Source organism: Thermobia domestica, chromosome 18 (assembly GCF_964235325.1).
Source record: "Thermobia domestica chromosome 18, izTheDome1.hap1.1, whole genome shotgun sequence".
NCBI classification, from domain to species: domain Eukaryota; kingdom Metazoa; phylum Arthropoda; class Insecta; order Zygentoma; family Lepismatidae; genus Thermobia; species Thermobia domestica.
The window spans coordinates 53,164,655-53,448,852 of record NC_137471.1 but is presented as its reverse complement, the minus strand read 5'-3'; the positions used below and the strand labels follow the sequence as shown (position 1 = coordinate 53,448,852).

Here is a 284,198-nt window from a genome sequence, read left to right as displayed (position 1 = left end):
CTTCTGCACTGTCCGCGTGGTCACGACACTCTCACCAAAGGCCTGGCATATCTTTCGCTTGGCTGCAGTGGCGTTTAACCCCAGTTTGAAGTCGTACAGTATACACGCCCTTGTGACGCTCTATGGAGGTCCCATGTTCATTCTGTCCTTACACAAGTTCACGGTGTAACTGAACTGCCACAATCAGATAGTATGTTGAATATACCTACACCAACAACTGACCGCCTTTATGTCCATTCGTATTCAACTCACTTTGTGAGGGCCAATGGAACACAGACCTCCACAAAAAAGGGACAGAACTTTCTTGGTTACCTTTACAGTAAAAGTAAAAATTCGCTAATGGTATAAAGAATTTTCGAAACGAATTTTCTAAATATATGTGCTGGGTTATATTCAATCTACACGAATCATGGTATTTATAACAATGCAGAAAAAATAATTTCAAGATCTATAAAAGTGTTGTTTACAGTTGCAGACATAAATCAATGCAAAAATGTTTCCGCAAACTGGTATTATTTTCAAATACTTCTTTGAACTGCTTGCTCCAATTCTCTACAAACTAATACAAGAAGAATGAAAAATGGTTTTAAGAAATTTGAAAGAAAGGAGCGAAAGGATTTCTACATCTCGCACCTCTCGCTACACCTTCAATTGAGGTAAGGCGCGAAGCCCATCCTGCTATCCCACAGTAAAATGGAATATCTTCAGGTTTGGCCGAAATACATTTATTGCAAGCACACAAATTATGTAAGTCCAAGATCAGCTGACAAAAGCAGGAAGCCACGTCTAACATATAAAAGAAGAGAAAATGAAAAATCTCTCAGTTTAACGTCCCACGATTATGTCCTTTATGCTAAGAAAGATGATGGTTAAAGCAAGTGAATAATGATGGAGTAATTGGTAGAATGAGAAAGTGGGAGGAAATGGGAGTAATCCGAGAAACCCACGGGCACAATGTTGTTCAGCACTAGAGCCTTTCTATTTGATCTGTGCACTCTTCTGGCGCTGCAGTCGATGTGTGCTTTCCCATACCTCCCTCAAAAGAGGAGGGAGAAATTGTTGCGGTCGAGATCTTTTAATTGTTAGATGCGGAAGTGTTGCCAAAATGAATTATTTCACGGACTTCGCTGTCCTCTATCTCGTTAGCCATTCTAAGTAGCCTACAATCTTCACTCGTCAAGACCAAACGATTGAATGACAAATTGGCAACACAGCTGAGGTCATTCACTTTTCCGTAAGCAAAGGGAGAATTTCCTCCGTCAGAGGGTGGCGGGGGTGGGGCTGAAGTATAGTTCGCATAGTTTCCGAGAGCATAGATGAGATAGATAGGCTCTAACTTATTTGATCGGGTATCGTACCAGGGACTCCGTGCACAAGACGTAAGGACTTTCGTGCCCCCTAACATATTAAAACATGTACTAAAGACCAAAATTCAGAAGAAACTAGTGACTCTGGAACACTTAATGGTCCCTGGATCAATGCTGGTTTTTGTTGGGACAGTATACAAAGGTGGTTCAGGTTCCAATATCTCGCTAATAGTGGTGTTAGCATTCTTGCTTGTTGTACAAGACAAGAAATGATGCGTTACAAAAGACGATCGCCATTGAGTAGAAGAAAAAGGCTCAAGTCCATGTCTTCGTCCTAGTTTTCGTCTGGGTTGTATTCTGCTTGCGAAAACTCATACCCAGTAATGCTTTCAGAAATACTTGAAACGTCTCTTTTTGTTATCACTATACTAACTGACTGTGCCACCTCATTGAGAATCTCCCAATGATAAATGCATAGCAAAAATTATTTTTGTTTCGGAACATTCAGAAACTTGGTTTCTGCTTCTGGCTAGCAGTAGGTTACAGGTCATTGAATTGAGTTCTTCAGCCAACAGATCAGTAGTTGCAAACTTGCTTTCGAGAAGAGAGGAGTGCATTGATTTTTCGCATGTTGCTGGCAAAAGAGGCATTGGTTTATTTCCATTGCCAGTTATTTCTCTACCCTATTATCCCTGCTATGGCGTCTTCTCTTTTCGAGTGTTATATGGAGCAGCAGCAGCGGAGGTTTAGTGAAGACGAACATGCTAAGGATATAGGCAAGTCTTCTAACAGAGTAATTTTTCTGTAAATATATGAAGAGTTGACATGACTCTACCAGTCTCTCTCGTAGCAATTAAATAGTAACGAAGTAAAACAGTTAATAATGGTCGTCTTGAAGAAGATTGGAACGGTTTCTTTGCTATTCCTCTATTTCTGGACCATATGATGTGCTGTTAGGTGAAACTACAATATCTTCTGACATGTTGACTATATTTGATAACTTATCTTTTACATGTTCAGTTGCCACATCAATCGAACTGGAGCTATAGCTTTGACTTTGGCTTATTTCTTCCTTAAATTCAGCCTTCTTCTTTTTCCCTCGTTTACGGGGCGGATATCCTTTCCTGCCGTCGGAGTATCTTTGGACGTAGAGTCCTCCACAATTCGGTATCGGCTTCCGCAGAACCAGGGTCTCTGATCAAGTTACATACTGTGGACAACTGTATGGTGTCATCTGTGCAGCGATGCCAGACCTAGCATAATTTGCATGTCTTAAGCATCTAGCATCCTGTCCAAATCTAGCATAATTTCAGCAAATTTATCAAAAAGCCGCAAAACTTGGAGATGAGAAAGTTGACCGTGGGAAGAAACAGAACGGAAGAACTGTACCCTCTCCCTTTGATTCATACGGCCAGCAGTCTTATTGTTCGAAGCAAGTTTGAAACGGCGGGAGGGCATCCGTTTACCAATGCCTGTAGAGAAGGGGCGTGGGAGTAAAAACAATTTAGTGTTTCTTAAAATGAGTTAGAAAACGAGTTTTATTGGAGACGGTAGCTTCTTGACGTTAAGATTAAACATATAGTACACAAATGCAGGTGACTCAAAGGCCTTTCGCCATATGTTTGACCCAGTCCACCCCATAGATACTTTTTTTTTTTTTTTTTTGTAGCTTTACCCAGGGTTTACTAATTCTTTGACTGAGAGGTCATTTTCTTTGAAAATATGTAAACAAACACTTTGCGTTCATTTATACGACATATCTTTCTTTCTTTATTCTTAAGCCAAGCTTTCCCTGCTCTTAAAATGAAACATTATTCAGAATAATTCCAAGATGTGAGTTTGGCAACGACTGCACTAGTTTAGTTGAGTTAAAAATTTGGTGCGTGAAGTATTGAGTTCTATCCTCGCATTCTTGCGCTCTGTGTATTTTAAGTTAGGTTATCTTATCTCAACTTCGGTTTTCTTTTCTTTATAAACTTCTGAAGTAGTAATTATGAGGATCTAGCATAATTTGACTAAATCTAGCATAATTTCGATCAGGTTTTGGAATAATTCCGAGCTGTGAGTCTGGGAACGCTGCATCTGTGGCAAATGTGAATGCCATTCACGGGAGCTGGTTGGGTAGCACCTCGCTGGTACTTTCCAATTATTTTGATAGTAAATAATATAATTTCTACCACCTCCAAGTTTTTCATGTGGTTGATCCCTACTACGTAATGAGAATGGGGCGAGATTTCTCCGGGATATTTAAAAATCTTTTACTCTCTTTATCTTGCTTTCTCTTCTTCACCGATACTTACGAACATCCACAAAGGATACAACCATACGCCCCTCTGAGGCAACGCATTTATGTAATTGTTAAAATCAATATCAACATTGAACGTGAATACTTTAATAAGTAATAGATTTGTCTAAGTATTTTGAGAGTTATGATTTTGATAATAAATTACGATCAATCATCAGCAAATACTATTCACTATCGAGTGACTATAGAATTGAAGAAAATACAGTGATCGTTAATAAGAATTGAATTCGATATTTTAACAGATTTACACGTTTCATGACCCTAGGTATGGAAAAAAAAAAAAAAAAAAAGATTGTTCGACATCTGCCCTTTTGTTCGTCCTGATATACACTTACCTAGAGGCCATACAGTTCAACGTATCGAGACCAAATTTTTTTAAAAAATGCGATTCTCTACGGAAGTTTCAAACTTTCTTCCTATTCGGAAAAATAAGGGTAATTTACTAAAGAGTGAAAAAATATTTTTTAAAAAACGTGATTTTCTCTAAAACTGCATTAATGGTTTTTGTTTATTTTCCATCAATCCATACATAATAACACTACATTATTGTGAAAGTTTCTCTTAGAGAAATCTAGAAGGAATGGTTTATTCTAGGGGGTGAGATTTTCCAGAACGATTTTCTTGAAAATTACTCAGGTAATGTTTTCTTCATATTTCATAAATGAATGTTTCATTAAGAAAGTCACAATATGATATAAATCAGTTTTCATTTTAAAATTCATAGAGTAGTTTACTTTTAAAGTTGAGATTTTTCGGAATGATTTCTCAGAAATGACTCCGACAAGTTTGTTCAAATCTTATAAACAATTGTTCCATTAAGAATCCTACAATATAATGATATTTATAATTTTTAATTTAAAAAAATATATGATATAGTTTGATCTTCAGGGTACAGTTTTCCCGAATGATTTTCTCAAAACATGTTCAATTGATTTGGTACTAATTGTTCCAATAATGAATAAATACAAAATTTACTATTCCATAGCAGGCATAAATCATTTTAAGTTAACTGCAGGTATATACGCCAGTGCAACTAAATACGCCAAGTGTTCAGTACTGGGACGTTTCTGACGAAATCCGCTAGAATTCGCCTCCAGTATGTGCCACGGGCTTGGAGAAGTCAGATTTGACAAATACACCTGAAGACTGCGCTGAGACCGCCACGCTGTGTAGTTGTTTGCTTCGGAAAGGTTCCGTGGAAGGACGTTATTATTTCAATAGAGATAAGAATCCGTTATTTAGTACTGTACTAACGCAGAACATTGCCTATTGTTTACAGCAATGTATGGCACAGATTAACCTTGCCTATTGTTTACAGCAGGCACAGATTAATCATAAAAAGAATATGCAGATTCTATATGTAGTAAGTTTATTATTCTTTCACTGTCACAAATTATACCCTATATTATAAGTTACTTAGGACCTCTGGTTCGATCCCAGCTCGCGTCAAGCGGACTTTATGGTGGGCAAACACCATGTACATAGATTTTCTCGGAGTTTCCCTGTTTCATGCCACATTTCAGTCATTCTCACCATCTTTAATTAGCCTACAAGGTATCACCATTGGATGTAAAACTGAAAGATTTGATTTCATAAAAGTTACTTATATGGCAATGAAAAATATTGATGAGAGATCCATTTCAAATTACTTAATTGGGTGGAATGGAAAGAAATTCTCCCGGTATTCCATGTTGGAATATTCTGATTTCATGGCTGATAGTATGATAATACCAAAAGAAACACACATCTTGTTTGAGAGAGAACAAATACTGGACAGTTTCTAAGGCAGTGAGCATTCTAAATAACTGCACTAACGTGAGTACAAAACTAAAATACGAAATTATGTTTTGATAATTCCTCTGTTTTAACCATAATGAATATTTAGGACCGCAAACGTTCGCAGGATTTTTTGCCACCGCAAGGGGGAGGAGAACCACCGATAAACAAGCGAAATCGCGAATATACATAACTTCATGCAAACAATGTTCTTATGTAATTGAATCAGTAATTTTGAAAAGGTCATGAGTCAGAAAATGTCGTTTGCTTTAGTTCAACTTTTTATTTATTTATTTTGGAATATACAAGTTGTTCATTTCATATAATGATAAGAAAACTGTACTCTCAAACCGTGTCGCCATGTTTTGCCTAATCCTCGTTTCGCCTAACCAATTATCTGACACTTTTAGAACAGATAAATGATAAGATTTCAGTCCGCCATTTTAGGCGAAAAAAGGATCCTCGTTTGGCCTAATCCTCGTTACGCCTAAAATGGCGGACAATAAAAAAAATCACGGAAATTCAAGTAGGGGGAAATTACAAAAGAAAATTCCCTAGAAAGAAATGCAAATTTTAAAATTAATATTGATATTATATTAACCCGCCGTCAATATTTTCAAGTAGTTAGGATTAGCAAAACTCTTTTATGTATTTACCATGTCCGTATATATAATGGGTGTGTGTGTATCTGTATGAGAGAGTCCGCCCGGGAGACAAAAAGATCACTACTATGCAATAAGGATGTTAGATTCACAATTATGCACACCAGTTAAATTTGATTGTATCATGCGTGTCTTTAACTCCGGATTATCCTTAACTAATATCATTAAAATTTGTTCAATGTTTTACACCATCTCCGAGACATAGCAATATTAATCAGAGACTTATGCTATGGACGTTCCGGTAGTAGGCTATGTCAAATTTGAATTCACTCAAACGAGTAAAATTTGAATTCAAAAGTTATAATTTCACCAACGCAAATAAAAAAAACTAGTTGATTAAGTGCTTTGAGAAAATTCAAATTGTAATGTATTAGGACGACAAAACTATAAATGAAGCAGAGACGTATAAAAAAAACTGCTAGAGTATAAAGAATACTTGTTTATCGTGAGCTTCTTTCAGATGTGTTCTTGCACATCTGACCTTAATGTACTTCAGAACATTTTTCAATAAAAAATACAAATGTTGAAAGTAGTGGAAGAGCTTTGTAGTCATTTCCTGCATTCAAATTTCTAAGATTTGAGCAAATACTGGGAAACATTCCAGTATCATGTGAAATTCACTTGCTACAAAAAAAAAAAAAAAAAATCTATAACGGAACATCATATGACTTAATAATTACACAAAAAGCGGATATGTTTAAATCGAATGAAATACCATGTTCAAGTGCACGTTTCAAATTTTGTGTAAGGGTTATCTTGGGCTTCATGCGTTTCCCTCCACTTTCTTTACTCCACCAGTTTCGTTTGTTATCATCACCGCCTCTCTTAGCCTTGAAGCATAAAAATGAGATTCAAACAAAAGAAAAAAAAAATAAAATATTACGCTTATTTTCAATAGTGAATTCTCAGAAATGTTGAAAGGAAAATGAGAAACCTATTATTTTCTTCAGAATGAACGTTACTTTTATTTCCCAAAATTTTATTTAAAATGAGTAACTAAAAAATAAAGTTTGTATTGAAAGTAAACAAGTAAAACACAACTTCGCATTTCAGTCATCTAACATTCTAAATGAACGCAATACGACATAGCATCCAAATAAGAAACTAACTAACTCTATGGCTTATGGAACCCGAAGGTTCAATGCCGCGTTCACAAAAGATCTCCACCGACCTCTATCCTTAGCCAACTGGATCCAGTTTCTATTTTGTATTCCAATCTCTGCGAGATCCATCTTAATATTGTCCTCCCACCTGCGCCTAGGTCTTCCTAATGGTCGTTTTCCGATTGGTCCTCCAGTCAAGACTTTGAAAGCATTTCTACTTTCTTCCATTCTAGCTACATGACCCACCCACCTAAGCCTCCTAGACTTGATGACCATAACAATGTTTGGTAAACCATATAAATTATATAGTTCCTCGTTATGAAGTTTCCGCCATTCCCCATTTCCGTTCCTCTTGGGGTCCGAATGTTCGTCTCAGGATCTTGTTCTCAAATACTTTCAGTCTATGTTCTCTCAGAGTAAGCGACCATGTTTTGCAACCATATAGAACAACAGGTATGATTATCGTTTTATATATTTTAAGCTTCAAATTCCTCGACAGAATTCGCGACGACAAGAGATTTTGAACTGAATAATAACACGAATTCCCTACTTTTAATCGGCATTTAATTTATTCGTGAATATGATTTTCCTCTGTAAATATTGATTCTAGATATTTGAAGCTATCCACTTTATCAAAAGTATTATTTAATATTTTAACGCATCCATAATTTGCCGTATTTGGCTGTCCCGACGCATTTCCATGTAGCCCTATTTAGTTTTCTCTGCATTTACCCATGTTTCCGCAAGCTTTTAATAAGATCTCTGCATTTCTTTCTATTGTTCTCGTGGCATCCCTATTAAATTTACATAATCAGCATATGCCATAACCTGGTGAATACTGTTCAACTCTAGGCCCTGGCCTCTTCTCTTTGATTTTCCCTGTGGCATATTCCAGAACAAAGTTGAATGATAATGGCGACAACGCATCTCCTTGTTTCAGGCCATTTTCGACGTGAAAGCTCGTGGACAAAAATTTTCCTACCCGGACTTCACCTTGGAATTCATTTAAACATGTATCCAAATAAGAAAATAAAAAATATAGTATCATCAGTGATTGATACTATTGCTTTTAAAACTTAATATTATTTTAAATAACAATTTATACAATAACAATATATAACGAATCATTTTCCTAAGAACAACAATTAAGATTTAAACACAAATATAAGGATTATTTATAGAAAAATAAAAGAACAGTTACTTGAATACATGATAGACACGCCTGAAAGATGTAAACAAATACTTGCTTCTGATTGGCCAAAAACTGGAAATTGTAAACAAATCCTTATCTGTGATTGTGCGAATGCCTGTCCACGATATTTGAAGAGAATGGTAGAATGAAGAAAAATGGGGGAAACGGGAGAATTCCGAGAAAACCCACGAGCGCGGTGTTTGTCCACCACAAAGTCCACACGACGCGAGCAGGGATCAAACCAGAGACCCCAAGCACCGGAGGTGAACGCTCTACCACTGAGCCACCCCTAATAACACATTGAGATATTTGGATTATTGAATTATGCAAGGATCAACTTGTCAGTAGAGCGATTTGTCCAAATCACTCATTTCAATCACAGATGTCCATTTTTATGAGCTAATTTAGATATCTTTTGTCAGATCTAGCTCGAAACGTTTTCAAATTTCATATTAATTAAAATAATGTAGAATCACAATAGGACCTCTTATAATGGATTAACGGTTTTAAAAAAGCATTGAAATTGGAATGAAATCCTCTTAAAAACCAGCAAAACCTACAATAATATAACTTCTGCATCCACATTAGTACGAAATAGAAATATAAAATCCATATTTTCGTAATAATCATGCAAACTATATCTCCTTTAAGATGCTTATTAGCAGTACCATTTGACAATATCAGATATTTGGAAACAAACTGCAAACTAAAACACTCACCTTCAAACGAAAGTAATAATAGGGAATAAAGTATGTATAACTTGTTTTTTCTCATCTGAAATATAGCCACTATAGATGCTGTGAGGGTGTTAAGTTTAAATGAAAGCTATATCGAATGTTAATGTTCTCAAAATGGAAAGGAAAAATAACCATAACACAAATGTCGAAGCATTTTTCCTAAAGCAAATGCTCGTACTACAAATTAGTTTTGGGGAAATAAAATATTTCTCAGTTTTTCATATAGTAGGGAATAATCTTTCGAAATTTACCTCCAGTCTTACTTCCGCGAATTTTTCTGTAGTTCGCCATTTTAGGCAAAACGAGGATTAGGCCAAACGAGGATACTTATTTCGCTTAAAATGGCGGACACAAACCTTATCATTCATCTGTCATAAAAATGTCAGATAATTGGTTAAGCGAAACGAGGATTAGGCCAAACGATGCAAGATCCTCTCAAACAGAGGTCGATCATTTCATGTCTAGCAGGATTTTCAAAAATTAAAACTTTTTTAACCTTTTTTTTTTTTTTTTTGTTTTTACTTTTCTGATTCATGACCTTTTCAAAACTACTGATTCAGTTATTATTGACGCATGTTGCATAACTTTATTAACTATGAATATATTAGTGGTAGTGAGTGAGCACTCAAATCTAAAATGTTTGGACATGTATTTCGAAGAACCGAATCCCTTTCGAAATCTATGGAGAGGAAATTGTCTCTCTTAGTCTCCGTTGTAGGCGTCGATGTTTAGGACTATACTATAAAACCACCATAATATGTACAGGGTGTTTCAAAACAACACCGACAACATTTGGGAGGTGATTCCTGATGCCAAAATAACACATAAAGTATAAACCAACTATAAACCAACTATAAACCAAGTATAAACCATGGGTGTACAAATGGTTCCTTTCGGAGTTATAGGCTTCCGAAATCATGAAAATTGAACTTTAAATGTCCATAGCTCCAAAATTATGGTACTTACCCAAGTCGGGTCAAAACTTCCCTTAGGAAGTAATATGTGCACTATCCCAAAATCCATGTTTCAAAATCCTGCGGTACTTCCGTAACAGTTTTTATAGAGGGAGTTTGGCTTCGGGCACATAATTTGAAGTACTCACCAACTACCTCTATAAAAATTGTTGCGGAAGTACCGAAGGATTCTGAAACATGGATATTTGGATAGGGCACATACTAGTTCCTAAGTGAAGTTTTGATCCGACTACGGTAGGTCCAATAGTTTTTGAGCTATAAACCTTTAAAGTTCATTTTTTTTTCATGTTTTCGGCAGCCTATAACTCCGAAAGGAAGCATTTGTGCACCCAAGTTGGTCTATACTTTTTGTCTTAGGTTGGTGTCAGGAAGCACCTTCCAAACGTTGTCGGTGTTGATTTGAAGCACCCTGTATATCTCGTGTCTCCCAATCAGAAAAGACTGAGTGTGCGAACCATTAAATCATGATGAGTCGGCCTGTATTGCTGACCTTAAAGTTACGCCGCTGCTAAAATTAACTTTTTGCGTTAACACTGAAGCATCTTTCTAGAAATTTTTGTCCGAGGGAGCAAGATCAAAACGTGAAGGAACCAGACTGGATAGCAATTTAATTTTTCTTAGCTCGGGGCGGGGGCGATTGTTCAACTCTGGGAATGCAAAGCCCTCCTAAATTTTGCCTGAAAGAAACATTACTAGCACTCGTGCGTATTCGTTCTTTGCGAGTTTGTGAATTAATCTTTTTCTTCCACGTTACTATGACTCATAACAAAAAGTAAAGCAATGAAATAAGCAAAAATAGAAGAGAAACATGACAGAATTAAACAATTAAAATTGAAGGAAATAAATGAATTGTAAGATCCATTGCAAAATCTATCTGGAATATACTGAAACCAGATGCATTATAAATATATTTGAGTCCTAGAGAACATGTATGTAGCAACTTTTTGAACAATTACTGTGTCTTATGAAAGATAATTGACTACTGTCCTCGATAACCATATATATTTGCAATAAAGGTTCATTCAACAGGATAAAATAGGTCAAAAACCTGCGAAATTATTTTTGTAGCAATTTTTTACCCATCAACAAGAAACGAGATACGTACCAACCAAACTTATAGAGACGCGTACCTCCCCCCCAAATTTAACCATTTTCAAATTTTAAGGGTAGTGGCCCTAGGTACCCCTCCCAAAATTTATTGGATGGGCTAGGTACCACTGCCAAAACCAAGAAGTTGTTGACCCCTATGACGTCATACCATGTAGTTAGGTCACGTGACGTACCTCAACCAAACAGCAAGAAAACCATCCTATAGTACTATAGTGCTGCCATAATGTCTTGAGCCGTGGCAAAAATGCGAACTAAAGCTCACACCCTCGACACACCCACGCGTTGAGCCAATAAGGGTTCAGATGTTGCTAAATGAGAGAACCTTAACGAAAGGGAGTGTAATTCCTTCAGCCGATAACAGCGCCTGGAACGGAAGACTAGGTGTCAAGTCAATGTGGTATATCTATAAACACAATCAAGTTTTGCTTTGTACTGTAACAGTTTGGGATGACTAAGGAATTCTATAAATGCATATAAATAAGAAATTTTATATTTTTTTTTTCTTTTTAATGATTGCTGAATTATTCTTGTGGGATAAAGAAACAGTAACAAAAGTTGTATGAGAGGACTCCTTCAGGCTTTCGCAAGGAAACGTGGACAAATTTACTGGCTTCTGATGATACGTAATTACAAGAACCATGGCAACATATAAACAAGGCGATTTAATTACTTCGTTATTGATATGAGATTGTAGAAAATAGTAGACAAACTTTTAAGTGTGAATACGTGGAGAAGCATGTCACCTTGGATATAGCGGGCGTCATGTACACCGTATATACATCACAATCACCTAAAGAATTCAATAATACTCAATGGACATTTCTATGATTATAATATCGATCGAAAAAAACATCTGAGTACATTAGTCACCTCCATCCAAACAAAGCGAAGGACTGTCGGTAATAATCAATGCTGAATTTGGACTCCTTAGAATAGCACAACGTAAGATCAAGGTTAAAGCTAGTCTTGCTGCCAGGAAGGGACAAAAGGAACCGCCCCCGTAAATTTTCCGTGATCTTTCAGACAAAAATACGTCATTATATTAATCTAAAAGTACAAATTAGATATTTACAAGGAATGCTTTAGTTTTAATACATGTTAATCTCTTTAAGAAAATATGAGATGAAAAAATGTAGAAAACAAGTAGGACAGTCAGGGGAGGATTAAGGCTTTTGGGGTCCTGGAGCCGACTATTTCAAGGGGGTCCCATGTTACGAATAATTCTAGCACGTAAATTTTCTTTGCTGTCTTGTGAGAAGTACATGTACGGAAAACATTGTATTAGGAAATGGGGTCATGTTTTAAAATTCTCCATTACTACACGAAGTAATATGATCTTAATGCCATTATTGATTGAAGATAGGAATGCTGATTCTGTATTAGATTCTGTTTCGCAGGTATCAATAATTAGAAAGGATTTAGTTCGCCTAATACTAAGGCTATGATCTTTAATATTGGCACACAAATAAAAGGAATTACTCAGAATTTTCTTTTGATAAACAAGATAGCAATTGTACGTTTCAAAAGTAATGGGAGAACATTTCATCATGCTTTTCGCGTGTTAAGTAATTTTTCCCAACACATATTAGGGAATGACTTTTTAGTATCTCAGAGAGCCCAAATTGATTTGAATAGGAACGTTTTATTGTTAAGAAGACTTGGAAGACCTCCTAGATTTGCTCTAAGAGATATTTCAAAGGAATTGTCAGCACAAGCTAGTAATTTGGTTTGCAATAGAGGCCCAAAATAACTTACTCCCTCACAAATGAAGTTTCGTGAAGACGCTGATGGAAGAAGACTCAACTCTAGCGATACCACGAGCGTCCGCGAGCTTGGAAAAAATTAAAATGGGACTGAAGCCTATAATATAATAAGTTGATTGCTATATTTGAGTATTAAAGAGAGGGATTTTTGGGGACCCCCTGAGCCTGGGCTCCATTGGTTCCACCCTTAATCCGCTCCTGAGGACAGTGATACATAGGGACAACACACAACTCTTTAGCGAAAATTTTACATACATTTCTAGGCAATTCCTAAATTATCTCATGCACAAATTACAGCTTGTGGAATTGAATGAACGGTAATATTGTAGTAAGCGGAATTCCACTAAACACATGGAACCCCATTATGTAATGTTATGCGTCAACACAACGCAAAATCTGCTTTTTAGTTTGCGATAAAAGCAAGCGGTTATAATTGCTTTTTGAATGTTTTGCGTTGCATTACCCTCCGCAACATTTGCGAAGGACCTAATAATGTCCATGGATTTAGAAAAGGCTGAAACAAGTGCAAAAGCACGCGAATTCCGACTAAAGTTGGTACGTTCTTTATGTATCCAGGTGGTAATGCTGTTAAATTTCGGCTAGGCTAGTTCATATTCGAATAATGGATTCTTCAAATAATTGTTTGAATATTGAAAACAAATATTCGAATAACAGAATTAAAATTATTCGAATGATTTAACAAATATTTTAATACTTATTCAAATATTTTTAGCAGTTCTACTGGGTAGACGTCTAAGGGCTAGTAAGTGAAAATGAAATTGAGAACTCAATGATAAGCTACCAGCAGGGGCGGATCCAGGACCGACTTCTGGGGGGGGGGCGGTGGGTTGTCATACTGCTACTTTTAAGGGCTCCAAACTTCGGGATGGGTTTTATTTATATATATAAAATAAGAAAGTTTCCTCTTCTGGGGGGGTGCGATCGCCCCGATGGTCCCCCCCCTGGATCCGCCCCTGGCTACCAGGAAGATATGTCACTATATATATACGTATATAGCGAGTGTTTCAGGTAAAACGTCCAGTGCTTCTTAATCACAAAAGGTTGGAGATAAAAGGATGAAACAAAAAATGTGGGATAAAAAAATGTCATGACGCATCGAATAGAGTGCTGTACTTTAGAGGTCTGCACGGGCCAAAATTTTTAGCCCGGGCCCGGCCCAGTCCGTGAATTTACAATGGGAGGCCCGACCCGAGTCCGAAATATGTTTTAGCATTTAGACCCGACCCCGCCCGAGCTAGTGTGTCAAATGAGCTCGAATTAGGGCCGAATTACTGAAACTTAATAATTAATGCAAAATTGTATTGTTGTTTACACAATTAGAGATTTAATTTTCCAGTTGTGCTTTGAAAGTTCTCCAGAAAAAACGTGCAATATATATCGTTGTATAGTATATTTACAAAGTTAGGCCCGAAAAAGCCCGAGAAATATGGTTGTATATTTAAAAATTCGCGGCCCGGACCCAAAGTGATATATGCTTTGTAGGCCCGAGCCCGTGCAGACCTCTACTGCACTTGTCCCACAAAGCTCCCCTATCGTGGAGGTATCCGTAAATTTTAAATGACAAGGTATTTAATTTGATACATCATTGAAAGAATCCTGGAAGAATAACCAACTTTTGTAGAAAAGCATATTTTTTGAGGGATATCATAAAGGAAAGGGACCAGTTATTCTTTCAGAAAAAATGTTCCGGGGAGTTCACGTAGTATTCCGGGGGGTACTTCTGGTATTATTTTATTTATTATTATATTATAGACGTATTATTTTGTTGTCGTCCGGGGACACTCTCAGAGCTCCGGGGGAAGGGGCACTGCCTCCCAAAAAACATGTCTGGAAGAAACACTGAATGGGACACTATTCTATTTTGCAGGAAAAAGATTTCTTGAGGGATATAATAAAGGAAAGGGACACCATTCCATTATAAATTCTCACACAGTCAAATAAAACGATATATTATGACCATTTTGTAAACCGTGCCCCCACAATAGAAAACTTTCTCCTGTAAAAGTTATTTGTTCTTGTGTGATCCTTTCTGTAATGTGTTAAACCTCAGATCACCATCATTTATAACATACCTTACCATTTATCATTTTCAGGGGTTCCTGTGGGGCAAGCAGAGTGCCCCAATTGATGTGGCTTTCTATTTCGCATTTTGTTTCACACTTTTAATTTCAGTTATCTGTGATTTATAGCCACTTTATTTGAATGTTCAAGAACTCAAAATCAAATGGTGGCTATAAAAACGATGGCTCACACGAAAAGAATTTTTCTCACAGAAGTTATATGCTATTCGATTACCTTTTTGATGACATTTGAAACTACATATATTGGAATAGCTCTTCGCAGCGGGTGGCAGTTGCTGCCCTGAATTTTCGAAGGGTGTTCAGTTCTTGGAAGTTATGTAAACACCAGAGGTGACAACTTTGACGTAACCTCACTCAACCTCACGCTCATAAATTCATTTCGACCTCACGCTCACTCGACCTCACGCTTACAAACTTATTTCGACCTCACGCTCACATAACCAGCCTGACCTCACGCTCACATCACCAGTCTGACCTCACGCTCACTTCGTGAGGTTGAAGTCGAGTGAGCGTGAATTCCGAACTCGTGAGCGCCAACCTTATGAGTTTGGACACCTTTGGTCAACATATTCTAATTTATTTACTCATATACTATAGCACTTAATATATTAACATTAAATACTATGCTTTATTAACTGTAGTTAATAAGCATATCTGCGTTAATAACTGTTTCATATCATATAGTATGTGCACATATGCAACAAAATGTGTGTACCGGTAGTTATGTGTGTATTCACGACTGCACTTGTATGCTGGTCTTTTGCCCTCCCTTCTTAGAAAATAATCTTGCCCCATGATGGGGACCCTGTAGGGCAAACAGAGCACTCCATTCGATTCACCTTCACACATTTTCCTCTCACATTTTCTCATCCTTTTGTCTCCGACCATTTTCTTTAATTTATAAACACGGACATTTTATCTGAAACACCTCGTTTGTATACTTCAAAACAACGTTAGTGTATGTTCCATTTTTAACTGCTAGAGGACAGGAAATTATGTATTATTGGGTTACATATTTTATCTGTGCCATTATCGAACACGGACCCACAAATTTCCAAACTTTTGGAAGAAATTTGTTCCTTTAAGTTACCAAGATATAAATTTATTACTACTGCACTATATAGAGTGGTCCAAAAGTAGGTATATAGCCCAGCGTTGTACAAGTACGTCATTTTACTTTATTTAAATGATGAATTTATTTGCTCAGGTCTATTCCGAGTTTAACATATAAGTGAAAATATATTACCAACAAATAAGAAAAGTAAGTCAATACCTGTATGGATAATAATAAGTAAATGATATAAAATGCCATGAGCCGATCAATATAGGACTGTATACCTACTTTTGGGCCACTCTGTAGATGTACAGGTTAATATGACTAAGAATGCATGATTTCGCGAAGGTTACACAATACTGTGCTTCTTTTAATTTTTGTAAAATAAATACCATTGTAAATTTTACATATCCTTTGTACGTTCGGCATTCTTTTATATGCTATTTTATTTCTGTGTGTTTTTACTTGCTAGCGACGATAGGAGAGAAGAAAGTTTGGCGAGTAACAAAACAATCGAATTCGTGATTTTAATGGATTGACACTTTATGGTCCCTATATGACACAAAAGGGAGTTTGGATGTCTATCTGTTCATCTGTCCGTATGTTCTTTCTAAGGTAATCATATACCCTGACCTATAGGCCACATAGTTCAACGTATCCAGGCCGAATTTTAAATTTGAAAGTTTTTATACGATTCTGTGGACATTTTTCGAATTTCCTCGCAAAAGTAAGAATAGTTAACTTTAGTGATCAAATTTTAATTTTACCGATCAGTCATTCTTTCAGAAAAAGTGCTACGGGAGAGTTCCGGGGGGGGGGCACTGCTCGTATTATTCTATTTATTACAGACATATTATTTTGGTCTCCTCCGGGGGGCACTCTCGGGGCTCGGGGGGGGGGGCAGTGCCCTCAAAAAACATGTCTGGAAGAAACGCTGTTACCGATTGTGGCATTCCTCAAGAGTCACCACGTACACTACATTTCTATTGAAACTCAGCTACATTTTTTTAAACTTGAACACTGTTACACGAAATTAATTTTGAGACACCTGATTTTCTATGATATGTTCTAGTTACATCACGTTAACATTATAGTAACTACCTAGGTCTATTTATTATTGAATTGGATTAACATTGTCTGTTTTATTTAGCCTGGAGGGTGTGACGAAACGTTAAAGTTTTCATTTTAATATAACATAGCAGTTGCCCACCATTAGTGAGAAGCAACATTCAATATAGTATGCATTGATAGATCTTTAAATTTCATAAGGATGTTACTAATAGCACACACGCAAAGTATTGTGAAAAGATGATTATGGTGCCTTCTATTGTTTATTTTACTATAGTGTTTATAAGTGGCTGTTTTTGTGTTAGGAATTGTTTTTATTCTACTATGATAAACGAGCTTTACCTAATGGTAGAGTAATATATATGTCACTATACCAAGGACTTGCACCTGACCTCTTCGAGCTATACAGCTATAGAATATAAACAAAAGAGTTTCTATAGCAACAAAAATTGATTGGCAGGGCTTAAATATGATTTCTATCAACTGACGAACAAACGCACCTGGACGAGACGTCATCAAGCGGATGTTAACATTCCTATCTATTTCCTCACCCACCGTTTAATTGTTAGAACAACTTTTAACATTGTTCTCAAGACAACGCTGGCGTCAGAGGCCGCCATGACAATCGAAAATTTACATTTTTATACATGTACCGTGTAGGTCAGTCTTTTTCTCATTTCTTTTTAAGTAGGAACCAATTTTATTTGTCAGAATGTTCTACGGACTACCCTATTCTTATCCCATTCGAAAGCAAAATTTATCAGTAAAGACTTTAGTTTATCAAAACTCCTTTATAAATTAATCCTATCTGTCCGTTTGTCCGTCCGGCCGAGAGACAAAAATCTCTCTAAGAACTACTTAATGGAACACCTTCAATTTTGGCCAGGGTATGGAGGGTCAAAAAGTTGCGAATCAACTTTGATTACGAAGGTGATTCATTTAGTTGATCTCAAAATACGGACAATCAAAAATCGGTTCCCTATGCATTATATTATATTATATTATATTATATTATATTATATTATATTATATTATATTATATTATATTATATTATATTATATTGTATTATATTATATTATTTATTTATTGTTTCTTTGTAATATGCAACCAAATTGTATCGAAACGTCCTTGATTGCATATCATTCAGTTACTTTCAATATAACTAAACTCCTTTGCGTGGTGTGCAGATGATACTGCTACTTGTAATACATACTTGTCATACTCTATCTTATGTGCAACACGTGCTTCAAAATCTGTCATAACTAGATTATTTAAAATAAATATTTCTTATCGGAAACAGATTTCAAGACGATGGTTGTTAAAATTACTGAGTCGATCTTCTATTTGAATACTACATTGATAAATCATGTTTAGGTCGCATTAGTTTAAGGTCACATGTGTCTACAGTGCCAAAGCAAATAGTGAAACAAATCCCAGCATGAATTGTTTGATTGTTGTCAAGTATAACAACTCAATTCTCGAACAGCAGCTAACACCTGTTCCATTTACTTAGTTATCACAGGTTTGACATCAAAACCAGTCTTGTCTTTGTCACAGAAAAGTTTCTTATCATTAAAGATGGAAACAAGTTTTATTTTTTAAATATTTTAATAGATGTAGAAGAATAAACCAAGAAATAAAGATAAAAAAAAGATAGTTGCACTGGAATTGCAAACTGATATTTTAAAATTGAAGCTCGATATTGAATTCCCTCTAAAAAAAAAAAAAAAAAAAAAAAAAAAGGATTACCATCTTTCTTCTGTAGGTGTATTTGTTTTATCTTTCACTAACATAATATATTATTATTTAATGATAAAGCATACATAACGAGATATTATTTGTGGTGTTTAGGACTTTATGAGTGCGAGTGCACTTTCCCTTCGCTTCGTTGTTCATGGTGAGGTAGCATACTTACAATTGTGGCTTTTCAAATTTTTCCTTTTTGAAGAAAGGAGGAGGGGCGCAAAAGATAACGTTGTACGGGGCGAGAAATTGCCTAAAACCGACCCTGTATACATACTACCTGAAATGCCCGTTCTTCACACGAGAATAGGTTTGTAGAAAGTATTTGAACCCCTTACCCTCTTTAGGATACACATTTCAAAGAAAAGTTAATGATAAAAATGCGTAAGAAAGCTTATTTTTGTTATACATTTTTGAATCTTCCCTATCCACTTAGGACACGCTCTTTAATCAAAGCACCACTACAAAAATACTTAAGTAAGTGCTATGTTCAAAAATTGATTTAAAAGGGGTCACCCATTTTCCCGTGATGCGATCACACACAAAAGATAAGGTTGAACATGAAAATGAAATGAAATCTTTACGTTTTACGTCCCACGGTTATGCCGGTTAGGCTAAAGGAGACGGTGATGATGAGTAATGAATGAAATGGTGGAATGAAGAAAGTGGGAGGAAACGGGATAACCCCGAGAAAACCCACGCACACGGTGTTTGTCCACCACAAAGTTCAGTTGGCGGGGGCTGGGATCGAACCCGGGACCCCAAGCACTAGAGGTGAACGCTCTACCACTGAGCCACCGCGGCCCAAAACATAAGGTTGATTTCAATGTGTCGAAAAAATATAGAAAATCCCCCTTCCCCCTTAAAACGTAGAATTTCTAAAACGCTGGAATATGTGTCCATTTATTTTTAATGAAGAGTTGGATTCTCAATATTTTGTGTAAATTTTGACATCCATACAGGCCCGTATTCAGGAGGGTCTAGGGGGCCCGGTCCGCTTGCAAATGAACTATAATATGTTTGGATCGCCCCCCCTAACTTCTACCGGCCCTCCCCTACATTTTTGGCTGACTACCGGCCTGCATCCATATTTCCCTTCGAATACGCCCTCGAACCAAAGTGCCATGATATAAACCTAGCCAAATGTATTTACTATGTTCCAAACAGTGGTGGATCTAGCCGGGGGCCGAGGAGACCTGGTTGACAAAAATAATTTAAGCTGTTATTTATACATTTTTGAAAGTTTATAGTAAACTCATGATATACACTGTACCTATCATAGGCTGTGTTATTGCTGCTCCAGTTTTTATCTTCTAGATCCGCCACTGGTTCCAAAATTTATGCCATACTGTTCAGCTGTTTTCCCGTTATGCGATCACAAACAACTGAATTGCTTTCAATGTAACCACAAAATATATTTGTAACGCTCACGTTGCCCTCCTTAAATCGAGAATTTTCAAAAACGCTGAGAGGAAGTTCCCATTCACCTGTATATTTATAAGATCCGTCCTTGAGATTCAAATCTTCAATCACTACTGCTGCATTCGTCTATACCTAGTAAGGAATCAATAATCGTCAGTCTCACAGGCATCATGTGTTCGTTGCATGTGCTATTTGATAAGTATTCCCAGTCACACAGTTTCACGTTTCCACAATTATCACTGCCTTATAAGTTAGTACCGTCAGCCACTGTTAAATACGTTCGATTTTCAAGACCGAAGAAAATGTTTATGTCTGTGAAAGAAATTTAATTGTTCAATGAGCAAGAATTTTCTGATAAACAGGGATTGACTTTAACAGACTCAATAAAAGTTTCAGAGGATCTCCATGATTTTTGAAAATGAAAGAAGTTTAAAATTATCCGTAATTTGTGAAAAGCTCAGCAGCACTATCATTATTACATACTTTTATGAAATCGTGAGTCTATATTACAAAATCAGTTAAATTGTTGTCATATTGAAAACATTTTAGATGGTTTAGAAGAGTTTTGAAAGAAGAGTGTCTATAGTAACATGTGAAAAATCCATCGTCTGTCTTTCTTCTTTTTCTTCTTCTTCGTTGTCGACGTCGTATTATTATTATTATAACCCTTTTGGCTTTAGCGATAACACATGTGTACACTATATTTTCAAAGTTAACATAATTTCCTGGAGGATTCAAAATGGCTGATTTTTATGACTTTGCATTCTTTGAAATTATCATATCTAAATTATTTTCCGCTATTTCCCTAGTGCTTTCATTTCTTGTTACGAAGCTACGCACAATACTTGTAGACTCTACCACGCCTGACGAAATTCAGTCATGTAGGCTGTTTTATTTTTAGCGAAAAGAATAACTTCCAATAAGAATTTTTCTACTCTTAGTGATGCATTTCAAGTCTCTAAATTACGTAGAATACAATGATATTTTCGATTAATGTAATTTTGTATTTTCATACATGTTTTAACCCAAGTGCACATAAATGTGTACGTCTCATAATTATGTAAACATGACAACTGCAATCAAAATGACGATTGTATCTAATTTGTTATGTCAGAAACCATGATAATGCAAAATAAAAATAAAAATCGATGAGTAAACAAAAAAATCAGGGTTGAAAGAGAAAACTCAGTAGACGAAGAAAGGTGTAGACTGTGAGATTGGTTCAAAGGCGTACCCTCGAAAAGTGTCCACCGGTTCTACCCCACCCCGATTCTCGTAACTCGACAGACATTTGTTATTCACTTTCTTAATAAAATATATTTGCTTTAGCAGAGAAATGATTCATGTACCCCAAAGATTTGATCTCACACTTCATTGTACTCCCGTTTCCTTTAGCATTAAGGTCATAAACGTGGGGTTTTAAACTAAAAACAGTCGTTTTATTTTTCTTTCCTTTCTTACAAAAATATTTTTACTGGAAATATAAGTGACAGTAGTTAAACATTACAATAGTTTTTTTTTTTCGGGTGTAGAATAATTCAATACTACATAGTACGTTGTAGTGTCTTGTAGAATTCGACTTCCCTACACTGAGAACGTCGGTTACTCCCCAACAAAAGTTTCTGGATGTGAGCCTGGATTGGTTGAATTCTTGTTGTAACGCAGCGTTTTCCAACCGGTGTGCCGCGAGGAAATCGAAACATAATTATTAATTCTATTGCAATCAAATTGCAAGACATTGTGTCTCACATTATATTTGTGAGGAAAAATGTATATTTGTGTTTCACATTACTTTCAGCGTCTACTATGAATCTACAATTTTAAGTTCCATACTGTGTTACTATTCTGTACATTTTTAATGTTAACAAGGAATTTGTTATAATTGTTATCACCATTATTGCTTCTTTATTGTTGCAGACTATTTCGTAACTTGAAATTTTAAAATATTATTCAATCATTTCGAGAAAGCAAACCTGCATACAAATTATCCTCATTTGTATTTTAAAAGTACAAGAGATTGTTTATTCGTTCGTTATTTAGTAATTTTCCTTCTTAGTGAAAGGTTGGATACAAATTTTTTTATAAACCTGAGTCTTATATTTCAGTGTAATTGTTTTCTATTTTTAAATTAGAATGAAAAATAAGCATAATGATTTACCACGGATTGAAACCAGCGATCGAACCTTCTTGTCTGTGAAAAAGATATCAGTAATAACAGAAAAAATTACCAAGGTGTTTTATGTTTACAGATAATAATAATAATAATAATAATAATAATAATAATAATAATAATAATAATAATAATAATAATAATAATAATAATAATAATAATAATATCTATATGAGTGTGCCGCGAGAATTCAAGTTACACCTGTAGTGTGCCGCAAGTTGAAAAAGGTTGGGAAACGCTGTTGTAACGCATACGAATGGTAGAGGAGAATGGGCATCACTTAAGGTAAAACTTATATCGAACAGAAGTATTTTTAAAAATTTTGCGTGATATTGTAGGAGTCTTGGTTTGTCTCGTACACATTTAAGATAAAATTCACATATACCAAAAGGGAACACGGAGAGTTGGTAAAGTTATGGTGGCATGTTTTTTTTCTATCTCTCTCTAAGACCGACCATGTTAGAAACTATACAGTTAGAAAATCGACATATAGTGACAACAGAGTGTTACGTTATTTATTGCTTTCCGAGTATCTGAAGCTTGAAGGTCCCCACTGGCTCATTTTCTTCTTTATCACAACACTGCATGACTACACATAGCAGCGAAAATCTCGGATTTTTTGCAGGAAAGTGGAGTCAGTATTCTACCAGACCCGGCTTATTCTCCAGGTTTAGTTCCGTGTAACTTTGACTTCTTTTCAGAACTCAAGATAAAGCTTCGAGGACGCCGCTTTCAAATAAATGAAAAGGCTATTTCAGTGTATAATAACGACAAATTCTGATATTCAAAATAATAATAATAATAATAATAATAATAATAATAATAATAATAATAATAATAATAATAATAATAATAATAATATTTGACTCGTGGTTTTTAAGAATGCAAAAGTGCACTGATGCTTGTGGGGACTATTTCGAAAAATTATAAAGGGATTTATGTAAATGTTTTTTTTTTTTTTTTTTTTTTTAAGAGTGTCGAAAAGCTTTCGGCATGCCCATCATGTATTTGATAAAGTTAAGGTTATTGGAATTTATAAAGCTGTTTGCCTCGTTTTAATTTTTATAAATATATTTACTTGGATACAGAGTAAAGAATCATTTTATCAGTGTAATCAATTATTTGCACCACTCTAAACAGAGACTAAGAAGACTGTAAATTTTGTGCGTAAATGAAGAAACCAGAATTCTACAACACTTAATAGAAAGTAAATGAAGAACGGTATCGGAAACTGCAACTGAAAATGCGAAACAATAGTAAACAATAAAACTTTTAGAGAGGTTGTTCAGCATACGTTTGGCCAATTTCGTTCCTTCCTCTCCCGGGCAGAATGGACTCACCCGACCTGGCACGTGGCATCCTGCAGTGTTGTGCAGTGGCTTTCTGAAAACGGAGTTGTTTTCCCGCGCGGACGACAATAACGCACAAAACAGGACCATTATTGTGAGTGTTGTGTTAAATTTGTTTCCAAGTGTGTGGGTTTCCGCTCTGTGACCAAAATGTAGCCCAAACTAAGCCGGTTTTGGGAAGGCTATGTTGCGGTTCTTTATTATGCCTACTTTAGTGTTTCGGTCATTAGAAAACAGTGCAAGAAGAATGGTTTAAGTGGAATAAAAATGTTATTAAAAAGTACAAGGGCAACGAAGCTCCATTATTTGGATCACCAACGAAGCTGCCTAGGAAGCGGGAATGCACCAAGGCCACCTCCACCATGCAGAGGAAACTTCGCAAAATGGCAATTCAAGAAAATCCGCCAACACAAAGGTGTATGGCTAATCGTCTTGACGTGTCTTTGGAGACTGTGAGCCGGACGTTACACCATCAACTCAAGCTGGAAAAAGTCATGAAAGCTCGCGGCCATCTTCTCACGGATGCCCACCTAAAGGAACGAAAGTGTAACGCCCGGAAGCTGTACGAACGGCATCTGGCAAAACAAAGGTGAATGTACGTCGTAACGCTCGATGAAGCATGGATTTACCTTTCCGACTGCGGTAAACCAAGAGCCATCATGTACCGAGAGAAAGGCGCCAAGAACTTCAGAAGGTGGGTCCGTGTCTGTAAAGAATCCTTCCCAAAAGGGTTCATGGTCGTTACTGGCTACTATTACCGAGGTAAACTGAAGATTCGTAGGGTGGCGAAGAACTGCAAAATAAATTCGCAGTATTTTCAGGAGCAGATCATGCGGCCGATCTACGAGCATGAGCTTCCAACAATGTACGGAAATGACGCCAATCTGGTGCGCATTCACATGGACAAGGCCTCATCACATACCTTACGATCGTTCCTCGCATTCTACAGGGAGATGGAGGAGGCAAGTGGTATACAGGTGATACCTTTCAATGAAGTACCTGTTAAATCTCCAGATGCAAGTCCTATGGACTATTGTGGATTTGGATTGCTGAAGTGGGCTTTGGGAAAACGGCGTGTGACAACTGTGGAAGGACTTTGGAAAGCTGTGCAAAGGGAATGGGACAAGATTCCCCTCCCAGTTCTTCAGAGAAGCCTATTACAGTGGAAATTACTCTGTCGAGCTATTGTTAGGAACCAAGGGAAACACATCGAGCACTTACGGACCTGGCGCCATGGATTCTTCTAAATTTATAGGTAAGTCGAAATTGCCAAATGTAGACTGAACAACCTCTGTATTAATATGTCCAACATTGGTTAGTCACTAAACGTGAAATTAACTTTGATTGGAAATATGTTTTTTCTGGCTATTTCAAAATGTAAGTTCTGAATATCATACATCAGAGAGCAAATAGATGTGTCCCATGAAGAATATAAATTCCATTACTGACGGATAATTTGACTTGCCGTGTCTGATAGAAAGCAATTGATGCTTTTGGGCACGTCCCGGCACCGTGACATGTACTAAGTTCTTTTCAAAGTCCTCGTATGTTAGGATATATTTAATGATACTACGGTGCTATCCACTAGTGGCCCACATTAAACACTCAAAAGAGTTTATGTTCCTGCAATAAACTAAAGATCTTAGAATACCCTTCGAAGTCCTCCAAACATTTTCTGCCAATAATAGGGTAAATTGACCTCCAAAACGAGAGAAACTCTGTATATCTTTCGGATTTAACGTGCTTCCCTTAGTTTGAACTGCGTTGTACGAATGAGAAATTAAATTATTTATCCCTCGTTCCGTAGGTGAAACACTAATTCAAGGGCTAATGCAATCTAAGCCACTGAGGTCAAAACTACTAGTGTATAAGAAAGAAATACACACTGATCTAGTAATAACAGCAATCACAGCAGTGATTGCAGTACAACATGTGTGATTAACATAGGAACATGAATTTCATGTGTGTTAAATGGCAATAAGGGTGTTGTCTCATAATTTCTACGCAAATTCGTACCACGTAATTTAACTACTTCTGTTTTCAATTCCGAAAAATTTAGCATTAAGATTTGTGTAATGATTTTCCTTATCTGTCGTGAATTTACATAAATTGTCTTTAGTTACTGCGCTTCATTTTGCAATGCATCTAATTCTTTCCGTAATTCTGAAAGATATTTTTAATCTTCTACAGCGCATTCCTCCCTCAATCTTTTCTTCCATACAAACTTTCTTTAAATATGTTTGCTATTTTTTCCAGATTGTTTTAGACTCCACTTTTATTTCGGATTTAAAACAAGCATGCTTCTACTTCATACCCATGAACATATTTCGCATTTGATATAACTTAGTCAAAATTATTTGTAAGGTACTTACCCGTAAAAATAGCCTCTACGTAGAAATAGCATTTTCTCCTGCTATTACATTTACGCCTTATCCATATGCTGTATCTTTAGTTGCGCATCTGGAACAACCATTCGACCTCACTATTACTTAATGTATCAAACTCAGAATTACGTATGTTAACACAATAGAAATGAAACCAGTATTTGCATCGACTGCACATAATTGAATTCATGATATAATCATTCGACTACAAACTCTAATCTGACGCACAACAAGCATAATCAAACTGTATTGTCTACTTGATAGTATTTGAAAGTCTGTCTCGTCTGATCAGAATTTCTATCACTCCGGAATCAGAAAGTAAACTTTCGCATAATAAATATATATTGGATTTTTCGAACTACTTCATCGAAAGCACAACTCCCGTCGTGGTTTTTCGTCTTTGTGTCATTGTAAAGCAACCTGACATATCCTGTCACGGTCGCCATGTTTGATCTACCATCATCTTCGTTTCCTGTATGCGAGCGTCCATGAGAGAACGAAGGAAATACACGAACAGTTAAGTAACCAAACAGTGTCAAAATTCCAAAAATGGGACGTTGACGATGTGGCCTCTGGAAGCAAGAATATAAAAATACGTAAACCTAACTAATGAAAGTCGACTGTAATGATCCCTAAGTTGAAAACATATTAACGAAAAAAGAATTCTGTAGAAATAAATAATTTATACTTACTTGAATCATTAGCAGTAATTAGAGATAAGAGAAACATACATATATGAGCAAATTTGAAATCTGTTAACTAGGTTTACTTACATCTATTTCACCTTATTATGCTTGTTTTGTTTTACCTTTTCAGAACTCAAGGGAGAATACTTAGTGGTCCATTATCATTTCTTCAGGTTTTTCTCCACAACAAACTGAATAACACTGATGAAAAATGGAAAGAAATTACTTTAAATCAAGTCCAACTATTTAGGTTGGAAAATAACTAAAATGCTCGTTGTAATCAATTGTTTTCCTTTTACGAAGACGATACCATTTAGAGCAAATTCACGACTTTTTTAATACTATTTTAGAGCTTCCTCTTGGGTAAGCGGTTATGCACGAGCCTTTGGCGTGAGAAACCCTGGCGGGAGCTCATGTGGTTCAGATCTCGCGTTAAGCTGTAAGTTCATGTCTCATATAGCTTCGCTGCTGAAAGGGGCGCTAAACTGAAATCAAATGAAATCTTTTAATATTCTAAGTTATTTACATACAGAAAAAGAAGTAAAAAAAGAAAGAAAAAAATAATTTACAAAGAATCAAGTACAATAATTTTTATTAGATCTGAGTCGATACCTGTGTTTTATGTATGTTTTATGTTCAACATCGAAGTTATAATATTATATCTGCAAGAGGAGTAATATATAGAATTTAGGTGCAGATAAAGAATGTTACAACCAACTAATAAAATCCTCCAAAACAAGTAGAAATATTAGTTTTTCTATACAGAAAATATAAAATAGTTAACAACAATACATACAGTATATACAAATATTTATGAACTGGTTCAAATTAATAAGGTGTACACATATCATATACTGTAAATTAACAAACGTTAACAACTGGAATAATAGAAATGAAAGAATACTGTGAACAGGTCGATCAGAAATGGTTGTTATAAAGGAGAAAAGACGAAGGGATATGTGAACTATCTTAATTCAGAAAAAAATGTTCAAAGACAACTCAAATACACGTTATTAGTTAGTTTTTAATTATTGATCTTATTCATTTCGAATCTCTGCGGTAATAGATATTTAAAATTTACAGACTTGGAAAATATCCTTGGTGTGAGAGTGAAATAGTGTATTTGTCCTGTGCATTTTATCAATAGTGTAAACTAATATATATACTAATAACACATATCTGTGGCTTTATTATTAAAATTATATTTCACGAAATCAGAGTTTTACTTGGTAGTCAATATAAATTAGCTGTGGAACATAAGGCTAATTTATTATCAAATCGTCCGTAGTAAATTTGATTCGGTATCTTTACAGTTTGCATCTGAAATAATTAAATATTGTATACAGTAAGAAGATTCAATAACTAGTATAGTAACAAAATTTAAGTCTGCCTCTATAATTCTGAAAGTAGAAGACCATAGTGTACCCTATCAAACTTACCTAATTCAATCATGGATAATGTAATTGAAATTTCTACATGAATGACTTCACTTCTCCATAGGTAGTAGAAAGTAAACTGTTATACTTGAAGTTTTACAGTTTGTCCTCAATTTAAAATAATGCAAACATACTTCTTCTATTTGTTTTATATCCAGACAACCCTTTAGACTTCCGATAGACTCTTGGACACTTCTTACGTCATTTCCACAGAAACATGACGCAGAATCGTTTTCAGTGGGAATAGCTTAAATGACTTTTCAAAGTCCATTTACTTCGTTAATACTGCATATATAAATATATATTTATTAATTTCACAATCTTGTCCTTTGAAATTAAAATTAATTAGAAACAGTGGAAATCTCCATTATTTGTTTCGCGCTAAACAAAAGTAATTGATTACCGCCATTCAATTTTAGTGTTAATAACATATTGAATAAATAATAAATGCTAGGAATTAAACTTATAACAAAATAGCAATGTAATATAAATTAGTTAAAAACATCTCGAGCCCTGATAACTCCAGTCTTATATGTCTGTCATTTTGATTTATTCCTCTGGTGTAATTTTAACACGAATTCATCAAACAATTTCTTTCTTCAACAGATGTTACAAGTGAAAACTTTTGTAGAATATTTTTTTTTTAGAGAAAGAAGATACATAATCTTTTTAAACTGTCGATCAATAACTGGTCGATTTTCGCGCCATTTCTCTTGTCTATCCTTTGTGAATACGACTGAACCTGAATGACGTGTGACGTAAATTCTGAGAACAGGTGCTTTTGCTTCCTTTTTTATGTGCGTTGTAAAGTAACATAAAAAGCACTTCTTTTCCTTCTTTGTCCATTTATTGCCGTTACTTTGCTTCTAGATGATACACACATACATACTATTCTATAGGGAATGACATTCTATCGACTTTGGACTAAGTTATGTGCACGCAAACGCTGAGGAATGTTTAAGTGTTGTTTGGGGACAAATATCTAGATGATACAGTGAAACGTGTCTATGTTGGCTAGAATTGAGCACATTGAGAAGTAGACAATTTATAAATTTTATGGCACTTTCTTTGCGTCATTTAACCTTTATAAACTCATTAGTTTGTACTTACAAAATTTGAGGAGGAGAAATTGCTCTAGTTGCTCTATCAGAGAACTGCCCCTAATAAAAACATTGCATCATATGTACAGGGTGATTATTTTAAAACTCACGGATTTCATTTGGGTCTAGAATTTCTAACAGAAATCCGATTTTCATGCGGTTTGTGGCAAATGATCAAGGAAGGATGGGAGATTTATGGGACTGTGTTTACTGGTTTAAATTCATCCTCAAGAAAAATCGCAAATATTCGCCAGTGTACCTTACAATTGGAATCAAGTGCGGTGCGGTGTGAAGATTTGAGTTTTCTTCGTACATGGAAACATCGCCAAGGTCAATAAGAATAAGAAATAGGAAACTGGGCCCTTGTATTGAGAATTGTGCTGTACAATTCTGTGCTATTGTGTGAGTATAATCAGGACATAGTGAGAATAGTGTACTCTTTGGAGCAACATGAGTTTATCGTTAATTGTGTTTGGAGAACGGAATCTGTTTTGCTACGAAAAGGGGATTTAGAAACAAATTTGCTTCACGTTCTGCCCCAGACAGTAACATAATATGGTCGCTAGTAAATAAACTGGAAGAAACAGGATCGCTTCTGAGTGAGACATGGAAGCATCGGACCCTGCAGGCAGCTCTTGTGGAAAAGTGTCATTTACCGACTCCTTAGGTCGCCCAAGAAATCTCTCCGTTGTTTGTCGCAAGAAATCGGCTGTAGCTATTCAACATGGGATTTTGGTGTTACCGCTAACACTTAATTTGTATTCTGCAATTTCGCTTCAAAACTCCAAAACCGCATTCCAATTGCAAGGTACACTGTCGAATATTTGCTGTTTTTCTTGAGGCGTGGCCGATATTACTCCGGATGAATTTAAACAAGTAAACATAGTCCCAATAATCTTCCATCCTTACTTGATCATTTGCCAGAAACCACATGAAAATTGGACCTCAGTTAGAAATTCTAGACCCAAATGAAATCCGTGAGCTTTAAAAGAATTACTTTGTATTTACAATACATTTACATTTCAGATTTATGTCACGATATTCTAACGATATCAGCTTTGTGAGAGTAGTGTCATGATACGTTTTGGGAAGTGTCGTGGACTGTTGTCAAAAGTGTTCACATTTGTTAGTGTCAGAAACAAATACCGTAAACAAATTTCTGATGTAAGGGTATCATTCACTAGGTTTCTATTGGTGACAAACTATGACATATTTTCAATTTCCTTTGCCATTATAGAAGCGAAAGTTTCATAAGATGGGACTTAACGACCCTTTCTCACGTCAAATTTTCATTAAAAAAAACTTTTAAAATGTATTTGTCAGAAACAGTCTAGTATCCACGGTAAGTTACCAGACTTCATGGAGAAATACCATGGGGAATAACTGCACAACAGGCCTGCAACCAGAAGGGGTAGGGGGCCTGGCCCCCCTAAACTTTTCGTGGCCCCTCCAGACATCAATACAAAATGCTATAAGTAATACAAAAAAACGCAATTTAGATATTTGTAAGAGAATTTTTAATGACTTGGCCCCCCTAACATATTCATGGCCCCCCATACCTCTGTGGCTGATTTCGGGCCTGCTGCACAACGACTGCATGGTATTTGCCCTCTTATCATTCATTCAACATAAGCTGATTTACCAAAGTAATCTTAAAGATTTTACAGAAAACTAGAAGGTGGAATGAACTTTTAATATTTTTCATCCACCTTTTAACTTTCTCGAGCGAAAAACTAGATCAAAAGTTAATATTCCTTAAATCGTCTTCTCACGCGACAAATAAAGCTTGTACTGGCTTAATATTTTTGACTTTCTTATCAATCCTAATATAAGGGTGAAGTATATGTTTCCAGCATTGCTATGTTTTCCAGTTCTGCAGTAACTCTTTGCACGTATTCCCAACCGCATGGCATTTCTCAACGTTAATATTCAATTTTATAGTTGTTGGCTGATAATTTATCGAATTCAGTAGTAATACACTCTTAAATGCTCTAGACTCGTAGTTTATTTATTAAAAAAAGAAAAAAGAAAACGATGCACAAATATCTCAATTACATCTTGATAATTGTAGTCATGTAAACACAATTTTTGAAGTACGAATATATGTTGTTCTTTGATAACTTCCTGTTTATTGTAAACTTCCACAGTAAAAAATGTGATAGAAATATACTGTGTTACCCTAGTTGTGTTAATTTTTGATGCATGCCTGGTACTACTTCATGGGATTTTGGAGCGAATCGTTAAAATGGAAGTGATTAAATCAAATTGCTTGATGTGGTTTTTATGGGTTGATATATACCGAGAGCAAGTGTAAGAACATTCAAAACAAATAGTAGCACCTCTGCCTCTGGTAATGTTAATTCCCCCCCCCAAAAAAAAATACACTCAGGAAACTATTTACGTAAAAGATGACATAAAATGTAAAACGTTGTTCGTTACTTGATATAAATCTCAAATATACCTAGTAAATATACCTAGCTTTGCTTATAGCTTAAAATAAAACACTAATTCACATTTTCAATGTCATTTACTTATATTTAAGATATTCTGCAAAACAACATGTCCGGCAAAAACTACAGTATAGATGTATTTATCTGATACACAAGATTTTGTACCTGCTGTGATACCTTTGCTAACTTATTGTTGTTAGTAAATGAAAAGTTTGACTGATGATTAATAAAGTTTTCAGTAGAAGTATTTTAATCACTTGCACTCACCATGCAAGCAGGAGTATTAGTAACAATAAATGGTATATATTGAACGAATTCCACAGCGCTGTTTCTTATTCCGCATTCCTCCACATAGTTGTTTAACATTGCCTCGGTGTTATTTCATACCACTCAACACGAGCTCTGTGTTCAACTGGTAACATCAGACTAGTTAGCCGCAACACTCAGTGTTCGTAGGTTTCCTTAAGAAAATTTCCCTCGATTGACAGAAAATGTTCCCTATTCTTATCAAATTTTTCCTAGTTTCTTAAGTATCCAATTTTAGTAACAGAAGTTATGTGGTAAGATTAATTTAGGTATCATTAAAGGAAGTGCCATATTTGTTTTATTTACTTGCTTTTTGTTTCTTTTCTTTTTATTTCCTTCATTTTTTTTACAAAACACATTCATACACACAAATACATCCATCCAGCAATGGGTGCAAATTACGGTACTTTGAAGTCACCCACCCACTCATACATACTAAAGCTATTCCTATTTTATTGGTTTATTTCTGAAGAACAAAGAAAAACTGAGAATTTATACTGGTCATTCAGTTAGCGCGAAAATTTCCCTGGATTTTTCACGTTTTATCGAAAAATTCCCTTTTTGCTACATTTACCTATGAAATTTCCCTAGATTCCCTCAAGTTACGAACACTGGCAACACTGAACCCTTGGTATTGAAAGAACATGCTAAAGTAGCAGTCGTGCTAGGACTACTGGCCTGTGTTAAAATTGACTCGAGTTAACACCATAATTGTTGCTATATACGGTACATACGGTGTAATTACGAATGTAACAAGGTTTAAATCCTTTATGACATATTGTTTTACAATGTGTTATTCGCAAACCACATCATAACACATTATTTAACCCTTTCCGACGTGGAGGTAATATTTGTGTACATCATATTTTAAGATTAATATAATTAGTCTGGAGGATTCAAAATGGCTGGGTTTTCATGTCAGTATTCTTTGAACTTGTCTAAATCACTTTCCGCTATTTCTCTGGTGCTTTCATCTGTTGTCAAGAGGCTTCGCACATTTCTTGTAGAGTACTTGCAGGGGCTATCACGATGGACGAAGCTCAGCCACGTAGGCTGTTATATTCTTATAAAACCATTCATAATTCTCTAAATATGACATCCGCAAACAAATTGACGGTTGTATTTCATTTGTTAAGTCAAAAAGAATAATAAGACAAAATAAAAATAAAATCGGAGAGTAAACAAAAAGTCAGGATTGAAAGGGTTAAGTTAATCAGCAACCTACTCTAGTCAACTGAGAACTCAATAACTGCTAGTGTCAAGCAACCTATGGCCCACACTGACTTGTAGAATTTTAATAACTTCACGTGTTCAGTTTTTCACAAGGGCAAATCATCCTGTATGTTACCATATGAAATTATTTTTCTACTATTTTTTAAAGAGAAAGATCAATGTATGAAACCTGTTCCGAAAGAATCAACATATTGCATGCAATATGAAATATACAGCCGTGACACCGTAAAATATCGCGACTCAGTTTGGGAACTTCTAGCTTTAAGAGTTCTCATTATAGTGCAGTAAATGAAGCTCAAATTTTAATGAAGAAAGGAACAAAGTAGTAACAAGCTGAAAACTGGTATACAGATATTGGGAATGATGTTCTAAACAACATATTAAAAGTCCCTTGAAATAGCACCTGATCTTCGTCTGCCATATTGGAAAATGGCCGCTGGAAGTCTTAAAGGAACATTAGCAATATCTCAACAGATGAAGTAGCAATATTTTCGTTATGGTTGAACATAAAGAGATAAATTTAGTGTTGTTTTATAGAACATAGATAACACAATTTGTTCTTATACAGAAAGAATTTTTCACAAAACACATACTTTTAGAAATATTTAGCTCTAAATTATAAAATTCCGAAAACTACGGTCAAACTGATTTAAAATTTTATTGAACTTAGGAAGTAATTATTAACAAGTTGATATTTGACATAGGTATTGGTAAACACTATTTAAAAGACATACAAAAATCCCACAACTTCTTTGTTCACCATATTGGAAAATGTCTAAATGTCCGAGGTAATTGAAAGATGATATTTTCTAAAGTGAAATACAAAGTCTGGACGGAGCTAGATATTTGAGAAACTGTAAATGCAGTCGATCCGAAGTCAATTGGGATCAATGTCGGTGGGAGGGGGAAACATTATAGCGTGCTTAAGGTTGTCGTCCACCATCTTGGAATCGGAATCAACTTATTTATTTTAAACGGCAACATGGTCGTATGACATATTAAATAACATCCTCGTTCGAAGAGAAACCCAACGGTAAGGCTATTTTTCCAAAACTTGCAATGGTTTTGAAGTTGTAAATAGATTTAGGACATGTTATGTGTTTAATATTGTGAAATGTGCTGTGCGAGGTTTCGAATTGAAGTGTGAACGCAAAGTGAAAAACAAGCTTTTGTGACATCTCGTATTATGTATTTTTTAATAACCAGGAAAAGAGAGAGCTAACACACATAAGACAATTACAATTACATGATCTGTTCAATACGTCCATCGTTCTGTTCTGGGTCATTCCATGTGAAATCACCTAATTTTAAAACATGATCGTGCTTCAATGTCTCAGATTCTCTGTAATTTTTCTTCATACATTAATACCAATGAAATTATGCTAAATTAATTTTTTCCGATTTTTTGGATGAGAAATGGGCCAGGGAGAAATTTTTGAAAAATGTTAATTTTGCTTCAATTTCACTTTTTGGCACTCAGCACCATGGAACTAAAATTACCATAACTTCCTTATTTTAAAGTTATTGGGCTCATCCAGGTGTCAAATGAAAGCTGAATATTTGCTCTTTCAGCTGATTTTAATTAACCTTGCAAAATTACTCTGTCAAGCATTAATGGGCATACAAAGCAATATTTATTTATTTATTTTTACAAATTGTACCGTTCTCAAAAGTTACAACTACGAAACTTTTGAAACTTTTTGTACATTAACCTTAAGACGTACATGGTATGGTTAAAAAATAAAGAGGATGTTTTTTTGTATTTTTGTAATTATTATTTTTTATGTACGGAAATATAAAGTTTTAAGTTTTGTTACAACTTGTGTTATTGCTCGTAAGTTACAACTATGAAACTTTTGAAACTTTTTAATAGAATCATCTTAGCACATATATGATATAGTTAAAAAATAAAAAGGGTGTTTTTGGTATTTTTGTAATTATGATTTTTTTTGGTATTTTACATGTATGGAAATATACAGTTTTAAGTTTTGTTACAAATTGTGGCATTGCTCGTAAGTTGCAACTATGAAACTTTTGAAACTTTTTAATAGAATCATCTTAGCACATATATGATATAGTTAAAAAATAAAAAGGGTGTTTTGGTATTTTTTGTATATATATATATATATATATATATATATATATATATATATATATATATATATATATATATATATATATATATTTGTATTTTACATGTATGGAAATATACAGTTTTAAGTTTTGTTACAAATTGTGGCATTGCTCGTAAGTTGCAACTATGAAACTTTTGAAACTTTTTAAATAGAATTATTTTAGCAAATACATGATATGGTTAAAAAATATAAAAAGGTACTTTTGGGTGATAATACTCCCATTCACGTGGCTGGTTACCGTATGGTTTGAGGAACATCAGGATGAAGTTGCACACCTTCTTTGACCCTCCCAATCTCCGGACTTGAACATAATTGGAAAACTGAGAACCGTTTTGGAGATGTACGAATTTGGTTCAGATTTTTGCCTCCACCCTCTCTTACAGAACTGCGTGATCCATTGTATGCGGAATGGTGTAATATTCCACTTGCTACCATTCACGACCTCTATGACTCAACTTCAAGTCACATCAGAACTACTGTTACATTAATTTTCGTAAGTTATTCTCTTTAGAGGTGTTTCCATTAAATTAATAAGTATCTGTACATGAGTCCAGAGATTATATGGATCGTCACCAAATTACATAATGGATTGTGAATTCTTGAGAAATGGTGTAGATTTATCATAGGGAACGAGGTGGAGTAAATGTAAATAAGAGTGTTCGTTTTTTGTGATTGGTTTTGAATTCATTTACCAGTATTTTATAGCTCTTTATTATTTCATTTGTATAAATGATAATATTAATTCAATTAAACATTTGGGAATATTCTAGAACATAATCAATAGTGACAAATGTGAAAACAATAAATAGAAATAATATATCCCAACTAACAAAAGTCAATCATCTCAATTAACGAACAAACTTAATTACCCTATCGATATTACATATTTGTTAATATTTCAGTCAATACGGCAATTTGTTGGTGCAAATATCTATTTCAATTTATAAAAATAATGTAATAATGTGATAATTCAGCTTTAAGATCTACTCTCAGAATATTTAATACAAATGACGGCGGACTATATTATGTATCATAAACAGAATATAAGATGGAATATAGCCAATTATAGCTTATAACAATTTTAAATTATGGAACAATTTAAAGAACTATAATCACTGCCGTCATATTATTATTATTATTATTATTATTATTATTATTATTATTATTATTATTATTATTATTATTATTATTATTATTCCACAGATCAATTATAATGTATACAACTATTCAAAAACACAAAACTATTTTACATTTGTAGCGCATAGAAAAGTCACTTGTCCGGTGCAACTATTTTTTTCACCAATAAAGGTATTGATGAATAACTGAATGAAATGTAAAGTTCTGGTGCGATGTTTTCAAGAAAAATACTAGAAAACTGAATTTTTGTAGCGCTAAAACGTATGTCGTTTCTTGCCAGTAAGATTTGCTGGAATAGATTTATGTACTATAGTCCTAAAACAATATACACGGTTAACTAGCAGATTATATTATTTATTGTTTGATTTCTTATAACAACTGACACACACATACTATGTGTAATAATACTAAAAGTTCTCTGCATAATTATTTAGTATTTAGAAAACTACTGCTACTAGAACTAGAAAACCACTATTACTACAACTAGAAAACTAGTTTTATATTCTCCATCGTCAAACAGAATGTTTTCGAACAAATTAAGGCGTCACAGGATTAGATGACAAGCTGATCATGAACGAATACCATCTCAAAAGTATTAACTAGTTTGTTTATTAATCTTTTATACTTTCTAAAATAAATTAGGCGGAGAAATTGAAACACTATTCTCTTATTTATGCAATAGTTTAGAAATAATAATCATAATATAACTTTTAAAAATCACTTTTATAAATTCCACTAAAAAGAGTGGGGCAAAATGACGAATTTAGATAAAGATTAAAAACATTGGACACTATTGTTTATAATGGATTATAGCGAAACAGTTCGATTATACCATAAAATTTTAAACCTTCAACCTTGGAAAGAGTGTTCAATGCTTTTAATGTAATTTATTTACTTTATCGCCCAAAAATATCTTTTTTAGTACATTTTATAAAAATGTTGTTTTTAAAAGTTTTGTTAGGTTTAATATTTCTAAAATACTGCAATGTATACTCTGACTTTTGCACTATTTTAGAAGTATAAACATAATAAAAGTTTTAAAACCAACGCTTTTATAAGATGAACTAAAATCGAGAAAAGATTCTTTGGTGGGGAAAAATATAGAATTTGAATAAAAACAACAATGGATTTACCGAACTTGTTCCACGATATTTATAAAACCTTTAATCCTGATCTTTGGGAAGAATGTTCAATGTTTTTAGTCTACTGTAATTTCCTCATTTTAACGCACAAAAAACTATTTTTAAGTGTTTTTTTTTATATAAAGTAAAGTTTTTTACTTTTATTATTTAACCCTTTTTTCCTATCACTGTTAAAGATGTCCATATGTTCATGATCAGTGCTCAAGATGTTTTCAGATTCAACCAGTTCTTGGTTGAATCTTAGAAAATGGACGTTACCCTATTAAATGAAATAAAATCTTTGAGTTTAACGTTCCACAATTATGCTCTTTAGACTAAGGGAGATGATGATTAAGGCAACTGAATGATAATGGAAGAACTGGTGAAATGAGAATGTGCAAGGAAACAGAAGTACCTCGAGAAAACCAACGGACACGGTGTTGTCCACCACAAACTTACATGACCGGGGATCGAACCAGGGACCCCACGCACCAATGGTAAGCGCTCTACCACAGACACTGTTCCCCCTCCTACCTACTAAATAATTATAATGATATCCATTAATAACCATTATTATATGGATTATGATCTTATGATTCGAGTAAATAACTTTTTTACTTGCATGTGAAAGGCAAGAGTCTCTATCTCTCATTAGAATATAGAAAAATTTACAAACTTATGTGATAAGTCTCTTGATGAATGTTCAAACTTATGTGATAAATCTTGAGCTTTTAGTCGTCTGCGAACAACCAAAGGACTGTGAGGATTAAAGTTATGCGTGGAAGCAGCAGGCGCATCGTAATTTTTTATATATATACAGGGTGGTAGGTAACTCTACCGACAAACTTTGGGAGGTGATTCTTTATATGAAATGAAAGAAAAAAGTTCTAATAAATATAGGTCGAAAAACATCTCCTTTCAGAGTTATGAACCGCCGAAAATTCGAAAAATCACGTTTCGAAACTCCCTGCCTCAGAAACTATAGGACCTATCCCAAGCGGTTTAAAGAACGCGCCATTAGCACTTAAAGGAGTATCCCTGTGCCTTAACTTCCTTTTTACAGTTCATTTCACCGATAACGGACCATGGTAGAACATAGATATTTAGATAGAGCGCATACTAGTTCCTGTGTAATTCCTTAAACCGCTTGGGACAGGTCATATAGTTTCTGAGGCAGGGCGTTTCAAAACGTGGTTTTTCGAATTTTCGGCCGTTCATAACTCTGAAAGGAGACGTTTTTCGAACTATGTTTATTTTTTCGTTCATTTCATATAAAGAATCACCTCCCACAGTTTGTTGGTAGAGTTACCTATCACCCTGTATAATAATAACTTATTAATTTTGTACAATCAGCCACAGCGAACGTTATTTGAAGAGGTTATATTGTCGTAAAGATTACATATTTGTTCGAAATTTTTGAGTTCTGTAATTAGTATGAAAGTGCGTAAAATTTAAGTTCCAACATTTGGCGCCAACAAATAAACAGAAAGGTAACTTAATAAAAGCTTGTAAAAAAAAATATTTACATAATCGATGAGCACCTTAAAGGGTTAAGGGATCACAAGACTACGATGAAGCTCTACGTAGAAGCCAAATGATGGGATGACCTTGCTTCTTAAAATCGTTTTGCAAACAATGCTGGTCATTGCACAACTTTTATCTGAGAATAATGCGCTTAATACAAACAGATCAAAATATTAAATCATTTTTATTGCCCATTAATGCTTCTCTATGTCGTTTTCAAATCAAACGAGAACTCTTGTATTTACTTCGTAAAGTCTAACCGTATTCCCTAATAAGAGTTTTGTAAATACCAGGGTACAGTAAGTAAGTGGCTTTGTACATTGTAAAACTACGATAGACCTCCACACTTTAGTAATTCTATACTGAGATCAAAAGTAATAGAATTATAACTTCCGGTTGTGTTAAAGTGATGTCAGAGAAAGAAATTACTGTTGGAACGCTGGAGCTATATGAAAAAGTAATTTCTCGTGATTTCTTATTGTTGTCATGGTCTATGTTAAACTAATTTATTAAACTTTTGTCCGTGATTATACTTTTACTATATTACTCTTCAAAATGATTTACAAAAAACAGTGAAAGAAAAGTGGATATTTGAAAACTAACTTGATCCATCTTGACTCTGGAACTATTACTTAAATAATTAATACTTTTCTGATCAGAGTATATACTTATTTAATAAAATTAAATTAAGTAGTAATGGTTTCAATAACTTAAACTCTGGTCACAAAAGTATTAGTTATTCAAAGCTAAATTGTGTTCAATTTATAAATTCTTTATCTGTAAAAACTGCTATGTAATTCTGCCTTTGAATTTGTTTCCAAATACTGAAGTCATTTACCTTACACAATTCATTGTGTAAGTTCATGCATTAACAAATATAATGAAAATAAGTATTTTCGTAGGTACACGTACTATTTCACCACGAATACAGTACGTGCATGACCCTCAATACTAGACGAAAAACAAAACAACTTGGTTTTCCTAAGTCGTAACAGTTGCAACGCAAAACTCACTAAAAAGAGAACATCGTACGTGATCTGAGACCAAACCTGATTGATCTACGGGACTTGTCTCATTTACTGTTAACATCCTTATTGTAACATCATAAGTCTAAGGCATGTACTCGTTTCATATTTGTCATTGCCTAGTCATGATTTGGCACTTACGAAGTTTCAACAAACACAAATTAACATAAACTTACACTAAAATCATTCCTAAAACTTTATTCTTTCACTTAACCATATACAAAATATATATAAATATTGGTATAAAAATTACCCATATCTAAATTTCTAAAAAAAAAAGGTTAGTTCTTACTATAACTACAGTCCGACTCAAACCTCCTGACGCTTAAGGCGTGTCCTCCTTTTGACAATATCTAATGAAAGTTGGGCGACGTTGAAAGTCTATCTTTGTTCCTGGATTAGAAGAAAGGGATTTCAAAGGTATATATATGATATATATGTCACTATAGCGTTTATAAATTTGTAAGAACGAATTTGTTTTTCAATATCTTAATTTCTCACATTAATGTTTCACGTTATGCTTGTACACGAAAGGAAGCGAAATCCGACAAAGTCGCATTTGCACACCATTGGCTTTCGACAGACAAAGAGGTTTGAGCCCAATGTATATAGAGTATTACAGGTAGCACATTTTCTATATCCAGAATTCTTGCGCGACATGACGTCACGTGGAAGAGGGACCGAAACGAATGCATTGTAAGGAATACAGTGCGCAGTGTTGATGCTTGAAATTCATAAAATATGGATATTATTGAGACAAAAATGAATAAAAAAAATAATAACTAATAACTGCGCTGTTGTTAAAGGTCTGAATTGAGAAACCAAGACTCCTTATAATATATCACCGCTTTCGAAAACAGTTGTTGGTACAACAATGGGTTTCTTCGTGTAAACGACTAGACAGAATCAATGTAAATAATGCTTGTATTTGTTCTATTCATTTCTTATCCAAAAATTATGAGAAAGACTTACAACATGAACTTCTTAAGCTACCTGTAAGAAAAAAAGCTTCGCCATCATGCAATTCCTTCTTCGCATATATCGAATTGGCATGGAGATCAATATTGTTAAGAACGAAGAAAAGTAACCGGGTAAGAGAAACTAATTTATTTTTCAAACATACAAAGTTAAAAAGCCTGAAAGAAATTTAAATAACTCCAGCCATGGACGCCGATCCTGGGAGACAAGCAAATAGAGGATTTGCCCATATCATAAAGTAGAGGATTTGCCCATATCAATAGACTGTCTCCGCAAGTCGCTGATATCGAAAAAGAAGCAAAATATATATATATATATATATAATAATAATAAATAAATAAATAAATAAATTTAAAAAATTGACTGCTCTCTTTTCCGCAAGTAATGTTAGCTCAAAACATTAGGTTCTCTGTATGTGAACATATAGTGTTTATTGCGTTTATTCTTATTTAAATATTCGGTTTAACGTTCATAATTTTTCCACGTGCAGCTTACGGGTCCGTGTTCATTACTTTCAATGGGACAAGCGTTCCTATTCCCGTTGAGGCTCGTCCTCACTTGGGCTCGGACTCACATCCTCCAATGGGAATCTCACTCACTAGCCTGTTGGGTGCTCGCGCTTACTAATTTCGTTGAGGTACGCGTTTATTGGGCTTGGGCTCACTACACTCAGTAAGGCTCAAGCTCACTAATCTGGAGTGGAATCGGGGTCACTACAATCAATGGCCCAATGACGTAAGTGATGTTTGCGCTGCTTTGTTCATTACGTTCAGTGTGGCAAGCGCTCACTATTCTCGTTAAAGCTCGCTATTACTCAAGCTCGGGCTCACATCTTCAATGAGACTCGCACTTATTCGGTCTCGGTCTCACACCCTTCAGTGAAGCTCGCTTTCATTAGGCTCCTTGGTAATTGCTCATCCTAATCTCTTTCGAGCACGCGACTAGCTAGGATCGGGGTAACTAATCTTAATTAGACTCGTGTGCTCACTCGCGCGGGTTCACTTCAGTCAACTGGACTCGAGCTCATTCATCAATGGGGCTCAAACTCACTGACACCAGTGTGCATTAATGAGGGCTCGGGTTCAGTACATTCAGTGGGGCTCCCTTTATTTATTCTCGTTTAGGATCACGTTTACTAACGTTCGGCTCACATTCTTTAATGAGGTTCGAACTCACTAGGCATCTTGGAGCTTGCTCTCCCCAATCTCCTGCGGGCACGCGTTTGCTAGGACTCAGGCTTACTAATCTGAGTTGCACTCGTGCTCACTCGCGCTGGCTCAGTTCCGTCAACTGGGATCGATCTCGCTTCCACCGATAGGGCTCGAGCTCACTGACACCAGTGCGGTTTTCACTAATGTGAGTTCGGATTCATTACCTTTAGTAGGCTCTCGATCATTACTCTCGTTGAAGCTTATGTTTATTTGGCCTCGAGCTCATATCGAGCTCATATCAAAATTTTATTACAAGTAAACTACGTATTGATGTAGTGAACGACGCATCATCTGTACAAGTGCAGGTGGATGTGGAGGTCAAATTGTTAAGTGAGGAATACTGCACAGCTCACGCCAACAACAATGAGGAATTCCCATTAGATGCTGTGAAATACCTTTTTTTGGGTACATTGCTATTAAGTGTCGTGGCATTGGAATTCGTCAGAAGAAATGTCAATAAACAAACACGGAGACTGGATAACCACTATCTCCTGGAAAAAACTTACAGTTTCATCAACGAAGTGGCAGTGGCTGACCTAGAAGGTAAAAACTGGGGGGACAGCCAGAACCCAGACTATGATAGGTACACCATGAGTTTACTATAAACTTTGAAGATTATATAAATAATAGCTCAAATTATTATTGTCACTTAATAAAAACAGAGGGCTAGGTCCCCGGCCCCGGGCTAGATCTGCCACTGCGAAGTGGCTTCAAAATATCTTGGATTTTGAGATATTTGCTACTTTTTCTCTCTAGCATTTCGATGTGCAAAAGTGTTATGAAAACTTTATGTGCAGAAATAAGTTCAAAATATCCCGAACCAAACTCAAAATATAATAGAAACATATGTTAAAACAAGAATATTTATTTGTGTGAGCCATCTCAACCTAAAACATAAAGCCCAAACAATAGAGACCTGCATCGGCCGGGCTAGGCCCGAGGCCCGAAGCCCGGCCCGGCCCGCAAGCCGGGCTTGGGCGGGCCGACTCTATTATTTCTTTGCGCCGGGCCGGGCTTGGGCGGGCCGACACTGATTTTTCTTCAGGTCGGGCCGGGCTAGGGCCGATTAACTGCAATTCTTTAATAATTATCGTTAAACGATAATTAGAATAAAGGCAAACGTTGAAGAAGTGTGCCCGTGAAAGATGTTACAAAATGAAACTTAAAATTTATCGGGCCCGGGCCGGGTTTGGGCCAAGAATTTTAAAAAACTTATCGGGCCGGGCCGGGCCGGGCTCGAGCCGAAAATCTCCAAAATTTTTCGGGCCCGGGCTGGGCCGGGCCTAGGTACATTCGGGCTGGATTGGGCTCGGGCCCAAAAATTCGGCCCTTGCAGGTCTCTACCAAACAATAAAGAAATACAATGCGAAGAAAAACAAACAATGCATTCCGGCTTCTGTGACTTCTTCTGGAGGCTGCAGTTAGAACTATCACTAACGTTTTCTATTAATATTCAAAAACCAATAAAGATGAATGGATTATAACATTAATATGTAGTTTTTTTATGATATAGCAATTTACCCAGTGCCGGATTTACGTATAAGCTAAACAAGCTATAGCTTAGGGCCCCACTCTCTTGGGGGCCCCCAAAAATAAAGGAATAAACTGGATCTACATTTACAAATATAACAGAAACAATAAATAAGATAAAATTTACATATAGCAACAGTGTCTCTTGTTGTGTAAGTCCTATGATGTAAGTAATAGGCCCCCTTCTGCTAGCCTAATTTTTAAAATATCACTAATTTCCTATCACTATATAGGACGCCTACGTTCATCGGGACGCATAAAGGGCCCCATTACCCTCAATAGCTTAGAGCCCCACCAAACCTAAATCCAGCTCTGAATTTACCCTACGTATTTGTAGTGTTAGAATTAGTAATATTTTCCTATCTGTGTAGTTTTAAAAACAAACGAAATTAGAACATGCTCGGAGTATAGAAAAAGTGTATGCTAAAAGCAGAAGACGCGATTTCCTCTCTTCCGTGTGACGGCACACTTCCAGCAAGTTCGAATGACATATTTGGTGGCTCTTGGTTTGAGCCGGACTTTACAATACCTGTCGCATCCCGTTCTATGTTAATCATAGATAACTCATAGCATAATTGCATGATGGAGGCTTACATTTATGAAACATACGTTTTGGATGTTAAAGCCATATCGAAAAGCCATTTCTCTATTTCTTACGGCCGTTTTTGGTCTATTAACAATAAACGTTAAAACTGGAAATAGTTGCTTTCTACCCTTTGCGGTTTCGTTAGAGGGTTAAAGTACAAGATAATACCTATTCTTTGGACGTTGAACCTACTCTAATAAACCATTTATCGCTATCTATTACCGTTTATGCTCTGTGAACAGACGGACTGATGGACGCACATAACTATTTTATAAGAATTCACCTATATATACAAAACATCGTTTGGAAGTCTAAACAGAGAGAAAATACTGAACATTTTCTATCGGGTAAATATTGACAGATCATGTTTTCCTAAGTCTCTTTTACGAAAAAAAAAAAGATTAAATCAATTTCAATTTGACATATCGTGACAGATTATAGAGAATTATCTACTCAATCGGCAAGCTTGTTTCTTGATCAAAGCAGCGCCATACTTTGTAATAATGTATTATCTAGTGTCTGTGAAAATCTCGGATAAGAAAATAAGTCTGACGGGTAAGAAATATAAAGGTGAATTATACAATAGTGTACTACGTATGACAAATTTGGATATTATGTCTTTGTTTTGAAACTGCAATTGAGAATGGAAAGCTTTTTCCTTTTAACTCTCTGGGAAAGTAGTCTACGTTTATTCAATTTTGAGAGCCAGGTCTTGACCATATGATATTAGAGCAATGTAGGTTGGTTAATGATTTAGTTTTTCTGTATAAAATAATAAATAATAAAATCAATTGCATACGCGTAGAACTAACTCCTAATATATTTCTACAAGTTCCAACATCTAAAACGAAGTTAAACAATAACTGTATCCTGTACCGTAAGGGTAGGGACATGCCGAACATACCTCGCGAAGGAGGCCGAGGTTTAAGTCGCGGTCGCTACCTCGATGTCTAGGTCGCGATGGATGAAGGGCGCACATAGCGAGGAGGTCACAACCTCGCTGTTAAGTTCTCAGTTTAAGGAGAAACATTGCTGTGACGCATGTGAAATTATTCCGTCAGTGCATAAAAATCACTGCAAAACCACATTTTGAAATTGAAAGGACCGAACAGTTTATAAATAGGGATGGACGCGAGACAAGATATGAGAAATGCCAAAGTCTCGTCTCTTGTTTCGCAAAAATATTTGAGTCTCATCTCTTGTTCATCTCTATCAATATTCTAAATCAAAGACTTTTACCTTTTATTCAATTTTCTGTGAAAAAATGCCCTCTTTCAGCACTCACGTCAGGCGAGAAATCATTTCCCAACAAAATTTAACAAATAAATAAATAAATCAGGTATGTCTTCAGGTTTTGAGGTGGAGGGGTATTAACTGCAGCAAATGAAATTTCGTTACTGCAATTCCATTATTTGACGTTTCCTCCCTATGGATACGTGCCTGTATTTACAGGTATTTCTTTACCTTATATCAATAACGATTTAAAAAAAAAAAAACTTTTTATTAGTCTCGGAATTTTGGCGGGGGGAGTTTTTAAGCATAGATATGATTAACAGTAGGTTCTTTTTCTTCTTTAAAAAATCTACAACTTACGGACTTCAGCCCGAAAGCAGCCTCCCTGTGACCGTCACTGCCTTATATAATAATAAGCTATTTTCTTCCATTCTCTATTTAAAACGTGCCAATTATGATATTATTGTTTGTTTTTCTTATTCCATATTGCTGAAACATTCCTCATTACTTCTATTAATATGTCTTTCATACTCAAATATAATAGCGCAGCAAAACCTCTCGAGCATAGACACACACAATCCTCTGCAGATGGAATTCTAAACAAATGAAGACTTTATTCCGTGCAGCGCTTCAGGGAGAGCCAATGAGAACACGAACCACTGCGCTTGCTGCACAAATTGAGATAACGTGGCTTCGTGTAGCATAGTAGTTAACGCTCTCGCATTTGGTGCAAATGGTTCCGGGTTCGGTTCCTAGTGGGGATCCTCAGTCGGAAAGGTGTAACATCTTTTTTCAGATTAGTCATCCTGAGTGGGAGTTTTCCTGAGTTTTCCTCACTCACACTAGGCAAATGTCGGGATGGTGCCTCTACCATCGAGTGTCCCCACCGGAAATCGATACCGGGACTGCTCGCACGAGGGTAATAATCGAGAACGAAATACCGGGTAAAAGAACATAGCAGATCTTTTGCACCTAGATTCCAGTAATATACCAGTGCATCAGGGGCGGCTTTAGGGTTTTAATTTTAAACTAAATTTAAAAAATAATGCCACATCGAGAACTGAACATGTGAATACTCGAACTCAATTAGCAGATATAATTAGTCCACTATGAAATTATACAATAAAGCTGTTCAACTGATATGATTTTGTCTGCTTCTGGCTCACCGGGTCTGTTAGCGACACCAAGACAAACAGATTTGAAAAACCGACGCCCAGGCCTGGGTGACCCGGGCAGAAATCGTGACCCAAGGAAGCAGGTGCCACAATGACTCGTGATCCGTGTCATTACTGCTGTTTTTCTGCGAACCGTACCGGATTCAATCCCCGATCGTGTTTTGGAGTCCATTCCGTTCTTCATAACCCCGGTATTCCATAAATGTCGCAAAACACAAAAACTCAGCACATCTCAATAAATATTTTCGGTGTTGGCAAGAAATGCTGAACCCCAATCAAGCAATCAATTATAAATGACGGGCAATGTATCAGCGACAATGTGAAGCATGGACAGACGAAGTTCTATTTATATGTCCTTCTTTACACTATACAGTGTCATAGAGCAGTGGTGCCCCCCCTCATGTCCATGACGCACCCCCCCCTCAATTGTCTATCCGCAGGTGTTCTTCCATGAAAAAAATCTTTTAGATTAATTTTTACACACCCTCAAACATATTTATATAGATTTTTAACCCCCCCCCCAAATATTTCAATGACGCAGTTTGCGTCATAGTCCTCTCTTGTGGGTACCACTGCATAGAGAGACCTCCACCTTTCATAGAAATAAAATGTTTTAGTTGATTTTAAAAACCTTGTTATAAAATATTTCAGAATTACTTTGCTTCGTGTTCCAAGCCTTTGAAAGGAAATAAAATTCGTTTGAAAGGACAAACGATTTATTTTCTCTTTCTCCATAACTTGCCCTTGATGCGAATGCAATCACGCACAAAAGCGCTTTTCCCAAAACGATTTAATTAACTTTATTAACATTTTCTAAATGTAGTGGGAGAGTCCCAGTTCGATTCCCTGTAGGATTTCATGTTATTCGTATTTCACATTAAGCTATAAGGTTTTGCTAAACTTTTGTTAACTGAAAATGTTTATTTGACTAACACATTTTCATATTTCATTAAAACAGTTTGTTGTGTATTTTTACTCGTTTTTTTTAATGATGATAGTTCCACTCGAATCAAAGAGGGGCGCAGTGGCTCAGTGGTAGAGTGTTCACCTCCGGTGCTTAGGGTCCCTGGTTTGATCTCAGCTCGCGCCGTGTGGACTTTGTGGTGGACAAACACCGTGCTCGTGGGTTTTCTCGGAGTTCTCCCGTTTCCTCCCACTTTCTTCATTCCACCATTTCATTCATTTCTCATCATCACCGTCTCTAGCCTAACCGGCATAACCGTGGGACGTAAAGCATAAAGATTTAATTTCACTTTTTATATGTCCAGCTGTTCTTTGTCAACAGAAAATTTAGTGAGCAGGCTTATACGAGAGGTTCCATTACTTACATCATAGATGCACACTGTTGCTCTTTGTAGATTTTTTAAAATCTTATTTTAGAAAAAGTACATCCAGTTTTTTCCTTTAAATTTTTGGTGTCCCCAAGAGAGTAGGGCCCTAAACTATAGCTTGTTTAGCTTATACGTAAATCCAGCACTGGACGTGGTATTACTCAGACAAAATCTCACATGGCTTAGAATAGGACCAAGAACAGTTGTAACTAAAGGCCTACCAACTTTTAAGAGGTTAAACTATGAAAATTTACATGTTCCTAAGTTACATAAAAAAGTCACGCAAATTAATTCTGATGTTTGTGTATTCAGAGCTGTATATAAAATAGTAAATGTTGTAATATGTAATCTACAACTAAGTTTAAAAAACTGAAATCTACAACGAAACGAAATTATCGAAGTGCTGATATATTACAAAATTAATCCAAAGTTCGAACAGTTAGCAAAAGTAGCTCTAAATGGAAACAATCTTGCACACTGTTAATCAACAAATTTGAGGAATGTAAAGCTAAGAGAATTCTCAATGTCGTATTATTTTTCAGAACATGAGCTGACTTTAAATGATCCAAACTGGTAAGGGCGCAGAGGATGATATGAAAAGAAAAAAAAAATATGACTTTTGCTCCCATGAATGAAACCGATGTCATTTTATAGGCATCTCTAGGGGAGCAAAAGTATCATTAGCGTCATAGTCGTTGATAGCTCCAATCTCGAGCTATGAGGAAACATTCAAAGCTAACGCTAAGGTGTTTATGAAAAAGTAAAAACAAAGTCGCTCCTTTCGAGGTAGGCCATGAATGTCCAAGGGTTGTTTGTCGAGGTATTGCTTAACACTTTCTTGACAGGGGCACTCATGGAATTGTAACCACCACCACGTTCCGGCCCTTTTACATCCTTAGATAGCTCCAAGCAAGAGGATGAATGAGTCTCAGAGACGCATTAGAATGATAGTAGAACGAGAAAAAGTTTACCTCCACTATCGGGGATTGAAGGTGAACCGCCAGGTCGTTCCAGCAACTAATCTGCTGGTGCTCTTGGTGTACTTTCTATTTGCGTGGTAGCATAAAAAGTATAAAAGAGAGACGATATTAGTAGAAACGAAATACAGTTTCGGATTTCGTCTTATATTTTAATCACTGTTCTATATGTAGCTATAAACCGTTTGGATATTGTGATTGGAACTAATGCATCTCTAGTTGTAACTACAACAGAAAAATAGAACTATCTGACTACAAGTTCTGTCAAAAATATATTTATAAGACTAGCTGAAATATCCATTTTTCGCACGGGGAGAGTACGTTTATGGATAATATTTGAATCCTCTTCCCCCTTAGGATACTATTTGAATGAAAATGTAATGATAAAAATACAGAAGGTATGTACTCTACATTTGGTGTAACTTTTGAAACACCCTATCCCCCTGGAATACACCTTTTAATCGAATTGATATGGTTTAGAAAAACAGCTTCAGATGGATTCTAACCACATTCCAAAAGTCATTTTAAAGGAGTCAGCCGTTTTACCGACTCCGAAAACTGTGAATTTGATTCTAATCTCAGTCATTTTTTACATCTTATTTTCTCATCCTTCCTCCTTCCCTTTTTACTGATGGGGTTGAACTTGGATTTAAACGAAATTGGGAACGTCAGTATTCATTTCAATGGCACTTAAAACTATAGGTTGCACACTAATATCGATCGTTTTGGATTATTTTTACATATCATTCTTTCCAACTCTCACCCTTTGAGGTATCCTAACGGCACAGTATTATTTCCCAAATTGTAAGTAATATGGGTATACCAAGTTTGGTTAAAATTGCTCCAAGCATTCCAGAGTTATGCTGGAACATGCATACACACATTTATCTTTTTTACATAAAAGAAGTCTTGATTGTCTGATTGATTGATCAACGCCTAGGCCAAACCGCTGAAGTTAGAATCTTGAAATCTGGAGAGGGCATAGGATTTATGACGCAAGGTTCCAATAAGATATATATATATATATATATATATATATATATATATATATATATATATATATATATATATATATATATATATATATATATATATATATTAAATTCTAGGGGTAAGGGGAAAAAGAGGGATGGCAATTATTATCTTAAATTGTCCATATCTAGAAATCTTTGAAAGTTGCAGACATATATGGACTTGTTGTTTAAAATAATTAAATACGTTTTTCAGCGTGTTTTATTTATTTATTTTTTTTTTACCTAAAATTGAAGAAATAGGACAGAAGGAAAAAGAAGCGAGAATTACAATTATTATAGTAATATCTTCATATCTCTGAACCTCTTAAGATTAGAGACATGAAATTCGGTATTAGGACTGCTCATTTAAAACAATTTGACATCTCTATTCTGATTATCATTGCTACAGTGAGCCATACAGTACCCGGAGAGCTCTTCATAATAGAATCGTACATCAATAAGGAAGGTGTTCACGCGTACAAAAACTGTTACTTCTAAATCACTTCCGCTGTTGTCAAACGCTTCTGGCAGCTCCATTAAAAAAATTAAAAGTTTTCTGTCCTCAAGGACTCCATCCAAATATGGATCTCCAAAGAGCTCGCAGTCAATGTCAAATCCTTCAAAAATATAGTCCAACAACAAAACTACAAATATAATTACAATTTCTTTGCTTCATTTTTACAAGTAGTATAGGCGTAAAGAGTATACGTGTCACCGTTAGAAGATGATAAACAACAATAGGTACATTCTACTGAATAGGCATATATATTTTTTCCTATGAGAGTTTTTTTTTAAATATAAATTTTGGTTTTTGCGTCGCAATTTGAATGTTTTGTATCTAATTTTCGGCAGTTTAGGAATTTGTTATATTTAACATTTTAGGTTTATATGGATGGGGAATTTTAAAAAATCACAAACAAAATAATAATAATGAAAAACAACGCAAACAAAAAGTAATGTCAGTTTTTTCGTTCTTTTTTCACTTGTTTTATACATTCTCTAATCTGTTAACTATTTTTGAATGTGTCCATATCGAGTTTTCTATTAAATGCTGAATCTGTAACGCCGTCACGAAATGGAGAATTGGAATAATGCTATCTATGTTGCCTTTACTTTTACGATAAAGATACAATAAACTAATTTCACACAAATGCTCATTTACTAACTGACATTTTCTAAATTCCGGAATTTTTCCGAAACCTAGAATGTGAAATTTCCGATTCCAGAAAATAAATTTTCTGGAACCCGGATTCCGGAAAATTGTGGCCATCCCTAATTGAAACTGAACATGGTAGATTTATGTTACTTCCGATTTCCACATAGAGAGAGAAGAGTGGAGAAGGAACCTATTCTTCAGGGTGAATGAATATCAAAAATAGTTTCTGCTATCTTTTACAGTTTTGCTCTTTCGTGATCAGGTTGAAACAGGAAATGGTAACGGTTCCGGTTTGAATAGAAGGGGAAGAGAGGGAATCGAACATATTCTTGGATCGCTAAATTATGTAAGAACATTTCTCGGTTTCTCTTATCATTTTTTTCTTAATGGAGATCAATATTGTAACGGAACGTTGTAGTGTTTCTATCAGTTCCGGATTTAGGAAGATACAGTCGCAATTGGAACTTATATTTGTAGTCATGTACCTATATCAGAAACCTCTTCTCGCACTCTACTATGACTTTTCTGCTACAGCGAACTATGTTGAAACTAGAGATGGTAGATCTGTATCACTTCAATTCGAATAGAGAAATAAGGATGGAAACGAAACATATCCTTGTGATATTGAATCCATATTAAAATAATAATAATAATAATAATAATAATAATAATAATAATAATAATAATAATAATAATAATAATAATAATGATAATAAACATTTCCAGCTATCTATTGTCATTTTTACTCTGCAGTACTCAAAGTTGAAATCTGAACTGGTACATATTGCTAATTGCTAAGTGCCTAGGGAACCTTTCTCAATGCGCTGAAGGAATATCAGAAAGCATTACTCGATATCTCTTACAGTATCATCTGATACCTGTCGACCGATGAAAACTTTTAAGAGTTTCCATCCTTACACATAGCACAGCTTACAAGTCTGAACCTTAATCTATCAGAATTGCTGCCTATATTCGTGGTTTTATTTAGGATCGCGCAGTCAAACTTATAAGATTCTACAGTAAAATTCCGGTAATCCGAACATCCGGTTGATCCGAACAGGTCCGGGAGGAAAATTTTTATTTTTTAAAAAATTTATTTTTGGGGCGAAAATACGCAGTTTTAGGAAGTTAATGACTAAAAGGATGAAAATGGGTGCATGTTTTTGTAGAAAATAAAGGAAACTTTAGTTATATATAGTGTTTTTCTTTAATACCTGTATGTAGGCCTTAAGCCACATTACGACAATTACACAAAGTTTGAAATAGAATACAGTGTACGTACTGTATAATATTGAAACTTATGGGTTTTGTATGAGTGAAATACAATAATGTAATAGAATAAGTATTGAACTGTAACATACCAGACCCGTATAAATTTTTGCAGGCCCCCCTAAAATTTTCACGGTAGGCTAGCAAATGAACTATAATATGGTGATGAACTATAATATTTTTGGATCGGCCCCCCTAATTTCAGCCGCCCCCCCCTACATTTTTGGGCTGACTACCAGCCTGTAATATACCTCTAACGAAAAGATACTGTACATGGAAAAATAAAAGTATAAAATTTTTCCAACATTTTAAACATTTTTTCCAGTACAGTACATATACTGTAGTAAAAAAAAAAACGTGTTTTCAAATACTATAGGCTATGTATTACAACATAATAAACCCGTTTACTCGCTTCAAACCGCTATTTTACTGTTATTCCGGCTAATCCGAACAGGGTTCGGTCCCAATTAGTTCGGATTACCAGGACCCCACTGTACTGTTAAATTACGTCCGTTACATCACAACAATAACTCTTGAACAAATGCGATTTTTTCTTTAATTTTGTTATTTGTGATAGATAGCTATAGCGGTTATATCGACCTACTTCATTAATGGTAATAGTGACTTTAACGTTAGCTATCCATATCCCATTCATTGATAAAACGTGATCCTCTTTACTGTCTTTAGTAGAGTTTATTGATTTATGAACTTTGTTTCTGTCACCTTATTATTAAGTTTTTCTTTTTGTGTTAGTGGTAACGAACGAGATTAACAGATTTTATTTGATAACAAAGTTTTCAAGTCTAGCAACGACGCATATTCCTTCAGCTAAAGATTCTTAACTTTCCACAGCACGATAGTCCTAACTTTAACCTGGTGAAAGAAGCTTTTTTTCTAAAGTAATAATAAGACGGTGACATAAGCACAAGTCATGACTTCCCTTATAGCAGTAAGAACCGTTCGACCGGTGTGTTTAAGTAGAGCAATCGAACGCCAAAAATGCTTTCGTTGAATTTAGGGTGAATGGTTTGGTGTATGTATAAAGAAACGTATATCGGATCAATTTAGTAAGTGGTTTGGGCTGACAAAGGCATGCATGTTAGAATAAGAGAAGGCACAACAGGCGTTGTTTACATCCATTCATTACCGTGGAAACAGACATGCGCTCCTCGATTCTCTTAACAGCGTGACAGATGACAGCGGGAATGCTTTTTCAGGCCGAGAATCGGAATGTAAATCGTAAAGAGAGTAATCCTTAAGTGGTCACTAGTTTTATAATTTTACCGTGTGATTGGAAAGCATAAAAAAGTGTTTATATTCAGACAATTTTTGTGTTCTGAGACAGGTAAGGAAGGAGACAATCTTTTATTGTTACTATTATGATGTTGGCGTGTATTTTTTTAAAGCTTGTGCGTGTTTCTTAACTTTCAAGAATTGTTTAAAACTTTTCAAGTCGTTGATATCAGCGAGATATACCGTGTCATTGTCCGGGTTATTACCACATGCAATTTTATTTTTTTCCCTTATTTTATGGAAGATTACGCACTAATACTGGACATCAGCCTAACATTACTAAGAAAGATGACATGTAGCAACAAGCTTTACAAGCTTTATAATACATTTCAGAAGCAATACTATTGAAATGGAACGACTTTAGTCCAAAATGATATTAATATTTTATTATGTTAAATAGTATAATTTGAAGTTTCTCAACCAGGGGGTCGAGATCCCTGGAGGGTCGTGAGATATCCGGGGTTGCGAAGGGAGGTGAAATAGATAAATGAAACGGATATATATATTAAAGATTATTTTAAAATTTCTTATTCTGATAGATATTTTTATTTTCATACTTATCGTCAAACACAGAAAATAATATTAAAGAATCTTAAGCAAATAAAGAATCGTTTTAAAATAGCTGGAATAAAAGAGAAATCAAACAGGTGAAAAACTGCAGATTGCAATACAATTCAAAATAAAGGCCAGTGTGAAACCTGAACTTGCTGTGATTTCACTAGGCTTTACAAGCGATAAGTAACAGTAATTAATAAGTAGAGACACGATTTTGTGGTAAATAAAAATTCGCAATTTCGTTATAAAAAATACGCGTAAAGCAGGATAAAATCGTGAATAAAAGTTCAATGTAAGAACACTATTTTCCTTGGCAATTACAATTAGTTACCTTTTATTTTACCTTAATTTCTACAAATCAATCACCATGATATGAGCTTATGCATGACTATATCAAACAATATTTGAGTTTATTACTTAAGCAAATAACACTTAAGCATTGTTTCAATGTTTTCTGATGTTAAATTTGTTTTGTCGGTAAGTACGTCATTGTAAGAAGAGAGAGCCCTCTCCACATCAACATTCGAAACTGATATGTACACTCATGTCCAAAATGAGTGTCGCATATCTATAACTATCTTCTTGTTAGACATAATTTGATAATGCTTTTGTAGGATACTTTTAATACTGATACTATGGTATAATCTGGAAATGAATATTTGTGGTAAATTTCATAGGAAAAGAATTATATACACGAAAATTAGTATGAGTGAAACAAAATGTTGCTAAATGGACAAGAAAATTGTATTTTCGTTTTATTGTTCTTATTTACTGCTCTTTTGACATGAAATGTGTCACATACATGTCTTTGCCGATTATACACATACTAAAAATGTAAGAAATACGGGGCAAATTCATTATCAAATTATATTCCTACAACAACATATTTATAGACGTGCGACAATAATTTTGGACAGGAGTGTACATTAGTTGGAGACACTTTCCAGCGATTTCTGAATGCTGATTTAACATACCGCGCAACACTCTTTCCACACTATCCACTTCACCCGTAGATACCGTTTAGAGCTCGCATGTAAAATTTCAAAAATTCATGGAGGTCTGTTTTCTCAAAAATGAGAATTTTCATCACATTGCCTTGAAAAATTGTCACTTTGGAGTAAATTTCGTGGAATATCGGGACTTGCAAATTTTGCTAATTCGACAGAATTTTGCGTTTAATCGCGAGCGTTATATGGGCTAACAAATGGAGAAAAAGTATATATTTTAGGTTTAGTTTTGCACAAAACTGATACATTTCGCGTGTCACCAAAAAATTGTGTCTCTATTTATAAGTTTATTACAAATCGTAAATTACTTATGGGGATCGATGGTAACAAAATGTTATAAAAAGGAAGTGGTGATACAAAATAGGTTGAGAAAGCTTGGTGTAACTTATTTTACTGTGAGTGCGCGGCTTCCTGTAGCGCCATGATTAGAGGCTTAATTTTGATGTGCATGTTTTCTAGTTCAAGTTCTTTTACCAGTAGCACTTTTTTTCCCAGAAGTAGAGGTAACCAATCCAAACTTGCGAGCTAAACGCTTGTGAGTCTGAGACTTGTGCTTAACCGGGCTCGGGATCAAGAATTGAGCACCAGTCCGAACTCTATTGAGGGTAGCAAGCCCGAGCGATCAAGAGCCCAAATCAATCCAGTAAGCTTGAGCCCAACCGCGAGTGACCGCGAGCCCAATCGATGTTATTTAGCTCGAGCTCAATTGAGGGATGTGAGCTGTAGTCAGCGCGAGATCCATGGTACAATGTGAGTTCGAGCCCAATGCAAAAAATAGCCATCTATGTTGAGAAGTAATTCGGCCTCGGATCTCACTTTTATAATCTGATGTTTACAGGACTAAAGCAAAAATCTCCAATCAAAAATAGATCGAAGTTATGAATATACTCGTACGTAAAAGCGAAAAAGCACTAAATCCGTTTATAAAGTGATAATTCTTTGAATATTTTAGCTCAAAAATGCCAATTTCAGTATCAAACCTAATTGTTCTGGATATTTTAATCAATTTACTTTCGATTATTGACTTAATATTGTGTTTAAAAAGTGTATCATTTATTAAAATATTGACCCTGAGGCTAATAACAATATGTAGGAACGCCCAAAATTAATATGAGCGTTCAGATCTCTTCAAAGGTAATGAAATCCCATTATCATTGCTGTGAGAAAAAATACTAAGTTCGTACGATATGCTTAAAAATGAAATTAAATCTTGTAGTTTAATGTCCTACGATTATGCCCTTTAGGCTAAGGGAGACGGATGATAAGGTAAGTGAATAATGAAGGAATGAGAATGTGGAAGGAAACGTGAAATGAGAATGTGGGAGAAAACGGAAGTATCCCGAGAAAACTACGAACACGATGTTGGCCTGGCGTCGAACCTGGGATTCCACGTGCCAAAGGTAAGCATTCTACCACTGAGCCACCGTGCCCCCCTCCGATACTCTGAAGTAGCTAAGGGGCGCGGTGGTTCAATGGTAGAGCGTTCACCTCCGGTGCTTGGGGCACCTGCTTTGATCCCAGCTCGCGCCGTGTGGACTTTGTGGTGGACAAACACCGTGCTCGTGGGTTTTCTCGGGGATCTCAAGTTTCCTCCCACTTTCTTCATTCCACCATTTCATTCATTTCTCATAATCACCGTCTCCTTTAGCCTAACCGGCATAATCGTGGGACGTAAAACTCAAAGATTTCATTCTGAAGTAGGTACATTGAAAAGTTTACATTCTTTTTTACATTGTAAGAGTAATATACAATATCTGGACATGAAGCTTCTTTTAAACACTAAAAGCAGCTTCAGATAGAAATCCTTAAGATGAAAAATATGTCCACAATGACTAAAACGAGAACTGATTCATTGTGCACTGAACGCGCCATATAAGCAATTCTGATCGAAACATTACGACACATGTTTTGAAGATTTAGAACTGAGGTGTCACAAACGAACGATTCTAATTAATCAGATTTGTAAATAGGAAAGAATTGAATTGGTTTTATAGTTTTCGTAATTTCCCCAAATTTTAACTTCTTTATTGGAAGAATTTATACAACAGTTCTTCAATTTTGAATATATATACCTATCTTAATTAGCAACATTCATACACACATCCCTTTCTCAAAACAAAACATTCTTTATTGTTTCAGATTTAATCTCTTTTTAAGCGTCGGCCAAAAACTGTCCCAACTATTTGAAGACTATGGTATTTGAAGTAAGATTTGAAGCTTTCCTGGCGCCGTATATGATAAAGTTCTTCTCGGGCAATCAGCCAGGTGAAAACTGGTGGATAGGCCAACGTTTCGAGAGCTGTCATCGTTCTCATCATCAGGCAATTATGTAGAGATCAGCGGATATAAGTAATACATACTCTGGACTGGCGAAAATGCTGGATCCTGATTGGCTGAAAATGCTGGTTCCTGATTGGCTGATTCAATCTGAAAACTGGAACTGTGATTGGCTGGCTATGTTCCGTAGTCCGTGGTACTGATTGGCTGAGGGTTATCTGGATGTTTGTGTGTCGTTTTCTTTGCTGTGGTACTGATGACCGGGTTCCACAGGGAGCTGAGTTGAAATCCAGTGTCTCTATTAACGTTGTTCGGTTCATGAACTATGGCAAGAGATTCGGCTACTATCCTGGTCCAGTAATTACCAGCATTTTCAGCCAATCAGGAACCAGCATTTTGCCAGCCCAGAGTATATATTACTTATATCCGCTGATCTCTACATAATTGCCCTGATGATGAGAACGATGACAGCTGTCGAAACGTTGGCCTATCCACCAGTTTTCACCTGGCTGATTGCCCGAGAAGAACTTTATCACTATGGTATTTATTTACTTCTGAAATTCTAAACTAAGTTATTGTGAAACCAATATAGATAGGAAATATTAGCACCGAGATATGTAACTCGCAAGGATCTGTTTACACGATGTCTGTTTACACGATGATGGGGATGGGTAAAACATTGAAAGCTGCAGTAGGATAGATGGCTGTGAGCCGAGAATATTAGGCCTGCTCCTACATTCAAAAATAAAAAAATGAAATGAAATGTTTTATTTTAATGTCCCACGATTACGTCCTTTAAACTAAGGGAGACGAATGATTAATACAAGTGAAGAATAATGGAAGAATTGGTAGAATGAGAGTGTGGGAGAAAACAAGAATACCCTGAGAAAGCCCACGGACACAATGATGTCCACCATATACTTACTTGGACGAGCATTGCACCAGAGACCCTACTCATCACTGGTAAGCACTGTACCACTGTGCCTCCATGCTTCCCGTCCTACATTCAAATAAGTTAAGACTATTTTATTACTCGTTATATTTCTAATAATAAAGTTTAATGTTAATTATTTTTGTATGTCGAACTCAAAATTGAGTTTTGCTTTAAATATTTTTCTTTAAAAAAATTGGTTCGTTGGTTAAAGTTTAGAGACTACTTTTAGCACCGACGGTATATGAGAATAAATCCTACATTTTAGCACCATAATTCGTTCAAATTTGAAGGCTCTATAACCGACAATCGAACTTGGGATTCATTCACCAAAGATGTTTGCGCTAGCCACTAGATCAGCAGTGTTGGACTAATGTTATTATTGAGCAAAGACATGTTAAAAAAATATACCTCAATTAATTACATACAACGTCGGTCAATAGTGTATAGAAAAAGGTAATGTAAATATGTGTGTTGTTTAATGTCTAGTGTCGTGCAGATAGGAGTGCGATATATTAATCAAAATCGGAGATCGAACGACTGGCCTTCAAATTCCGTCCTAGGCATTATTGTGAGGTTATTATAGTATGCTTTTCGTGTGTACTTGTTACATCGAAAAAGGTATTGAGCCTTTAGAGGTCACAACATTTATACATTTATTATTTAACAAAATACATTTATTATTATTGGAAAATAACATCATGAAATTACATATACCTGTACACCATTTTGTTTGATAATTATCTGCCATTTTTCCGGCAACATCACAATCCCGTCCCTATTGAAGTTTTGTTGTTTCTGGTCAATAAATTGTGACACGTGGTTTTCACAAGCCTCATTTGAAACTAATTTAATACCACCCAGGGAGTTCCGCATATACCGAAACAAATGATAGTCTGACGGTATCAGGTCCGGTGATGGATGAATTAAAATATCCCAGCCGATTTTTCTCAATTTCTGAAGGGTAATTAAAATGTATGCGGTCTGGTGATGGCAGTGGTATACGATACCCTTTATGTTAACTAGTTCCGGCAGTTTCTTTTGAATTGCTAGGTACAATCGCGCTGATTGTCAACAGTACAGGTCTGAGTCTTTTTCGTTCTGTATATCGGCAACAGTTCGTGATGAACGATGCTCTTCCAATCCCACCAAACACATAGTATAACCTACCAAAGTGGCAGTGTGGGAGCAGACTATGGAGCTTCTCCTCGCTTAGACCACGATTTTTATCGTTAAGTTATCCACTTTTCATCATTCGTTTACAAATGGTTCGATTTTGTTACTTTTCAGTACAGATTCGCAGACAACAATTCGAGGGAGTAAATGTTCTTGAGTCAGAACATGTGGCATCCAAATGTCGAGTTTTTGTTTGTAGCTGGTTTCTCCAAATGGTTTAACACAGTTTGGTGATGGATGTTTAGGTTATTATTGGCGAGGTGAAGACTGCTTAGGCTTACATACTAGTCTTGCTCGACTTTCGCCAGAACATTATCCGTTTTTCTGTGATTGGTTGCCCACTGCGAGGAACATCTTGAACATCAAAATTTACAGACCTAAAGCAATTGAACCATCTTTTGCTCTTGCTTTTGATAACGTATCTTGACTATAAACAGCACAATTTTCTTTACGGCCTGCGTAGCCTTGTAGCTTTGTCGAAATAAAAATAATCAAATGAACGCAGTTTTGTGGAAAGTTCATTCCTCTTCACGGCGCAATACCTTATGACTGATTATAAGGGTAAAGACATACGGAAGATACCTTGCGATCGAGGTCGAGGTTTTAAAAAGTCGCAGTCGCTACCTCGATGTTTAGGTCTAGATGGATGAAGGGCGCACATAGCGAAGAGATCGCATCGTCCTTTAAGTTCTCAGTTTAAGGAGAAATATTACTGTGACGGGTGTGAAATTATTCCATCACTGCGAAACCACATTTTGAAATTGAAAAGACCAAACAGTTTATAAATAGGAATGGACGCTAGACGAGACATAAGAAATGCTAACAAGTCTCGTCTCTTGTTTCGCAAAAGTATTTGAGTCTTATCTCTTGTCCATCCCTATCAATAAAACAAAGATTTTTACATTTTTTTCGATTTTCTGTGAAGAAATGGCATCTTTCAGCACTCAGCGAGAAATCATTTTACAGTAAAATAAAATTAAAAAAAAAAAAAACAGGTATGTCTTCAGGTTTCGAGGTGGAGGGGGTACTAACTTCACCAAATGAGATTTCGTCACTCCAATGCTATTATTCGACGTTACTTCACCATGAATACGTGCCTGTCTTTACTGGTATTTCTTTACCTTATATCAGTACCGAATTTGGAAGAAATTCTTTTTTATTAATCTCGGAAGATATGATTAATACTAGCTTATTTTGTCTTTAGAAATTCCGGAATTTAGGGACTTCAGTCCGGAAGACCCCCCCCCCCTGAAACAGCCACTGCCTTATATAGATAATAACAAGGTACAGTATAATTCTCAAATAAATATGAATAATTTATCTGATATTCCCATTTGAATTGCTATTTTCTTCCATTCTCTATTTAAAACGTACCTATTATGATGTTGTTTGTGCCTCCCATATTGCTGGAACATTCCTCATTAGTTCTACTAATATGTCTTTCATAATCAAATTTAAAGTGTAGCAAAACCTGTTGAGCATAGATACACACAATCGCCCTACGATTGTATTCCGTGCAGCGCCTCAGGGAGAACCAATGAGAACGCGAGCCACAGTAATGCTTCCACTGAACATCGATGTGAAAACAAACTCAGTTGTTTATCATCGCGATCACTAATTTACCATCACGGTCGACCTCTAGGTCGCGATGTAGCGTACGTCTCCGACATGCGCTTACCCATTTGAATCCATGTGTTTGTGTCATTATCGAAGTAGCGACCACGACTTAAACCTCGACCTCGATCTAGAAGTATCTTCGGTATGTCTTTACCCTAAGAATTCCAGCAATTTTTTGTACGGCTACTAGCTTCAACGGTCCGGTGTCATTGTTTGCATACCTTGAGACATCCTTTCATATGTGAAAGGTTAATTTCTTTTTAGACTATCCAATATATATATTGTAAATACTTTGTAAAATTGTATATTGCTTTATTTCATTTTCCTAATTGGAATTATGCATTCATAAATTTATATGCAAGTACTTAACGTTATATCTTCAGTACACCTGCATTTGGTACGTGTCGTTCCGGGTTCATTTCCAAATGTGGTCAAAATTTGCAGTGTTGGTGCAGCAGTGTGAGACAATTGGGAAACTGCATGAATTAAGAAAAACAAATTTCAACTTGGAAAGAGTGGACTGGTATACTGACCACTAATTAAGCAGCTAGGAAGACGATAAGGGCTTTACGTTGGCTGTGAGCTCTCTTGTGGCTATACAGTGTATGATTAGCATATGCACACTTTTATGTTAATATGTCTTCTTACATGCCCAAACCATCTCAGTCTACTTTCTTGCAGTTTTCTTTACTACTAGTCTCACCTTTATTGTTCTCTGGATCAATTCATTCTTAATTTTGTCGTTTTGTGTCACTCTGCACATCCACTGCAGCATCTTCATCTTCACAAGACACAATTTCTGTTCTCCTTTCCTCGTCATTCAACTTTCCGCTCCGTATAATAAGGCAGGTCTCACTACTGTTTTGTAAACTTAATTCTAAACTTTTTGTTCTCCAATGCTCCTCTTCAGGTACCTAATTTCTCTTGCAGAGCTGCCTTGGTCTCATTTACCAGCCCGATGTCATCCGCAAATAGCATATTCCAAGTCGCTAACTCTTAGATATTCTCGTTATTTTCGTCCTTGGTGCAGCGTACATGTAAAATATATTTCTTTCGCCTCTTTCTTACCTTCGAAAGTTTGTACTCGTATATCATCTTTTCTCCCCGTTTTGTTTCTAAGGTTTGTTAGTGAAGGATTTCTTTACAAAATAATAACAAACTACCTGAGCCGTACTTGAGAAACGTCGAGAAAAGCTCCGCTTGAAGAGTATAATACCTCTTCTCGATTTTCCCAGAGAAATGCATATACTATGTTATATGATCGTTAATGAAATACTGATTTATGAAAAGTAAACAAAATCGTTAAAACCATTTTATTTTTTGAGACAATAACATTTTTTTTAGTTCTCACCCTTGAGTAAACTATCCCTATTTTGGGGATAGGTAAAAAATTCGAGAAACCCCTCTCGGGAATCTCATAAAATAAGTTTAAAATATGGTTCATATACGTTGAACTGTATCATCTCTAAAGGGATAAACATTAGAAAATGTCCTTCTCGGTCGGTTTCTTTTTAAGGATCGCCTTACTTCCTTCTCTTCTATCGAAGCTAGACAGTACGAGGGCTGGAAAGAAATAAATGTCAACCTTTTGTCCCCGCGCAGGGACTTTTATTCGAGCTACTGTTGGCAACACATATAGAAGGTGAGTCTCGGCTGGCGGCGCTAGTGTAGGGGCTGCAGTGATATTAGTGGAATGCCGCAAGAGATCTACCACTAGTCATAACATTTATGATAATATGCTTGTATATAGTAGGATCACGGCGCTCTAAAGAGAATGTTTTCCAAGTTAGAATAACGTGCATCGAAGATCGAAGTGGCCCGTGGAAAAAACGCCAGGCAATGTCACGCTGAACTACGTGAAGCATACTGCAATGACGCATTACCATATCAGACTGTGCCAGTTGGGATGCAGCGCTTCGTGCAGGATGTGATAGTGTGCTACGGGAACCAGGTGAAGGTCGACATGGGGTTGAAAACTGAGTCATTGAATTGATTCAATCTTTGCTGCATGTGGACAGGAGGTGGACTGCCAGGGAATTGGCTAACGAGGTAGGAACATCCCACACTACAGTCTTGAATGTGTTGCATAATGTCCTTGGTTACTGAAAAATTGCATCCCGGTGGGTACCGCATCACCTTACAGACGTTAAAAAATGACACAGGTGCGCCGTTGCTGGTGATTATTTGGCACGTTACAGACGGGAAGGTCGCGTGTTCTTGCACAGGACCATCGCATTTGACGAAACATGAGCGCGCTCTTACGAGTCAGAACTTAAGTGCCAATCAAATGAATGGCGCCACCCATCATCTCCACGACCCAACTTCATAAGGAATCCACTTATTGTTTTGTATGATCACGCCCGTTGTCACAACGCAGGTAAAGTGAGGAACTTCTTTGCACGATGCGGGTGGGAATTTCTAGAACACCCACCTTATTCACCGGACATGAGTTCATGTGACTTTTATTTGTTCTCTAAAATGAAAGAATTACTGCGAAGGATGCGTTTCCGCATCAGAGATGCCATATTTCGAGCTATAGGTCGCTCTCTTGCAGACATCCACAAAGAGGGTACGACTGCTGGTACCCTGCGACTTTCCTACATCTGGCAATGGAGGTAACATGATGCAACATGCTACAGCTGTGATCATAAGTTTCCTTAAGAAAATTTCCCTTGATTGACACAAAATTTTCCCTTTTCTTATCAAATTTTCCCTAGTTTGTTGAATGTCCAGTGTAGCTATATTAAGGGAAGTGCTAACCACATTTGTTTTATTCATTTGCTTTTTGCTTCTATTATTTTACTTTTTTCTTCATTTTTCTTTCTTTACAAAAAATACGTACAAATATATCTAACCAACAATGGGTGTAAACAATGCTACTTTAAACACACACATATTGCTATTGTAATGGTTTATTTGTGAAGAACAAAGAAAAATTTTAAGCATTTATATTGGTCACTCAGTCAGCGCGAGAATTTCAATGGATTTTCACGTTTTATCGAAAAATTCAATTTTTCACTTTTTGCTAAATTTACCTACGAAATTTCCCCTTGATGGGAAAATTTCCCTCAAACTGCGAACATTGTACTGCAGGCGATTACTTGAAGGCCTGTAAAAGTCTTATGACTGTATAATAAACGGTTCACAAAAGATGTATATGCTGCCACTCATTTCTTTCCAGCCCTCGTAAAATTGTGGATTGCTGAATGAAACGTTACCTAAAAGACGAAATGTTTCATGTGGAGTATTGCGTTATATTCAGTAGTACTGTATCATGTGCGCATTACGGAAAAGCGACCGAAAAACGACTATAGGTTTTTGAAATGTAAGCATCCCAAGGAATGGAAAAAAAAAAACATAATTAAGTCTAACGGAAGACTAATAAGAAAGTGTTATAAACAGTAGGAGAGAAAAGAACAATATTGGAAGGATATTTTGCAAAAAAGGAAAATGAAACTAGTAAGGACATTGTTTTGTAAGAAATTATCCATTAAGAGGCTTGGTAGAAACAGTCGTTCTTTCAGAAAAAATGTTCCGGGGGAGCACACGTAGTATTCCGGGGGGCACTTCTGGTACTATTTTATTTATTATTATATTATAGACGTATTATTTTGGTCTCGTCCGGGGGAGCTCTCAGAGCTCTGGGGGGCACTTTCCCCCCAAAAAAAACATGTCTTAAGAAACACTGGGTAGAAATTGTGGTGGAAGCAAGAGGACAGAGGAATGAACAGGAATACAATTTATGTTCAATTTTAAAACGTAAAACTACCACGTCAAAGACAAAAAGATTAGCAGACGACCGTAGTGAATGGTAGCTTCTGAATTTGCGGCAAGAGACCTACCATTAGTCGTAACATTTATGATAATATGCTTATAGTAGAATTACAAACCAAACCAACTTTTCTTATCAATAGCAAAACTAGGGATGCGCACGAGACGAGTCGAGACAGGATTTTCCTGACAAAATTCGAGTCGAGACACGGCTCTTCCAATAGAAAAATATACATATTTCGAGTCGAGACATCACTTTTACAGCACATTTTCGAGACGAGACAGCCACAAATATTGTCTCGTGCGCATCCCTTAGCAAAACTGTGAAAGTGACATTAGTACCGCACATGGATTGTTAGTGAGTGAAATGTGGCCACCATTACAAAGGGTTAGGCACTTGACATTGTCACTAGGAAGCATAAGAAGATTTACTTGCTCTTCCCTTGAAGACTGCCTTCTGTATGTATTGATCTTCAAGCAAAAAAGTTGATTTTGTTTGTGCGCAAACTATATATGCGAAATTGTATTTACAAACGAGGAGAAATATATTCAGTCCATTATTTCATTTTAACATTTTGTGTTTTCCGTCTTTAGGTAACACGAAGACTATAAAGCAGGGCAGATCTAGAAGGTAAAAACTAAGGGGGAGGGTAGGCTGAACCCAGACTAGGGTAGATATATCATGAGTTTTCTATAAACTCATGATGCCTTAAATTAGTAGCTATTTAATAGCTTAAATTATTTTTCACTTAAAAATTGAAGGAATCTAGGCCCCCCTGGTCCCGGGCTAGATCTGCCACCGCTATGAAGTACAGAATCCATAATTATGTGGGCTCCGATCTATGACTGGAGTTCAATTCGGCAAAGATATCTGCTGCACAGACCATAATCCAAATCAACTATCACAGGATAGATCTTTACCACTAAACTAGATCTCCTTCTAGAAGGTTGGTTTACAGGATCATGCCATCGGTCTTAGTACACAGTAAACAAAATGGCTGTATTTGCTTAACACAATGGCTCTGTTACCAGAGTTATGTTAATTTTTTTTACACATGCTTGGTACTACTTCAACTTCATTGTATTTTGGAGTAAAATGTCAAAATGGTAGTCAGTAAATCAACCTCCCGACATGATGAGGAGTCATTTTGGAAACGCATCATTGATGTTATTTTATATACAGTTGTCAAACACTATTTTTACAATATATATATATATATATATATATATATATATATATATATATATATATATATATATATATATATATATATATATATATATATATATATTAAACGAACATGATTCTTGTGAGAGATCATAATGTGGCATAAGTTATTCATAAGTAGTCACGAGGAACGAAATATAGTCGGCGACGAAGAGGAACACGATAAATATATGAATTTCTACTCGTGTAAATATTGTCAGAAAATTCATACATTACAAAACTGTTTTCATTAAAGACTATATGAAATATAATATGTTCTTCATTACTTGGTAGGCCTATACATGTTAAGTATACTGCTCAATATTTTGCAGACAAACAAAATCTAATATAAATTCTCAATATTTATGATATCCTTGGAAGGCAATGTGCACATCTAAAATTATAGTATCATAAGGAGGTACCAACCAAAAGGGCACATGTCACCAAAAATTCGAAACTGAGATTTCAATTGGAAGCATTAGATTCAATTGAATGATAGATAATGTTCGTTTGCATCTCTATCATCTGAAAAAAAATATAGTTTGCATGCAATCGTATCATCGTCGTCGAGAGCTCTTTCCATATTATTCCTAAAAACTGTTTCTAGGTGCACATGTATCTTTTTAAAATGCAACTCCTCAGATGTGTCTGATACACAGGATTTTGAGGCGACTATGGTGTCTTTTCGACTACGTCGTTGTTCTTAGAAAGTGAAGGTTTCAATGAACACTAACGAATAATACAGTTATTAATATTAATATTCCAATGGCTACCGGTCACCATGTTCGTTATGGTGTTACTGACAGCACATGATATACATAGAAAGATCACCGTAATGTTATTAATTCCGCATTCCTTCGTTCACTTACCTACTTCTGTAGCACTACTGCGATGTTATCTTCACAAGGCTCACCACTGTTTTTGTGGCAAATCGGTAACACCAGACCTGTGTTAACCGAAACAGCGGACCTTCGTTGAAATATGCTAAAATGGTAGTTATACTAGGCCCAGTATCCTATATTAAAACTGAATTGTTTTACACTATAATTTTTTGTTATGTATATACTGCATGTTTTGACTAGAGGTCTGCGCGCGGGCGGGACTCGGGCCTGCAAAGCATATACCACTTCGCGCCCGGGCCGTAAATTTTTATATATACAACCATATTTCTCGGGCCTAACTTTGTAAATACACTGCAGAACGACATTTATTAGACCACTCTTTCTGGAGAACCTTAAAAGCACAACTGCAAAATTAAACCTCTGATTGGTGTGAATAAAAATACAATTTTATGTTAATAATTAAGTTTCTGTAATTCGGGCTTATTTCGGGCTCATTTGATTGTCACACGAGCTCGGGCCGGGCTCCGGACTAAATACTAAAACATATTTCGGACTCGGGTCGGGCCTCACATTATAAATTCACGGGCTGGGCCGGGCCCGGGCTAAAAATTCCGGCCCGTGCAGACTTCTAGTCTTGACACATATTCAACTATTACACATTCCTAAAAATGGAATTAAATCTTTAATTGAAGATCTTAAGTTATGATCTGTAGGATAAAAGAGACCGACAAGTACTGAACCTTGAACCTGAAGGATCATAAAAGAATTGATGAAATGAAAATCTGGCAGGAAAGAAAATAATTTTGAGAAAACCCAATGACACGGTTGTCCATCACAAACTCACATGGCTGGGATCGAACCTGAGACCTCTTGTATTAGGTATCATTACATTCGTATTGACTAAGTTGTATAATGCCATAATATAATGCTAGACCAGAAACCATACAGTCACTTCATGTGTTGGGAGGTATTAAGTTCCAGTGAAACAAAAATAAATAAATAAATAAATAAATAAATAACGAAAAAAAAGAAAGAAACAATATGTATTGATCGTATTAATGGTTATAAACAACCAAGAAGGAACTGTAAATGTCCTTATACGCTCTTTTTTTTTCTTTACGATTGTTTGCTAGGAAAAAGTTTAAAATGTTTGTCTAAAGAGAAAACGCTACTTAAAGTTATCAGTAATTGCTGACTCAACAGGAAGATGTCTATACTCATACAATGTATTAATGGTAACTTCTGCACGAATGACCTGGTGCCCCTGTTTCACTTTGGTGCTACGGAGATGCAGAGGGTAGATAACAGTGAAAAAGTAGGTTCTTTATAACCTGTTAGATGTCGCAACTTGTTCCACGTTAAGACTCAACGTGTTTCTGTGTTAATGTTGAGTCTTAACTATGACGTTAATAAATTTTATGGACGGAACACTATTTTTATTTCAGAAACGCATTTGTGAAAAATTTAATAGATAAATCTTAAATATAATTTCAACGTATTTGCCCTTGTTTTTGTTTTTATTCTCCTTTCTATTGGCGTTGATCTAGTATAGTAAGGCAATTGGGAAAACCAGTTCAATTGAGAGGTAGTAAGCTCCAGTTTCGAAAGCCGGAAGTAACTGTAATGTGCTGATCACACATCACCCAACTAATATTCGTTTACCGTATATACTGTAACCCTTAGTGCGCTGTAAGCCAGTAGAGTTTCCTTCTTTTCTTTCTTTTTAGAAACACTTTAAAATCTGTAAATTTTTATTCAAAAGTTCACAGTAAATCAGTGATGAGATCAGTGATCAGTAATTTTCTACTCTGGAGTAGAAAATCAAAAGTTCGAGTTTAGATTGCCTCATTAAGTAGATCGCCTCATTAATAGTATTTGTGGCGATTATCCTAAGGACGTTAATTAATTAATTAATTAATTATCCTTCTGTTTCCCTTAGTGCTATCTTTTCTCTAGTTATTCATCAAGAGTGTTAGTTTAGAGACTATTTTATAATTTAAATATATCGAAACTAGCAGCGTTCACCCCGCTTCGCTGCGGTCACCCCGGAACGCAATAAACTTTGTTACTTAGATAATTTTTACTTTTTCGCTTTCAAGTGATATGATAAAAACCATAGAAGATTGCAGTAAATCTTAACATTATATCGCCTGTCATTTATGTTAACCCGCCCCGCTTCGCTGCGGTCATCCCGGTGCTGGCATATTGTAAAAGTGTCTGTAAAAATAAGCAAATCAATTAAAAAATTTTAAACAGAAGATTCAAGCTATTTTCCGCTGTATATCGCTTGTCATTTATGTTAACCCGCCGAGTGACACGGTCATGCGGGTTGCATATAAATACGTTTATTTTTACCTATGATGAACTAATAACAAAGGATTTGTACGTTATGGACACTTGAATGGTCAATTATCTCAAGACACTGGTAATTAAAAATTAAAGTGATATGATAAAAACCATCTAGGGTCCAAATCCTAATAACCCCCCAAAAATGAAAGAAATTGGTTCAGCCGTATTAGCGTGATGAGCGGACAAAGGATTTTGTACGTTCTCTTTTATATATATAGATTTATTTACGCTTTTATGTTCCTGCACAGATTACCATATCAAATTTATTTGTGTTTAGTTCTTCTGAATTGAGCTAATCCAATATAGTGAATTCAGATTTTACTTTGGTGGAGGAGGGGGAGATAGACCCTTCATCGATATAAATAGTTTCACGTTCTTCATCTGTACGAATATATTACGTATGGTATTATTGATTAAAATGTATATAACGTTAGTCACGTAAGCCTTGCAATACGAATGGGTCTTAAATGGAATATACAATTAATGCGCTGTTTTTTTAGAGATGTCAATTGTATAGAAGGGTTGATATATGTATCCCATTAAAACAAAATAAAGAAAACCTATTCGAATAGGGCTTTGTAAAAAAAAAGTAATTTGTTTAAATAGAACAATGGCTTGGAATCTCACGAAAAGGAAAAGTTTAAATTGTGAGAATGTTAATGATGCTTATAATAGGTAGCAACTAGTCCAAATACATTACGAAATCGTCGAAAGAAATCAAGAACAAGTGCTAATGTCCCATTTAACGGTAAAAAATACGAGAGAGACACCAAGAGGCAAACGCTGTTGTCCATGTTGTAGTGATATAAACAATAAAAACGATAGAATCGATAACCACCAAATTTTTACACTGACATCATTGAATAATAGTTTGTATAAGTTAAAATTCTGTGGTGTAAAACTTCTGGAAATTCACTTTTGAGTAAACCTTATTATTATACACGAAGTAAACAGTGTTCATTAAACTCACCTAACATAATTTGCACCTCACAAGTATTGTGGTTGTATTATACAATATTTAAAATAAATTGGCTTCCATTAACAGTCAGCTCAAGGCCACATATACTAGACCAACGCTAACCTCTCGATTAGTGTAGTGTCCAAACGGAATTCAGCATATAAAGAGACTCACTTTAATATTCGGCCACCCCATATTATTGTAATGTGTGCCCAAGGACGCATTAATGTAAATACATAGAAATTAGTAAGTGATGATACGAAATAACTATCATGTATCGTGTACCATTTCAAAATGCATAAAATTTGTAAATGCAAACTATACCTATTTAACTGCTATGTTTCTATAAACTGCCTTATATCATGCAACTTTAATATTCGGCCACAAAAGTGACTTGACGGTCTTATTTCTCTATCTTTGGTTTAGAGAACAATGGGATTAGTGAACATTGGGTTTAGAGAACAATGGGAACAATGGGAACAATTGGAAGGAACATTGTATATAAAACTCATTTCTCGTCTTCGTATTAGAGAATGTGAATGTATATTGGATTTACAGTGCAACACGTTTAATGGGGCGAAAAATTTGCAACACAACGTTTGAATAGCGCCAGTTGGCCATCTTTCGCCACGAAAAGGGGGATTCCAATAGATATATTACCCATCTCTTGAATATACCACGAAGTACAGTTGCTGACATCGTATGACACTACAAGAACGAAGACAGGATAGACCATCAAGTAGAGAGGTCAGCTTAACAAAATAAATGAACAAGACAAACGTGTGATTGTGGGAAAAGATAACAAAACTCAGAATTAAGTGCACCGAAGATTGCAGCGGAATTGTTGCAAGAGTGTAGAAAGGAAGAACACCCGGAGACTATTCGGAAAGTACTGAGAAACGAAGGGTACCACGGAAAGGTAGCTAGCAAAACCCATTTGTCAACAAAGTGAACAGAAAGAAAAGGTTTCAGTTCGCTAAAATTTATGTGCAAAAGGAACCAAAATGGTGGAAAGACGTTTATTTTGTTGATGAAAACAAATTCAACGTTTTAAAGTCAGATGGAAGGGTTCTAGTGTTCCGTAAGATAAATGAAGAACTAAGGAAAGTGAACTTACAAGCAACAATGAAACGTGGTGGAGGTAGCATAATGATTTGCGGGTGAATATCTGCAGGCGGTCTGGGCGAACTCAAATTTATAAATGATACAATAACAAAAGAACAATAACTGGGCATTCTAAAGAGACTACTCAAAAGTTGCCACAAATTTGGAACCCGCGAGACTTATCAAGACAATTATCCTAAACCTGAGTAGCTTCTGTATAGTTGCTCCAAAGTTATCGAAACTCCACCACAAAGTCCGAATCTCAATCCCATTGAAAATTTGTGGGATGACCTCAGCTCTAGAGTCAGAAAAGTGTCGGTAACATCAAAGGAGCAACTGAAGAGAAGGTTGACAGAAGAATAGGCCCGTATTGCACCTGAATATACCACCAAAATAACTGGAAAAATACAAAATCACTTAAAGGAGGTAATACACGGTAAAGGGTATCGAACTAGGTATAAAGATCTTTTTATTGTATTGAGGAAGGCGACAGAAATATTTCAATGTTGTGTGGTGGCCGAATATTAAAGTGATTATAATTTTTGTTTCTGAGAAGAAGTGTTCTGATTTGTGTACGTCTGCATAAAATTTTAATGATTTAGTTTTTTGTAAAAAATGAAGAAAATATACAGGTTTTACATAACGTAATTACTGTAGTTCATAAAATAAGATTAAACACTAATACAATGAGGTGGCCGAATTTTAAAGTGAGTCTCTGTAGGTGTCCACTAGATACACTTATTTTGTGATCGAAAGCTTCTAGGTTCTAATTTCATCCCCAGTCACCACAAGTGGGAATTTGCAAAGTTTCTTCTCATTTCTACCAGATGAACTTTAAAATAATGTATATATAAATACGTATATGCAGGTAGATCACGCCTGATTTCCTTCTTAAAAGTATTTCTTTCAAAACCGAAAAATTATGATCAAATAACTCATTTTTTTTTACATTAAAACAATACTACTATCAGGTTCGTAACCAGACCACTATGACAGGAGGGGCTGAGATAATTTTGGGGGAAACTAGCTTCAGTTCATCTTGTAGTCATGCATGTATACCAACAAACAACTGAAAGTTTCAGAAGGGCTTCTCCCTGCCTACCCCTAGCTACGGACCTGATTACTGTACTACATAGACGTGCAATAATAGAGAGCTTGCATCCGGTTTCATCTCAGACCATGTAAATTTGTGATGAACAAGATGGTGTCCGTGAATTTTCGTGGGGTTTCCCTTTTCTTGTACTATTTCATTACACTAATTTTTTCATCATAATTCACTTGAGATCACCATTCGTCTCCTGTAACTTAACCGTGCTAAATTATCCCATACATATTATCTTTTTAATTTAATAATCCTCATTTTATCCCCGAACGATATATCACATAACCTCTTTTCCGTTTATAAAATTTTACTTAGCTTCAATATAGAGGACTTCGAGGTGGTAGACATAATGACCATATGAACCGCTTCCTGCAAAAAGCAAACATGTCCAACATTTACACATTTTCTTTTTTGTAACGATAATGGTTTGTAATAGGTCAATGGGTCGTTTAGGCATCGCGACACCTTCAATTTTCCGTTTACTGCAGAAAGGAAACTTGTCACGAACGAGTTTCCTAAATTTTGGCACTAAGTGAAACTTTGTAGTTTTCCCGTTAGAGGTAGCTCCTTCATGTCCAATGATAGGGATTTCAGGATAATACGGAAGAAGCTAAGGGAGGAGGAAAACTACACACTGGATGACGTTGTTGCGCTCATTAAAACTTCTTCTACCATCTCCAACAACTTTTCTATTGTTCAAATGGAAGCTACTGGTTTCATTAACTACAGTTTCTGGTGGCCTGAATTTTACAAAAAAAAAAAAAAAAGTATCTGAGCGATGCCAAAAATGTCCCTAAACACCTAAAAACGACTTCCAGCATTTCAAAATACCATGAGATGTACTTCTTATCTCTAACTCCACTTAGTGTTCAGTGTAACATGAATATTGGTGTCTTGATAGTGGATACTTTTAGGCTGAGGAACTCTGGTAAGCAATTTGACCTGCCTTCCAGGCAAGCTTACAACTCTGTTTTGCCCATAAACAATAAGAAAATGGATGACATTAAAAAAGTTGGTCTACATACCTCAAGAAAGGATGCTATTTTGGAGTTCAATAGCATTCTGACCCATCAGAAAGGAAACACGTTCTGATGACAAAGATGACTGATTAATTTGTAGCCCCACAACCCACATATTCTGAAATGTTTAACAGCTATATTTCCTTCCAATAAAGGATGTTTATCAATTTCATTGTCGTTTTTTAAAAAACAATTCAATCCACATTTTGTTTGAACAATGCATTTACTGCAGAAAGGAAACATGTCCAAAACACAAAACAGTGCCCCCCTCCATCCCCTTACGTCATACACAAATTTTGCTTATATACTTATTACTTGTGCCGTATTACTTATAAACTTGAAAACGGTAACAATGATTATTTTACGTTATTTGATGGTCACGCATAAACAGTTCCGTAGGAAATGTTTCTTTATGATCAAAGTACAAAGTAATTTGGCATTAGTTATGGAAAAAGAGTGTTATTTTTTTTAAAGCTGGCATATAATTTAAATTATATTTGTTTTTATGCTGTAAAAAGAACGTTGAGCTGGAGGTTCGAAACCATAGAAGAATATTATGCAACCCACATAAGTCAACTGTATATCCAGGTTGCATATGCTTCAGGCAAGAATTCATTCACAAAAGAATACCGTATTGCAGTTTAAATTTATCGAAAATGGATAAACATAAGCACATAAGCACAACACTCATTTCACATCATCATCATCATAGGTATTCTGCCCTTATTGGCAGGTCACTTGCCGCAGCTGAGAAGCTTCCATGCTCCACGGTCCTCCGCTAACCTTTTCGTCTTTGCGTATGATCTTTCTGTTTTAATATCATCCATTAATTGTAGTCTCCTTCGCCCCCTCCCTCTCTTTCCCGCCACCATACCCTCTAGGACGTCCCTCATGATACAATCTCTTCTTAGGCAATGTCCCAACCAGTTTCTCTTCCTCTTCCTAATAATATCTAAAAGTGTTCTTTTCTCACCCACCATTTCTAACACTCTCTCATTCGTTTTCCGCTCGACCCAACAAATTCTTTCCATTCTTCTCCACACCCACATTTCGAAGGCTTCAAGTCGATTTTCATCACATTTACGTAATGTCCACGTTTCCGCCCCATACAGTACAACACTCCACACGAAGCATTTTATGAGTCTTTTTCTCAACTCTTTGTTCAAGGTCCCACAAAACAGACTTTTCTTTCTTTTAAAGGCTTCTTTCGCCATTCCTATCCTTGCTTTTATTTCACTTTCGCATTTCATGTCATTACTAAGAATACTACCCAGGTATCGAAAACTATTCACTTGTTCTATTTTCTCCCCTCCTACTTTTATATTTGACACAGACCCCTTCGTTCCAATCACCATGGCTTTTGTCTTTCTAACATTTATTTTCATCCCATATTCTTCAAAGCCCTTTGTAATTTTTTTCTAACATTTTATTGATTTTCTTTCCAGATTCTGCAACAAGCGCCATATCGTCTGCAAATCTTATGCATCTAATCATTCTACCTCCTACCGAAATGCCATCATCATCATGTAGGCTCTTTTTCACTATCTCTTCTAGATAGACATTAAATAGTGTTGGCGAGAGGCAGCATCCTTGTCGAACTCCCCTTCCAATTGCACTCTCTTCCGTCAGTTCTTCCCCTATCCTAACACTTACTTGTTGGTTCATGTATAAGTTTCTTATGAGTCTTCTATCTTTCCATTCCAACCCTATCTTTGTTAGAACTCCCAACAACAATTCCCAATTCACGCGGTCAAAAGCCTTTTCTAGATCAATAAATACAACATACATCTCTTTCCCTTTTTCTATAAATCTTTCACCGATCACCCTTAATAATCCAATAGCATCTCTTGTGCCCTTACCTCTTCTGAACCCGAACTGCTCTTCCTCAACATCTTTATTTGTTCTTCCATATAACCTTCTGTTCAGTATTCGGAGCAGAATTTTAGCTGCATGAGATATGAGACTAATAGTTCTATAATCCTCACATCTCTTTGGGTTCGATTTCTTAGCCATCGGTATCATGATCGTTTTCAGAAAGTCTCTTGGCCATTCTCCTGTTTCATATATTTCATTGCATAGTCGCCACAATTCTTTCTTTCCCTTGTCTCCTATATTTTTGATGAATTCGATTGATATGTTATCTATTCCTGTTGCTTTTCCATTCCTAATCTCGGATATAGCCTTTTCAAACTCATCCCGAAGAATACTAAATCCTTTATCATCCTCGCCTACTTCATTTTCTACTTCACATTTAGGCTACACGGTCTATCCCTACTCTCATATAAGTCTTCAATGTATTCTTTCCACCTTCCTATGACCTCTTTTCTCTCGCTGACTACCTTCCCATTCTTATTTTCTACTGCCATCATAATACTCCCTTGTTTCCTCCGAAATTCCATAGATTTCACCTCCTTGTACATTTCCTCATATTTCCCAACTCTTTCTAATTCTTCTATGTCCTCGCCTTTTCTTTTGTAAAACTCTTCCCTCGCTCTGTCTGTTTCTCTTCGTAATTCATTATTTAACTTTCTGTACATCTTTCTGCCCTCTTCTGTATCAACCTGTTTCCACATCTTCCTCTCCCTCATTTTCTGCAACATCTGCTCTGTAACCCATAGTTTCTTAGCAGTTTTGTGTTCGCGGTAACCTACTGTTTCTTCTGCAGCCTGCTGTAAGCAACGTTTAATATGTTCCCACCGTGCGTTACTACCTGCGCCTATCCTTTCCTCGTTTGAACATTTTCTTCGAATTTTTCAGCGAAAAGATTTCTTATTTCCTCGTTTTTCAACTTTTCAGTATTCAACACTTTGTTACCTACTTTTCTTCTGCCTACATTTTTTAATTGAATATCTACTTCGGCCAGCACCAGATTATGATCAGAGAAAATATCAGCCCCGGGAAGGGTCTTCGCGTTCTTTAAGCTATTCCGATACCTGTCCTGAATCATAACATAGTCTTTCTGATACCTTCCGCCGTCTATTGGTGATTTCCATGTATATCTTCTTCTCTTGTGCTGATTGAACCAAGTGTTCCCAATTACTAGTGAATTCTGTCTACAGAAATTCACCAGTCCCTCTCCCATTTCATTTCTTTCGCCTAAACCATATTTGCCTACGATACTACCTTCCAGTTTTTCTCCCACAACTGCATTGAAATCTCCCATTAGAATTATACATGCACCCTTCTTCTCCCTATCTATAATTTCTTCTATTTTCTCATAATTTTCCTCTACTTCTTCATTTGCATGCGAAGTCGTCGGTGCATATGTCTGTATCACCACTAGATCCTTCGTTTTCCCTTTAAGTCTTAACATCATAACTCTATCATCAATAAATTCTACTTTCACTACCTTCTCCTTTAAGCGCTTTCCAAGAATTATTCCTACGCCATTATGACCGCCCTTTTCATTACCTGAGTAAAACATTCTATATCCTTCGCTGTTCAATACCCCATTACCTTCCCATCTAACTTCACAAACGCCTACCAAATCTAAATTATTTTGTTTCATTTCTTCTTTAAGATTTTCTAATTTTCCTTCCTGTAACATATTACGTACGTTACATGTCCCTATCCTAAACCTTTTGCTCTTCCTTGTCTTTCTTCCTCTGTTTGCCTACCCCCCATTATTACTTTCTCGTCCAATAGTCCTTCCCAAGCCATCCCCCTCCCGGAGATCCGAATGGGGGATATTTTACCTCCGGAACTACATTTTGACCTGCGAAAGACCATTGTTCATATGTTCTCTTTTTTGCTGCCAGCAAACTAGGGAAAATAGAGTGGTGGTTTCCCGTTGCCTTCCACCCCGCAGTATCCCAGCCGTTCAAATCACTCTGACCACGCCTGGGACTAATGTCCAAGTTGCCGTACCAATCACTATGATTTCCGCCAACTTGGCTGCTGGAGAACTGCTGCCTTCTCCCAGAACACTCTTCGTCTGGCTACTCCATTTAGACCAATTCGGTAGGGGTGGCCCTTCTGGTAGTGAACTACCACCGACACAGCTCTAAATTTCACTGTAGTACGCAATCCTCCCCACCCGACACATAAGTGTCTTCGGAAAGGTGGTGTTTATCGGGGAGGTCACTCATTTCAGTAGTGCGTTTAATTAAAGATAGAAAGATGATGAGTGTTATACAATAATAATAAAATATTAAATTATCATTCATAATATTGATTCGTTAAGAACTCTTTATGTATATGAAAAAAAACAGATTTAAAAATCTTATTTTATTTCTGGAAGCAAAATTCAGGAAGTGAAAACAGAGCATAAGTCGTGTGAGACCTAAAAATAAATAAAAAAAATAAAATAAATAAAATAAAATAAAAAAATTGAGGAAACTACAAAGGAGGACATCTCCATGGCTGCAGATCAGTTATGACTGCAATTGTGAACACATAGCAATACTTAAAACAATAGAGTACATCGCTAGAAAAAGAAGATTGGTCATTCATGGCTATGATCATTCTCCAACACACTTCTGGAAAGGAGTGTGGAGATAGAGGGAACATGGCATAAATTTCTGATCTGTAACCACAAAAGATGAAGTTTCTTTATCGGCTTAGTCAATCATTAACCAAAGCTGTAAGGTAAAATAACATATTAAAGTTATTTACATATCTATTGACAGTTTCGTTATTGTGGAAGCTCGTATATTTACATAGACTTATCTTTGTAGTTATTAAGTATTTCAGTATTCTTCTATAACATACCTATTATTCACTCAATGGATCTTTATGTCAATGTTAAATGAGTAAAGTAATCTATAATTTTGCAGTCTTGCTTTGGTTCTGTCCTGGTGTCGAACTCAACACTTTTAGCACCTCTTTTCAGAACCAAGGCTATAGAAGACATGGATCTACACATTAAGGTGAAATCCGAATTACCGTAATGAGTTTAATTTTAATACTCTCCCACCGGGAATCGAATCTAGGTGCCCGTGCACCAAAATCGCACCCACTTGCCACTAGGCCAACAGAGAAGACTGTTTAGTGTACTTGAGGTTGAATTTACTATCATTGATCATTATATTTTCTGCTGCTACAATTGAATGGCATAATTTTCTATTATCAAAAGCTATACTACAGATCATCTTCTTCTTTCTGAGACGTACTAAAAGAAGCTAATGAAGGACGTCATATCATGAAAATAATAGGAAAAAGAAGAAATAGCATGATTGGCCATATTATTCGACACTTCGATTGGATCACTGTGTTGATAGAGGGAAAGGCAGAAGGAAAACCAGGAAGAGGAAGACAAAGGATAGGATATATAGATGCAGTTATAAAGAAGGGACCTTATCAAAGTGTTAAACAGCTCTCCCAAAAGAGAGAAAAGTTTTAAAAATTCCATGTTGCCCACCAACCTATGGTTGAGGTGAGAAAGAAAATACTACAGATTTTGTATATCTGTTCAATGTGTAATTGGTCTATTTAAATTCACGAATGAATATTGTCAATGATGACAATTCGAGATCCAAATCACTCTTTTACATTAACTACCAAATAACTACGGATTAATAATAAATAGTGAAAAACATCATTCGATGTTACAAAAGAGTGAAAGAGGCTCAGGTACCGCTTAAGATATTTCTTCGGATCGTTGTTTAAATCTCGTTCATAATACAATGTTTAAAAAAGGGTCTTCATAAAATAGCTTAAACAGACAAATTATTTCTTAGTTGACTACAACCCACCAATCCCTTTTTTCAGAAATGCTATTAGGTCAAGGTTCACAAGTAACACTTAAAAAGTTTGACACAAGATGTGTTTTATATTTGTATCTAATAAATTTTTATATATACGTAATTATTAAGCCCTAACTGCAGGGACGCCCGTAGGATTTTTCCCAAGGGGGGAGGCAAAAGACCAATTTCATGCGGGCAAAAACACAGTCGTGAAGAGACACATACACTCATTCACGTGTGCAAGTAACACATCACTTAAAACAGCAATTATTTATGCAATCCTTATTAACTACAGTAAATAAATTTTACCATTGTAGTATTTAATGTAAATATGTTAAGTACTGTAGTATATGAGAGCAAATTAGTGTATTTTGATCTGTATTTTCCAAGAACTGAACATCCTTTGAAAATACAGGGCAAAATTCCCCCTTGCCCTCCGCTAAGGGCGGCCATGCTTGACTACAATTCAACTTACAATTTTAAGTACACACAGTTAGAAACAAATAATTATACAGTAAACTACACCTTATCTCTCTGCGTCAGGTGACCAACTTACAGTTCATCACGTGCTTGTCTCTGATCTTAAGAGACTTGAATATACCCATACAACTTCACGTAAGTATTCTTATTTAATGACAAACATTACATATAAGCATCTTGCTTACCATTACGTATTTTCCAGTAATGATTTACTGACCTTCTACTGCCACTTAGAAAGTGTTTACATGCCAATAATGGCACACACGTGCCGGAATTGACTGTCCATACTCTATACCAGTCAGTGATGCCAATCTGGAACTTTATAGAATTCATCCTGAAAGATAGAATGAATTCTATTTGGTCTTAAATTTCTCACGAGCTGTACTAATTACAATTTCAAAATTTATAAAATATGAAAATTAAAACTATTGTATGTCACTTACTTTCTTCAATTTTTGAGTGAGTTATTCGAAACTTTCGATATTCTAAACTTATCAAATAGCTTATGAATAAGTATATTCTTAATTTTAAAAAAGACTATCGAAAACATTGGTAAAAGTAACACGCTCTTTACATTTTGTTGTCAGAATTTAGTATTTTTATCACGCTTTTGTGCCATAAACTTCTATTAAACGCAATGAAACTATAGACAAACTTAATTCTCCAGTTGTTTTGTGTGCAACGTTTTAAGCAGTATCTGTTTCTTGTTTGCTAATTTACTTTCCTCCGTTTATTATTATTATTATTATTATTATTATTATTATTATTATTATTATTATTATTATTTTTATTATTATTATTATTATTATTATTATTATTATTATTATTATTATTATTATTATTAAATTCAAGAGTATAATTTACAATTCTTGGCACTTGGTTTTGGAAATTCACAAGTTACTGCATAAATTATTTCCACACTAACATGTGCTTTCCAATAACAAAATTTGTCAATTAGCACTAATTTCACATTTATTTGAGCGTCATTAGCCTACTTTCCGATCATAGAGAGATTTTTTGAGGTCGAAGAAATAAATATATGAAAAACCCTATATATGCTGCCATTTTTTGGGGCGAAAATTCCCTTTATACTTATTCAAGAAATTGATGAGATTTTCCCCACGAGTTGGCAGCACTGATACCAATGGTTTCCAATTCACTGGTGTATGTCGTAAGTACGCACTTTTACAGAAAGAGAAATCTATTGAAAGAAAAAAAATAAGGAAAGAAGGAAAAGGGATGAAGTTAGTGACAGTGTACGTGTAGTCAGTAGTAACCCTGCAAAACCATTGACTACGCTATCGATGATTTTTTTTTTTTACTTGACACGACTGTCTTTTATCAATGTCAGATTATTTGCCTGCTCCTGGCTTTGTCCGTATGATTTACTCAGAAAGGGAGAAGTATTTGTGTCATCACAGAACATTCCCTTCCAGTGTTTCTTCCAGACATATTTTTTGGGGGGCACTGTCTCCCCGGAGCTCTGAGAGTGCCTCCCCCGGAAGAGACCAGATTAATACGTCTATAGTATAATAATAAATAGTATAGTACCAGCAGTGCTCCCCCGGAACATTGTTTCTGAAAGAAACACTGTTCCCTTGGAAATAATTAGCCCAATAATAGATGGCCGGAGCGGAGTGCAGGACCACGCAACTTGAAAGTAAGAGTAATTAAAAAAAAAATATTTTTCTTCAATATTTGAAGGAGACCTTACATCTACTTGAGGTCCTCAACAGAGTTTCGGAACATGGGAGAGAGGGAGGGCACACGCGAATGTATATACGAGGTTGGTAGGACATTGAAAAATAAATTTAGGTAATGGGAGTCTCACGAGTTTGCAAATACTGTAAAACTAATGGAATTTTAAAAAAAACTTTTACATGTTTGTTTCCTATACAAGTTGACTAAAAATTGTGATGAAATGAGAACACAGAATAATAACAGTTGCTTTGCATAATCACCACCATGATAAATAAATGCTATTTATTTACACTCCCCCAAAATTCAACTCAATTACTTTCTATTTTACACTATAAATACTGTATAACTACTATATTTTATATTATAGTGCTATACTACTATAGTAAAATATGTAATTTATTTTATATTATGTATTTTATACTAAACGAGAATCCTTTGTAAAGTTTGTATTTGCTTTTTCGTTGCAGCAAAGACGACATTGAGAAGACTTGAAATCAGTTGGCATGGGAAGTTGTTTCTCTTCTGAAAAAGTAGAGCCAACTGATCACGGAAAGGTTAGTAGAAGTGCTTTTAATTCTGTTGTGATTCATTATTAGAAGAAAATTTAAACTGATCAGATCACAGAAGGCTGTCGAATTAAGATTTATTATTAAATGTTAGAAAGACAAAAGTCATGATGATTGGAACAAAGGGTTCGGTATCAAATATTGAAGTAGGGGGGAGAAAATAGAACAGCTGACTAATTTTCGATACCTGGGTAGTATTATTAGTATTGATATGAAGTGTAAACGTGAAATAAAAACAAGGATAGAAATGGCGAAAGAAGCCTTTAGAAGGAAGAAAATACTATTGTGGGAGACCTTGAATAAAGAGTGGAGAAAAAAGGCTTATAAAATGCTTCGTGTGGAGTCAAACACATGGGCATTACGCTAAAATGATGGTAAAATCCTGGAACCTTTCTGAGTAGTGTGGAGAAGAATGGAAAGAATAAGGTGGGTCGAGCATAAAACCAATGAGAGGGTTAGAAATGGTGGGGGAGAAATGAACAATTTTACATATTATTAAGAAGAGGGAGAGAAACTGGTTGGGGACATTGCCTAAGAAGAAACTGTATCATGAGGAACGTGCTAGAGGATATGGTGGCGGGAAAGAGAGGGTGGAGCGAAGGAGACTACAATTAATTGACGACACCAAACAGAGAAATCGTGCGTGAAGACGAAAAGACTACTGGAAGATTGCGGAACATGGAAGCTTCTCAGTTGCAGCAACTGACCTGCCAATAATGATAGAATACCTATGATGATGATGATGATAATCAGTTGATTTAATACTATACTATCCTTACATAAGTAGAGACTCGAAAAATGAGTCTATGGCTCTTGCTACGTAATGGGGCGTTTACACTTAGTCGATTTGCGTTCGATTCAGTTGAATTGACGTCACTTTTAACTTAATCGACCGTGTAAACGGGACTTCAATTTAATCGCTTGTTGATCGAAGGCGACTAATCGACTGGCAACTGAATTAAAAGACGTTCTATTTTCTGTGGTTGAAATAATTGAACACATCCATCAATCTGATTCGGCCTAGTTGCTTCGATTTAGTCGCAAATGCAGCGAGTCGATTTAGTCGTGCGGCTAAATCGACTAAGTGTAAACGCCCCATAACAGTGCACGAAATAACTATTTCGGTTGCAAGAGTTAGTATTTGATGGACTCTCCTTTGAAAACGTAAAGCTATAGTTTAGCAGTGAGTCACTGATGATATCCTGGACAGGTGTTGCTATTTGTGACAGAGTGCCTCAAATAACTATAGTTTCTTTGTAGTCGTTTGTGCAATTTTTGTTGTAATAGATGTCAAATATTTTCTATAGTATTCAAAATTGGGTATTCTGGAGGCACGACAGAATTTGAAACCTATTTTGCCTCTTCCAGTAGGTAATTAGTTTTGCCCCATGTCATAGTGTCCCGTCATCCACGAAGTCGTGCACCTTACACTATGGTACTGACGTATTGGACTTCAGGATGGTAGAATTGTAGTGAATTGCCGCTGTCCGACAATTGGCAGAATCGCCTTCATCGAGGAGTATGTAATATGGTTCCAAAAGTTTTGTGGGTTGTTGAAAAAACCGGTACTAAATGGCGTCTCCGTATCATTTGTAGTTTTGTAAACGTATACTTATTTTCGGCGACTGAATGGACACATTCCCGCGCTATGTATTAAATACCACTGAGGTTTATGCTGACCTGTCAATCACAACTACAAAGTTATTGGCAGAATTGGATGGCTTGGTCCTTGCGCTCCTAACATCTGCATTTTTCAGGCCTATCGTTGTTTCCAGTCAACTCGAACTCAGAGACGGATCCAGAACGGACTTCTGGGAAGGGGAGGCGATGGGTTCTAATACTGCTACTTAGAGCTACTTTTTGGAGCTCCAAACTCTGGGATGAGTTTTATTTATATATAAAATAAGAAAGTTTGCTTTTCTGGAGGGGGCAATCGCCCCGATCGCCCCCTGGACCCGCCCCTGCTCGAACTTGAGTCTACGCATTTCTTTCCGACTCATTTGAATTTTACTATAATTCCAGTGCCGTGCCATGGAAAATCAGCACCCTGGACGAGAGTATACGACGGCGCCCCCATACATATATTCCAAGTAATTTTTCATCTTTTTTCTCTCCGGAATTTTGCGCCCCTTATTCGGCGCCCGGAGTCGTCGCCCCGCTCGCCCTCTCCACGGCACAGTACTGTATAATTCTATTAACATTTTCTAACGGTACAACTAACACAACTCTGATAGTATGCTGACTTACACTTCAATACCCAATTGTGCGATCTAAGATAAATTTTAGCTTCTCATATCCACGTCCTCGCGCCACCTATGTCATATTTAGCGGCCGTTAGCATTCATTCGTTGTTTCCGCGAAGTCGTGTTGCTTGTAGATATCTTTTTTATACCATATTTAAAACTCCTAAATCAATACACATTGTGGTACATAAGTTCCCGGATTGATTTTTTTAAAAAACAATTTCCTACCAACGCTATTTGTGGGACAGCGATTGAATTAATGTAGTTGCAGTAGTTAAAAGACAAGACATGTGAGCCACACCACTGTTGTCAGTTTGTGTCAAAGTGTGAAATGGATGAGAAGGATGAATAACATGTAACGACTAAATTTTGCCATACAGCCGATGTGTGTGTAACAGACACGCTAGAAAATGATTCCAGAAGCTTGTGGTGATGTAACATTAAGCTAGACAACTGTTTTTGAGTGACACAAATGGTTTTCAGAGGGTTGAGAATGAGTGAATGACGACAAGCGCAGTGGGCGCCCCACAAAAACCTGAACCGACGACAATATCGCTGCCGTCGTCCCAGTTAAAGCAAATATATTCAATACACCGAAAACTAGTTTTATGAAGTTCAACCGAAGACCCGACACAGTTTCTGGCTCAAAAACAAATCGTAACCTTGGGTTATATCCCTTAGTCTCCAGACTTGTCACCAGTAAATATTTTCTGTTCCCCCAAGGTTAAGTTGCAACTAAAAGGTGAAAAATTCGACTTTATCAAGCAGATTCAAAAAGCTATGACCAACTAGCAAAACAGAATTCCCACGGAAAAGTTTCCCAAGGCCATAAAAAAGTTAGAAGTACGTGCTCAGCAGTGTATCGTTTCAAATGGAGTCTATTTGGACAAACAAACAAAAATGATAGCAGTGTTCTTATTTTTCTTCCAATTGTTCTAGTCCGAGAACTTAATGACTGGACTGTGTATTTAACACAATTGCATGTAATAAAACTAAATTAAAATAGTAATAATAATAATATATAAGAGGAAAGCTTGCCTTCGTCTATTGACAGTGTTCGAAAAGCCTACTCTAAATTATACTAATATTAGTTTTAGTTTTAAAATATCCATGGAAAATATAGTGAATACATTATCTAAAATGGATGCTTCAGAAATTACTTTCAGACAATTATTGAAAATTGTGAGAAATGAAAGAAAATAACTGTCAAGTCTTGACTGAACTGTAATTAACCTATATGAAATTGCTTATCGAACAATTTATTCCTCTGGGGCTTTTTAGTATTAATTTATGGTCTAATAATTATCTGCAAGGGGCGCGTTTACGAGAGTAAGTCAACAAGTATCTGGAATTATTTTTATTATTTCTTGCTACAAGAGTACAATGTTTTATTCATATCAAATTCTACATAGTCACCCTGTTTTTCAACGCACTTCTGGTCCACCAGAAATTAATATGGTCTGAGTGAATCAGGAACCTGTGACCCCAAAGGAGAGTATTCTACCTTGAATGACCATCTCCCACCCCATACACAGATATTTTTCTCTTTTAGAAAAATCGGTTTGCTGATACCATAAAATTTGATTGTCAGAAAGAATCTCGGCTTTAAGACAGAAATGCAATATTGTGCAACTTAACTATTTGATTTTGTCATACAAAAATAATAATAAATAAATTAAAAAAATAAAATAAAATAAAAAGAAAAACAAAACAATTTTACTAATGTCAACTAGTAACGCCTTCTTTCGCTAATGCACATAAAGAAAATTACACAGAACGCATAAATTGACACTTCTAATTTCCTTTCGTGCTCAAATACTAATTTTAAAGGAGGAAAATTGATGTTCAACTGTTGTGAAATACGAAAAAATCCACGCTCGATATGCTGTTATTATTCACAAACTTCCTTTGAAGAACTTGCAACTACATACGTATAACGATTGATAGCAGACAGAGAATGAAAAATGAATTCGTCAATACTCACTCAAACACGCAATTTTCTGATTATCAGCTTTTTATGACTCATAACTTGTGTGACTCGGCCTTCGAAGTAAATATTTACTGAATTCCACAGAAACTTTTCATTTAATGTAAACTTTAGGTATTATTATTATTATTGACGTAATATTATAATTATTATGCTTTGTACGATACTTCTTATTGCATGTTATCGTGCTGGTAAAATGAAAACGTAACTTCTCTAACAGATTTTCGTTTTCAATTCATATATTTAATCAAACAACATGTGCAGTAGTCCTATACATGGATTCTCTTAAGGGTGTCTTTTTTTATTTTTTGGGACAATTTCATTAATAGTAACATTGATTCAGTAGACTTGCCTTCCAACCTCAAAAACTCAGAATGTTGAAAAGGCTATAACAAATGTTTCACTGAAGTTCGTATATGGTGTGCATAGATAGTTATGAAAATAATGGAAACATTTGTAGTTTACAAGACATAAGACAAGTGAAGTGATAAATTGAGTTTGTCTGTGCAGATCCTGGCCGTTGTTAGGTGATCATTTGTAGTACGTCATGCAGGGCTTTATGGCTGAGGCCATGCTTTCATCTTATTTTCATTCATTTTTCTTCTCCCCTGATTACCTTTGCTTTTCAGCCTTGAAAAACGAAAACGAGAAAATACAAAGAAAAAAAGTAATCAAAATTTATCTTTTACATTTTTTATTTTAATTCTAAGAAGGTATTTTATACTAATACCGCCGCGTATGCTGCGTGTCCGTTTTGGGACAGTGATCTGCTGTCGGTAAAATCCTTTTATGGTTTCGTTATATATATCGTGAATCTGTGTAGTGTAATTTACACTGCGTAAGTATAAAGAAACACTATAATTCAACAAACTTCTACGTCATCCCTTAATGGAGTGCTGTATTTTCACATATACAGGAAAGTAAAGATAGTCAATTTGTGATAAATATCAAAAATTGTTATTTTCTCAGAAACGGCTATAATGATTTCATTTAGTATTTGGTACACAGCAATTACGGTATAATAATAATCTTTAGAGTCTCCCTGAAAATGGAGATCAGTTGATTCGTGGAGGAAACTTGCTCAGACGATTTTCTCAAGAATTTATTAGCCATTTTATAGTGTATTAACAGTCCCACAATATAGCTAATTTCTCTGAGACAAATTCAGAAAGAAAAATGAGTTTATACGCAGAGGGAAGACGTTGACTATGTTTCTGCAAAACTAAATATGCGAGAAACTCAGTGCAGACAATCTTTTACACAACTAACAAGAGGAACTAACCCGATGGTCTCGTGTCTAACGTGTGCATTTGTGGTGCACAAGGTCCGAGTTTTGGTTCCCTGTGGCACAGCATAGAAATTTGAACGCATCGTGATGGTTCGGATTTCCTCTTAAACTGTAGCTTCTCGTCTTTTACAGTTAGCCTTGGTGCTAAGAAGGAGCGCTAAACTTCAACAAATTAAAATCAACAAAATATTACTCAAGTATTTACTTAGTTGTGTCCTATAATTCCTTACTTTACAGGAAGTCATCTGCATCTATACGAGTGTTAAAATTGACTGCAAACAAAATTTATATAGAAATAATGCTTATCGCTTCCTTTAATAACAGGGTACAAAAAGTAACTGCCTATTTTAAAATCATAATATCTTTTGTTTATTGCCACAAAACAAAAGAGGATAACGTGCGTGTAGCGTGTAGCCAGGCTTTAATACTTGGTGTGAGTGTTTACCTTTGATACTAAAACGGATCATCTAGGGAAGAAATTGAAATAGAATATTGAACTTTAATTAATCGACCAACCAACGTTAAAAGAGTTCCTTGAGGTTTCAAAGTTCAGGTCAAATCTTTCGGAATAGGATATTTATAATGTTGCTAACGAAACCAATAATTTATTTTTCAATTATGTCCATAATATTTTAGAAATCCATTATACGATTCTAAGAACGCTTATTGATTGTTTCTTTATATCTTTTAGCCTGCGTATAAAGAGTTTTTGGGTTTCTTTTATATACCTCTTATTTTGCCCACCGTCAATAAAAATCATAATGTGCGAAATCAGGGCCAGTGCCGTGCCATGGAAAATCAGCGCCCGGGGCAAAAGTATACGAAGGCGTCCTATACATGAGTGAGGTCGATAGCTCAGACACGAAGCGCCACCATGGCTTCGCGCCTAAGAAAATTTTCAAAAATAAACCCTGCTTTTCCCTCATTTTGAGCACTTTTTATTACTTTTTCCTTCCATTATATATATATATAAGGAAAAGCTCCATTTTGTATAAAATATAGAGTGATCGTACTCAATTGTAAAATCATCTGCTAAATTTTAATAGTCAATATATCCCAGTGGTCTCTAAAAGTTGTGGAAAGATTTAAGGAATACTTTCGGGTCCTAAACGAAAGGAAAATCCCAACACATCTCGTCGCTGGAGAAAACAGGCAACGTCTTAGGCGGCTAACGTAGGTGGAAACCGACTGATTCCCGGAATAGGGATTCACCATCTACCAGATGCCAACGGCGTTCTCGAAGGCTGCGTGAGTGGGTGGTCAGGATACCTTCTTGTCCTTAGAGAAGGAAACTGTCCTAAAAACCAGATGAACCGCAAGATGATCAACGGCATGAAGATGTGGAAAGAAAAAGAGAATATTATCACATTACTTTTTTGCCCAGGAGGAAAGAAATAGGGGTATAAATACATTTAAGTTTCTTCCTGAGGTAGAACATTTCGGAGATAAAATAGTCTCTGAGTGGGAACTCCTCCGGAAAGAATCATCAGATGAGAAAATAATAATAATAACTTTCATTTCAGTATAGGAACCAGGAACGTGCGGATAAACTTGAAAATTTCGAAGTGAAAACAGATAAATGTAAAATGAACATAGTGGGCTTGAGTGAAGTGAGTGATGGTCAGGGAAAGGTGAGATAGTATCGGTAAATTACATGATATCCTATTCGGGTGGCGTTAAGGCCGAGAATGGTATCCCAATAGCAATGAGGAACGAAGTACCAAGAAGCGTAGCGAAAGTGAAATGCTGCATTGTCCAATGTTTGTAAAACAAAGTACAAAGTCAGTGGTTATTTTCATAACACAAGTGTATATGCCAACAACCAACCATGATAAAAATGAAGTAGAAGTAATATATTACGCGATTAATGACAAATTGTATCAAGAAGGAAGAGGTAAGGTCAACGCCATAGTTATGGGCGTGCTTCAACAGCGTAGTAGTTGGATCTGCGAATAAGGTGGTGGGACCATGTGGATTAGGTAGAAGAAACGAACGAGGCCAAATGCTTATCGACTTCTGTAGATAACATGATATGGGGGTGACAAATAGGTGGTTTAAGAAAAGAAAACAAAACTGTCGCGTAAAAGAGTCCAGGAGATGAGATACGCTACCAAATAGATTACATTCTTGTCAAGCAACGTTTAAAGAAGAACTACCGAACGTGAAGACACTATCGGATGTGGACATTGATTTGGATCACTATCTCCTAGTGGCGGTTAAAGTTAATCAAGAAAAATTGGAGGAGAAACCCAAAATGAAACTTTAAGCGATTAGGAAGTATGGACAGTGATGTGAAAGAAGAGATTGAAGACAAATTGAAGATCGAAGGAGCCCAAATTATTCAATATTTGCAGCGAATGTTTAATGAAGGAAGCATTAATGGAAATTACAGATTTCAAGATTGGAGGGAAGATAATTAACAAGATCGGATATGTAGATGACACGGTTATTATAGCTAGAACCGCAGGAGGACTACAGGAGATGATGGACAAAATAGTTGACACTGGGAAAATATGAACATCGAAAAATCGAAACTCATGAGAATATCATGTAGAAACGCGCCTTTACGGGTCAGATTAGAACAAGGAGAACATAAAGAGGTCGATAATATCAAATATCTTGGAAGTATGTTGACGAGAGACACTTGCTCCACCAAAGAGATCAGGTCAACAATTGCCACAGCCAAAGAGGCATTCAACAAGGAAAGATCACTCTTAACTAGCGGCTTAATATTGGACTAAGGAAAAAGTTGGTCAAGTGCTATATATGGAACATTGCACTGTATGGTTCAGAGACTCGAATATTATGGAAGTTAGAGAAGAAATATTTAGAGAGCTTCGAAATATGGTGTTGGAGGAGGATGGTGAAGATAAAATGGACGGAGAGAGTAACAAAAGTGGTTGGCTCATAATGACTGATAAAACAGTTCAACGCATTCGATCCGTCTTGATTTCTCCTTACAGAGACATCCTGAAGCTGTAAACTGAGCATACCATTGCCGAATGGACTTGGAAGTTGGTGGATCTTTGTTGAACTTCGTGCGGAAGTCGTTGCACTGTTAGGGCAAACTGATGTGAATGAAATTCGAGCACAACATGAGCTTTCTCTATGCCTGTTGCCATCTTGAATAAATGCTCACAGATGCTCTTGTGCAGAAATCAGTAGCAAACTGCAACACGAAAAAATGTTTTGAGCTTACCAATACGACTGCGAAGTTTTGTGATAATATGCCCAACAATAAACCCATAGTGAATTTATGAAATCGGGTCAATCATTTGTAATAACCCTGTAAAAAGGAGTTATGGTAAACTAACTGCTTAATGCGTTCTGAAATTTAACGTTATATTTCCTTTTAGAAGTAAAGTGCACAGAAGTTTCATTCCTAATGATAATTTCTTTCTTTTTTTTCAGTTAGAAGAGAGTGAGAAGCAGTCTGCGAACAGTCAACGTGATTTCAAGGGCCCTGTTTCAGAACGGTCATGCACTGATGTTGTTTTCCTTGTGATCTTCGCCTGTTTTGTTATAGTCTTGGTAAGAGCATTATAATAAATTTCCCTTCTTCGTCTCTCATTGTCGATGAAAAATACACTAAGATAAATCACCTTCAAGGCAAGGGTAAAGGTGGATCAGAAAAGGTAGAGGCTCGCATGACGTCACACCCTCCCCCGTGCCTATATTTGCCCATTATATTTTTAGGAAGTGGAGGATTGCCGTTTCCTCGCGTACCCCCTCACTTTTACTCCTGCTTCAGAAATAATATTATTTTCCCGTAAGTATAATATAATAATACCAATGCTAAAACTATTTCTGATAATAAATAATAGAAAATAATTGATATTTATTTACTTACAAGCAGTATATGCATCACTGTTAAGATACTCTGCGTCATTGTTAGGAGTAAAGTTGCCAACTTCGAGGAATAAAATTACAGGCACATGCTCAGCGGCGGAACTAGAAGGTAAAAACTGGAGGGGCCAGTCAGAACCCATATTGGGATAGGTATATCATGAGTTTACTCAAATCACATGAATTTGAAATCCGTTTACGCACTTCGTTAACAAGAACTAGGAATAAAAAATGAGTCGCTACTTTCACCAGTTACAGTTACACATGAAGTACGAATTAACAACTAACAAATTGTAGGAATTCACATGTACGGTAGCTAAACAGATGCGCTTTATATGGCAAAAAATTGTAATTAACATTCAAGTTCGAAATTTTCGGGAAAAAATAAATTTTTAATATAAATATACAACTCACCAAGGACGCCCATGTTGTGGTTTCCAGAGGGGGCAAGTATAAGCGATATTTCAAATATAGTTCCAAATTTTGCTGTAACAATTCTAAAAATTCTCTTGGGTTTTCGATCTTCCGAAGTACAATTTCTCGTAGAGGGTGGCGAGCTCCCCCTGCCCCCCTAATGGGCACCCTTGCAACTCACCACTATCAATGTTATCATAGAAGTGTGAAATAAAGAATAACAAGCAACGATTACTATAAACTCTCAAGAGTATATAAATAGTAGCTTTAATCACTTTTGTCACAAAAAAATTTGGGGGCTAGGCTTCGTGGCCCCATGCTAGATCCCCCACTACACCTGCTCATAGTCCTCAAAACCGAACAAGGGTAACTATGTTTTAAAACTTAAAACACACACACACACACACACACATATATATATATATATATATATATATATATATATATATATATATATATATATATATATATATATATATATCCAAGGGGGCTATAGTTCCCTTGACACTCACGTATACACTGGATAAAATGGGTTTCAATCCTGCTTTACACTGGATAAAGCGGCAAATTATGGTTTAGCCCCTCCCTTGATCATATCCTGAATCCGCCACGATATATATATATATATATACCGGGTGATTCAATAAGAACGTACCAGGCCTATATCGCAGCTAATACAGCACATAGAGCCTTCAAACAAAAAATTGCATTACCAAATCCTATGTGTGGAATGCAATAAAAATAGTAGCGACACCAGTGGCGTATCGTGAATATCTACAACGGGGTAATCTGCAAAATTTGCCACGGAAACAAGGGTCGGTTGTGCCTCCGTTGAAACAAGCGCACATTGGGAGAAACATCGAGAGGAAACACCCTCGCACCATCTGACTTTCACCTAGTAATGCGACCGTGTTGCTGCCAATGAGAAAGAAATATCCCAAGGTGTTTCTTCTCGACGTTGTAACATTATTTGCAATTTTGTTCAATAAAGTATGATTTTAATTGACATCCTGCAACCCTAGTTATCAGAAACAGCTCAAAAGCCAGCACCGAAGTATGACACCTCTTCTTTCTTGTATTAGTTAAGAATTTCAGAAGTTGTTCTCCTTTTATTTTATTTTATTTTATTTTATTTTTATTTATTTTTTTTTAATGATCATCAGATTAAGAAGAAAGATAAGCACTTGAAGAAATGACACCATTTCGGAAAGTTGGGGAAATAAACAGTTGAGGAAATAACCTTATTTCAAGGTATACTTCAGTATCAGTATGAGTTTTATCGTGATAGTTTGAAAAAGGTATGTTTCAATATGTTTCATCTTGATAGTTTGAATAAGGCATACTTCAGTGTCAGTTTCATCTTAGTATGTAGCGTGCTTATCGTACGGAATCAATTTTTAGTTTACAAAAAAAAAAATTGAGTTCCTGTAAATCTATGTATGAGGTTTCACACTAATCCATACCCTCAATGAAATCTAATGATTGGTTTATGTCTCATTTTTGGACAATTTTTGCTCATTAAATGCTAAAAGTATTTTTAGAATTTTGATAATGTTGTGCTCCCTATATTCACAAATCAGCGTTTAAAAAAAAGAAGTAATAAAGAACTAACAACACTACTTATGGTTGCCAGATCTTACGCTTCTCCCGTAAGTTTTTCGTTTATCCGACACGTTTTATTTTCCGTATAAAACGTTTTATTTTCCTTTTCTAAATAAATGAAAGAAATAATAGCCCCGGACACTTTTAAAAAGTTTTGGTGAGAAAAAATCTTAATTGGAAGAACAGATTTGTCACACATTCTCAAATACACAACACAGCAATGTAGCTTATATTCAGATAGCACATGCAACAGATTCAGTTTTTATCTTCAATCTTACCTGTATTCCAACCTTATATTTAAGAATGATTTGTTTTCAGATCTTAGCCTTCGTCTGTCAACATCATCTCGATCATATCGCAGTTTCGATCCATCATGATATAATGATGTGAAGCTACTTTGAACTAGTAAAAGAAGAACTCCAAGTATTTGTGAATTTTGTAAAGATATGTTCTGCGAGTATTTTTGATCCTATATAAGAGAAATGTGGAACTGTTAAGAGATACAATCTTCATCAAAATACAGTTAAAAGGCAACAAAGATTTATGTAATATGCTTGGTTTGTTGAATTTCTTTAACGTCTCTTTCAGCACCGAGGCTACATAAGATGAAAACCTACAACTTAACGTGTGATGGGTCACTACATTCCAAATCATCATAGCGAAAATCCTCACCATCTTAGATTGTGATGAAAGTTGGTGAAAAGCAAGTGCTTGTGGAGTAAACAACATTTGCCTACTTATAAGCTCCAGTGACAAGTAGTTGTCAGATAGCAGTGTTGCCAACATGACAGAAATGTGCAATTTTTCACAAACATGTTAAATGAAAATAGATCATAACTTCGCTCCTAATTTAGATAGAAACGTCATCTTGGGCTTGTTGTAAAGCTGAAGGAATGCCCTTTCAATAACAAATAGGTGCAGACCATTTCTGTTATTCTTTTGGGATCAAGGTCACACATTGTGAACTTTGACTTCAAATATCTAAAAAAAAAAAATGCATTTTTGATTTTCGTCAAAACAACACATGTTGTGTAGTGTTATGATGTCCACCTGTTGTGTAAGTTTCATATTGGGATGGCTACGGGAACAGGAGCTACAAAGTAAGGAACCTAGCAGACTTCAATAAAAATGCCATATTAACTGGGTGGATATGATGTAAGAATCTTTCGTGTGATATAAATTCCTCGAAACAAGCAAATGTTGCACATTTCAAAATAGTACTCACCTACAAGTGAAGAGGGTGTTGCTTTATCCTTTGCATTCTCTTTTGTGTGGTAATAATGTCTGTAGTTGGTAAATTATATATGTGCTACCAGCAGCTATGGAGGGTCCACTGAAGCAAAAAAATGATTGATTTGAACAGTCAGAACATTAGAAGGTTGGGACTAAACATACGAAGCTGATGGACCATGGGCATGAAGGAAATTAATAAGAACTTCCTGTGTGTAAGCATTCACGGTTATCATTGTCCTGAGCACCATGCATCATCATAAACACATGTCAAAGATCCTTTCGCTCCTCGAGTGAAACTGATTGTCGTAAAATGTTCATGTGGTGCACTACACGTCCTGCTGCTGTACAATATATTGTCACAACTAGCTTGTTAACTGGTACTGGTATCAATGCATGAAGTTTTTGTGTTCCTGGTATTGGTCGTGCTGTATCAAATCGTACACTCAGAACTTTATCTGTAGTAGTAACTTCTTGGAGGGTAACATACACAAAGTTCATGTTGTGCACATTCCTCTCTGCCCAATCAAACAGCTGCTGTGGAGTAATTATTTGGTTTGAAGACATGTACTGCAAACTCGTTCTAGCGGCTAGCCTCATTATTGTCCCTCCAAACCCTACACAGCCTCCCTTGCCATGGGAAGTGACAAAGGAGTGCCACTCAGCATGGGTTTCAAAGTCATCGTAGGGGTGCAACAAATTTGTGAAGGTTCTCCTGTTCTTGTATTGTGCACCAGTGACATCAGAAAAATAATATATCTTAGATACTGCGTTGATGTTTTCTTTCAAAAATGTAATCAGTCTCTTCCGAAACACGTGCACAGCAGTGCTATCATATTGCATGCAGTCCGAGATAATGATTAGGTTAGTGTGTGCGATTCCACGTGCAGGGTTTTTACGGAAATAAACAGCAAATGGATGAACAATGGCTTGTGCATTGTTCCGATGGAAACCTTGGACCTCGTCTTGCAAAATGGATTAATTTTCCGCAGTCACATATAGCAACAACTTCACCTACAATTAACCCATCTTTAGTGTCCTTCATATACCTTGCTTGTTATAAATTAAAACGCATGTGCCTGCAAGAGTTTTAATTTAGAAATAAACAGATCAATCAATTCGTTAGTTGGTTGCACTAATGTCTCAATGGCGCATGTGTTAGAAGTATCCCATTGTTTGAAGGTTCAATTGCATTCTGTTATAGAACATTATCTGAAATGCCAGAGCTCCTTCGTGGCTAAGTGGTTAGCGTACGCGCCTTTGACGTGGGAGACCCGGGTTTGATTCTCGGCGGAAGCTTATGTGGTTCGGATTCCACGTTAATCTGTAGATTCCGTCTCATACAGTCTTGCTGCTGAAAGAGTCGTTAATCTCATAAACAAAATCAATGTTATCCAGAATGCCCCTCACCTTGTCAGCTCCGTGGCATTAAGTGTACTGCTGGAAGAAGCACTGCATTTGAGGTGGGTTGAGTATAATAATTGACAGACAGTGGTGATACTTGGCAAGCAGACCTTTGCATTTTTAAACAACTTAACCAGCTTACACCCCCAACATTCTGATGTCCTGACTGTTCTAATCACTCATGTTTTTGCTTCAGTAAACCCTGCATAGCTACTGGTAGCACATATATAATTTACTAACTACAGACATTATTACCACACAAGAGAGAATGCAAAGGATAAAGCAACACTCTCTTCACTTGTAGGTGAGTATTATTTTGAAATGTCCAACATTTGCTTGTTCCAAGGGAATTTATATCACACAAAAGATTCTTACATCATATCCACCCAGTTAATATGGCATTTTTATTGAAGTCTGCTAGGTTCATTACTTTGTAACTCCTATTCCCGTAGCCATCCCAACATGAAATTTACACAACAGATGGACACCATAACACTATATATCATGTGTTGTTTTGACGAAAATCAAAAATGCATTTTTTCAGATATTTGAGGTCAAAGTTCACAATGTGTGACCTTGATCCCAAAAGAATAACAGAAATGGTCTGCACCTATTTGTTGTTGAAAGGGCATTCATTCAGCTTTACAACAAGCCCAAGATGACGTTTCTATCTAAATTAGGAGCGAAGTTATAATTTATTTTCATTTAACATGTTTGTGAAAAATTGCACATTTCTGTCAGATTGGCAACACTGCTATATGACAACTACTTGTCATTGGAGCTTATAAGTAGACATATGTTGTTTACTCCACAAGCTCTTGCTTTTCACCAACTTTTATCACAATCTGAGGTGGTGAGGTTAAAAAGTCCTTTTTTCTGTGATGATTTGGCGTGGATTGACCCTGATATGAACCACATAAGTTCCCACAAAGAATCGTAATATACTTTTAGAGTTTTATATGTTGCATTTTTTTAAACGAAACTGTCCCACTTTTGAGTTAAAATTATTCTACGATACTATGTGATACCATACATTTGTTTGTTATATGTAATTTTTTAATATCACATACTTTGCTTTGTTTCCTACTAAAAGTCGTAAAATCTTTATATTTTTGCTCTTTTCCAACATTCTTCTTTCTTCTTGCACGTTCGGCGCCCGTGGCGACCGCCCCGCTCGCCCTCCTATCTACGGCTCTGCATACATGCTAGCAACCAAGAAGTCCACAAGAGCTGTGGCAAGAAGATCACAAGACTTGCATATTCCAGATTTTTCTTTGTTTCTCACAATGGCGTGCCCAAGGAAAAGGTTACAGATTTTAACCCGCTCTTGAACAAGGCATTATGAAAAAATAATTTACTATATTAAGGTATGTATACAAAATCCTGAAACGATATGAACTTGGTAACTTGAATCACCTTTATTCATGAAAACGTACTACTGTCTTACTGTCCTTTTTTCATATAATATTTTTCTTCTATTTCAGTTTGGATTGGTTGGCTATTGTATCCATAATGGTGATATTGACAGAATCTTGTATGGCTACGATTCCTGTGGTAACGCTTGTGGGAAGAAAAACAAACGATTTGGCACCGAAGTCAATGATTGTGTCGGAGGTGCGGACCACACGAACAAGAAGTTAGTTTTCTGTCATTTATTATTATTTGTATTACATGATTACAATCTGGCTTCAATACCTACGTTATGAATCTCTCTCTGCTATGTTTACAATAATAATTAATACATTTACCAATAAATTATCACTCTTATAGTAAAACTAGAGTAGTTATACTTTGCACTTGAAGTTATTTTGCTTAAATCAATAACAAAGCACTCACATAGAGTGCTTAGAGCACAAGGGATTCCAGCCCAGTTACCGACCAAAGTTGTGAGAAAGACAGACAAAATTTGCACGCTTTGTTTAAATACATGGAAAAGTGAACATTTTTGTAAAATTATAGGAGTTATTTAGAATATTTAAACACGAATCTTTTATGCGTTAAAACGATATTCAGGTAGAGATCTTAAATGTGAAATATGTCCAAAATTACACAAGGAGAGTTGAATCCTTTGTGTACTGTGTCTGATATGAAATGTCTCTGCTTTCGCCCCAGTTCATGTGAATTTGTGAGAAACAGCTTCGTGTTTGTGGGTTTTCTTGAAGATCTTTTTTCTTCTCTCACTTATTTATTCCAATTTATACTTCATGAACAGTTTCCTTTAATATACAAAATGTTTTACACACTGCAATGTGCTTGTAAATTTGTTCCACTCAGTTTGTGACAGGTGCATATTATTTCGTATATTGTACTTTGTACTTTTCCTTCGTATGAGCATCATTTTCTCACCAAGTATTGTATGTCATGCTGACGTAAAATCTATCATCGTACTCAATGTACATAAACAAATCCACTAAGCATTATTTTCATATTTAACATGTATTTCAAGCATTTGTGTACTAATTCTTAATTAGATAGCTGTATCTTAGGACTAATCATTTGTAGAACAAGTATATGTTACTGTTATTTAAAAAGAAACTTATTAGTTTCTGTTGTTTTTCAACTTCTGTGGGCAGGTATTTTGGAAGTAAATTAACACTTTTATCCTTCCAGAATTACAAGTAATCTGAATACAAATTAGTAGAAGTAACTTGGCTGAGTATAATTTTATAAAGTATATTCTGATATAAAGTAGAAATATTGGTAAATAATTTCAACAGATCACATATGTTTAGAAATTATAAACAAATAGAAATGACGGTGTTATGACGAATACTATTTTGAACGATATTTATATACGAGAACAATGAGTACACCACGTCACAAACCGACATGATGCAATTCTGCTGATTTTGCATAAACTTATTCTGATATGTACGATTACATAATGATGATGCAATTCTTGTGTGCAGTGTTGTCAGGTCTTTTTTTTTTTATTTTATTCTGAACACTTACGATTCTTTAGAAACATTTTCTTCGGCTTGTAAATTTTCAGACAGTAAAAATATTAAACAAAATTTTCAAACTAAAGTTTCTAAATATTTCTTTCTAAATTTTCAACAAGAACAAGCATTTATCATACTGAAACATTTAATCCAGAATTTTAGATTTTCTTCATAAATGCAGAATTTTTCAAACGTGAAAAAGTTTTAACAAATATGTTGAACAAAATTTTAAAAAAGTACTCAAAATATTTACCCAAAAGTTTTCAAAATCTTATTTAACAATGTAAACTTCGAAAGCGATTATTTAAAGTTTTTTTTAAAAAATAATTTAAACAAACATGTTCGAAGAAAAAAAAATTAAAACATGAAAAATTTATAAACAAAAAGTTTCAGCAAAATTTTGAAACTAACCAGTCAATCAAATTGTGTGAAAAGTAACTTTGCACCAATCACCTTAGACTATGAGTCGTAACTACAATCCTAAGATTTAAAAAAGCAGCGATTTTAAAACTAAACAATTAAACAAACTTTTCAAAAAATGTTTAAAAAATTTAACAACGATACGTAAGTAGTGCTCTCAACGGGTCGGGTCGGTCTTCAACCCAACCCGTTGAAGACCGACCCGACCCGACCCGATGACCTGACCCGACTCGAGTGTCCCGACCCGAGCTGACCCGATTGACCCGACCCGAGCTGATCCGATTGACCCGACCCGTTTGAGAGCATTATGGTCATGACAATGGGTGAACGCCAAAATGCACTCCCATTGGGAATTAAAACCGGACCACATGTACCGAAGTCTTACACGTTAACCACTAGCTAGATCAAGCGGGGGATTCGTATATGCATCTTAATAAATATTTAGCACTTTTGAGGTTTGGTTATTTCTTTTTATAACTGATGCCAATGTCCGACGTGGGAGATTTTTTTTTTTAAACTTTAGTTCTATGTGACGAAATTTTTCTTCAAGGTCAGTGTTCTCACCTGCTCGGACGGCAGGGGGTCTTCTCGGAAGGCAGTAGCAAGAGTCTCTTGGCGGAGACAAAAGGAAATCGTTTAACTACTATGATAAGGGTTGAGGGAACGGGAGAACACCAGTGATTTTTTCCCAACCCTTTAATTTTCTCTCCAAAATAGGTTCTTATGATTCCGGGACCCGCGCCACTTTGATTTTTCTTTCTCGGTAATTAAAACGTATTTTCACAGTATATATAGTTGCAAGTAAGAAGATGCATAATATGAATTTTGTAATTTAAAATTTAAAATACAGTATGATAATTAATTATAAAGTACTAATTTTATTTAATCACTTTCAGCCCAACAAATGAAATTCAAACAATTCGCACCCTGGGTCTTGGTCATCAATACTGCGTCTTATTCTTTGTCTTGCACAGTCAAGTCTTGGTCCTGCATTTCGTAGTCTTGGTGGTCTTTCATGCTATACAAGAGCCAAGAATGCTCGCCTCATCGGTACAAATGAAGACCAAGTGTGATTTTGATTATGGTCTTTCATACTATACGGAAAGCAAGAAAATATGCTCATCGCTACTTGGTGATCACCAAAACAAGGCCAAGAGCAAGATTACTATGCACTTCGTCTTGCATATCCAATCTTTATCTTGTTTTTGTATCGATGTTCTTGAGCTTGGTGAAATAAAATGAAATATTCAGTTTAAGGTCCCTCGATTCTGCACCGAGGCTAAGGGAGATGGTGACCATGAGAAATGAATGCAATGATGGAATGAAGAAAGTGGGAGGAAACAGGAGAACCCCGAGAAAACGCACTACACGGCGTTTCTCCACCACAAAGCCCACTTAGCACAAGCTGGGATCGAACCATAGACACCATGCACCGTAGATGAATTTTTTACCACTGAGCCACCGCAGCCCTGCTTGGGCTTGGTCGTCCATATACAATCTTCCTTTTGGCCTTGCTTAAACAACTTGTAGTTTTGTTCTAAATCCAGACTCCATATTAGCGTAGATATTAATATTACAGTCGATTTGGGTAAAATCAATATTCCACATTTAAAAATTAAAGTACTCACAAGTACAAAAATAAGCAATTACCATAAAAACACTAGCTGCAAGTGTTCAAATGCTATTTTTAATTAGTGAAAAAACAGCAGCTTTCGACTCCAGCCGAGTTTAAGCTCAACCTAAACTCAGTTGACCAAAGTGAACTGACCCGACTGACCCGAGCTGACCCGATTGACCCGACCAGACAACCCAACCCGGCAACCCGACCCGAGATGACCCGATTGACCCGACCCGAGTAGCCTGACCCGACAATCCGACCCGAGCTGACCCGTCTGACCCGACCCAAGTTGACCCGACGCAACCCGTAACTCGACTCGAGCTGATCCGACCCGACTAGTTGAGAGCACTATACGTAAGTGATTAGCCAATTAGATTGCATCAAGAATAACTTTCCATCAATGACTTTAAACTATAAGTGGTAACCAAAGTATGAAATTGATATTGTTATCTGTGAACAGGTTTTAGTTATTACCTTTCAGGTTTGAAGTCCTAAATTTTACACCAATGACCTCAGAGTATGAGCTCTAAATACAATCCTAAGATTCAAAGTGTAAAATTGTTAATTTATATCAATAGGTTACAATAATTACTTATCAGGTTTCAAGACCAAAATTTGGAATTAGAGATAAGAACTAACCAATCAGATTTCACCAAAAATAAAAAAAATGAAATGAAATCTTTAAGTTTTACGTCCCACGGATATGCCGGTTAGGCTAAAGGAGATGGTGATAATGAAAGATGAGTGAGATGGTGGAATGAAGAAAGTGGGAGGAAACGGGAGAACCTCGAGAAAACCCACGAGCACGATGTTTGTCCACCACAAAGTCCACACGGCGCGAGCTGGGATCGAACCACGGACCCAAGCACGGGAGGTGAACGCTCTACCACTGAGCCACCGCGCCCCCTTCACCAAAAATAACTTTCCGCTAATGACCTTACATTATATCCTGTACTTATCCATATGATCATGTAACATAATACAGTCTCTCATCTTAGATGCGATAAATATCCCCAAAATTTAGATTTTGGTCAGTTTTATCCATGCAAGAGATCAACGTGAACTGTAAAAATTTACAAAAGTATGTACGCAAGTCCTAGAGAACAATCACCATTTTTTTCAAATTCTTATATTTTAGGATGGACTAATGTACCCCCCACTTTTTTTGTAGTGAGTATTAATATAAAAATTCAGTTATAATATTAAACTATTTCATGTTTTCTCTTTATATAAATTCAGTGTTTAACCAGAATAAACATACCTTGTCTAAAACCCTTATCCTTACCTTTAAATTACGTTTTATTATATATACAGTGCATACTGTACAAACATTTAAAACATCAAAGATTACAATTATGGGGAATGCGAATACATACTTTAATTCAGTGACTCAGAGAATACACAATAATGCATTCAGTATAATAATTTAACTTTCCTTTCACGCAGATAACTTTTGTTTACACTAAAATTAAGTTTATATGCCTTTCAGATATATACATATTAAAGGGATAAATAAGGCAGAGACAGAGACACTCCAAAATCTTCAAAGAGAGTGCGTTGAATCATGTCCAGGATCGACGTAAGTAGAAATTAGAAGAATGTAGAATGTTTATTAATTCGTACTATATGTTCTATAATAAATTAACAATTTAGGATATTTATTCACTTTTATAACTAGTTGACATGTAATAAAATACCGACATTTCAGTTAATTGGATTGAAACTGATTCCTGTTTTGAAAGTGATACTTTCTTATTGCTCTTAGTGGAAAACATTAATTTTCCCTCCATACTTTGTTTTGTGATATAAATGTAATTTTCATACGAGGGTAATTCGAAAATTAAGTTTCCTCTGGTTACTATGGACAGAAATGTCCATGAAAGACAAATAATATACCGCGAAGGTATTATTTATTTTTCTACAAAAGAATCAAGGACATTGATGCATTTTTATACTGCTTCAGAATGTTATAAAAACTCTTCTTAAAAAAAAAATCCGGATCCTCTACAAAAAAAATCTTGATGGGTGTCTTCACTTCTTCATTGGTTCCGAAATGCCTTCCGCTGAGAGTCTTCTTTAATGCCGGCAAGAGACTGATCTCGCTGCGCGCAAGGTCGGGATTGTACGGCGGATAGTAAAGGCACTCCCAACCAAAGATGGTTTTGCGTTGCCACCGCCGAGAATGGTCTTGCACGGTTGTCAAAACGGAGAGCGTCAGAAATCAGAAGGCTCGACCGTTTTCCACAAATTTCAAATTTTAATCTTGTCAGAATTCCACGAGCTTAACGAGTTCAAAATACGTCTTCTTTCCATACTTGTTAAGCATATAATGGACCGCTCGTCCGAACTTTCTGCTAGCATTGCGATAGTACTCTCTGCAGGATGTTAGTGGTAGGGTACCAAATAACGTATGGATGGCTCTCGCATTAAACCAATGTCTTGCTTGTCCCATTGCTTTACGATTTCTCGGGGAGAGAAGACGAAACAGTGTTATTTTCCGACTTCTTCTCGCATATCGTAGATCATCATTTAAGTATGAATTTTAACTTTTCGTTCAGAGAGAAGAATATCTTTTACTTTGAGCATGTGATGCAATTTGAAGATAAATATAATAGCTAAAGAATACTCGTACATTGATTGAGTCAGAATGTCTTGAAGTCTGATAAATGTGACTGGGAAGTAATTGGATATTGCGAAGCAGTGTCATTCCTGATGGTGGTCTCCAGGCAGACTTCTTCAAGATTTATGTTTTCCTTTGGTGCAAAACATTCAAGCACACTACTATAAAACATGAAGCACTGGAAACAACGAACCGAGTTGTCGGTATACAAAACTGAGCCAAGTATGAGTAATTTGTGGATACCCAATTGATATTGTGTACCCCATCGTAGTCAAGCGTCTTTCTGCTTTCTGTTGGGATCGATCAACCTATAAAAATAGACCTGCTTAGTATTCCAAGATGTAAGACTGGTGTAAATCACTTGCACATATCGGTATCAAATAGCTAGAGATTTCCATCGTGTTTTCCTTATACGTTTCTTTATAGTGGTATGCAAAGTCCAATCAGTATAATGTATCTCAGAGGAAGAGACTGCCTTGCACCCATTTTATCCTTGAACTAATCAAGGTAAGTTCGAAGGATATGGGTTTTAAGCAGGGGTAAAATTCGAATTGAAAAGGCAGGGGGACGCATGACGCCTATCTTTGCCATACCTATCTTTGAAAATTGTATTTTTTGGGGGGAAGTGGGGGCACGTCATTGATATTTTTTGGAAGTGGGTGTACGACGTACCTGCGCGTTTGCCCTCACTTTTATCCCTGATTTTAAGGAAATATGAGTAGTGTTTGTTGTTTTAGATAGGGTGCACTGGAAATTTGATGGAAATGCTTAAAATGATTGGGTTGGAATGAAGGAATTTAAAGCATAAAGAATTTGTACGTCAACCAACAAATAGATTTGCTTAAGCACAAAAAATTACTATAGTATTTAGGAATTTAAAGCATAAAGAATTTGTACGTCAACCAACAAATAGATTTGCTTAAGCACAAAAAAATACTATAGTATTTAGGAAATACTATAGTATTTAGGATTCGGAAATTGTAGACGAAAGATACTTAATATTTAGATCTGACCGTAATTTAATTCTGTCTGGCAAAAAATCTGGCGGCGGTGTACTTCTAGCTGTAGAAAAGAACTTCCGTACATACGAAATTCCTTCCCCAGAATTAGGTGTGGACTCTGTCATAACTAAGATCGCTATTAATAATTACATGTCATTAACCCTGTGCTTAGTATATTTTCCCCCTGCCACTAAAGCTTCAGTGTATTTATCATTTATCGATTTTCTATGTGCTATTGTCGTCTCATATAGCCTCGCTGCTGAACGGGACGCTAAACTAAAATCAACTCAACTCTATGTGCTATTGTAAACCCAAACGACAACCTTCTCTTAATAGGTGACTGGAACTTACCGGAAATACAAGGCTCAAGTTTTGAATTTGACACTGCTACTGGTACCTACAATGACCTCTATAATATTATGTGCTACCTCAACTTGAATAGTATTAATAACATAATCAACTTCTACGGCAAGACACTAGACTTAGTGCTTACCAATATCTCTAATGCCACTGTTTCTCACGAACAACCCCCCTTAGTTCCAGAAGACTCTCACCATCCTTCCCTCTTAATAGAATTTAGACAGGCACAACAGCCCAAATCTTCAGCTTCTGAAATAAAACCGCGTTATAATTTTTCCAAAGCAAACTTTTTTGACTTGTATAATGAATTTTCGCGCGCTGACTGGAAACGGGTAAATGATTGTGCTAATGTTGACCTAGCGGTAGAAGAATTCTATAACATTTTATACTCAATCTTTGATAAATGTGTTCCATCAAAAAGATATTCTCGTAACTATCCCATATGGTTCACTAGAAATATAATTAAACTTGTGAAAAGTAAGAAATGCCACCATAAAAAATGGAAAAGTGGAGGAGTTTTTTCAGAATATCATCACGAAAAATTTTGTAGTATTAGAGCTTGCCTTAATAGAGAAATCAACAAAGCTTATAAAAACTATGTACACGACTGTGAACAAAATATACTAGAAAATCCAAAAGCTTTCTGGTCGTATGTAAAAAAACAAAACTAGAAAATCAGATCATAATACTCTTCGATTTGAAAACAATATTTTAAAAGATAACTTAGAAATTGCAAATGCTTTTAAACAGCACTTTCAAAAAATCGTCAGCAACTCATCACCTACTTACGACATACAAAACACTTCAAATCGTGAAACTTCTGAAATAATTGACAACCTAAATTTTCACCCCATACATCTGACCGAAGTAGAAAATGCAATTAAAAATCTCAAGCCTAGAAGCTCCCCTGGCCCGGACGATGTACCTCCATATGTAATAAAAGGATGCGCTGAAATTCTAAAATATCCACTGCTAACCATATTTAATAAATCGCTATCGTCATCCCTGTTCCCATCTAAGTGGAAAATTTCGAATATTTTACCAATACCAAAAAGCAACTGCGACAACCATGACGTTCAAAATTATCGGCCCATTGCCTTAATATCTGCCCCAGCTAAGATATTTGAATCTATCATTTATCAAAGAATTTTTAATCATATTCGACCATTAATATCCTCATATCAGCATGGTTTTCTGCCGAAGAGATCTACAACAACTAATCTCGCTGAATTCATACACTTCATTGCGGAGCAAATTGACAATAGAAATCAAGTTGATGCAATATATACGGATTTCAGTAAAGCTTTTGATACACTGGATCATGATATATTATTGAACAAGCTTATTTCATTCAACTTCACTCTTGAAGCGAGACAATTCCTAATGTCATACCTCTTTCATCGCAGACAACATATAATTTATAAAAATATAACAACTTCAAGTTTCATTGTAACGTCAGGGGTCCCTCAGGGCTCAAACCTTGGTCCATTATTATTCTTAATCTTTATAAATGATCTCCCAAATGTCCTACCAAATTGTACTAAATTATTATTTGCTGATGATGTAAAACTCTATCGAAGAATTTCCCAGCCCTCCGATGCTCTCGCACTACAAGAAGATCTAAGCGCACTACACACTTGGTGTATATCGAACAAACTTAATCTTAACATTAAAAAATGTAACGTTATTACATTCACTAAGAAAACTAATAATCTCAAATTTAATTACAGTATAAACAACACTCCTGTACAAAGAGTGGACACTGTAACTGATTTAGGGGTCACTATTAGCTCCAACTTTTCCTTCAACAAGCATATCAATCGCATTGTTAGTGAGGCCTACAGAAACATCGGCTTCGTAATCAGACTTGGCTTTGACTTTTCAAATACTAATGTTCTTAAAACCCTGTTCAATAGCTACGTTAGATCCAAACTTGAGTACTCTTCAATCATATGGCATCCCAACAGTCAGAAACACAAAACACGTCTTGAAGCAATTCAATCTCGTTTTGTGAGGTACTTAACTTATAAAGAAACCGGACTATATCCTAAATTCGAAAAATATACCGACCTCCTTCGTAAGCACGATATCTCATCTCTCGAAGACAGACGTACAGCCCAACTTTTGATTTTCTTAATGAAATTATTGCAAAATAATATAGACTCTGAGTATTTACTATCCCAGTTAGAATTACATGTTCCATGTAAACGCACGCGTCCTAGAAATATTACTTTTCATTTACCTACTGCTAGAACAAATACGCTATACATGTCACCTATTAGGAGAATGTGTTATATTTTTAATTCCTATGCGGAAAGTAACCCTGAACTTGATATATTTACCATAAATGACCGTTCTCTAAGAACTATTGTGCAATCCTATTGAAGATTCATTAAATAAAATGGCCATATCTATGAATGTGTATTTGTAACTATGTATGTGAATTCATGCATGCTGTAACTATATACAAACTGACTAGGTCACTATCATTAGGTAATATACCTGTTGTGATCTATATGTAACCATAAATAAATAAATAAATAAATAAATAAATAAATAAATAAATAAATAAATTTAATAGGTTATATGTACATGGAATACTGTGGCATATTTACTGTAGTTAGTAAAGTTATGCAATGGGCATAAATAATAGTTATTTTAATTATTATGTGCACATGCGTGAAGTATTATGTGTATGTATATTTGTGTTTGTAAGTCAGTCTTTTGTCTTCCTTTAGAAAACAATCCTACGGGCGTCTCTGCTTCTTCCCCTTACGTCTATGAGAATAAGATCTTTAAACTCGGTTCTTCAGTTCTTTGAAATATGCCAGACAAAAAGTAAACAATGTGGAGAAGTTACTATGTAATGTTTTCATATTGTTTTTTTTTGTTTTTTTTTTTTTTTCAGAATTGAAATACTAAATCGATGTCTTGAAAGATCTCAGAGTAGCGCGGGGAATCAACAGCAAAACACTGAAAGTCCTCCTTTGTTTTCCAAAACTGGTCTAATAAATTTCTTTGAGGTGAGTTTATTCTTCCATATACAATATGTCAGAAAAGTAATTGCTAACGGAATTTCTTATGTGAACGTTGAGGACATCAGAGGAGGGCAAGGGAGTGAGAGCACCTCATATGGCTTCATCTTTAGTACCGTCTCCTAGAATCTTAACCTTTTAGTGAGTAGTTTCGCATATATGCAAAGTTAACTTTGAAATTGTATTGCACCATGTAGTTTCTAGTTCGGACATAGAAAAGCAGCTTTGCGTATTAACTATACCCTGGCCGGTGAACGATGATTTCTGACAGCTTTGCACAAGGCCACGGCGAGCGAGCAAAAGACAGCAGGGCAACCAACCTTAGGCTCAGAACCTGTCACGTCTCTATGGTAACCACCGCACATTGCCAAACTTTCACTCACTCCCTCTCACTTTCAATGAGGAAGCAGACGATTCTTCCCTTGCGCGAGAAGCATATGGCAACACCGTACTTCTCAGTCGTCCTCGCGAGGTGAGCTGTCAGAAATCATCGTTTGCCGGCCAGGGTATAAGATGCCCTTTCACTAATGAAGTTCTGAATTTCCCGCTAGATGTCATAGTAAGCCAGCGTTGGTCTCTTTGTCTTACTTACTGCACGCGGAGTTGTCATCTTGTCATATTTGAGCTTTCTTTGCTCGTTTAGGTGGACATGTTTTGAACTGTTGATTTTTTCTATGTTAGACAAAAGTGTAACGAGTGCAAAAGTGCAAGTACGCTGACATTCATCGCGTTTTATTGGTTCTATCTGGTTTTAGTGGACTTTGCAGATGTCAACGCGCAACTTTGCATTTTACGCAAACACCATAAAATATCTCATAGACTACATATTATTTGAATTAATTGTTTTTTTTAAAAAAAATGATTTCTACACAAAAAACACTCCAAATTTTAAAAAATCTGTTTGATCGGGAAAATGGCACGTTAAAGGGTTAAAACTTTCTATATCATATAGTATAGTAACCAGTCTCATTGTGGGATTATGTTTGCTTCCTTTTCCCCCTCAATAAATCAAAACTGTCGTCGTCACTGTATGTGAAATCAGAGATGTGCGTCTACGCGTAAAAAACGATAGTTTACGTTTACGTGTCAACTATGCGTAGACAATGTAAACAACGTAGACTATGTAGAATATGTCAACAACACGTAATTTAATATGGCATCGTGGACAATAAAGGAGCTTTATTTTGTCGTTACCTTACGAAATTGCGTACAAAATAAAATGCCTAGACCAGCGAATAGTAATTTTCGAATACTTAGTTTCGTCTTGATGAAGGAAAGTGAAAAATATTATGCATTTTGTAAAATATGCACGAAAAAATTGGCAAATACAGCACATTCAAGAGTGAAAGCTCACAGGTGAGAATTAGTTTTGTAAATTTCATTATAATAGCAGTGCTCGAAGTGGAAAATCTAAGGAAGTGGTATGTGCAGAGCAGAGTAAACATACAGATTAGATAATTCCCTCTACTTCTTATATGTTAGTCGTTTCCCTAATCTTTCGCTGCACCGAAGCAAAACAACTGAATGAGGAAATATGAACAAACGAGCAACGAAATTGTTCCTTGCATTTGATAGTGGTTGTCTACATAGTCTACACGGGAAAAGGTGTAATGTAGATTACGTATAGATTACAGTAGACAATCGCGTAGACGTAAAATTATAGTTTACGGCACATCACTGTGTGAAATACAATAGCACAACAGTTGCGTAACATTTAAAGTGAGTGTGTCAGACCAATCCCTTGCTCGGAACTATAATTTGAGTTTCATCAATCTAGTTTATAGTAGTAGTCTTATTTTATAAGACAAAAACATGTCAGTATGTGAATAACGCTAATTCCTAAGATCTAGGTAGTACATAATCAAGCTAATAGAAGTCGCAACCTTAGCTACCTGTCTTCTAATGCCAAGAGATGTCGCTAGCGTAGCTACAGTCAATTTGTATATTTAAAACTATTATGATTGTTTATTTGGGACATAAAACTGTGTTGTTTCAATTTATTTCAAAATTGGAGAATGGTCGTAAGATATTTAGATTGAGTATTAATATTTGTGTATTTCCAGTCATAGATTAGACGATTTAATTGCAATTTAAACTGTATTTTTTAAATTGAATTATTTCAAAAGGAATAGTGATAATGCTGAACATGAATGGTTTGCTACTTATTATTAGAACAAGTAGGGCTGAAGTACAGCTTTTAATTAAGCACAAATTTAACCTATGGTGTACAGAGGACCAAAGGCTTGGACACAAGAATTAATTTTAAATGAAATGAAATCTTTTAAGTTTTACGTCTCACGGTAATACCGGCTAGGCTAAAGGAGACGGAACTAGTGGCGTAACTTCCGTGTGGACAGGGACAAAGGCCACGAGCCCCGAGCCCTGTCCAGATGACGAGGGGCCCCCAGGTGGGCAGCTACTCCTATTAAAATAAATGACTGGAAAGCTTCTAACCTACACCTACCTACTATGTTTCACAGTGAGGCCAAATTTGTGCAGACTACTTTCAGTAGGCTGTCATTCAACCATGTGTCTTTATAAGTAAAAATGGCCAAGTAGTTACAGCGGCACTTTTCTGGTATCTCCTACATGATATGTGTTATTCTTGGATTTTCTGCCCTATTCACGAGTGTTTGAACTGAGTTTGTCCTAAACTGTGGAATGAATTAGACTACGGGCGGAGGGAATGTATTCATACAAGACAGCAAGATTGTATTTTTAAAAAATATTGTTTCAATATAATTAAAGAGTGATGACATACTAAGGTAAGAAATATAATGGAGGGGAATTAGTATTAAACTGTTAAAGTAAGTGTACTATAGCGGAGTATTTCCTTTACATATATTTGTCAGCAAATCCATTCACGAGTCAGTGTCAGGAAGGAAGTGACTCTCCAGAATTGAATCTTCTTATTGATATGTATGTTGAAGAAATTGACCAAAACACCGAAAACCGAGAAAAGCTCCGAAATTGAGACGTTTTTCTTTCCACTTGCACAAGCTACAGGTAGCTCTGAAGCTGATCAAGGCCAAGAAGGCTAGTCAGCAATGATAAACAATATGCTAATATCCCAAGACTTGAAGAGTTTGCTAATCAAATTAAAGTTGAAATGGTCGAGTATACTCAACATAACAGAGCTGAAGAAAGTATGTCTGCATCGAAACAGCAGAGAAGTCGTGCTACCAGCAGCAAAAGTAATGAAGATACAAGCATGGGTGTTGGAGACACTAGTGAATCCGAGTTGGTATTCGTTCGATATTCATCGAAAATATCTAATTGATGAGGTCACTATCCAGCTACGATTACAAGCAACGAAGTAAAACACCTCATAATTGAACATGGTCCGTGTCAACCCACTGGTACATTTAAAGTACAGAAATACAATAGGCCTATTTTCTCAACAAAACTTTATTCCAATGTAACAGCAAATGGACTACAAATTCACAGCGAGGCATGTTGGCTTTTTGGTGATCAGTCATCACTTGACACGAGTTGGGAGTGGATTAGCGGAGTAAAAGGCAAGAGCAAGCATCTATGTTTAAAGTAGGGATGGCCAAATTTTTCCGGAATCCGGATTCCGGAAATTTTGTTTTCCGGAATCGGAAAATTTACTTTCCGGAATTCGGAAAAATTCCGGATTTCGGAAAAATTCCGGAATTCGGAAAAATTCCGGAATTCAGAAAAATTCCGGAATTCGGAAAAATTCCGGAATTCAGAAAAATTCCGGAATTCGGAAAAAATCCGGAATTCGGAAAAATTCCGGATTTCGGAAAAAATCCGGAATTCGGAAAAATTCCGGAATTCGGAAAAAATCCGGAATTCAGAAAAAATCCGGAATTCGGAAAAATTCCGGATTTCGGAAAAATTCCGACATTCGGAAAAAATCCGGAATTTAGAAAAAATCGGAATTTTTCCGAGATCCGGAATTTTTCCGATTTTACTTCCCGGATTCCGGAAAGTAAAAATTCTGGAATTGTCCATCCTTAGCTAGTAGCTGTTAAAAGAGAAACACAATAATGAATAGGCTATATATACTGTATTAATTTCTTATAGTTGGATATGTCTTTATCATTTACGTAGGCAATTGCTACTGCAGTTATTTACTACTTTATGAAAAAGGTCTTATTTTCACACACCAAAAAGTCGCCGGTATGTCTCAAACATTATCGCGTTCCCACCTGCAGCTGCTCCAAAGCACTGCAAACTACTTTTTAACCAGACGAAAGGCAGTGAAGGAAGATAAATCTCAACAAATATTCTAATAACAGTCGCTTATTGTCAACATACCTACAGGGAGCGCAGAAAGTGTTCGTACACCGTGCATACTTTATATTGAAAACAGCTAGCATGAGAACGGGAGGTGGAAAATATATATATAACCAGAATTAAGACTACACATTCATACATTTTATTTCTATATACAAGAGAAAGGTCAAACAAACACAATCACTGTTTTGTTCAGAAGAAAAGAGAGAATTCCTTTTTTGTAAACGCAAAAAGTCACCGTACACTTATGCTTGAATTAATGCTTATAAAGTATATTACGTTATTTAATATTTTGTGAGATTACCCTGTGCGTTAATGATTGTCTGTAGTCTTCGTGGCATTGATTTCACCTGTAGTAGTTCGTAGTTCTGTAGCTTCGGGACTGATTATGTCCCATTCTTCTTGAATAGCTTTTCTTAGGCCTTCTTTAGTAGACAAGCTGTGCCTTCTGATTCTTGTCTCCAGAACAGATCATAGATGTTCTATGGGGTTCATGTCTGGGGATTGGGGAGGTGTGCGAAGCTGTTTCAAGGTATTATAGAGTCAGGGGCGGATCCAGAGGAGGGCGATCACCCCACCCCCCACAAGAGGAAACTCTTATTTTATATATAAATAAACCCATCCATAACAAGTTTGGAGCTCTTAAAAGTAGCAGTATTACCGCCGACCGCCCCCCCCCCAGAAGTCCGTCCTGGATCCGCCCCTGGCAAACCTTGCAGACAGGCCTTGTTCAACAGTACAAACAATAATTGCGATGTATAATGTTTCTATCACTGTGCGAAACCATAAAAAAAATAATAATAATAATAAAAAAAAAAGAACTGAAAGACCAAGAGTGTTGAGTGAACAAGTTAAACGTTACATTATTAGGGAAAGAAAAAAGGTTCCAAAAAGTAGTGCTGTGCAATTGGCAACGGATCTGGAAACACGCGGTGGCGGAATATTTGCAGGGTATCATGGTCGGATAGCCAGGAAAATGTTCTGGGTGAACAAGACAAATCGTATAAAGAGACTAAAGTTTGAAAAAGAGTATAAAGATAAGGGATCAGGCTTCTTTCTGGAATAGGGCCATATTTTCGGACGAAAATAAATTTAATTTTATCGAGTCCAATGGGAGGCGTATGGTATGGCGCAAGGTGAATACAGAGATGAATCCTCAAAATCTCGTCCCTAAAGTAAGACATGGAGGAGGGTCCGTGCTCGTCTGGGGTTGTATGAGTGCCTCAGGAGTGGGTCGTCTCCACCTTATCGATGGAGTGATGATCCACAAAGTGTATATTAACATATTAAAGGAATATCTCCATACTAGTGCCAGAAGATGGTTCTTGAAAACAATTTATTGTTCAGCAAGACAACGACTCCAAACATACAGCGGAAAATACTCGGTTGTGGCTACTCTATACAGGGGCGGATCCAGGACGGACTTCTGGGGAAGGGGCGGTCGGCAGTAATACTGCTACTTTTAAGAGCTCCAAACTTGTTATGGATGGGTTTATTTATATATAAAATAAGAAAGTTTCCTCTTGTGGGGGGGGGGGGGCGATGGCCCCGATCGCCCCCCTCTGGATCTGCCCCTGAGGTTTGCTATCTTTCTCAAAGACTTACCCTTCTTATGCACTTTAATAATTACTTTTCTTGTCTCCTCATTTGTTTCTGTTCGGTTGCTTCCCATTTCGACAGCCCACCGTGCAGTTTTTTCACTCCTATTCACAACTAAACTCATTTTGTTACTCGTCATGCTATACAGAGGTGTATACTCAGGTAAATACTAGTGAACCCCAGTTGTGGTATCTTTGTTTCGTATTCGTACGTCAGGTGTACGATCACTTTTTGCGTCTACTCTATACATTTTCTACGGAATTTATTTACTTTCTGACCATTAAACTTGTCTTTGTGGTTCTTTATTGATATATTCATAAAGCTTAGTTTTCATTATTCATATTGTGCGTGTTATTACACTTCTTAAATTTTCTGTTTCTTTTTCGCAGGCATTCTCGTTTCAATAGCATAGGTGTACGAACACTTTCTGCGCTCACTGTATGTACAGTAAATACAAATTTATAATTTTTGACTTTACGAAGTATACAATGTAATTGTTCAATAATTAACATAAGCAGGCATTCATTAATTTATATTAATATAATAGTTAACAAAACTAATAAGCGGGTGATTGATGACTCAGTGGTAGAGTTTTCATCTATGGTATTCTAACCCAGGACATGTGGGTTTTCGATGGCTAATTTTGTGTTCGAAAATTTTCCCGGTGGTACTCTTGGTTCCCTTTCTTATATTTGTTCCATCATCACTCATTAACGAATTTAGTTTATCAAAACTCTATAGCCATATATTCATTCTGTCCGTCAGTGAAACAAACAGTCTCAAGAACTATCTGATGGATTACCAATCAATTTTGGCCATGATGTACAGAGTCAATAGTTAAGAATCGAGTTCCCTGATGAATGTAATATTCAAACCGGAAGCGGTACAAATCAACCATTTCCGGTTTTAACGTTAATCATTATATAGTAAATATGGTAATAGATAGCGAGAAGCGGTTTCCAGTAATCGACATATATAACATTCATGTAGATAGAATGTTACCCAGTTTGTGTATCTGCTGAAAATAATGAGCTTAGGTATTTAGAGAGCATTTTCCGCTTTAGAAAATGTGTGCTTGGTAAAGAATGTAGAGAATTAGCTGAGTCAGGCACGTAGCTAGAATATGGTAATAGGAAGGGGGGGGGATCTGTCACGAAATACTGTGGTTATTTACCAGGGGTTCAATCATTCTAAACTATTTTATTGGCAACATATATTGGTTCGTTTAGCCAAGATTTCTAATGGGTGCATGATATGAAACACTGTGGTTACACACCAGAGGCTCGATCAATCTAAATATTTTACTGACAACATACCCATATTGATTGGTTAGGACAATAAAATGAGGATATATTAGTAAGTATTTTAATAAGAAGCTATGAAGAAATCTCGAGTAAAAGAATATAAAAAAAGTATTGAAAAAGATATCGTCTTCCGAGGTCATTCGAACGGTGTCGAGAATTTTGCGTCTGGGAAATTTGCGCCCTACCTCAAGAACAGGGAAAATTGCGCCTGCGATGTACCTCCACCGGGAAGTTTGAGCCCTGCGAAATAAAAGAAACTATTGGAGCTTACGCATTTCCTCGGAGGGGCTGACATTACAGCATAAACAATCCTCCCCCCACAACCATGCCATTTGTCATTTATTTTCATTGTGGCTATATAAGGGAAGAATAAACTTCAATATAAGCCAAAAGAACACAACGGATCAACGCAATCACTGCTTCTTCCAGAGATGATTTTGGGGGAACACTGGCCTCCCCAGAGTTCTCAGAGTGCCCCCTCGGAGGAGACCAAAATAATACGTCTATAATATAATAATAAATAGAATAGTACCAACAGTGACCCCCCTCCGGAATACTAAACGTGCCCCCCGGAACATTTTTCCTGAAAGAACGACTGAACGCAATTGTGTGTTTGAAGTGTAATTCCAGCAAGTAAACACACTGTACATAGTTTTCTTGATAATATTACTGAACTGATTTTACATTCACTTTACATTTTCTTTTCTATATTTTGTGTCCTGAAAAGCCAAACAACTCGCAAGGATTGTGAACAGAGATATCTGGGTAGAGCCAAACAGCCTTTTGTAGATTAAATTATACTCTTTGATTATATTAATAAATAATTATATATCAGTCATTTATACTTTTATTGTAAATTTTGTAGTATAATGAAAAATTGTATTTGTATGGATTGCCCTTTAGTGAACTAAAATTGTATTTTTTTCGTTTGTTCGGAATATTATAACGGATGGAGTAACTCACTGAGACGATGAGAGGCAAGCCTAGTTCAAGTGCGAGTGGAAGTTACTTTACACAATACAATAATAAGTTGAATTGTAGGGCGCTAACATCCCAGTGCAAATATATAGCCGGCGCATTTTCCCCTCTTTTTGGGGTAGAGCGCAAACATCCCAGTGCAAATATATTGCGAGCGCATTTTTTCCTATTTTTGTGGTAGGGCGCAAAATTCTCGCATTCAAGGAAAATATAATGTCCGTGAAGTTGACAAGCCACTTATGTCAGACTCCAATTTCGACTTTAAACGTCGCTAGTGCTACGTTAGTGTTCGATAGTGACGCAAATCGTTAGTACTCCAACTGCATGCCAACACGCCCACTTCTAAGAATCATCTCAAAAATGAGGTTAACCGTTAGAGCAAGTAAGTGCTCATTGGTGCCATTAACATTAACGTTAAAGCCTCCATCGTACGGCCCTTTGAGTAATAATAACACCACGTTTTTTGCTAGTCTCAATGCGTCCCTATATTCTCGCGAACATTCTGACGTGCCCAAGTTAGTTACTTTTTCTTTTTGGGGGGGGGACTATTGTTTATCTGTTATTGTTTATTGTTTATTGGTAGTCTGCAGAGTAGTCCTTACATTAATATGCCATTGTCCTTGATAATCATTGCGTATTTACAAGCAATTTGTTATTACTGTTAGAAGATATCAAAAAACAACAGATAAAATCTACTACTTAACGGTTCATATTTTTCTTTTACAGTACATAAACGATTAATAATAATAATAATAATAATAATAATAATAATAATAATAATAATAATAATAATAATAATAATAATAAGACTATTCCAGCATAAAAGTTATCAATTGCATCACACTGGCAACAAGCGACGCATATTTTAACTTCATAAAAAATCGTTTCTCACGATTTTCTGGAAAACTACGTATGATAACATCTTCATTATGTCAAGTTGTTTATCTCAGTGTGATATATGTCTTACCTCTGGACAATATCACAGTAAAACAAAAATTAAATATTAGGAGTACATCGTACTTTTGGACTACATCTCATTAACCATGGGAAGATTGAGTAGTGTATACTTTAGGATGTAAGTTTCAGCTTAACTTGCATCATACATTCTTAGGATTACAAAAAGGAAATTTGTTCGTTTGCATTTGAACAAAATTCTTAGGATTACAAAAAGAAAAAATAATTTTTCCGAATTCCGGAATTTTTCCGAAATCCGGAATTTTTCCGAATTTCGGATTTTTTCCGAATTCCGGAATTTTTCCGAATTCCGGATTTTTTCCGAATTCCGGATTTTTTCCAAATTCCGGAATTTTTCTGAATTCCGGATTTTTTCCGAATTCCGGAATTTTTCCGAATTCCGGATTTTTTCCGAAATCCGGAATTTTTCCGAATTCCGGAATTTTCCGATTTTACTTTCCGGATTCCGGAAAGTAAAAATTCCGGAATTGGCCATCCCTAGTTTAAAGATTCGTCGGAATGAGACACATGTCTTTCATCGACAATCCTTGGAAATATTTGACTCGTGGAACAAGGGAAACATCATCGACAAGCAACAGGAACTGCAATTCAGTAAAGAGGCCAACTTCTGGAGGAAAGTATTACAGAGGATCGTTGCGATCATTTTCTCTCTTGATGTGCTTGGATTGCCATTTCGTGGCCATGAAGAAAGTGTTAGTTTAGCATTTTGTGAAGGTGAAAATTTTCTTAGCATTGTGTATCTTATAGGTCAGTTTGATTTAGTGCTACAAGAATCCAGGGGTAAAACTGGATTTGAAAAGGTAGGGGAATGCATGACGTCGCGCCCTCCCCCGTGCCTACCTTTGCTCATTGTAATTTTTTTTAGAAAGTGGGGGACGCCACAGATATTTTTGGGAAGTGAAGGGACTACGTCCCCCGCGTTCCCCTGTACTTTTGCCCCTGATTAAATCGTTCTGGGCATAAAGTTAAGTGTATTAGTGCCAAGGTTAAAAATGAAGTTATTACGTTAATAGGCGATGCTACTCGGTCTCATATCCTGGAAGCCATCAGAAGTACTCCCTATTTTTCTGTGCTTTTAGACATAACCAATGATATTACAGGGCGCAATCAATTAAGTATTGTAATTAGGTAGATTAAGATAGATTTTAAAAGAGAATTTGGAATATTAATGAAAGTTTTCTTAGATTCATTAATATTGAGACAGCAAACGCTGAAAACTTGTTTATCTTCTATGAACTACTGTAAAAAAAAAAAAAAAAAAAAAAAAAAAAAAAAAAGGAAACTTAACATACAAAAATGTAGAGGACAGGGTTATGATGGAGCATCTATTATGAGTGAGGCATACACCGGTGTACAGAATCGATTAAAAGATTTTGTTAGCTCTTCTCCTGTACATTGTGGGCGGTATTCAGAGAGAATTCGTTAATCGAGGGTTAGTCACAGTCTAGTTAGTAAGCATACTAACTCTTTACTAAGGAAGTGCACTTTTTGGTACTCAGAGTCAACTGAGTACAACTAAAATGATGATTTGGGTATGATTAACTTATATAACCCTAATGCATTGGGTGAAAAAAATAAATATGGCAACTGCTGAAAATTAGATGAGCGTATGCGTAGTCTGTAAAAATGAAAATACATGAATTACGAAATACGAAATGTTGTGTCGCACGCTAAACCGTGGGTAAAAGATTAGTCTCTGCTCTAGATTAATTAGTCACATGTGATTAACTTCGTCAAGTTCTACGTCCTAATCAGAGACTCTGAATACACTTTTAATAACCATCCGTTAGTCAAACCCGTAGTAGGACATTCATCAGACGTCAAAACGACTCTGCATAAGGCCCTGTGCGTCTCATTATCTTAACCTCGTGATTAGTGACGCTGTTAACACAGTAGTAGAAGCTACGGTATTTTCTGATATTGTAGAGGAAATTTATAATTTTTTCAGATGTAATTTGACCCGTTGGGCAGAAATAGCTTTCAGTTCTGAAAATAGTTTCCAAAAACTTACATTTAAAAGATTGTGCCCAACCCGATGGGCTTCACGTTGAGGCTTTCAGGGCTTTGAGAAGTCGTTATAAAGATGTTTTACAAGTTTTGATCAAAATAATGCATACTTCTAAGAAATCTAAGGAGCGAAGTGATGCCAAATCTTTGCATTTGAAATTAGAAAGTTTTGAGTTCATAGTTCTGTTGGCGATTTGGGAAGAAATTATTTCTCATTAAATAAAGCTTCCAAAGAACTACAGTCCATTTCAGTAGATTTAAGTATAGGAGTGTATTTGTTAAGTATGACAAAAAAACTCAACCTTGTGCGACTTCGGAACATCTGGAACGACAGTGTATTACCTACAGCAAAAGCTCTTACTGATAGCTGAGGACTGTCCCACACATTTCAAGACAAAAGAAATCGAAACTTTGAGTCTTATTTTGAGGAATTGTCTTGCAATGAACCTATAAGAAATGCAGAAGCTAAATTTCGGGTGATTTTTTTTTAATAGTGGATACTGCAATAGGACAATTGGAATACAGATTTACAGAATTTCAGTTTGCGGTAAGGTCGTTCAAATATTAGTTTCCTAAAAAAAATCTTAAAAATGTCAGAATTAGAGTTGAAAGATTCGTCCATAAATGTGTGTACAATTTACATAAGACATCTCGTAAGTAACTATTTGATGAATGATCTGAAAAATCTGACTACAGCAAGTAAAGTGTTTGATTTACTTGTAACATCTAAAATGGCAAGTTTTTTTTACCAGAGGCTACTGGTGCATACATCTTGTTCTTGACGTTACCTGTGGCAGTTGCCTTTGCTGAAAGATCATTTTCAAAGTTAAAAAAAAAAAAAATCAAGTCCTTTTTACGGACTATTATGTCTCAAGAAAGACTTGATAGTTGACCATTATTTTAATACAAAATGAGGCTACTAAACAGTTGGATAAAGGAAAGTTAGTTGACAACTTTGCGGTACTGAAAATCCGCAACAGCAGAACGCAGAAGATAGCAGGAGTAAACTTGAAGACTAAAATGACATACAAGACATGGAGTTCGTTAATGATTAACGTCTTGTGTTTTTTTCATTCTTTCATGTCTTATAATGCATTTTCTTTTGAGTTCTTCAAATGTACTCCTGCCTGCTATATCAAGTGATGAAAAATTAACGTTATCATCAAGTATTGTATGTCTTCTCAAAAATGTAAATTTTATTAAGAAGGATGTCAATTTCTTAAGGTTCGAGTATCTAGTTTTTTTTAGCTATTCTCTAACATAGAGATAAAGTAGTAATGGCATGACTTGAGGACACTTTTTGGCCCCTGGGTCCCTGCCTCAGGACCCATGGTCCCTGGCCGGGGTCAATGACCTAGGGGTACATAGGACCACCCCCTCTAAATTTTGGCAGGGGTACCTTGGCCCACCCCCTAAATTTTGGCAGGGGTACATAGGACCACCCCCCTTAAATTTTGGAAATTGCCAAATCTAAAAATTTGGTATGGTAGCCTAGGACCACTGTATGTACCTCTATCCGTATTGGGGGTCTATGTCGTTCCCTTTCATGGGTAAAAAATTGCCAAAAAGTCAAATTTCGGGGGTTTTTGACCTAATTTATCCCCTTGGATGAGGTGTTATTACCCTATATGGTTATATGGGCGTATACAGGGGTCCATTCCCTTTCATAAGACATGGGTATATTGATGCACCCCTTGAAAAATTTGGGAGGGGTACCTTGGCCCACCCCTTAAATTTTGGAAATTGCCCAATTTAAACATTGGGTGTTATAGTACAGGACCCTAATATGTATTATGATAAATTTGGGTGGTCCACCTCATTTCCTTTTAGGGGTACATAGGACCACCCCCCTTAAATTTTGGAAATTGCCAAATCTAAAAATTTGGTGTGGTAGCCTAGGACCATAGTATGTACCTCTATCAGTATTGGGTGTCTATGTCGTTCCCTTTCATGAGTAAAAAATTGCCAAAAATTTAAATTTCGGGGGTTTTTGACCTAATTTATCCCCTTTGATGAGGTATTATTACCCTATATTGTTATATGGGCGTATACAGGGGTCCATTACCTTTCATAATATATGGATATATTAATGCACCCCTTGAAAAATTTGGGAGGGGTACCTTGGCCCACCCCTTAAATTTTGGAAATTGACCAATTTAAACATTGGGTATTATAGTACAGGACCCTAATATGTATCATGATAAATTTGGGCGGTCCACCTCGTTCCCTTTTAGGGGTACAAAATTGCCAAAATATAAACGTAAGCAATACGTTATACCACGTGTTTGGTTTTTTGGTCGATTTTATCCCCTTTGATGAGGTGTTATTATCCTATATAGTTATATGGTCATGTATAGGGGTCCATTACCTTTCATAAGATATCGGTATATTTGTGCACACCTTTAAAAATTTGGGAGGGGTACTTTGGCCCACCCCTTAAATTTTGGAAATTGCTCATTTTATATATTTGGTATTATAGTACCGGACCCTAACATGTATTATAATAAATTTGGGTGGTCCACCTCGTTCCTTTCTAGGGGTACAAAATTGTCAAAATATAAACGTAAGCAATACGTTGTACCACGTGTTTGTTCTTTTGGCCCAATTTATCCTCTTGGATGAGGTCCTATTACCTTATATGGTTATATGGTCATGTATAGGGGTCCATTACTTTTCATAAGACATGGGTATATTAATGCACCCCTTTAAAAAATTTGGGAGGGGTACATTGGCCCACCCCTTCATTTTTAGAAATTGCCCAATTTAAACATTTGGTATTATAGTATAGGACGCTAATATGGATCACTATAAATTTGGGTGGTCCACCTCGTTCCCTTTTAGGGGTACAAAATTGCCAAATTTTAGTACAACCACGTGTTTGGTTTTTAACCTAATTTATCTCCTTGGATGAGGTCCTATTACCTTATATGGTTATATGGTCATGTATAGGGGTCTATTCCCTATCATAAGACATAGGTACATTTGTGCAATCCTTTAAAAATTTGGGAGGGGTACTTTGGCCCACCCTTAAATTTTAGAAATTGCTCATTTTATATATTTGGTATTATAGTACAGGACCCTAACATGTATTATGATAAATTTGGGTGGTCCACCTCGTTCCCTTTTAGGGGTACAAAATTGCCAAATTTTACTACAACCACGTGTTTGGTATTTTGGTTCAATTTATCCCCTTGGATGAGGTCCTATTACCTTATATGATTATATGGTTATGTATATTGGTCCATTCCCTATTATAAGACATGGGTATATTGATGCACCCCGGGAGGGGTACCTTGGCCCACCTCTTTATTTTGGAAATTGACCAATTTAAACATTGGGTATTATAGTACAGGACCCTAATATATATTACTATAAATTTGGGTGGTCCACCTCGTTCCGTTTTAGGGGTACAAAATTGCCAAAATATAAACGTAAGCAATACGTTGTACCACGTGTTTGGTTTTGACATAAGTTATCCCCTTGGATGAGGTCCTATTACCTAATATGATTATATGGTCATGTATAGGGGTCCATTTTCTATCATAAGACATAGGTACATTGATGCACCCCGGGATGGGTACCATAGCCAATCCCTTAAATTTTGGAAATTTTTCAATTTGAGCATTCGGTATCATAGTACATGCCTCAACATGTATCATGATAAATTTGGGTGGTCCACCTCGTTCCCTTTTAGGGGTACAAAATTGCCAAAAATATAAACGTAAGCAATACGTTGTATCACGTGTTTGGTTTTTGGCCCAATTTCTCCCCTTTGATGAGGCTCTATTACCTTATATGGTTATATGGTCATGTATATGGGTTCATTTCCTATCATAAGACATGGGTACATTGACGCACCCTTTAAAAATTTGGGAGGGGTATCTTGACTCATCCACTCAGCTTTAGAAATTGTTTAATATAAGCATTTGGTATCATAGTACAGGACTTCAATATGTACCACTATAAATTTGGATGGTCCACATCGTTCCCTTTTCATAGGTAAAGAACTACCAAAAAATCAAATTTCGGAGGTTATTGACCCCTATTTAGCATGTTATATGGTTTATTACCTTTATATGTTTATGTGCCCTTTTAAATTTGGGAATTATCAGGTAACATAATTTGGTAAACGTTTTCTAGGACCCATTGGTGTTCCTCTTATGGCCAAATATTCAAAATTTAAAGGTTATTGACCGGCTTTATTATTGAATAACTACAGGATTTATTACTTTTTCATAAGACACAGGTGTATTTGTGTACCAATCTTTAATTTTGGGAGGGGTACATTTCTTATTGTCATATCAATAATTGGTAATTGGATAGTATCTCATTCATTGGGTAAATCATTGTGATCACGTGATCAGTTATTGACCTATGATGGGATTAGGAGTCCAGGACATTGGTACATTGAAACTTTGTAGGATAATTTGATAATGCGTCATTGGTTTCGATTATTCCAGCCAAATATAAACGTAAGCAATACGATGTACCACGTGATTGACCTTGATGAGGTAGTGTACAGGGATACATGGCTAACCTTATTGAATCTTATGACTCATAGTCTTAAGGGAATACATGCTACAACACTGGCAAAGTTATTGTTGATGCAATTTGATTGGTTGATCACTATCTTTCGTGCAATCTGATTGGCTGATCACTATCTTTCGTGCAATCTGATTGGTTGCTGATTTTCAAATCTTTGCTGCATTCAGTTTTGTTTTAACATTTAAAAATCTTGGTTTCGTTCAACATTTTGCACTCACTGATAAATATGATGAAAACCGTTTATTTGGTAATCGAATAGTTAAAAACCGGATAACGTTTGACGGTTAACCGTGAAACGTAAAATTTTTGTTTGAAAGTTTTTGTTTGAAAAAAATTTTGTTTGAAAATTTTGTTTGAAATTTTTTGTTTGAAATTTTTGTTTCAAAATTTTTTGTTTGAAATTTTTCGTTTCCAAAATTTTTTTCTGTTTAAAAATTTTTGTTTAAAAGTTTTTGTTTGAAAATTTTTCGTTTCCAAATTTTTTTTGTTTAAAATTTTTTGTTTGAAAGTTTGGTTTGACATTTTTAAAAGTTTGTGCACTGATTAGTAAAGAACCGGAACTGTTTAGAACAAAAACCTTTGTCAACATTGTGGTGCAATAGTACACGTCAGAACATGATAATGAAACGTCATCAGTTTTGCATCATATATAAGTATCGTTCGCGTTAGTATTCATGATAACATCATCATGGCTACTTGTCTGCAGTTTCTAAACACACGTGATGTGATGAAATCATTTACCAAGATTACTGATTTACAACAGAATGTACCTTATTGAATCTTAGCTAGCCAAATGATCCCTACAGAGTTTGGATTAAGAATCGTAGTGAAGCTTGAAAATGATAAGAATATAATTTTACCAGCAAGATATTTACCCATGGAAGCATCAAAACAAGAAGAACTGCTGCGTTTCTTAAATACTGGATCTGTATCTTTATGCTATAAAAGACTCTTGGGTCGAAGTCATCAATTTGAATTTAGTACACAGCCGGATTCGTCAGCCATTGTGATGAAATCATGAATTCAAACATCAACACATCAGACATAGTTGTATGAATGTGGTTGCTCGGCATGACGTCAGTAACTGTGATGAAATCATGAATTCAAATGTCAGCACATTCCTTTCCAATGACGTCAGTCGTAGTTCTATAAATCAACCAATACCGTGAAATCATTTGAGCAAGTGCTTTTCAGGAGGAAAGATGTGTACTTCTAACGATAAAGAGTTCATCTTCGCAAGCTATTATCCAATAAATATATTTCAAACAAAGCATGTGATGATTGGTATCAGTGCTAGAACATTTGAACCAGTGATTCGATTGGGCAAAGCAGAACAATTTGGTGTACAACTGACCTGTGAAGAATGGCAAATATTATGTTCACGAATCGACCAAATGAACGATTATTTTCATGATGAGCTAAATGTGACCATAGTCAAATCATTAGGCTCAAATCATGAAGTGGTGATGCGTACAGTCCTCGAAGAGAAGATGGTGCTGTTACGTAAAAAGAGTACATTCCATGTCCCTCGCAACATGTTGTATCTAACACAAACGGAATGGAACAAATTCATCAGCGTATTTCAGTGTGTGAAACATGCAGTGGAAGTGTGCAACAAAACAAGTATATTCCTGAAAAAGTACTATTTTGAAAAATGTGTTATGCATATTGTACAACATGTATCTAGATATTGTGATGGTTGTCAACATCGTTCGTGGGTGCATACCTGTATTGATAAACAGTTTATTTGTGATCAAATGGACATTGGGTTTCCACCAATTGATATCGCAATAGACCTTAAAAGACTTCAATTGGAATTAAAATTATACGCTAAAGACAAACTAGTGCAAGAAGTTCAAAATACATTGTATCGACAATATCCAGAACCACTATCTGGTATGGATGTATGTGGAGTGTAATAAAATGATCCATTTCAATGAATTGTGTTTTTTCATTTCAAGTACAACCCCAGGTTCTGACGTGTACTATTGCACCACAATGTTGCCAGAGGTTTTAGTTCTAAACAGTTCCGGTTCTTTACTAATGAGTGCACAAACTTTTAAAAATGTCAAACAAAAATTTCAAACAAAAAATTTTCAAACAAAAATTTTCAAATAAAAAAATTTGAAACAAATTTTCCAAACAAAACTGTTCAAACAAAAATTTTTAAACAGAAAAAAATTTTGGAAACGAAAAATTTCAAACGAAAAAATTTTAAACAAAAAAATTGAAACAAAAATTTACAAACAAAAAATTTTCAAACAAAATTTTGAAACAAAAATTTCATCAAAAATTTTTCAAACAAATTTCAAACGAAAAGTTTCAAACAAAATTTTGAAACAAAGTTTTCAAACAAAAATTTCAAAACAAAAATTTTTAAACTAAAAATATCAAACGAAAAAATGTCAAACCAAAGTTGCAAACAAAAAAATTCAAAAACTTTTCAAATGTTAAAACAAAACTGAAAGCAGCAAAGATTTGAAAATCAGCAACCAATCAGATTGCACGAAAGATAGTGATCAGCCAATCAGATTGCACGAAAGATAGTGATCAACCAATCAAATTGCATCAACAATAACTTTGCCAGTATTGTAGCATGTATTCCCTTAAGACTATGAGTCATAAGATTCAATAAGGTTAGCCATGTATCCCTGTACACTACCTCATCAAGGTCAATCACGTGGTACATCGTATTGCTTACGTTTATATTTGGCTGTAATAATCAATACCAATGACGCATTATCAAATTATCCTACAAAGTTTCAATGTACCAATGTCCTGGACTCCTAATCCCATCATAGGTCAATAACTGATCACGTGATCACAATGATTTACCCAATGAATGAGATACTATCCAATTACCAATTATTGATATGACAATAAGAAATGTACCCCTCCCAAAATTAAAGATTGGTACACAAATACACCTGTGTCTTATGAAAAAGTAATAAATCCTGTAGTTATTCAATAATAAAGCCGGTCAATAACCTTTAAATTTTGAATATTTGGCCATAAGAGGAACACCAATGGGTCCTAGAAAACGTTTACCAAATTATGTTACCTGATAATTCCCAAATTTAAAAGGGCACATAAACATATAAAGGTAATAAACCATATAACATGCTAAATAGGGGTCAATAACCTCCGAAATTTGATTTTTTGGTAGTTCTTTACCTATGAAAAGGGAACGATGTGGACCATCCAAATTTATAGTGGTACATATTGAAGTCCTGTACTATGATACCAAATGCTTATATTAAACAATTTCTAAAGCTGAGTGGATGAGTCAAGATACCCCTCCCAAATTTTTAAAGGGTGCGTCAATGTACCCATGTCTTATGATAGGAAATGAACCCATATACATGACCATATAACCATATAAGGTAATAGAGCCTCATCAAAGGGGAGAAATTGGGCCAAAAACCAAACACGTGATACAACGTATTGCTTACGTTTATATTTTTGGCAATTTTGTACCCCTAAAAGGGAACGAGGTGGACCACCCAAATTTATCATGATACATGTTGAGGCATGTACTATGATACCGAATGCTCAAATTGAAAAATTTCCAAAATTTAAGGGATTGGCTATGGTACCCATCCCGGGGTGCATCAATGTACCTATGTCTTATGATAGAAAATGAACCCCTATACATAACCATATAATCATATTAGGTAATAGGACCTCATCCAAGGGGATAACTTATGTCAAAACCAAACACGTGGTACAACGTATTGCTTACGTTTATATTTTGGCAATTTTGTACCCCTAAAAGAGAACGAGGTGGACCACCCAAATTTATAGTAATATATATTAGGGTCTTATACTATTATACCAAATGTTTAAATTGGTCAATTTCCAAAATAAAGAGGTGGGCCAAGGTACCCCTCCCGGGGTGCATCAATATACCCATGTCTTATAATAGGGAATGGACCAATATACATAACCATATAATCATATAAGGTAATAGGACCTCATCCAAGGGGATAAATTGAACCAAAATACCAAACACGTGGTTGTAGTAAAATTTGGCAATTTTGTACCCCTAAAAGGGAACGAGGTGGACCACCCAAATTTATCATAATACATGTTAGGGTCCTGTACTATAATACCAAATATATAAAATGAGCAATTTCTAAAATTTAAGGGTGGGCCAAAGTACCCCTCCCAAATTTTTAAAGGATTGCACAAATGTACCTATGTCTTATGATAGGGAATAGACCCCTATACATGACCATATAACCATATAAGGTAATAGGACCTCATCCAAGGAGATAAATTAGGTTAAAAACCAAACACGTGGTTGTACTAAAATTTGGCAATTTTGTACCCCTAAAAGGGAACGAGGTGGACCACCCAAATTTATAGTGATCCATATTAGCGTCCTATACTATAATACCAAATGTTTAAATTGGGCAATTTCTAAAAATGAAGGGGTGGGCCAATGTACCCCTCCCAAATTTTTTAAAGGGGTGCATTAATATACCCATGTCTTATGAAAAGTAATGGACCCCTATACATGACCATATAACCATATAAGGTAATAGGACCTCATCCAAGAGGATAAATTGGGCCAAAAGAACAAACACGTGGTACAACGTATTGCTTACGTTTATATTTTGACAATTTTGTACCCCTAGAAAGGAACGAGGTGGACCACCCAAATTTATTATAATACATGTTAGGGTCCGGTACTATAATACCAAATATATAAAATGAGCAATTTCCAAAATTTAAGGGGTGGGCCAAAGTACCCCTCCCAAATTTTTAAAGGTGTGCACAAATATACCGATATCTTATGAAAGGTAATGGACCCCTATACATGACCATATAACTATATAGGATAATAACACCTCATCAAAGGGGATAAAATCGACCAAAAAACCAAACACGTGGTATAACGTATTGCTTACGTTTATATTTTGGCAATTTTGTACCCCTAAAAGGGAACGAGGTGGACCGCCCAAATTTATCATGATACATATTAGGGTCCTGTACTATAATACCCAATGTTTAAATTGGTCAATTTCCAAAATTTAAGGGGTGGGCCAAGGTACCCCTCCCAAATTTTTCAAGGGGTGCATTAATATATCCATATATTATGAAAGGTAATGGACCCCTGTATACGCCCATATAACAATATAGGGTAATAATACCTCATCAAAGGGGATAAATTAGGTCAAAAACCTTGGCAATTTTTTACTCATGAAAGGGAACGACATAGACACCCAATACTGATAGAGGTACATACTATGGTCCTAGGCTACCACACCAAATTTTTAGATTTGGCAATTTCCAAAATTTAAGGGGGGTGGTCCTATGTACCCCTAAAAGGAAATGAGGTGGACCACCCAAATTTATCATAATACATATTAGGGTCCTGTACTATAACACCCAATGTTTAAATTGGGCAATTTCCAAAATTTAAGGGGTGGGCCAAGGTACCCCTCCCAAATTTTTCAAGGGGTGCATCAATATACCCATGTCTTATGAAAGGGAATGGACCCCTGTATACGCCCATATAACCATATAGGGTAATAACACCTCATCCAAGGGGATAAATTAGGTCAAAAACCCCCGAAATTTGACTTTTTGGCAATTTTTTACCCATGAAAGGGAACGACATAGACCCCCAATACGGATAGAGGTACATACAGTGGTCCTAGGCTACCATACCAAATTTTTAGATTTGGCAATTTCCAAAATTTAAGGGGGGTGGTCCTATGTACCCTGCCAAAATTTAGGGGGTGGGCCAAGGTACCCCTGCCAAAATTTAGAGGGGGTGGTCCTATGTACCCCTAGGTCATTGACCCCGGCCAGGGACCATGGGTCCTGAGGCAGGGACCCAGGGGCCAAAAAGTGTCCTCAAGTCATGCCATTACTACTGATAAATAAAACTATGTATACTAAATAAGCACTCGAGTTCAATAGTAAACAGAAATATTCCATTATTATAATGTTTATCTCAAACACTATCTGAGTCCTGACACCACTAAGATTTCTTGTACTTTCAAGCTAAGGACCTTCACTGTCCACGGGCCTCACCTGTTCTTATTACGCCACTGGATGGGAGTTAACTTTAAGTCAATGAGAATTGACTTAAACAGAACAACAATGTTACTACAGAGCAAAGTTAATAGAGTAGTACACAGTGTTACACAAGATGTCATCTTGCCGTTAGTGGTGGTAGTTTGAGGGAAATTTTGTGGGTAAATTTAACAAAAAGGGAGGGATTTTTTTTTAAAAACGTCAAGATCCAAGGAAATTCTCGCACTGACTGATTGACCGATATAAATGCTTAAATTTTTCTTTGCTCTCCAGAAATAAACTAACAACAGCAATAATTTGTAGCATAATTTGTACCCATTGTTGGTTAGTTGTATTTGTGTGTATTTTTGTGTTTTAAAAAAAGCGAAGGAAAGAGTGAAAACAATAGAGGCAAAAAGCAAATGAATAAAACAAATGTTGGCACTTCCTTTAATATATAGCTATATTAATCTTATCACATTAATTTCTGTCGTAGGAATTGGGCACTCAACAAACTAGGTAAAATTTAATAAGATCAAATTTTGTGTTTGTCGGGGGAAATTTTCTTAAGGAAACCTACTAATACTGCTCCCCGTGCACATGGGCGGCGATTCGGGGGGGCAAAGGGGGCAGTTGCCCCCCACTTTTTCGAAGTGACTAATTAATGTATATAGTTTCATTTGAAAACGTAAAGTTTTTGTATCTTATAACTGGTTTATAGAAAAAATGGTGCTATATAATATTTGCCTTGCGTGAGCACCTATTGGTTGTCTTCCTGTGGAGTTAAGAAAGCTATAAGAATTGGGTTTTAATTGGCACGCAAAATTGACCAAAAATTAACCGATTGGAGTGCAACAATTCCAGGGTACTTAATTTCTTCTTACAAGGGCTCTATATATTAGTCAACCGCTTTGAAACTAATTGAGACAACATTTCGAAAAAAAAACTTTCACAAGTTATTCTTTAATTGCACACAAGTCGACAGTTGCTAAAATGTCTTTTCTTCTTTCTAATAATAGGGAATATTGATTAAAAAGAAAGTAATAAGAGACAACTTCAACCTTTTTCATTGTTTTGTAGTGTAATATACGAGTAAGTGGTGTATTTATGGATGTACGAGTGTATATACAATTAAATTTAGTGAATTCAGCATAATTCTAGGTTTTAGGATTATTTTGTATAACTGGAGTGTGGAGTGATTCTAAGTATTGTTGTGTTTTGATGTGTTCCAAGAAAGTGAAAACTGTACCTAATGACAACGAATATGTCTCGGGAAGCTGCCAAAGTAAATATTTCTTTAAATGTCGTAGCATATACTTGTAGCATTTACTGTCCTTCTAAGAGTAATAACGTAGATTTAATGGCATGTGTGGAATTAAAAATGTAAGTTGTTAATTAATCTCCAGTTTGCAAAACAAGTCTCATTATGCATTACTATGATTAATATTATCCTTTCTATTTATCTGTTTTACAAATTCGTTATTAAATAATCTGATCATACAATTTTCGAAGCACAATTTTAAGATGTTCTTGAGCAAGGAATCAAATCTCTTCTTACACTTTCATAGGACTAGTACCTACTTGCGTTCCTCTTTTCAATTTACTTAATAAAATATGAAATACGATGTACGCTATTTTAACTGAAAAAGATAGTATCCTATTAATTATACAACTTTTCGTCAAACAAAGTGTTAGAAACAACCAGGGAACCTAACATTGATATACAAATATTGAGATCATGCCTTGCCCCCCCCCCACTAATCGCCGCCACTGCCCGTGCATATCCTTTATAAGTGCCTACGTAAATTGCTATCTGGGGAAGTAAATTTTTAATAAATACACATAAACAGTTTAATGGAAACAATAGCTAGACCTACACTAAAACAACATAAAAGATTAACAGCGACATAAAAATTAAATTAAATGATCTGTTAATAAACAGATGCATATTAAACGGTAATGGACGTGATAGAAGTTCAGTTATATTGCCATTGATATAAAAATATTGTAAGAGGGTGCCATATAAATTTGTACATTGAGTTATAAATGCAGGTATCACAAAAGAAGAAAAAAACACATTATTTTTTACTACACTCCAGATGGAAAACGATCTACAAACAATTGAATATCACCGTAATTATGGCCATGTTTCCAACACATTTCCAGTACAAAATAATGCTGTTCCGTAGATCCCTTTCGATTCCTTACTTCTCAACTAACATCACCTAACTGGCATTATCAACAGCAGCGCTCACATAAACTTCACCTCACACATGAGCTTCATCACTGATAGGGTCAAATGAATTATGGGAATTACTGTTATAGCCAAGTAGCTGCTGTGCTAGTCAAACCAGAGCCTAATAACTGCTAATGCCAACTGACTACATAGCACAATAGGTTAAATCAGGGATGCAAATAACCACTCGCCCGGGGCGAGTGGTTCATCAGTGCGGGCGAGTTTCTAAACAATAAAGACTATACAAATCTAGGGTGACTAGATTACTGACTTCAAAAAAGAGGACGTTTGTCTAAAATAACGTGAACCGAAACAATATATCTATACCTATAATAATTACCGTAATATCTTTATTGTGGACTTAGGTCGTCGCCTATGATCGTTTCAAGTTGATGAGGTGGTTGTAAGACAAATAAGCAATATCACAAACTATTATACACTGAAAGGGTTAAGAATTTATATATAATGTAAGCAGATATTCTAAGAGCTTTAAGAAATACATTTCATATTTCTTTCTTAAATCTGGCATTATGAACAAAAATCATTGAATGGTAACAAAACTTAATTGAGGTAGAAAATATGGTATACTATATTACTGTAATAAACTTAAAACGCTACACTGATCCAACAATGATGTATTTTTTCATACAAATTACTCATGCTTAATTGGATTTGCTTTCATTTTCATCTGTATCATATTTCTTTGATGCTTCCCTAACATTTGTTTATTTTTCAAAAGGAAATCATAGAATTCACAACATGAATATTCATTAAAATTATGCTGCACAATGGCTAACCAATGAGAAAAAAATCAGCAATTTTCAGTAACTCTGAGAAACATTCTTCATTTCTTGATTCAGAAAAGTATTTAACTCAAATATTGCTAGATACCTGTTGTCCATCTGCTATATTACCGGCATTTAAGAAAAGACTGGAATTTCGTTAATATTGTCAAAAATCAGGTAAAAATACAATATTTCTTTAACGTGTTAATTTGTATGAATATTATGGTTCATAAAGAAACCCGAAGAAAGAGGACATATGACTATTTTCTACAAAATTCCCCCCGGACGCCTTCCTAGAGTCTGTAAAACAGGACATGTCCGGGTAAAAAAGGACGTCTGGTCAGTCTATACAAATCACGATTGGGATGTGAGATGTGGGCTAGTAGCTTTTCTCTTGGGCTAATAAAATTTTGTTGCTTATTTACATCCCTGCAGTTAAATGTCTCTAAAGTACGAAACTATAGCATCATTTTTGTTTCAAATATTTCCACAGGAAGTGTCAGAGGACCTGGACATGTGCTGGAGAGAGATTCTTTACATGTGCCTCATCGCTCTCGGTAAGTAGACCTGCTACTAATATTTAAAAAAATATACCAGTACTCGCTAGCAAAGTTGTATATTTTCCTTATAGAGTTTCATTTTTTCAAGAGGCCAATTACCCTATAGGGTCTTTTGTAGAAACAATAACAAAAGTCGTTATTCTCTATGTAGCCTTTCTTAATAATAATTCGAAATAGACATACTAAAACTGTTTGAAAACACATTTCTGTTTCGCTTCAAGTTACAGAGTTGTGTACCAAATAGTTTTAACTGTTGTGAATCGTTGGTAGGAAAAGCTGTATAGGGGGCAAGCTTTCGCTAGACGTTCAACATAAAACACCAGCAAGTTGTATGAGTGACTACATTAGTACCTTCAATAATTCTGAAAAGTATAATTACCTTGAATTTTATTTGTACTAAAACCAAAAACGTTTAATTCACATCTCAAATACAATCATGATCAATTCTGAGCATGATGATGCAACTACTAATCATTAAAAAAACGTACTGACAAATTTTAAGGTGGTAAAATTTAAACAGTAAAAAGAAAGAAGAAAAACTAATGTAAAAGTTTTTATATGCAATGATATTGAAATTATGTGTTATTTTCAAAGGAATACACAAGCCTTTTAACCCTCACTCGAGCAAGATATTATAGAAAAATAAACAGGTAGTCTTAAAAGCATTGAACCTTCTGCACAAGAGATGGAATTAATATCCCAAACTTCAGAGTCGCAGTGGGTCAGGCTTAACTTCATTTGTCAACTGACAAGTGTGACTATAGTTGTGCAAAAAGTCTTGGAATTCTTATGATAAGACGTAAAGTATTGAGGCGTGTAGATGAGTGCAAAGTTACACTACATTTTATAATTTCATTTCGATAAAGGTGGAAAAGCTGCGAAGGACCGTGAGGAAATTTGAGCTGATTATGGGCAGGATACGTCATCAAAAGATACAGTCTAAAGATAGTTCAGTCGCTTTTGTTCTAGAAAATTCTATGTCCTAAACATTCCTCGCAGTGGGAGGCTTTCTGGCCAAAGTCAAGCAAGATCGGCATATAAACAATAATGACATCACCAAAAACCTAAACATGCATCACAAAACAGAATTAAACCGTTTGACATTTCAATGTCACATGATCTGACTCAAATACATTTATTCGACCGATGTTCTATCTGTGATTCTCTACTGAAACATGACGAACTTGAGCTAGTCCCCAAGCGATTTATCACTATTGATAATAAGTGGATAACCTCGAAAAAGACCGTGGTCAAAAATAGAAGATCCACAGTATCTGCTAAAAATCACACTCCCAGACGCCCAGGAAGATTATACAGCGTGGTCCGGAAGAGGGCGTACCCCTAATTGGTGTTTTCTGACGGTTTTAGGTTTTACCCATATTTGTTTAGTAATATTGCTTGGCATTGTCTGGCAACATTGCTATCCATGTTCATTTGTTTTCTGCTGTTTTCTGCTTGGTAACAGTTGTTTGCAGTAAAGTTATAGTAATCAACAATGTGTGATCAAATCCATATAGCATCGAACAAGGATTAGTTGTTGCGGTTTGGCTTCACGAAAGACGTTATACAGGTGACACCATGGAAAGTGTTAAAGCAAAATTTACAGACCGCTTTGGTATTGATCCACCAACAAAAGCAACAATGTTGTGGTGGGAAAAACGTGCATTTGCTACAGGTAGTTGAAAGACCTTCCTCGAGGCGGTCGACCGATAAAACGGAGGGAAACATTCCATGAAGAGGAAGCATTACTACAACAGTCACCTTCAAAATCAACACGTAAAAGGTCTTCGGAGCTTGGTATTCCTCGGACCACCAGGGTGAGGCACATTAAAGATCTAAAATTGAAGGTTTACCGTCCAATGCTTGTGAATGAACTGAGTGACGCCCACATGGATGCTCGGAAAGAGACATGCAGAACTCTCCTTTCCCTTCCAAATTATCTCGTGGTGCAGTCCTCTTCACAGACGAGTATGCTATCTACCGGAGTATGCATTCTTGGAACATTGTAATGTGGTGTAAGGAAAATCCTCGGTTTTACAAAGAGATGGAGAGAAACCCACCATCCCTGATGGTGTGGGTTGGAATGAGTGCAACACACATTTTTGGGCCTTACTTCTTCGAAGACAAAGTTATTGGACATTCTTAACTGGAGATGCTTAATGAGTGGTTGGTGCTTCAACTGGAAGAAAATGGTATCAAAGACTCTGTTGTGATACAGCAGGATGGAGGAGCACCAGGGCACTTTGCGATTCACTTGCTCAATTACCTGAATCAGACGTTTCCTGGCCACTGGATTGGAAGAGGTTGTGCATCTTCACCAGCTTCCTTTGCCTGGTCTCCAAGAAGTCCCGATCTGACGACACCAGACAATGCTCTCTGGGGTTTCATAAAGCAACAAGAAAGAAACACTCGATATCACACAACGCAGGAATTACGAGCAGCTGTGGAACACGCCTTCACCCTCGTGACTCCGGAGTATCTCCGCAAAACATCCGCGAGAATTTGGCGCAGAATTTAGCTGTGTTACGACATGGATGGTGATCATACCGATGTTTGTGACTCTTAAAACTCTTAAGACTTCAAATAACTGTGTACAGACATTCTACCATAACTAACACTATACTGTTGAAACTAAAGGGGGGTATGCCTACTTCCGGATCACCCTGTACTGTGCGTTTGGTGAGATTGGAAGGGTATCATGCATCGTTAGCTGCAGCCACTGGAACTATTCTATTAAAAGTTAGTTGAAGTGTAACTAGTAGTTCAAAAAACGACCGGAACTGATCAACAGAAAGGGTGTCGTACATTACGCTAACAATACCAGACCGCATACAACTTTAACGACCCATCAGAAATTGAATTGAGATGACATAAATGAAATATTTGTTTTACGTTTTGCTTATTCCAGGTAGGCTAACGGAGACGGGAATGATAAGAAACAAATAAAATGGTGGAATGAAGAAAGTGGGAGGAAATGGGAGAACCCCCAAGAAAACCATGCACACGATGTTTCTTCACCACAAAGTCCACTTAGTGCGATCTGTGATGGAACTAGGAACCACGTACCAGAGGTGAATGCTCTACTATTGAGGCACCGCAGCGTTCAGTGTCGTTAGAAATTTAGAGAATTTGGCTTGGAGGTTTTAGTGCATTCACCACGTGGTGCTTTCTTGTCATCGTCAGATTATTATTTGTTTTGGTCTTTCCAGAACTCCCTGAATGGTGTTAAGTTAGTTTTCAAAAAAATATGTGTGGAAAACACGTGTCTTTTTTCATCAGAAACCACAAGTTCTATAGTGACGGGATTGTGGTGTTACTGGGAAAATGACAAAAGGTCAGTGAACAAAATTGTGGAAATGTGATTTTATCATTTTGAAGATACGGGGGAAGGCCTCCAAGGTAAGAATTTGGGGGGTAATGTCTTCTCTGATTTTTTATCGCTTGCTTTCGTGGCAAAGGGAGTGTTCTGTCCAAAAATTGACGTTTACAGCTCTTTCCTTCTTTCTCCCCTCCTCCTCTCATTACGGGTTAATAGGGGATATGGAAGCGAATAATTAAATATGTCGAACCTGCGTAACCAGGCAAACACGCAGTAAAAGAGCTGGTGTGTGTTTATGTGTGTGCATATGTGCCTCCAACTTTACAGTACCTTTTTCGCCAACAAGTTTTCATAACATTATTTTCAAATCACAATAAATGTACAGGGTGATTCTTTATAATAAGTTATAATTTTTATTGGAAGCACATACAGTCTTGGTTTATATGTCATTATACTGCAATACTTCAAGTTTGACTGACGTAGTGAGTACTCTAACAGCAGAATTAAAGAGTAGGCATATGCCTATCATGTTTCCTCTGGTACACTTAGGTCCAAAATTATTGTCGCATATCTATAACTATCTTCTTGTAAGAATATAATTTGATAATGATTTTGCAGGGTACTTTTAATACTGCTACTATGTGTATAAATTGGGAAATGAATATTTGTGGTAAATTTCATAGGAAAGGAATTATAAATACGAAAATTGGAATGAGTAAAACAAAATGTTACTAAATGGACAAGAAACTTTTATTTTCGTTTTATTGTTGTTATTTACTGCTCTTTTGGCATAAAATTTGCCACATGCATGCCTTTGCCGATTATACACGTACTAACATTATAAGAAATACCGGGCGAAATCGTTATCATATTATATTCCTACAACAATATATTTATAGATATGCGACAATAATTTTGGACATGAGTTTACATGGGAATGTGTCCAGTATGTGCCTTATGATCCTCTGAGAGAGAAATCACATGGATGGCAAGTAATAGTCACAGCAGGCATGTAGCCAAGGGGTGGGTCCGGGGGGTCCGGACCCCCCCCCCTTCGAGACTAGAAATAAAAAAATTGAGGAAGGACGAAACAAAAAGAAACAAGAAATAGGAAGAATTAGCGTTAAAAATAAAGATAAAAATAAAGCTAAAATAAAAATAAATTTTTATCATCGCTTCCCTGTACAATCAAACATGTTATTTCAGAAACGGTTTTCTACTGCTCCTTTAACTTGTCATTTGGAACAGACAGTAATTGACGGAATAATAAAAACAAAACAGTTATGTGGAAAGCAAGTCCTGTTAACATTTGATTCAACAGAGAAAGGAACGCAGATATAAAATATTTTACAAGACATTATTGGATACGTACGTTTTTTTGTTAGTTGAAGTCATAGTGAAAGGAAAATTGTCATACTTGGATGAACAGAAGAAGGAACGTAGATATTGTAATTTTTAAAAAACATATTTTTATAAATATTCTTTTATTCGAGATTTCTTCATAGTTTGTTACTAAAATACTTACTAACATGCATGGGCGCCAATCCTGTACAGCATAAGTTTCGCACAGTTAGATGAAAACGACAACGATGGTCGCTTATGGTGACAACAAGATGGCGCCGCGCCGCACTTCCGGATAGACGTAAGGGAATTTCTTGATCAACGTTTCCCAGATAAGTGGATAGGTCGTGGTGGACCATTTGTCTGGCTGCCACTGTCTCCAGATAACAGACCACTTGACTTCTTTCTGTGGGGGCTTGTGAAAGATAAGGTGTACCCTTCCCCTACCTGATAATGTTAATAAACTGAAACATCGCATCACAGCAACAATCGCGGACGTTACTCCCGAAATGCTGGCTACTGTTTGGCAGGAAATCGACTTTCGTTGAGATGTGTCCAGGATGACCGCAGGTGCACACATTGAGCCGTAATGGATTTGTCACCAAAAAAAACTTTAAGTGTTTTGTAGTATAACGGCATATTAACCAAGTCTCTATGTGGTTCAAATAAATAATTATAACTGATTGAAGCTGTAAACTCGCCCTGTAAACCACCCTTAATTTTCAATTTTGAGCTCCAAAGGGTCAATACTGTTTAGACAACCTGATCTATGTATATAAGATGTATCAGAACAACACCAACAACTAGGGCCGGTGCACCCCCTTCCCCTTCGTTGTAAATATACACGATCTGAAATGAGAAGATAGCAGTGAAAAAAGTAACACTTTCTGAAACTTTCTGCTATCATGTTTCGTTTGAGGCTTAAAAGGAAGCAAAACTTTGCAACAGCAATACTTTAAGTCGATTTTCTGAAGGTTGAAGGAAAAGGATTCACCAAGGAAAACAATATAACATTTCGCAAGGAAGAAAACAGAAGCCAGGAGGAAAGAACTTCTTTCTGTATATCAGTTGCGACCCTCTTTAAAATACTGCCCTCCCCGCTCTATGTACGATACCAATGTTGTCAGAGGTAAAGAATATTATCACATGTCACTTTGAAGAGTTTCAATGTGATTGGTAGTTATTGGTGTACCCCGTCAAAAAATCCTGAATTCCCCTGCCGACAATGTTTTGGAGGTGATTCCTGATACCAAGATAAGACAAAAAGTATAGACCAACCTGGGTGCACAAATGCTTCCTTTCGAAGTTATAGGCTGACGAAAACATGAAAAAATGAACTTTAAATGTCCATAGCATCAATACTATGGGAGCTACGAGGGAGTTTGACTATGGGCGTGTAATTTGAAGTACTTACCAACTACCTTTTTAAAAATTGTTCCTGAAGTACAGCAGGATTCTGAAACATGTATTTTTGGATAGCACACATATTAGTTCCTAATTGAAATCTTGATCCGACTACGGTAGGTCCCATAGTTTCGGAGCTATCGATTTTTGGTCTATACTTTTTATCTTGGTGTCAGGAATTATGCATGTCCTAAAAGGATATAAGTCTGAATACCGCTGATTATTTGAATAATCTTCCATCCATTATTCAAATTATCGCTTATCACAGTATCTTCTACTAATTAATTGATTTTTCTTTATTGCAGGGTTTACCGTTTTGATAATGATTCTCTTCAGATTTTTGATCGGAATTGTTGTATGGTTTGTGGTGATTGCTGTTGCAGGTGTCAGTATCATTGGGACAATAGCTCTCTGGTGAGTTTTACTTAATAAATACTTAAGTCTCCCCGTTCTTAGTCTCCCCGTATATCCTTGCATCGAAAACAATCGCTGCAAGTTCAAAAAATATTTTTCTTTTCTTTTCTTTCTTTTTTTTCATAGAATACACTCCAATAGATACTACATACCTTCCGCATTATTATCCTCAAGAAATCTCTTCGCCAGAAGAGTGGCCAATAGATTCTCTGAAAACGATCATGATACCGTTGGCTAAGACCAGAGAGACGTGAGGAATAAAGCACTATTAATCTCATAGTGCATGCAGCTAAAATTATGGTTCGAATACTGAATAAAAGGTTGTATGGAAGTAGGGGTAAAAGTGCATCTGAAAAGGTAGGGGGACGCATGACGTTACGCCGTCTCCCTTGTCTAACTTTGCCCGTTGTAATATTTTTTAGCAAGTGGAGGGACGCCATAGCTATTTTTCGGAAGTGCGGTAACTGCGTCTCCACACGTTCCCCCCTCACTTTGACTCCTGTATGTTGTATTTATTGGCCTAGAAAAGACTTTTAGTCAAAGCCTCATAAGCAGTGGTGCTATTCTAATTTTTTAACAACCGGTTCGCTATTATACACCTAGGTATATATATATATATATATATATATATATATATCGGGTGTTCTAAAAATGGCGCCTACAGGGCCCTATTTTACAAAAAGAAAGCCATTTTTGGAACACCTGATATACATATAATCTTGGAGAAATAGTAAATGGATAGGTAGATAGATATAGTTGTCTTAGGAAACAAACCATGCAAGATAGTTCTTGTGTTCTAGAACGCAACGCAAATTTTACCACCTTGGGTTCGAACTAAGTACTGTTGCTATTGTATTTTGTACCGTTACGTTCAAACAAAACCGACTTTAGGTGGGGAAAACATATGGCAGAATGTATAATAGTGTATTTTGTTAGTGAGAGTTAGTCTGGCTTTGCCAAAAGTATTTTTTTGCTGCCTGAAAATTTCAAACATTTAATCTCACCAATACAAATATGGAGCACTCAAAAGAATTAACAATGAAGACCTGGAAACCTTTTATTGACGTTACTGGAAAATTCTTTATCAGTAGCTTAAGATAAATATCTTGACTCCAGCCCATTCAAATTTCTGTCTGTCCATTGAATTGAAATAATTCATAGTTGCTTGTTTTCACAACAATGCAAGCGAGCGGGAGAAGTACAGAGGTGCTTTCACAAAGGGCATCTCCAGCAATTGCCTAGTTTCTTGACCGATGAGGACCAGGGTCGATATAGGTATGTAGAAAACCGGTAGGCTCTGTAGATCACAAATACATTGGTCTCGATGTCACAAAGTGATTTGTGTTCGAACAGAATTCGAAAAACCGATCGACGGTCCGGACAGTGTTGTAGTCACTTCTCGGGACACCGTGCGCCACTTAAGAGGCTTTCGGCCGGTGGAGATATATGGGTCCATCCTCATCTCCTGACTCTGCTGCGTAATTCTATGTCGCACATTACCCATGAAACTACAGAGATCCACTTGGATCCTCATAAGAAGTGACGCGAACCGGCTCAAAAGCACGGATTGTTTAAATGTGTGGGCTCGTATTTCCACTGACCAACGGGTCCCTCGGACAATATGGGTGTGGGGAGAACGTGCAGACACGCTAGTTTCCGAATATGCAAGCACCGATGTCTCACTTGAAGTTGTTCCTGTGCCACAACCAAAACAACCAGACACTGATTATCGCTCTCGGCTATTTCGACCCATTCGTTCAGGTGAACTTGGTTTGTGTGTCAGGGAACAAATTGAACTGTAAATCTCCCATATCACACTCCTAGCTACAGGCTTGCTGGTTATCACAACCAGGCCCAATAATAGGTTTCAAGTGAAACCAAACCAAGCTCAGCTGACACGTGGCTTGAAACAGCCGAGAGCGATTAGCAGTGTCTGGCCGTTTTGAGCTCTGTCACTGGAGCAAATTCAAATTCGACATCGGGGTTACCATGTTGGGAAACAAGCATGTCCGCCCGTTCTCTCTCTATACCCACATTGCCCGAGGGGCTCGTGTGCTTCTGGTCAGGTTCCCGTCACTTCTTATCAAGATCCTGCTGCATCTCTGTGGTTTCAGAGTGTGCGATATAAAATTATGCAGCAGATTTAGGAGATAAGGATAGATCCAAAGATCTCCACTGGAAGTCTCTCCAGTGGCGCACGATGGCCGAGAATTGACTACTATACTGTTGGGACCGTCGATCGCTTTTTCGACTCCTGTTCGAACACACCTTACTTCGCAACACTGAAACCAACGTATTCGAGTCCTACAGAGCCTACTGGTTCTCTACATACCAATATCGACCCTGGCACTCACCGGTCAAGAAAGTAGGGAGTCAGCAATGCATTGGGTGGAAACGACCTTTATTTGGCTTCTTTCTTTCACTCTTGGTTGAGCCATGCGTTAAATATAAATGTGAGTATTTATGTCTGGGATAACAAACGGTTCTGCGAACTCGAAATATTTATACAACCGGTTCTAGCGAACCGGCTGAATAGCACCACTGCTCATAAGGAAGGTACATGAACCAACAAGTAAGTTTTAGATTAGGGAAAGAAACAACAGAGGAGAGTTTAATTGAAGGGAGAGTTAGACAAGAATGTTGTCTCGCAGACATTATTTAATATCTATTTACACGAAATAGTGAAGAAGAGCCTACATAATGAAAACGACATTTCGGTAGAATGGTTACATGTGTACCATTTGCAGATGATATGGCACTTATTGTAGAGTTTGAAGAGAAAATTAATAAGATGGATGCTCGTGAGGAATATAGGGTGACAATAAATGTTAGAAAGATAAAAACTATGGTGATTGCGAGGAAATGGTCAGTGTCAACATAAAGGTAGGAAGGGAAAAAACAGAAGAGATGACTAGTTTTCGATATCTGGTTAGTATTATTAGTAATGACATTAAGTATGAACGTAAAATAAAAGCAAGGATAGAAATTGCAAGAGAAGCATTTAAGAGCAGGAAAAGTATATTTTGTGCGTTCTTGAATAAGGAGTTAAGGAAAGACTTATTAAATGTTTCGTGTGGAGTATTGTACTTTATAAGGCAGAAACATGGACAATACGCAGAAGCGATAAGAAACGATTTGAAACTTTCGAAATGTGAGTGTGGAGAAGAAAGGAGAGAATTAGCTAAGTCAAGCTGGAAACGAATGAGGAAGTGTTAGGAATAGTAGGACAGAAAAGAACAATTTCAGATACAATTGAAAAGAAGAAGATAAACTGGTTGGGACATTGGCTGAGTAGGAATTGTATCATGAGGGGTATGCTAAAAACAGGGCCGGTGTTAGGCAATTTGCCGCCCCGTACAATGATATCATTTGCCACCCCCTTTCTCCAGAAAGAAAAAAAAACTTAAAAGCCATGATTTTAATTGTGCTGCCACCCAGGGGCGTAAATACGGGCTCCGCAGACCCCGCATTGCGGAGGACCCTAGCCATCATGGGGCCCTCAAATCGTAATGTGGGACGTAGAGAAGGAGCCCCACTCCATGCTGTCTGCGGGGGGCTCCAAGAATTTTGCTACGCCACTGATGCTACACCATCATGAACAACGAAGGGGAGCGAAAATGCACTCGAACTCAGAAAGGTCTAAACACTACAAATACAATTTCGTTCCCTCTTTTTTTAAAACACAATAATCTATTATGTTAGTGAAAGATAAACCAAACACACCTGTACAGGAAAGATGGTAATCCTTTTTATAGAATTCAATATCGAGCTTTAATCTCAATATATCAGTCTTCAATTCCAGTGCAAGTAGCTCTTTCATCTTTATTTCTTGATTTTGATTTTTCTTCTACATCTGCTAAAATTAAAAGAAAAAAACTTGTTTCCACCTTCAATGATAAGGAACTTGCTTGTGACAAATACAAGAATAATTTTCATATCAAAAACTGTGATAATTAACTACATGGAACAGGTGTTTGCTACTGTTCGGGAATTGAGTTTTTGTATTTGACAACAGCCAAGCAATTCATGCTGGGTTTTGTTTGACCATTTGCTTTAGCACTGTCCACGTGATCTTAAACTAATGAGACTTAAACATGAATTATGAATATAGTATCCAAATTGATGGTCAGCTAAGTAAATTTAACTACTATCATCATGAAGTCTGTTTCCAACAAGAAATATTTATTTTAAATAATATACTTATGGCAGATTTTGGCGCCGTGTAAATGCACGTGTTGCACACATGGTAGAGCCGGCCCTGGCAAGAAGGTATATTAGCAGAAGGAAAGAGATAGTGGGCGAAGGAGTTTAAAGTAGGTAATTAGTTTGTTTTCCAACTTCGATCATGCCTTTCATACACATTTTCTCATTCAGTGACATTAGAAGTTACAATAAGTACCCTAGCAACAGTTCGTAGGGGCTCAGTGGTAGAGCGTTCGGTGGCTCAGTGATAGAGCGTTCACCTCTGGTGCTTGGGGTCACGGGCTCGATCCCAGCCTCCGCCAAGTGAACTTTGTGGTGGATAATACCGTGTGCGTGGGTTTCCTCGGAGTTCTCCCCTTTACTCCCACTTTCTTCCTTCCCCCATTTCATTCATTAATTTCTCATCATCACCGTCAACTTTAGCCTAACTGGCATAACCGTGGGACGTAAAACTTAACGATTTCATTTAAAAAGCACAGTTCGTACCCTAACAGCACAATTACACAGCAGGCATATGACTATCATGTTCCCTCAGGTACATGGGAATGTGTCCAGTATGTACCTTATATACTTCTAAGAAAGAAATCACATGGATGGCAAATGATAGTTACAGTCTATGTCCGCCCCTAGGCACATGCCTGAAATGTACCTGGGAATTTGCCTAGTATGTTCTACGTATGTTCCTCATGCCGTAAGCGTCAATGAACCACAAAATTACTCCCCCAAAATATGTTAAATCGCCTATATGTGTAATGTGTTTACATTAAGGTGAGTCTAAACAATACTTTAAACAAGTAAAAAAAATGTAGCGCTACCCTTGGGTGGTCGCAAACCACCAACTGCTGGATTACTAGCCGCGTTCTTTTCGACTTGGTCACGGAGACGATGAGGAGAATGTCGCTTGTAGAGGGATAAATTATTGAGGTCTTTTGAATTTGGCTGATCAGAATGCTCCTTTAACCGCGTATATTCGACAATAACAGTTTGGGACCGGATAAAAAATATGCTCGCCATGTAATTTTATAACAAAATGACGAGTGTCTATTTACTTTATTTCATGGTTCTTCCATATTCACTTTCAAATAATCGGCGACAGTTGCCATCAGTAATGTTGATGGGTTTATTGCCTCTAGTACACAATCTCTTGGAAAAAGAAGCAACAAATGCATCAAATCTGGGAGATGAATTTAGAACACCTAAATGACGAATGCCTAGCACATCTTGTGCTGTTAGGGTATCTGAAACAATTTATACCTAAAGGACGTACCTAGAACATGAGAGATATATGCCCTAAGTGACGACATAAAAAGAAACGACTGTTAGAGTACGAAACTGAACCAGGTATATAAATGCTATATTTGTAGTACATAGTTGCAAATATCAATTAGGTGTAACAAGTACCTAAAACTGTAGGTAGCTGAAGTATATACTTAGTACATGAATATCATATGTGCCAAGTGTCGGGTACCTAAAAAGTAGCTGGGACACTTAAATGTCACATGCCTAGCACATCTTGTGCTGTTAGGGGTAGGCCAATGTTTGGAAATTGGGAATTGCAAATATCAAGTTTTAAACTACGTTGGGCCGGCGTAGTTCAAACTGTACATTATGTTGTCAACCAACAACTTTCCCCAACAGTTTCGACCTCACATGGGGCTGCGGTTCCAGTTGAATTGGTTTGCAAATGCCCGGTAAAAGGACTAATTATAACGTAGGACTAACGGTGGCAATTGGCTGGCCTACCGTTCCCCACTGCTGACCCTATTATCTGTGCTGCTAGAGTATAAATATCTAGAAGGACTTGTAGTCAGAGGCGGATCTAGAAGGTAAAAACTGGGGGGCCGGTCAGAACCCATAATATGATAAGTATATCATGTTTACTATAAACTTTCAAAAATATATAAATAATAGCTTAAATTATTTTTGTCTCTCAAAAAACTGGGGGGTCCTAGGCCCCTCCTGGCCCCGACCTAGATCCGCCTCTGCTTATAGTTTTATTTTTATGTTCTTTATTTTCTAGGGTACTATATGGAAAGAAGAGGAAAAGAATGCAGGATATAAAAAATGAGGGAGCAGTAGACCAAAGGATAGAAAAAAGCTATCTTGCGTACGCTATTATTGCCACAATAGCTACAGTAAGTGTTCTTTATATAGCTTGATAAAAAAAAAATCACGAAATCCATGGAGGTATTGTTCTTCATGGCTGCACTATATTTGTCAATTTGTCCTCAGAGAGAACTGTCGGTTTACCGCTTTTGGGGCATCTGACACGTTTCAAACTTCCTTGAATTTATCGTCCAGAGGTTTAACCCTTTGGAGTATCATCGCATCAGAGTGATGCAATGGAGACAGTTGCGTAATTGATACACTGTAGAAGCATTTACATGCAACAAAAACTTGTATTTTTTGGTTCCACCTGTTCTTGAAAGGACCACTGAATATAGTAATAATAGGCTTCTCCGTGATACAAGCTCTGATAAGGCTATGACATCAGAGGGAAAGGGGAATTTCTGTTGCCTCACTATTTTCACTTCATCATTGTTTTGTAACGGTGGCTATGACGACGCAGGTAAACGCCGATCAAGCATGTTACTTTTATGTAACTGTTCACGTAACGATATTTTGAATATTCAAACAGGATTGGGAAATATTTTTCCCACTTTACTATTCGGGATATGGGCATGGTATCTGGGACAAACATTACCAATACCAAAAATTATTTTTGGAGTTACGTACTCTTACCAGGAGCCGCTCTAGGGGGTGCCAAACTTTCAAGAAGGATTTTTTTCAGAGAAAGTCCTCAAATTTTGCAAAATTCCCCTTTCCTTGTACGTCTGGTGGCATGAGTATCACACCATTGGAAAGTGTGCATTATTCTGAAGAGAATGACGTACTAACCACGAAATTCGAATGAATAGTACCCTGTCCAGAAATGTTTATTTTACGTTATATTTTTCCCAATTTGTATACGATATTTTGTATACTCAAACAGAATTAGTAAATATCATGTCCACGTCTCTATTTGGAATATGGTCATCGTATTTGGGTCAAACATGACCAATACCTGAATGTATTTTTCAGGGTATATTAAAATTGCGTACTATCACCCTGACCACTCTAGGGAGCGCCAAACTTAAAAAAAAGATTTTTTCAAAGAAATTTCCCCCGTTTCTCAAAATTTCTTTCCTTCGTACTTCATACAGACATTATTGCTTTATTCTGAAGAGGATGGCGTATTAACCATCAAATTCGGATGAATATTGTTCAAGAAGGCTATTCAAATAAATAAAGGTGTCAGAAATTGATTGAAAAAACCCCGTACTCCAAAGGGTTAATGGTTGATTCATTCAGAGTTGCCTTTTCCAGGATCCTCTGCATATCGTGCAGTGGTGATTTCGTAGCTTAAATTCCGTATATAGTCTTAAAATACGTGCATACCATGCTGCTATGGAGTTTCTTACCTCAATTATTACAACCTGTTCCCTGCCAAATACTAATACTAATAATAATAAATATGTGCTCCATGGATTGCGTAACTTTTAAGATCACTTTGTATATTTAAATATAAATTTTACAGACCAAAGGAGGTAAACAACAAATACGATATTATATTATAAAAATGAAATCAGTAATTCATGATCCAAAGTTGTGTGCTAAATGATACTCACATTTCTCCAGAAATTTTCGATAAACTATTTGTATATAGTCTATGAACAAGCGTTGACTGTTTTAATAGATATCTGGCCTGAAATAATATTATTAATGAATTTACCAGTTAGTAGTAAATATAGTAAAAGGTATTTTTAGAGGGCCTGTTCACTGAAAGTGTTATTGCTTGTGTAGTGGTCTATGATAGGGTGATCCATAATATTCTTTTTCCGTTTAAGATGAAATCATCACTGTGTATCATTACGGTGCTAACTCCGTGAAAGGCACCGCAGACGTCAAGGAATGATCAACATTTTTTTAAAACTGTCTACCTGCATTCAGGGACGGATAGGGCTACTGGGCGGTGCGCGGTGCGCCCCCTTTCCCAAGAGCCCCCGAGATGCACCATATAAAAGAAAATTTGGAATTGAACGGAACAAGTTTATATATATTGCATTTGAAACTAGGGGTATGTTATTTTGAACATTATTCCAGAGATCTTAATTTTTTTGATACCAGAAAACAGACAATGAACCAATGCCTTCATCATTTCTATAGGGTGGCCCATAAGTTCCTTCCCGTTCATGTATCTCATGAATGGAGTTTTTCTGCATGCTTTTGTGCATTCTCATTCATAATATTGTGATGCCGTGTTCTGTGAGGCGTTTCTTCCGACTTTCCTTCTGCTTACTTGCAAGCAGGGCACCGGAGCACGTGCACCCCCCTCCGTTCTGAGTATACACTATCTAAAGTGAGAAAATGGCAGTGAAAGTAGCAATACTTTCCTAAAATTTCATGTCATGTTTCGATTTCGGGCTTAAAAGAAAGCGGAGTATTGCTAAACACAATAGTTTAAGTCAATTCCTCATACACATCACAGATGCCTAAAGGTATTTAAAAAAAAATAAATTTGATTAAAATGTACTGATAGTTATTGGTGCACCCCCTCAGAAAATCCTGGATCCGGCCCTGCTTGCGAGATATATATTTTGAGGAACCCCTGCTTACCTTTTAGGGATGCGCATGAGACGAGTCGAGACAGGATTTTCCTGACAAAATTCGAGTTGAGACACGGCTCTTTCAATAGAGAAATAACATTTTTCGAGTCGAGACATCACTTTTACAGTACATTTTCGAGACGAGACAGCCACAAATCTTGTCTCGTGCACATCTCTATTAGCTTTCCTTAAACTTGGTCTCCTCTGCCCCCGTGACTTTAAACTGATTACGGGCCTGGTGTGTACTGTCTGAAAAACTACTCAACCGACCATGGTATATTACAAGACAAACAAAAAAATATAGAGCAGTGATACGCAAAGAGCAATACAGTGGACGTACATACCTTTAGGTTTCAAGGTAATCTCCGTCAGCATCCAACACCTTTTTTCGACGTTCCTGCAGTTGCACAATATCTTCGTGATAAAACTTGGTTGTCGTGGATTCAAAGAAGTCCCTGAGTGTGTTCCCAAAGTCTACCATATTTCGATGGATCTCCCACGGAAGTAGTTGCCAAAGGAATGAAACAGGTGGTAATCTGTTGGCGCGAGGTCCGGAGAATATAGCGCATAATATCTCCCAGCCAAGTTGCTGAAGGGTCTCCCCGGTTCTCTTTGCCACATGTGGCTTGGCAGGAACCTTGTGATTCATCAATTTGGTTTCTTGTGCCTCAATGCATGGTGCACTTTTTGCAACTGCTGAGAGTAGAGATCAGCAATGATGGTCTGACACTTGGAATGAGCTCGTAATGCACTATTTGCCGACGCTTCCACCATACACAAGTTTTCGTGGGAGTGTCACAGAGGACCCAGTTTTCGTCACCAGTGAACAAGTGATCAAAGATGGGTGTATTCAGGTGCTGAGTGAGCAAGTATAAACAAGAAGTCACTCGTTATTCCTTATTGACTGCCGGCAATGTATGGGGTACCCACTTGCTTAACTTATATGACTTCCCTATTCTATGCAGGTGCAGTTTGACTCTTTCAGTGGAAACATGGAACCTTTCTGCAAGTTCATCGTATGTTAGACCATTGTTCTCCTCCATGGCTGCTTTCAGGCTCTCGTCATCCAACGCATGTAGTCGTCCATTGCAAGCCTTCATCCGAAAGGCTCGTATCTCCCGAACGGAATTTCTGGAACCACTGCCTGGCGATGCGTTCGTTCACGGCATTCTCCCCAAATGCTTGGCGTATGCGACAACTGGATGCGAACTCTGACAGGCCCACTTTAAGGTCATACAACAATCACACGCTAAGAAGCTGCTTAGATACCTCCATTTCTCTTCGATACCAGACGAGCTATGACTGCTGTGTGTACGCAACGTACCTGAGATAGATAGTCACACTAGGTCCCGATCTTTCAGCAGGCACGTGTGACATTTCATTTTTTATCTCTGTGACCGCATGATTAATAGGACGTCAGAAACGGCAAGAACTTTTCTTAGTTACTTTGTACTTACGCTCTATTGTATATCACAGATGTGTATCCATCAAAAAATAGTTTGTTCTTTAATTATATCATATTTTCTCACAGTTAGTTATCCTTGGCGATGTACAGAGACAATAAATCGAAACGGAAAAGTGGTGCTCAAAATCATTCTGCAAACAAGGCAAAGCTATTAAAAGCAGATGCTGATGCATGCAAAAAGATCACAGACCTATTTAGTGCCTCCAAACTGCAAGACTGCCAACTACTGACTCACAACAAACTGAACACAATCCTACGGTGTACTATCCTACCTTATCTGGAACGAATGTTACTGTCAGAGCGGAAAATGAACAAGAAAATTCTAGATCCATGAATACTAAAATTAGTGCTCCCATCACATCAGCTACAAATGTTGCTATTGCTATCAAAGTAAAAAAATGAACAAGAAAGTTCCACTTTTACGAGTCTTGAAATTAGTGTGCTTGCAACATCAGCTATGATTGTTGCTGTCAAAGAAGAAAATGAACAGAAAAGCTCCAGTTCTAGTGATGCCGATTCCAAAGTCAGAGAAAACATTGAAAAGCATGTGCAGCAGAAAACAAAGCAACAAACTACATATTTTATACGTCCACAAGAGAATGATATCCTCAAGGTTGTAATTTCCATCTCCATCAACCGAAAGAAAACATACCCTTTAATCCTGAGTTTGCTTGTAAACGAGCAAATGTCACCAACAGAACTTGGCAGTCATATTGTTCTGCTCAAAATGTGTTTTATTTTATTTTATTTTATTTATTTATTTTTATTTATTTATTTATTTATTTATTTATTTTTGCAGCATGTGCATAGCTTCTATAGATCAAACCAACAAATTTGTTTAAGATTCTGTACGAGGCACTAAGCACGCTTATCAGCGAATAAGAGAACACGAATCTTCTAAAAAATACATCAGGCAGGTGTGTATGCTTACATATCTAACAAAAGAGGGTACAGTGTTAAGAAACTACTTCTTCATGAATAGCTGAAACAAGAGAAATATCAGGTTGAGAACAGATAGGTAATGCAACGAATTGTCGAAGTGGTGATAAAGCTCGTTGGTAAAAAGAAGGTTCAGTTACAGAGGAAAGTGAAATGAAGGAGCTTATAGACTGGAAGACACAACTACAGCTCATGGAAACTGTTCGGATATTATTCTTTTGTTAAGCAAATTTGATCTTCCTTCTAAAAGTCATTTAGATAAGGTCAATGAGAAGAATACAATGAGTCATGCACGAGGAAGTAAGCAAGATGGTGGTCACAAAACTTTCCTTTCAAAAACTACGGTGAATTACGTTTCAGATGCTATCAGCCCACTTATCAAAGAAGATATTTTGGGAGAAAAAAGTCTCTCAGGCTGGGAAGATTTCTATTCTATTAGATACTACTCAAGATATAAAGTTTCCGATCAGTACTCTGTTGTTTTATGGTATGTTGTTAAAACTGCTGTTAAAGGAAGAATTTTTGCTATTGGAAAATGCATGTCTCTCTGCGATTTACTGCTGGAAATTCTGCCGAAGTTGAACCTTGATATAAGAAAGTGTATTGATAATTCAGCCGATGACGCAAGTAACATGCAAGGACAATATTCGGGTTTTTCGAAACACTTAAGTACCATGTGCTCTGATCAGTTGCACGTACTTATATACTAAATCTTGTCATGTGATGCTACAAAAAGTTGCATCGATTCTGTTCGTTCTGCTGAATGCCTGTGGTGTGCGGTATTTATACGTGAGTCTTGACGAATGGACATTTGGAAGATCAAATGTCAACAAACGCGTCTTATAATTATTGCAGAAACAAGATGATGGCCCAAACACTCTGCTTTGCAGAAAGTGTTAGGTCATCTTTCGAAGCCAGGAAATGCTTTATTCATAGAGCAGGGGTAAAAGTAGATCTGAGAAAGTAGGGGAACGCATGACGTCACGCCGTCCCCTGTGCCTATCTTTCCCCATTGTATTTTTACGAAGTGGAGGGACGTCATAGATATTTTTGGAAGTGAAGGAATGACGTTCCCCTCGTTTCCCCCTAACTTTTACTCCTGACGTAGAGTTAATCATAACAATGAAGGAGATTGCTTCTACAGAAAATATCAAACCAGAAGTTAGGTGCAAAGCGGAAAGACATATAGAAGATCTCAAGTTCAAAACAATTCTGACAGCCCAAGTGTCCCTGAGAATATTTTAATTGACGACCCCTCTGTCAAACTATCTCCAAACACAGGGTGTTGATGTATTGCAATCATATCAAATGGTGCAGACTACTCTGTCCCAACTCAAGGAGCAGAGAAGTGATTTTGAATCCGTTAGAAATACAGCAGTAAGGTTTGCAGAATGGTTCAATGAGAGATTTGAAGAATTAGAACGTGATCTTTTTGTTTCTACTAACCTGCCGACAACTCGCTTCGCAGGTGGAAAAGTATGTTTCCCCGTGAATGTGAAGATGAAACTACTTCTGATCCAATAACCAGGTACTGCATCGAAGCATTCAACACAATATTGGATACGGTAATTTCGAGTATATCTTCAAGATTCAAGAAACAAGATAGATACTTTATGGGCTGATTTGTCGTGTTTGGACCCTAGAAACTTCAACCAAGTAACAAAACTTCCAGAGACGGCCTTCGATAAACTTACGCATCTTCAGAACAAAAATCAGTAAAGAAGTTTCCAAGGACTCTATAAAAGAAGAACTATTAGACTTGTCAAGGAAGTGGGAATCCTTAAAAGTCAGTCTTGCTGACAAGTACAACCGAGAAGAAACAATTATGCTGATAGCGCAAGGAATTCAAGATTAGAAAAAAAAGCATTTTTTCACAAGGAATTCGAGTGCAAAATGTATTGCAAAAATTGTCCAATGTGATGATTTTTAATTTTGCAGAATTATAATTTGTACAAGAGTAATGCTTATTCAGGTTTGCTACTAGCATACAAATTTCTATTGACTTTGTCGCTTAAGCCAGGTAACATATGTAAAAGATTTTTTTTTCAAAACTGAAATACATTAAAAATAGGTGAAGGAGTCCCATGTCTTAGTAATATTCGCAAACATTTATGTTGATGTCTATTGAAAAAGACTTGTTAGAGAATATTTCGAATCAAAAGGTGATCGACTTTGTAGCACCAAAAAGTAGTATACTAAAACATCTGCTAATTTTGTAATATAGTATACGTATTCCGTGAACTTCCTGTAATACTTTGAACAATTCAGAATGATATGCTGATAAAAGAACATATAAGGTTTTAAATGTTAATTATTAACACTATTGACTTACGGGAGAAGAAAACTGAGCAAATTAATTTGTGACGTTGGGATGCTAGTGACCCTTGTAGTGGAAAAACGCCAGCGCCCCCTAATGATGCCTATCCGCCCCTGCCTGGATATATTCTAAATATTATATTATTATATTATCTAAATATTATATATATATATATATATATATATATATATATATATATATATATATATATATATATATATATATATATATATATATATATATACTTTCAAACGATATTAGGAGGGAATGAAGTATGGCGATTCTGGAGAAAAATCGAACTCGAGACTTCAACAGATTTCCATGCTTCATGGCCCCTACATACCGAAAAGTAGTTTCTCAACATCTGTTCGTTTGTTCGTCCTGATGTACTCTCCCTAAAGGGCATGCTGTTCAACGTATCTGACCAAATTTTAAGCTTTAGTTATTTATTGACATTTTCCAGAGGAATTTTTCGAGTTTTCTTGATACTCCCCAAAAATGAGATTTTTGAAGGGTGAAAAAAAAAAGTCATCTTCTCTGAAACACCTCTAACGATTTTATTTATTTTTCATAAGCAAATATTTCATTAAAGATCTTATAATGTAGTATTTACCGTTTCTCTGAGAAACGTCCAGAAGAGATCATTTACCCTTGGAGTTATTTTTTAATGATTTTCTCAAAAATGGATGAGGCAATTTTCTTCATATTTCATAAATATATCTATGTTTCATTAACAAACCTTCAATATGAATATTTTTTCATTAATGCAAATAATTTTTCATTAAAACGTCAAGAAGAGAGAGTTTACTCTTGGAGGTGATTTTTCTGGCACGATTTTCTAAAAAAAATGATTCAGGCGATTTTGTTCAGCTATTTATAAGTAAATAAATAATTAACAAACCTGCAATATGGTTTTGATCATTTTTCATTCATAAGTATATAAATCATTAACAAACCTTAAACCATTAATAAATCATTAACAAGTTCATGATTTCATAAGTAAATAAATCATTAACAAACCTACAATATGGTTTAACTATTTTTTTTTGTTAAAAATCCAGAACGGATAATTCAACCTTGAACGTGAGTTTTTCTCGAACTATTTTTCAAAAATGCCTCAAGTAATTTTTTTTCATAAGTAAATGTTTCATTAACAAACATATCATTTTTATTTTAAAAATCCAGAAGTAATTTACTGTTGTGGGTGAGCTTTTCATGGGCGATTTTCTCAAAAATGACTCAGGTAATTTTGTTCTTATTTCGTAACTAAATGTTTCATTGACAAATTTGCAATATGATATAAATCACTTTTTTTTATAACACAAGAAGTAATACTTTCTGGGGTGAGTTTTCTTCGATACAAAGTTTTATGGAAAGAGCCTACCATAATTTTGTTAATCGTAAATAAATCTTACCGTAATGACTACAGTGTGATATTATTCAATTCAAGATGTGAGAGTCAAAAAGCTTAGTACGGTAATCCGTACACTTTATTTACTTTCGAATGACGATACGGAAGAAGAAAGTATGGTGATCATGGGGGAAAAAAATCGAATTCGAGAATTCAACGGATGTACACGTTTCATGACCACTACATACCGAGAAAATTATATTTCGATGTCTGTCCATCTGTTCTGATGTACTGTCCCGTTAGAGGCTATATGACGGCCAAATTTAAAACAAATTTTTATGTGATTTTCCAGAGTTTTTCGAATTTTTTTTCTACCCCCCTAAAACAAAAGTATATATTAGTTTACTCTAGAGTGAAAAAGTATGATTTTCTCAAAAAGATCTCTAATGATGATGTTTATTTTTCATAAATCAATATTTCATTAACGATCCCATGATATAGGCCTAATATATTCCATTTATCTGGGAAAGAATCAGAAGGGGTAGTTTACACTTGGGGTGAAAGTTTCGGATGATTTTCTCAAGAAATGAGTCAAGTAATTTTCTTGATATTTCATAAATGAATGTTTCGAATGAATAGTGCAAATAACACAGTCACACACAAAAAAATAAAAGCTCTTTGAATCGGACCCCAGGGTATGGATTCTATGTATTTTGTTACACAGAATCCAAATTTCAAAACTCCAGGACGTTTAACTGTGTCAACTTTTTATGGGCGTAAACTTTGAGCTATTTTGGATAGAGAGGACAGTTTTTCGCCAATATAACAGAACTGATACGGTCAATTAGACTACGGTTTCGAAATTTGGATTCTGTGTAGCGAGATACATCGAATTCAAACCCTGGGCTCCGGTGCACAAGGCTTTTATGTTTTGTATGCCTGGGTAATTTTTCATTTGAGGCGCCTAGTATCAGAATCCGCCACATCCATTTCGCTTAGTCTCGAGTCATTTCGCAAAACGTGCGGTGAAGCTGCATATACACGTGTACAATGTCCCATATTTTAACTAGTCTTTTAGTATGAAATATGAAGCTCTTAAACAAAATTTTGTTTCCATGAAATTCCTTTAGATCAAACATATAACAAGCGATATATAACTCAATTTCGGTAAAAAAAAAAAAAAAATGGATTTGGCGGTTTTTGATACTAGGCGCCTGATTTAAAAAATCACATAGGATAGTTGAATCTTGTAGGTGATTTTTCTCAGACGATTTTTAAAAGCTGACTCAGGCAGTTTTGTTCATATTTCATAAACAAACCTAAGATACAGTATAAATCATTTTTTCATTTTAAAAAATGCAAGAGGTAGTTTGCTCGTGAGGTGTTCGCTTTGATACAAAGTTTTCTGAAAACGCCTCTTACGATTTTATAGGAGAAATTTTAATAATACATTAAACTTTTTTTTAAAAATATTTCAGGTGATAATATTATTGGTGATTTTCGTTTTACGGAAGAGAATCAAACTTGTGATTCAGTTGTTTAAAGAAGCTGGGAAAGCAATCAGTTCGATGCCATTTCTTCTATTGGAGCCTTTTCTAGTAAGTAAATTAAATATATTTTTTTATTATTTATTTATTTTCATACGTAAAATTCTTCAGCATGCATGATCCTACAGGGAACTTCTGTTGTGTCTCTGCCTCAAAATTTAGATAGAATATTATAGATGACAAAATATATTAAGAGATTCCATTTTTGAAAAAAAAAATCGTATTTACATATGAGATTGGTTCAAAAATTATTCGCGAAACCCTTATTTTCCAAATACGAAAAATAAAGTGTACCTTAAAGTTAAAAGTATTACTTTTCGGCAGCTACATACTTCGTCAATGTCTAGAAAGAATTTGGAATTATTCTTGGAAATAAGTTTTTCTGAAACTTTCTTACATTGCTTCATTGCAGTAGTGAGAAATAAAATGAAATCAATTCAGTTTAACGTCTCATGATTATGTCCTTTAGGCTAAGAGAGACATATGATTAAAGCAAGTGACTAATGGTAGATGAACTGGTGGAATGACAATGTGGGAAGAAATGGAAGTGCCCCGTGAAAACCGATTGACATGATGTTGTCCACCACAAACTTTACTTGACCGAGGGTCGAACGAGGGACCTCCACGGACCAAAAGTAAGTGTTCTACCACTGAGCCACCGAAAAATTGGTTGGGAGGTTTTAATATATCCACCATATAGACCGGATCTGGCACCATCCAACCATCATTTGTTTCCGTCTTTGCAGAACTCTCTGAACGGTGTAAAATCAGTTTCGAAAGAGACCTGTGAAACTCACGTGCATTTTTTTTTTTTTTACCAGAAACCACAGAATTTCTATAGCGATAGAATTATGGTCTTGCCGGAAAATGGCAGAAAGTCGCCGAACAAAATGGTGTATATGTGGTTTCATAATGTTACTTACAAATCTCAATAAATGTATTCTCAATTTTGACCTATAATTGTTCATTAATTTTTAGACAACCTGCATTTAAGAATATTTTACATGATATTACGGGAATTTTCACTGTAAGCCAATGGATATGTATTGTATATTGCTGTTATTTTTATAAATGTTTATATACTACTGTACATGTCTTGTTTCACTTACAGACCTTAATCTTTCTGGGCTTCGTTGTTGCGTTATGGCTTTATTTTGCCCTGTGGATTGAGAGCTCTGGTTTCCCTACAGCCGAAGACAATAAGAATATACATTTTGATAAAAATGGCACTATTAAAGTAAGTAATCTTTTAAAGGAATTCTTCCTGTCAAAAAAAAAAGTTATTAAGTACTATGGGATTTCAAGCTCATGTATATTTCTTACTTATTTATAGGTTGTAATAAATAAAAATGCTCCTAAAATTCACGGCTTTCAGATAAACTGAAGTCCTTCGTATTAAGTTCAAGGCAGAGCAGTTTATGATTGTTTACTTTGCCAATCAAGACAAAAGATTTCTACAAGTTTGCACGTATATATCCATAAAACTTTGTCCATTCATTTTGTCAGTGTGACTCTGAACGATGTAGGACTAATCACGTTACTTTATGAAAATTTGTTTGTGTTAAATTGTGCACAACATAGAAGTTCAGGATACTAATTATGGCAATCGCTGGAAGGGCAACAAAAGAGTCTCAACTTGGAGGAAAAAATAGGGTATTTGCAACCGCCTTTCGTAAAAAAAAAAAAAAATAAAATAAAAAATAAAAAAATAAAAAAAATGAGTCCTAACAATTTTGAATACAAATTGTCATGAAATGGATGAATCTTAGTTTCTGGACGAAACGCAACGATCTAACTAAAGATATGCTACATTGACTTGATCCCTAGTCTTCCGTTGCAAGCGCTGCTATCGGCTGAAGGAATTCCACTCGCTTTCTCTCGCTTAGCAACAGCTGAGCCCTTATTGGCTCAACGCGTGGGTGTGAGCGTTATAAAACGTTTGATCATAAAACCAAAATTTACTCTTATACCTACAATAACTCTTTGATTAATTATGACACTATACATTTATTACATTCTTATTGTATTAATAAACCAGGTAACGGATGGTTTGTGAGACCATTACACTTTTTAAAGTGCCTACCCTCATAAATTTAGAAGACACCACCCACACTATTATAATTATGTTTCCCAACACCGAGATGAGAGTGAAGGACAGAATAAAAGGTTGGAATTAAAAGAATAAAGAAGGGAATAATACGAAAATTGTCTACTGCAGGCTTTAAATAAATATAATGTTACCCAAAAGTGGGAGGGAACCTCATCTCATGCCTTGGCAAGTCACTTGGCATATTTTTCCATCTTCGACAAAGGGCTTCGGCTGTCGGGAGGTCACATAGTGGGTCACGGACGCCTACTAACGCCGATACGTACTACGCAAGTAGTACAAATCGTAACAGAATAATTACGTTGTTACACAACTTCTTTTTTTAACTCAATTTGCTATTCATATTAATCTTTCTGATAACGTTTCAATGTTTTCCTTTTGACTTTTGTTGAAGTACAAACAAATCAATTTTGATCACACTGCTGAAATTTACGTACACTATTATTTGAAGTCAATATTATTAAATTACAGAACGATTAAAAGAAAAGAAAATTTTTAAATTCCCAAAATCATTGCAGTCGTCAATTTCATAAAATACTAACAGTCCGGCTCGATGAGGTCTTTGTTTACCCTACACCTACTCTAGGTTTTTTCAACACAAAAACAATTTTAAAAGGTTTCATTTGCCAATAAAGGACTAATGTGAATTTATAAGATACTATGTGGTTTCCACCAATTCTCTCTGCTTTAGGAAGCAGTGGCTTAGTACACAAACTTGTTTTCTCAATATTTATGATAACTGCATTGCACGAAAATTTGACTAGCTTCTTACTGCTTAATTTGCAATTTCTTTTCTTTCGTGATATTTCTCTATAAATTTTACTGCATTTATATTGAACACTAAATTGCCTTTTTCGTTTCACTCAGTTTTTCGGTTTACCTGTGTACTTGACTTTCGTTGCTGCATCACGATCAGCTGATGACACATCACTAATAGTAATCAGTGACCGACATTTAATTTTATTGTTATGTTTGTCTTCAAATCGCTTAGACATAAGGGGTTTGTTCACCCAATTACCACATTCTTCCTGAAAAGGTCTGTGATTTTTATTAGCATGTGATGCGTAGTCAGCACTTAACACATTTAATAAATTTTGAACTGCTAAATTATTACTGTGATTCAAATTAAAATTTTGATCGCCTTTTTCAAAAATCCATGCAGAATATTGGTTATCGTGTTGCGACAAAACAACTTTACATTTACGACTACTTTTTTGTGCATTGCATTGACTATGACATTTATTTCTCAAAGAAAATTTACGAACAAACTGAGAATTTAGAAAAACAGTACAACATACATTTAACTCTTAATTTTTGTCTGACTTTACGTAGTTTCTTTTTATATTTCCGGTGCTTTTTGCTTCAACGAACTTGCAAATTACATTTCTTTACAAATTGACGAACAACTTTTGGAATCTACTGACATTTTCTTGATAGGTTTTTAATTTCTTTTCCCACGTTACTGAGTTACTGTCACTATCATAAGGCCCACAAGGCATAAGACTGATTTCATTATCTTCTAAATTCACAATTTGTGTGCAAATGACTACGCAGAAAGTAACACATCCCATTTGTTGTACCTGCATTTCTTTTACTTTCAACTCACAGTTTAAAAAACTACTCTGCCCATGAATATCTCAAAGTAGTAGAAAATGGATCGATCTGGAACATATGAGGCCAACATCGCTCAACTCACGAGCCCCTGGGAAATTGAGCACCGTACACCGTGAGCCCACGGTCTTTTACGACCTCCATTTTAAGGGTGAATTTATTCCCTTTTATGACCGCTTTTTAGGAGGTGTACTCGTTCTCTTTTATGACCACATTTTAAGGGGTAAACTCGTTCCCTTTTATGAGCATATTTTCCAACCCTTATTTTACCATAGCAGAAATTACACTGAGATAGAAGAGCACATAAGATTACGAACACATAGAAGAGCAGATAACACATAGCACTATTTTAACATAGCAGATAAGATATAAGATTACGAACACACAGCAGAACATAAGACTACATAACATAACAAGGGTGTATTCATTCCCTTTTATGAGCATATTTTTCAACCCTTATTTTAACATAGCAGAAATTACACTGAGACTATGAACACACAGCAGAACAGATATACATAGCACAGCTAATAAAAGAGCATGGCTTATTTTCCAACCCCTATTTTAACATAGCAGAAATTACACTGAGACTATGAACACATAGCAGAGCATAAGACTACGTAACACACAACAACCTCCATTTTAGGGGTGGACTCGTTCCCTTTTATGAGCATATTCTCCAACCCCTACGAACACATAGCAGAGGTGTATTCGTTTTCAACCCCTTAGCATAAGACTATATAACATAGCAGTTACGAACACATAGCAGAGCAGATAATAAACACAACAACCTCCATTTTAGGGGTGTATTCATTTTCTCCACCCTTAATTGAACATAGCAGAAATTACACTGAGACTACGAACACACAGCAGACCAGAGAATACATAAGATTCATTCCATTTTAAGGGGTGTACTCGTTCTCTTTTATGATTACTTTCCAACCCCTATTTTACCATAGCAGAAATTACATAAGATTTTTTTTCAACCCCTATTTTAATACAATGAATACCTATGTAACATAGCGATTCGATACGCTCTTTGAACCGATTTGGATGAAACTCGGCATATGGGGGTTTTCGACCATGCTGAGTACGAATATCATACCTATTTTTACCTGGGTCTTATAGTTTATGTGGGATACGCCTTTTATATGACACTTAAAACCCAATCACTCGTAAACGAAGCAACATATTGAGATGGTGTTTCCACATTTAGTAATTGGTCACCAGCAACTACATGTTCCAAAAATAATGACCATCGAGGTCAAAGGTCAAAATACTTAAAACCTAATAACTCGAAAACGGAGCCACATTTAGCAAGAGGTCATCAACTAGTACAAGTTCAAAAAATAGTGGTCATCGAGGTCAAAGGTCAAAATACTTAAAACCTAATAACTCGTAAACGGAGCCAAATATTGAGATGGTGTTTCCACATTTAGTAATTGGTCATCAACTACTACAAGTTTCAAAAATAGTGGTCATCGAGGTCAAAGATCAAAATACTTAAAACCTAATAACTCGTAAACGAAGCAAGATATTGAGATGGTGTTTCCACATTTAGTAATTGGTCATCAACTACTACAAGTTCCAAAATAATGATCATCGAGGTCAAAGGTCAAAATACTTAAAACCTAATAACTCGAAAACGGAGCCAAATATTGAGGTGCTGTTTCCAAATCTAGTAATTGGTCATCAACTACTACAAGTTTCAAAAATAATGGTCATTGAGGTCAAAGGTCAATCTCGTAAATGAAACCACATATTGAGATAACGTTTCCTCATTTAGTAAATTTGTGTGATTTATTCAATTTTGTACAAAGCAGAAAAAAAGTGAAGAAGGAATAAATTTGAGTGGCTTATTTACTTTTGTATTAATGAGAAAGAAATCAAAGGAGCACAATTTTAACTAGCGCAGAATTTCTGTACCTTTTTGGGCTATTCAAATGGATTAACAAGAAAGAAAGCAAAGATATGCCGTATTAACTAGCTATGTATTATTTAAGCAAAACGAAGGGTTAAATTTGAGAAAGCGAACATGCACCATTTTACTCAAATTTGGATGGAGTATTTATCTTTGTATGAAGCAGAAAAGAATGAAGAAGATCCGTTTTAACTAGTTCAATATTTCTGTACCTTTTTGTGCTATTCAAATAATAGAGGGAACAAATTTCAGTGGTCTATTTTATTTTTGTACCAATCAGAAGAAAAGCAAAGATATGCCATTTTAACTATTTAAACAAACGAAAGGATACATTTGAATGACCTATTCAATTTTGTACCAACGAGAAATGCCATTTTGTACTAATCAAATAAACAAAAGAAAACGAAGAAGGATCATTTTAACTAACTCAGACTTTTATACCATTTTGTACTACTCCAATAAACGAAGGAATACCAACCAGAAAAAAAAAGAAGTGAAGATTAGGTGGATTATTTTCTTTTGTACCAACTATTAGAAGAGCTACTTAAACAAGCTCAGAATTTATATACATTTTGTACTAATCAAATATACGAAAGAATAAATTTAAGTGACCTATTCAATTTTGTACCCATGAGAAATTGCATTTTAACTGGCTCAGTATTTTACTACTCAAATAAACAATGGAGTATTTAGTTTTATATCACCGAGAAAAACAAAAAAATTGTACCATTTTGGAGTATTCAAATAAACAAATGAATAAATTTGAGTGACATAATTTGTGTCAACTCTAAAATCAATTAAACGAAGTAATGCATTTGAGTGAGCTATTTAATTTGAAAAAAAAAAACGAAGCAGGATCATCTTAACTAGCTGAGTATTTTATACCATTTTGTATTATTTCAACAAACAAAGGAAAAAGCTAAGAAAGACCATTTTAACTAGCTGCGAATTTTATATTATTTTAAACTAGTCTAATAAACGAAGGCATAAATATGAGTGAGCTATTTAGCTTTGTACGAACCAGAAAAAAGTGAAGAAGGTTCATTTTATACCTTTTGGTTCAATTCAAATAATCGAGGGAATAAATTTGGGTGGTCTATTTTATTTTTGTACTCATTCGAAAAAAGCGAAGAAGGACCATTTTATACCTTTTTTTGCCATTCCTATTTCCTTTTGTTCCAACGAGAACCATTTATAACAGGCTTAGATTTTTATGCCTTTCTTCTAATATTTCTATCAAACAGAAAAAAGCTACACAAATAAAAAAAGGAATAAATTTGTAATAACCACAAAAAAAAGCGAAGAAATGCCATTTTTAACTAGCTCAGAATTTCTAGACCATGTTGTACTATTTAAACAAACAAAGGGATAAATTTGAGTGGTTATTCAATTTTGTAGCAAGAAGAAAAAGGAAAGAACTAACATTTTGTACTAATCAAATAAATGAAGGTATATTTAGTTTTGTACCAAGCAAAATAAGAATAAAATTTGGATGGACTATTTTCTTATTTACCAACAAAAAAGAGAAACCGAAGGAGGAATAAATTTGGGTGACCTATTCAGTTTTGTACTACTAAAATAAACGAAGGAATAAAATTAGAAGAAAACGGAGAAGGGCCATTTTATTTAATTTTGTAGTACTCAAATATACAAAGGTATAAATCTGTGTAACCCATTCAGTTTTTGTACTAAGCAGAAAATTTGTTTGCTTTTTTTTTTTTTAGAAAGACCATTTTATCTTTTGTATTCAGATTTTCCGGCTACTTTTTGCGCTCTACAAATAGAGATCATTTTATGTGCCTTTTGTAACGAAGGAACAAATTTGAAGGAGGCTCATTTTAACTAATCCTGCTGCGAGTAGATCAATGTGGCATTTTTGCGACTTTCATTTTCGAATACATACGGATTAAACCACTGTGGCAAAAAAAAATACTACTTTCTCCTTATGCTTATTTGGAGTGGACTTAAAAGGATCAACAATTAGAAACACACTAGTAGGGCGTCGATTCAGTAAAACCGTTTATGCTTTCTTCTACGGTCTTCAGCATGCATTTTAAACCAAGAGCAGCAAGATTAATATTTGTATTCCCCTGCTGGATAGAAATTCGATACTTGGAAATTGACCCAATTGACCTAATTAAACAAAATCAATTAGATAGTTACCCAAAAATTTGGCAAATAAATTTGTTGTAAATTTTAATGGAAGAATTACCTGTATTCCATCTAAGACAATCTACACTCACGGAATCATCGTTGTTACAAATAGTGTTAATATTCTTGTCCTTCCATTCAAATATTATAATACCTGCAAAATCTTGTATAATATTCCGTTTGTAGATTTTTCTGTTAGTACATCTGCTAATTCCATCCTAATACTTCTTACTTATATCTCCCAAATACTTTTGCACAATTTGTTGTACAGCTCTTTCCCATTTAATTTAACCTTAAATCTGAGAAATTAGATGGTATAAATGTGTTCGGAACATTGTTGCAGAATGGTGGTGTAATTGTTATCGGGTAAGTTTTTTCTTTACCTAATAACTCTCTCAGAGATCATTATTGCTGGTAGACTAGAAAATGTACACTACAATACACCTTTAAAACCTACTCTCATTCGAAAAATAAACTGCACTATTACAGATTATTATTACATTATAAGCACACTGCAATACCGCTATTAATTGGAAATTCTTACACAATGTATCATTCTTGTAAAACCTACTACTAATCGGGGAATTATTGTTATCGAAGTATAACAATGGTACAAAACTAAATTCCTTCACTTTTCCCAGCTGGTACAAAAGAAAATATTCCATTCAAATTTTATTCATTCTTCACTCCTTTTTTGCCCGGTACAAAACTAAATTCCTTCGTTTATTTGAGTAGTGCATTTCCCTACATTTGTTTAAACAGCACACGATAATATAATAAAATGGCATATCTTGTTCGTACATATGACATTCAAATCCATTTATTCTTCCCTTTGACCTCTAAAATAATAATAATGATTTAAAATTTAATTATCCATTTTTTCACACACTCTCTCTTTATCTCTACTTAATTAAAAACTATCGTATCTACTACTACAGTATTTACCCATATGGAACTGTCTCAAAATTATCTATTCGTTTTCTTTGACTAGCTGTAACCTCATAAATTCTAAGATATGGATAAAGTTAACAGATGCTTATTGGATCAATTTCCAAGTATCGAATTTCTATCCAGCAGGGGAATACAAATATTAATCTTGCTGCTCTTGGTTTAAAATGCATGCCGAAGACCGTAGAAGAAAGCATAAACGGTTTTACTGAATCGACGCCCTACTAGTGTGTTTCTAATTGTTGATCCTTTTAAGTCCACTCCAAATAAGCATAAGGAGAAAGTAGTATTTTTTTTGCCACAGTGGTTTAATCCGTATGTATTCGAAAATGAAAGTCGCAAAAATGCCACATTGATCTACTCGCAGCAGGATTAGTTAAAATGAGCCTCCTTCAAATTTGTTCCTTCGTTACAAAAGGCACATAAAATGATCTCTATTTGTAGAGCGCAAAAAGTAGCCGGAAAATCTGAATACAAAAGATAAAATGGTCTTTCTAAAAAAAAAAGCAAACAAATTTTCTGCTTAGTACAAAAACTGAATGGGTTACACAGATTTATACCTTTGTATATTTGAGTACTACAAAATTAAATAAAATGGCCCTTCTCCGTTTTCTTCTAATTTTATTCCTTCGTTTATTTTAGTAGTACAAAACTGAATAGGTCACCCAAATTTATTCCTCCTTCGGTTTCTCTTTTTTGTTGGTACATAAGAAAATAGTCCATCCAAATTTTATTCTTATTTTGCTTGGTACAAAACTAAATATACCTTCATTTATTTGATTAGTACAAAATGTTAGTTCTTTCCTTTTTCTTCTTGCTACAAAATTGAATAACCACTCAAATTTATCCCTTTGTTTGTTTAAATAGTACAACATGGTCTAGAAATTCTGAGCTAGTTAAAAATGGCATTTCTTCGCTTTTTTTGTGGTTATTACAAATTTATTCCTTTTTTTATTTGTGTAGCTTTTTTCTGTTTGATAGAAATATTAGAAGAAAGGCATAAAAATCTAAGCCTGTTATAAATGGTTCTCGTTGGAACAAAAGGAAATAGGAATGGCAAAAAAAGGTATAAAATGGTCCTTCTTCGCTTTTTTCGAATGAGTACAAAAATAAAATAGACCACCCAAATTTATTCCCTCGATTATTTGAATTGAACCAAAAGGTATAAAATGAACCTTCTTCACTTTTTTCTGGTTCGTACAAAGCTAAATAGCTCACTCATATTTATGCCTTCGTTTATTAGACTAGTTTAAAATAATATAAAATTCGCAGCTAGTTAAAATGGTCATTTTTAGCTTTTTCCTTTGTTTATTGAAATAATACAAAATGGTATAAAATACTCAGCTAGTTAAGATGATCCTGCTTCGTTTTTTTTTTTCAAATTAAATAGCTCACTCAAATGCATTACTTCGTTTAATTGATTTTAGAGTTGACACAAATTATGTCACTCAAATTTATTCATTTGTTTATTTGAATACTCCAAAATGGTACAATTTTTTTGTTTTTCTCGGTGATATAAAACTAAATACTCCATTGTTTATTTGAGTAGTAAAATACTGAGCCAGTTAAAATGCAATTTCTCATGGGTACAAAATTGAATAGGTCACTTAAATTTATTCTTTCGTATATTTGATTAGTACAAAATGTATATAAATTCTGAGCTTGTTTAAGTAGCTCTTCTAATAGTTGGTACAAAAGAAAATAATCCACCTAATCTTCACTTCTTTTTTTTTCTGGTTGGTATTCCTTCGTTTATTGGAGTAGTACAAAATGGTATAAAAGTCTGAGTTAGTTAAAATGATCCTTCTTCGTTTTCTTTTGTTTATTTGATTAGTACAAAATGGCATTTCTCGTTGGTACAAAATTGAATAGGTCATTCAAATGTATCCTTTCGTTTGTTTAAATAGTTAAAATGGCATATCTTTGCTTTTCTTCTGATTGGTACAAAAATAAAATAGACCACTGAAATTTGTTCCCTCTATTATTTGAATAGCACAAAAAGGTACAGAAATATTGAACTAGTTAAAACGGATCTTCTTCATTCTTTTCTGCTTCATACAAAGATAAATACTCCATCCAAATTTGAGTAAAATGGTGCATGTTCGCTTTCTCAAATTTAACCCTTCGTTTTGCTTAAATAATACATAGCTAGTTAATACGGCATATCTTTGCTTTCTTTCTTGTTAATCCATTTGAATAGCCCAAAAAGGTACAGAAATTCTGCGCTAGTTAAAATTGTGCTCCTTTGATTTCTTTCTCATTAATACAAAAGTAAATAAGCCACTCAAATTTATTCCTTCTTCACTTTTTTTCTGCTTTGTACAAAATTGAATAAATCACACAAATTTACTAAATGAGGAAACGTTATCTCAATATGTGGTTTCATTTACGAGATTGACCTTTGACCTCAATGACCATTATTTTTGAAACTTGTAGTAGTTGATGACCAATTACTAGATTTGGAAACAGCACCTCAATATTTGGCTCCGTTTTCGAGTTATTAGGTTTTAAGTATTTTGACCTTTGACCTCGATGATCATTATTTTGGAACTTGTAGTAGTTGATGACCAATTACTAAATGTGGAAACACCATCTCAATATCTTGCTTCGTTTACGAGTTATTAGGTTTTAAGTATTTTGATCTTTGACCTCGATGACCACTATTTTTGAAACTTGTAGTAGTTGATGACCAATTACTAAATGTGGAAACACCATCTCAATATTTGGCTCCGTTTACGAGTTATTAGGTTTTAAGTATTTTGACCTTTGACCTCGATGACCACTATTTTTTGAACTTGTACTAGTTGATGACCTCTTGCTAAATGTGGCTCCGTTTTCGAGTTATTAGGTTTTAAGTATTTTGACCTTTGACCTCGATGGTCATTATTTTTGGAACATGTAGTTGCTGGTGACCAATTACTAAATGTGGAAACACCATCTCAATATGTTGCTTCGTTTACGAGTGATTGGGTTTTAAGTGTCATATAAAAGGCGTATCCCACATAAACTATAAGACCCAGGTAAAAATAGGTATGATATTCGTACTCAGCATGGTCGAAAACCCCCATATGCCGAGTTTCATCCAAATCGGTTCAAAGAGCGTATCGAATCGCTATGTTACATAGGTATTCATTGTATTAAAATAGGGGTTGAAAAAAAATCTTATGTAATTTCTGCTATGGTAAAATAGGGGTTGGAAAGTAATCATAAAAGAGAACGAGTACACCCCTTAAAATGGAATGAATCTTATGTATTCTCTGGTCTGCTGTGTGTTCGTAGTCTCAGTGTAATTTCTGCTATGTTCAATTAAGGGTGGAGAAAATGAATACACCCCTAAAATGGAGGTTGTTGTGTTTATTATCTGCTCTGCTATGTGTTCGTAACTGCTATGTTATATAGTCTTATGCTAAGGGGTTGAAAACGAATACACCTCTGCTATGTGTTCGTAGGGGTTGGAGAATATGCTCATAAAAGGGAACGAGTCCACCCCTAAAATGGAGGTTGTTGTGTGTTACGTAGTCTTATGCTCTGCTATGTGTTCATAGTCTCAGTGTAATTTCTGCTATGTTAAAATAGGGGTTGGAAAATAAGCCATGCTCTTTTATTAGCTGTGCTATGTATATCTGTTCTGCTGTGTGTTCATAGTCTCAGTGTAATTTCTGCTATGTTAAAATAAGGGTTGAAAAATATGCTCATAAAAGGGAATGAATACACCCTTGTTATGTTATGTAGTCTTATGTTCTGCTGTGTGTTCGTAATCTTATATCTTATCTGCTATGTTAAAATAGTGCTATGTGTTATCTGCTCTTCTATGTGTTCGTAATCTTATGTGCTCTTCTATCTCAGTGTAATTTCTGCTATGGTAAAATAAGGGTTGGAAAATATGCTCATAAAAGGGAACGAGTTTACCCCTTAAAATGTGGTCATAAAAGAGAACGAGTACACCTCCTAAAAAGCGGTCATAAAAGGGAATAAATTCACCCTTAAAATGGAGGTCGTAAAAGACCGTGGGCTCACGGTGTACGGTGCTCAATTTCCCAGGGGCTCGTGAGTTGAGCGATGTTGGCCTCATATGTTCCAGATCGATCCATTTTCTACTACTTTGAGATATTCATGGGCAGAGTAGTTTTTTAAACTGTGAGTTGAAAGTAAAAGAAATGCAGGTACAACAAATGGGATGTGTTACTTTCTGCGTAGTCATTTGCACACAAATTGTGAATTTAGAAGATAATGAAATCAGTCTTATGCCTTGTGGGCCTTATGATAGTGACAGTAACTCAGTAACGTGGGAAAAGAAATTAAAAACCTATCAAGAAAATGTCAGTAGATTCCAAAAGTTGTTCGTCAATTTGTAAAGAAATGTAATTTGCAAGTTCGTTGAAGCAAAAAGCACCGGAAATATAAAAAGAAACTACGTAAAGTCAGACAAAAATTAAGAGTTAAATGTATGTTGTACTGTTTTTCTAAATTCTCAGTTTGTTCGTAAATTTTCTTTGAGAAATAAATGTCATAGTCAATGCAATGCACAAAAAAGTAGTCGTAAATGTAAAGTTGTTTTGTCGCAACACGATAACCAATATTCTGCATGGATTTTTGAAAAAGGCGATCAAAATTTTAATTTGAATCACAGTAATAATTTAGCAGTTCAAAATTTATTAAATGTGTTAAGTGCTGACTACGCATCACATGCTAATAAAAATCACAGACCTTTTCAGGAAGAATGTGGTAATTGGGTGAACAAACCCCTTATGTCTAAGCGATTTGAAGACAAACATAACAATAAAATTAAATGTCGGTCACTGATTACTATTAGTGATGTGTCATCAGCTGATCGTGATGCAGCAACGAAAGTCAAGTACACAGGTAAACCGAAAAACTGAGTGAAACGAAAAAGGCAATTTAGTGTTCAATATAAATGCAGTAAAATTTATAGAGAAATATCACGAAAGAAAAGAAATTGCAAATTAAGCAGTAAGAAGCTAGTCAAATTTTCGTGCAATGCAGTTATCATAAATATTGAGAAAACAAGTTTGTGTACTAAGCCACTGCTTCCTAAAGCAGAGAGAATTGGTGGAAACCACATAGTATCTTATAAATTCACATTAGTCCTTTATTGGCAAATGAAACCTTTTAAAATTGTTTTTGTGTTGAAAAAACCTAGAGTAGGTGTAGGGTAAACAAAGACCTCATCGAGCCGGACTGTTAGTATTTTATGAAATTGACGACTGCAATGATTTTGGGAATTTAAAAATTTTCTTTTCTTTTAATCGTTCTGTAATTTAATAATATTGACTTCAAATAATAGTGTACGTAAATTTCAGCAGTGTGATCAAAATTGATTTGTTTGTACTTCAACAAAAGTCAAAAGGAAAACATTGAAACGTTATCAGAAAGATTAATATGAATAGCAAATTGAGTTAAAAAAAGAAGTTGTGTAACAACGTAATTATTCTGTTACGATTTGTACTACTTGCGTAGTACGTATCGGCGTTAGTAGGCGTCCGTGACCCACTATGTGACCTCCCGACAGCCGAAGCCCTTTGTCGAAGATGGAAAAATATGCCAAGTGACTTGCCAAGGCATGAGATGAGGTTCCCTCCCACTTTTGGGTAACATTATATTTATTTAAAGCCTGCAGTAGACAATTTTCGTATTATTCCCTTCTTTATTCTTTTAATTCCAACCTTTTATTCTGTCCTTCACTCTCATCTCGGTGTTGGGAAACATAATTATAATAGTGTGGGTGGTGTCTTCTAAATTTATGAGGGTAGGCACTTTAAAAAGTGTAATGGTCTCACAAACCATCCGTTACCTGGTTTATTAATACAATAAGAATGTAATAAATGTATAGTGTCATAATTAATCAAAGAGTTATTGTAGGTATAAGAGTAAATTTTGGTTTTATGATCAAACGTTTTATAACGCTCACACCCACGCGTTGAGCCAATAAGGGCTCAGCTGTTGCTAAGCGAGAGAAAGCGAGTGGAATTCCTTCAGCCGATAGCAGCGCTTGCAACGGAAGACTAGGGATCAAGTCAATGTAGCATATCTTTAGTTAGATCGTTGCGTTTCGTCCAGAAACTAAGATTCATCCATTTCATGACAATTTGTATTCAAAATTGTTAGGACTCATTTTTTTTATTTTTTTATTTTTTATTTATTTTTTTTTTTTTTTACGAAAGGCGGTTGCAAATACCCTATTTTTTCCTCCAAGTTGAGACTCTTTTGTTGCCCTTCCAGCGATTGCCATAATTAGTATCCTGAACTTCTATGTTGTGCACAATTTAACACAAACAAATTTTCATAAAGTAACGTATGATGCTATGGTAAAATAAGGGTTGGAAAATATGCTCATAAAAGGGAACGAGTTTACCCCTTAAAATGTGGTCATAAAAGAGAACGAGTACACCTCCTAAAAAGTGGTCATAAAAGGGAATAAATTCACCCCTAAAATGGAGGTCGTAAAAGACCGTGGGCTCACGGTGTACGGTGCTCAATTTCCCAGGGGCTCGTGAGTTGAGCGATGTTGGCCTCATATGTTCAAGATCGATCCATTTTCTACTACTTCTCAACAACCATTATATCCACAAAAAAACAAGTTTCGTGAAAAGGAACACGTTCTAATTTATTGGCTAGGAAGGTGCCGGGGAAGCAATTCTGCTTTACCAAACATAATACTCTACAAGGATGCCTGAATGGGCTACTCTTGCCTTCTTTTTCAACGCAATTATTACTACTTTCGTAAACCTTTTGTAGTGAGGCACACGTTGCATCCAAGAACATTTTTCGTTCCTTTACAAGACAAACAAACAATAGCGGAAGCAGGTGACTGCTGATTGACGTGTATCTGCTGTAGGCGTGGCCAATTCAATGGTTGAGGGTAGCGGTTGAGAAACTTTTTTCCAATAGCTGAGTTGCGTCCATTACTTTTCCTTTTCTGCTTTGCTTCTAACTATAACAATACTATTTAAAGAAGATACAACAAATTCCTTGGCCTTGTATAACTCAAGTTTAACGCGACTAACAACAGAAATTATGTTTTTTTCTACATTTAATTTACAATCAGGTATTTCTTCAACCTGTTCGAACTTATTGTCAAGAAATTTAATGCTAGCCTGACTTACATTAACAGCTGGCGGGTGAATATTAACATATGATGAAATAGTGCAACTCTCAACACATTCATTTTTCACTGTTTGTGCGAATATTTTTTGGGCTACTGGGGAAATATCCCACAAAATGCCTTCAAACTCAGATCTAACCCATTCTGAGTTACTTTTAGCAAATTTTATTTCTAATTGTACTACCTTGCTTTTACAACTCTCGCAATTTTGAGTACTTTCATAATTAGCAGCTTTTGCAGAAACCTACGTGAAAGTTATAATTTCAGGAGAACCTGCAAATTTAACCCGTTTTGGTGACATGACTTCAGAATTTACCTTCCGATCATCACTGGAAATCTCGTTATTACGGACATTGTGATACTTCAAATGCTTTTTATATATTCTCTCTACTAACCTTTCGTTTGCAATGCGTACAATGTCTGAATTTTCATAATGAAATTTCAACTTATATAGGAAGTCTGACAAAGAAACAAATTCTGTTTCAAAAACACACTCATCTTTGGTTTTTTGATAAAGATCAGATTTAGGTAATTCGCGCATTTTAGCAACAATTTTATCTTCAATTTCAGCCCTGTATTCTATGTTCCTTTCCAAAATAGATTTTGCAATTTCTTGCTTTGCTCTTTTTCGAATTTTACACACTTCCTGATCTACCCTTAAAGCGTTCTCGACTTCTAACAATGTAAATCCTTTTTTTCGATATCTAAATTGGCTTCCTACTATTAAATACACTGATTCTTTCCATATTTTTCGCATTTCATGCAAAACAGGCATTATGTCTCTATTTACGGACATGATGATTAATTTACTAATGCCAAAAACAAAATTAAATAACACTAGAAAAGAACTACAATTTATCTCAATATAAGATACACTTAGTGTCGCCTTTATGCAATTCTACCAAATATCCCTATTTGGGCGCCATTTATAACAGTGCGTGGTTCAAGTCCCTATGAGAGAACGACATCTATAACAGTATTGGGTTCGTGTCCTGTAGATCCCTATCAGGCCTTAAGAGTTTACGATAGTCCGGGATTCGATCCTCTATGTCCCCTTTTTGGGAATACACTTTATGACACATTTACGAGTGTCCTGGGTTCGACCCTCTATATCGTGGACGTTTCCTTTAGACTTTAATAGCGATTCGGAGCTTCTACCAAAGCCAACCATATAACCACTGGACAGTACGGTTCAGAGTTCGGGTCAGAACATTCTGGGAAATTGACATAAAGGCTAATTCTAATCGTATTCCTATTGCCGATACAATTTAAAAATGCGAAAAGTATTATGTTGTATACGCAATAATTATTTATGCTGGAAAGAAAAAGTAGATTAAATTCTCTTAAACTACAAAACATAAATTTAAATCATGGTAATTAGTTTCGTAAAGGATATGCACACTTTTACGTTTTCGTTTTAATTAACAACACTAAAACTACAGAAACACATATTAAATTACACTTTGGCACTTTGATTTAAATAATTGAATATGATAATGCAATTTTACACTTGGCCCAATAGTTCTTATTATGATCTCGGAAGGCGCGGGAGTCGCGAGCTACGGGTTGAACTTTACTACATCTTACAGTTTTTATTATTATTATTATTTTTTTTTTCGCACTTTCACTTCTCATCCACTTCGATGCGGAAGAAACTTAATTTCTGGCGGTTCCAGGAGGATGCACTTGAAGGCGGAAAATTACCTTTTTCCATATGTTTCCAATTCATGTTTTCCTTCTAGATCGTCTTGGGGTTAACTTTTGAGAGTCGTCCGAAGGGATCCTAATCGTATTGCTTTACATCTTCTTATTTAGAATAATACGTTGCACTAGCGGTGTTTTACATTCATTTTGATAATGAAAACATAATAAACAACATTTTATGCTTAATTTTGATTGTGTTGATATATTCCCAGACAGCACAATGCACGTACAGTAACCGTATAATACATGTACAATTGCACGGATGCAACATGTGCATCATCTGTATAAATGCACGCCTGTACATATGATGCACATATACATGCCAGGTTCTATTCAACATCTTCACGTGCACAGAACATGTGCAATGCACACGTACACGTCATGCACAAGTGATTTACACCTACCGCGCAGGTGATTTACAAGTAGCACGTATTCGATTTACATGTAGGACAGCGGTGATTTACACGTTGCACACAGGTGATTTACATGTAGCACACAGGTGATTTACACGTAGTAACCAGGTGATTTACATGTAGGACAGATATGATTTACACGCAACACACAGGTGATTTACACGCAGTACCCAGGTGATTTACATGTAGGACAGAGGTGACTTACACGTAGCACATAGGTGATTTACACGCAGTACCCAGATGATTTACATGTAGGACAGAGATGATTTACACGTAACACACAGGTGATTTACATGTAGAACAGAGGTGATTTACACGCAGTACCCAGATGATTTACATGTACGATAGAGGTGATTTGAAGCAGTACCCAGATGATTTACATGCAGTGCACAGGTGATTTCCTCGTAGTACAGAGGTGATGTAAAAGCAAATTCGAGATGCAACGAAAAAAGGAGTTTATATATTTGGTGTCTTACGCAGTAACCCCATCTATAACTGCAAAGACATCACCTTCAAAGTATATAACAAGTAACTAATAATTGTCAGTGAGAATTTAGGTTTGGAGCTTATTATTTGCAACGAGCAAAGCTTTAGGTAGTATCTTTGACATGTTTGCCAAGTAACAAATAACGCAACATATTCTGCTGTAATCGGTCATGAAAATAATTTTGTAAACCTATGAACTGCCTGACTGTAGTTACATCAGTACAATGCTGCCACCTGTTTATCTTGTATCCTAGCTCAGTGGACGTTATGGAGTTTTTACAATCATTCAGCTGTTATTCGTCAAAAAGTCTCTATAACACCGCCTGGAGGAAAAACGACACCTACTAAAAATGGAGGTTACTTTCTGTTGATGAGAATGAGAGTAAAAGAATGAAAGTAAAAGTATACACTTGCACGGTATTATGGACGTTTCATACACACGTGCAATAGCCGTGCAAATACCCATGTGCACACAACGGCTTAAGCACCGGTAATTTAAATGTGCTTCATCCACGCAAATGCACATGTGCATATGCACGGCTCAAGCATGGGTTATGCACATACGTTGCATCCACGCAAAAGCACATGTATACATAACGGCTACAGCACGGGTTATATAAATGTGTGCTTCATCCATGCAAATGCACATGTGCACATAACGGCTTAAGCACGGGTTACGTACGTGCGCTGCATCCATGCAAATGCACATGCGTATATAACGGCTTAAGCACGGGTTATATAAATATGTGCTTCATCCATGCAAATGCATATGTGCACATAACGGCTTAAGCACGGGTTACGTACGTGCGCTGTATCCATGCAAATGCACATGTGTACATAACGGCTTAAGCACAGGTTATATAAATGTGTGCTTCATCCATGCAAATGCGCATGTGCACATAACGGCTTAAGTACGGGTTCTGTACGTGCGCTGCATCCATGCAAATGCACATGTGTACATAACGGCTTAAGCACGGGTTACGTACGTGCGCTGCATCCACACAAATGCGCATGTGTATATAACGGCTACAGCACGGGTTATATAAATGTGTACTTCATCCATGCAAATGCACATGTGCACATAGCGGCTTTAAGCACGGTTTCTGTACTTGTGCTTCATCCACGCAAATGCACATGTGTATGTAACGGCTTAGGCACGGGTTATGTAAATGTGTACTTTATCCATGCAAATGCACATGTTCACATGCACGACTTAGTCACTGGTTATGTACCTGTGCATAACCCACGTAAATGCACATGTGCACATACACGGGTTATGTATGTGTGCTTTATCCACGCAAATTCACGTGTACGGCTTATGCACGGGTTATGCATGTGTTCATCATCCACACAAATGCACATGTGCAAATGTACGGCTTATGCATGGATAGTGCACATGTGTCGTACACGTACGTGTTGTCTGGGTTTGCGCTAGTTAAAATACAACATTATTTTTTAGACACTGCGTGGTTACATGTTGTGGTCAGATTCGTTGCACCAGTCAAACAAACTTAGTTTTTCTCCTCATCTCGCCGTGCTTCTACCCAACGGAGAGGCTCACAATTCAACCTGTTGACGTCAGAGCTAAAAATAACTATGACAAGCTATAGGCAGGAATTTTTGGAGACGAAGTTTGCTTTCTACGCTTAATTCTAGCACCTTATTTGGAGAAGCGAGAGGCTCCACCCAGACTTCCGTCGCAGACGCGACGCACACATATATATATGCATATTCGTCTGTTTGCTGAGAGAAAAATTCTAAGAAGTGCTTTTATACGAGGTTCACTTAAAAAGTTAAAAATTTCTTCAATAATATTCAATAAGTTGGACTATATGGTTACAATATTAGCATGAATCTCCTTGTTATTCCTGACAACATCTGTACATATTCCTCTACGGACACAAGTGAAAGACGTCTTGATAAAAAAAATTGGCAAGGAGTACCATAAAGGGACATTATTTTATCGATTTTTTTTTTCAATATTACACGGTTTGCAAAGATTTGAACTTATTTCCGGTTGGAATTTCTAATTCGTGTATGATCAATGTTTTCTTTCTTTTTACATATAGTATGTAATAAGCAAATACATTACAAGCACAATTAATTATAATGTCAGTGATATATGGTGTTCATTGGGCAAAATACTCCAAACAATAAGGATTCATCTCAGACTGGAGAAATGGTTATCTTTCATTTTTCATTATCATTTGACCATGAAAGAAATGCCGGAGAGATATAGTAACCCCATATACAAATGTGTGATGTTGGAATGTATAACTCGCAGGATATGATGCTTTTCTAAAAATTTCAATGCTTTCAGTATATCCCTAAAAAATGTAATAAAGAAATTATGTTTTTTTTTTTTTTTTTTTTTTTTTTTTTTTTTTTTTGAATATTCGATTAGAACTGAACAATCTACACAAAATTTGGAATCGTTCAGCGAAAACGCTACTCTTGTAGCACTTGTGGTTTTGTAGATCTTGTTCTAGAAATTGTTCATAATATACTGTTTCTGCTGACATTGTACTTTTATTGTACTCTTATGCATACATTGCTTCAGATGAAAACTTACTTCAGAAGTTTCAACACCTATTCTGAAGCCTTCCAAAAACTTATATATGTAATACGTAATCACTAACACTACTTAATTTAAGTTTGTGTCCTTAATAAAATAACTACGATGTATTGGCTAATTAAGCTTTTTTTTTCAGACTACGTAGTATGAATATAATAAACTCGTTATTTCCCTGTATTTCAGTTCACGCGCTGGTACAACTTGTTTGCATTATTCTGGTTTACACAATTTTGTGTAGGATGTCAACATATGATCATAGCACATGCAGTCTGCAGATGGTTCTTTACCAGGTAAATGTAGAATTAATTTTGATACAACAAACATTCCACCCAAAGTTTTCAAAAACCGTACAAACATGCATTAATTATTGTGATAGATCACTGTTTAATCCAATGTGTTTTCATATGTAAAGATAAGCATTTCAGAACCTGTATACATTAGTATAACAAAAATGTATCTATATGTAGTTGTATATCCAATCAAGTCTAATATAACACTCGTAATATAGTACTCATCCTAAAAAGTTACACTATCAAACTTCAAGATCTGAATCTATATCGTATGGGAGAAATTAGTTCTACTAAATAAGGGTTGAAAAACATCCCCCCTTAGAAATGTAAGATTCTGAAAATTCAGTTTTGAAATGCTTTAGCTTGAAAACTATTACATTTTAAAAGGTCCAGCATAAGTCTTACTTCAATATCCATTCTTTACAAAACTAAGTTTATTAGGTTTTTTTTTTTTTTTTTTTTTTTTTTTTTTTTTTTTAAATTTAAATCAAAGAATTGCTTCCTGAAAGGGTCTATCCGGTTGCAATAATGTGAACAGACTTTGGGGGAAATGGCTGAAATTCAGCTCAAATGTGGAAGAGACTATATAGATTCTATTTTCCAAAAGCAAATTGTCCTAAAATGGATGGAACATACTTAAAAAAAAAACAAAAACGAAACATTAACATTAATGTCAATGGAAAATCAATGACAAAAAATTTCTCCACTTATCTCAAAAAACAAAAGCAAGAGATGGCTGAAATTCATCTCAAACAGAAAAAACTTTATATGTAGATTCTATATTCCATAAGCAAATTGTCCTAAAATGGATGGAATATAGTCAAAAAAAGCACGAAACATTAACATTAATGTCAATGGAAAATCAATGACAAACAAAAAATTTCTCCACTTATCTCAAAAACCAAAAGAGGAAGATGGCTGAAATCCATCTCAGACGTAGAAGAGACTGTAGATTCTATATTCCAAAAGCACATTGTCCTACAAAGGATGGAACATAGTCAAAAAGGACGAAACATTAATAGTAAAAAAATCACGAAACATGAACATTAAAATCAATGGAAAATGAACGAAAAAAAAAAAAATGAAGTCGTCCACACATTAAAAAAATATAATAAGAAAATGAATAATTGAAAGCTTATTGCAAAGACATAACGAAAAGTTTAAAAACGATGTATAGCACGTAAGGTACAGGTAAATATGGATTAATATTATTATCAAAAGTCACTTTGTTTGAGTAAAACCAATAATAATGATAAAGTATATGCATCTTCTTCGAGTTACCCATGGCACTCCACGCGGAGGTTACGTGCTTGAAATATCTCACATGTGGATTTGGAATCCCCAGACTCGATTTAGCACGCAACGTGACTTTTGACCTGATCACGTGACACGGTCTGGTCCTTATGGCAAACTGGATAGGCTCTTTGGTGTTACTTTTAGGCTGCGTGTGCGTATATGTATGCATATAGGGTTGGAAAAGAAAGCAATTCAGAGACAGTCATAGAGAAACAAACTTATTACCAAAACTCAGTTAAAATCGTTATTGCACAGCCAATAATTCATCAGACAGGAAAGTTAAGAATTGATTGAAATTTAACGTTTAATATAAAAAACAAGGCGATAAAACGAAGCCTACTCATTAAAGTTGGATCCAAATCATTCATTGGGTTTCCTTCAGAGGAATTGTATACCATGGTTCGAACTCAGTACCCAGGCACGTAGCCAGGATTTCGTGAAGGGGGCGGGGGGAGGGTCCATGATATGAGATACGTGGTCATCACACCAGGGGCTCGATCATTCTAAACTATTTTACTGGAACATATATTGGTTCGTTTAGCCAGGATTTCGTAACGGGGGGAGGAAGGGGGCGTGACATGAAATTCTGAAGGCCAAGGAGCTAGATCAACCTAAACTACTTTACTATCAACATATGTTGGTATGTTAGGACAATAAAATGAGGATATGTTGGTATTTTAATAAGAAACTATGAAGAAATCTCGAGTAAAATAATTTTAAAAAAAAGTATTAAAAAAGAATTTACAATATTCCTCCTCCTTCCTCTGTTTATTCAAATATAACAATTTTCCTTTCATTATGACCTCAACTATTATAAAAAGTACATATTCACTATTATAAAAAAAATACATAATCAATACTGTCTTCTAGACTATTTTACAATATCTGCGTTCCTTTCTCTGTTTAATCAAATGGTAACAGAACTTTCTTTCCACATAAATTTTTGTTTTTATTATTCCGTCAGCTACTGTCGGTTCCAAATGACAGGTTAAAGGAGCAGCAGAAAATTGTTCTTAAAATAACATGTTTGATACTGCAAGGATGCTATGACAAAAAATTATGATAAAAAATGTCTACGCTATCACACAACGGCACTATGCTTTCGGAAGCTTAAAGTCTCCCTGAGTAGTAGCAGAAATTCCGAGAATTCCGTAACTTTTCTAGAAATTTCAAATTTCTTGACTCTTCCAGGATATCTCGCTTACCTCGTTCCCATGCATTGCAAGTAATACAAATCTCCTCACAAGAAAGAGTAATCAAAAGCTTCCTGTAGTTTTATTTATTTATTTATTTATTTTTAACGCTGATCCTTCTTTTTCTCACTTCATTTTGTTTTATTCTTTTTTTTTTTTTTTTCATTTCTGGTCTCGAAGGGAGCTTCAGACCTCTCGGACTCTCCCCCTCCCTTGGCTACGTGCTTGTCAAGACCATACATACAGAAAACACATATGTTAGGCATTTGGCCATGAAAGAGCACTAGGCAGAAGGCAACAGAAAGAAAGAAATCTTGTTAGATCTGTTGTTATCTTTGGATAGTCATTATGTGCCAGATTAACGTTATTCAGTTCACTTCTTGCTTACGTTGCTTCCGCTCCCTGTCTGATGATACATCAGCGAAGATACATCATACATTAAAAAATTTTAAAAAATATTTTTTTGTTTTGTTTGTATGTATGTATGCTTTTTAACTAATTTCTGCTAAATTGTATTTACATTAATAGGCCTATATGTTGTATATACGTATATATAGTGGTGTCATTCTGTCAGTTTACTCAAACCGACTGTTTAAATTCCTCAATTGGTGGAGCCGGTTGTTAAAATTGTCTCTCCAACTCTAGATCCAGTGCTTACAGGAAAAAAAAATCTCCAGTACAATTTTTGAGAAACCAGTATACGAGGTGTATTCAAAAAGTATCGAATCTTTGGTTGGCAAAAATACATTTATTGATTTGGAAATCCGAAACACCAATCCCCTTGAAAGTATTCTCCTTGGTAATGCACATAATTCTTCCAGCGCTTCCGCCATTGTTAAAAATACTCCTGGAACGCAGTTCTTGAAATGGTGAGCAACCGTGCCGTCGCATTCCGCATGATGTCTTCTCTTGACTCTAATCGGGTCCCTTTCAGTGGTATTTTCAGCTTGGGAAATAACCAAAAGTCACACAGAGCCATATTGGGTGAGTAGCGAGCCTGACGACACACAGGAATGTTGTGTTTGGCGACGAAAGCCTGAATCAAATGCACAGAATGGTATCTATTGTTTGCAGCTTCGATACAAATTTCGGACACTCTTCTCATGCACAAATTCTCGTTCAAAATCGAAAGTACCGATCCGAAGCTTACCCCTCTATCGTTCGCAATTTCTCAGACTGTTATACGATGGTCCTGCAAGACCACAGTTCGCACTTGCTCAATGATATTGTCATTCCGGCTTGTTGAGGACCTACCTGAACGTGGTTCACTGTCCACTGATGCGCTGCCATCTTTGAAGCGGATGTGCCACTCTTTTATGCGTGAGGTGCTCATGGCATCGTCTCCGAAAGCCTGTTGAATCTTGTGAATGGTTTCCGCTTGGATAACACCAAGCTTTTGGCAAAATTTGATACAATATCGCTGTTCAAGTTTTTCTGTCATTTTACAAAAACTGAAACCCGACGACCGCACTAATCGTCTTCACTCGTTGGTCAACCGCTAGTGACTGACGCTTCCTGCGGGCGGGAAAAATTCACGACTGCGCATGAGTGTCTCCCCTACGTCTATACTGAAGAAAGTCTCCCGTGCTTCATTGGTTTACGCGGGAAAAAAATAAGGTTCAATACTTTTTGAACACACCTCGTATATTATTTTTCTTTCCAGCTTTTATTAAAGTGACAATTAAGACATGCTGCAATTTAGACATGACACTAATTTTCTACAGCATCTTACCAATGGAAATGTAATTCTGTTGATCGTCAGACGAAGTTCATTTCTGTAGTATATGTTTAGTTTCCAATTTGAAACACAAATTTAGTATTGTGCACACCGATGTAAAACGCGTTCTTGACGGTATAACGTTTTGGTATTCACACAGGCGTTCCTGCTTTGTTTTAATAATAATAATTACTATTATTATTACTATTATTATTATTCTGACTGTTGGCTAGACCTGAGACTAATGAGTTTTTTCTTTATTTATTTAAGTTTGGGCCTGGAAATGTTTCTTTCACGTTTCTCGTTTTAACTCCCAATATACATATCAAATCATCAATCAGTTGTGTTCTTCTTCTTCCTACTCCTCGCTTACTAATAAAGAAATAATAAAAATTTGTAAACATTTCGAAAATGTTAAAGTGTTAGATATTAGCAACAGTCCAAGGGAGTATCACACCAGACATGGGTTGCATTTCAACGGGATAGGTAAAACAATTTTGGCAGAAAAACTGTGTAATCGAGTCAAACAGCAGCCAAAGAGGTATCCTATACCACTAGCATGGCAAGTCGCAGTAGAAAATAACAAAGATGTAGCTCCTGTAGTACTTGACAGTAGAAACATCACAGACAAGAGTTGAAATATTCAGTTCAACGAAAATGCACACTCTATTGGTGTAGAGTTAGATTATGTCGATAGAATTAGTTTAGTACAGAGGGCAAATGTTTTAAACCAGAAAGCAGATGATTGCACAGAGGTGACAACAGATTATGATGACGTTATAGGGTCAGGCTAAATTAGCAGTAACATTAGTAAAGTTAGTAGTGTTAGTAATCTAAATTATGAAAAGAAGTTATTGCACCCACGCACAGAAAACAATCGAGTAGATGATGTAACTACAGAAAATGGCCAAAAGGTAGAACTACGGAAGAGAACGCGAAAGGTGTTATCCAGTGATTTTTTATGGTAGGGGTATGAATTTATTTTTTATGGACCGACACTGCTAAATGTTCAAACACTAGTGAAACGCTAACAAATTCAAAACCAATATTTCCGCATGACAGAAAAAAATTAAGCAAGAAACAAAATACTCCACATGTATCGATAGGTGGCATTAATATTTTTCATCAAAATGCTCAAGGTCTCAGTAAGGTAAAAATTAACATACTAGATGTACTTCTTTCCACTGAATTAGATAATATACATGTTATCTGTTTAATGGAACATTGGCTAAAATTAGATGAAATAGAATATTATAAAATCCATAAATATACATTAGCAGAGCGCTACTGTAGAACGGATACCCAAAGAGAAGGAGTTGCGATCTACATCAAAACAGGATTAGAAAGAAATATATGTAAAAATTTTACTTATCTCAACACCGAGAAAGAATTTGAGTCCTGTATTATAGAATTACCAAAACAAAAATTATTTATCATTTGTATTTACAGAACCCCGAATAGCAATATTAAGGTATTAGCACAGAATTTAGATGAAATACTGAAAAAATTAACTACTCCAGGTAATAAAGGATTGGTAATAGGTGACCTGGATATTAATTTTTTTGTCAAACGGTATCGATAATAACGTACAGGTTCTTATTGATTCATACATCTTAACGCCAGTAGTTAGGGAACCCACGGACAACAAAGAGCTCAATAGACCAAATGCTGCTAAACAAAGATGTTTTAGAATATTCCGTGAAAGTTTTCAATACCGGATTTTCCGACCATGAAGCTCAAGCTTTTACCATTCTAAATGTAACCATTAGCAATACTAACAGAATATCGAAAACTGTCACTAAAAGAAATTTTAGCGAAGACAATGTAAATTACTTTAACTATCTCTTAAGCGGTGAAACATGGGAGGATATCAAGCAAACTATGGTAGATAAAGCCTGGGAAAATTTCCTTAATATATATAGTAATTACTTTAATATAGCATTCCCGACAACCACTCATAAAATTAACACACACAAGACAAAGTCGTGGATAACTTCAGGAATAAAGAAATCCAGCAAAACAATTAGAGTTGACACAAAGAGTCAAACAAGAGTTATCAAACCCGGAACTTAATAGATATTACGCGAATTAAAGCGCATATATAGACGTGTAATAAAAATGGCTAAAAGAATGGAATATGACAAACGATTTGAGTTTTCAAAAAATAAACCAAATACACTTTCGAAAATAGTAAAGAGTGAAATAAATAGTAAAGCATCTTCTAGGGAGATAGGAGACATTGGATGGAGACACTAAAATAACTGACTCAGTATTATTTGCTAATATTATAAACTACTATTTTACTGAAATCGGAAATAAAAGTGTAAGGGGTATTAAATTCGAAATAACATCTACTGAAGATAGGATACAAAAAACAATGTTCCTTCAGCCAGTAATACCAAACGAAGTTGCTCAAATAATTTCAAAGGAAAAAGACAAATGGTCCGTAGGTTTTGATAACATTCCAATGGTAATACTGAAGAAAAATTCCGCTCAAATAGAGGAACCTTTGAGGCAGTTCCCTCAAAAATTAAAGTTAGCACGAATTAAGCCAATTCATAAAAAAAAAAAAAAAAAAAAAAAAAAAAAATGATAGGCATAAGGTAGAAAACTATAGACCTATAGCCTTACTTTCGCCCTTCTTAGAAATCATTGAATCAACTATGCAAAAACGTATAATAAATTTCTTGGAAAAATATAATATAATAGACATTACTCAAAATGGTTTCCAACGCGAAAAGTCAACTGAGACGGCAATATTTAATTAATTCGATTATATCCGGGATGCATTAGACGAAAGGAAAAATATAGTGGCATTTTTCTAGACTTAACTAAGGCATTCGACCTTGTCTCGTATCAAATACTTCTTGAAAAATTAAACAATATCGGTGTAAGAGGAGTTGTAAATAATTGGTTCCAAATCTATTTAGAAGGTAGAAATCAAGCCGTAGTAATTGATCACACGAATCAGCGGGGTACAAGCTCCAAATATACCTCTGACATTAAACCAATAAAATGTGGGGTGCCACAAGGCTCGATTTTAGGTCCTACTCTTTTCATAATTTTCATCAATGATCTTCCAGCTTACATAAAAACTGCCAAACAAACTATATTTGCTAACGATACAAGTCTAGCTATTACTGACAATAAAATGCAAGTTGGTGTCGAACAAATAATAGAAGGGTTAAACTCGTGGCTTGAAAATAATAAATTAAAATTAAATACCGATAAAACTACAGTACTAAACTTTCATCACTCTCGAAATACAAATGTAAACAATCCAATTGTATCTATTAAAAATAAATATATAGTTACGTTAAAGCAACGAAATTTCTAGGACTCTGGGTAAGTGATACACTAACGTGGGATAGGCACGTATCAATACTCCTAAAGAAACTTTGTAAGGTGCCTACTTACTATGCCTTAAAAAGTATGAAAACATCATTCAACCTATCAACATTAAAAGTAATTTATCATAGTCAGTTTGAGAGTTTACTTACGTACGGAATAGTACATTGGGGAAACGCAGCAGTAAGTACGACAATTTTTAAGATTCAAAAAAGGGTACTGAGAACAATGAAAGGTACAAAATCAAGAGTATCATGCAAAAGAATATTCCGTGAGCTTAAAATTCTCCCACTGCCTTGCCTCTATATATGACAAACGGCAATCTTTATAAGAAAATATCTAAAACCGTTTCTTAAATGCAACAGTGACATTCATACATACAATACCAGAAACAAAATCGATCTTGCAAGTCACATTCATAATACAACACTTTACCAAAAAGGTCGAAATATACAGGAATACAAATTTATAACAGCTTACCCATCAACATAAGAAACTCAAAATCTGATCACCTTTTTAAAGAAAGACTAACAAAGTACCTACAAGAGCACTGCTTTATACTGTCTCGGAATTTTATGAACATGCTCAAGCTAGAAACTTGTAGTTGTATGAATCAATAGGAAGGTATTTATTTTATTATTACATGAGTAATCATACTTATTTACATATTATTATAATCAAATATCTTCAATACATATTTACTAAATACTAAATGAAGATAGTATAATGTAAAAAATACAAATTCTCGCACTATGAATAAAACCAGGTAGATGAATAAATAAGGTGTGGTATTTCTACATATATATATATATATATATATATATATATATCATGTTGCAAGACTAATGTGATGTATAAGAAGTTGAGTAGTAATTTATTCTATAGACAATAATAGGATTTGATATGTTCTATACCTCATGTACAAATGTACAATACTGTGGTCTCTTGAACGCAAAATAAAATAAATAAATATGACGACATGAAGACAATTTCTTCACAAGATGTATCCAATCTAATTGACCTTCCTACGATGGATGCTGGTTAAAATGTTTTATTCTCTCCTATTTGTTTTAAAACATCTTCCTTTGTTACTCTCTTCATCCATTTTATCTTCTTCATCTTCCTCTTACACAACATTTCGAAGCTCTAAATATTTCTTCTCTAAGTTCCTTAATGCCCAAGTCTCTAGACCATACAGTCCAATACTCCATATATAACACTTGACGAACTTCTTCCGTAGTCCAATACTAAGCCTGTTAGTTAAGAGTGAATTTTCCTGTTAAGTGTTTCAATAACCACCAGAAATATCTAATCGGGAAAATGCGTGGCTTCGAATCACGGAATTGCTGTTACGAAACTGAAACACTATGTTACAATTTCACCATAATATTTGAAGACTCGCAGTAGAAAACAACGTTAAGTGCCGAAAATAAAAGTTAATGTAACAGTAGAAACAAATGATAGTAAATTGTGCCCAAGCGTCACAAAATAGAAAATATCATTGCTTAGAAATATAACCAAGCATTTAACGAGGTATGAAACTCTAACAAAGGCATAAACGTATTAAAAAGTAAAATAAGTGAAATAATTGTAAGGTGGCACTTACATTGTTTTCTACAACGACTCTTGATTTAGGAACAGTGAGCTTTTCCGTAACAACATGTCTCCTCTTGTGACTTTTTTTTCTTTTTAAATCCTGGATCTATCTCAACTCTTCATGAGTTACGCCAACAAAGTAGCAACAAGCATGCTGCATGAGTTAATTCTAGTAATTTTCTACTAGTATCATTGGAATAAATAAGAGTAATATACAAATACGTAATAATATAACCACATAGTAATAATATTAATACTATGTCAACTTACTATACGAATCATATAACCAATTGTTCAATGATTTTAATGACACCACTATATATATATATATATATATATATATATATATATATATATATATATATATATATATATATATAATAGTTAGTATCTTTGCTTATTAATGTGCTCTTATTTAAAATGAATTAAAATCACTTTGACTTTGACATGACTTCTTTATTTCTCTGTATTAGAAACAAAAGCAACCTTGGATGGCCGGTCTTAGCCGGATACCGTACCTTGGTTCGATACCATTTGGGATCAGTAGCTCTAGGATCCTTTATAATTGCACTTGTACAAATTATCCGAGCAATACTGGCAACGATCCAAACTCAGCTGAGCAAATACGATAACAAAGTCACTAAATGCCTCTTGACATGCTGTATGTGTTTCTTATGGATATTTGAAAAAATACTCAAATACTTATCAAGGAATGCATATATAGAAACAGGTAAGAAATAATATAATATTATAATGATTTCCTTTTTAGTTTTATATTTAAGTTTGTCCAAAGAGAATAATTTATACTAGAAATGTTTGTAGTATATAGAAGTTTTCACTAAGATTCGAACTTTTAATATGTTAGCATGCTTCCTCTATTGTCGTTATTAGTTTTACAAATGTCGATATTACGGATGTTCAACATGACCAGAAAACGCACATGGAAAAATCTAGATAGCTTCAAATCTCAAATGCGGACACTATTATCACTATTTTATTAAGGATAATACAATAACACTCATTAAAATGCTACAAATAAAGCGCAAACGTCACGTGACAGTGTCAATGAACACCTGTTGCAAAGTAAACATAAATAAAAACAGTTTTCTTAAGTCTCGATACTGCAGAGTCAATTATAAAAATTGCCTCGTACGTTTTCCAACAACATAAGACATAAGTGAACAGGAGCATTTAATAAGGACAGACAAAATAATAGGACACTGCATAAGCAAACTGTAGTTATTTGTTTGCTTGTCGAAGTTTAACATTCCTTTCCAACACCCGGAACCATACCAGACGTAAACCTCAGTTTATGGTACAATCCGAACCGCTATAATGCGTTCTTTTTTTTAAATGCTTCTCTAACGTAAATCGAACCCGAGACTGCGTGTATCAAAGGCACACGTGCTATCCACTAGATCAGCGGAAGGACATTATTAGCATTTCTTCTGTGCTTATAAAAGGGGGCGCATGGTGTCTGAGCGCTCACTTCTGGTGCAAGGATTTCCTAGTTCAACCGCAAGTCATGGTAAGTTTGTGGTGGACAACATCATGTTCACGGGTTTTCTCGAGGTTTTCCCGTTTCCTCCCACACTTTCACCTACTCTTTCATAAAATCGTTAACTTTCGTCCATCTCCTTTAGCCTGCAGGACATAATTATGAGACGTGGAACTGAAACATTTCATTTCACGTCCCATAATTCTGCCCTTCAGGCTAAGTAAAAGTGAAGAAACCTTCGTCTAAAAATACATTTGCATCTTGCTCACTGAAAAAAATCTCCTTTTGTTTCAATGAAGGACATAGAAACCCCCTTTAAGCCTTTAAAATCATTTTACATAATGTAAAGGCTAAGGCATTAATACGCAGACAAATATTAAATTTCGGTTAAGACTTCTTTAAAAATGTGTATTATCATTCAACTTATATACATATATATATATATAGGTATGAGATAATGAAATTCTTTTGTACTGATCTTGTCAAGTCTCAAGAGCATTACTGAAAACAGCGTTTACAACTTCAGAAATGTATTGGAAGTTTTTTTTTATTAGTTTTTTCTTTGTTTTCATTAAAACAAAAGAAGAAATTTTTGAGTGAGCAAGATGCAAGTGTATTTTTTTTTTTTTTAGGCGAATATTCCTTGCTTTTGCTATAGTTTCCAGTCTGACAAGAATCGTTGATTTGTTAAAAAAAAAAAAAATGTAAACTGTAGTTAAAATTGTAATTTAACAATTATTTCAACTGTAAAATAACATGTAAAATTATTACCAATATGTTCAGTTTATTTAATTACATGTAGTTCTACAGTGTAATTACATGTAAAACATGTAATATTACATGTAGTTCTAATATTGTAAGTTTCAAAATTATCTTTCATGTCCTTCATGCTATTTTATTGCGTCAATTACATGCCTTTTTATTTTATAATCATTAAAAACGATATAAAAACATGTTCCAACATACATCTGGTCAAAGATAAAAGTTTTATATCAAATCAAAGAACACTTCCTTTATTATGCTCATTGCAAATATTTATTGAGTTGCGGAAAACAAAGCTTGTAAGTGTTCATGTTATTTGGTTCACTGTCTATAAATCGAAAACTGATATCCAGATTTTGCACGGCAAGTAAAAAAAAAAAAAAAAAAAAAAGTGTACCCGTAAGTAAATAAAAAAAATCAATATATTTTATTCGTTCAACACCTTCAGTACTTGCTGTTGCTGCTTCTAGATACGCACTTCTTTCTGCGAAATCTTAATGAAATGTTGAACTTGATCTTATTTATTGCATAGGTGTAACTAGGAAGAGGGGGACAGAGTAAAATATCCTAGTTACACCAATGGATTCCTGCAAATGCTTTTATGGAATCTTTATTTTTATTTATTAGTAATTTAAAATATAATAACAGTTGATTTATTAAAATTTATCTGCTCTATTTATCACAAATAAATTTTTAACTAACTTTTTCTTTCTTTTCCTGACAGCGATGTTTGGTCATAGCTTTTGTAAAGCAGGCCGACAAGCTTTCAAACTATTATCAAACAATGCATTGAGAGTTGCTGCTATCAATTCTGTCGGAGACTTTGTCCTGTTTCTGGGGAAAGCAGTAGTAGTCATTTGTACTGTTCTTTGTGGGATAGAAATGATCAAGGTGAGACGATTTCTTTTTCTATTCTTGTCCTACTTTTCTAATGAATCACACAGTTTGTTCAAGACATTTTAGATTATTATGTATATCCTCGTTCTGGTGAGGATATGATAAGTAAATAAATAAGACTATTAATAACATGTGTTATAATCAGTTTTCTATTCAGGTAAATTTAAGCGAAGGTGTTTTCATAAGGCTAGGCGAAGAAAAATAAAATCCAAACTTGCTGATGTTACAACTCACGAAAAGGGCTATGTAAATTTGCATTTGTAAAATTTAGTATCCCTTTCAGAAGAAGACTACATGAAACGTGGCTTACAGCTTATCATGAGATCTGAGTGACATATTCTCAGTGAGAATCAAATCCATCTTTCTCATTCAAAGATATCCCGTCAATTTCCAGGGACAATGTTGTAGGTGAAAATTCCATGTCAAGCATTAATAAATTATTTTCTGACAACTTTAATTTTTTTCATATCAATGATAGTGATATCCTCCTATAACTTCACTTTAATATTCATTATGTACAGTCGTAAAAATTCTTAGAAAATAATGGTTCATCATCTTTAAATATTTTATATGCCAATAATAAATTTGAAATAGTGAATTTATTATTATACCTAAAGAGCCTAATTCTTTTCTCCTGTGGCGCGGAATCTGGAGCCACCGCCCCACTTTCTCCACTCACGGAACAGCCCTGCTCTCATCAAAAGTAGTCATTTTAAACATGAGGGATTATTATTACACGTCATTTGTTCTGTTCTGAATATTTCACTGCTATCATGGGAGATACTTAGATTCAAATCATGAGTCTAAATGAAATTCACCTTTCTAGTAATAAAGAGAATGTACTATACGAATTTGAAAGAAAATATATTTTACAAATAAAAAATCAGGCGTTCAAAATTTCAGATTACAAATTAACTCGAAAATTCACTGAAATTACTTCAAATATTAAGTTACTGTATTAAATTTTTTTTTTTTTTTTTTTTTTTTTTTTTTGTATTATAAACACGTAGAATATCTTCACAAAACTCTGTCAGAACAGCACTTGTGTAAACATATAAACGACTTCTTTCTTTCTTCCTCATATTCACGATTTAGGTTGCCTTTCCTCTTTCTTGTCTCCTTCACTTTCTTGTTGCCCACCTTCTTTTCTTTCCCTACTTTTGCGTAACATTCTCTCTCTGTATTTTCGCATCTAGTCTGGGGATAATGAAAACATTTTCGCTAGTATAGTACTTAATCAGACATTAAAATTCGTTATCTTTCATTTAAGTTCTGGTATTGTAATTAGAGAGCTTTACTCATTGCTTACTAATTACGCGATCATTCAATGAAAATCTGTGCTTAATATGAAGATGGATTGGAAAGTTAGTTGCCTGGTCTTCAAAATTAGAGACTATTTGGGTAAGTTATGTTTTATTTTACCACGTAATCCCCCTCGACCGAGGTACATTCACGCCGCTTCGCCAGTAATGCTTCTATACCATTCTTAAAAAATTATTCCTCCGACCTGCAAAATATCCCAGTGCAGCACTTTTCACCTTTACATCTGAAGAAAATCGCTAAGAGCCCCCCCCCCCAAACCAAAACTTTTTACAGGCTTCTAAACAAGTGAAAGACAGAGGGGACCAGATCAGATGAATAGGGTGGGTGCGGCAACAGTTCGAACCCACAAGAATGAATTTCTGCCATGGATGCACAGGACGTGTAAACGCGCGCATTGTCCTGGTAAAACACCTTTCTTCACAGCATTGCTGGCCTTTTAATTCTGATTTCCTCACGTAAACATTGCAGAAATGTGTAATAGTATTTAGAATTGACAGTCTTTCCCTTTACCAAGAAATCAATCAGGATAATGCCCCTATCATCCAAACAAATTGATGCGCTGACAAAACTTGTTTGGCTTTCTTTGGGACAGGGGATCCAGATCGTTTTCAGTACTTCGATTGTTTTGATTCTGGTATAGGATGGTGTATCGATGTCTCGTCCATAGTCAAAAATTTGACAATAAACTTCTCCGAATCACTTTCAGAGTTCCAAACAATCACAGGAAAGGGTGAGTTGATTGCATTTGTGGTCAACTGAAAGCAACTTGGGTAGCCACATCGCGGACATTTTAGAAAACCCTAATTCGTTTACAATAATATTTTGTGCTTGCTCATTGGAAATACCCACAGTCTCAGCTATTTCTCGGATTTTGATTCTGCGGTTATTCAAAATCAGGTCACAAATTTTATTGACATTTTCTGTAGTGGTCGACGTTGAAGGCCAGTCACTGCGGGGATCATCTTCAATGCCGTTTCTGTCCCGCTTAAATTCAGTACCCACTTTTTCACCATGGAATACGAGAGCGCGGAGTCACCTAGTGTCTCTACCGTGTCCATATGAATTTCCTGTGGTGTTAAGCCCTTTTTATGCAGTACTCGATGATAGCTCGATTTTCTCCATGTCACAAATTTCCGTCACTTCGCCAATTTAGCGCCTTACAAACTCCTCATCTGAAACAATAGAAAAATGAAAGTTTACAAAATGACTACCAACGGATATAGCTACGCAGTTAATGTATACAAACGTAAAAATAATTGTTTCCCTCCTAGTCAAGCCACGCACTTTCCAATCCTTCCTCGTATTTGTATTTCTGTGTGAGAAAAGTAAACAAGCTCTAACTAGTTTTACCAGTAAAGACATTTTGAAAGCTATGTTAAATTCATCTGAATGTGTTGATCATCTAAACTTGAATATTCAATTGTGAAGGTGCTCTTTTAATTTCTGGGAAACTCTTTAAGAACAACCTTTACTACTATGTTTTAAAGACCAATGTATCGGGAGCTTGTCCACTAAAATTTCGGCAACGACCTATTCAAAATAGGAAGTAGTGGCGTCGTTTATTGATTTTTGTATTTATTGTCCGTAACTGTGTATGAACAGATCAGTGTCCATTTTTAATGACACTTTTTCACGTACCTCTGCAATCCTAAAGACACCTCGTCAACTGGTTTTGTTCAGTCTAGACAGTTGTATGAATGCTTTTCTTCTTCGTCACTTATTCCCAGCATCTGTATTCTGGGAGCTTGCAGAAGATTGCTAGCAATTAACGAAAGCATTCATGTCGCAAAGTATATATATATATATATTAAGCGAAAAAATAAAAGATCTAAAAAAAACGTACTGTAGCATTTCGTAGATAATTATTAAAGAAAACGAAAGTACTAGGGATAGACAAAATCGTTTTTTATAAAAATCGGAAACCGGTTTGTAGAAAAATCGAAAACTGACAATTCGGTTTTCCCTCAAACCGGTTTGGACTTTACCAAAACATTGTGCGATGGAAAACCAAACCGATTTTGATAGAAAATCGAAACCAGATTTGATACAAAACCGAACCTGCTTTCAGAAAGATGGTTTCTTGAAACTTTTCAAAAACTGGTTTTGGCCCCACCATTAGAAAATATAATAAGCCTACATTAGTACATTGAATCTCGAATTGTGTAAAATGATTAAGCATAACCAATTATATAATATGAACATATCTTCGTTAAGGTACAATATCAATTTCTCTGTTGTGTCTGTTTTATTAAAATTGCACTATCATCAGTAGTTATTACTCCTTTTTGTAGAAGATATACGTCTTTCACATGTATTAAGAAGGGTAATGATCCCGGTATAAACCCTTGTGAAACACCAGATTCTATTGTTACTTTCTAATTTGAGTTTTGCAAGATTATAATGATATTTTGCAAGTGGTAAACTAAGATAGGTACATATTTCTTTAATGCAACATTTTATGTTGCACAATATTTTACCTATCATTTATAAAATACAAAATAGTAGCAAATAATTAGTTATTGTATTAAAAATACATATATTATCATCTGTAATAGATTTTGTTTTAAAAACGCACATATTTTCTGCGTGATCTAAGTTGGACAATTTTAAATGTAACAGTGATGGCCAACATAGACAAATTTCACTGTACGTATTTGCCTTCTTTTTCAGAATAAAGGTGGCATTCAACATGTGTGGGTACCTCTTGCTCTGGCTGGTTTATTTGCATATCTGGTATCGCATTGCTTCATGACTGTATACGAGGTAAGTTCAAGGATCTTAATAAGAAACTAAATCTTAACATGATTTAAAAGTCAGAGCTACAGCTAGTGTACATTTAATATTGATTAACAAAGTTTTCTTGCAAGTACGAAGTGAACAAAATCATAGCACTGAAAGTGTTATTACAAAACGAAACTTGATAATCTCATGCGAAATAAATTGAAACATACTTCGGCTTTTATTATTTTTATTAATTAATGCCAGTGTAACAGTAGAAGCACTTCATATTTTTTAAAGGCACGGCGATGAAGTAAAATTTCCTACTGAAACTAACAATCCAGTGTTCCAAGCATCCTAATATGTTTCACTTATTAATACTACGAAAACTAATGAGGATAACAACTTGCAATGTTTTGTATTGCAATTGGCAACTCAATATATTTATTTTATTTCCACGTCAGTATGGGCTTCATTAGTTGCTCGCAAGATTCGTAAGCGGTAATCAACTGGGTGATATATATACTCACACTACTGCATTTATAATCCTTTGCTTAAAATCTGCAATGTTACGTACTTTACTCGTGTATACCTTTATCCTCCATGAAAACGCATTTTAAAAACTAAAGTTATGTTGGGGGAGTGAAGGAGCAAGACTATACGTCCATCATACCAATCCACACGCAATTGAAATGCAAGTTAAAGCAATCACAAGAAGTGGAAAGGTCCACCGTCAAGGTGAAAAACAATATTGAGATGTAAGTGTACCAGTTGTAGAAGGAAATTGAACTCTATCTTACCACGAAAAATATGCTTCAGATGTAGAAGCAATTGAAGATTGTAAGTTAGTCAAGCATCATATGCAACATTTTGTGAACTATTATTGATAATACACTTAATTCTGGATTATCTCCGAACTGACCTTCGTGGATCAAATAACCCACGAACATATTCAATGTAATTCTCAATTCTCGCTGGTATTTCACGTTTATTTATTTATTTATTTATTTATTTATTTTGCGTTCAAGAGACCACAGTGTTGTACATTTGTACATGTGGTATAGAACATGTCAAATCATATTAGCTCTATATAATAAACTACTACAATAATTTCATATACATCATATTAGTCTTACTACACGATATATATTAATACATAGATATACCACACCTTGTTTATTCATCTCCTGGTTTTATTCATAATGGGCGAATCTGTATTTTTTTGTACCTATTATGCTATCTTCATTTAGTATTTAGTAAACATCTATTGAAGATATTTGATTATAATAATATATAAATAAGAATAACTACTCATGTAATAATAAAATAAATACCTTCCTATTGATTAATACAACTACATGTTTCAAGCTTGAGCATGCTCATAAAATTCCGAGACAGTATAAAAGCAATGTTCTTGTAGGTACTTTGTTAGTCTTTGTTTAAAAAGGTGATCAGATTTTCAGTTTCTTATGTTGATGGTAAGCGATTATAAATTTGTATTCCTGTATATTTTGGACCTTTTTGGTATAGTGCTGTATTATGAATGGGAATTGCAAGATCGATTTTGTTTCTAGTATTGTATGTACGAATGTCACTGTTGCATTTAAGGGACGGTTTCATGTATTTTCTTAAAAAGATTGCCGTTCTCAGTATATAAAGACAAGGCAGTGGGTGAATTTTAAACTCTCGGGAATTTTTTTTTGCATGATACTCTTGATTTTGTACCTTTCATTGTTCTCAGTACCCTTTTTTGAATTTTAAAAATTGTCCTACTTTCTGCTGTGTTTCCCCAGTGTACTATTCCGTACATGAGTAGACTCTCAAACTGACTATGATAAATTACTTTTAATGTTGATAGGTTAAAAGATGTTTTCACACTTTTTAAGGCATAGTGCACCTTACAAAGTTTCTTTTGGAGTATCGATACGTGCCTATCCCACGTTAGTGTATCACTTACCCAGAGTCCTAGAAATTTCGTTGCTTTAACGTTATCTATATATTTATTTTTAATAGATACAATTGGATTGTTTACATTTGTATTTCGAGAGTGATGAAAGTTTAGTACTGTAGTTTTATCGGTATTTAATTTTAATTTATTATTTTCAAGCCACGAGTTTAATTCTACTATTGTTTGTTCGATGCTAACTTGCATTTTACTGTCGGTGTATTCAGTAATGGCTAGACTTGTATCTTCAGCAAACATGATTAGTTTGGCAGTTTTTATGTAAGCTGGAAGATCATTGATGAAAATTATGACGAGAATAGGCCCTAATATCGAGCATTGTGGCACCCCGCATTTTATTGGTTTAATGTCAGAGATATATTTGGAGCTTGTACCCCGCTGATCCGTGTGATCATTTACTACGGCTTGATCTCTACCTTCTAAATAGCTTTGGAAGCATTTATTTACAACTCCTCTTACACCTATATTGTTTAATTTTTCGAGGAGTATTTGATGTGAAACAAGGTCGAAAGTCTTAGTTAAGTCTAGAAAAATGCCAGTATATTTTTTCCTGTCATCTAATGCGTCACGAATATAATCGAGATAATTAAATATTGTTATTTCAGTTGACTTTTTGCGTTGGAAACCATTTTGAGCAATGTCTATTATATTATATATTTTTAGGAAGCTTATTATACATTTTTACATAGTTGATTCGATAACTTTTGCGATTTCTACCTTATGCCTATCATCTTTTTTATGAATTGGCTTAATTCGTGCTAACTTTACTTTTTTGAGGAAACTGCCCTGTTGAAAAGGAAAGATTTATAAGATATGTTAACGGTGTCTCTATAAGAGTGGAACTTTTCTTCAGTATTACTTTTGGAATGTTATCAAAACCTACGGACCACTTGTCTTTCTGCTTTGAAATTATTTGAGCAACTTCGTATTGTTTTTTGTATCCTATCTTCAGCAGATTTTATTGCAAAGTTGTACCCGTTACATTTTTATTTCCGATTTCAGTAAAATAGTTGTTCATAATACTAGCAACTAATACTGGGTCAGTTATTTTAGTGTCTCTATCATACAATTCAATGTCTTCTATCTCCCTAGAAGATGCTTTACTATTTATTTCACTCTTTACTATTTTCCAAAGTGTGTTTGGTTTATTTTTTGAAAACTCAAATTGTTTGTTATATTCCATTTTTTTAGCCATTTTTTATTACAAGTCTATATATGCGCTTATAATTCGCGTAATATCTATTAAGTTCCGGGTTTGATAACTCTTGATTAACTCTTTGTGTCAACTCTCTAATTGTTTTGCTGGATTTTATTATTTCTGAAGTTATCCACGACTTTGTCTTATGTGTGTAAATTTTATGAATGGTTGTCGGGAATGCTATGTTAAAGTAATTAAGGAAATATTTCCAGCCTTTATCTACTGTACTTTGCTTGTAGATATCCTCCCATGTTTCACCACTTAAGAGATAGTTAAAGTAATTCATTCACATTGTCTTCACTAAAATTTCTTTTAGTGATAATTTTTGATTTTCTGTTAGTATTGCTAATGGTTACATTTAGAATAGTAAAAACTTGAGCTTCATGGTCGGAAAATCCGGTATTGAAAACTTTCACGGAATATTCTAAAACATTTTTGTTTAGCAGCATTTGGTCTATTGCGCTCTTTGTTGTCTGTGTTATTCTGAAGGGTTCCCTAACTACTGGCGTTAAGATATATGAATCAATAAGAACCTGTACGTTATGATCGATATCGTTTGACAAAATATATATATATATATATATATATTCAGGTCACCTATTACCACTACCTTATTACTTGGAGTAGTTAATTTTTTCAGTATTTCATCTAAATTGTGTGCTAGTACCTTAATATTGCTATTCGGGGTTCTGTAAATACAGATGATAAATAGTTTTTGTTTTGGTAACTCCATTGTACAGGACTCAAAGTCTTTTTCGGTGTTTTAAGTAAAATTTTTACATATACTTGTTTCTAATTCTGTTTTGATGTAGATCGCAACTCTTCGTCTTTGGGTACCCGTTCTACAGTAGCGCTCTACTAATGTATAGTTATAGATTTTATAATATTCTATTTCATCTAATTTTAACCAATGTTCCTTTAAACAGATTACATGTATATTATCTAATTCAGTGGAAAGTAGTACTTCTAGCATGTTAATTTTTACCTTATTGAGACCTTGAACATTTTGATGAAAAATATTAATGCCACCTATCGATACATGTGGAGCATTTTGTTTCTTACTTAATTTTTTTCTGTCATGCGGAAATATTAGTTTTGAATTAGTTGACGTTTCACGAGTGTTTGTACATTTAGTGGCGTCAGTATCCCCTACCATAAAAAAATCACTTGATAATACTTTTCGCGTTCTCTTCCGTCGTTCTACCTTTAGGTCATTTTCTGTAGTTACATCGTTTTCTGTGCGTGGGTGCGATAACTTGTTTTCATAATTTGGTTTACTAACATTACTAACTTTACTAACATTACTGCTAATTTTCCCTGATCCTATAACGTCATTATAATCTGTTGTCATATTGCTACTATCATCTGCTTTCTCGTTTAAACCATTTGACCTCTGTACTAAGCTAATTCTATCCACATAATCTAACCCTACACCGATACAGTGTGAATTCACGTTGAGCTGAACATCAAGGTTCTTGTTTGCGATATTTCTACTGTCAAGTACTACAGGAGCTACATCTTTGTTATTTTCTACTGAGACTTGCCATACTAGTGGTATAGGATCCCTCTTTGGCTGCTGTTTGACTAGATAATTCAGTTTTTCTGCCAAAATTGTTTTACCTATCCCGTTGAAATGCAACCCATGTCTGGTGTGATACTCCCTTGGACTGTTGCTAATATCTAACACTTTAACATTTTTGAAATGTTTACACACTTTTATTTCTTTATTCGTATTCTGTACTTCTATATTTCCAATCGATGATCCAATAATGTCATGTCTGTGCGGTATAGTGCTCACTATGGCATTTGTATGTGTTAGATTGGATAAGGTTTTCTTAATACTTCAACTACACTTCGCGAGTCATTTTTTGCAACGTCATTTGCCCACCTATCACGATGACACTATCGTTTTTCGTAAGAACTTTATCGTTCATTACTGGTTTAGTTATTTCATTAAGTCCTGCATCTGGCTTCACAATCCCTATAATCGACATACTTGCACTATTACGTTTCATTCTTTTAGCAATACCTCTTCCATGACTATTTCCGAGAAGTAGAATATTCCCTTGCACATGAATATTTGGGGTCTTCACTTCTGAATGACAGTCTTTACCTTGCTTTGCCGTCAAAACTGGTTTTAATTTATTTTGCACTGGTATACCGTTTATCACGTTTCTTGACTCGCGCACCATAATCTTTTATCCTTATGTTAATTCAGTAGTAGTACTGAGTATCTGAAATCTATTTGTTACCTCAGTATCTGTAGCTAAACCTTGCTGCTTTTTTGCACGATTTAGCATGCTGTCCTTTTTCTTTACAGTTGTCCAATTACTAGTTTTATCCCACCTCTGTTGATTTACTGTGTTATTTTTCACAGCATCACTGTACAATTCTTGTCTATATTGTGGATGGTTTTTACGTTCTTTTCCTTGCACGTCTCCTTGCACTAGGTTGACGTTTGTGATTTGCAGCAATTTCGTAGTAAGTTCTGTTTTCATTTTTTAGTGCATTTAACTCAGATTTCAGTTACTGTATATCTTCTGTTAGAAGTTTTAAACATGCTTCTACACTTTAGATATCACAATCATAGTTTACCTTTGTTGATGCATTACCGTCCTTTGTTTCCAAAGCATAATTAGGAACCTGAAGAGTTTTTAGCTTTAATTTACTTATGAATGTGTCTCTGCTTCTCATTTTATTTTCACACGCATCACAGTACTCTATAATACTACTGACATTGTTTTTTGCCCCATAATTGCACAACTTAACATCTTTACTTAAATTTGCTTCCACTACTGTTTTTTGTATACAACCTCTAGCCGCCAAAGGTTTTCCTTGTCAAAATCACTACCAGTCTCCATAAACTTTCTCCACCAATCTTTAATGCTATTCGTAGATGGTGGCTCCTGCAGTACCTTGTTCTGAACTTTCTCTGGGCCTGGATAGCAGATTATGTTTTGATATATACCTGTTATGCATTGTGCTTTCTCCTACACTTCTATTTTACTGAATAAATTCGTTGTGAAAAGTACACATATATAGCGGTCAGTGACGTCTCTGGACATAATTTTTCGGTAGTTCACAGCATTAGAAAATTCTAATTCTAGAATTATTTCAGTATTCTAAATAAGCGAAACGATAAAATTAAAATATAACTAAAGTAACCATATATATTTATATATAATAAAAAGTACCCATTAAAAAACAAATGCTCGATTTAATTTAATTTAATTTAGGACTTCAGCAAACATGTAGCAAAGGGTTGGTTGGAGATACACATAAAAATTAAGTGTCTGATGGAGACAACGTTAAGTTGTCGAAACCGTTACACTGTAATTTAGTTTTTAATAAACAAGTGTATATACTCTGGTCAGAAGTGTTTATTATTTCTATAAAAATTAACTATGGATTTACTACTTAAATAGTTTAGAACAGGACCTAGTAACTGTTGGATAGACAAATAATAGAGAGTTATTTCTGGTACATAAAATTAAGACTATATTTCTTTTGAAGATTGTAGCAGAGGGTTAATTTTGGGAGAGACATAGACATCAATCATAAAGTTAGTTCTGGAGTATATTTAGATATAACTTAAATACTTGTTTCAAGCAGATACAGTGAGTTTCTGAGATATACATAGATGTAAATCATAAATTTAGGGGAAAAAATTCAGAAGTGGTCTGATCCTAAAAGTATGTACAAGCGATCTTGTAGTAAAGGGTAAATTCTCGGTACTAAACCACTTCCGTAAACACTATAAGTTTTTTAAAAAAATCTATGTCGTTCTCAATATTCTGTTTTACAAGAGAGGTAAAATGAAGTTTTTGTATGCATTAAAATGAATCCAATAGACCAAAGTTTATAAGATTTTGATCTATGACATTTTATGAATTGACTACCACACTGCATACTACTTTAACATATCAATAGCTCAATTTCGAAAAGGAAGAAAGAAAAAATTAGATAGTTTATGTTAGTCAACTTATGATAAGTATATATTATTGCTTCTTCTCCTGTCTTCTCTCATACCGACACCTTAGCTTATTCGTTTCTTTTAACAAGAAGTTATATGTTAAAGAAAAAGTTTCATTATCAATTAATTTTCCATAAAATGATCGGGAGGCCCTTTCATGATTTTTTTCCCTTGTGATGTTTAATTTAGTATAATATTTTTCAGTAATTCATGCTGAAAATGTACATTTATATTTCCCTTCCTGTTGTATGTTTAATCTAAAACTAACTTCTCTTTTTTTAACAGATGACGATTGATACCATATTCCTTTGTTTCTGTGAAGACTGTGAAATCAATGACGGTATATCAAAACCGTACTACATGAGTCGAGGTCTCATGGTAAGTTCAATACTTAACATGCCTTACAACATTTATTACTTTCACATTTTAACGTTTTGGTAGAAATGCACATCCACAGTTTTTGTAATTCTGCTTCAGATCCTATAAAAACACCGAGATTACACATAATCCAAATCACTATTTGAGTTGTTATTCGAAACAAATATTTTAAAAACAAACGAAATGCCCCAAGAGGCTCAGAGAATGTTGATAACCGAGAAATCAACAGCAAAAGGGTAAATGCTGAAGTGTCCTTTTGGTGCGATCCTACAAAAGAAGTCTGGGAAGATTCACTTTGATCTGATTGTGATTAATAGAAGCACAAAATTCAACTCCAAAGCAAAGTGTTTCATTCTACACCATCTCTAACCACCAGAATAAATATACTATGTAACGTCTAAATTAACGAATTTTGTTGACTGATACAAAATTTATCCTGAGATTTTCTTATTTTATTTATGTTTTTAAAGAACGTTGTAACTTTTAAACTATATCTAATTTTCACCAATATTAGCACTTCAAGTAACTCAAGATTTCAATTATAAATTTGTTCAAAATTTTACTTTTAATGAACAACTTCCAATAATCGTATGGAACACAGAAACCACAGTCAGTACCATCTGCAAACTAGCATATGATGTCACTAGTACTGTAATGTTACTATCACCTGAGTTTGAAATGTTTGCTTCCGTTAAGTACTGAGTAAATCAAGTTGCTTCATTGTGCCCCTTGTTTCACTGTACCTTACTTTCCCCTACATACCTTATATCACATTGGCTCGTCCTCTGATCAATGGTGGACTGAGACGTAAAGGGTCCAGGCGGGAATAAATCATAGGGACCAAATATACACTATATGGAGGTCTGGGGCTGACATACATACGGACGGACGTCATTGCTACGCCAATGCTTGCGCCTCCTCCATATATTGATCCTGCATAGAATTCGTGGCCAATTGCATTATTAGTTATTACACACAACTTAAACACAACTTACACACAGCCTTTAAACAGTTAAGCTCTATCAATGGTTATTATTATATGCTTGATTGAAGGGAGCTCTATCATGTTTATTATTATTATTATTATTATTATTATTATTATTATTATTATTATTATTATTATTATTATTATTATTATTATTATTATTATTATTATTATTATTATTATTGTTGTAGGGGTCCAGGCGGGAATTCCAACCTTCTTGCTCGGACCAGTCCGCCACTTTCTCTGTTGTATTTTATTACATAACATTCTCAGTATTTCTATTAATTTGGTGTTAAACACCATTTACACATGTCTATCATGCCTAGTGTTTCTGGTTTTGGCAAAGACCAGTTGATTTTTAATTTTTAACTCAACATTAACATACAAATACTATATCATGCATGTATATTTTCTGTACAGTAAAATGATAATAATAATAATAATATTGATGTATTAGTCCGCCTGATTTCATTACAAGCTCCGAAAAGAAGAAGAAGAAGAAGAGAAGTCGCAGCCCTGTTATTATTTGTAGAAATACTTGTATATAGCTCTAAGTTTATGTTATACAACTGATTTAGTTCCGGACATTACTATCATTCATATTGTCCGGTTGATTACTAATTCTTTAAATCTATTTCCAGGAATTTGTTCAAAACAGCAAGAAAGCATTAGCTAACTTAGACTCCGCTAAAAGTCGTGGAGAAGCCTGGGGAGAGAACGGTACAAGCAACCTAGCTTTCACTGTGGAAGACGGAAACAAAAAGGACTAAGATATATATATATATATATATATATATATATATATATATATATTTAGTTAAAAGTAATTCTGTGAAAATATTTTTACGTACATTATTTGTAACTACTTTACGGTATACTATAGTTCGTTAAGCTGTTCAGTCATATCTTTTCGAAAAGTGGTAGCAGCGAATATTCGAAACTGACTTACGTACCTGTGAGTTTAAAAACAGTTGTACAATTAAGTTAACATTTTAACATATAGTGAAGATACTACTAACTCCATTTTGATGTTAATACTTCCCTATATTATTCGAAAATACTGAAAAGAATATGAAGAGGCATTGAGCGTACAGAAGTATACGATAAAGATCTTCCACAGTAGAATTATTTGAATTATAATGCAATATTTGTGAATAACAACAAAAAGCTTTATATAAAACTAACTGAAGGAGATAGTATAACAGCGTAGGAGTGCTGAAATCGAAATCCGGACTGAAGCTGTTTCGTTATCACAAGGTTCTTGAATGAGATATTCAAGATATTAGTTTCCATATACAGTTGTCACCGAAAATGCATACGTATATTCTTTTTATGAAGCATTTTCCAGAATATACTGTTACCTGCCGGAATAAAATTAAACCTTTTTTCGTTTTGTAATTCGCCACTCAGAACTCGACATATTTTACACTTAAAATAGATAACCAAAGATATTTCTCATATACTGACATGAACAGATAGGCAATTGTTTTAGTGTATATTAACCTCGTAAATTTAAAATAAAAGTATTCAAATATATTATAATGTTACTATCAATATTATCTATATAGTGGGAAGTAATACACCTGGCTGGTATAATTAGTCATCAAAAACCTTATACTTCAGACCAGTTGTCATTAACAACACAGCAAATTAAAATAGTTAGCTAGTATCTTCAAATGATAAAATTTCCAAACAAAATTCTCTGAAAATTGTTGCCTACTGTGTGGAAACATTCAGTTATTCTCGTTCTATATTTAAAGTTCGTGAAGAGGTAACACCTTAAATACTTCACTATAACGTAAGCCATTTGAAGGCCAATCTTATTAATAAACTCAAAATCCTGCTCATCTATATCCTGTAGTTAAATTCAAATAACATGCTAAGTATTGAATTTTCTCTTACAGTTGTCAACAATGTCAACACAGGTAAGAAAATATTTTAGAGAGAAAACTATGTGTAGGAATTAATCACACATGAAAGTAAAAAATGAAAACAATTTACACTACTAAACAAAAACTTGTTGCTGCTACATAGAATACATCCTTAAATCTTTGCAATTATTTTTCTTCTTCTTTGCTGGCCACGATGCTTAGTGGTACAAAGCTCACCTCTGGGGCGTGTGGTATGATCCCAGCTTTTGCCAAGTGAGCTTTGTGTTGGACAAACACCTAGTGCGTGGGTTTTCTCGGGAGTTCTCTTATTTCATCCTACTTACTTCATTCCATCCTTTCATTCGTTATCTTCAATATTGTTTGGGATCTAGTCTTAGTGCATAATCGTGGGACGAACTAGAAATTTCATTTCATTTTGTTCTTCTTCTGTAACTGGTAATGACGGAGAATGTGTCAATAAGTTATTCCAACTTATCTGGAGAAAGCACTGTAGTGGTTTGTTTATTGATCATGTGGTGCCCTTAGATATGGAGGATATGTACAACTTGTTCTTTGTTTTAATATTGACTGTACACGATTGTTAAAAGAAAAAGAAAGAGAGAGAAAAAGGACTTGTTGGAGAGATGTTTGAGAAACAACTTTTTCCAATCATTGGACAAAATTTACAAACAGACTGACAGATTAGCTTATAAAACGAATTATCTGTTTCTTTTCTTAGCAAATACAGTGCTACGTCATTATTGAAACAGAGATCTTACAACCTCCAGAATAACAACACAACATACTACCGTTTTTTGGATTACATTTTTTTTCTGTACAAAAGTCTAAATTCCATACATACTAACATCAAAATAACAAACTCAAATTAGTAACAGCATAAATCTCCTGTATCTGACGATACACAGAAAGGGAAATAAATTTCACACACCAAGATTTACCGCGAAGATACAGCAGAGTACCAAATACATAATGCAGTTTAGGCACACTTAGTAACTAAGTTAATTATGCACCGAGGCCATGGTAGACGGTGTTGAGATGGATGAAAATGGTGGAATGACGAAAGTGGGAGAAAACGGGAGAACCCCGAGAATCTCACATACATGTATTTGTCTACCACAAAGCTCGCTTGACAAGAGTTAGGATCGAATCAGAGACACCAAGTGCGAGAGCTGAGGGATCTACAACTGAGCCAAGCAGGTCCCAAATCAAACTGAAGTTAACATTTGGAAAAATTTCCTTCGCAGGGCTTCAATTTTTTGTTTCAGCTCTTAGAACAAAAACAAAAACTTTTATTTAAACACCGAAAAAAAAAGTGGTTACAGAACTTGACACTTCGAAGAAATGGTTACATCAGATTGATACATCACTCCTAAAACATATGCAAACATGGAATGGACAAGGTTTTTTTTTATTATTATTATTAGGTTGAAACAAATTACAATTTTTTTTCGGGGGGCAGCAAAATTTTAACACATTAGTACACCCATAAGAAAGTAGAGAAACTTATCAAATTATAAAAGTTTCTCCACTGATCAGCTGTGTCTCGCAGGTGTCTAAGATTTTCATGTACAGTCAGCAACAAAAGTTCTTTCCGTTTATGAAATTAGTTTCGTAAATAACTTCAAAATGGAAGGACAATTTGAGTACAGTTTTCAGTAAATTAAAAATAATATAATTTTGTGTACATTCCAGCGATACCACCGTTATTCTCAAAATAAATTTTACCAATCGGAAAGAACCTTTGTCGCTGACTGGACACATCAAGACTTACGTAGGTATAGAATGGAACACAGGCACTAAACTGAAACAATATATTCGGAATGCCAGACGCAACAATCCGTAACATCAGTCTTTCAAAACATCTGGAAAGCAAATCGACAAAGTGAAAATGGTTCAAAAAAAAAAACTGTAGAGACCTTTTTCAGTAAACGAAGGAATCAAATTTCAATTCTTATATGGGCACTCTCTGGACAGATGTTGGAACAATACAGTGATATTTTCACCGTAGTCACCAATCGCAGAAGGGACACAATTAATTAAGATCTGTATACTGCGTAACAGCAAGAAGTTTTTGTTTACCAATGTAAACTTTTTTTTATTTCATATTCAATTAATTCTCATATATCCTATCCCCACTAAGACCTTTTCTTACCTGTCTTCACAATGCTGATATCTGTCAGCGAATATTCAACTTCTAACATGTTTATCTGAACTATATGATACAGAAAACAAACATGCATTTTGAGTTTATTGACGCTAGATCATTACCATTATATTATACGATATTTACTCATCAACAATCCCAGTGTGATTCATTCGAACTTGTTTCGTTCTGAAAGAGTTCCTATGTACAATCTTTTATCATGAACGAAAACGATACGCAACGAGGTGAGGTTAAAAATGGTTTTCATATATATATTGTATAGAATTATCAATGAACGAGGTTTACCAAACCAATACATAAGTAGTGATATGTGTGTGTGTTTATAGACGAATTTCAATTAAAATTTTCAATTATTCAATTATTACTGTTTTGTCTCTAGCATCTGATGATTTTAGAAAAAATATTGACATGCATGCTAATCTTAACACATTAGTATAATTTTTAAGGAAAGTTTACCTTTACTAAGTATTCTAGTTTCAGTTTCCGTAGGAGTTTGTAGCGGTTATTAATTTACTACTTTACGCTGTACTAAGTATTCTGGTTTCAGTTTCCGTAAGGATTTGTACTGGTTATTACATTAATACTTTAACTAAAAATACTCTTCCGATTTTCGGGTATAGAATAACATCTATTATTGTGGTAAGTTACATTTCATTACCTCCTTTCACTTACGAAAACGGGCAAAAGAAAAAAATGGTTAGCTTTTGTATCATTTTTAGTAATCTGCCGTCTTAATAAAAACAGCAAAATTATCAACAGTGTCTGGTTAAATAATAAGAGCTCTGTAGAAAGGCTCAAAAGTAAACAAATCAAATTTACAGAACGAAGAGGAAAATTTACCCTCGTCCGTTTTAGAACTTGAATCAATTCCCTCATTATTCAAGTTTGTGAAAATTCGAAAATGTTTATACTTATTTTGCTGAAGTCTCTTGAGTATGATAAGATTTCATATGATCCGTTAAGACATCAATGCAAACACATTGCTATATTATACTGAATAAAAATAAATAAAAGTAATCCTGCACGTCAAATATCTTAAAAAAGAAAGCAAAAGAGTTTACTGATAATCGAAGTAGGTTTGAAATGTTTGAATTGTAAATAATGGTATTGAAAATTGTATATGATATTAAAATTATTATGATTGTTATATCAATAACACATATTTTAAGATTTTATACATCTTCTGTAGATTAGTTAAGAACCAAGGTTGGTTAGCTTCCTCGTATTTTTAATAAAGTATTAAAGCAGAAATAGAAGTGGATCTGACAAGGTAGGGGAGGCATGACGTCACGCCGTCCCTTGTGCCTATCTTTGCCCATTGTAATTTTTTAGGAAGTGGAGGGACGCCATAGATATTTTTGAAAGTGGAAGAACGGCGTCCCCGCGTTCCCGCAAATTTTACCTCTGCATTAAAGTATTGTTGCAAGCAAGCGCAATAGGTACTGTATTTCTTACCTCTAACTTACTTAATTCCCTAACTCTGGATACCACTACCGGTTAAATATTGTTTTTAAACTTTTACACATTATAAATTTATAGTTCGGGATTTCTTAGCATTTGTTTATCTTGATGATCGTTTCATCACCAGCTTCTTCAGGGAAACACAACTATAGACTGTTTAGCGTTTCCCTGAAGAAGTTGACAGTTAATCTGATAAATAAACGTTGGAATACAATAAACATTTTTTTTTTTTAAAAAAAAAGAAAGTGATTTATTAAAATGGTTCAATACTGATGGTTATTCAATTCTAAGAATAACTTCAGAGTTGTATTCAAGGAAACTGATATTCGGTAAATTCCCGAACATTTTAGATGCAAGGAGAACGGGGGCACAAGATAGCTCACCGACATAACGCAAGAGATCCTTGGTTCGATCTCATAATGAAAATTTGTGGATAACATCGCATGCATGAGGATTCTTTCGTTTCGTTTAGTCTATGGAGCATAGCCGAGGCACGTTAAACTAGACCCCATTTTTATTTATTTATTGTAAATACAGCCATGAATTTATATTTAACATTGAATCAATAGTAATGGTTTGTTTATTATAGAATCGAATCGAATCTTTCAGTAAGGAAAGGTAATTTGTATTTCCTTGCATTTACACTTAAACGAAGTGGGGAAGCTAATAAATCTTGCTTTTTAAGTGGTAATTATACCAGTTCTTTTACTTGTATTAGTATTAGTTTGTAATAAATATTTCGTTGTCTATAAAAATTAAACAATAAGAATCGTAAGTACAAAATAGGGGTGTGTGGGTAACATCAAGATACTTTTTGTCTTTCTTCTAACTACCATAAGTACGTATGAACTTTTGTAATTCACTCTCGTGTTTCAGTGTTCTCTGAGACTTTCTTCGGTGGCATCTAAACGTTGTTAAGCTGGAAGTATAGTGAAAGTTAATTCCTTCCAGGGGCACTCTTCTGAGAGAAAAGTAGATATCATCACTTTTCAAAACCATAATTTCCCTCTTGGAAAAAGTGGGTTGCACAGTTAATAACATTAAGTATTACGACTAATTTTAGATCTTTCTTCTTCGCTGATTTTTTACCTTTGCGAATATGTTTGTAACGGAATTTCAGATAGCTGTTGGTTACTTCCCACAAAAGAAAAGAAACAGGCTTCTTAAAGAGATTTTTGAGAATCATCAGGTACGATGTTCGTTGTTACAGTAAATTCAACTTACCTACCACGGTCCACTGTAAAATAAACAGTATGTTGTCTGAATGACAGGCATTTTGTAAATTGAATTTTAAACTTACAATTTACATAAATCCTTCGTCAGTAGTTCTCGTGACATCCAATGAACGAGTGTCTCACTGTTACCGACTCATCCCTATATTATTTTGCACTCCTGTTTTTGTATTTGTTGCAACTTATTTAGAGATACTATTTTAAATGTATGTATATTCTTAACAACAAACTGTACATGAGTATTTAATTTTATAATTTGTCAGAGTGTATTAATGTATTTTCTTATCCAAGACACACTAATGACAACTGGGTATATTTTCTAATTCCCCGGTGTTAATATTGAACTTAATACAAAATGTTCCTCAGTTTAACATACAGTTAACTTCTGTAAAGAAGTTTTCAGAACTATATTCTTATTAAAATTGTATATTAAAATTCACAAAGTTTATGTTACCAATCTGTAATTCGTTTGTAAAGTGATTTATTTGTATAAATTTATGTATTTTCAATAAAGTCAAATGTTTTCTAATTTCAACCAAAAGGCTTTCATACAGAATATAAGTGTACGATGGAAAACAAAGTTCTCTGTGGAAGGTATGGATAGAGGTGTTTATTCAAAACAAATGCTGTGAAAATAAGAACAATGATTACTGTATACTTCCGCATAAGAACCACTACAAAATGGTTATGCATTGCCGCCAGTTAGTCTGGTCTCGCATTGTCGTCCAAAATGACAAGCTTAGATTGCCTGCTGCAAATAGCACACTTAAGTATTGCCACAAGTCTGACAACCGTTGAGCTCTGATTGCTCTATTTTCAATCCTTACAGGAATAGAATGGGCCACTCATTCCAACTTTCTGCTAGCATTGCGATAGCGCCATCTGCAGGATTTTGATCGTACATCACCAAATGACGTATGGATAACTTGAATTAAGCCGATGTCTTGTTTGTCCCACTGCTTAAAGATTTCTGGGGGAAGACGGAAGGGAAACTTATTTTCCGACTTTCCCTTTTACTAAAGAGGCATGTTTACTTATAAACATATAAACTTGAAAACTTGCAATATATGAACAGACCGAGCAAAACACATCTCAAAATACTTACAATTCTCAAGAGACAAGATTGTAATACAGATATTTTGCTTGCTTATTTTGTAGGAATTTTTTATGATAGAAAGAACGAGGTTTTAAATAAAATAAAATATCATGTAAGAAAGTTAACGCCAACATATCTGAGAACCAATTTGTATCGATGTTCCAACTTGTCTTGTAACGAGAAATTACCTTTACATGACTTACGGATTTTGAACGAGCATTGTTATCGATTGTAGTTTTATTTTGCTCTCTTCCAAGGTGTTTGTACTCATGTTCGTCCAGTTATTTTTGTTCTGGATCTCTTCCAACCACTTTTCAAAGAACAGTCCCCTCTTCCTGCAACACTCAATATTTTATCTTGAAAGTAACAAATTCTATGTATTTTAATAAGTTCACATCGAGCATTTCAACATGACGCACACCTGAAGACTTCACAGCTTTTTCTGTTAATTTTATTTTCAATTTTCCCTATTTCCTTCTCTACCTATCTGGTATGTTCCAACGAAAGTACTTATAGTGTATTTTATAGTGTGTGACAAATTATATTGTCATCATTTTCTGGTCAGTAATTCATTATATATTAACCAGAGAAACAGTAATAGATTAAATTTAATGAAATACTTAGCGATTACTTTAGCGTATTAAAATATAACAATTAATATATTACTATATTACGGTAAGGGAATTAAAAGTCACGATTTTTTTTCTTCTGCAAAATTGGTTCTCGTACGGAAGTTTTTCATAGTAGTGAATATCGTGGTCTTGGGAACACGTGCAGAAGTTTTCAGCTCGGCCCGTCGCCAGTGTAGCGCGTGACGCGGCTAAGTATAGACTAATGTTTTGATACAGTGTCACAGTTCCAATGGAACGAAAACAGGAAACTTCAATGGAAAGGTTTAAGAGGATAACTTCCTTTCTCGTTGCCATGTTTTTGAAGATTCAGTGCTGGAAGGTAGTCTGTGGAAGATGACGAGCGACCGGGTCCAAGCAGGTCTGTCAGAACAACTGAAATGGTATACAAAGTTTGGAGAATCATTTAGAATGATTGAAACGCAAGTCTCGTGGGATGAGTGAGTTTGTTCACACCAAATAATAACGGAGGATTTAAAGAAATAGAAACTATGTGCGCGTTTCGTGTCCTATTTTATTTCTTACCGAGGTAATTGGCAAATGTTAAGTTGTTGGCTGAGAAAAGGTTACCACACCATGCACACTCACCAGATCAGTTCTACTGTGATTCCTTTCCCCAAAATAAAAGTACCACTGAAAGGTTTCTCTTGTTGAAGTTTCTACCGTACCGTCAGAAAACAGTGACAAGAATCTTGAACACCATTACAGTACAGGACTTCCAGAAATAACTCTATGAGATAGTGGATCGTGCAAAGCTGGTGGACAAAGGAGGTTCTTACTTTAAGTAAACCGAAGGAAATTGATTCCATTTGTTATTTATTTATTTATTTATTTATTTATTTATTTATTTATTTATTATTGTTGTTGTTTACACACCCAGTCTCGTTTCGTAATTGCCGCACTGTGTATATCTTATTCTCCGCAAATAGCATTGAAGTATATACGGAAGCTTCCTATTTTCTATATCAATGACAGAGAAATATATTTCTTGACAACGTGATTTCAAATATAAAGCAACAATTGTTACGACGAGAAAACCATTTTCTGACAAGAAAAGGTTAACCAACGAACTTTTGTGATCTATTCTGAAAAACTCTAAAAGGTGGAACGAAAGCACAGACAGCAAATATATTGTAAGGATCCCCACATCATAACAGAAGCACATGTCAATACAACACGTGTTATTGATTACAAACAATGAAGCAGACGAGAAGTCAACACGGAAGACACGAAATCAAGAGGGCGGAGCCCGAGGAGGAACGAACCACCAAGATGCCTTCTATAAAAGCGCAGCCTGAGGAGTACCTGGTATCAGTCTGATCACTGATCAACTAACCAAAACCTGCTCCGAGGTCGCATTGGACTAAGGGTACACCTTTCCTTAACCCGAGGTTACATTGGACTAGGAATCCTCACCACAGCCAAAACTCACGAAGCTGCCTTGGGCTGAGAGGGTTTTCCTTCAAGACTCACCAAAACCTTGCAGGTGCCTTGGGGACTGCTTTGAGAGAAGGGGCACCGTGCAAAACACCGATCTCCTTCATTTGGTCATTAAGAAGAAAAGACACTATTTATTCCTTGTAAATCAAAGACATTGTACTTAGGAATTTTTATAATAAATTGGTGAAGGGCAAAAGACTCGCCCAGACCGTTATTTTGTCTCCACCTATAAAATCATTACAATATGCTTTTTTACTTGAATGTCAAAGAAATCTTATGGCTGGTCTTTTCCTTGCCTTTTAAAAGTGATGGTTCATGTTGAGGTATCTTCCAATCAACCGATTATTTTATAAGTATTAGGTTGAATGAAATGTCCACTTTGACATCTGATGGAAAACTCTCAGTGTTCGATTTGTAGGGGGAGATGCCTGGGATTTCCTCCCCTCTGGAAAAATCATCTTGGCTTCTGGTTTAGCTAATGTCGTCCCAACCAGGGATAGTGGTTTTCCCCTCTCTGTACATAGTTCCTTTTTCATGGAAAATATTTAAAACCACACTCTTAGAGTATTCTGTTTTCTAAGTTTGGATGACGCGTCTTCTGTCTCACTTCCCGTTTCTTCTTTCCCGTACATAAGGCTGTATTTGTTTGTGCTAGCTACTCGCATAAAAATACCGTTTTGGGGAGTTTTAAACGAATCTTGCAAGAAAACAAAACCAAAGATGCGTGTTGTTTCAAGGTCCCCTTCCTCTTTGTCAGCAAAGATGAAGAGGAAGATTTGATATTTAAGCTTACCATTGAAACTCGGAGCACCAGACATCAATATACCAATAATGCGTTTTCTTCTTCCGCCAAGAAAAGAAACAATTGAGGTACTAGTAAAAGCACAAATGGACCAGAGTTTTCTCTCTTTCCCCGTGCATCACATACAGAAGGAAGAAATGTTTATTGCTCTTGCGGTCAACATATGTTTGAAATTTTGGATCCTACAGCCTCCCCAACTAAAGGTAAGAATGTGTTGTCATCTACAGTAGTCTTTGTTTCTAATAGCTAATAAAGGAATAGAACTGGAAAATTTGATCTCAGGAGAACACTGGAAACCTACACTATCACTAGAATAGACTGGTTGTTGAGAAGGAATAAAGGGAATGGGGAAAATTACAAGTATAGAGGAAATTCAAGTTACTATACATTCGCGCTTGCGGGGTCAATGCCATATATATATATATATTTTTTTTCTGTGGCTGTCGCCGTGACAGATCCGTTTGGGACATCAAGTTTTATTGCACGTTGGGCGTAGGGAAACATAGATGCTTTCCTCTATCGATCGTAGCCACATAGGGGCCGGCATTAAATTGACAACAATACACCACTTCGGTTTAATTTGAATTTTCAAACAATCGAAGAGTTATATAGGTTCCATTTGGCTTTAAAGAAAAAGAAAAGAAATAGGCAGGGCCAGGACTTTAGAGTTGTTCGCAGCAAGTTAGATGTGGATGTTCTGGTGTTTTCTCGTGTTGAGTTGATGGTAGCTGTGCGTTCGTTCTTGCGCGGAGTGCATTTTACACCGGTGTAAACCGAATACTTACTTATATCGATCAATATTCTGGTAGTTTCTTATATTTATTTATTTATCTTTATGAAATCATAAACCTATGCGTCTGTATTATTTTTGAACATTAAGAAAGCTGTGGAAATAATACCGATATCAACGGCAGAATGTGAACGTGGGTTTAGTGTTATGAATGAAACATTAATCTGAGGAATCGTATGCAGATTGTAACACTTAGCAAGCTCCTTTTTGTATCTATAAATGATCCACCTTTGCGTTTAATGCCGAAAAATATGCAACAGTGGATAAAATTGAAGCGTCACAGTGCTACAGACAATTCTACTGGGAAAGCAAGAAATATCGAAAAATGTTCACATGCATCTCGCCTTTTTAACTAAAACGTAAGTAATGTTTTTCTTTCTTTCTTTCTTTTTTTTTTAAAGACAACTTTAGTATGTTGTATGTACATACTTTTTGTATTACTCTATCTTTGCTACACTTTGTTATTGTTTTGTTGCTTTTGATAATTGAATGTTTTGTTTAGCTAGATTTTGAATTTGAACATAAAATATTACTATAATTAGAGGAAACTCCTGGAAATATTTTTGGCCATCTCACAACTTTGAAGCTCCACTGCCCCTAATGTATATGCAAATGCACTACACATTGTGATCCACCTATCCCCCCATGGTAAATTAACAAGTCGAACTCTGAAAACTCACCTTAGTAACATACCACACGGCTGGACTAAGGACACGTGTCAAACGTTACGAAAACTGCACACGACCAGCAAACAGGCTGGGGGTTCAGAGACAGTCAGAAAGTAGTGAAAGTGTATTTGCAGAAGTCAGAAGTCAGGGTCGTATGAAAGTGAACATCACGGTGAACACACGAATACGAGTGACTTTTCTTTACGATTCTGACACTCTGTACAACACGGATAAAAGTAATAATAATAAAAATAAAAACAATGCATTTGGGTCAGGAATAGCGAATGAACATGCCACTTGCTGTTGGCTGCTACACGCATTGACATCGGTCAACAGGAATCGCCATCTGGAGGTATGAGTTCTTTGAGAGTAAAGAATACGCGGAAGTTTCCTGGATCGGATTATTACTTCAGATGTAAAATAGATATGTTATAACGATCCTAAATGGTCCGGAGAATGGCTGGATTATGATGTCCGTCCAGGGCAATTTCCTAAACAACTTCTCCACCCACAGGTGTTGTTGCTGGTATGGTGGGAGTGATCCATTATATCTTTGTCAGGGATGGTGAAACCATCAATGCACAATGCGGATCATTATAGTGCTGAATTCCCTTAAATGCACCACAAACTTGTACGCAACCATCCAGCAATGACCAACAAACATGGTTTTCTCATGTTGCACTGCAGTGCTTTCCCACATATCGTGTTAAGGACAATGCATATCCTACTTTGAGTTGTAGTACGAAAACCTTCATCATCTACCATATTCACCTGATCTCACCCACTGACTACCACCTCTTCCAACATCTCAATCACTTCTTGGGAGGGTAGATCTTCCCCGATAATCGATCGGTGCAATTTTTCGCATCGCGAACTCCGGGTATCTTTCCCCCACGGAATCCAATCGTTGGCTAAGCGATAGCAAAAACGTGTGGTTGCAGATAGCGACTTTTTTGATTAATCTAGTAATGTAGTTTATATTTGTTTGGCCTTTGGAAAAGATGCACTTTGGACGGACATTTCACTCACGCCAACCTAACACATACTAATAGCACCTCTTTAAGCTGACCATCTACTGCTCATCTTTCAGAAAATTGTGCTTTACCCAGGAAATCCCTAAGTTACATCATATAATTTTGAGTGCATCTGACATATTTTCTGTAATCGCAAAGACTGTACTTGCCAGAACTATTGCTTAAAAATAGTATTTCTGATAATAATTTCGATGTGGCTTTCTTCATCAATCGAAATTCGAAAAACAAAATTTCGTATCGATGAATTCATCTTACTACTGACACATTTTCCATTGACAATGACTTAAACTGCAATATGTTGTGTTGGAGATGGTTCTGTACAGTACAGCTGGCTGTATTATCACGATGAATACATCACATATTTACACTTAGTTACAAGAATTCCTAATATATATATATATATATAGTATCACAAACTGAAGAAGATAATCAAATATGAACAACTTTTAACCGAAAAATCTCTCATTATAATTCAAATATGATGGTAATTGAGTCCCAGAAAACATTGCTAGATGTAACGTATGTATGTGGTTATTCTGGCAGGTCTTCTCTGAGCAAACAACACTTCAGTGTAATCCACCCAGAAACATAATTAGTTTTAGCAGGCTCTGTATTTTTGAATAAAGCTCTTTGTCACAATTCCAATGTTTGTCGAGGTTACCTTGATCTAAATTGGGTACATTTTTCTCCCTTAACTATTCTATCAGGCCTTGTTTCCATTTTGTACTAATACACAATAACACACTGATCAAGGCTATGTGATAATATGTAAAAAAAAGTATCACGTAACAGTTTCAACACAATAACTGTGTCTTCATCAGACTTCCACTCCTTCTGGCTGCTGGGAGTTGGTCATCACTTATATATACTATCCGGAGATCAACTTTTAATTAGGCTCCGCCCCTTCATTAAAAAGTAACACTTGTGTGGCTTTCACTTTCACTTTTTAGCTGCACACGTGACCAATTAAAAGTTTACTTTTTTTTCCGCTGGATGCGTTCTGTCCTCTAATTATCCTTATTTTTTCTCTCTCTCTTTCTTTCTTCTTCCTTTTCATTTCTTCTTCTTTAAGCAGAATCCTCTCCCACTCCTTATTTATCGAGAATCCTGCATTCCAGTTCATCACCTTGTCTCCTGCCTTCATAATCTCCCTGGCTTCTTTCCATTTTCTCACCAAAGTTCTATTCTCTACTTCTGTGACCTCTGCTCCTTCCCACCCTATCCTGTGGTTAGTCTCTTTCTGATGCTTGTATATCGCATTGTTGTCCCTTTTCAATCTTACATCATCCTGGTGCTGTTTAATCCTTTCTTGCATTTTCTTTTTTGTTTCTCCTATGTAAATTTTGTTACACTCCGCGCATCCTACTCTATATATTACTCCCCTCTGATCTTTGTCCGCTATTGCTTTTCTCTTTGTTCTTCTGAGTAGTTCAATTATTCTGCTTCCTCCTTTCCTGTACGTCCTAATTCCTGCTTTCCGAAGCATTCTCTTTATCTTAAAAAAGTAAACTTTTAATTGGACACGTGTGCAGCTAAAAAGTGAAAGTGAAAGCCACACAAGTGTTACTTTTTAATGAAGGGACGGAGCCTAATTAAAAGTTGATCTCCGGATAGTATATATAAGTGATGACCAACTCCCAGCAGCCAGAAGGAGTGGAAGTCTGATGAAGACACAGTTATTGTGTTGAAACTGTTACGTGATACTGTTTTTTTTTTTTTTTTTTTTTTTTTAACATATTTTTCTCCCTTACACAAACCAACTAAAAAACACTCCTTTTAACGTGTGATGTGGTTTTACGGCCTAGACTTGTTTTGTTTTAAAATGTCTAGTGTTTCGTCAAGTCCGAAATCACCTTAGCAATCCTTCGCATCCTTTCTATGTTTCTTAATCCTATTTTTAATGTTAGTAAATGCAATTAGCATCGTATTCACATATGTCCTCATACATACTAGAATGGATTGTTATATACAAAATAGTTCTTAAATCCATGAGTTAGGATGACATATCTCCGGGTACCATCCGGAAGGGTCGGGTTCGAAATGCTTTCTTCGGACCTACAGGCCAACGCACTAAATGTACGAGCCTTAGTATTAAATTTTCTCGTTTTTTTTTTCTTCTTTTCATAATACATGTTATATTAAGCTATTGTTACTTATTTACAAGAATTGTATAAAAAGGCTATGTTGAAATTATTTTCATTGTTGTGCTTCTATTATCGCATGGCAACAATGGTTTTCATTAAATGATTTCATAGGCGAGAATGAAACAAAATTAGCCTCACTGAAAATGAACTTGAGAATGAGTTTTCTGCCTTGAAATTCGTAATATCAAAATTTTTTTAGGAAGATAATAATAATTATAAATGAAAGAAAATTTCGAGAAAGCAGGTGCTCCAAACCTGTTCAAAATAATGTAGTATATTCTCGGTATACTAGTCATTAGTGAACATCTTGAACAAATGTTTGATTTTTATGGTCGGATGACAGAAACAGAACTTGTGATGACCTAAATTTGTGTTAAGATAAACTTGAAAATGTTCTGTCTAAAATTTCCAAAGAACGGTTCTGGAAAATAGGGCTCTTCTTCATGCAGCAAGGAGCTTTAAAAAATATGAATAATAAGGTAGGCGTCTATAATCACTTATATTTTGTGTTACTTTCGTTTAGTACAATATACGTTTGGTTAATAATGTAGATAACTGTTAGAAACAACAATGGTAACAGCATGCAGAAATCTTGTTTCATATTTTTGCCCATAACTTCATAAATGCCGCTATCTCCGTGCTTGCTTTCAGTTCAATCTGGTAACCCCTATCCATGAGACTTTTTGGTACTTTGGATCGGAGTTTAGCATCTCTTTTCACGACCGGAGCTATATGAGACATCGGATCCGAACCACAAGAACTTATACCGGCAGCCGTACCCGGACCTCTTCCACCAAAGGCGAATGTACTTACCATGTAGCCACATGATGGAATGATGAAATTGTTATACAGTGAAACATCTACTAACGGACACCTTTATAAAGCGGACACCTCCCGTAACGGACATATTTTGTAATCCCCAAACACTGTCATAGGAAAAAGACATATTGGCAAACCTCTCTAAAGCGGACACTCTCTAGTACGGACGCGGACAGTCTTTTTTGTCGTTTATATGTATTATTTACCTCCGTATTACGGACACTTTCTCTAGAAATAAGTTGAAAAGTATTGTAAAAACACACTTTTAGTAATTCATACATGTGTTACCAAGAAAGCTTTGTGACAATATTTTGCCTCCTCAACTGTCTGCTCAGCAACCCAGACAAAGCTTCTCTGTTTAGCAACACTTTTATGTACTTTGCTTGCATTCCACTCACACCCAACCTGTTTTAGACACAAAAGTGGTTGACATTTGCCCGCCGTTTAGGATGACATGTTATTCAACTGTCCCGCTATAATATCTAACCAAGGAGAAGAGCAGTTAGGTATTTTTTGCCCGTGGGTACGCATATTATCTCAAAAACTACACTACTGAACTGCAATTAACCCACAAATTAAAGCGACATACTGAAAACGTAGTAAGTAGTGATAAGTGTAAACTTCAGAAAACTACATCTTATTTCCAAGTTGTACCTCGAACATAGGAGTATTTGATGGGGGAGGATAATGCAGGTACCGTAACATTTTGGTAATATTCGTAAATATATGATTCATGCAAAAATATCTTTTCTAATTGAATATTACCTTGTTTACTAATTTACGTAGCAAAATATTGAAACCTCTTTAAGGCGGACAATTTTTGATTCCTCACGGCTGTCCGCTTTAGAGAGGTTTCACTGTAGTACCATTGTAAACACCTACATAACAGAACACTGATAGTCACCCTTCTCGTGAAAGGAACGTTGAGACTTTATTTTTCTCATTTCAGAAATTATATTTTATATATATATATATATATATATATATATATATATATATATATATATATATAAAACATCTATCCGGTAGAGTCAATAATATTCCTGGATTATCCCTTCACCAATTTTGTTATATTTTTTATGGAAGAATTACAAAGTTTCTTTGTAATATACAAAGTAAGTGTTTCAATATTAGTCCTTAGCACATGTAAAGTGGCTCTGGTTGATGAAGATTGAAATTAGGGATGTAGGATAACCTTTTTGTCCAACGCAGCCTCCAGTTTTATAAAGAGATCTCCATAACTATGGGGGACGGTTTATAAGGACTCTCCGTTCACCCAATGCAGCCCTCGGAGATGAGTTGTCATTATAAATCTTTTCGCCCAAAGTAGCTATCGAAGATTAGGTACGGTAGTTAAACTTCTTTGTCCAATGCAACATCAGGAGCAGGTGTTGAAGGTTAATTGATCAGTGGTCAACTAATAATTTGGTCTCCTTCTGGTCCTCGTTTATAGATGGCGTCTGGGTAAGGCGATCATCTCCAGATTCCACCGTGTTGGCTTCGTGTCTTCCTGTTACTTCCATATATCGTCTCCTTGCGTTGATATAAACAACAGCACCGGTTTTACAATTGTTAACATGTGCTAGATGATTATCAAAATGATAATGTTTTCATCATAACCAATCATACCGTATATGGTAAAAAAAAATACATATAAAAAATAACTGAAATATGTAACGATTTGAAGGTCAAATAATTAAAACCTAAGTCTATAATATTGTATTTCGTTTTCAACCAGTAAGCAACTTAGTATATCACGTTCCCTCCCCTTTTAGGGAGAGAGCCACAGAAGAAAGAAAAATATTTTAGACGGGCCAATATAATTTATTAAAACCATCAATGGCAATCACTGCCTTCATTCGTAATTTCAGAAATCATGTCGGGGCCGGATAGAACTTTCAGAAGGGCCGCGTTTGTCCCATCACTAGCCTAAACCATGGGTCAATAATCAGTAAATGAACGGTAAATATACACGGAAATAGATCATTTCGTTATTCAAATGACTAAAAATTAACCTAGACAAATCTATCCATTACGAAGGAATCGACGCAAATAATTTATTTTCGGTATTTGTTAGGAATTTGCAACAGATCTGAAAACATATTATTGGCAACATTATTGTAATTAGATGATAATCGAGGTAGGTCACGGCGGGAATGAAATGCACCGATTATCACATTTACCAGCAATTTTATTGAGTGGAAAGCACATCCAATGCCTGCTTCCTCAATTCTTTCAAAAAATTTCTTTCATAACCATTTTCTTTCCTTATTCGAAAATCATTTCTAAATTATCCCTGATATCTTCCATGGATGAAAGCAAGTCTATACACTCATAAAAAGAGATTTAACCATAACTTGGATTTAATTTTGCATGAAATCGGTTTTCTGTATAATTTAGAAAGTAATTTATTATTCACTCGTCTGAACGCCAAATTCAAAAATTCTCTTCTTTAAATTCTTCTGTGGACTTAATTTTTGGAAGAATATGGTTCAGTTTACTCAGAAGTGCTTGCAACCGTTCCTCGTACGTCTTTTTGTATCATCATCATCGGAGTAATTTTATATTGAGTTCTAATACTGACTCTCAGAAAGAGATTGCTGAGATGTACAGGTAGATAAAACTACTTAGACGATAAGCACAAAACGTGGTCAAGTGTTTGTAGTATCACAATTTCCCACATCTGTCTACCTACCTATTTCACATATTTACCATTAAAGGCATATAGAGAGAAAATCAGACTAAATGTATTAATATTAAGCTTATTTTCTCTAAGTTAAGCACTCTACATACCTTTAGCACAGGGCTCAAAATTTCCGGTCACCAGGTCGCTATTGGCGACTACAGGGTGTATACTCAAATTCCAAAATGAAATTTCGTGACCCTTTCTTTATCAAACCATAAGATTTCCTATTCTCAAGAGCGAATTTGGGTGCAAATTAGGCCGAATTTTCATGCAGGCGATAGAAAAATGCTATGCTTGTGATTTAGTTGCGTCTAAAGCCGGCCATACACATTTTTGGTGGTGAATTTTGAGGTTTTATAGAACAAAATTTTCCAGTCTGTGCTTATATTTGTATAAAAAAAAAATTCGTGACCCAAAATGTAAATTTCGTGACTTTTTCTTGACTTTCATGACCGTTTTCTAATTTCGTGACCTTTTCATGATTTTCATGACCGATAGACACCCTGGACTAGAAATTTAGAACTGGCGACCAGTGTTCAGTAGGAATAGTTTCTGCCTAAACTCACAGCGCTGCGCAGTGTCTGTTTCGCTCGAAAATAATGTCATTGAGTGAAAGAAAACACGGAATTTGAAGTCTTCTTAACGGACATGGAAAGTGATTTGAAGTCTTCACAACGTTATAATTCGCCCCTCCTTTACCACCCTCAATCGAAATGGTTTGCCTCATAATTTGTATGTGAGATATATTGGCAACCATCATTTCTAAATTGGCGAGTGCGTCTGACTTTGAAATTCTGCGCCCTACTTTAGCACTTCAAACCAATATATTTAACCCATTCCATAGGTCAAGAACTCTGAAAACTAATAATGAAAGTCCAACACTCATCTAAAGCATCCGTATGAACAAATGTTATCCAGACGATTTCAATGACCTTTTGCTGCCATCATCAGTATGATTTTAACTGCTCTACGTTGCTTGAAAAACTACACTGTGATACCAAGATGATGATTCTTCTTATTGGAGTTTTTCAAGCGATGTAGATAAAACCGCATTGATCATTGTGACAAAACGTAGTTGGAACAGTCTGCGAAACCACTTGTTCATTTATGGTTTCGTCAAACAAAGGTTACCAGAAGTCCCAATTTCCTGGGTACAATCCCCGTATATACAAAGTGTCTCCAGACGGAATCAGTCCCCGTATTTATATAGTGTTGTATATTTATTAGACAATTGTAAACTACTTCTATATTGCGTCTTCTTTGGAAGCTTTTTGCTTTGAAGTTTAGCGTCCCGTTCAGCAGCAAGGCTTGTATGAGACGCAGACTTACAGTTTAGCGTACAATCCGAAACACATGGGGCCTTATGCAGAGTCGTTCTGACACGTGATTAGCGCCATACTAAAAAGTCCGACTAACATGTTTTCTGCGGTAGTCAGACCTTTAGTATGATGCTAATCATACGTCAAAACGACTCTGCATAAGGCGGATGAGCTCTATCAGAAGTCTAACTCAGGTCTTCCGCGCCGAAAGCGTATACACTAACCATATAACCACGTGGAAGTTCTGCTTTTGGAAGAATACGACTTACTCAAGTTTCGTTCTCTCTGAAATTAGCAGGAAGTGAATGTCGTGTTATTGGTTCAATAATACAAGACACATTGATATGTATAACGAAGTGTGATTAGTTATCTGTTACCGTATCGTTATTCTCTCGATGTGTGATTGTCAACCTACCAATGCTTACTTGTTCTCAAATCTCCCTTCTACTTTCCTCTTCCTCTTTCGTTCCGTTGCATTTTCCAATGTTGAATGGTTGTTTCAGGCAGTACCGGCAGTTTCTTTTTTTCTTTACATCCACGCTTGCTTTCTGTAATTTATTATATTGACACTATCAAAGACTTGCTAGTTGTCCTAAGTAGCTTTGTTAACTTGTAAAGAATTTCCAACAATACTGGAGCCAAGAAGAAATCTTTTCAACAAGGTGCACTCTTCGGAAAAATACAAATAGTTAAAAAAACTCCTGATTTTCACTTATGTACTAGGTGTTCTAAAGATCCCCGTACCCCTAAGTTTGACTACCCATTTTAACTTATTTAGTACATACTATAGTTCAGTGCTTACATATACGTACTACATGTATGCATCCATTGGATCTGATAAGTGCTCCAGTGCACTGTACACACAGATATGTATGTTGCAGTTGGAGAATTTGAGGCGTCATCGTTCGAAAGGCCTCCTTCACACTTTCGCTAAATTCTCCATCTGTCCTGTACTGACGATGAGACAGTCCGGTGATGTAAGGTACGGGCATGCCATTAACCTTTCCTCAATTATGTAACTGCTACTACTCATGTCAGAAATAGCTTCATAACCGAAAATGCTCCACGTAACCTTAAACCCAAGGATGAGAGAGAGCGCTTGAAAGCAGGAATACCGGACAGTGCTGTCTGTGATTATGAAAGCAGTGTTGTCAATACCTACACTAAAATTACACTGACATTGTTCTCTGTGATACTCAAACCTAAGGGTAGAGAGACTTCTTGGACATCCAGTAGTAGTATATTTAATATATTCTCTTAGTAACACACTTCCTATCAAACCATCATTCCGACTGAAGTTCACTGGAAAAAATCTGGTAAGCAACCCTTTCTGCTTGTCTAGAGACTTGAGCGTGTGCTTTTGGTGCCTGTAATCGGGGTCGATTCCCGGTGGGGAGCATTAAAAAATATGAAGGGATCACAGTGGTTCGCCTTCCACATTAAAATGTAGGCCCGTGTTTCATATACTCTCGGGGATGAACTTCAAAAACAGAAGGTTCATTGCAGCAGAAAAAAGTTTTTAGATTCTATTTGGTCTAGGAATTAATTCGTGCGGGTGGACAAGAGATGGCGCAACGAACGGAGCGTCCCACAGTTCCGTGTATCCACACATGTGTTGCAAACCCCTGTCATCGCGTATCGTTCGTAGTATAGGGCAGTGGATTAAAGCGTCAACACCAGTTTGTAGTTAAGTGAACATGGCGCAATTTGTGCCTGATAAAGTGTTTTTGCGGGGTGTCCTGCTGCATTACTTTAACATGCAGAAAAGTGCGACTGAAAGTCATCGTATTTTGGTGGAAGTGTATGGTGACCATGCTCTAGCTGAGCGAACGTGTCAGAAGTGGTTTGCACGGTTTAGAAGTGGTGATTTCGGCTTGGCAGACCAAGAGCGAGCTGGACAGCCAAAAAAATTTCAAGACGAAGAATTGACAGCATTGCTCGAGCAGGATTCGTGTCAAACGCAGGAACAACTTGCAGCAGCATTAGGCGTTGATCAAACAACAGTCTCCAAACGCTTGAAAGCCATGGGAATGATTCAAAAGATGTCACATTGGGTTCCACGTGAATTGAAAGACAGAGACGTTGAAAGACGAAAAACCATTTGCGAATTGCTGCTTCAACGACAGAGCAGAAAGGGGTTTCTGCATCGAATTATTACGGGTGATGAGAAGTGGATCCATTACGAGAACCCTAAACGAAAAAAGGCCTGGGTGAAACCAGGTGAACCAGGTCCATCACAACCAAAACGAGATATTCACTGTGGAAAGGTTATGCTGTGCATATGGTGGGATATGAAAGGTGTGGTGTACTATGAGCTGCTGCAACCGGGTGAAACTATGAATGGAGAACGTTATCGACGACAATTAATGCGTTTGAAGCAAGCTCTGGCCAGAACACGACCAGAATGGGAGAACAGACATGATAAACTTATTGTTCAACATGATAACGCTCGCCCACATGTCGCAAAACCGGTCAAAACCTATTTAGAAAATGTCGGATGGGAAGTTTTACCCCACCCGCCGTATTCACCAGACGTTGCTCCTTCGGACTACTACTTGTTCGATTGCATGAACAACGATTTGATTGGACAGCGGTTTACTTCTTCAGAAGATATCGAAACATGGGTCTCTGACTGGATCGCTTCCAAGGATGAGGACTTCTTTCGCCACGGAATCCGTACATTGCCTGACAGATGGGCGAAAGTGGTGGCTAGCGATGGACAATATTTTTCTTAAGGTATTTATGTATTTTGTGTTTGTACTACAGCTTCAATGTGTGCGTACCAACCGCACGAATTAATTCCTAGACCAAACATTAAGTGCTAACTCAAATCAATCAGTGTAGATTTTACCCACTTCTCTAGATCTATCTTTATATTACCTTCTCCGTAATTTTCGTGACCTATCCGCAGACTTCTTAACAAAAACTCGATTCATCACTTCCCATATGAATAATATACTTAGCCTATGTACGGAAACTCCATTCTATCATTCATAATACATTCGCTTTTATGTTTCTGAAAAACACTGATTTCTGTGCCTTATTTTGTTTACAATTTTCTCGTAAGTCTAATTTAAGTAGACATTATCTTGCATTGCAAGCAAAAATTTCCCCAGTTTCAATGCTCTCTGGTATCTTTTTCAATGTCTCCAACTGTTCTGTTATGCTGGTGACATGTGGGTAGGTTCCTACTTTTCTGCAAAAACTCTTTTTAAGAGAAATAACAAAAGAAATTTTCATTTCACAAATAGTGTTCAAGGAGGCCCCTCGAAAAAAAAAAAAATAAATAAATAAATAAATAATAATAATAATAAAATACAGATAGGAGTTTTACTTCCTTGAAGACTGGATTATATTTCGTGTTAGTAATAAAGCTGTGCAGTATTCTTCACATATATTGTACACAGTATTATTCACATATATAGTTCAGTGCCTACGTATACGAACTACATGTATGCATCCATTGGATCTGTATGTGATCCAGTGCGCTGTACACAGATACGTATGTTGCAGTTGGAGAATTTGAAAGGCCTCGTTCGTCATCGTTCGAAAGGCCTCCTCCCCACTATTATATTGTATTGTATTGTATTTAATAAACTTTGTACACGTATCTTCCTGTTCAGGTAGAAATGATTAATTTAGTAAGGGAAAAAGAAATCTGTGAAAAACTTGGAAGTTGATACTAATTTGTCTTGAGGTTTTCCACAAGAAGTCAGGAACCTAGCAACACAGTTTGAAAACACTGAAAAAGGTGCAAGAAAGCATTCAAACATTTCGAGAAATGTTTGATTCCTTGATACAAGATAGTTTTTTCATCTGTAAGATATTCAATACGTATCCTACAACTACAATTAGCAATTATTCATATTATTTCTATTTTTCCTTGTACTCTTCTTTTTTAAAAACGGGAAGTAATCAGTTTTTAATGCCACGTATCTCTATTGACAGCAGCCTAGTCACTAATAATAATTTTGAAAATCTTCTTACATCTATCACGATAAACTGTTTCTCTGTTTAGAAATTAATGTTCTAGAATTATTACAGCATTGTTACAACATTAGCTACACTTCTTTGTTCAGATAGAACATTTACACTTGTACGTCTTTCACCAATATGTATGGGGAAAAAAAGAAATGAAGTAAAGGAGACAATAATGATGAGAAATGAAAATGAAAAAAGTGGGAGGAAACGGGGGAACCCCGAGAAAACCCACGCACACGGTGTCTGTCCATCACAAATCTCACTTGGCGCGAGCTGGGATTAAACCAAGGACCAAGGACACTAGAGGTGAACGCTCTACCACTAAACTATTGCGGCCCTAATATGAATGGTCACGTTTAGGTAGTTAGTGATGATTTTTTGGTGAGCGTGATCTTCCATACTTAGCAACATTTAATAAAACTTTTTTTGTCTCCTTTAAATGTACTGTTCACCAGATACCACCTACCCTTTAAATGTATTGTTCACCAGATCAATAAAAAAAATAGTAATTGGACCAAAAAAAAACCTATGATTTCAATATTACGAGAATACAATTCAGGCCATACAAATTAAAATTGATCTAATCAGTATTTCTCTGTGATAATCAATTCCATTACCATACATCTTCACAGAATAGTGGTTAAAAAAAAAAAAAAAAAAAACAGTTGTTTTACTGTACAAATACTTTTTATTTCAATTTCCACATTTTTTCAGCCTATTAAAAATCCTGGGCTCCCCAGCGGTTCTGCAAAAGAAAACAAATATTTATCAAAATAGTAAATTCATGACTAAGTTCACGAAGTTCTTGATAGTATGATGCATACGAACATCTAAAAAAGTATTTTTTCCTTCCTAAAAGGAATAAGTGAATACTAGCTTAAAACGTTGATTATTTCAAGGCCAAACAACAGAACATATGTTACAATGATAAAAAGCAAAGAGATTACATTTGATGCAATCAAAATATTAAAAAAATACAGTGTAGTTGCCAACAATGTGCCTACTATCTAATACATGTTCTTTTGCCATTTCTTCAAAACAAATAGCCTATTTGGATGTTACCTTCGACTTCACAAATAATTTCACAATACTGTTAGTGTTGAAAGAAAAAAAAAAGTCCAAACATAAGACATACCAATCAATAGATCTCAATAGATCTCGTACATTCTCACGTGTAGTTTTCGATTTAAAAAAAAAAAAAAATCCGAAAATTGATTATATACGATGATGTCACCTGTCACGATGACATTGACAATGAAATAAATCTTCATCCAGCTTTTTATGGTACTAACAAGATGGCAATGAGAAATAGCCCAAAATTAAGAATAACTCTTATACGAGGGATGTCCAGAGTGTACCAGACGTTTTGGCTTATCACTGCAGTGGGCGGGATTAGAATCGCCATCTTGGTGTAAGAGCGTTGCCACACTCAGTAAGCATCTAGTTGTGGTAGCGTGAAGACAGACACTTTTACTGTGCTTTATGTAACATGTTACAATACAAAATCCAGCCTCTTTCGAGGTGCGTTCTTTGATTAGGTTTTTCTTGGCACAAAAAAAAAAAAAAAAAAAAAAAGCCAATTGAAATCCATCGCCAACTGTGTTCAGTGTACGGAAATGGAATAATTTCATGTTCGTACACTTTTCACGACAACGCACGTCCACACATGGCCAAGCGTACCCGAGAGCTCTTGGATGGTTTTGGACGGGAGGTTTGATTACCCACCATACAGCCCGGATTTGGCGCCGAGCGACTACCACTCTTCCCAGCTATGAAGACATGGCTCGCTACACAACGCTTTGATACTGAGCCGAACTGCATGTCAGTATAAGCCAGTGGTTGAAATTGCAGGCGGTAGATTTCTACCGCAACGGTATTGAAAAACTTATGCCACGGTATGATAAGTCCCTTGATGTGCATGGCGATTATGTGTAAAAGTAATTTCCGTTTAAATATAATACTGCCCAAAAATAAAACATACATTAATTAATACATCACATTCAGCTAAACTAAAAGGCATGATTGAGAGTAAATTTTCACGCGTAGTCTTCGAGAAAACTAAGGAAAAAATTATTTCGTTCAGAAGTATTTTGTTTGTTGCCATTATTAATTGATAGTTTGTGTTCTGTTGAAAAAGATTGTTTAGTTATTTATGTTCTGTGTATATTAAAAAAAAAAGTTGTGTCTATATAATGACACAACTACTACTGACAAACTTGACATAAGAACATGAATTTGTTGGATTTGGACACTTGCTGCTGACTGTACTTTACTAGTATGCAATATGATTATCATTCAATTTTCCACATTTTATCAAACAGTGCAATAATCAAAAAACAAAATAAGTTTATCTGCATCATTTTCTTATGAAAAATACCACATACACCTAAATTAAGAAAAGTAATTTTCATATAAAAACAATATAGTGTTTGATTAAAGCAATATTTTGGAAAGAAAAGAAAATGTATGAATGATTCATGAAAATTCATTAGGAAAAAAAGTTCAAAAACTGTCAATTAGGAAGTTTTAACTAACTCACCTACAATGTGCCCTGAAAATTCTAAAATGATTATTATATTCGTAGTATGATATTGGCAACCAATCCTCTTTCCTTCAACAGCTAGACATAAGTGAAGACCTTCGGTTTCACAAATATTCTATTTTATTAAATTTATTCCTTTTCATAGAGTATAGTGATCTCTAACATTTTAATAGCTTAATTTTTTCTCACAAAATACTAAAATCAACATTAAGTTGAATAAAATGTAGTATTAAAAAAAAATTGTAAAGCTGAAGCTCTTCACTACTTGCTAGCTGCTGAAAGAAACAGATTTGGCTGCCGAAATCACATGAGGAATATAACAATTCCCTTAGGATCCCAGGTCACATTATATTTAATCTGAACAAAATGTTCCAGGTTGTATTTGTATTAAAGGTTTTAAATTATATTACTTCAGAATTGGACATAACATGTCATCATCATCATAGGTATTCTGCCTTATTGGCAGGTCACTTGCTGCAGCTGAGAAGCTTCCATGTTCCACGGTCCTCCGCTAACCTCTTTGTCTTCGCGTATGATCTTTCTGTTTTAATATCATCCATTAATTGTAGTCTCCTTCGCCCCCTCCCTCTCTTTCCCGCCACCATACCTTCTAGGACGTCCCTCATGATACAATCTCTTCTTAGACAATGTCCCAACCAGTTTCTCTTCCTAATACTATCTAAAAGTGTTCTTTTCTCACCCACCATTTCTAACACACTCTCATTCGTTTTCCGCTCGACCCAACTAATTCTTTCCATTCTTCTCCACACCCACATTTCGAAGGCTTCCAGTCGATTTTCTTCACCTTTACGTAATGTCCACGTTTCCGCCCCATACAGTACAACACTCCACACGAAGCATTTTATGAGTCTTTTTCTCAACTCTTTATTCAAGGTCCCACAAAACAGACTTTTCTTCCTACTAAAGGCTTCTTTCGCCATTCCTATCCTTGCTTTTATTTCACGTTCGCACTTCATGTCACTATTAAGAATACTACCCAGGTATCGAAAACTATTCACTTGTTCTATTTTCACCCCTCCTACTTTTATATTTGACACAGACCCCTTCGTTCTAATCACCATGGCTTTTGTCTTTCTAACATTTATTTTCATCCCATATTCTTCCAAGCCCTTTCTCATTTTTTCTAACATTTTATTGATTTTCTTTTCAGATTCTGCAAGAAGCGCCATATCATCTGCAAATCTTATGCATCTAATCATTCTACCTCCTATCGAAATACCATCATCATCATGTAGGCTCTTTTTCACTATATCTTCTAGATAGACATTAAATAGTGTTGGCGAGAGGCAGCATCCTTGTCGAACTCCCCTGCCAATTGCACTCTCTTCCGTCATTTCTTCCCCTATCCTCACACTTACTTGTTGGTTCATGTATAAGTTTCTTATGAGTCTTCTATCTTTCCATTCCAACCCTATCTTCGTTAGAACTCCCAACAATAATTCCCAATTCACGCGGTCAAAAGCCTTTTCTAGATCAATAAATACAACATACACCTCTTTCCCTTTTTCTATAAATCTTTCACCGATCGCCCTTAATAATTTAATTGCATCTCTCGTGCCCTTGCCTCTTCTGAACCCAAACTGCTCCTCTTCAACATCTTTATTTGTTCTTTCATATAACCTTCTGTTCAGTATTCGGAGCAGAATTTTAGCTGAATGAGATATGAGACTAATAGTTCTATAGTCCTCACATCTCTTTAGGTTCGATTTCTTAGCCATCGGTATCATGATCGTTTTCAGAAAGTCTTTTGGCCATTCTCCTGTTTCATATATTTCATTGCATAGTCGCAACAATTCTTTCTTTCCCTTGTCTCCTATATTTTTAATGAATTCGATTGGTATGCTATCTATTCCGGTTGCCTTTCCATTCCTAATCTCGGATATAGCCTTTTCAAACTCATCCCGAAGAATACTAAATCCTTTATCATCCTCGTCTACTTCATTTTCTACTTCAACATTTAGGCTACATGGTCTATTCCTACTCTCATATAAGTCTTATTCTTTCCACCTTCCTATGACATTTCTCTCGCTGACTACCTTCCCATTCTTATTTTCTACTGCCATCATAATACCCCCTTGTTTCCTCCGAAATTCCATAGATTTCACCTCCTTGTACATTTCCTCATATTTCCCAACTCTTTCTAATTCTTCTATGTCCTAGCATTTTCTTTTGTAAAACTCTTCCCTCGCTCTGTCTGTTTCTCTTCGTAATTCATTATTTAACTTTCTGTACATCTTTCTGCCCTCTTCTGTATCAACCTGTTTCCACATCTTCCTCTCACTCATTTTCTGCAACATCTGCTCTGTAACCCATGGTTTCTTAGCAGTTTTGTGTTCGCGGTAACCTACTGCTTCTTCTGCAGCCTGCTGTAAGCAACGTTTAATATGTTCCCACCGTGCGTTACTACCTACGCCTATCCTTTCCTCATTTGAACATTTTCCTTCGAATTTTTCAACGAAAAGATTTCTTATTTCCTCGTTTTTCAACTTTTCAGTATTCAACACTTTGTTACCTACTTTTCTTCTGCCTACATTTTTCAGTTGAATATCTACTTCGGCCAGCACAAGATTATGATCAGAGAAAATATCAGCCCCGGGAAGGGTCTTCGCGTTCTTTAAGCTATTCCGATACCTGTCCTGAATCATAACATAGTCTATCTGATATTTTCCGCCGTCTATTGGTGATTTCCATGTATATCTTCCTCTCTTGTGCTGATTGAACCAAGTATTCCCAATTACTGGTGAATTCTGTCTACAGAAATTCACCAGTCCCTCTCCCCTTTCATTTCTTTTGCCTAAACCATATTTTCCTACGATCCTACCTTCCTGTTTTTCTCCCACAACTGCATTGAAATCTCCCATTAGAATTATGCATGCACCCTTCTTCTCCCTATCTATAATTTCTTCTATTTTTTCATAATTTTCTTCTACTTCTTCAGTTGCATGCGACGTCGTCGGTGCATATGTCTGTATCACCACTAGATCCCTCGTTTTCCCTTTAAGTCTTAACATCATGACTCTATCATCAATAAATTCTACTTTTACTACCTTCTCCTTTAAGCGCTTTCCAAGAATTATTCCTACGCCATTATGACCGCTCTTTTCATTACCTGAGTAAAACATTCTATATCCTTCGCTGTTCAATACCCCATTATCTTCCCATCTAACTTCACAAACGCCCACCAAATCTAAATTATTTTGTTTCATTTCTTCTTTAAGATTTTCTAATTTTCCTCCCTGTAACATAGTACGTACGTTCCATGTCCCTATCCTAAACCTTTTGCTCTTCCCTGTCTTTCTTTCTCTGTCTGTCTTCCCTCCATTATTACTTTCTCGTCCAATAATCCTTCCCAAGCCATCCCCCTCCCGGAGATCCGAATGGGGGGATATTTTACCTTCGGAACTACATTTAAGTTATAATCTGTAATCTGTTAAACAATTACATGTTAAATAATAAAAATAAATTACAGAAAATATTAATAATAAATATACAAACTAATAATCTCTGAGGCTACAGAAGAAAAGTGCAAAAAGTCTCAATTTCACACACACAATTTTTTACAGATAAACGAGACATAACGTAAGATGGGAGATTGACCAGAAGAATGTCTCTTTTCAATAAACTGATAAAATTACAAGCTACCATTCAACTTCAGAGCGAACGGGAGAGAGAGAGAGCGGGCTTATCCGTTACGTAACAGAAATGAATGGGGTAGGTAAAAGGAAAGCGAGACAGCCCAGGCAAAGTTTCCTCTTGGCTATGTGCATACCGTATGCGCCTATTGCGCAGAATATTTGGCCCTGGTAGAAGTTCACATGATTCGGATCCCAGTTAAGCTTAAGTCCCATAATGTCTTGATTCTAAACGAGAAGCTAAACTACAATTCAGCCAACCGAACTAGGCACGGGTCATTTACAGAATAATACTATTTACCAAGTTTTTGTCCATGCAATGCATAAGGACAAAGTTTGCTACACCGGAGATAACAGTAGCTTTGATGCAACTCTGTAAGAAACAAAACGAAAATTGTACAAGCCTAGGCTATGTTTCTTTGTTTTTACCTAATAATTGTATTTTCCTTTTATTCGTGATACCTGCCCAAGATGATGGTTGTAAAGACGTTATCGTTGGAAATCTATAGTTTACAACAGAAAGGTGTAACGTACCGGTTTACCGGTAGCGATTACATTATATTAATACCGGTATGCATATATTGAAACTCGTTACATGTTTGATGGCTCCCGTATTGTGCATTTGTGCTATTTTATTTTATTATTGTTATGTTCGTGTGTTTGTGTTAATTACATAGGTTAGTTGTTGTTAGGTCGGTTTGGCACACCTTGGCAAACCTTTGCTTTCTCTGATATTTCGTAATTATAGAGATTCAGGCTATTATTCTATATCTGAGCACATGTTTGACTTGTAAAACCTATATTGTTAGGCGAAATATAATTATGTATAAATAAATTAACCGGTGTCACAATGTGCATTGTGCTGACGAAGAATTACAGTATGGTAATACAAATATAATTACGATAATAATAATGAAACATTACCAGTACATTTCAAAATCATATTAAATTGTTGAATAGAAGAAGGGGGGATTTGTATTACACACTTTATTAAGTTGAAAATGGTATTATTGTTACTCACCAAGATTTTCAATCCAAAATTCTTGTATCTTTATACTTAATTATCAACAGAGCATTAGGCCTAGCGTTAGGCCTAATAATAATGACAATTCAGTGAAGTTTTAGTGAAGTTTTCTGCTGGGTACTACCAAACTCAACTGATTAATAATATTAGAAATATTAGAATTATATTTATAAGCAGTAAAATCACTAAATTGGGGGAAAGCAAACATAATTCTAATGATAGTTGTTGATATACTGATTTTTCTAAATTAATGCAATTAACAATAGTGTGAGATAATAATTATACATAAAATAGGCAATGCACGAGTAGTTAGGTATAGAAGAAGAAGAAGAAGAAAGTGTAAAGACCAGCAAAGGAGGGGGGAGCGAGAACTCGATGTAGAAAATTGGTATATTACGAAATTATTTTATCTGTGATACTAACCTGTGAAAATTTTATTATTCTGGACTAACTAAGAAAGTTTCGATTGCCGAGTTCTCTCAAAATTTAGCAACCTCATGTGACTACACCCCCGCTGGTCATTAGCTGTTGAAAGCCGCCATTACAGCAGCAAGAAAAAAAAGCCAGTTAAGAAGTCGGTTGACGGCCGAGATTCCCGGCTTTTGGAGAAGGGAAAGTGGGCTGTTATCGGGCTCCTTAAGACTGTAAGTAATTGTACCTGGCTTCCAGGTAACCTGATTTTTCTTATTTTGAACAATAACATCTTTATGGAGATAAAGGTTCGTCTTCCAAGATGGCGTCGGTGACGTAGGAGTGTATTGTGAAATTCAATAGTTTGAAAATTTTTATAAAACTAATAACTCTTGGAAGTAATCTTGTGAAAAATGATCAATATAAGTACTATGGATAGCTAAATTTCATTTGCGTTACGCATCTCACTTATCTGCCATAAATGTCTCCACGTTACTATTAATCTTTACAACCACTTCAAAATTTTGCATGATAGAATGAATCTTAAGTCGGAATGCTTTTAAATATAAGCGGATTTACCCTTATTGCGTATTCGGTACATTTTCTTAGTTTACTGTAAACTCACAGTATGATTAGCTTAGCTCCGGAATATTTTATGAAGGTTGATTTCACCTTGTGGCTCTTAGATTTATATGACTGACAAACTAATGAATTGATCCACCACATTAGTATGAATTTTCTTGCATGTTGTAAGAAAAAAAAAGTAAATAAATAAAACGTTCCATATTAGTATTGAGAATATCCTGTCACGTAGTTACGTTTCTTATCATCAATCATACCATATGTACATAATTCGCTGTTCATTATTTTTTTTTTACTTTGTAGTGCATAAATAAAATATTTAATGTGTTGTCCGAGGGTGAGCTAAATGCTTAAGCCATATCTGATATATGCTACAGTCTTAGAACTCAGTTGGAGTTATACAGTAGCAACACAGATTGGAGGACATTGTAGAATATGAGTGACAATTAGATAATTATGTCTTCAGAAATGGAACGTTCAGGTTTTTTCATAGATAATTAAAAAGGGGATGGATCAGTATTTATTAGAGTTTTTTTTTCTTTTCTTGTCTGTAAAACCAGTCATGATACGAATTTAGTCGAAGAGCAATTATTGTAAAGTTCCGTAGTTGGCTACTCAAGAGCAATCCTTGTCTGATATATTGAAATTAATGTACCGATTCGCTGAAACTGTCTTGTGATTATTAAATATATCAATTGAAGTATCGATATGCAACTTTATGAAATTGTTATGAGATACAATTGTCTTAAGTTATTAATCAAACTGGATTTTTTTTTTTCTTTTCAAACTTGTCTCCGTTTTGTAATAATAAACCGACCTAAAATAATAAAATTGTTATCCTAACTTGAGCTTATGATTTCGAATAAACTAATTTATTAAATAGCAATGTGAACAGTGATACATATAGAGGTTGTAATAATACGGAATCTTACTGCTGGTTTACTGCTTAAGCAAGAACCTAAATGTCATTTTCTAGAACCGAGTCAGTTGCGCGTTATTTCGTTGGAACAAAGCTAATATTGAGCGGCATTACAGAACTTTGTTTTTTTTTTCTTTATTACCTATTCAAAATTTGTAAATTATCATAGTGTATAATATTTAGAAATACCCATCACTCTGTTTTATTGGATTTTAAGAATCTTTAACGAAGTGGTAATCCAATTCAGGAATTTTTATTTATTTTCAAGATTTTCTTCTTCCGGGAAAAGAGCGGATTTTACAAAGTGGCGACCCAAAGCCAAGGATGATTATTGACTTCGCTGTAGTATGTAATACTGGTGTGAGATTCTGTAATTACAGTGGGGATAATTATGGTAGATGTTGGAGATGCGTGACTCAATTACTATGTAAAAAAAAAAAATGAGTGAAGTATCAGTGAGACGACATGAACCAGAAAAGTACAGTTGCTGTGATAGCAGTAGTGCTAAAGACAATGTAGCTATTTGTTGTGAGAGCTGTGACCAATGGTTCCATATAAAGTGTTTGAATATGTCATCAGCTGAATTAGAGATTCTAAGACAATCGGAGGACAAATGGTATTGTGTTACATGTAAAGTGCAAGGAAATAGAGAAGTAAATACTGAAATGAATGTACAGGCTGAAATTAATGCTGTTGTAGGTCAGGATGACATTGTTGTTACTGGTAGAAAAGAAAAGCCAAAGAAATCTGTCCCAGAAATTGAAATAGGGGGTGGTCCTCTTTTAGATAAGTTAACAACGATTATTGCAGGGTTGAGATTAGATATGTCCTCATTTAGAGCAGAAATAGCGACAAATATAAGTGACTTAAAAACAGAAATGTCATCTATCAGAACGGAAATTAGTAATGAAATGACAACTAATATAGGTGAATTAAAATCAGAAATGTCAAAGATGGGTAATGACATTATATTTCTTAAGGAATCTTTTTCGTCTATGAAAGGGGAGTTAAGAAATGAAGTATCGCAGCTTAAATCTGAAATTGAAGAAACAAAAATTAAATTTGGAGAATCTGTAGTTGATGTTCAGGAGAAATTTTCTAGAGAAATAACTGATATTACTAAAGATGTGGATAAGGTTAAGTCTGATGTAGGTATTTTAAAATTAGATCTTAAAGAATCGACTGAAGATATGGATTGTAAATTAGAAACTGTTACCAAAGAAATATCTGCATTGAAAGTTGAAATTAGTAAAGTTAGTGTAACTGTAGAAACAGAAACAAAATTTGTAAAAGAGCAACAAGCTGAAGAAACCCGGAAGTTGTATGAATTAAATGAGAGAACAACGAACATGGTGAAAGTGTTAGAAAAGGACGTAGTTGATGCATATCGACATGGGCGCGATTTATGCAAACAAAACATTGAAAGTTTAAAGACCTTAGTATATGATCACCTAAATAAAAATAATTCAGATCAGTCGAGCCCCTTTGATCAGAATTTAATTGGAAAAACATCGAAGCCTGTTAGAACCGAGAATAACATGTCTAATGAAAACAATGAGACTCCGGTATTCATGTTAGATGGGACGCGAATTAACCGAGAAGAAAACGTCGTACACATAAATCTATCTTCATCATCTGACTCGGATGAAGAGAGAAATAAATATAAAAATAAAAATAAACGGCTTAGGAATAAAACCGGTAGAAAGAGGACGTCGTGTCGCGAACCGTGCGTCATGCAATGTAAAAGGGCAGACATAGTTGTAAATGATAATGTAGAAATGGAAACTTCAGATCTAGATAAGACAAGTAAACAATGGGAAAACAGTCCCTCATACAAAATGGGTGCGGGATCTTACCTGCGCGAATTACATCACTTTCCACGGTTTGACGGACAGCTAACTCAGGGAGTGGCACAAATTTTTTTAGATGATTTGATGCAGACAATGAATATGTATGTACTAACCGATAGGGACCGCCTATATATAATTGCAAGATGTTTAGAAAAGTCAGCTAAGATTTGGCATAGAAGTGTAGTAAATCAAATCAAAACATTTCAAGATTTTGTCAGATTATTTAAATTACAGTACATATCGGAGCGAATGGAGAGAGCACAAAAGCGCCATCTCTATTCGTTGCGGTATGACAAAAGTAAACACTCTTCCTTGTTGGGATTCGTTCGGCATATTGTAGAGAAATATAATTCCATTGTGACATCGCCTTCTGATCAGGAATTAAAGGATCTAATATTAGATTGTCTTCCAAGCGAAGAATCAAAAATTTTAAAGTTAGGATCGGTCGCTACCGTGCAGGATCTAATACTAAGGATAGCGGAATTAGAATGTAATCCCAACTCTTGTCCAGATTTCAGTGGTGTAAAATTTCAGAATAGGAAACCACAAATAAGGAAGACGTTTATTTCGCAGTCTAACTCGACTCGAATTGATAATGCTGTTCAAACAGAACCGATGAAAAACGAAACTTCAGGGAACGAGAACCATTTTCGAACTTTAACTAGTCAAAATTTTAGAAACAATAATGGACGACAACGTCAAAATTGGAGGAGGAATCGGAATTTGAAATCAAGCTGGGGGACGAATGGAGTTAACAAATTTAGACCTATGAATGGAGTCCTACCTTACCCTTTAGTGTATGGGAATGGACCAGTCCCTTATGCTGCACCTGGAATGTATAATTTGAAACCACCATATGGCCAATGTCCTCCGGTTCCTATATTTAGTTCTCCTTTCTCTTCTAACATGCCGGTGGTAACTTCGGTTACTTCAGCATTACACCCGCCGTATCCTTCTGTTACTGCCGAGTCGATGAATAGTAATAATATTTCTACGTTTATGAAAAACTCAATTCCTGTTTCGGAAAACATCTTGAGCAGCCATCCTTAAGGGGAGACGATGACTGCTCAAATCAACTTCTCTCCCCGAAACAAAATTTAGGAAACCTATACAAGATTGATGATCCGAATTCTGAAAGTAAAAATGATTTTAACTTACCTTCTTTGAAATTATTAACGTACTTTGTTTTGAGAGAAGAAGAAGAAAGTGTAACAAAACAAGACTTTGAGATATTTCCTTCGCCTTCTGTGAAATGTAGGGTGGGGGAAGTGCAAATAAAATGTATCCTGGACACAGGCGCTGAACTCAATTTGTTAAATTATAATGTTTGGTTGAAATTACAAAATTCCTTTCGGTCCGCAAAGTTAAAACCTGTGCCCAGTGTACATTTGAACGCTTTTGCTGGAAAAGATAGCTTCCCAGTAAAGGGATTGCTCGAATTAACATTAAATATTCAGGACAATCTTTTTGATGTGCCTGTGTTCGTCGTTAAGGACATGAAAGCTGGGTTATTATTAGGCTCGCCTTTCTTTGTGAAATTTCAGGTAATTTTGGACAGTTCTAATAAGAAATTAATTTTGAAAAATAATAAACAAGAAAAGGTGACGTTGGATATTTCTTATCCAAAAATATTATTGGTACATGTAGATAATACCCAGATGTCCAATAACCATTGTGATGTTTCTTCTCCTTCCGATAAACGAAGTACTGATTACGGTGAAATTTCGGAGACAGAAATTAAGGAATACATAAATAGTCGAAATGATTTGGATATGGAAACTAAATTAAGACTACAGACACTGTTAATTAAATATAAACATTTATTTTGTGAATATCCAAAACCGATTCGATGTGAGCCATATAACATTGAGCTCAGTGATCATGAGCCTGTTGTGGGAAAAATTTATCCCATACCACAGGCTATGCAAAAGGAGTTCGAAGAGGAGCTACAGAAATGGATGAAGTTAGGTATAGCAAAAGAACATGCTAGTAGCTATAGAAATCCAATACACTGTGTTAGAAAAAGTTCGGGGGGTGTGAGACCTGTAATTGATCTCAGATTACTGAACTCGAAAGTAATTAGTCCAAAAATTCAAGTAGAGCCCATTAACGAGATTTTATCGCGAATTTCAGGAGCGAAAGTCTTCAGCTCCATGGATGCTACCATGGGATACTATGGGGTGAAGTTACATCCAGATTCATTTAAGTACACTAGCTTCATTTATCTTGGTAGACAATATGTACTATGTGTTTTGCCTATGGGACTTAAATCGAGCCCTAGCATTTTTCAAGAAGTTATGAATTCTTACTTCGGGTTGGACACTCGACAATTTGTAGTGGTCTATCTGGACGATTTATTATGTTATAGCTCGGATTTAACGGAACATTTCCATCATTTGGAACAGATATTCAAAATTTTGGAATTTGGAAATTTCGCTCTAAATTTTAAAAAATGTCAATTCGTGCAATCCGAAATTTTATTCTTAGGTCATATTGTAAATGGGACAGAATTAAAACCCAATCCGAAACAAAATGAAGCCATCAGGTATTTTCCTGTTCCGAAAACTAAAAAGAAATTACGATCTTTCTTAGGAATCCTTTCCTGGAGAAGGAAATTTATCCCGCAATTTGCTGCGTTGACTGCGCCTTTCTTTGATCTCCTGAAAAAGGATAAGAAATATTGTCTAACAGACGAACTATTGGAAAAATTTCAAAAGTTAAGGGTGTTACTAAGTGAACCTCCGGCACTTAGCCAACCAGATTTTTCAAAACACTTTCACTTGTTTTCGGATGCATCCTTAGAAAATTTGGCCGGTTATCTTGCACAATATGATGAAAATGGAGAGTTACTAGTCATTGAATATGCTAGTCGGAAGTTAAAATTGTGTGAAGTATCTTATTCTATTTTTCAATTAGAGTTATTAGCAGTCTTATTCTTATGTGAACATTTTTCTTATTATATACTAGGTCGGAAAGTTACGGTGCATTGTGATAACAATGCAGTAACATATGCATTCACATTACAGAATTTGGATCCGAGAACCACAAAAATTTTGTTAAAGCTGCAACGATATGATCTCAAATTCGAACACATTAAGGGAGTGGATAATCATATAGCCGACATTTTAAGTAGAAATACTCCTGAACTCCCTGCTGAATCGGAAGAATATCAAATAAACTTTGTAAATTATGATGTAAATATGTGGTTTGACATAACAGAACTTGAGCAAATGCAGACATTAGATAACTATTGTCGTGATCTAAAGAATAAAATAGATGCCGGAATGAACAAAGATCACATTCAAATCGTAAATAACTTGATATATATTCAAAATGCTAAATCGAAACGTTGGCTGCTAATAATTCCTGAGTTGTTAATTGAAAGAATAGTAAGATGCATTCATGAAACAGGACATTTTGGGGTAAACAAATGCGTAAAGTTAGCACGAGAATTATTTTTTTGGAAATGTCAAAAACAAACCTTTAGGAAATTTATTAATAATTGCGAAATATGTGCTCGAACGAAATTTTCTAATAGATGCATTGCTCGCGAGGAATTACATATCAGCGCAGATAAACCCCATCACAAGATATGTGTTGATTTGGTGGGAAAATTACCATGCAGTTACGGCTACTACTATGTTCTTTCAATAGTTGATGTGTATACTCGCTTCATCTGTTACTTACCTTTGAGAACAGCAACTGCTGCTGAAATTATTCGAACTCTAGAAAGAGAATATTTTTATTTGTGTCCATATCCGAATTATATTGTGTCTGATCAGGGCCCACAGTTCGTCTCTCAGAGGTGGAAAAACTTTTGTAATGAGCATCAAATACGTCATATCTTGATTTCTCCATACAACCCGGGGGCTAACGGGATCCTGGAACGTTCGCATCGAGAATTGAACCGAATAGTAAGGTTGTTGTGCAGCAATAATCATTCAAAATGGAAAACGGTGTTGAAGACTGCACAAGACTTACTTAATTATTCATATAATAGTGCCATTGATTGTACGCCTGCTGAATTATTTATTTCTTTTTCGGCTGTCGACAGATTTAGGGAAAAATTTCCTTGGCCTCCGGAATTGCAGAATATGGAGAATTCGAGACGTCATATTCAGGTTGAACCAAGATTGTTTTCGAAAAGAAAAAGAAAATTACAAAATAACGTGGTCAAAATTAAAGAAGGAAATTTAGTAATGGTTCGAACACATTTTCTATCTGATGCGTTCAAAAGAATTACTCACAAGTACATGCCTGTTTATACCGGACCTTATGTTGCTACAAAAGTGCATCATAACTCTGTTTCGTTAAAAGATTTAAAGGGGAGAGAAGTACCTACACAAAATTTACAAAATGTGAAACTTTTCAATTGTTCTAATGAAAAACGGGAGGAGCTGTTAAAAGATTTTAAGTAGTTATATATAAAAAAAAAAAAAAAAATTGTTGAATTTTTTTTTTTTTACAGGCCACTGGGAAAAATGTAACGTACCGGTTTACCGGTAGCGATTACATTATATTAATACCGGTATGCATATATTGAAACTCGTTACATGTTTGATGGCTCCCGTATTGTGCATTTGTGCTATTTTATTTTATTATTGTTATGTTCGTGTGTTTGTGTTAATTACATAGGTTAGTTGTTGTTAGGTCGGTTTGGCACACCTTGGCAAACCTTTGCTTTCTCTGATATTTCGTAATTATAGAGATTCAGGCTATTATTCTATATCTGAGCACATGTTTGACTTGTAAAACCTATATTGTTAGGCGAAATATAATTATGTATAAATAAATTAACCGGTGTCACAATGTGCATTGTGCTGACGAAGAATTACAGTATGGTAATACAAATATAATTACGATAATAATAATGAAACATTACCAGTACATTTCAAAATCATATTAAATTGTTGAATAGAAGAAGGGGGGATTTGTATTACACACTTTATTAAGTTGAAAATGGTATTATTGTTACTCACCAAGATTTTCAATCCAAAATTCTTGTATCTTTATACTTAATTATCAACAGAGCATTAGGCCTAGCGTTAGGCCTAATAATAATGACAATTCAGTGAAGTTTTAGTGAAGTTTTCTGCTGGGTACTACCAAACTCAACTGATTAATAATATTAGAAATATTAGAATTATATTTATAAACAGTAAAATCACTAAATTGGGGGAAAGCAAACATAATTCTAATGATAGTTGTTGATATACTGATTTTTCTAAATTAATGCAATTAACAATAGTGTGAGATAATAATTATACATAAAATAGGCAATGCACGAGTAGTTAGGTATAGAAGAAGAAGAAGAAGAAAGTGTAAAGACCAGCAAAGGAGGGGGGAGCGAGAACTCGATGTAGAAAATTGGTATATTACGAAATTATTTTATCTGTGATACTAACCTGTGAAAATTTTATTATTCTGGACTAACTAAGAAAGTTTCGATTGCCGAGTTCTCTCAAAATTTAGCAACCTCATGTGACTACACCCCCGCTGGTCATTAGCTGTTGAAAGCCGCCATTACAGCAGCAAGAAAAAAAAGCCAGTTAAGAAGTCGGTTGACGGCCGAGATTCCCGGCTTTTGGAGAAGGGAAAGTGGGCTGTTATCGGGCTCCTTAAGACTGTAAGTAATTGTACCTGGCTTCCAGGTAACCTGATTTTTCTTATTTTGAACAATAACATCTTTATGGAGATAAAGGTTCGTCTTCCAAGATGGCGTCGGTGACGTAGGAGTGTATTGTGAAATTCAATAGTTTGAAAATTTTTATAAAACTAATAACTCTTGGAAGTAATCTTGTGAAAAATGATCAATATAAGTACTATGGATAGCTAAATTTCATTTGCGTTACGCATCTCACTTATCTGCCATAAATGTCTCCACGTTACTATTAATCTTTACAACCACTTCAAAATTTTGCATGATAGAATGAATCTTAAGTCGGAATGCTTTTAAATATAAGCGGATTTACCCTTATTGCGTATTCGGTACATTTTCTTAGTTTACTGTAAACTCACAGTATGATTAGCTTAGCTCCGGAATATTTTATGAAGGTTGATTTCACCTTGTGGCTCTTAGATTTATATGACTGACAAACTAATGAATTGATCCACCACATTAGTATGAATTTTCTTGCATGTTGTAAGAAAAAAAAAGTAAATAAATAAAACGTTCCATATTAGTATTGAGAATATCCTGTCACGTAGTTACGTTTCTTATCATCAATCATACCATATGTACATAATTCGCTGTTCATTATTTTTTTTTTACTTTGTAGTGCATAAATAAAATATTTAATGTGTTGTCCGAGGGTGAGCTAAATGCTTAAGCCATATCTGATATATGCTACAGTCTTAGAACTCAGTTGGAGTTATACAGTAGCAACACAGATTGGAGGACATTGTAGAATATGAGTGACAATTAGATAATTATGTCTTCAGAAATGGAACGTTCAGGTTTTTTCATAGATAATTAAAAAGGGGATGGATCAGTATTTATTAGAGTTTTTTTTTCTTTTCTTGTCTGTAAAACCAGTCATGATACGAATTTAGTCGAAGAGCAATTATTGTAAAGTTCCGTAGTTGGCTACTCAAGAGCAATCCTTGTCTGATATATTGAAATTAATGTACCGATTCGCTGAAACTGTCTTGTGATTATTAAATATATCAATTGAAGTATCGATATGCAACTTTATGAAATTGTTATGAGATACAATTGTCTTAAGTTATTAATCAAACTGGATTTTTTTTTTTCTTTTCAAACTTGTCTCCGTTTTGTAATAATAAACCGACCTAAAATAATAAAATTGTTATCCTAACTTGAGCTTATGATTTCGAATAAACTAATTTATTAAATAGCAATGTGAACAGTGATACATATAGAGGTTGTAATAATACGGAATCTTACTGCTGGTTTACTGCTTAAGCAAGAACCTAAATGTCATTTTCTAGAACCGAGTCAGTTGCGCGTTATTTCGTTGGAACAAAGCTAATATTGAGCGGCATTACAGAACTTTGTTTTTTTTTTCTTTATTACCTATTCAAAATTTGTAAATTATCATAGTGTATAATATTTAGAAATACCCATCACTCTGTTTTATTGGATTTTAAGAATCTTTAACGAAGTGGTAATCCAATTCAGGAATTTTTATTTATTTTCAAGATTTTCTTCTTCCGGGAAAAGAGCGGATTTTACAAAGGATACAGAAATTAAATTACTAGTTTTAACGTCCAGTTATACACCGTACGTTTAAAGATTATGAGTGACAGATATCAGTGAATAATTATGAAAGTGAAAGGAGAATGAAAATGTCCAACACAAGCCTATATGGCTTGGGAACGAACGTAACAATCTTTTGCAAAAGAGATGAGTGATCTCCAATACGCTCTCACTTCAAGACAAATGACTGAATTAACGCTGAAATTAGGATTTTCTTCACGTGAAAATACTTCAAAAATTGAGAGGTTCAAAAATTTCTGGCGCACAATTATTACAGTAATATGAGCTACCCATTTATATATATATACATATAAATATGGGCAGAGTCAATTCAGGAAGATGGCCACGCCCAACTTCAATATTCATTCAAATAAAAAACAAATCTCTACACAAGAGCGAATGAATATATAATGATAGGAATTTTAGTCGGTCAGAGCTAGAAATTTTAGTTACTACTGCCCCTTTTTCCCTTTGGGAAAAGAAAAACTAACTGTGTTTTGGTTTGCACTTTCTTCAATGCCCCCACTTATAAAACTGAAATGTTTTATGAAATCTGCTTTCAGTTTCTGCCTTCAGTTAATGAAACAGTTTCCTACACCTGAGACTTTCATAATATTGTACTGTGGAATTTGTTTTAGGCAGACTATTTATTATACGAGTGAATTTTGAATCCTTATATACAACAGTATGATTTCACACTTTTCTTAGAGCGGAATGGGGAGGGGGAGAAACAAGGAACTATGATAATAATTAGACTTTCACGTTTTTCATTTGTATATTGTTTCCATGTCTTTCATTCGGATTATTGTTATTTCACTGATTAAAATGTACACAGTCTCAAACTCAAGGAGGGCAGTTGCCCCCTCCTCTTGGAGCTTCAAATGGTGGGCCTATCCTACACACAATGTAATTAGTTTTGCTACTGTTTGTATGAATATTTACAATTTGAGTTTGCACATTATTTCCAAAATTTTGTATTTTATTTGCACCCTTTTTTAACAAAAATTTTGACCCAAAATTCCTAGCTCTAATGATGATTACGATAATCATGGAGAGACTACGATTTCCATCACTACACCGAAAGAATTGTTTAACAGATTACAGATTATAACTTAATTTTCACTTAAGAACCCTATGGCAAACTAATTCAGTAAAATCACAGTACCACCGTAAATACTTACATCTTGACTCTTTGTTTTCAATTTCTTCTCTATCAAATTCTGCAGCGCTTCAGAACGTACTGACAGAGTCTCAATTTTCTCAATCAGTTGCTGATACGGAGAAAGAGGTTGTGTTCCCATAACAACATGTCCTAGTTTGGAATCAATTTTTGCATCTAGTCTTGCATTTCGTATCAAGTTCACAATCCAGCACTCGGCCTCTTCAGGGTTCATGTTAAGCTTCTCTGCCAACATTCTACATATTAAAAGATCGATATTTTTAAATATATGAAGTAATAGTAATAAAACAAGAATTTAAATGTCAAAATCACCGAAAAATTTAATTTAATACTCAAAACATACAGACTGTATCCTGCTTCTACTTATGCAATTATTTACTTACTATTTAATTGAATTTCTTTTGAGGAGCCAACAACTTAAGATTAGGCAGCTATATAAAACTTTGAAGATAGTTAAATAAAGGTTAAATGTACGTACGCTAACTAAAGTTCACAGATTTCAACGAAACCTATACCGTTATCTTCAATGAAATATAGGCTACCTATGATTATTATACGATCAAAACGGGAAACACCCGATTTTATAGTACACCATATTCCCTAAAATCTGCAAATTTACTTAAATTTAAGAAGAGCGAAAAATGGAAAGAGACCGGGGATCGAATACGGCCTACCACGCTATGGCGATACTTCCAATGAATTTGAACGGTAAACCAGAGACCTCGATTCGATTTCCGTCCTGTTGTCCAGACAACAGAGCATGAAAGGGTGTGGCCATACCCACTTTTGCTTGCAGCCACACCTTAACCCTCGACGAAGATGAAAAGTATGCGTATTTCAGTGTGGATCAGATGGAAGAGGAGGAAAAATCGAAATATCCATTGCATTCTTCTGTCAAACGACATTTAATTAAAAAAAAACTTTTTAATATATTATAATTGTCCGAAATTACATAGATAGATAGATATGCTGATTTGTATCTGTAATTCGTGTTAATACGAGTATGATTTAGTCCAAGGAAATCAGCAGAAAACATAATATATAGTATATGAGTCTTTCTGTACATTGTTAGGCTCAACAAAACCTAAATACCAGATGCATACAAATGACTGAAAATAGTTTCACTGTACTAGCCTTGAATTACCTAGCTGTTTGTTAAAAAATTTCCTCGCTAATATTGACGTAATTAGGCTTCTAGTTTCAGTGGCACTATTTTTCGCAGTCAGCAGTTCTCTGCAATATTCAATCTGAATTATTGTGTTTAAGCTTAAAAACGTGTCACGGATCATACTTTTCACCATTAAATAATAATAATAATAATAATAATAATAATAATAATAATAAAAACATGAACACTTTACAGTTCCCCCCTTCGTCCTACCAGGATTGACAGAGCGACATTTTTATTTTCGTTTAACATACCACGATTATTCTCCAAGGTTACGAGAGACGGTGACAATGCTAGGGATGAAGAAAGTGAGAGGAAACAAGAGAAAGAGAAAAATCAAGGCACACGATGTTTGTCCACCACAAAGGCCACCTAGTGAGAGCAGGGATCGAACAGGGTCCACACGAATCAGAGGTGAGCACACCGCAGCCCCTACGGTAGGATGGAGCGAAAAATTCAAATTTTCGATTATCGAATTCTAATAGGACTCAAACGTTGCGTATTTGCATGCTAATCAATGAAAAAAATAACGAAAAAATTAACATTTTGTATTTTCAGTTCGCACAAACGGCCTAAAATTTAAAAAAAGATTACAAAAAAACACCAAAATTTACTTTCATGCGAAAAAATCAGATTTTTGAGTACCGAATTCTAACAGGGCTCAAACTTTGCGTATTTGCGTGCTAATCAATGAAAAAATAACGAAAATAATCACACTTTGGATCTTTATAGTTTGCGTAAACGGCCGAAAGTTTTTAAAAAAATAACAAAAAAAAAAAAAAAAAAAAAAACACATTTACCTTTACGCAAGAAATATACAGATTATTATTATTATTATTATTATTATTATTTTCATTTCTATAGCGGCAAGTACTTGATTTTAGTTGTGTGAGGGCCTGTTTGTTATGACATGGAAAATTTAAAAAGTCAAACTCATGAGCAATTTGTTATGCATAAGTGATATGATAACTTCTGTTGTCATGCTTTCGAGCACTGGAGTGGGCGACAACTTACATTTTCTACAATCTAATCCGTGGCATCAAAATTTAATGAAGGTGCCATAAAAGTTCTCAGAGCAATTCAAACAGAGCAGTGTGCTTCAGATATGGCTATAAGAGATCCTGGATCTTTCAATTACTTCCGACGGCTGACATGTGCAAACCGGGTCTTATGGTTGTGCGTTTCTCAAACAAATCCTACAAACGAACTCAAAGTGCTTGTAAACTACATTATATGCTCCTGTCTGGTTCGACATAGAGAGATATCAGTCAATGATACATGGACCTAAACATATTTTGAAGGTAGTTCAAAGAATTAGACATTTGATAACAACATTAAAAGAATCATCGATTCTGTGATTGAGAGAAACGCGTTCTTCTGTCATCCAGAGAACATACTATTGGCTACGACAGTGGATAAAAGACAACACGTACGAGAGCTGGGTTACAGGAGTGCTAGAGGCAAGAAATCAAGATCCGAAGGGGAAATCTGTTAGAACTTTTATGGCACCTTCAATGAATTTTGATGCCGCGGACTACAGTAACCTGATAGATTAGAGAAAATTAAGCTGTTGTCCCCTCCAGTACTCGAAAGCTTGACAAAAGAAACTACCTTATCACTTATACATGACAAATCTGCTTATGGGTTTGACCTCTTAAATTTTCCATGCCATATTCAGAAAGTTGAAAATTGTGTCAAAATTTGCAATGTCTGTCAGAGTCTGCAGGAAAAGAGTGCGGACAAGGAAACAAAGATGGCTACATAAGAGCCACTTTGTTCACAATACTTACAATGTCAAAATTTGATTTAAAAAAAAACCTGAATATAAGACAATATCCTTGACTAAATCGATATAATTTAGTACACTCTAATTCATAGGATGCTTGGATAGGGTGGAACTCGAATTACAGCCACCTCCTCGTGGTGAGTTCTGGATCACTTCAAGGAAAAAAAGAAGTTCAAGAATAAGCGAAGAGCTTCACAATCATTATAAAAATAAAATATATAAAATTACTCACATTAACGAATTAATAAAAAACATGACCTCACACAACTAAAATAAAGTATTTAGACGCTATAAAAATTAGAAAAAGAGTAACTGTATATTCCTTGCGTAAAGGTAAATATTGGTGTTTTTTGTCTAACTTTAGGCGGTTTGCGCAAACTGAAGATCCAAGTGTGATTCATGTCGTTATTTTTCCATTGATTAGCATGCGAATACGCAACTTTTGAGCCCTATTACAATTCGATAATCGAAAATTTTATTGTTTCGCTCCACCCTACCCCACACGCACTTTCGTGGTTGAAGTGTTTTATTTTTATTGATGTGTATTAAAAAATGATATACTGCCACAAGATATACTACTCTTAGCAGAAAAGCAGGAGAAAAAAAAATTCCAGGCTATGATCCCCGTGTATAAAATCTAAGAACATAGGTCAATGGTTAATATATAGGGTTGAAACTATACTGCGTATATTCTGTAATAACCTTATCAAGTTTTGATGTCATTAACATATGTAACGGAAAATGAGTTACTGTTCTGACGTTCACGATGTCTGTCTGTACATCGACCTTTTTAATCCACTAATTTGCCCATTTCCCGTTCTCACTATTTTATTCATATGTTTTCATATTATGAATTTAGAATGCTATGTAATTATTAAAAAAATGTGCAACTATATAAACATTTCATTTTAATTATCCTATGAACTTACCCTATACTAATACATTGATGTATACGGCAGAAAGTTTCGAAGATCATGAGTCGAGCATTTTCCACAAACTCATCTAAACATGCTATGAGGAAGAAGTCGTAGTACAACACAGTCTGACACTCGTGAAGCTTTTGTCTAGCTCCATCAAAATCAAAGTTCACATACAAATGCTCCAGGAATTCTGTAATGGGATCTCTGTACGTGTATGACTCCTATATATAAAAAAAAGAAATATACAAATATTTCACATTCAATTTTTACTAAACACATTCAAAATTAAAAGAAATACTCTATTAAAACTAAGAATTCAAAGTTGACGACATAAGGGAAATCCTTACATATTTTATGAACTTTGATGAAGTCCCCACGATTTGTAAAGGATTCTCCTTTCTACGCTGTATAAATAAGGCTTATCCTAGTAAGTTTATAATGAAAACAAATTTTAATGTTAATAGTTGGCAAAATCAGGAATTACGTATCCACTTCCCTCCTGCTTTTATTTTATTTATTTATTTATTTATTTATTTATTTTTTTTTTTTAGTTATTATTATTGTCTTCGGAATTAAACTTACTAAATAGTTTTGTAGTTACTATTACTCTCATTGACAGATTTAAGTCACTCACATTGAACTCTTCTCCTACTAAAATATTATCTTGAGTTCGTGTGGACACGTAAGAAATGGAAAGGGGAATGTGAATAGTTGGTTTTTGTATTTGCAAATGTAAACAGGTGTCAATTCATCTCCATAAATATATCCAAATATCATTATTCCTTCTAATCCTGAGAGGTTGAACTTCCTACAGTAATTTCTAAACGTGTACTTAAGTTAGGAAAAACCCTACCTTATTTCATCTCGTCTGGACGACGGACTCTGAAGACACGGTGATCAGTATCTTGCACACACTTACAAACTAGGGAGCTTATTCTTTGAAGAAATGATTTTCTTTAAAGAAGAGAAAAATTCATTCACTTGTGGGACTCACGTTACTCCTTCAGGGAAAGGTTAATATAGTTTCATTCGCTAATATAGGCAAATTCAAGAACTCTCCAACTTTTAGAAACTTTCTTTTTGTCGCAGAAAATACTGAACAACTCCCTGAGTAATTCTGTCTTTATAAAACACATACTCATTAATAGTATAATAAACCATACCATTGACAATGGCAGTGAGATAAATGTGCTTGCTCGTTTAGAAATTCTTTTATAGTTTAGTTCTATTATTGAACATTATTTTTTACGTACAATACTTGTACTAGATATATTAGTTGAGCAGGCCTTAATGTTTCTTTATAGTATAGATAAGTTATTTGAGACGAAGTCAACTGTTTATCGATCGAATCGAATTCACCACACAGATTTTTTTTTCTAAAAAGAATCTAAGCCAAAGTTCTCTCACTGGGGAGAGAATATGTAACTAGAAGAATACCTTAAAAGGTAGTGTTAAATATTATTCCACCTAAATTACAGAGATTTCCCTACCACCGACCCAACAGTACAGCTTGAAACATGTTTTGGACATGAAATGTTTAATATAACATTCAGTGGTATGTTCCATAGTCTAAAGAAATGGATGAAAATTACAAATGAACAAAACAATTGGTGGATCGAAGCAAACTGGTGAAAAACTGAATGATTACTGAGAAAATCTACGGGAAAACCCTTTAAAAAAAATGTTTCTAAATACATAGAATTTAATGTATCTTGCCCAGCCACCAGTCTTCAGAAAAGGGAACATCGAGTTTAAAAACTAAGCTACCAGACGAACTGTTCTAAAAATTTAAGAATAAGTGATTTAGTATGTCCTTCTAAACTACTCATAAATATTATAATGTTTTTGAAATTTTATTTCATTACCTGCTGGATAACTTTGACGAGGTCCTTGAGAGCACTTCGTCTGGCCCTATTTATAATTACAGCTGTCGCAAGGTACCTCAAAATATGAGGACACATTGTCTGTATAGCGTTCAGATAGCTGAAAATAAACAGATGCTATAACGTAGAATTATGAACAATACATAAAAAAATAATAATATTAGAAAAATAACATTCAATACAATTCACAGCATGATTTACTTAATTCAAACCTTGACTTCAGAACATGATTTTCTTTTTTGTGGTGCTTTGGCTGACAAAATTACCTAACAAAAGATAATCTTGCTTAAAAAAAAAAAAAAAAAAAAAAAATCGCCACCTACTTTCCTTTAAAATGTATACCCTTATCCATAAGCAGATGTTTTCAAGCCCAAATACTATATCGTCCTATGTACAGTTGTATGACTATAGCTAGAGGTCTGCGTGGATGGGGATATCCGCATTAATATTGAAAGTATATCTTTAGTTTCTGCACGGATGGCGTATACTCATGAAAAGACAAGAATTCTGTGATTACTTTTCTAAACAGAACTAATTATTGACATCTTGTATTAAAGTATTATTTTTCTTTTGGGGTAATAATCGCATGAGCAAAATTCTCTCTCGATAAATTTGATTTTGCTTTTAAAAGCCTACAATAAATATGAAGTGCTAATGTGACTTATTTCACGTGGTTTCCTCTTGTTTCTTCAGGGCCTTTTATCTCAGCTTCATCCCTTGCATTCTAAATAAAGGGGCTCGCTCGTACTTTTTGAGTATACGGTATTCCAAACTGACAATTTCTTTTGTCAGAAATCTATATCTGAAAAGACTTCAAATAATTATATATGTTTCCCATTAATTTCGTAATTTGTTGAGTTGATTTTTTGAGTTTAACGTCCCTTTTCAGCAGCGAGGCTATATGAGACGTGGACCTACTGATTAACGTGGAATCCGAACCACATGAGCTCCCGTCGGAAGTCGAACCCAGGTCTCCCGCGCCAAAGGCGCGTACGCTAACCGCTTAGCCACGGAGGAGCTCAATTTCGTAATTTGTATCTGCATGAATTTATTCCATTTTATTTAAAGTGCTGGAGTTACTGTAGGAAGAGATCATACTTAATATTTAGCTGGTTCAATTCCCATTGGAAGCTCATGTGGTTCGAACCCCATGTTAAGCTCAAGGTGCAAACCTCATATATCCTCAGTGCTGAACGCAACGCTACACACCAAATCAACCACCAAAGCGATATTTTATACCTGTGCAGACCTCTAACTACGGCCTTTGAAAACAGGTGGAAGGTGAGGTCTAATATCTGTATCAGTTGGCCACTATTAGTTCTTCCCCCAAAGACTAATTTATAGAAATGACCAACATACGGAGTAACTGAAACACATCGCATATTTCTACGTTCCACACATATGCCACCCAAACTGAACAGAAGGCAAATAAATACTTTTGGCTTTTCACCATCGGGCAAAACGGTTCTGCAATGGTATCTTTTTCATACAAAGAAAATATCACATTTTTTCTTCCATTCTTTTCATCTCCCTAAAACTGATAAAGTTAGCTTGCGGTACTTTCACCTTTAAGGTGTTAGTTCCTTCTTATTTTTTAACTTTCTTTCTTAGATTATTTGAAAAGCTTGACAAAAATCATATTCAGGAATCAGAATTTTAAATGTAATAAGATAAGAAAATATCACGAAACACCAACAATCTTTCATAACATTAGACATCTCCTCCACAATTCTCTTAGTAAAATGGTTATATTCAAATCATTCATACGAGGTTCAAGAGGGCTATATTGTGCTGAACCAAATGCGCAAATATTAAGAGAACAAAATGAGCAAAGTAGCAAGAGAACAATTTTGTTCTGAACAAACTATACAAGCTCCGAGAGAGCCGTTTAACAGTGAATATTTTTCACAGTAAATTAAGTACCCATGTCCGCATTGTGGAAATTTTAACAGCGCAAGTGAACCATATGTAGGCCAGTCAAAGGTACCCTGGACCAAGGTTCCGATGCGATGTGGTGGGTATGTACATTCTGTAGGCCAAAGTAATCTTGGGCAAGGTCCAGATGTACATCAACGTAACATTTACTTTTCAAAATATAAAAATAGAAGTACTCCCAATGTACAAGGTAGGCAGGGTCAACTCATGAAAAATGAACGAACTGCGTCTTGCAGGAATGAGAACTAAACACAGTGTAAAGAGTACATTAATAATGAAGGAAGAATTTCGCCTTCATTGGCACAGATGAACCTATTGCAGACCAACATGGCACGTCCTGCTATTCAATGCAATTTTGATAAATTGCAGGGGCAAAGTGTTTTTCGTTCATTGGAACAACAAATTAAGTCATTACCTATAGTAGATGGCACTGATAGTCATTTTTGCTTCATCTTTCTGGTTAGGTTAGATGAATTGACAAGAAGGTAAAACTTAGAATTGGAAGCTATTTTGATGGCAAGTCTAACCCAAACTAGGGGTGAATTTTATAGAGCCTTTCATTCTTTCCTTACTCACTGTAATGATTGGGAGGAAATTTGCACTAACTTGCTATGTAAATATATTTCAACGGTAGGTCGCACACAGTATGTACGAAAATTTTTCTACCGATTAATGAATGAAAGGGAAAACTTAGAACGTTTTTCCAAGAAAAAATCAGTGTTGCCAATGTCCCTGGTATAACATACACTGAACAAATACTCTGTAATACTGTTACCAGTCTGGTTTTGCCAGAAATTTATCAAAATTGTTTTGGGGAAACCAACAGAACAGAAGAAACTTACAGCTCCTCTTTTTTGGAGGGATTATTTGCCCCCAATGGAAACTACTCGTTCTATATCTCATTCCAGCGTCTCCGATACGGTTCAAAGTCACTCTAGTGAGAGGCGCAATGGACAAAGGATCGTACGGGAAAGAGCAGGAAATCAACACCAATTAAACAGAGTGCCCAGAAGAAAAGCAACCAGCACTATTGCTACATGACAGCTGACTCAGGTGGACCGGAGGACCAGGTCACATTAAATAAACCAGGTAGTGAACGTCATATGTATTACCATAATAATTTAAGTATTAATAATGAAATAATTGATGACTGTAATTTTGATAATACATCTTCACTTTCAGTTAAGCTCGTAGAGCAATATCCAGACTTACCATGTAATGTTGAAAATCTTTGTGAAAAATACAGGGACGTTATAACTGAACAACTCAGCACAATAAAGGGTTTCACTTACGAGATAGGGGATGAAACTCTAGTTTGTCTTCCCCCATATCAAATTACAGGCCCTAAACTTAAAGAACTTAATGGATACATAAATCAGTTTATTGACAAGGAAGTGGTCCGTGAGATTGATTTTTTACCTTATCTGTCACCGTGCTTTCTTGTCCAAAATAAAGACGGAATAAGAGATTCGTTATCGCATATTCGGAAATAAATCAAAAAGTAAAGGTTAACAGCTATCCTTCACCCATGTTGAGGCCACGATAGCAAATTTAGGAAAGGATACCATATACGGAAGGTTACATATAAAGTCCTCATATCGTCAATTTCGTATATCCGAGGGTAGTAGAAAATATACTACATTTTGTACCCCTAACCGTTTATTAAAACATCTCGTTTTTCCAATAGGATTTCGTTTAAGCCCTTATGTTCTTAAAGTTTCATGTATAAAATCTTCAGGGACTTAGTAGGTAAAAATCTTGAAATTTTTCAAGATGATTTCCTCATTCATACATCAGACATTGAAACATATAAGAGGGTATTGGAGAAGATTCTTGAACGCTTTAGAAAATGGGGAATTACTGTTTCTAAAAGCAAAACAGCGGAGAAACAAGAATTGACCCGGAAAGGATTGAAACCATTTTTAATTTACCCAAACCTAAAAATAGGAAAGGAGTAAACCGTATATGTGGGTATTCTAATTATTTCCGAAAATATATTAAATATTATGCTGAAATAATGGAACCTCTTCACCGTCTAAGATCTAATAAGGTAAAATTTTAATGGTGTGAGAGGGAAGATGAAGCCTATAATAACATTAAGCAAGCCTTTGTTGATCATGTTGTATTAAAATTACCGGACATGAATAAATCTTTCGTTATTCATGTCGATAGTACATATAAAAAAACACTCCGCTATTCTCTCTCAATATGATGATGATGGCTTTCTTAGACCAGTGTCATTCTTTTCAAAGAATATTATCTTCATTGGATTGGTCTAAGAGTATATACGAAATGGAATTACGTTTGCTTCTTGCAATTGAAAAACTTGAAACGTACACTCATGTCCAAAATGATTGTCGCATATTTATAACTTGTCTTTTTGTAAGAATATAATTTGATAATGATTTTGAGGGGTACTTTTAATACTGATACTATGTGTATAATCGGGAAATGTATATTTATGATAAATTTCATAGGAAAAGAATTATAAACATGAAAATTAGAATGACTAAAACAAAATATTGCTAAAGGGACAAGAAAGTTTTATTGTTCTTATTTACTGCTCTTTTGACATGAAATTCGCTACATACATGTCTCTGCCGATTATACAGATACTAACATTATAAGAAATACCGGGCGAATTCGTTATCAAACTGTATTCCTACAAGAACATATTTATAGTCATGCGACAATAATTTTGGAGATGATGGTACCTTATAAAACCATTTACTATTTCTGTGATAATTCATCAGTCACTTCGTTGTTAAGGAACCATAAGCGCCAAATGGAACATTAATTGAAAGACTATCTAAATATTCCTTTAAGGTAGTTTACCTCAGAAGTAAGCAGAACGTTTGGCAGATTTTATTTCGCGCACAAACAATGGTGTGGAATTTTATGCAAATGATCCTTCAGTAAAAGAACTTGAAGATTTTGAAGGAAAACCAGTCAACATTAGTTTTGCAAATTTTTGGAGTTCGCCTTTGTTCAGCAAACCGTTGAAGGAACATCAACTGGAAGATCCAGAACTCCGGATCATCATCCAGGAAGTGCAACGAAGCCAAAGAGAGAATGAATTTTGTATTAAGAATGGAATCTTGATGAAGAATACCCGTGGCAGACGAGACCATGGTTGGAGGATAGTCATCCCAAAGGAAATGGTGTATCCTATTATGAAGTATTTTCACACCGATGAAATAGGCGGTTTACATGCTGGTTATTCGAAGACAACAGCAAAAATAGCCTCCAGATGTACCTGGAAGACCTTATACAGTGATGTCAGAGAATATGTGAAGAGATGTCAGCGATGTCAACTCTGCAAGGACACCAACACGAAATGGCAGGGTGCATACTACAGTAGAAAGGTTACCACTCTGAACAACAGCTGGTACCTTGATACGGTTGGTCAACTTCCGAATTCGGGACCTTACCATCATATCCTTGTCATTCCTGACGCAGCATCACGGTTTGTCATGTTTCAACCATTTCGTTCCCTGAATACCAAGATTATAGGTAAACACTTGATGAAATTGTTCATGTTAGTAGGTCAACCTCAGAAAATTATCCATGATTGAGCTCAAGTGTTCAATAGTCACCATATGAAGCAATTTCTCTTCAGTTTAGATATACAAGATGTGAGTACAGCACCATACAATCCTAGTAGTAACCTCTGTGAGAGAGTGAACAGTTCTCAAGAATATGTTGCGTGTTTATGTTAATGAACATCAAAATAACTGGGCGGAACAGTTGGATAGAATCCAGTTCACTTTAAACATCAGTAAAAGTGAGAGTACAGGATACGAACCATCTGAGTTGTTTCTTGGAAGAAAACTTCATACGCCTCTTGAAGTTTTGTGGGAAATAGATTTCGAAGAGTTAACATAAGCGCATGACAAAGAAGAGAAATTAAGAAGAGTCGTCATCAATATTGACAAAGCATGGCGAAGAAAAGAGAAATGTTATAATAAAAATAGAGAACCTTGTAATTATTCTGAAGATCAAAGGGTATTAGTACAAAAAGTTTCAAAAGGCTTCATTAATGAAACATTACACTCCTAAGTTATCTCCCTTGTACTATGGACCATTTGAAATAATTAATAAACCCATCTTAAATACACTTTGGTTGAGGAAATGTGACCAACCTAGTGTTGTAATAAAACGTCACGTTAATCTTGTAAAATCTTACATTCATAATAATAATGAAACTTAGTAGTTAAATATATGTGTTTCTTTTCTTTGTAATAATTGTTAGAAATTGTCTGTGGTTTATATATTTTCCTTTGCAGAGAGAGGTATACCATATTCTTCCAACATATTGTAAAGCAGGATTGGCAATATTATAGTAAGAGGTTAAATATACATTTGAAAGATACTGGAAAACTATAAGTAGAGAAATTTGTTTCTGGTCAACAATTCTTTATCCATTTATTGTGGACTATCACTTTTAGAAAGAATTTTTTTTTTTTAGAGAGAGAGGGTAGTATATATTATGTAACGTAATAGCACCAATAAATGTATTTGTATTTATTTCTATATATGAAAAATATTTGTAGGAGCACGATAATAATATTTTGCGTAGAGAGAGAATCTTTTGCGTTCAATCCTGTGTCTGAAGTGTGTTGCCACCTGGTGGACATTACGGTACTAGTGCCGAAACCTAACCGTGCCGTACTAAATTTCAAATCACTTTGGATTTAGCAGGTAAGACGTAGGCATATATATTTGACCTCATCTAGTTTTTGGTCTAAATTAAAAACATGTTAAATTATATTCTTTCGCAAAATTTTGTAAATGGGAAAGGAAGTTTTATGGTACCATTCTGGCATAAAAAGGGAAAATTTATTCTTATATTTGGTCATGTAAACCTTCAAAAATAATTTGTTAACGTTACTTTCAACGAGGCCCTTTTACTAGGTATCATCTTGTGATCACGATTTATATTCAAGTTCAAGTGTTGTTTTTATATGTTTTGGGTATTAAAGAAAATCTATTTAGGGTAAAGAGTACTACAAATAATACGATTTATATATTACTATTTCTTATCTTCGATTTATTCGCTGCACCTGCTGTTGAAAGAACAGGTTTCCTTTGTTATTCAACGTGTAAAAAAAGCATTCTTTTACTTGTTAATAAATACTTTGTTGTTTTGCAAATTTCGTACTATAATTCACACGATATATATACATTTATTTAGACTCGTGCTGGCTTCAATCTAATTTTAAAAATTTACTAGAGGCATTGCACGCTACAAACAATTCTGGATTTATTGTTACAAAAATAAATGAATGCTTAAAATCAACCCTCTTCTACTGGAATATTCTCGAAGTATTAACATGTCTTGTATACGATACCTGACTATATAAGTATTTGATACCTCGTTTTAACTTACTTTGGTCGATACAGAAACATTTCAATGATCAGATCCTGTCCTTTGGAGTGATTGAAAAACACAAAAAGACTCCAATGAATCAACCACGTCCGTTGTTGCAGCAGCTGAAGAGCAGAACCGAAGGTATTGTTGTCAATATACTCTCTTAGCTTGTTCAGCTCATCTAATGCTGTGTCCCAATGCTGAAGAAGAATTTCTGATGCCAGCTTGCCCCAAAGAGCATTCAGATAGTTCTGAAATTAACAAATACACTTTAAATCTCGTTTAGCCAAGAATGTCATGAGGACTACCTGTTATTATATTTGAAAAAAAAAATCAAAGAAACAAAGTTGTCAATAGTTTTAGCTTCACCTGACAAAGATATTCACCCAGTTCTCTTTTTTTGTGTGTGTGACAATGTAAGTGCCATTAAAATGTTTTATATACACAAGTATACGAAATATTCTACTTTCATTTATCGATGGCTATTTAAACAAAGACTACAGCAGAGATTACGTTATAAACTACACTATAATGCGAGTCTTCATGATGAAGTACTTATACATTATTTACAGATAACAGTTTTTAGGATCTAAAATTCGCATCTTTTTCTGCAACGTAGCTGAATATTTACAGTTTACCGCTGTCTAACCTTAATAGTACTGCCAACTAATTAAATTACGGAAATTCCAGCTTGGTTTTGATTCACAAAATAGTAGCTAAGCGGTTAGTGTACACACCAGTTGCATGAAAGATCCGGTTCGATTCCCGGCGGGAGCTCATGTGCTTTGGACCCCACGTTAAGCTGTAGAACACGTCTCATTTAGCCTCGCTGCTGAAAGGGACGCCAAATTCAAAATCAAATCACAGTCCAGTACTACTATTTTATCCTTTGAAATAACATCGAATTCCGTGCCTATTGCGGTTGTAGTGTAAGAAAAATTAGCTGATTCCCTTACTTTCTCTCACGTAATACTTCTTAGATAACACTTTATTCATCATATCATTTTATTTCAACTTGAATTCCTGCTAAATCCTTTCACTGTTGACCCTTGGTTCTCCCATGGAACTTATTCAAGGTGGATGAAAGAACACTCAAAATTTCAAAGGATTGAAGTGGAACAAGCTACTGTACAACACTTTACTGGTGTACTGAATTGCTTATCAGGAAGTGCTGGGCGGATAGCCACACTTCTCGTTCTCCAGTTACTTCATAATAATTCATTTAAATTTCTTCTTGCGCCGTTTACACAAAGGGCATAACTGTGGTAAGTACTTAAATAATAAACGAATAGTATGTGAGCCTGCGCTGATATCAAAATTAGACATCTGCTGTTACAGGATCCGTGTTGATCCTGTAACAGTAGATGTCTAATCTATTTGGCTGCAAGGTATCTTGTCCTGAGTTCGATATCTATATATAGGATTAAATACATAGACCAATTTGCATACTGACTAGAAAATTCTATATCAAGGCTTACGGACATTGAGATAATAAAGGCTATTAACTCGTAATGAATTTAGTTTCAATCGATCTATAAGCTGTATTGAATTTTAAGACTAATTGTTTAAAGGCTATAGCACTTTGGTCACAAAACCTACTAACATTAACATAAAACAAGGAAACGTTTTCATTATTATCTTACCTCAAATTCTTTAATAAACTATATTAACATAGTTTTCTATATTTCGTTCAGAAAATGATCCTCACAAACAACTAAAAACAAGTAACACACAATTTTTTCTTAGAAATCCATTCATGCATGGATATAAATACAAAGCGCTCTCGCTTTTCAAGTTTCGGAATTGAACAGACCCTTAGTACCGGAATCAACTCAGTTCTCCATTAATTCTACTGTATACTATCTACTAGTAGTATATATATCTACTGTCTACAATATTCCCAGTTATATATATATATCTGGGAGTATTCATGAACAACTTGAAAATCTACTTAGGAAATACTAAATCTGACGTAATAATCTTTTAATCACGAAAGAGTATTTGATCAATTATGTCACAATATTTTTTCACTTGGAGTAAAACTATAATTGTGTGCAAAGACCTCTACACCTCCTTTAAAAAGTAAAAATAAATAAATAAATCATTACGAAATATTTGTGTATATTATAAAATAGAAATCATTCTGAAAATTTATGCAGACGTTTATTAAATTAATACAATGCATCGTCTGCTGATCAATCACAGAATGCAAAATAAAGACCACAAACAAAAATCGAAAATGGAGTTAGTATTATCAAAAGCTACTCAGAACTCGGGAAGTATGGAATTACGTGAGAAGATCCTTGGATGTTCAGAAAATTCTAATAACTAACATACAAACTTAAAACTTCTTTTCATTGATTCTTGTTACCGTCATGGATGATGGAACAAGATATACAAAATACTACGCGATTTCGCTATAATTACCATATATAAAAAGCAAAACTAATCATAATTCTTACCTTGTCACTGGAAGGCATAACAACGATATAGATGTTCAAATAGTTGGAGGACATTAAATAATTTCCACATTCGTATGTATACTTCGCAATTCTATACACAGAGTCCATCTGTTCGATTTTGAACTGTAAAACGAGAAATTAATCAAAATTATCACAATAATTTAGAGTCAGTAACCATAAGAAAAATGCAAAAGCAGACATTTAGCCAAGTTTCATGAAATATAAATAATCTGAAGTAAACCTGAGAAAATTGGATGGCATCCAAAGAACTAAAAGCAATTGCTTCGTGTAAACTTCTATATACATTTCTATAGACTACTACTGTGAAAACAATTATCTATAAAACCAAGAGCAGCATAATAGGCACCACTTCATAATCAACTATAGAATATATTCAAAGACTAACTGACTCTCTCTTTCCACGATCAACAGAACGTTATTCTTCAAGTCAAAACTAAAGCGAAAATACTATATAATAGTATACACTTTGGGGCGTCTTCCGGCTGCTATAGGAAATCAAAAATTCAGTATGTAGCAACGTCGTAGAGTAACTTAGAATCATTAATATTGTTTTACAAATCCATCAAACAGTTACATCGATTGTCACAATACAAAGTATTAGTGTCAACGTCTTATCAACTTTAACTGCCATCTGGAAAGTACCGACGTAACTATTTGATGGATTGACAGATCTACTCTACGGTTCTTTATCTGCGATGATGCCACAAAGTGCAATTCGCATCTCTAAACGAGGACCCGGAAGGTATACACTTATATTTATTTTTCGATTTGACTTGTAGAATAGTGAGCTGTAATCTGTGGTGCCATTTTTAGAGAAAGAGAGAGATTATATCAAACTAAAAGTTTTTCTTATCGATGGCCTGATAATGCTGACAGCTGTCAGTGAAAATTCGACTTAACATTTTTGTTTGAGCTCAATTACAGGACAGAGAACAATAAGGTGAGTACCTCTTGAGTTTATTTATGACATGCTCTTCAAGTGACTTACGTTATAATCGAATAGAGTTGTTTGTTTCTGAAGAACCTGGGAAATACTGACATTCTTGCTTGACGGAAACAAAATAATCCATAAGACAATAAACTACCAAGCGCAACAGTCGACAAAGTACTACTGCAAGCCACATGGAACAAAATTTAAACGAGGCTTTCAGTGTATCCGCTCACTATGTAATTACTGTTCTAAATGGATCTGAAAATATGATTCAGTATGGCTCCATGACAGCTTCACGATGCTAAACATTGAAAATTATGCCACTACCAAATATTGAACCAAAAATCATGCGCCCTAAATATTTCGCTACACAAGATTACATAAATATTGCCCACATGAAGTTACACTGAGAAGTTTCTACATGAAAAGTGCAATTGTTTCGCAAAACCAAGGTTGGCACATTGATTCCTTGTCTAGTATTCATAATACAATGAAATTTTGAGTATGACGTCCCGCACTTAACTCTATAGCCTCACAGAGAACTATTACTGCAATTTTGAAAGACAGTGGACTACGAAAACCTGGTACCCACCATATATCACATAATAACTAGGAGCAAACCAAGGACCCGTCCAATAAGAGTTGCAAGTTTTATGCTGAGTCTTCATCCCCTCTACCACTTGTTACTTATTGCGACACACTGAAATACATTACCATGAAGGTTTATTAATACTTACCCCATATTCTTTTGTGAGAAAGTTCAACAAAGTCTTGGAATCTCTGACAGTTTCAACTGTCTTTGATACTTTATCATCAGTTAATAACTTCACAGTTGGATCAACCTCGGTCTGTAACTCCTGCAGTTGCTGTACTACTTGAGCTCTTCTAGCCTTCATACTCTACAAAAAGAAAAGAAAAATAGTAAAATAACACATAAGATACTAAATATATACTTTGTTCAAAGGAAAATTAAACTATCATCACATCAAGCAGTGCTTCTCTCTTTTAACCAGAGTCATCACCTTTCTCTTTTCCCACTTATGTGTAGTCGACGTTTCTAATGGGTCTTTTCCATAAAGTCCTGACCCGGAATTCTTCCTCTGTTAGACCTTTCTCCTTGAAGTCATTCTTAACCCCACACATATATAGCCATTTCCTTCGTCTCCCTCTACCTCTCTTCCCATCCACTTTCATTGCCACCATTCTTCTGTCCACATACTCGTTTGTTACTTTCATTAAATGCCTATACCATATTAAAATGCTATAATAGCAATTAAAAGCGCCTGAGCTCCAACCTATAACTTTGGCTTTCAAATCCTTCATTTACGGTTATGTGTGATTTCACGTTTAACAGAGACAAACATTTTGAGTATTTGTACTTTAAATAGTCTAAATTAGTTAACTATATCTTTTTCATAAAGTTTATATAAAATTATTGTTGAAAGCCTTTGGATTTTAACAAGCCTTTTCTAAAATCAATGCATGTGAATTGCGCTTCCATCTTCTGAGTTCTTTTAAACTATGTTTATATGTTTGTGGGCAATCCTTTCGACAATGAGATCTCGGAAACTACAGGCTCTAGAAAGATGGTGTTTTCACTGATCGTTTGGAAATTTTGCGTAGATTGTCCAGTTCTAATTGAATATTTAAAAAAAAATGGCCATTATTTCTTTATTACATTTTTCTAGGGTACACTGGAAGCGTTGAAATTAAAAAAAAAAAAAAAAAACTAAAGCATCATATCCTATGCGTTATACATTCCAACACCACAATGTTAATTGGGGTTGTATATGCCTCAGGCGTTTGTTCTATGGCCAAATAATAGTGAAAAAGGAAGGATAACCATTTCTCGAGTCTAAGATAAATCTTTATTTTTTGAGTGTTTCGCCCAATCTACACCATATATAACTGACATTATAATTAATTGTATATGTAATGTATTTGCTTATTACATACTGCATGCAAGAAGAAAGAAAACACTGCTCATACATGAATTAGAAACTCCAACCGGAAGTAGGCTCAAATCTTGCAAACGGTGCGAGATATTGAGAAAAAATGATCGAAAAAATCTCCCCTTTATGATACCCTTTGCCAATTTAGGGACATATACATATGTTGTGAGGAATGAGATGATTTATGCTCATATGCAAATGATGCGCTGTGTAGAGAGCGCAGGTTCAGCTAGTATATATATATATAATCTTGGCTGTTTCTCTTATTTTCTCATTCCTCACTCTATTTCTTCTTGTTATCCCATACATAAAGCTCAGCATTCTCATTTCGGTAACATTCAATCTTTTTTTCTCTGCTTTCTTTATTGGCCAGGTATCTGCTTCATATATCATTGCTGGACTAATTATTTTTTTGTAAATAATCCCTTTATTCTTTACCATGATTCTGCGATCATGCTTTCTTTCGATTTCACCATCCCTCTAGCAATCTCCGTGTTATTACCTCATCCAAATCACCATTCTTGGCAAAAAATATTTAAAATCTTACACTCTTTTCAATCATTCATTTTGTAGCTTTGACTCGAGATATTCCGCTGTCTTTCTACTCATTTTTAGACGCTTATCTTTCAGGCTTCCTCCTATTCTAGTTTATTTTTAACTTCTAACTTATTTGTGTTCCATAATACAATATCGTCGACAAACATCATACACTAAGGGGCTTCATTCCTCACACAACTTCTTACTTGGGCCGTAGCTCCTGTATACATTTCTTTGACTATCCTCACATATTTCTCCATACTTCATGACGTGTACTTTGTTGCTGGCCTTTATGACATTCATACCTCCCATGGATTAATATGTAATAATTTTGCTCTGTTATATGCATCGACTGTCGAATCATTAACAAATTCATCGAGCTGGTTTAATAAAAATCCTCGCATATATTTACTGAAAAAGCATACACAGGTTTCTTTTTGTTCATATTATCAACGGTTGTTAATAATAATAATAAAAAAAACTGGTAATGAAAAATGCATTAAAAGAATTGAAACTTTCGTCTACTTTGTCATTAGCTACAGTGTTCTTCGAAATATCACGGAGTCCAAGGTAGAGCTCCTTCGTAGCTAAGCGGTTAGCGTACTCGCCTTTGGCGTGGAGCTGTGATAGAGTGATTATTTGGGTTCATCTGTATTCAGGCAAGTCTGGCATTGTTCTTTGAATGACACTAGAAACTTCAAGAACTTTTGTGAAAAATTTACATTTCATGCTCTACATCGCTCTCAACCGTTAAGCTGAATCGTGCTATAGTTACAGAGAAGAAAATAATTCAGCAACCGTCATTTTCATTTACAGAGTCTTTCTGCGGCCGTAACTTTCGTCTAAAGATTAGTTAATCTTTCTTCAGTCCACATTTTCTCTCTGCGACAATGTCGCACTGTCGCCTGTTGCTCTGCTTTGGGGCTATTGGATGAAAACTACAATATCCAAATAAACAAAAACTTCTTAGCGACCATAAAGTTTAATTTCACAAACAGCCTATTCTTCAGTGTGAGTATCAGTCTCGAAGGTAAATAGTTTAAATATTACAGAGACTTGTCATTGTGATCAATCCAAAGAACAAAGCCCTCAAAGCGTTGTCCCATTTCACCTATACATTATATGCATGAACCTGGGGTTAAAAATTGCTGACTGATCTTGTAACTACACGCAGGGAGCACAGAACACCAGATATATGTTAAGGTGCGTCCAGATTTGTAACAAAACATTGCTCAGTATATGTCATTGATACATATGCGGTCTATTTAATGGTGCGCCGTAGGTAACACCGTAACAAATCATGTTACATGTTACGGCATGTGCTGGCCTGGACGCCTTCTGCACATACATGCATAACATAAACCCGCATATTCATCAGTTTTCGTGTTCCAGCCACGGAGTTTTCGCGAAAAGTCCTTGCGTTGATTGATTGTTATCACGACAGAAGTACTCTGTGGAATAGCAGAAATCCTGATTATCACAATCGATTAAAAAATGATTAAAAAGAAGCTTTAAGCCAGACGACAGTACCCTAGATCCACCATAGACGAGTCGATACACACATTTTTTTCATCCACCATCGCCATGTTCTCGGCTTCTTTTTAATGTGATAAATAAATATGTATCTAGCAGCAGCCAACTCTACAGAGGAAGACATCCTCTCTACTGAACTAAGAAACAGCTTTTCAAGTGGAAAATATTACATATTACATATTACAAGTTACGGTGCGGCTAACTGTCTACACTTATATGGATCTACGTAACGTAACACAGTATCGTAACATCATGCTGCACATGTTACGTTGCTCTGTAAGGACATTTGTTACATAAAGTCTGGACAAAGCTTTACATTCTCCTTGTGACCGACAAATTTTCTGGTATCACTTCAAGAAATAAGAAAATCTTTTCCTAAAAAAATGATGTACCACAGTTACACTAACATATCTCATCTTATAATTAATGAAATGTGTTTCTTATTTTCAATAACACTGCAGTTTTATTCTAGCAGCGAACGTAATAGAACAATGTCCTACAAGGAATACATTTACATTTTTTTTTTAAGAGTTAGTTTTAGTAAGTGTAGTACCGTCTCTTTTCAACGTTAAGGCTGCATAAAAAGTGGAAAAATATTAACATAAATTCGGACTCTTAACCTAGAACCGTACCCGAATCTTCCATTTCAAAACAACAATGCTTAACACTTAATCCGAAGGAAGCCTTCATACTAAGCTTAATAGGCTTGTTAAATACAGGGTGTCTCAAAACAACACCGACAACGTTTGGAAGGTGATATTCCTGACACCAAGATAAGACAAAAAGCATAGACCAACCTGTATGCACAACCACAAATGCTTCCTTTTAGAGTTATAGGCCGCCGAAAACATAAAAAAAGTGAATTTTAAATGTTCATAGCACCAAAACTATGGGACGTAACGTAGTCGGGTCAAAACTTTACTTAGGAACTAGTATGTGCACTATCCAAAAATACATGTCTCAGAATCCTAAGGTACTCACAAAACAATTTTTATAGAGGGAGTTTGGCTACAAGCATATAATTTGAAGTACTCGTCAACTACCTTTCTAAAAATTGTTGCGGAGGTACTACAAGATTCTGAAACTGCGATATCTGAATAGAGTACATACTAGTTCTTGACTACGGTAGGTCTCATAGTTTTGGAGCTATGAACATTTAAAGTTCATTTTTTCATGTTTTCGGCAGCCTGTAACTCCGAAAGGAAGCATTTGTGCACCCAGGTTGGTCTATACTTTTGCCTTATCTTGGTGTCAGGAACCACTTCCCAAACGTTATCGGTGTTGTTTTGATACACCCTGTATAAACACAATCACAGTCTTATTATACTTGCATAATGCAGTCAATAGTATTTACCAACAGTGTTTTTCCTTGCTTTTTACTACTAAGTTCAACAAATCAAATGAACGAAGGACTTGTTCCCCTCATAACTAGCTTAAAATTGGATTTCTAGAAAGTCAAAAATCCAAAATTAGCTTACCTCCGGGATTTCTTGATTTGGATACAATTTCTTTCTTTCATCTATTGCGTAATCAAGCATATTAGTGTTGCTTAAGACTTCTAGCTTCCATTGCTGAAATTCATTTTCATCATAGATCTGAAACGAAAATAACACATGTTAAATAATTCTTACTAAACACCATCATTATTACCTACTATGACTTAAAATATAACTAAATTCATAGCTGCAGAAACCACAGCTCACCACTGGATCCTACCTTATGCTGAATCAATACCCATCTCCCCAAAATCCTGATCTATCTACTTGGTTTCATAAGTGGAACTATACATCTCCCACATACTTCCTGTGCGAGAACGTATTCCATTCCTCCAAATGTCTTAATCTTTTAAATATAAGAATCTGAAAATTACTATTTCCACATTGAGTAGCTTTTTTCCTTCTGTTTCGAACCATCGACTAACTTACACATTTATGTAATACAGTAGACACGAATTACGCATGACCATATAATTTACAATTCCAAGAATTTAGTTACCTGCATTGTGTATCATTACCATATTTAAAAAAAGTATTATGTACATCAGTTCAGGTAGATTTTTTTTTTCTTTTTTTTTTTAAAGTAACACACATTTTGCTTTTACAGCCATTATTCTATACTTCCGGTTCACAGCAAAGCCAGTCTGATTCATTTTTTCGGGATCGAATCCTTTGGTTTCGGTAAGTTCATGGGTAATCCAGCAGACAATCGTCGTTCATTAAAATCTAGTAATTTCAGGGAAACCACATATTGCAACGTAATAATAATGAAAGTTTCAGTACCAAACGCAAATAGTAATTGCATGTAGCGTCTCATTTGAAGTTAAACAATTTATGGAGAAATTGATATTAATGCAATAAACGCTAACCAACTTGCGTTATCAACAGCTTCATAAACTGATTATCTCGGAAATCATCCCCGTGGGAACCTTGTATAAACGGGAAAAAGGTGTGGGGAGGATGAAAGAATTACTGGTAACCCAGGTCGAACACGGTCGGAGAAATACTTTCGGTGTGAATTTCGTAGCTCCAGGAGGCATGGGCGCCAATTCTGGAGGGTCCAAGCTCCCAAAAATTCAGATATCTGACAACGAAACTTATCTACCTAAACCCTCCTCCCGAAGTAACATGAAAACTGGCGGCGATGCCGGAAGGGAATTTTCCCCGAGCACTCCTCTCAAATCATAACTATTTAAAATTTTTAATCCACATAAAAATCTGAACATATTTTGTTTACACACACGCCACGTCTCATATAATGTGATAATTTCCTGCGTGCATATTTACATGGAATTCTCAACATAGTTCGTGTCAGGGATGTAGCCAAGGGGGAGCCCATCGGGGCCAGGCCCCCATAATGATTTCCTCCCCCCCCCCAAATGACCAACTTTTACAACATCATCGTAAGATTACCTCGTTTCAGTCACTTAAAAATAACAAAGTTTACATATAATTAATAATTTACTGCAAAATAGTATGGAAAAATACTATTTTACTATACCAATCGAAAAATAGTATGGTATCTCTTCCTTACACCGATCGGAAAATAGTATGGTATACTTTTTTCTTTTCACAACAGATTACACAATTTACTGCGATTTATATTTGATAGTTTGAAAACAAATGTTTTAACAAGGTACAATAAATACTACCATACAACAATGGTACTAAAATGATTTGTAAGTAGTGTAACATTTCTCAAAAAAAAAAAAAAAAACTAACTTTAGTCTGGACACTGAAACAGCTGATAGTTATTTCCGCATACAGTTAGCAACTATGATATATGTTAGTAGGTCAAGTTCAATGAACATTGTGCTTCGTTTGTTCATCGAGAGTTAACAGCGCCACCTATGAACTGTGGTCGAAATGTCAACCTGCGATTAGCGTCAGAACAGAAGAAAAGGTAATCGTCGACGGATCTAAAATTACACTTTGGATATAAGAATACAAGTTAGAAATTGTAATGGTTTTCGTTAAATGGATTAGAAGTAAATTTTGTGAATAGAGTTGAAAATTAAATTAAGATCCGCTTGTGAAGTGGTGTAAAAACAAAGCCTGCAATGTGATATTATAAAATCGTATTGTAAGTGTGTGTTTGATGTGGCATATTCAACGGGACCGTAAGTATGTTCTAAATTCTAACCTTTTTATTTTTGCGCCATTTTGGACCGATTAATACTTCGTTTCCGAGGGATATGTTCATCGGATTACACGTAACTATTTCTTTAGTTATATTGAAATTAACATATAAATTACTTGAAACATTTTTGGATTTAATATTGAAAGGTTTAAAATATTATTTGGATAGAATTAATTTATGGGCGTTAAATTGTGGAATTGTTCACACCGCTGTCAAAAGAATTGAAAGGGGAAGACTTCAATTTAAGTGTTGTTTGTTATATTTAGTGTTAATATATATATATATATATATATATATATATATATATATATATATATATATATATATATATATATATATATATAGTTATTGCTATTATACTAGTTGTTACATATATTGAGAATAAATTGTTAATCATATTGAAATTTACTGAATACTTCTTGCTCACTAAATCATTTGCCTTTAGTTCTGCATCAAAGGAGATTACATTAAACCCTTTCGAGAATAGCAGTGTACCCGTTATGGCGCATTACTGCTACAGTAGGCCTGCATTACCTTTTTTGTATGCTGTAACTAATGTTTTTAAAAAACACATTTATATCAGATGGAAAATTTGGTGAAAACAACGTTATTCGGTTTTTCAGTTTGGATTCCAATTAATCGGTAATTTTAAATTATTTTCACGTCACCATTCTCTTAGGAGTACTAATGGGGACTAAAAATTGGATTTAAATGACATCGGAAGTGTCATTGTTCATATCAGCCACCTTGAAAACTATGGATTCGATATTAATATTAGTCATTTTCGATCATTTTTACATATCTTCCCCTTCTCTTCAAAGTGCACCTTCAAAGTGAAGCGATAGAGGACCGAAACTCATCTATGTTGAAATTTTGATCGTTATCAGTCGAGTAGTTCAAGAGTTAACTTAAAATGTAGTTACTTTCATTTTATATATATATATATATATATATATATATATATATATATATATAGAGAGAGAGAGAGAGAGAGAGAGAGAGAGATATTTTTCCATTATTTTGGAAAGTTGTGACCTATAGCCTATATAAACTGAATCATATAGTAGGGATTCGAAGATGCACTAGACACCAGCATGACTGGTGAGGAACTCTGTGTGTATTGCAAAACAATAAAACTCCGTTTTGTGGCTATCGCAGCATTGCATTTACGACACACGCTTTTCTGGAGTTAGTTGTTAGTGATAGTAACCATCGTTTTAAAATTCCCTCGCGTTCCCACTCGTATTGCTATTTTTAAGAATATTATTTAAAACTTTTGATTCGAATAGTTACCCACTCCTTTCTTCTCAGAGGTTTCACACATGAAACAGAAGAAACTCTTTTTCGTGAAATAATATTTTCCGCGACGAAACGATCCACGATTTGCAGACCAAAAGATATTAAAAACCGAAAGATATTATAATTCGTCAGATATTAATATCATAGTTTTTTTAATTATTTTTTTATTTGAATATTTCTGAAGAAATCGAATTTTTTCGCCTTCTCGCACTGTTTTAGGACAAGAAGTATTTGTAACGTGGTAAACTGAAGTCCAAAGTCCAAAGAAGATGCTCGAAAAATTGTTCACAAACGTGATGTCCCTGCTCCTTCACGTGTGCAGCCACTTCTAATCTGTGGTCGACGAGGAACAGAACTTTGCGTTGTTGACACTGGCGAACTTCAAATGCACGAAGCATCCTGGATCTCGGAAGAAGAGGTCTATGTTATTTCTTTAGATCCTGTTTTAACTGCATCTTCCGCAGTACTTTCTCCTTGCCAATCACCAGTGACCTAAAATGATGGGTGCGATTCCCTTAGGGAAACTACAGCAGTTTTGAAGAATTAGGATTGCTTAGTTAAACAACCTTATGGGGTTAAAATATTACTATGGGTCTACCATTTTTTAATACTTTGATTTGTTGGCGAAAAACGCTACAAATATATTCACAATAATATAAGCATTTTGTAATAAAAAGTTTTACCATTAAAAATAGTTTTTTTTTATTGTAATAACCCCCAAAATAATCAAAATTGGTGAAAGGTTTTGAAAATTACGGAGTACGTTTGTAGGTACGTTTTTTTTCCCCTCGTAAAAAGCCTTGGTGCAAAAGTTATTTTACAGAAAATCACATTTAGCTGAATTCACTTTTATCTATCACTATGACACGCTACATTTCTTTCTTTATGAGCATCAAAAAATAAGATTGGTTTAGGCAGCTTAGGATACGATATAGTCTGGACCATTCAGTAAAAATAAATCCAGCGCCATTTCACGTGTCTACATTAAGGATACCAACTGGAGCGAGCTTGATTCCGTCAAAAGAAGCACAACTTGAAGCTAGGATTTTCGTTGGTAACACTTCATTATTAGGATTAAGCCTACAGATGAAAGAACAAAAAACCCGACCTTTTTTTGGGACTTTTTTTTTTTTTTTCATATAAGACTGGGTCGCTATTTTTCGCTATTTCCAATTTTTATGATTCAAGTACCACTTGTTATTCTGTAATGGATTCTACAATTAAAAAAGTGCCTTTACAGTATATATTACTTTTAACTTTCAAAAAATAAATAAATAAATAAATAAATAATAATAATGATAAATGTATGTGAAAATGATGTTCACTTTCCTTCGGACCATGGACTGTGTAAATGTATCACTGACTGGTGGTCCGAACCTACTGGGCCCGGTGCAGGTATGCTACCAGCAATCACCGATTCATTCACCAAAACGTGGTCACCGGAAAACGGAACTCAAATTTGCCCAAAGAAGATAATTCTCAAGCCTCTTCAATCACAACTCACAGTTCGGCATCCAGGCATGCAGTCCGTCATTCGCAACCCCTCGTGAAAAAGTTTGCAAACCACAAACTACCGACACAGGATATCCTATCTCCAATATGGCTTTTGTAAAAGACAAAGAATGACAACGAGAAGAGCTCTAATTGGCTCTCTGATGACGCAACAAAAGGATAACACTTTAAATCTCGACACATCAAAAGAAACCGAACCAATCATGATATCTGGAATGAGCCTCAAACGAAGCTGAGATTTCTCTGCTCCAATGAGAAAATAATTACTACCTAAACAAAGGGATGTGCCAAAAGACATCATGGCCGAATTTTTAAATGATAATTTTTGAAGAAATTACAGAATGAAGATTATGAGTTTCCTTGCGAAGATTCCCTACTTTAAAATTTCCTTGAAAATAATACAAAACCTATGAGAACTTACAGAATATACACCTTTGAACCCACATGATAATAAAGACAAAATATAGAATATTACTAAAATATCCGATTATATGTAATTTTATAGACACTACTTAAGTATGGTATTATTTTGACCGAATATTACAATTAAAACTAAACCTTAAATATAATAATTGATATCAAATAATTCTCAATTGTATTCTCGAAGCTAAGCATGAACTAAAATATATATAGGGAGTTCCTGAATTTTACGGACTATCATACATTATACTTGAGTATAATGTAACCTACTTATGAGTTCTTTTATATTCAGTCCGGTCTTAGCTATCTTCACTGATTTTCGTAAGACTATCAAAGACATTATGTTAGAATGTCCACGAAGAAATGCGTTTCGCCGTTATATAACTTAGGTATTATTATAGCAAGGTAGGAAGCTTAGGTATTATAGCTTATCTCCCAAATCACGTGTTAGTGACTCTGCCTCACTTAGTATTTGTAATTGTCATGAGTATAAACACATTCGGGTTAAGTTTAGAGTTACCCCTCCACTTTTTATAAAAATCAGGAAAATTTACAGGAGAAATGAGGTAAGAAATGATAATTTGAAGTTTTTATTTGATGTTTAGGAATGTAAGTTCGGCAGGAGAGTTATGTTTAATACGAGAAAAGATATGTGGAAGTTAGTACTATTTGCCGGATGCGGAACGTTTCAGCAGCATGGTAGTTGTAAAATATGGCGAATATGGCAAACAGGTGTAACGGATGCGCAAAAATAATGAAGAAAACCTTTTAAATTTTGGTGAAACACATAGAGTACTGAAATTAATTGAAATGTAACAATGTTTAATACTTTAAGCACTGTTTTTTGTATGTTGCAAAGTCCAAGGGCAACTTCAGACTGGAGGGGCAACTCTAAACTTAAGCCACACATTCTGCACGTATGGTATAAAACTACAACAAAAACACGAACCAACTTGTGTTAGGTGGTGAAGAAAAACACGCATAGACTCAGGGAAGGTCATGCAGTGGCGAGTGTGTGCATCTATTGAGCAGGCGCGTCAGCAATGGTGGGTATACGAATAAACGAGATCGTTTATAATGGCTCACTGTAAGTCAACACTGGCTCCCGCGCTGCCGATAAATTCGGTGGAGATACTAAATGCTATCCATATAAATTTATCGTCATATTCTTTATCTGCCCGCGAAAGCTAATAAATTAACGAACAACATAAATCAAACTTGTCGTTTTATTTTTTTTTTTTGTTTGTTTGTTTTTCTGGGAATGGAACGATATCAGCAAAGAAAGTAACTTCTTTGGAATCTAGCCTTTTGCACAATGTACAACCACAAAAAGGTGGAATTTTACTATACGGATCCACTGTACAAGGCCCAAAAAATTTAGGGAAGTCTCTAATTTGCCCATTTTATGTCGAGAACAGAACCCAACGAACCCCTGCGGGGCTTCTAATCCGTTCCTACTCTTGCTCCTTCTACTACTACTTATACTATGGATCTGTGTAGTAAAACTGCACGAAAAAAAAATCACTTCCTAAAATAAGCTGTTCTTGCATTAAGAAGTGAAACAACTTCGTATGATGCTATCCACATGATGTCAAAGTAAAATTCTTATCACTTGGGATCACTTCACGAAAATATATGTGTGTGTCCAATACTTCACACAGTACACACAGCTTTCACGAAAACAACTAAACGCAACCTAAAGCTTTCATATAACATAAAATATGTTATATATACGATATATGATACACATAATAGTTATAACTTGAATACCTACCTTCTTCACAGATAAAAATTCCAATAATGGAAACACTAAATGCCTGTCTAAATATTGTCCCATACGAGACGTAAGGTCAAATTCAGCCATCGTTTTCTAATTCTAATACTATTCACATACAAAATAAATTTCCAATCCACGCGACAAACACGACAAACGACACAGAAATGCCGTCCGTAACAGAGTTGCCAAGCACTCTTGTCTTGTCTTCTACACCCTTATTGGTGTTTTCTGAACGATCACTTTGCACTCACTGTTGCCACTAGAGTAATCCCTAGAGCAGCGTTACCCAACCTTTTTCAACTTGCGGTACACTACGGGAAAACGAATTCTTGCGGAAGTCAGATATTATTATTATTATTATTTATAAATATAAGATACCGTGGTATTTTTTTTCTGTGATTACTGATTTTCTTCATACAAAGAAGAAAGCTCAATCACTGTGTTCTCCCCGTGGTAAATCATTATACTTATTTTTTATTCTAATTTAAATATAGAAAACAATTGCAAAGAAATATAGGACTCAAATTTTTAAAAATACACTTTCTTTTTCGAAAACTGTATCCAATCTTTCACTAATTCTGCTTGTAGACGATCCAAGAAAGCTTGAACAAGACTCTTGTTTAATACTGCTTGTAGACGATCCAAGAAAGCTTGAACAAGAGTCATGTTCAAGACCATTCAAGACTATTTGATGAAAAAGACGTCAGCACTGACGTCATTTGTGTCTTCAATTCAATAGTTTCGTTCAAGAGATTTCGTTTCGATCCTGTTCTAAACAATCCAATTCAAGAGCATTCAATAGCCAATCAACGCTCGAATTGAGTGCAGGAAAATACAAAACAACTATGATGGCGTCGTGAGACAGCGCCACTTCTTGAATAAATATATTTTTATTACTCTTTTCCATAATTATCTGATGTTTAAAGTGTGCTTATAATGCTGTATTAAAGTATTAATTTGAGAATTTAATATACAAGAATATCGGGTGAAGAGTTCATCAAATAAAAAATATATATCTGACTTTTCTTGCTTTAATAAGACGTTTTGTACTTTTATTAATCTGGGATAATAAAAAAAAATAATTGCGTACAGATTGATATTATGCTCGCAAACTGAAGTAACCTGGAAATTATTACATGCTATCCTATTACAAAATATGCAATTATTTTATTACGGAATTCACACGTAGTATTTCAGGAGTTATTTCTTAAGGTAGGAGTTACTTTCATGCATGCAGGTTAATTTTACGAGGACTTTCCCGTAAGGTACAAACGCGTATCCAGACATGCCACATATACGAAAGTGAAAAAAAAAAAAAAACACTAAAATCAAGAATGGTATTTAACAGTGTCAGGGCAGGAATATAGAAAGGTGCCCACGCGAGAGTACGTCCGTCGGGAGCAGACGCGTCATCGACGGAGGTTATAGTGCAAGAAATATAAGAATAAGAATAGTGCAACAAACCCTTGACATCATATTCATTCATTTGAACTCAACTATAGCCCTTGTAATGATTTGATACTGGTAACAATAAACTGCTAAACATAAAATACTTGTTTCCTACATTATACGGGCATGTTCCGACAGTGGAAATTATTATCCGAAACAATCGTCTTTCATACGCACACACACATTTTACCAGTAAAATTACTATTTGTTTGACGGGTTATTCTTAACCAGTACCAAATATGGGATAGTTTTGTGAAGAAATTCGGATGCAGATATGAGCGGAAGTCCAGTGGCTGAAAAATTTATATTATCATTGCTTCGTTTGGTTTCCTACGTTTTCAGCCTTTTCTTCAACAGTCTTCGATACTATAGCATAAATAACATCAAAAGGTAATCATTGCCTCGTGATACAATTTTGGGAAACAGTTATTTTTTCTTTGAGTGTGATTCTGGCATCAGTACACGCCATTTAAAGAATCAGATTTTTAGAAAACTTAGTACAGCGATTTTATATCTAAGCAGCACTTTACTCTTTTAATTTAAGCTAACCTAACCCGCATTTAATGTGAAAGGGTCAACATACTTAGTGAAAATTCGAAGAGGGTTGCTACAAAATCAATTGACCTGTTTTCTAAATGATTTAATATACTGGTATTCCATTAAGTTCCAAATGCCTGCAGAAAGTTAGGTAATATATGCTAATATTATAGCTATCCATGCGAAGGTCTGAACTAAATCAGTACGCAGTTTCTCTTTCATTTGTTTTCATAGTTTCAGTCACTTGTTTTGGACTGCCACCTATTAACAAATATATAAAACATGATTCAATACCTCTATGATCGTGTAAAAGTTGTTTCAAGACCATTCGAGACACTTGTTCAAATGTCTTGAACAATACTCCTTTGAACGTGTAAATTTGAGGTATTGAATGGTCTTGTTCAAGCTTTCTTGGATCGTCTACAAACAGCATAAGACACAAATGTAAGTAATCTGTAATGTCAAAGCATCCAGTCACGTTGGCCCATTTTGAAATGATAAATGGCATTTTTGGCTAGAGTAGTGACAAAGGATGAAACATAGCTCCATATTTATGATCCTGAAATCAAAGAACAGTCAAAGGAATGGCGCCATAGCAGTTGCCCCGCTCCAAAAAGTTCCGTACCCAGAAATCGGCCAAAAGAAAGTCCTAGCGTCCGTTTTCTGGGACAAAGATGACATTATACTGATGGACTACCTACCGAAAGGCGCCTCCATCACCAGATAATATTACGTTAATCTTCTAGACCAACTGAAAACAGCAATTAAGAGGAAACGCGGTGGAAAGCTCACAAAAAGGATCATGATGTTGCACACTTATGCATCCGTACACCAGTCCAACATTGTTGCTAACAAATTGGCTGCTCTTGAATTCTAATTAGTCCACAACCCACCTTACTACCCAGACCTTGTCCCTTCTAACAATTTTCTATTACTCACCCTGAAAAACCACCTGAAGTATCACTGTTTTGAAGGCATTTCTGAGGTCACACAGGTTGTTGAGAGCTAGTTTGAGGGACAGTCAAGGAAATTATTTTGCATCAGTTAGAAAAGCTTCAACAACGCTATCAAAAGTTTATTGATCTCAATGTGGAATATGTTAAATAAATATGTAATCTAGGATCTTTGATACGGCAAAGTCAGGAAATTTCTTGGTAAAGTCTGGAAATTTCAGCACATCCTCGTATATGGCTAAGTAGAATATAGTATAGAAATAAGTGTGTACCATTGTCGTGCAGTTTTGCGTACAGAAAGCAAGTATTTTGGTCTTAATTTCTTTTTTAAATAAAGTATGAATCTAATATAGATCGTATCACACTAATGAAAGAAGTGAGAATTTCAATGAAGTACATAGGTATTATAGAAAAGAGAAAATAAAATATGGATAGTAACATGATCACAAGTGGGCATGAGAAGGATATACGAGGGACGGCTGATAAGTTCTCGGCCTGACCCCCTTCCGAATGTACTATCCTGATGTAATTAATGTTATGTTAAATGTTGATCTTTTGTATGTTTAAGTACCAAATTTCACGATTCTACCATGAACGGTTTTTATTTTACAGGTAATTGAATGAACCATGACGGAGCCAGATGTCAAATTCACCAAAGAGAAGTTGCGAGGTGTAATGAAGTTCTTCCTGCAACAGAAGCCGCTCAAGGAAATCCATGGTTGCATGCTAGACACATTGGGTGGACATTGCCCTTCATACTCCACTGTGAAGAAATGGTGTGCGATCTTCAATCGTGGTGAATTTTCAACAGAAGATGGTGACAGGTGTGGCAGGCAAGGGGCGAATTACCGGGGGGATGAGGGGGATTTCCCCCCTCAATCACATTTTGTTTCCCCCCAAAGAAGTCAGCCGCAGTATCCTCGCCGGGGATGCTCACTTCCCCCCCCCCAAACTATGCTTAGTATAACCCGAAATTTCACTGATTTTTGTTGTTTCTTGTAAGTTTAAACTTCTAGCTGTATTTCGAAATGAGCGACGTAAACTATTAACTTTTGGTCATTTGTAATTCCCCCATTATAGGCCCTATACATCGTTATTTAGTTGAACTATAGTATTATGACTACGGTTGTTACTTGCAACCGTATCCGCATACTCTTCAGTTCGTCGTCGTTCGTGAATTTGAATATAGAATACAATAGGAAGTCGAAAATTCGAACTAATTGGGACCATAGGTAATTCGGATTTTCAAATTGTTCGGATTTTTGAAAATGAAGAAAATGCAATTTATGCTTAATACTGTACGGTCTGCCCTTTTATCGATACAGTGGTTATACAGTACATACAGTAATTACAATACCCGTAAGGCTACTTACATTTAATGTTTCTGAAGAACCTGCTCGTACACTAAATTAAACTGGTCTTGTAATTCACACTTAAAACTTAACTTGTCTAGGCCTAAGGGAAAATAAAAATATGTATGACGAACAATTACATATGAATGAGTTCTTGTAAAAACACTGACTTCACACAACGCCGACGGACAACCCTATTGTTTGTTTATCGCCAGCATTAAGACAAAATGTAAAAAGCTTCTAGGGACCATGTTCGGATTTTTGACGTTCTCAATTTCTGACGTTCGGATTATCGACGTCCTACTATGCTAATTGCACATAACAAAGTCACATATGGACTTATAAGTGCTTTTAGCGGTTGGCCAGGAAGTAAACAAATAACTTCTTCCACCATACTTGGCGAAGGTCGGACATGTCATATTCATCCTCTATATTTGTATCAATTATTATCCGGTTTTTATTTTTGTCGTATTTCATTTTCCAATATATTCTTTATTAGCGCATGGTCCTCATTCCCAAGTAGTTTGCATATATGCAACTCAAAAGTTGCGTTTAATTTGTGGTAATTAGCATAGTAGTCACTGCCTTTTACAGTTTACGGAAATGAACTTTTGAAACTACTCAAAATCTGAGATATATATTCTCTAGTGGCTATATGTTAACGTACACGCTGGGGATGCGCCCCTAGTGAGCAGACATGTTAGTGAAGGTGAGTAAGCACATAATTGAAGATTTGCTTCAGCACTTGCTAATACGATTGGTTCTCCATGCCATTGTCTGTCTGTGTTTGTATAAGCATTTCGACTGGAGCGGGCTTTTTAAAGTTAACCTTTCATTTTTCCATCTTTCTTTTCGCTGCACAGTTTGCTGTCCGCGCCAATAATGTTGTCTGGAAAATTTTAATGTAATGTCTATACTTTATTTGAATAACGTAGGACCATAATGAATCAACTCATCTGTAACAAAACAGTGTTGCCTGATCCGAAAGTAGAGTGTCTGTGTTCCAAAAGTAGAGGATATGAACTATTTGTAGCCCAAATATATAGAAATGAATTATTTGACAACTAATGACTGGTACTAATGAAATAATGTTTAAAATAGACCGGAAAATGTGATGGACATATTGCAAGACAATTTTAGATTGGATACCACGTGACAAAAACAGCCTAGGAAATGTCCGCATATAAGAAATTGTGATAAAATCAGGAACCACTGGGGAGTAACCTGGAAAAGAATTACCCAAGATAGATAGTTGTAGAGAAAACTTGGGAAGACTTCATCCAACAGTGGATTGATAATGCTTGATTATGATGATGGTGATGATTTTATATCGAGACCTCAGAGGTAAACTAAACCAAGTCATAATTTCGTAATTTTACAGGAGAAGCGAAAAACCGGTTCCTTAACTAAGATCTATAATACTGTTTTTCAAACTATACTAAGTAGTTACAAAGTAGTAAGATGGCTTTAGACTTACATTATTACACCACTAGAAAGAACATAGTCTATTAAAAAAAGTATTCTAACTCAATTTGACCAAAAAGTGACTTAACATAGTCTACCACTAATGTTCAGATACATATATATATATATATATATATATATATATATATATATATATATATATATATATATATATATATATATACTGTATAAATTTACTAGGTAAGGTAGGGTAAAATTGGATTCAAAATTTAAGGAAAGTCATACAGGAAAAAAATACACACACACACACACACACACACATATATATATATATATATATATATATATATATATATATATATATATATATATATATATATATATATATATATATATATATATATATATATGACTATTTAATACATCATGTTGCTGCAAAACTACGAAAATGAATACAAAAGAAAACTAGAAAGTTAAGAATCACTTGTTTTGGCGAGAGAGAGAAAATAGATACAACTAGCTCGAATTACCTATCTACTTATATAATATGTATGTTCATGTTTCGCAAGTAATTTTCGATCAATATAAAATTTCAACGTAATGAACGCACGATTGGTTTTCTCGAATAAAGATCACATGCACCGCTAAGAGCTCAGGAATAAGCTTAATCTATGTTACGGCAGTGGATGTATGCGTATGTAATGCATTACAACTTTAGGAACTTGTATAAGAAACAGAATGTAGGCCTACTTAAATTTAGACGCGAACTATGCGAAACATCTGACTTTGAATCTAACTTGTTTCGTGATGCAACCCGAGGCCACACATAGCAAAGATGAGTGCCGTAGCTCCCACCACAAAGTTAAGGAATTTCGTGTTATAAGGTGTCAATTAAACACGTAGATGTGAAACGGTAATACATCATTTGATCAATTTTAAACAAAATATATTGTAGTAATAATTTACCCTATTTGTTCAGATAATGAACGTTATATTATGTTTTTAAAATGACTGTTAAAACAGAATGTGTTGGATAATAAATGAGAAATTGTAAAATTTCAATTTCGGTACGATTAAATACATTCATGCTGCTATGTGTTGCGTTATCCGTTAGAATGTATTGATTCTAAGGAGGGAAATATAGTACTGAAGTTAATTTCATAGAGTTTAATTGTATAGGCAATACTGAGGTCATATGAGAAAGTCTTTTGCTGAAAGTGAAATATGGGTTACTATTAGAATTTTATCCCAGATATTATATACCCACTGATGATTGGAACTGGAACACACGCATGGAAGGTATCACCGCTAGCAAATTAGCTCTGAAGAAGTATACCATACTATAATTCTAAGTCAAGAATAAGGCCAAAAATAAGAAGCAGAAACGACAGACTTTACAATAATAATACTTTTTAGAATTTTAATTTCACCTATTTATTTCGAGACTTTCGAGACGAGACCGAGATTTGGCCCTCGAGACCGAGATCGAGACAAGCATTTGTTGACCGAGACGAGACCGAGACGGCGATTTTAGACTCGAGACGAGACCGAGACAGCTATTTTTAAACCGTGACGAGACCGAGACTGTACAAAGTCTCGTCTCGTCTCCTCTCGATACCATCCCTATTCTGTATGAAGTAGCATTTTAGGGATGAAATTTTTAAAGGAAAATATTTCTGAACGTTTTATTTACAAAGAATCACTGAATTTTATTACATTTCTCCAGGCTTTATTTAGTAGTAACGGTCCATCAAGCTCTGACTCCGTTTTCCTGGAGGCCGCTATTATCGCTTGTTAACATTGTACCAGAAGGATTCTACAGAATTGCTAATGGCCAAGAGCGTTAGGAAACTAGACGTACTAAAGACAAAACCAGATTGTAATCGAGCGGGAGAACCAGTATCGGTAGCAAATAGTACTTGCTCGTAGTATTCAGCATCTAATTTTTCTCAAACGATCAGGATGCAAACAACAGAGGGAATGATTATTTCACAAGTAATAAAAACTTCTGTTCTCTTCTTTTATTGTTAATTAAACAAGCTTGCTCGATATTTAGATGCTTTGAAAATAATAATAATGCCAAATTATTTAATGGATGCTACGCATTTGTTCTATGTCGCCATATTCAATGGTAATTAATTATTTGGTGCACAAATTTTAATAAGTAATGTACGAAAACTTGTTTCGTCCAACGCAAGTGTAATGTTTTTCTGTAGTGTATGTTATTTGTAAGTAAGCATCTCTTATTTTAGTATGACTTTCAACATTGAAGCGAATGAGAATGCCGACTGATTTGATTTTTCTTTCTGGTTTTGTCTAAAACAAAGGAGATAACTATACTATAGTATAGGCCTAACTATAGTATAGGAGATATCTATAGATAAGGGACAGAGGTTAAAAGGAATGTTCAGGTGGTGAGGTCAATGCATATGCACCCCACAGATTTCAGTGAATTAGATCTTGCTGAACTACAAGAATAAACGAGTAACGATACCGGCATTTTATTCGGAACGCTGACTATTGCAACATACAGTATTCTGCAGTTGGTAATTCTGTTGTCGAGAGACGTTTTGGTAGTAGTTTCACTTGTAGTAACGACCCACTCACCGTTTGTCGACCTATAGCAATATCACTGTGTAGGGGGGCCAAGAATTTGAGCAAGGGGGCCTGGCCTTCCTTGGCCCTCCCTTAGCTTTGCCACTGGTTATGTCTTATCACTAACCATTCACTAATTATCGCCTATTTTACTCTTCACAATACGTGCTCGAGATGATTATTTTGCAAAACAGTGGTGCGTGCCATAATGCGTCTTCTGCTTTTAATGCACAGCTAGCAATGTCTCTGAATGCACGGAAGCTCCTCTGAATCGCACACTTCTGGATTTCTACATATGAGGCCACCTTAAGGCTATGGTGTACTC

General features: G+C 35.4%; 2 protein-coding genes across 2 annotated transcripts; one reads left to right on the top strand and one right to left on the bottom strand.

Moving 5' to 3' along the window:
- The first annotated feature begins 54,027 nt into the window (after positions 1–54,027).
- On the top strand, positions 54,028–210,141 carry LOC145675973 (choline transporter-like protein 1). Its single transcript, XM_081746802.1, has 17 exons — positions 54,028–54,179; positions 82,375–82,461; positions 91,403–91,522; positions 97,972–98,123; positions 102,957–103,046; positions 108,357–108,471; positions 133,699–133,762; positions 140,135–140,243; positions 146,467–146,581; positions 156,643–156,762; positions 157,823–157,948; positions 177,931–178,037; positions 187,661–187,917; positions 190,172–190,338; positions 194,338–194,430; positions 201,805–201,897; positions 203,524–210,141. The coding sequence occupies exons 2-17, from the start codon at positions 82,411–82,413 to the stop codon at positions 203,650–203,652; spliced, it is 1,908 nt and encodes a 635-aa protein (XP_081602928.1). The 5' UTR covers positions 54,028–54,179; positions 82,375–82,410; the 3' UTR covers positions 203,653–210,141.
- Positions 210,142–227,704: 17,563 nt separating this feature from the next.
- Positions 227,705–275,754, bottom strand: eIF3e (eukaryotic translation initiation factor 3 subunit e). The gene is made up of 9 exons (XM_081746123.1): positions 275,560–275,754; positions 268,397–268,513; positions 263,634–263,795; positions 261,945–262,067; positions 259,501–259,733; positions 252,159–252,276; positions 250,303–250,514; positions 246,421–246,655; positions 227,705–227,784 (listed from the first exon to the last, which is right to left on the bottom strand). The coding sequence occupies exons 1-9, from the start codon at positions 275,647–275,649 to the stop codon at positions 227,758–227,760; spliced, it is 1,317 nt and encodes a 438-aa protein (XP_081602249.1). The 5' UTR covers positions 275,650–275,754; the 3' UTR covers positions 227,705–227,757.
- Positions 275,755–284,198: the final 8,444 nt, after the last annotated feature.

Bases quoted from the DNA above. Each gene is read 5' to 3' on its own strand.
- LOC145675973 (XM_081746802.1), top strand. From the start codon at position 82,411: ATGGGAAGTTGTTTCTCTTCTGAAAAAGTAGAGCCAACTGATCACGGA. The intron at 108,472-133,698 runs GTGAGTTTATTC...ATATTTCCACAG, and splicing joins GTCTAATAAATTTCTTTGAG to GAAGTGTCAGAGGACCTGGA. The intron at 187,918-190,171 runs GTAAGAAATAAT...TTTTCCTGACAG, and splicing joins GAATGCATATATAGAAACAG to CGATGTTTGGTCATAGCTTT.
- eIF3e (XM_081746123.1), bottom strand. From the start codon at position 275,649: ATGGCTGAATTTGACCTTACGTCTCGTATGGGACAATATTTAGACAGG. The intron at 263,796-268,396 runs GTAAGCTAATTT...TTCTTTTTGTAG, and splicing joins CAAATCAAGAAATCCCGGAG to AGTATGAAGGCTAGAAGAGC. The intron at 246,656-250,302 runs GTAAGTTCATAG...TTTAATATGTAG, and splicing joins CATCAATGTATTAGTATAGG to AATGTTGGCAGAGAAGCTTA.